At 45.2% G+C, this 286,317-nt stretch overlaps 1 protein-coding gene across 1 annotated transcript; it reads right to left on the bottom strand.

The window, feature by feature from the left end:
* Window positions 1-70,283: 70,283 nt before the first annotated feature.
* Fer1l6 (fer-1 like family member 6) lies at window positions 70,284-183,781 on the bottom strand. Its single transcript, XM_026407638.2, has 40 exons — window positions 183,703-183,781; window positions 178,724-178,844; window positions 175,850-175,904; window positions 175,616-175,747; window positions 172,728-172,790; window positions 169,353-169,431; window positions 167,878-168,034; window positions 167,090-167,276; window positions 165,928-166,120; window positions 162,762-163,114; window positions 157,627-157,735; window positions 156,099-156,282; window positions 151,045-151,165; window positions 149,341-149,441; window positions 145,840-145,930; window positions 141,843-141,962; window positions 140,040-140,192; window positions 133,595-133,772; window positions 129,280-129,404; window positions 124,728-124,862; window positions 121,824-121,973; window positions 116,102-116,212; window positions 115,704-115,865; window positions 114,349-114,529; window positions 111,786-112,012; window positions 109,927-110,049; window positions 108,634-108,673; window positions 107,211-107,326; window positions 105,875-106,006; window positions 104,861-104,986; window positions 101,837-101,964; window positions 96,444-96,614; window positions 93,715-93,875; window positions 90,967-91,109; window positions 88,720-88,808; window positions 88,201-88,299; window positions 85,697-85,938; window positions 83,985-84,148; window positions 71,856-71,956; window positions 70,284-70,473 (listed from the first exon to the last, which is right to left on the bottom strand). Exons 1-40 carry the CDS (start codon window positions 183,779-183,781, stop codon window positions 70,284-70,286), a joined length of 5,592 nt encoding a protein of 1,863 aa, XP_026263423.2.
* Between the last annotated feature and the right edge of the window lie 102,536 nt (window positions 183,782-286,317).

A 286,317-nucleotide genomic window follows, 5' to 3' on the forward strand; every position in this document is an offset into this window, starting at 1 on the left:
TTATTCTTTACTCTGGGCCATTGGAAGGCTATTCAAAGACTCATTCTTTTCTTAAGACCATGGCTGAGGGTACTTAGGAAGAACAGAATGAAGAAGGCGAAAGCACAGCATCTGCTGAGCCCCTGCTGGGGGCGTGTCACACATGCTATCTAATCTAGACTTCAGAACAACGCTAGAAGGGAAATGTTATTTCTCTCATCTTTTCAGATGAAGAAACTGGAGCTCACAGAAGTGAGGTCACTTTACTTGCCAAACAGGGCTAGTAAAATGTCAGAACTGGAGTTTACAGTCCACTATTTATACAATTCGAAATAAACACACACTCTGAGCAAAAATCGGACCCTCACATGTATAAAAAAGAGATGTTGATCATACCTGAATGAAACCCATTTTGTGCTATTATACATGTAAATTCAAAACACAATTTTCTTTGTTATTTTTGGTAGGTCAAAGGGCACCTGCTGAAATCCAAGCCAACATGTCACCCAAGTGGTATTCCTCCACCTACTGCAGGGTTAGCCGGCAGGGGCCATGGAAAGTCAAGAGGCATCCTGCAGAGTCACACCACTTTCCTCGGGGAGCAGCTCATTGTGTTGTTGACAGGTCTTTAGTGAGTTCTCTGATGACTCCGTGCTCTCCTGCAGAGTTGTGGAGAAGTAGGGTCCTTGGGGAACAAGGCGTTAACCAGGATAATGGGGATAGTGATGTGGTTATCCACCTGCCCAGTGATGCCCTAAGACCATCTCTTTCCTGACCTCCCTGCCGCTCAGCTTCTAGTGCGGCGTCGTGCAGCGTGGTCTGTGGTTTAAGCTTGCCCCACCAATGTTTCTCGTCCACTGCAAGGCAGTAAGTACAGAAAGCCAAGAGTAAGTTTCTCCTTGCTTGAAACCGTTTATAGCAATTTCAAATTACCATGCCATTTTTGTTATATTGTGCACAAAATATCAATTACGATAGAGTGGAAGTGAAAATATCTGGTCCTTGACCACAGATGGTTCAGGAAGCTCAGGTGTTATCATTAAAATGAGCTTTCTAACAAGAAAACCTGGTCATGCATTAAGCTCTTTGACCTACTGAAATATTTTTTAAATATGTCTTGGATACACTTACATGAATTTCTGGGTTCCATTCAGATACTTCAGTCTCTCTGGCTCGTCTTTATTGTATATGTGAATTGTTCAGTCATAGTATTTATATGTTTATTTCCCACAGAATGCTGAAAATAGCTTTTTATTATCTATATTTTTCTTAGGTTAAAAAAAAATCCTTAGCAGACAGGCCAGGCCCCTGATGATCTCGCCCTGACACTGCTACCCTGCCCTCCAGCCTCCTGCTCCCCCTTCTCCCCCACAGATCTATGCCTGAGGTAGAATGTTCATGCTGCTGAAATGCCTCTTCCTTTTCTTTGCCCTGTGAACTCCTGTTTCAGCCTTTAAGGCTCAGTTCCAGGGTCTTTTCTGTAGGAGCCTTCCCCGGACGTTGCAGACCAGGGTCATGGAGTTCAGTGGAATTTTAAGGATGTGTCTGTTCCCTACTCCACGTTCTTTCCCATCCTGGGCACCTGGCCTGAAACCTCTCATGCTTCAAGACTCAGACGGCAGATGACCTCCTCCAGGAAGCCTTCCCATCCCATGAACAGATTCAGCAGCTTCCTCCCTGGGTTCTCACTGTACATTGACCATATACAGCACATCCATTTATTCAAACTTATTGGGAACCAACCACGTATAAGATGCTATGCCAGGCTCGGGAGAAGGAGCCGTAACACAAGAGGACAAAGTCCACGGTTTTTAGGAAAGAGAGGAAAGAAAGAGAGGGAGCGAGGGAAGGAGGAAGACTGAACACAGTCATTTCAGGTGGTGGAAAGTTCTGGGGAGCAGATAAGCAGGGAGAAGGATGGAGCCCCATGGGGGTGAAGGATCTGAAGCCACAGAGGCAAGGGCGCGCATGCCTGCAGGGTGAGAGGCCAACAGTTGGAGGAACAGGCAGGAATGTGCTCCAGGTAGAGGGCAAGCAAGCCCAGGGCCCTAGGGTGGGAGCACACTTGTCAGGTTCCAGGGATGGTAGGAAGGCCAACGCATCAGCCGAGGAGGAGGGGGGACCCGGGCAGACCCTCAGGCAAGATCAGGTTTCACTTTAAATGCAGTGGGAACGCACTAGAAGGTTGAGGAGTGATGAAACAGGTTTTTGTCTTCTAACCACCAGTCTGATGGGTAGAGCATGGGGCAACTTAAGACACTACCTGATAGTTGGTGGCCATGATTCAGGTGACAGGTGATGGTGGCCTGGGCCAGGAGAGCAGTCCTGGAAATGGAAGAGGAGATTCCTGTTACACTCTGGAAGTTGCACAGATGGGAATGAGTGATGGTTTGCAAGTTGTCCTGTCTTCCTACAACAGGGCAGGGGAGGAATGAGGTAGCTCTTTCCAGCTCCGAATCTGGAGCTTACTGAATGGTCCGAATAGCAAACATCCCAACTACAAATTCCACTAGGAAATCTAACAATCAGATCTGAATCTGATTTTGTGCTAGCAAGACTGTAAGCGTCACCTCTGAGTCTCTAGGCATTTGCTGGTCCAACACTGCCGTTAGGCCAGAGAAAACAGATGTGGGCCTTTCTTAGCCAAAGAGTGTCCTTCTGAGTCCAAGGTAAAGCTCTATGCCCCGTCCCTGACGGGGAACCAACAAGCAGCCTCATCTGAGCTCCACAGTTCTAGACTAACATCACCGAAGCAGAGCGGTCCAGAAGACCAAGGGGCAGGTCTCTGGAGAAAAATGGGTGTGCCAGCCAAGGATCCGCTTTGCTGTTTGGTCCTGTGATTTTCCCAGCATTCCAGAACTCCTCCCGACTCTGGAGGAACCTGGATTTGAATCTGCCTGACTTCCAGAGCTCATATAAAGAGTCCCAGGGTCCACATTAGTCCCAACTGGGCTCAGTAGCATGATGGGTTCAGCTGCGGACAAGCAGGCCCAGGGTGGGTGAACCTGAGCGCCAGGGCCGTTCCACCTTCCGGGGCTTCCCATGCCCGGGAGGAGGCCTGGCCACAGCTCCAGTGGCAGTAATGGTTTTAAAAATGCGAGTCATTCCAGCAGGTCAGACTTTACTTTTTAAATTGGAACAAGAAGAAAAATAGCCTCAGCTGATGATACTCGTAATGGACAGTAGGACAAATGCTATTTTTTTCTTAAAGTGATGCTTTAAAAAGGCTTCTCTCATCAAAATTCATTAGCAAGGTATTCATTGCAGAGGATGTTTCTGGAAGCCTGATGGAGGCTAATTAGCATCCACACACATGCACCTGCTGGGAGCTAGGTCAGGGGACAGGGAGGGAATAGAGAGAAGGATGAGATGCACCAAGTGCCCTGGAAAAGGTCAGTTATTTAACCCACAAATCATTGGTTAAGGCAGATCTGGAGAAAATGGGTGTGTTTTGTTCAGACAGGGATGTATTACGGTCAAACCTTGACAAGTTGGTGTGAGAAAGGCTCTGGAAACAGAGAAGGAAGCCATGGTTTTGTGTGGTATGCAGTGCAATGTGACAAGTACTGGCTCTGGAACCAAGTAGCTGGGTCTGGACTCCTGCCTATACGATTGGGTACTGTTTGACCTTGGGCATGTGAGCCTAGCCGCTCTAAACCCCAGCTTCCCCCCCTATAAAAGGCAGAGTCCTATGTATCTCCAGAGTTCTGTAGTGAAAATAAATGAAATAAAGTATGTAGTGACCTAACACATAGTTGATGTAGAACAAATGGTAGGAAACATTAACATAGATTTTAATGTGCATATTGCTCTACGATCATTTCTTTTCCCTTTCTGATGAAAAGTGATTATTTTCTGGAGTATCTCAGACTCTCTGGGGACAGGAGGTTTGGATCTACCTCTGCTTAGACAACAGACCCATGCCATGTGACGAGTTATGGCTAATGAGCTAAGACACTGGGCTCAGGAAAGAATCATTAGACTCCAAATAAATAATGGATAGAGAGAAAGCAGGTTAGGGTTTAGGGCGGATGCCCAGGAGAATTAGGCTAAATGACTGTGTTGTAAGGACTGGAGGGAATTCAGAGACCAGCGAAGCCAATCTCTGTGGCACAGCAGAGCACCCGGAGCCACGACACTGAGGAACCTTTCCAAGACCCTCAGAGGCAGAGCAGAAGCTGCAGTCAGAGTCTGGGGGTTCTGTGGGCTTCCATTTTCTGCTCCTGGCCTCCTGACATCACTGAAGATCTGGGGACACTGGTCACTGAGCTTCACCCATCTGCCAGAGGCAGTGGGCGTGGCCACCAGAGTAAGAATCCTTGTAAGGGTGGTTGTCCTATGGTCTGATCTTTGGTGGCAGTTGGGATCATGTGGTCCCAAGGATCAAAAGAGACTGGCAGATCACTAAGTCCAAACAAACACCCTTCGTTTTCAGGACAGGAAGCCTATACTTGAGTCATGACCACAGAAGGGAACAGAGTCAGGAGACAAAGCTAGAGAACCCAGGGCCCTTTTGATGAGCAGGGGCCAGTGCCCTCAGAACTCCCTGCTGCATCACCAGAAATATGTGATACATCTTCTCCCCCTTCTGGAAGGTCCTGTAGCCATTGCCAGGTAATTTTATTCTGAGGGCAAAAATTTACCCAGATTTTTAGGGTTTTGACGCTGGCTTTGAGGCATTAGTAGTTCCAGGGGATGTAGCACCCTGCAGTGGGCCGATAATCAGAGTGAGGCCAGCCCTCAGGTGGCCCCCAGCATCCCTGCCTCCTGTGTCCTGTGGGAACGCCCCTCCTTGAAGGCAAGATGGGCTCACTTGACTTGCTTCTCGTGGGAGAAATGCAGGAATGTCACTTCCAAGATTAGGTTATTAAAAAGTACCTATTTGACCCTGGGTCCCCTCTCACTCTTGGATTGCTCACCCTGGGGGGAAGTCACCTCCCATGTGAGGCCTGAAGAGGCTGCAGGGTAGGGACCATGGTCTGCCATCAACGTGACCTGGCTTGGATCTGGGTCCTTCCTCCTAGAAGTCCTGAGATACCTGGAGCCCAGCACACCTCCACCTCAGCCTAAGAGAGGCTCAGCCCCAACCCCCCAGCCAAGTGCCCCCATTCCTGAGCCACACGTGGCGTGAGATGGTAGAGGTTTGCTCTTCTCAGCTGCCTAGTTCTGGGGTAAGTCGACATGCAGCAATAGATAACTAAAAGCCAGCATCAGGATGCCAGCTCCAATTTATTGTGGCTCAGTCACCGGGGCCTTGTGTTCACCCTCTGGTTATTTCTCCAGGCCTGGGGCGCATAATGAAAATCCGCTGCCTTGGCCCCTAGTGGAACCTTCCGTGATAATCCATGAAATAAAGGTAAAATGGAAGCTCCTGAGTTCCTCTTTCTGCCAGAAAGTTCAATCCCAAGCAACTCTTTCCTGAGGGAATTGAAGGAATTGGTGGCGTCATTAAAGACTTGAAATATATGTGGGTGGTTAATTCTGTCCTAACACTCTTTGACACCTGTGTGGCGGGTACAGAAAGACACATGGAGGTGGAAAATAGCAGTGGACTCGCCAAAGCTTAATGAGGAGGAGCCTGGTATCACAGTCACTGGTTCAAGATGTGGTTTTCGTATTGCAACAAGTCAGCAAAACCCCTAGTGCCTCATATGCGGCCATTTCTTGGGAAAATGCTTTGTAAAAATCCACCCCAAAGAGACAACAAAACAAGGGGCGGTTTCTTTTACCTAGAGGTGACAACAGTCACCTTCGCCATGGTGCTTCAAGGTTGTGTCAACTCCCTGGCTTTGCCCTAACTTAGGACAGGTGGGACTTGGCCACCACACTGCACAGGGTCTCGTGCTGCAGGGGTGACATGCTGGAGACAGCTGGAGAGCACGTAAATCTCAGTAAGATGTGTGTGTCAGGGGGTCTTGGCATCTCAGGGAAGGTTCTGGATATTAGTGGAATATTCCTCCCCAAATGATATCTTAGTTCATAATCCTCTGCTTAAACAGCCAGCGGCTGCGTGGCCTGATATTAAGCCTCTCCCCTGGCCCGGGGATAAGCTGAGGGCTGTTATTGGCTTATGACCCACGGCTGAATCTAAAACCTGGGGCCTCTGGCATCATTTGAATCCTCTTCTTCCGACTTACTGTAGTCTCTAAGGAGCCTTCCAACATCTATTGTAACACCACTGGGATTTCTATCATTTATCATTTGAGTTATAAGAGCAAACAGAGTTTCTTCAACAGTACCCTGGACCATCTAGGAGACTTTTCTTCCTTTTTAAATATCATCTAATCTAGGGGTTGGGATTGTGGCACAGAAGTACATGCGAGGCACTGGGTTCATTCCTCAGCACCACATAAAAAAATAAATACATAAAATAAAGGTATTGGGTCCAACTACAATTAAAAAAAAATTTAAAAAATATCATCTAATCTAGGCAACCTTTAGGTTACTAAAAGTAAATTTGGGAAGCACAATCAAATGTAATACTCCCCAAATCCAAAGCAGCCAAAGACTATTTCTCTGTCCCTGTTTAATTTGCCTAAGATCACACATACAGCAAAATGGTAGAATCAGGTTTCCAAGCCAGGTCACCTGGTGTAATGTTTAGTAGCTCACATTTGCACTAAGGCAGATTCAAATTAAAATTCAAAACACCACTACTATTTCAGTTTCCCATTGCCACCATAACAGATCATCAGAAACTTGTTGGCTTAAAACCATGCAAATTAATTTTCTTGTAGCTCTATAGTTAAAAGTCCAGCACAGGTCTCACTGGGCTAAAATCACAGCATTAGCAGGACTGTTTTCCTTCTGTCCAACTTCAGGAGGCTGCCAATATCCCTTGGCTCGCGGCTCCTTCCTCCATCTCCAAAGCCAGCGACACTGCCTCTGGCCGCTCCTTCGAATCCTCTGCATCTGTCTGTGTCTTCTCAATCTTTTTCAGTTTCTACTTTTCTGTCTTCATTTTCCATTTTAAAGCCATTTGTGCTCACATTGGGCCCATCAAGACTACCCAGGGAAATTCCCTGATTCTGTGGTCAGCTGATTAGCAACTTTGATTCCATCAGCAATCTTAATTCTCTTTTTCAACATAGGTTCATAGATTCTGGGGCCTGGTAACTTGAAAGGGCCATTATTTTGTTTAACCCATGCACCAATTAAGTGTACTGCTTTAGGCCAATTATTAAACTCCTTAATCTTTAGTTTCCTTATTTGTCAAGCAGGCGTAATCATGGGTAATTCACTGAGGTGCTATATCGATTCATTGAAATAAAGGTGCATTATGTCTTTAGTTTAGTATCTAGAACATAATAAGAGCTTAGTTTTTGTAGTGTTTCCTTTGATTTTTTAAAAAGAAGCAAATATACAACGCTGCACTTCTGAATCTGTGTCCTGGACCACAGTGCCCTTGGATGGTGCTCGCAGAATCCCCAGCATTCTCAGCAGAGAAGGCAGCAAAGTCTCAGAGCCCAATTTCAATATTCCCACCTGCCTTGAGCCTGGGCATTGGGACACCCCATGCTCATCTTCGAAGGTTTTGGCACCCGGCAGTGATTGTCCTGGGAAGGAAGTTCTCTCCTGGTGTCACCAGGGGGCAAATGACTCAGTGTATAAGCCTGGCAAACAGCTCATACTTTTACGAATGTCAAGAGATGTCCAAAAGGGAACAGCACTCAGTGCCCTGAGACTTGCTTTAGACACAAACGTGGTGGTGATATTCATGTCCCAGGGGTCCTACACTCCTGGGTCACTTGAGGCTTACAACTTTGGGAAGTGGGTAGGAGAGGCATCACTACTAGGATCCTAGGGCAATTGAGGAATGGAGGATAAACCCCTGGCCAGTGGCAGAGCCCACTGGGGCCTGATGTCCTGACTTCCACCCCCCAAAGTCCACCTGCTGCTCCCTTGCCTTGGCTTCTCAGCCCACAGTATGGCGAAGGCGGTGAAGTGGCCTCCTTTGGGTTTCACCTCCTTCTCTAATTTGCCTTCTCTGCTTCTGTGTGGGCCGGTGAAGAGACGTGCCCCAGCGCTGCTCCTGACCATGCCTCTGGTGAGGCTCATGCCTGTCCCTCCTCCTCTTCCGGCACTCTGTTAGCAGGCTCACGTGGCTGGCCATCCTGTGTCGGATTCTTATTTCTCCTAATCCTTGGGTTGAGTTGAGTTAGTGAACAGAGGAAAGGGGAGCAGACGATGCTCTACTTCAGTGGCTCTCCCTTGAGGCAGACTCTTCCCCTCTCCTGAGAAAACATTAGAAATTCATGTGGGACATCTTGATGTAACGTCTTAGTGGAGACAAGGCAGTCTCTGGATCGGGGAATCATCATCCTGCCATGTTCAGGATAGTTCTCGAACCGCAGGGCCATGAGAACTGGCTCATCCAAAACGCCAACATTTATCCTCTATCAAGAAACACGGCTCCACTGGATAATCTATCCTTGCAAAGTTAGAAAGACCCGTTTGATGACCCTGGGATTAAAAAAAAAATGATAAAGGCAAAGAAGAGCTTTGTTATTTTCATGAAATGGCCAATCCCGCTGCTTGTTAGTAGGCTGCCCATTGTAGTGGGCAGAGGGAGCAGGCACTGGGACTTTGGTAAGCACACCCTTGGCTGCACAGACTCAGGCGGTGCACTGGCTGGGTTGACGTGGTGTCGCTACAGTCTACCAGGGTGACAGAGGGCAGGTTATTTAATCTCTCTATGCTTCACTCTCACTGTGGGTAAAATAGGGAATGTTGTAGCAGCTTCTTTGCCTTGTTGTGTTAGGAAAATTGCAGGAATCTAATAAGTGTTGGAGATGATTACTATAATCTCTACCACCTTTAGGACATGGAGCAGAGTGCTTCTTGGTGCTATGCTTCAGTTTCTTCCCATGCAAATGGGGATAATTACATCAACTTCAACATGTTTTTATATGAGAATGAGAAAATACACGTAGGGTGAAGTATAACATCGGACACTCAGAACAGCCTCATAAAAGTACATCCCATCTTACAGTTGAGGGAACTGAGGCACAAAGAGGTGAAGTAACTTGGGCAGAGACACTGCTAGTAAGTGGGAGAGCTGGGATTTAAACCCAGGTTGTTGGGCTCTAGATTTAGGACCATCGGCTGCCTTTCATTGGGAAGCAGCTGGAGTTTTTGGCAGCTTGTGAGCATGCAATAAATATCAGCTCTTGCTGGGCCTAGTGGCACATCCCGTAATCACAGCAGCTCCGGAGGCTGAGGCAGGAGGATTGCAAGTTCAAAGCCAGCCTCCGCCTCAGCAACTTGGCAAGGCCCTAAGCAACTTAGCAAAATCCTGTTTAAAAAACAAAACAATGAGCTAGGAATGTGGCTAAGTAGTTAAGCACTAAATCAATTAATGAGCTCTTATCACAGACAGCAGAAGCCAACTTTCCTTGACCCACATGCACCACTGAGATTGAGGGTTGGAGCCTCCTGGCTGGTGAGGAGACAATTCGGATCTTCAGGGCTGTTCTTTCCACCTGAAGCAGCAGGATTCTTGACTCTCCTCCCAGAGGGACTGTGCTGTGTGAGGCAGAGGCTGGGAACCAGGAAGCCTGCAAACTGATCTTTGCTCTGACATCACCCTGGTAAACAGTGGTGGATCACAACAACAACACAGGGTCTTGGTTTCCCTCCAAAGAAAGTAGGACTCCAGAGCTGTCAAAATAATCACAAGAAATTAGAGAAGGGAAGTGCTCCTTGGTGTCCCACCCTGTTTGTTAACGAGAGCATCTTCTTGGAATGTGGTCCCAGTGTGACTTGTGTCAGAACCAGTGTGAGGCAAAGCCCAGGTTCTTCCTTAATCTCTGCACAAATTGGTGTGTGTTCCCACAGTAACCAAGGGACTCTATGAGACCTGGGCCTCCGTTTGAGCGCCACGCAGTGTTGGATGGAGGAAAGGGAACCAGGGCTGAATGGAGAGGCCGAGCCTCTTTCTCTGGCTGTGCCACCCTGTGCAAGCCTCAGCCTCCTGCTGCTCCACAAGGTGGCCATGAGGATGCCTGGCTTGTCTCCTCACACCCCTTTTGTTAGGTTCAATCACAGTGACATAATGGTTAGCGATCATTTGTCCAGGGCTTATTACAGGTCAAGTTCTGTGCTCCATAGACAGAGCTCCCGCTTCTCTGTAGCATCCCCAGGAGGCAGATGCTGTATTTCTGTTTTAAGAGGCCAGTTGCCAACTCAGAGGGTTGGATAGCTGCCTGGGGCCACAGAGCTCAGGAATGATCCAATGTGCCCACAACTCAGACTCAACCGTCCATTAAGGACCTACTGTGTATGGAGGAAGTTTGCATTCCTGGTCCTACTCTGATCCTGCATGGACCTTGAGGAAGCCCTCTGAGCTGGGTGGAGTGGTGGGCAGAGTGGTGGGCGAGGGTGGTTACTGGGCTGAGATAGTTTGGTGGTCCAGACCCTCATTTAGACTCAGATAGACATGGGGCCAGGTCCCAACCCACAATGGCAAAGAACTGAATATCCCCAGCAGCATGTGTAACCTCTTGTACTGAACCCAGTAGCTTCAGTAAAGTGGGGATTAAGAAGCCACGCCCCTCAGAATTTCCCAAGGTGATTGATGTGTGTAAAGCTCTTCTCACAGAGCCTGCGCACAGCGACTCCTAGGTCAATGGGGGCTGTGACAGCCGTGGTGGAGTTTCCACGGGCCGAGCATCAAGGGGACAGGGGGTGGGGTTCAGATTTCCTTGTCCTTCAGTCGTTCTCATCCTCCACCAGGTGTGATTCTTGTGCAGATGTCATTTCAAGCCCACCAGTATCAGACACTAGGGACAGCACAGTCCCGGGTTAAGCTCCGTTGGCACCTGCTACAGGAGCCAAGGACCACATGACATACTGTGGACAGTCCTGGGAGGGTTCCACGGAGAAGTGGAATGGGCGGAGGGGAGCGAAGGAGGAATTCCCTCTGCTCCAGGGGATGGCTTGTTCAGCTGGAGAAGGGTTTTCAAACTTTGGAGGGTATCAGAATTACCTGGAAAACTGGTAGGAAATCCAACTCTTCTCCCTACACCCCCAGCTTTTCTGCCACACAAGCTTCAGGCGGCCATGCCTGCCTGCCTGGTGCCCTGTGTTGCCCTCAGGACCAGGCAGGGATCCTTCAAAGCTGGGCTGACTCGCCTTCTAGGGCAGAGCCAAGGCTGGGGCCTTGCTGACAATCTGGGGTAATCCGACACTAGACTCCACCTGTCACCTTGAAGAGTGGGCTGCCCTTTCTTTCCCAGGGTGGCTGCTGGCAGGATGCAGAGGCCCCTGCCTGCCCTGGGAAGGGCCGGGACACTGCTGAGGTCTGCCAGAGAGCTGCCTGGTGACCCCAGGCCAGCGCTCAGCTCCCTGGGTCTGCAGGCTTCCTGCTGCCCCCCAGCGTTTAATGCCCGCTGCATCCGATTTCAACGTGATTCTGGGTTTCTGTTCCTGTTTCACTTCCCGTCCTGGGGTCACCATAAGCTTAACATTTTTTTTTCTTTTCTCCTTTAATTGCTTTTTAGTTTTTGGTTCTTTTTAGTCATACTTGACAATAGAATTCATTTTGACATAATTACAGAAGCATGGAATATAATTGGTTCTAATCCAGTCCTCAGTACCTCCCCTTCCCCTCCCTCCTCCCTCTCCCTCTCCCTTCCCTCTCTTCTACTGGTCTTTCTGCCATTTACTCATAGACCTTTTTTTTCTTTTTTAATTAGTCTTGTGGATGATGGTGAGATCCACTGAGGTGTTTTCATGTTGTACACAGGAAAGTTAGGTCAGTTAGTCCCACTGTCTTTCCCTATCCCTATTGCCTTTGTCTACTCTAGTCATTCCTCTTTTCTTTCTATCCCCTCTCCACCCCACCCCACCCCACCCCTCTGTATTTTGGATTAGCTTCTGTATATCAGACAAAACATTGACTTTTGACTTTTGGGGACTAGCTTATTTCCCTTAGCATGAAATAAGTCTCCAGTTCCATCCATTTTCTGGCAAATGGCATGAAATAATTCCTCTTTATAGCTGAGTACAACTCCATTGTGTATTTGAACCACATTTTCTTTATCCATTCATCTATTGAAGGACACCTAATTGGGTCCCTAGATTAGCTATTGTGAACTGAGCTGCTATAAACACTGATGTGGCTGCGTCCCTGTAGTATGCTGATTTTAAGTCCTTTGGATATAAACCTAGGAGTGGGATAGCTGCATCCAATGGTGGTTCCATCCCAAGTTTTCTGAGCAATCTCCATACTGCTTTCCAGAGTGGTTGCGTCAATTTGCATTCCCACATGCAATGTATGAGTGAATCTTTCCCCCACAACATCTTCACCAATACTTATTGTTACTTATATTCTTGATAATTGCCATTTTGACTGGAGTGAAAAGGAATCTCACTGTAGTTTTAATTTGCATTTCTTTAATTGCTAGAGATGTTGAACATTTCTTCATATATTTGTTTAACATTCGTATTTCTTCTTTTGAGAAGTGTTTGTTTAGTTCCTCTGTCCATTTATTGATTGGGTTAAGTGGGATTTTTTTTGGCTTTAAGTTTTTTGAGTTCTTTTTATATCCTGGATATTAATGCCACTTCTGAGGTGCAGGTGGCAAAGATTTTCTCCCATTCTGTAGGCTCTTTCTTCACACTCTTGATTGTTTCCTTTGTTATGAAGAACTCTTTTAATTTGATGCCATCCCATTAATGCATATGTATTAGGATGGAATTAATCCCTATCTCACCTTGCACAGAACTCAACTCAAAAACCTAAGAATTAGGCTAGAAACCCTGCACCTGCTAGAAGAAAATAAATGTAGGCCCAACACTCCAACATGTTAGCTCAGGAAATGTCTTCCTTAACAAGTCTCCTAAATCAAGAAGTAAAATTAAAAATCAACAAATGGGATGACATCAGATTAAAAAGCATAACAATTTGACGTAGCTTGGCATTTCTGCATATCTTTCGAAGACATTACTTAGACAACGGTCGCCCCTTTACCTCTCTCCATCTCTCTGGTCTGTAAGCCAGTCAGCTTGTGAAGGCTGGGGTGGTTTTCCACATACCTCTTCAGCTGCCTTATTATATTCAACTACTTCAGCAAGAGATTTATTTCATAAAAGAACTGTGTGATATTCCAGAAATGTCAAGGGCAAGGAACAATTTCCATCTGTGTGGAGCAGAGTTAAGGAAAAAATCTTGGCCCCCTCATTGGTGACAGAGCCCCTTGGAGTCCTGGGCACGTCCCCAGGATCAGTCAGGAGGATAATGGGGCCCTGTGTCAGGAAGGATTCTGCAGAATTACAGATAAGCTGTTTGTATTTTTCTTCTAGAGAAAGGCCAAAATCCAGGGCCAGAGTTTTCACTGCTGAAATAGAGTAGGAATGGAGCCGAGAGGTCATTAGGCCAACAAGTGGCAAGCAAGTTTATTTTGTGCCAATTGCAATTGATTGGGAGCAGCTGCACGAAGCTCTGGGTTAGGAGCCCAGTGGAGCTCAGGGGTGAGTGGTGCCCTGATTTGCAGTATCCTCCGTCTTGGCCATTGGAAGAATGGCCCCATTGCTGACCCAGTGGTCTCCATTTACAGAACAGGAAACTTAAGTTCCAGTGAAATTAAAAGGCCTTTCTGGTTCATATAACTTGTTGGTGGTAGATTTAAGAACAGAACCCAGATTTCCCAACATTATTTCAGTAATATTAATGCAATCTATTTCCATTCTCATAGAAGTAGACGATGTAGAAACAAATAATCCTGAGGTCAAATTCCATTATCTAGCAGCTGTGTGGCCTTGGAAATGTCATTAATGTCTCAGTGCTTTAGTTTTTTCATTTGTAAAATGCAATGAAACACTTAAAACATCTATTTCTTAATAGAGAGGGTTAAATGTGTCATGGTATATGTAGGTAAGGGCCTCACACATACAGGTTCAGTGTTTTTCTTTTTCCAAAGTAAATGCTTTGCATTATTAAGAGGACATTTTAGAAGCAGTTTGTATCCAGAGAATTTGATTTGATGGTGGAATTGTAGATCTGTTTTCCTTCCGTGTGAACCAAGGGTTTGGAATCAGATTGTCTCTAAGGTTCCTCCAATTCTAAAATTTTCTTTGTTGGCTGGTCTTGGGGAGTGACTCCAGGGCCTGGCACATGCTAGGCAAGTGTTCTACCACTGGGTTACATCCCCAGGCTTGAGCCCTGAAATTTCTATGACTGCAAATAAGTGACTTTGAAGGATTTTTCTTTAGTCACTTCTATGAGCTGATACCTGGTAAAGGAGCCCTGGAGGATTTTCTGGAGTAAAACCAAGATCCTTCCAGGTGCAAAGACCTTCAATGCTGTGGAACCACAGACCAAGGCCCAGTGGTGCCACATTTCATTGTAGAAAGGGGTTTTCTTCAGTCTTCCTAGGTCAGGAACTGGTCTAAGACCCTGCAGTGTCCAAGTACCCTGCGCAGGGCCTAGCACATAGAAGGTGGCTGACTTCATCTCTGGGGCTTCAGGAGGGTGTCCAAGGCTTGGCCAAGGCTTAGGGACCTGTACCTTGCAAAGGTACCCAACAGGGTTCGTCTGACTCTGAGGCTGGCCCAGTAGTTTCCTCTTGCAGCCTCTTGACTTCTCCATGTAGTAAGTTAGGAAGCAGCTAAGTGACCCTCTGTCCTTGTGATGGTGACTAAATGCACCCTGGGAAGGGCTGCCACCTCTGGCAGGGGCCGGGAGGAGCCACGGTGTGTTGGTCTACACAGCTGTGCGTCCTCTGGAAGCCATCCCAGGTTGACCGAAGGAATCTGCCCTGGGAGAAGGGCGGAGGAGAAGGGCAGGCCCAAGAGCTGGGCTCAAGTGAGACTTATAAATAGGAACACGGAAACTCGTGGAAGATGCCAAGGGAGGCAAAGGAGAATGGGCGAGTCTCAGAGAGACCATTCTAAGACGTAAATAGCAGAGGAGACAGAAGTCAAACGTCTTGGAGGCTCCTACAGGGCCATTATGCAACCATTTCCCCAAACCATGGTTACAGAATCAGTTTTCCTCTGGGAGGAGAAACACCAACAGGAATGAGAGAAATCCTGGTGCTTACCTTGGTGCTTTCCATATTCAGACCACACTCATCACTGCCTTGGGTGTTCCTGACTGTGTGCCAGGGGTAGGGATGCCACCAGAGTTCAGGCTTTGTCCCTGCTTCCAAGGTGCCAGAGTTTAAGCAGGGAGGAAGGTGTAGGAATGAATGGTGCCCAGAGACAGCGGTAATCTTCACCGTGGTACTTGGTTTTTCATGGTGGACAACCGTTGTTTGTCTGCCCGGAACCCTTACTCCTCCTTGGAATGCACCACCTTCTTTTGTGTTGTTCCCCAGAGAAGAGCCATCTATCTTCCCTTCCATGACATAGTGACAGTCAGGGGAGGGGGCTGTGACTCAGGTCAGGCTGAGCAGAGGGCTTCCCTGGGATCCTGGCAGGAGCCTGGGGATGGAAGAGAGAAAATCAAAGGGAGAGAGAAGTGGGCAGTTGAGGATGATTCAGGTCCCATTGTCCCTCTGCTCTCCTCCTGCAGTGGGTCACAAGCACCAGCGAGTCACTTCCCATTTTGGTTTCAGTTCACTAAAGTTTGGTGCCTTTTGCTACCATCTCAACTCACCTTCTCCTGTCCTCCAGGTGGAAAAGGAAGGGAACCAGCAGCAAATCCCTACTGTGGTCCAGACGTTATTCCAGGCGCTTTGCAAATGATCCGACTTAACTCAAATAAGTAGGGCCCAGTCATCCCCCTTCCTATTAAGATGTGAGTGAGATTCTGCCACTGGCTCACCGCCACAGAGCTGATCATGGGGCACCAGGGCAGGGATGGTGCTGTGTACTGAGTTAATAGAGGCCAATCAAGAGGGCGCTGTCCTGGCTCTCAGGTATTGCACAGGATCAAACACACAAGCACAAAATTTTAGTTAAAAATTTTATCAAGTATTTTTGAACTTCAAGGGGAAGGAGATAGAGAAAAACACTGACTGAAGTTGAAAGTCGAAGGATGAGGAGGAGCTGTCCCAAGAAGGGAGGAAGGAACAGACTTGGGGGAAGAAAGGTCCTTGATGTTGTGGCTGGGAACAGGCTGCCGCAGTGTGACAAGACTGGCTCAGTGGGACAGATGAGGCCCCGAGCCACCGAGGACACGAGGGAGATGTCAGAGGAGAACTCAGTAGGACACGTTCCTGGTCAGACGTGGTGGGGAGGAGGACTTGAGGCCAGCTCCTCAGGCCAGAGAAGCGAGGCAGGACATCCCGCACCTGGCCTGGCATAGTGGGACCAGGAAAGGACACAGGCCAGGGTGCTGGAGCCTGCTTGTCACAGGGAGGGGCGAGGTGGAAGGGGAAATGGAAGTCCACATGGCACTCTGATGCCCTTTGGAGATCTTTCCCACTTGGTTCGGTGAGGAGGGAGACCAAAAATAAAGGCAGTGAGACTTGTCCTGGAAATGGCTCCCTCGGCAGGCGAGATCACCCTGCTCCAATGGCTCTGCCAAAGCTCCCGTGAGGTCCGCATTAGAGCACGCTGCTTAAGTACTTGGTGTCTCTTTTGTTCCCAAGAAGGAAGGGAGGGAGGCAGGGAAAGAGGAAAAGTATTCCAGTTCTTAACACTACACGTGCGATCAGCCAGCGTCTTCACTGAGGACTCTGTAGTTTACAGAAGAACAAAACTGTTCCATCCCTTTTCTCAGAACCCTGTTAAAATTGCTCAGTTGAAACATCTAGTATGACATTATTCTATTGCTTCAGATAATCACAGAAAATACTCATCATATTTAACCCAAGAACTTCTCTATCTTGGGCTCAGTCAAGAGGCATAAGACTGTGTGTGAAGACTGACGATTTGAATCATGGTCTTTGGTGCTGGGAACTGCCTGTGCAAAAGTGCAGATCCAGATGGCCCAGTTGCTATGGTGACCCTGACCCAAAGAAACTCTATGCAAAGGCTCAGAGTTATCAGTCGGGACCTTGAGTTCAGGCACAAATTCCCAGGGATGGAGAATTCTGAGCATAACAAGATGACTCTAATGTCTTGCCAGCCCTGCATCCTTCAGATTGCCTGCTTTGCTAAATCTTTCCCACAAATAACTTTTTGATTTTGAACCCTAATAAATGTGCTGAGCTAGCTCTGGGTCACTGTGTCTCTATCAGAGAGCAGTGTCTCAACTGGCCCCACCTTTCTCTCTCTGTGTGTCTGTTTGTCTTTTCTTCATTCCCCACCCCCCTGGCCTAGTATCTCATTAATTAATAGCCATGGCTGAGAGATGAGAAGGCTGCGGCAGTTGGTGCCTGAACAGAGACCTGAGAGGGACATGCAACTGTGTATTTTAGCAGCAATGATACAAAGTCAGCACTGTACAGCCTCACCCATGTACCCTGCAAAACAGGGGGCACTGTTCATGGAAGTGACAATGACCTGGTGTCCCTGAAGCTGCATGAGCATAACCATGTGACTACACACTCGTCTTCATGAGAGGACATTAGCTGGGCCCCACCAGCTTGGGTTTCTTAATGGTTGTGTGACTCTCTGAATGAGCCCTTCATCTCTGTGGGCTACAGTGCTCTTAGATGCAAGATGGGGAAGAAAACCTGAAACAAACCAATGTTTTCCCAAAAGCATGTTTTCTGGAACACTCAATCCCATAGGCTGCCATTAGGTCTTCTCTGGGGACAGGGGAAGTTCTCCAAGTTCATAAGGCACTGGGTAGAAGAAGTAAATATCGTGGGGTTTTTTTTTTTAGAAGGACCTACGGGCATCTTCTTCTTTACTGTGGTGGTGTTGCCCAGATGGGACTCTGAGGTTTGGCAGAGAGTGGTCAGGATCTCTAGAGTGCCATGGCCACAGGGTACATGGAGGCCAGGCCACAAAGACTACCTTCACTACATGGAGGTCTTTGCTCCAGGTCCTCAGATGTCTCTGGGGACATGACCTGTGCACATGAGCCTGCCTCTGTCCAGGTTTTGTGAGTCCCAAGTGTGGGACACCCATGAAGGTGGCTGGGTAGACGCCATGGATCTGCTCCCACATTGCAGCCACACACAAGCACTGATGTCTTGCTACTCAGTGGTGAGGGAAAAGGGTTTCGAGGGCCCAGATCTCATCATCCTGAGATCTTTCTAGAAGAAAGGAATCTCCCAGAAAGGAGTACCGGTTGGCTCTTGGTGCAGTAGCCACCTGGAGGAATAAGAGTATCCTGCCACAGACTAGATCCAGGAGGAAGAGCATGTGCATAAGTGTGTGTGTGTGTGTGTGTGTGTGTGTGTGTGTGCATGTGCACACATGTGGGGCCATGCTCTCTGACAGTAGTCATCCCTCTCTTGGGTCATTTATCCTGATGATGGAGGCCCATGCTGGCCCATGCTCTTTTATGACTGCTCCCGTAAAGAGCTTCAGGACTTCAAGGTTGGCTATAATTGATAAAATAAGATTTTTAAATCTCTCACATCCTTTTCCCCCCACCCCTCACTGAGGATTGAACGTAGGAGTGCTTTACCACTGAACTACATCCCCAGTCACCTTTTCTTCATCTTTAATTTTGAGACAGGGTATAACTAAGTTACTGAGGGTCTTGTTCAGTTTCTGAGGTTGGCCTTGAACTTGTATCCTGCTGCTTCAGTGCTGGGTTTTGTTCGTGACTAAAACACTCAGGGGTTACTCCAGGAGAACTGGGCTAACTGGGCTGTGTGAAATAACCACACAAGAGGCAGAAATACCTTTTTCTTTGGGGTTGCTGTGACGGCTCCTCTGACCTTAAGGGTCTGGAGAGAGAGAGAGAGAGAGAGAGAGAGAGAGAGAGACTGCGTGTGCTAATCCCTTTTATTGAGGAGAAGCTATTCAAATGAGGCAAGGGGTCAGGTTTCAGGGGGCTGAGTCTACCTTCATGATGTCTGCTGTCTGCAGGTTGACTGACATCTAGATAGGCCACACCCAAGGGCACAGTAAGATGAGGGGACACACAAAGGGTGTTTCCATGGAACATTCTATCTCAAACAGGGCAAGGGGTAATATTACAAAGGAACAGGTGGGCATAGCTCCACCCATGGGGCTGTAGGAAGGCATGCTCATGCACTAAGACAGGGTCCCTTGAACCTAAGAAGGGTGGGGCAGTCTAGCGGCATGGCTGCTGCCTGGCTGCCTCAATCACCCAGCCGGGGAGTGACTCAGTCACGTGCAATTTTGGTTTTCTATACTTCAGCTTCCCTAATCACAGGGATTACAGGTACGTGCCACCACACCTGGCTAATCTCTCACATCCTGACCAAAGGAGGGAGGAGGGGATTTGGCAGGGGGAGATGAGCAGGGCAGGGCTCTCCGAGGGCCCTCTGGAAGTTGTAGCCAATCTCTCTGGAGACTGGGAGAACTTTATCTCCAGATACATTGCATCCCATGTAGAGGGTGCACACACCTGGTTCTACCTACCCTGATTCCAGAACATCTCTTGGCAAGGTGTGAGACAACGTCAATTCAGAGAGAGGGTACAATTCTCTTTGCAACTTTTTCTCCAGCCTTTCCAATTACACTCAAGAGAAAGCTGGCCTGTGGCACAGGGTCTGCAGCAAAAAGCACTAGCTGAGTAGAATCTATCAATATCGCTTCATTTTTATAACAGAGTAACTAAGTTCCTTTAAGTTGCTGCAAGGTTTGCCATAATAGGAAAAAATTTTTTTTCAATATTGATTTTCCATTTGTGATATGTTTTTTTCCAAATAAGTATGCTTAAAATTATTTAAGTTAAAAAGTGACTAGTTTGAAAGAAAACTACTAAGTAAATAATAATAGGGCGGTACATGGACAAATGCCTTATTTTCTGCTGAGGGGAGGAGAGGTCCTTTTTGTTCATCCCCTAAACTGTTTTTTTTTTCCAGAAAGATAATGATGCACATTGGGGCCAGGTTTTCTTGCCAAGAGAAGAGAACAAACACTTGTCTGGGATTCTCAGTGCCTGAGATGGAGAGAAAAGTCAGATATGGTGTGGGGAAGAGGGAGTAGAGGGAAGGGAGTGGGTGGTGCCAGAGGAGGACAGGAATCACTTGCAAGTCATCCTTGGGGCGGTTCAGCACCTGAGCTGGAACATGCAGGACCCTGTGTCTGTCCTGGGAAGGGTCAGCAGTGGGTTCTGCTATATTTTGCCCTAATATCATTATGGGTGAAATTTCAGATCTATAATCCTGAGCACTGAGGAGGGTTGGGCTCCGTGACTCCTGAGCAGAGGACGGAACATCCGGAGCTTCTGTTTGGAGAGAAAAGTGTTAAGAGAAACTATTGCTGGGCAGAACTGGAGTTTTTGCTTGAAGATCTGTCCCCCATGAATGCAGAGCAGCCAGGGAGGACAGAGACATTTCCATTAGGCTATAAAAACTTGAGGTTAATAAAAACTCCTTTGGCCTGATTTTAAAATTATATTCATGGGCGTCAGCTCACATTTCTGCAAAGCACTTAGAACAGCGCCTGAGGCACACTGAATGTTATGTAAATGTTAATTTTTATGCTGTTCTTGCTTTATTATTGTTTTCCGCCTCACTCGGGGAGGCAGACAAGGCAGTTGTCAATATTATAGTCATTTTATGGACAAGGAAAGAAACTGAGAGATTCACTTTAATTCAAAGAGTAAATAAGCAGCAGAACCAGGCCTTGAAGCCCCAGGGTTTTCAGACTATAAGTCTCAGCTTTAAAGAAAGGAGAGAACACCTGCTGTCACAGGTGACTTCATTTGTCACCTAATGACACTTTGTCACATAGGTACTGGGGACAGTGCTCATGAGCAAGGCTTTGTCAGCAAGAGTCAGACATGAATGTGCGTTCTAGTTCTTTCCAGCCCTGTGACTTGGAGCTGGTTTCTCAGCCCCTCTTGGCCCCAGGACTTTTCCTGGTGGATGAGGGAACAGTACTGCTGACACCCAGGGAGGGGAGTGAGGATTGAGGGGGGCCGTTCTGATGTGAGTGGAGCGCTCAGGCAGCTATTGGTACCACATGGTCACTTCTCAGGTGAGAAAACAGGCTCAGAAAACCAACTGACTTGCTGAAGCTCTTGGGCTTCTCCATTCCTAGTCCAGGGTCCCTTACTGCCACCACTGAGACCAGGAGAGAGTTTGCTCTCAGTGTGACCCATGAGATCTATAGGCGACAGGATCCAACAATGACCTCCCAAATATGAAACTTCACAGAAAGACATGTGGCACCCTGAGGCAGAAGCCTCCCCTGACCAGCCTTGGTTCTAGCACCCTCTTTATTTGGTTCAGGTTCTACCTAGTATTTCTGCAGTCTCTTGGGTTCACATTTTCTGTGTTCACACGTACACCTGCAAGCACCTTGTCTCTAGAGCTCGTCCAATACAAGCGAACATAGGGCAGCTACTATTTCAGCCCACATCACCTCCACCAATGCCAAGACAGTGCCTGGAACCTCCTTTTTAAAATTTTAAAAAGTCTTTTTAGTTATACATGACAGTAGAGTGTATTGGGGCAAATTATATATACATAGAGTATGACTTATTCTATTTAGGATCCCACTCTTACATACGTGTTGTTGTGCACATGTATTCCTATGTGACTATAGGAAAGCTATGTCCAATTCATTCTACTGTCTTTCCTATTCCCATTAACTCTCCCTTCCCTTCATTCCCTTTTGTCTAATCCAATGGAATTCTATTATTCCCCTCCCCAACCACCCTTGTTTTGTGTTAGCATCCACAAATCAGAAAGAACATTTGGCCTTTATTTTGGGGGGTTTGGCTTATTTCACTTAACATGATAGTCTCCAGTTCCATCCATTTCCTGGAAAATGCCATTATTTTATTTTTCTTTGTGGCTGAGTAATATTCCATGTGTCTGTATACCACATTTTCTTTATCCATTCATCTATTGAAGGATGCCTAAGTTGTTTCCATAGTTTGGCTATTGTGAATTGAGCTACTATAAACATTGATGTGGCTACGTCACTGTAGTATGCTATTTTTAAGTCCTTTGGGTATATGCCAAGGAGTCAAATAGTGGTTCCATTCCCAGTTTTCCGAGGAATCTCCATACTGCTTTCCATAGTGGTTGCATCAATTTTCAGTTCCACCAGCAATGTGTGAGTGTACCTTTCTCCCCACATCCTCACCAACATTGTTATTCTTGATAATTGCTGTTCTGGCTGACAATTATCAGTGTAATCATCAGATGGAATCCCAGTGTAGTTTTAATTTGCATTTCTCTAATTGCTAGAGATGTTGAACATTTTTTTTCATATATTTTTGACCATTTGTATTTCTTCTTCTGCAAAGTGTTTGTTTAGTTCATTTGCCCATTTATTGATTAGGTTATTTATTTTTCTGGTGTTATGATTCTTGAGTTCTTTGCATATCCTGGGAATCAGTGCCTTATCTGAGGTACAGATGGCAAAGATTTTCTCCCATTCTGTAGCCTCTCTCTTCTTGATTATTTCCTTTGCTGTGAAGAGGCTTTTCAGTTTGATACCATCCCATTTCTTCTCTCTTTTTTTTTGTGGGGGGGGGTGGTACCAGGGTTCAAACTCAGGGGCACTTGGCCACGGAGCCACATCCCCAGCTCCATTTTTGTATTTTTTTTTAATTTAGAGACAGGGTCTCACTGAGTTGCTTAGCACCTTGCCATTGCTGAGGCTGGCTTTGAACTCGCGACTCTCCTATCCACTCCATTTATTATTCTTGATTTTACTCCTTGTGCTTTAGGGGGTCTTATTGAGGAATTTGTTTCCTAAGCTGACATGATGGAGAGTTGGGCTTACTTTTTCTTCTCGAAAGCTCAGGGTCTCTGGCCTAATGCCTAGGTCTTTGACCCACTTGGAGTTGAGTTTTGTGCAGGGTGAGAGAGGGGTTCAATTTCATTCTGTTGCATATGGATTTCCAGTTTTCCCAGCACCATTTGTTGAACAGGTTATCTTTTTTCCAGTGTATGTTTTGGGTGACCTGGCACCTTCTTGGCTGGATATTTGGGGGTATAGCCTTCACTCAATTATCCGCTACACATCTTTGTTTCTTCCCTTTATTTCATTTTCTATCAAAGTTTATAGCTGCTGACAACAGAGTCTGTTCCAATTTCTCAAAGAAAGTTTTATTCGCACTCTTATAAGCCCTGCCACTCGGGAGACTGAGGCAGGAGGATCACATGTTTGAGGTCAACCTCAGCAACTTAGCAAGATCTTGTCTCAAAATAAAAAATTAAAAGGGCTGGGAGTGCAGCTCAGAGGTAGAGTGTCCTTGGGTTCAATTCCCAGTACTGCAAAAAAAAAAAAAAAAAAAGTCTTTATTTTATTTTTTATTCTCTCTTGTTCTCTTGCTCACAGAGTTACTGGGATGAGCAGACATAGGAGTTTGAGATTAAGCTCCCAGAAGCATTCCAGGTCCACACTGCAGAGCTGTCCCATTGGTGAAGTCATGATTGTCCTGACTCAAGAAACAATATAGCTTCTGCTGCCCCCTGTACCAGAAAAAAGGATGGCCCCGTCCAGCAGGGTTTACTTCTGGATCACACTGGTGCATCTGATTAGGAGAACTGTCCCTGGGCTGCAAGGGAGGCTGGGAAATACAGATTTTTCTTAATTCTATGCTAATGAGGCCAAAGTCCCCTGATGGGAACTATCAAACGGCTAAGAGAACATTTAAAATATTTGAGAAAAGCATGGCAAAGATGCCTTCATCTCCGGCACCCATATGTAATGGAGCAGTCAAATTTAGCAATTTTAAATAGTAACACAGCCTGGCTCTCTTTTTCTCTCTACCCCACTGCAAACCCTTGACTGGGAGCTTCTCATCTGGACGGGCAAACAGCTTGTTCCTGGTGCTCTGGCCTGCCCCTCCCTCCTGCTCTCAGGTGTGCTTTGTAGACTGTGTTGTCTGTCCCCTGCTTGGAATCCTTGCTAGCTCCTGGTTGCTTGAGGAGTGAGTCCAGATTTATTATCACAGCTTGAAAAACATCGCAGCCTCTGCAGAACGCTTCTCCAGGCCTTCCCACATGCTGGGCCAGCACCAGGAGGCAGTTTGGATGACTATGTACCATTTCATCATGGAGGTGAACTGTACCTTATCTAGCCAAGCTTCTACTCTTGGGAATCATATTTGAGATATTTGCTCCTTTGAACACAGTTGTAGTCAACATTCTTTTAGCCAAATATTTGGACATATCAGGATAGACTAAAAAGCAGAATTGCTAGGCCAAAGACAATAACAATGCTTCTGGGTGCTTAATCTCAATAATCTCCTTCACTAAGATGTGTGATAGGGCTGGGGATGTGGCTCAAGTGGTAGCGCGCTCACCTGGCATGCGTGCGGCCCGGGTTCGATCCTCAGCACCACATACCAACAAAGATGCTATGTCCGCCAAATACTGAAAAATAAATATTAAAGTTCTCTCTCTCTCTCCCTCTTTCTCACTCTTTCTTTAAAAAAAAAAAAAGATGTGTGATATTTGTTACTAAATTGTATTTTGGGGCCTCTTGGTGAACTCTCCTGTAAATTCCTTGAACTCAGGCATCATTTTCATCAATACAAACACATATTACTTTATTTCTTAACTATTTGAGACTAAGTTGTAGACATGAAAATTTTTTTACCCCAACTCATTTCTGTATGCATTTCCTAAAAATAAGGCTCATTCTCTTATAGAATCAAGGTAAAATTGTTATCATATGAAAGATAAAATTGACTTAACACCATTATATAATGTCTAGATTTTTTCACCTGTCCTCTGTTAACTCTCTATTTATCAATCAATCTTTCCACTGATTGTCCCAGTAACTTCTTTTATAGAATGGGCAAGTCATGTGTACACTTGGCCTCCTTTAACCCCGAATAGTTCTAGCTTTTTCTTTGTCCTTCATGACATTGACATTTTGAAGAATATGGGTCATGTAGTATAATGTCCCTGGTGGTGACGTGCATTTGTCTTGAGTTTCCTCATGACTGGCTTCAGGTTATGGATACTCAGCAGGAATGCCCTGAAGGACCTTGTGTTCTTTCTGGAGAAAGATCTTGGGAGGCACAGGGTGCACCTTTCTCCCATCAGTCTGAGGCTCATTTTGGTGAAGGAGCATCGCTTTGCCCACTTCTGGATCACACTGGTGCATCTAATTAGGAGAACTGGTCCTAGATCTGTCCCTGAGCTGTAAGGGAGGCCGGGAAATGTTACTGTTTCCCCCTTTAGAACTAATAGTTCTCTCCTGCGGGGGAGCTCTGGGTTACGTAAACATCCTCATACTGCAAAATTCTCACTCACTCGCTTTAACATCCTTGTTGGTAGCTGCCAAATGGTGGTTTTGTATGGCTATCATTTATTAGTTGGCTTTTAACTTGAGAAAAATATTTTCTTCTCTTTTATTTATTCATTTCTTTCAGCATGCGTGCAGGGATTATATTCTATAGTTGAACAATCCATCACTGTCACTATTTATGGTGATGCTCCAAGTGATGCTCAGGTCCTCAACTCGCCCTTTGGTAGCTAGCACCTTTGGACTGGCTCCTCTGACCCTTTGGCAGACTCCATTGTTCTCTCTGGCACACCAAGATGTTCCTCACAGATGTTCTAGCAGCTGTGCGATAGCACCCGGCAGCCAATGCTCCCCCCAACTTCTCTTGGCCCAGTGTTCCTCTCCTTTCTCTCCCTCCCTGCCCCAGGGAGATGCTTGAAAAGAGTGCACAGAACGGGCAGTAAGACTCCTGACTCTGTGTCACCCTGTGTCCCCCAGATCCACGTCTCCGCACCCCTCCACCTCTGCCTGGACTTCCAAAGGCCTTCACTTGGCCTCTACTGCGGACGTCTCTTCCCTGTGAGCATTCCCACTCTGTCCACGTTTCCTGGAACACCCTCCGTGGGGCAGGGAGGGAGGGAACAGGGGAGAGACACTTAGGTCAGGTATTGTTTGATTTGAATTAAACAAATTAATCAATGGATTACTAAATAGGAGTCTTTCCTGGCAATGACACAATGACACTATTCCAAGCAGCAGAGTGGGCACAGGGTGTGTGGACTGTGGGACCATGGCTCTCCCATTTCCTAGCCAGCTCTGCATTTCTGAGCAAGATGCTTAACTCGACTGAGCCTCATTCTCACCGTGGGGATAATAGACCCTCGTCATGAAAGGATGTGAGGAAACCTTCCATATTGCTTTTAGAAACAGTGCCCAGTCCACAGTGTTCTCAGGCTTCTCTTCCTCCCCTCTCCTCTCTCTGCCATCTGGGGTGGGGGTTGATTCCCAGCACGAAGCTTCTCCACCCCATGAGGCCTGAGAAGACAAACAAGGGCGAGTCACATAAAGCGGGCCACCTCCTGAAGGCCATCGACCCCAGGCCATTCCCCTGGGCCGCACTCTAGGGGATCAATATCCAAGGTGGCTTTTCTCCCACCTGCTCATCTCCCATGGCCGCCTCTCGCAGGGCAGGCCCAACTGAAGCCAGCGGCAAGGCAGCCTGTTCATGCCGTCCTTCTGGTCAGCTTTCTGGGCACAGAGAGGGCAGAAGGGGACCAGTGGATTTGGAGGAGACCCCAGAAATCAGTACACCCTTCTATCTTCAGCACCAAGCACAACGTTGTCAGTGAACTAATTCATTCTTCGGCTTCCTGGTTAATTTCTGAGCTTAAATGTCACCCTCTGTCCCCAGTCAGAGCTTCCCTCTCTCTGCTCAGTCCTCTCTTTCAGCACACCCTGTGAGTTATCAGTCACACATCTGTCCTTACCAGAGGTCTCTGAGCTCCCTGGAAGCGGGGCTGGCCTCTATCCCTCTGAGCCTCTGCAGGGGCATGGAGGCTGCCCGAGACTGCTCGGAACGTGCTCTGGAGGCCAGTGGTGGTTTAGCTGCCTCATGGAATGGATTCAGTGCAAGAGACCACACTGGGAGGGTTCCCATCAGCTCTGTGGCAGGGGGTGGGGACATGCTCTTGGCTCATGGGGTACAGTAAGCCCTCACGCAAGGCTGCAGAGGGATCATGGGACTGGGAGGCTATGGACGACGGTGGCCCACACTGGCAGCGAGGCCCTGTCCCTGAGGTCAGTGTTGAGGGTCAGCAAGCCACCTTCAAAGATCTGGTGTGTGCGTATGAGAGAGGACACACCCTGGCACAGACGATGGCTGTTGAAGCCAGGCTTTCTGGTCTCAAATCCTGGCTGACATTATTTGCTGTGCGACCTCGGGCAAGTTACTCCACTGTGGTACGGTAAGTAGTTGATAAGGCGTCCGGTGGACATGTTGGAAAGACCCACTTTCTGAACTGAGGCTTCATGCCCTTGTCCTGGGCACCAGTCCCGCCCACACCACTCTCCCCCAACACAACTTCACTGAAAATTATGTCCTGTTGTTTGGAGCTCTGAAGATCAACTCTGTCCCCACTGCCGTCACCTTAGTGCAGAACACCTCTCCCTCCTCTGCCATGCGATAGCATCTAAAGGCACCGCCCTTACTGCCCTATAACTCATTTCCACACAGTACCCAGGGGGAGCTCTTGAAAGTGTCAATCAGATCACATCGCTCCTGTCCCCATTTGAGGAGGACTTCTCTACAGAGTAAAGCTCCAAGTCTTGGGAGCTTTACACACCCTGCCTGCCCACAGTCACCACCAGTCAGTCCCCATCACTGCGATGGGTGCACTAGTTAGGTGAAGGCTCTCCTAACCCAGTCATTTCGCCTCTGAACTTTCTCTTCGTTTCACACAGAGCTTTGGCGTGTACCTCATATCTAAATTATAGCAACCCCTTCCCTTCAGCACTCTGTGGTGTCTCCAAAGCCACCTGCGGTTCCTTAAGTCTGTTCTTCCTCACTGGCTTTTTGCATGGATCGTCCCCTCTGCCTGGGCTGCTGTCCCCTCCTCCACCTGGGTAAGTCCTGGAGCATCCTTCAGCTTGGATGCTAGTTCATCCAGGAAGCCTCATGACCCCCCATGGGAACCAGGAGCCCCTCCTCTGCGCCCCCACCCTGTGCACTTGGCTCTCAGCGCCTTGCTTTATAATGCTGACTGCTTTCTCTTCCCCACTGGACTGTTGACCCCAGGAAGCCAAAGACCCACCATGGTGCACTCCTGTGTGTCTGAGCCACTCCATCCGTGTTGAGTGAATGGACAACAGTGGGCTGTGGATGCTGGTGATTTGGCCTAAAAGAGTCTTCCAGCCTCGTGCCCAAGGCGCTCCTTGGACTTGCTTTTAACCTGTTCCTGTTCCTTCCTACTTTCTAACACTGAAGCTTAGAAAACTTAAATAACTTGCCCAAGAGCAAGTGAGTCGTGGATCTTAAATCCAGTCATGCCGTCACCCTATGCGTGTCCCATGACTCTTCAGAATGGAGGTGTGGGGGCTGCAGTGACTTGAGGTTAGAAGATGGATCTAAGGAGAAAGATCCAGGTGGGAATGAGGAGGAGAAAAGCTTGGGCAAGAGGAGAGGAATTCAGAGGGGGAACTTGGGCACACCCATAGCTAGTTCTTCCTGGACTCAGCTGTGGGATTCCTCTACTGCATAATGATCTCTGGAACAATCGAGGTGCCCCTGGCCCAGGCCTAAGATCGCCATGGACAACTCTGCAGTCAGCAAGGTCAGGTTGACTGATCCACTTGCTAGAAGGGAGGTCACACATCAGAGAACGGTCCTACAAAACCCAAGAAGGATAGAGTTAGCCCGGGACTGGTGCTAGTGTGGAGTTCTGGTCAGATTTGAGTGAGCCAGCCAGGCTGTGTGCAAGGGGACCAGCATCGGCTCTGGACTTCAGCAGATGCAGGTGCCTGTTTCTTTGGAAACTAGAGTGAGGGAGACGTGGGATGATGTGTCTAGAAGCCCTGTCTGGAACTCTGTATTTGGGCTGGACAACAAGGCTGCTTTTCAATGTCAAAGAGACTTAGATCCTCCAGGCAAGAGTTGGGTATTTCAGACCCACTGACTTAGGTTCAGTGACAGCCGTGTTTCTGCTAGCTTCTCATTGATGAGGAACACAGCAGTCATAAAGACGGAGTTGTGGCACTGTGGATTACCTCCACACGGCCTGTCCTGTGAGAATGAGCCTCCCGGTCACTCTGCATTTGGCTTTCTCTGTCCCCATCACCTCTTTTCCAGCGAATCGGTGTCCAGTGTGATGAATGGCCAGGAAGGATTTTCCTGTCATTCTTGGCAAACTTTATTTTCTCAGGGCTGGCGAGTGTCTAAGACTCCGCTGGCTGCTGTAACAAAGTACCACAAACGGTGTGGCTTAATATAGTAGAAATGTATTGGCTCTCAGTACTAGAAAGTAGAAAATCAAAATCAAGGTGTCAGTAGGATTGTTAACTCGGTGGTTGCTGGGTTTCTGTTCTCGAAGAAAAGGCTCAGGGTTTACTCCAGTTGAACTGGCCTAACTGGGCTGCACAAAATAACCACACAAGAGACACAAATACCTTTTTATTTGGGGTCGCTGTGACGGCTCTTTTGACCTTAAGGGTCCTCAGTAAGAGAGAGAGAGAGAGAGCATGAGAGCACGGGCTGACCCCTTTTATTGAGGAGAAGCTATTCAAATGAGGCAAGGGGTCAGGTTTCAGGGGCTGAGTCTAGCTTCATGATGTCCACTGTCAGCAGGTTGACTGACACCTGGGCAGGCCACACCCGAGGGCACAGTAAGAGAAGGGGACACACACAAGGCACTTCCATGGAAGATTCTATCCTAAACAGGGCAAGGGGTTATATTACAAAGGAACAGGTGAGCATAGCTCCACCCATGGGGCTGTAGCAAGTCACACTCATGCACGAGACACCGACCCTCGGACCCAAGAAGGGTGGGGAAAGCTCTGCCACATTTCTGCGACTGAGCACCTTAGCACCCAGCTGGGGAGTGTGACTCAGCCACGTGTAAGGTTGGTCTCCCACAGGAGGTCTCTTAGGAAGAATCTATTGCCTGCCTGGCTTCTGCTGACAGCTTGCTATCGTGGTATTCCTTGTAAATGCTTCACTCCAAGCTCTGCCTCTGTCTTTACTTGATCTTCTTCCTGTGTCTTTTTTTTTTTGGACCCAGGATAGTCAACCACTGAACTACACCCCAGCCCATTTTTATTTTTTATATTGAGACAGGATCTCACTAAGTTGCTTTTGGCCTCACTAAGTTGATGAGGCGGGCCTCCCATTTGCAATCCTCCTGCCTCAGACTCCCATGCTGCTGGGATTACTGGCATATGCCATCATGCTTGGCTTGAGTCTGTCTTTACGTGGCTATCTTCTTATAAGACACCAGATCTGCGGGATGAGAGGCCCATCCTATTCCAGCATGACCTCACCTGATTGACCTAATCACATCTACAAGAACTTCCCTCCAAATAGGTCTCATTCTGAGGTGCTGGAGGTTAGGACTTCAACAAACCTTTTTGTGGGAGACAATTCACCTCATAACCATGAGGAACAGAACAGGTTATTTCTGAAGTCAGAGCCTCATGAGGATCAGTACCTGGCTGCTACCCAAGTGAAGGTTCTGGGGCTTCCTACGAGTGCAGAATCTGGGAATGCCTCTGCAGACCCATGCATCAGGTGTTCCACTCTGTCTCCACGTGACTTGTCTGCACTGGAGACAAGCAGGTAAAGCACAGCTGACTGGGATCAGCTAACTCATGCGTCAACACCCAGATCTGAATGTTCACTACTAGGAATGAAGATCCTGAACAGCAGCTATCTTCTAAAGAAATTGCCCCAAACCAGCAATTCTAACAGCAAGAAGGAGCCCAAAATGAGGGTAGAGTTAGGCTGAGGGTTTCTGAGTGGGTTGATGGCAGAAGAAGCAGAGGAGGCTGAATCAGGGCTGCTGACCTACCCCAGCCATTTCCAAACCATGTGGACACCATGGAAGTATTGTGGGCCTCGCTCTCCTCATCTGTAAGGTGGAGCAGATGCCTGTCCCAATGACTGGTGTGAGAATTCAGGGCAAAAATATACCCGAAAGGTCCAGGACAGCATTTGCCAGTGTTAATTACAAAGTGACCAGTGCCTGGAGACACAGGTGTTGGGACCAACCTCAGAGAAGAGGAAGCTGGAAGAGAAGGCAGCTTATCTGGTAATTCCTTCAGCTCCTGCTGTGTGCAGACACCAGAGCCGACACTGGGAATCCAGGTAGAAGTCAGTCCTCAGGGTTAGAGAGATGGTGGAGAAAATGAGGCAGGGTTTGAGGCATTAGTAATGCAGGATGGATCAGGAACTGCTCACGGGGTGGCCCAGGGTACCAGGCAGGGCACTTGACCCCCAGCTTGCAGCAGGTGAGCTAATCCAGCCCCTACCCTGTGCTTCCACACACTTGGGCCTCCTTCCTTCTCATCATTTGGTTGAGAAAAGTAGTTGACAGTAGCCTGTAGCTGCCAGATATTTATGTGTCTAACCCGTATCCTCCTCTACCACCATCACCACCACCACCACCACCACCAACAGGCAGCTTTCATCCTGGAAAACATAACCATTGGCCAGAAGTTTGTTAAGCACAATGCACAGATTATCTCATCTAAATTTCAAGGCAGACCTTTGAGGGTTACACCAAATTCTGACATCAGCAAACTGAGTGTGAGCGCAGGGCCACTTGGAGGGGTTCCTTACAAGCTGAGATTCCTCATTTTTAATCAGGATAACGAGGGTGGCCAGCATGGGTGCCCTGAAAGAGCTCATAGCATCAGTATTCTATGGAATCAAGTGCCAGTGGCAAAGCACCTCCGGTCACCTTTGCTTTTGGGAGACACTTAGTGTCACCTCAACTCTGAAAGGGACACCCCAGTTCTCAGATGGTAGCCAGGCATCCAGAAGCTCCTGCCAGGCTTCAACAGAGCCTTTACTGAATTGTAGGAGAAGAAGAAGGAATGAGACATTCTCTTCCAGAGTCATGGGCACCCTGACATTTCTTGGCATTGTTTCTGAGCTACAGTGAAGACGTCAATGATCTGTGCTCAGGGAGAGAAATGATCACATGGAAATGAGTTTGGGCTTCAGCTTCAAACTCAGTCTGAATTTGGGCTCCAGGAATCATCTAATTGCCTGGAGAATTTTGCTTCCTTTTTCTTCCAACTCCCACCTGCTCTGCCGCACAGGGGCTAAGACAGACTAGATGAGGAGGCAGACGGAAGCTCACGCTGTGATAAAAGCCATTTGAAGACTTTCCATTATCTCGCTTTAGCTTTCATCATAGAGCTTGTCATTGTCTCATAATTACAGTTTGTTTTCTGCTTCCCCCACACTGTCTTCTGAGATCCATGAAAGCAGCAATTTTTTTTTTTTTGCGGTGGGGGGAGATGTCTCTGGCTGTATCCCTAGCCCCTGGCACAGTGTCTGGCACATGGATACATGCCCCAATATGTGTGGAATGAAGAACTGAGCAGCTTTCGAGAGTGGCTGCTTCAAGTCCTGGCTACGATTCAGTGGTACTGGGAGCTTTCAAATAAAAATTTGAAAGATTCTCCATCCTGGAAATTTGGATTCAGAAAGTCTGATTTGGGGACCCAGACAGGACATATAAAAATCTGTCCCTATCTCTGGAAGGATCGGTAAGGGATTAGTAACTTTGGTTGCTTGTAGGGAGGGAAATTGGACAGTTGGCGGCCACAGATGAGAGGGAAACTTAACTGAGTATCCCTTTGCATTTTTAAAATTTTGAAGCATGTACTACCCATTCATAAAAGAAAGTAAAATTTAAATTAAAGATTAAAAAAATTAGAGCCCAGGTGATTCTGAGCTGCAGCCAGGGTTGTAAATCACCCCTGGAGACAAGTTATCTAAAAGTGGAGCTGACATGGGCTGTCTGCACAGTGTGAGTGACAGCTGTCACCGAGGCAGGCTGGGAGGAGGGGTGACTCCTTCATCAACGGGGAGTATGAATTGGGCTATTATGTACCACACCAGGAGCTCAGGAGCCCTGAAGTCTCTGTTTGAGTAAAAAATGATAGAAGTTTCCTGTCCTGTGGGTTAGTCAGGCAGTTAACAAGACACCAGTGTGATGTCCAGTCTTATTTGGTAACCAACGGCTTCCCCTCAAATCTGAAATGAGAGAGAGGAGAGAGAAAGGGTGAGAGAGGAGGAGAGGGAGAGGGAGAGAGGGAGAGAGAATGAGAATTGGCAAAAATTAAAGGAGTAGCATCTAGCATTGGGGACACATGGAGAAGCCGAGTCTCATATGTGTCTAAAAGGAAAATTCCTTTCCAGAAACCCCCAGGCACATCTTCCCTGTCCTCCTCAACCACCACGGCGTCCCTTGCCCATTCTCTAGCTGCTCAAGAGACCTCCCATCTCTGCAGGTCAGGTCATCTCTATCAGAAGGAAGGTCATCAGTGACAGTGTGCGCCACGCAGGTTACTCCAAATTTGTATGAATCACGGTTCCCCCTGGTCCCAGGCAGCTGAGGTCAGTTTGGCTGCTCTGGGTACCCAGTCAGCGGGGTGGTAGAAGTGAAAGGCTCCAGCTGCCACTGGAACTCAGCCCCTCACGTTGCTGGATCAGAGCATTTTCATTACCTCTGATGCAGTTCCAAACACTGGGCAATGGCGGAACTGGAGATTTCTAGTGGTACCCGGCTCCCACCTATACCATTTCCCACAGGTGAGAGTTGGCTTCACTTTTGAAGACCCTCTGAAAAGAAGATTTTGAAATGTCCCTCCATTAATACATTCTATACCTAGTCAGGTGCTACAGGCCAAGATTCACAAGTTGAAGTTCTAACTCCCTGTACCTCAGAACATGGCTGTATTTGGAGACAGGGCTTTAAGAAGGTGATGAAATTACAATGATCCCTTAGGGCAAACCCAAATCCAATTGGAATGATGTGTTTTTTTTAATTATTTTTTACATTGTAGGTGGACACAGTGCATTTATTTTATTTATTCATCTTTACGTGGTGCTGAGGATTGAACCCAGTGCCTCACATGTGCCAGTCGCGAGATCTACCACTGAGCCACAATCCCAGCCCTGCTGTCCTTTTAAGAAGAGGAAATTTGGACAGACCTGCACAGAGAAAGAACCAGGTGATCACCCAGCAAGGAGGTGGCCATCTTCAAGCCAAGGACAGGGGCCTCAGAGGAAGCCACCCTACAGACACCTCCATCTGGGACTTCAGCCTCCTGAAGAGTGGGACAAGGACAGGTGTTGTGGCCCTGGTCTGTGGGGTCTTTCTATGGCAGCCCTAAAACATGGGGCAAGGAAATGCAGGAGAGACTCCCTTGGAATGTGGTCCTTAGTCATCAGCAAGAGAGTCACCTGGGACGATTGCCAAAGTGACTCCTGATCTTGCTTGGACTTCCTGAATGGGGGTCTCCATGGTCAGACCCCACTGAATGGAAATTCCCCTGGAGACCTGTAGAGCACGTGGCCACAAGCATGGGCTGTAGGGTCACCCGATGTGCGTTCTCCTGTGTTGTCACTGATGGCTAAGGCAACTCTACATATTGTCATCTAAGAGGTGACAATCTTGAAGATGGGAGGGGGTGCTCTGAATAATGGATAGCAGGGGAAGCTGGGACTGTCCCAGCACACTGGGACATGTGGCATCCTGAAGAAAACCAGAAGCCATGAGACTGAGCACATCACTTAACCTTTGGCGCCCCATTGAATATGGATAAGATGTGACTGATAGCGCCAACCTCTCAGGGCGTGGTGAGGGTCCAGGAAATAGCATCTTTTAAGCTCTTAGGCAATCTAATTTCTTCCAGCTCCAGCACCAGTGCCTCAGGCTAAAGTTATGACACTGTGTTGACTTTGCTCCCACAGTATCATTTTCTGGCCTGTATGGATATAAACAACCATGTGGTAACTCATCTTTTCAAAAGTACACATTAAGTAATTGTCTTCAGAAATGAGTTATGTTAGAAGCAGACCTCGGGGAACCACACAGCTGTCTCCTCCTCTCAGTCTGGTTAATTTATATTTTCTGAATAACTAACTTGAGTTAGTTCTTCTTTATAGTTTTGGAGGTTTTGTCCTTATACCTTGTAAGAGTCGTCCTATGGAATTTTATAGTTTATTTTTTAAGCTATTAAAAATATCTAACTACCTGGAAGCACTGTATCTACATCTGCTCAGGGATTCCTCAGTCTGTGGATCCTGCAGGTAGCGAATGGGCAGAGGTGAAGTTAGTTCATGGTGCATCAGTCCTACCTTCCTCGAGGCAAGGGTGTTGGAACCTTTTCGGTGTAGACTCAACCCCGAGTCCTACTGCGGTAGAACAGAATGGGAACTTCAGCATTTAAGAGCTGACAGGCTGTGGTTTTGCACACTGACACACAGCAGCTCTGCTTACTGACATTTAGGGGCTTGCAGTGGCTAACAGGTACCCGTAACAGATAACCTCAATAGTGGAAGCAGAAAACAAACCAACAGGACAGAACAACCCCCTTTAGGCTTAGTGCAGTAAAAGATCCAAAGCTGTCTAAGCTAAGAGTCCCTCGGCTGTTGACAAGCTTACACCCATATAAGGAATGCAGAATGCAACCTCCAGTAGAATAGCACCAACTCGCTTAGTTGTAGGTGGACACAGTACATTTATTTTATTTATTTATGTTTATGTGGTGCTGAAGATCGAACCCAGTGCCTCACATGTGCCAGTCGTGAGATCTACCACTGAACCACGTGATTCTTTCTCTGTGCAGGTCTGTCCAAATTTCCACTTCTTAAAAAGACAGCAGGGCTGGGATTGTGGCTCAGTGGTAGATCTCACGACTGGCACACGTGAGGCACTGGGTTTGATCCTCAGCACCACGTAAAAATAAGTAAATTAAAATTTGTGTTTGTAGGACCCAAATCTATAGCAATACTGATACTGCCGTTACCAGTATCCCAAAATTTGCTTGTGTATAAAAAGTAAAAGCCTTGCTGTACTCGGGGTTCAGACTTTGGGAATTGTACCTCTGGGCCGTGGCACCACTAATAAAATGTTGCTTCCATGTCTCGGTGTCCTGACCCTCGTTTCCCACTATGTTATCACCTAGAGAGCTTGTGACTTTGGTTAAGTCATGAAAACTTCTCTGAGTCTCAGATTTTCAAGCTGAGAAATGGTGATAATAACAGTGCTCCTCTCACAGTGTGAAAAGGCAGAATTGCTAATGCCTTTGCTCCTTTCCTTAAGGCTGGCCCACCAGGACGATGCTTCTAAAAAGTAAAAAAATCCAAGTTCTTGTTCAAGTGTCTTCACCAAAAAGTTCATGCTGAAGTTCAATCCCACTGTAAGTAAGAGGTGGAAACTTAACCCAACTATAGTGTTTGCAGGTGGGACCCTTGGGAGGTAGCTGTAGTCAGACAAGGTCATGAGGATAGGGCCCTAATGCAATGGGACTGTGGCTTTATAAGAAGTGGAGGAGACCTGAGCTGGAACGTTCTGTTTCACCATGTGATGAGAGAGTCCCCAGTAGCAAGAAGGACTTCAACAGACGCAACTTTCAGACGTGAACTTCCCAGCCTTCAGAATTATGAGCCAAATAAGCCTTTATTCTTTATAAATTACTAAGTCTCTGGTATTCAGTTATAGCAACAGTAATAGTAAAGTGATGAAGACCCCATATCAAACTCTTGATGGATGCTCTTAGACTTTCTGAAGCCTCCTGGAGAGGAGGCTGGGGCTGTGGTCTTACTCCAGGCAATGTGAGTAAATCTTCTAAACTCTTAAAATATTGGCTTCCCAAGTCCCACTCATCCTGGTAGCCCTCCCTGCAGTTTTGTCTTTCTGCTGCTCTACTGCAAAATGCCTATCTGGCATCAACTCTTTTCAGCCTCTGTATCCTGTCTTGCCCCTAACTCTGGATTCTACCCATGAATGTGCAGTACAAGGAACCGGATGAGGATCCAGCACTGACCCTGGGGAAGAGCAGCTGCATGATCAATAACCCCAGTACACAACTCCCTGGGAAGTCCTGGGTTGGGGAATGTGGAGGGGCTGCACGCCTCTATTCCAGAAGTGAACACATCAGTCCCAGGGCTGGGCAACTTCAGGACGCACTGGCCACAGGTGGGACAGCAGGGCGGTGACTGGCCTCGTGGACACAAGAGGGCACCTGATGGGACCAGTAGGTCCTGCTGATTTCCAGAAAGTCTTCACTATCCACCGTGACAGTGCAGCTGCAGCAACACAGAGTCAGAGCTGGAGTCGCAGCATAGGGACAGGTCAGCTTGGGCTCGGCTGGAGGTATGTGAGTGGTGATGGACAACAAGGTTTGAAACAGACTAGAAGCTACTCTGTGTAAAAATTATCACATTCCCCTGATGTATAAAATCTTCAGTAGTATATTCTGTTTTCATTACTACTGAGTCAAAATGGGAGTATTCGATGTATAAAATTGTAATTGCACCTCACTCTTTATTTTTATTGGTGGGAATCAGACCAAATAGAACTGATAACAATTTGTGTTTGTAGGACCCAAATCCATAGCAATACTGATACTGTCGTTACCAGGGAGGAGTCCTGCTCCCTCACATGCCGAAGTATAACATTAGAGAAGCTTGCCCAGGCAAGCATATAGAGCAGGATTTATTTAAAAAGGGGTAACAGGCTTCTCCCAGGATGGGGAAGGGGGCCATCGCTGGTATCCTTGTCTCCCAAGAAGTGAGGGGGTCTGCCTTTTTACATGTCCTGGGCTTCCTTTGTTCTCTTGCTGTCTTCCCCTTATCTCTCTTCTTCCTGCATGAGCGACTAGGTCCAGGAGATGCTCAGGGGGGATGGCCAAAAGCTGAGAAGCCGATGGGCTGGAGGGGCCAAGTTGGAGTGATCTGGGCAGGAAGAGGGCATAATTACCACTCCCTGTAGGGAGGGACAGTCCCTGAGACAGGTTACCTTAGCAACAGGTTCCAGCAGAGACAGGTTATCTTGAAAAGGGTGGAGGAAGGGCCCTGAAGGAATTAACATTTCAATTCCTCTATTCTCTCTGGATCTGACCCTTGTCAATCTGCTTGTCTAATTCTGGCTTCAAAGCCTCAGAGTATTTTTGTGATGTCTCATGTTTTGTGTATCCCAAATCTCTGGCCTTAGCTATCTGACCTGGCACGTTTGGATGGAAGCTAATGGTGCCAGATGCAATAATAATAGCCCAAGGAAACCAAAGTAGCTTTAAAGCTACTCAAGAACTGGCTGTCCTGAGATGCCCACCAGCAGCAGCACAGGGGCTCCTCTACTGCAGAGTCTAGACATTTGCTACATTGACTCACACAGTGAAGAGTGATCCTGTGTGAGTCAATGTAGCAAATGCCAACCAGAGCAATGTCATGATGTGGTCACTGGTTCAGATCCGGGGAATGGAGCGCCTGGAGATCTCCTGACTTCAGGGACCTTGTATGAAAAGACTCCGGAGACAAATGCAAGTTGCTGTTGTGTTGTGAGTTTGTGGGGCAGTCATGATGAAGATGTTAAGAGTCGCAGGTGAAATATTGGAGGGGGCTGAGCTGTGCTGCAGCAGAGCCTCCCTACCTCTCCCAGGCTTGGCCACATCACCTTGCACTCACCCTACGCGACTGTCCTTACAGCCCACTGTAACACGAGCTGATAATAGTTTCATACTGACTCATTATGGTGTAGAACAGAAGACCAGGGTTAAAACAGCCCAGGGCTCTGTGTGTGGGTGTGTGTGTGCATGTATACACGTGTGTGCTTGTTTTCATGTATACATAAGGACAATAGTTCAAGAACAACAATAAAATAATGCTCTCATCCACTCAATGTGATGACCATCATCCATTTCTGATGGGCAATACATGCTTCTTTGGGAAACAAGCCCAAGAATTCCAGGGAAGTGAAATGACCTTGTGAAGGGCAGAAACAACCTGGTGTTAGGGGAGAGAAGATAATTGATTTAGCCAAAGCAATGCCTATCAATGTGATGCAATAGTATGTAGCCATTTAAACAATAATGCAATCTCTACTCACTTGCATAAAAAGGGGAGAGAAGGGGGACTCTCCACTGCCCTATCCCCCGCCTCCTGGTCTGGCCTGGTACCCATGTCTGGCCACCATTTGCCACCCTGCACTGTGATTCCACAACCCGCCACATAGCTAGTCCACTGGAGGATCCCTTGTAACCCTCCAAGCAGAGTATCTCCCCAACCTCCCTTCTTACTGCCTAGAAGTTGAACACTAATAAAATCAATTGCTCTCAAAATGTCGAGTCTCACAAATAACTCAATAAAGGTCATTTTGCAAAGCAACATATCATTTTTAGCTCACTGGGTTGTCAGTTAAAAAAATAACACCTATATTTAAGATACAGAGAGCTTCTGGTATTATATAATTTGCTATAATCTTTCTGGATCTCCGGAGAGCAGTTGGCTGGATTTTTAAGAAGCCTTTATATATAAAATGTATGTCCAGAAATTTAGCCTAAGGAATTAATTAAAAATATGACAAATAGGTAGCTACTTAGATATTCAATTCAGTGTTATTCATAACAGAAGAAATCTGTTGGCAAATGCACATTTAACCACGACAATTGATTCAGCCAAAGCAATGCCTATCAGTGTGAAGCAATAATGTGTAGTCATTTAAACAATAATGCAATCTCCACTCACTTGCAAAAAAAGGCATTCATTGCAAGCAAAGAATGAAATACAGGAACAGAGTTACATTCTAAAGAAGATGCAGCAGGTGCCCTTTGCCCTATTCCTCCAACTGTGCATGATAAACAGAACAAGCACAGGAAGGCTCTGGAGAGCGAGAGAAGACAGAATCCTGGAGAAGATGGCATCCTGGAGAAGGACTTAGGACCTAAAGACCAAGACCATGATGAGTCTCCTGTCGTTCTGTTTTGTTGTTTGGGCTTTTCCTCATGTACCCCAGAGCTGAACTGATAAATCCAGAAACTTGGAAACACCACTGGGCATAAACATAAAAAGCCACACACACACACACACACACACACACACACACACAACAAAAACTCAGCAAACAAGGGTAGCCCAGCAAGACAGAAAACTTGTAGACTGTAAGTGCTCTATTCCAGGCAAAAATCACAGAATAATCTGCAGCCCCAACCCCATAACGAAGGGCAAGTGGGAAGCTCAGACCCCCCCACTCACCAGGCTCCATAGAGGGGCCCACGAGGGTGGAGTTAGGAAGGGCTGAGTAGGAGCTTCTGCTTCCATTTTATGTTTAAGGATGCTGAGACTCAATAGCATGAAGGGGTTCACCTACGGCTCACAGCAGGTACAATCCATGCTGCTAAACCACCCACCTCGGCGCACTGCAGTGAAGCTTCTGCTCTTCTGGTGGCCTTGGCTGGGTTCATCTCAGGGAGAGAGGGGTGGAGCGTAGTGATGGGGGCGTCCTGCACATCTCCATGGCTCCCTCAAAAAAAAGAGGTCAACCCTTCCTGCTCACCAGCCCTTTTCCCCTGGAAGAGCCTGCTCTCAGGAAGATAATCATTATTGACCATTTACACCTCAGTGGATCTCTGTCACTAAGTCCCTTAATCCATGTGTCCCTGGAAATGAAGGCATAGCTGTTCCTGTATTGGGAAAGACCAGGACCACCATTATAGGGATTGGGGGTGTCTGCTGAAAGAAGAGGGGCAAGCTGGGTGGTACTCCTTGAATTTCTAGAATCTCTTGCTTCTAGATTGTCTGGGGTCCAGGGAACTAGCTGCCAACCGAATAAAGAAGGCTATTAGCTAAGGTGGAAGGAAGACTGCTCCGTTCCCAGAGGGAGGGGCCATCATGCCTCCCTGGGGGGCAGGGGATTCTGTGGTAAGTCTCCTTGCCAAAGTAGAAAACAACAGCCATCCACCTAGGGACCAAGGACGGATTCTCATGAGATGGCCTATTTTAAAACAGTCTTTTCTTTTAATTGAAGTACACAACTGTTTGTTAAAGAATTAAACAATAGATTTCCAGCTTCAGCTATAACATATAAGAGCTTAGAAGTCATCAATCCAATTCTTACCAAAAAAAAAAAACTGCTAACAAACAGAGTTTATCAACTATTTTATTGGAACTATGAAAAAACAGATAATAAAACACTGGAGGAGCGGGAGTCTCTGGCCCCTAGAGCTACAGCAAATATTCAACATAGGCCAGTTCCTCGCCAAATGAACATAAAACATCACACTGCAGGTCTACTTACCTCAGTTCCTATTACTCAGTACAAGAAGAGGTGGGCAAGGTAAGCAAAGAGATGAGAAATCTGACATAGAATAAAAGGAAATGCAGGAAATTAAAAAGTCACTGTGATATAAATGAGGAGTTCTTTTGATGGCTTCATCAGTGGATTGGACATGATGAGGGAGAGAATTAGTGCACTTGAAGATAGGTTAATAGGAAAGGGATCAGGGGCGTGGGGAGGGGAGAATGGAAATTATGAAAGCATGTTATATACATGTATGAGGATGCCATAATGGAAATCGTTATTCTGTGTAACTAATATACAAAAAAAACCTTCTCAAACTTAAAAAAACCACAGAACAAAACATTCAGAACTAGGGAAAATTGCAAAAGATAAAAATTACAGCAATTTGAATACTAGAAATAAAAGAAGGTAAAGAAGGTGATAATGGTACAGAAAGAATAATTGGAGTAATAAAGAATAATTGAAGTAATAAAGAATTCCAAAGTTAATGACAGATACCAAACCATACATCCGGGAACTCAGAGAATAGCAAATAGAATAATATCAAAAAATCTACATGTCGTCCGTCCTGTACAAGTTGCTGAAAACCAAAAACAAAGAGAAATTCTTGGAATGAACCAGGGGAGAAAAGACATACTTTAGTTTTAAAGGAATGAAGATAAAATTTACATCAAGCTTTTCATCAGAAACTGGGCGAGCAAGGAAAGATTGGAGTGAGATATTTGAAGTGTTGCAGGAAAAAAAAAAAAACCTACCAATCTGGAATTCCATATCCAGAAATGCTCTCCTTCAAAAGTGAAAAAGAAATAAAAGAGCTTCTCAGACAAACCAAAACTGAAGATATTTATCACTAACACAACTTTCCTGCAAGAAATGTTAAAACAAATATTTCAGGGAGAAGGAAAATGATGTAGGTTAAAACGGTAAATACAGAAAGGAGAATCGCTGGAATAAATGAGGCTGTCATAAAAATATGTTGTTTTCTCATCCTTTATTTAAGACACTGCTCATTTAAAGTAATAATAGCAGCAGTGTATTGGATGACTACAGGGTTTGGGTAGGTGAAATGACAGCAGCGTCCTCCACAAGGTAGACATGGGCAAAGTCAGAAATACCTGTGATGAGGTAGCTGTACTACCCAGGAAGCAGGAGGGTGTAATCTGAAGGTGGACTTGCTGCTAGTTACAAATGTATATTGCAAATTCTAGTTAATGACCATGAACTGCTTTTTAAATTTAAATAACTGTACAAAACAAGAGCTGGACACTCCTTCCTTGGAATCTAATGATGCCACCCCGGGAGGGTTGCTGCTCTCGTGGTCTATTCTGCATTCTTCAGGAGACACTGGAGTGCACATGAATTTTTCTGTGCCTTCCTTATTTCTCGTCACTCACCATTATTAGAGTCCTTCTTCCATGCAGGTCTATTTCTGAGCATTCTGATGGAAGGCTCTGGGGACACTAGACATGCTAGAAGGTCTCCTTAAGAGCAACAGCCATGGGTGCACACATCTTGAGAGTAACAGAAACAACCAGTGGTGGGGTGCCCTCTGGACACTTCGGAGCTCCCAGATTTAGTGAGGCAGAGAAGGAAGAGCGTCTGTGATAAGGCAGGAAGGCTGGATCGGAGAGCCCTGTCTGAGCTCTGTGTCTTGGGGTAAGTTGATTCACATCTCTGATCTCATTGAGCAGGTGTTCATCTCAATGTACAAATTCTCTGAGATGCTTTAATGATACCTTCTCTAAGTGACACCCTCTTTAAGAGGTCACTACCAGCCTCTTCTTGACCTGCAGTGATGAGCAATGGAGCCAAGTAAGGGCTCAGGAGGAGTTCCCTACACTCTCTAGCACTGGTGGTGGGGTGGACGGAGCTGGATCAAGAAGTGGGAGCAGGAGCGGAGGGCAAAAAGGCTTCCAGCTCCTGTCAGGATGAGGAGCAGTGTGCACCCTCGGGGATCAGAGATGCAGTAAGGGGGTGAGGACTTGACATTGAATTTACAAAAGAGGGTGGGGATCCACATTTCCTCCCCAGCGTCCTCTGATGCACGAAGGCTACCTCCAGCTTTGGAAGTGGCGCTGTTCTCCGAGGGAGTCAGCCAAATTACAGGGAGAGAGCAGTTATGATTCCATGACTTTATCAGGAGAAAAACAAAACTCTCAGCTCCATCACACAGAAACCTCAACGCCCAGGACGTCTCCGAGGGGCGGGTCTCACACGTACCCCGTGTGCGCTGCTGTGTGTGCAAACCCAGCGTCTGGGTAATTAGTATCCTCGGTTTCCTGGAAGGCTCTTGCTTTTTGATTAAGTCGGTTGTCAGGAAAATAGTCCAAATCTTTCTTTGCCAAGCTCCGAGGTGGTAGAAACAGAATCAGCATGCTAATTCTGCATTTTCCAAAGAACCGATGGAAACAGATTTTCAGTGAGATTTCCAAAGCATTTTTTAAATTTGTACTTTAGACTTTCATGTACATCTACAGAATAGATGCATCACTCTTGAGAAACTGATACTTTTTTTTGTTGTTGTTTTAAAAACGAACCTCAAACCCATAATGGTATCTCTTGTTGAATTCTGCTGGAGCACCACCAACAGAATGTGCCAAGCCCAGGATGTTTTTTTGAACAGTTTTGAGTTTTAAAGCATGTGGTTTTACTTGTGGCATATTTAAAACTGTTGAATAATTAACAAGAATTTGGCTTTGGGAAATCTAAATGTGTTCACCACCGAGCATTTCTAGAAAACGATTTTGGTGCATTTGAACAGGCACCTATTGGGACTTCCCATAAGGTCCCCTCTCATCTGCCGAGTGGAATAAAAGAGAATAAGAACAAGGCCATGAAGGCGATTTATGAACACCTACTAGAAGCCAAGAGGCTTATTATTTCTGATCTTGTGATACATGCTAAAGGGAAGCTCTGGGAGCCTGGCTCTTTCCTGAAGCATTAACGTGTCAGCTAACCCCACAGGAATGATTGGCGACGGATATGGAGAAGAACCTGCTCTGTCTGCTGACTCCCTTTTCTGATTGGAAACTATGAAAGGTAGAGAGAAGATGGATAACGAGAGCAGACGTGCCACCTTCTGGCCTCACATCTAGTGAGGAGGCCTTCAAGGGACTCCCACTGTCCCTGGAACGTCTTCCACCAGACTTACCCACGGACAGAGTCAGGGAGCAGTCAACTGCTCAACAAAAACTGTCCTCTCCCTTACTGCACCTCACCTGGCTGCTCCCACCTGGCTGGCCGATCTCGCCCGGCAGCTCTGGATCAGGAGAAAGTGCAGAGCAGAGAGTACAAAGCAGGACTCAGGTCCCCGCTGCCCCTTCACTGAACAGGCCTGATCTCAGAGAGGGCAAGATTTAAGCGAAGTCAAACTCAGATTTTTATTCTTGTTTTGTTTTGTTTTTCTTTATTTTTGAATGACACGTAATAATTACATGTGTCCGTGTGTACAATGTGGTGCCTCGACACATGTAGATATTACGTAACGATCAAGCCAGGATAATGAGTATATCCACCCAACTTAGTCATTTATCATTTCTTTGTGGTGAGCCCATTCAAAATCCTCACTTTTAGCTATTTTGAAATATACAGTATAATTATTGTTAATTATAGGCACCCAACCCTGCAGCAGAACACCAGAACGGATTCATTCTGTGACATTGTACCCTTAGAACAATGTCTTATCACCCACTCTCCCTCCCGTCCTCGGCCTCCAGTCACAACATTCTACTGTCAACTTCTGTGAGTTCAACTTTTTCAGATCCCACATGTGAGTGACATCATGCAGCCTTTGTCTTTCTGTGTCCGGCTTATTTCACTTAACATAATGACCTCCAGGATTTCCTCATTGCAAATGACAAAATTTCCTTCTCTTATGGTTGAATAGCTTTCCATTGTGTATGTATACCACATTTTCTTTATCCACCCATTTGCTGATGAACATTTAGGTTATTTCCACATCATGGCCATTAAAGAGTTCAGAGTTTAGGGCTTGGACTGTGGCTCAGTGGTAGAGTGCTTGCCTAGCACCTGCAAGGCCCTGGGTTCGATCCTCAACACCACATAAAAATACATAAATAAAATAAAGATAATGTGTTCAACTACAACTTAAATATTTAAATAAATATTAAAAAAATAGTTCAGCGTTTGGGGTCATTAAAAGGTAATTTCAGGATGTAGTGGTACACACCTGTAATCCCAGCTACTGGACATCTGAGGCGGGAAGATCACAAGTTCAAGGCTAGCCTGGGAAACTTAGTAAAACTGTATCTAAAAAAGAAAAAAAAATGTTTGGGATGTAGCTCAGTGGTAGTGCCCAGTATCACCAACAAACAAATAAAAGAAGACTGGCTGTTTCAATTGCAGAATTGGGGCTGTGTTTGTAACCTTGCAACTGTCACCTGCCCATGTGTGAATAAAAAAGATGTGGGCCTGTGGTCTTGTCACTTGGGTGGCCCCAAGCTTGGCACAGGGTGGCCACCCATTGTTTCAGTTAGTTTTTTTTTTGCCACTGTGACAAAGAGACCTGACAAAAACAATTTTAGAGGAGAAAAAATTTATTTGGGGGTCATGGTTACAGAGGTCTGAGTCCATAGACAGACAATTCCATAGCTTTGGACTGGAGGTGAGGCAGAGCATCATGGCAGAAGAGTATGGAGAATAAAAGCAGCTCAGGACTTGGTGATCAGGAAGTAGACAGCGGCTAAACGTGGTTCACCAGGGACAAAATATAAACCCCAGTGACCCACCTCCTCCAGCCGTATCCTACCTACGGTAACCACCCAGTTAATCCATATCAGTGGATTATTCGACTGATTGGGTTACAACCTCATTATCTAATCATTTCACCTCTGAACCTTCTTGCATTGTCTCACACATGAGCTTTTGGGGACACCTCATACCTAAACCATTAACTCCTCTCTTCCTCCACTGCTGCCTCATCTCCACCCCAAGCCTAGAGAATGAAGTTTAAAGGGTATAAGAATAAGAACCAAAGTGCAGATGTGCACTTTGGTGCACAAATATCATCATGCTTATTCAGAAAGCAGTTACACGAACAGTACTGCCAACCATGTGGGGATCATTACAGATGGGAAAATAAAGAGACTGGGAGTCAGATCTGGGTTTCCCTGCATTTCCAATCTGCATTATGGCATCCTAAGGGGATCAACATTATGTTAAAGACTAAAAACAAGGAAGAGGCAGGCATGTAAGAAGAAAAAAATTTTCTTCCAAAAATTGATTTTAGATGTCTATATTTGTAAACCACATTGACAAAGTTAACTATTAAAAAAGAACTAGAACATTTTATTTGTTTAGCTTTAATTCATGTAAAACCATGTAAATGTATATCCACTGTCCCTGGGACAGCATAGAGCACAGGCCACTCCATGCTATTATTCTGCATGAAAACCTTCACTTAAAAACCAGAGAAGTAAATAGCTCAGTGTTTGCTTTATAAAATAATTCACTGTAGCATTTCCTTCTTTATTTATTTATAAGTAGCAAGGATGCCTGGTGCATTTTGCGCTTGATTTAATTTACACAATTTGGAATTAGAAGGGCTTTCCAGGAACCTATCAATATCCAGAACCTTGGGGTCAAAGTCATGCCCAAAGTCTTCCATTGCAAAGTTAAATCGAAGGAGTGAAGCTATGTCTTCTCCCTCTTCCCACTTGACTGTGATTTTGTTTTTCTATTTTCTGTTGTCTGGATAAGAACACTGTCACCCAACGTCTGCCCTGATGTCAGAAGAAGGTGTGTCTTGATTGGCTGCTGTGTTATTTTCAGTGGGGACACAACACCTCCAACTCTGGACTTGACCTGGCCTAAGCTCCTGTCCCGAGACCTGTTCTCCTCGTCCATGAATTGATTGTATCTGCCATCCTCACCATGAAATGCCTACCCATCCCCACCTTTGCCTGGTGGAACCTTGTCTTTCCAGGCCTAAAAATCCCCTTCTCATGAAGCCTTTTCCTGCCCCCACCCCACCCCACACAATCGTGTCTTGCACAGAACTCCCTCGGCACTGCCACTGGGCGCTTTCACCAGCCACAAGTTCACTGGAGTTAATTGTGTGCTCTCCACCTCTCCCCCTCCTCGAAGGTGAGGGAGAGAGAAACTGTGTCCTATTCTATTTGTCTTTGAGGTCTCATCCTTCTGCTAAGCCATCAGCCTGTATGAATGAACATCTGTTGGATGAATGAATGAGTGAATGAGCGGATGGATAGATGAGTGAATGGTAGGATGAGTGCGGCCAAGTAAGACTAAAGGCAATAAGGACTGCTTGAGAGTCTACCTGTGCCAGGTGTTCACAGGCACCGTCACCTGGAAGCCTTACAGGAACCATGGACGGGTCCCATTTCACAGATCAGAACAGGAGGCACCAGAGGCGGTGACCGCCCAACGTGAGGACTCCACTGTCATTCTCTCCACTGCGTCATGGTGCCTCTCGTAGTTCCTCGTGGGAGTTAAGTCAAGGTTGACTGGCCCAGGAGGTGAGGGAGATGTAGCAGAGCTTAGGCAGTCAGGGTAAGATGGTAAGTGAGGAGGGCCGGGTCAGGGCCAGAACAGAGGCGCCTGGGGAGGGTCTTCTGATGAGGTCAACTTCCTGCTTGATGAAAGCACTCCTGGACCCAAGCAGGTGACCATCAGACATTTCCTTACTCGTGTTCCTCAGCTGAGGATCTGACAGGAAAACTAAAACAGACACGTGGATACCTGGGGCACCAACCAACAACAGTGAGGGACACGTGGACAGGGGAGGAGGTGAGGAAAGACAGAAAGTCCAGAGGCCACAGAAAGAATAAGCCAAAACACCCTCACCAGATTCCCAGCTCTGGCCTTTCTCTTCAGAGAAGTCTATCTCCGCTTCTCCGTATCTCTGTCCCTTTTGCAATAAACCTACTTCTTGCTTGCTATCTCTGTGCCCTGTCCTTCAATTCTTTCCCAATGGAATCGGTGGACCGAGCACCCCTGCACAGTAACAGAGGGGGCATGGGGAGGAGAGATGGGGCACAGAGGGCTGGAAGGGATGGCTGCTGTCCAAGCCAGGCGTGACCAAAGCATACAAGGTGCTACCCAGTTAGGCCTGCATCAGCTCAGCCAAGCACAGCTCTGCCATGCCCCCTTGAAGAGGTGTAATTGGGTCAGCCTCTCCCCTCCCTCCACACTCCAAGTTGAAGTTGTTATTGTATTAGAAATGCATATGGAGCTAAAATTAATGTAGCTTCATTCTCCAAAGGGCATCTTTCCCCCTCCCTGCAGCGAATAAATCTGCATAATTTTATTCTGAGAGGAAACAATCACTCAGCCTTTTCAAAAATGAGCCTCTTTAGGTGTGCACTTCTGTCCCTCCATCATCTTTTGCAAGCTCTGCTGTATGATCTTTGTTCTTAGCTCCTTGTTGGTAGACACAACACGTCTCAACCACATGGGCGCAGGTACAGCAGGGCAGGGGAGCTGGGAGGAGGGGTGGGAGGAAAGCAGGGTCCTCTGTCAACAGTGGCACCCTCTGCTTCCTTCGCAGGCAGGAATCACGTCACTTAAGACATGCAGATTTACAGGTAGACAGACCGGCTTGCTTTATTCCTTTCTGTGAACTTTGTCATCCAGCAAATGGGGACAATAACAGGCTGCTCTAGTGATCTCAGATCGTTGGTGGTGGTTTGGTTTGTTTTTCTGAGCAGTTGGTCTGCCTTTGGATTGTATGAGCTCGGGGACCTGATTGAGAGAGCATGATGGTGGTTCCAGCCAACCTAGCCAAGGACGGACTCTCTCATCTTGGGTTGTGCTCTGGACGTGGTGGCTGGTTGGCCTTCTCAGTGTGTTACTCCGTCAGCATTCTCCCTTTTGCTGTACCTGAAACCTCATGGAGACTCGGTGGCGCTGTTACACAAGCCAGATGACAAAACTCTTCGTACAGTGGGAGTGTGAGTTCTAGTACTTTCTTAGACTATGCCTGTCTGGTTGCGGGAGTTACATGTTTCTTTAGCGGAGCTTCTGGGCTGCAGTAGATGCTCGTAGGGAACTACCCTCTTCTCCAGAAGCACTCTCGGTCCTCAGGTTTTCAAGGGGAGACCACCAGCATCTCATTGGGGGGGGGGTTCTGCCCAGAGGTATCAAAGCCACTCTAAATATTAATATCACAAATAATTAAGCCACCCTAAATCTTAATATCTCAAATAATTAACAAATAATAAAACACAAACACTCTCAACTATATTTACAAAAGCAAAGCCCTCAATAGATCTAGTCCACATAGGTTCTTGAACTAAACAAAGACAAAACGGCTCTGGTGGTTTATTTAAGGGGGTACATCAAAGGCAGGGGTTAGGTTTCAAGGGTGGAATGATGACTTGTGGTCAGCTGATTGATGGACATCTTGGCAGGTCACACCCATCCCAGGTGATCTGTGGGATCTTAGGCAGAGCTTGAGGGGGAAGTTCACCTGCATCAGGGGATCAGTCCCTGATGGGGTGCTACAGGGAGTTCCCAATGCCAGGCCTATCCTCTCATTTGGCTTCTATGCACAACAGTCCACACACACAGTCCCTGGACGGCTCATGACATCGGGTATGGATCCCTGGGTCCTCATTTTCCATATTCCCCCCCTTACTCGATAGTTTGATTTTTTTCAGATGTGTCCACCTGACCCAGGTTGAGATCATGGATTGCCTCTATGGGATCTAGGATTTAGAAGACAGGAGCAGAGGTTGGGATCTATGCACGTGGCAGTGCTGATGATGAACTGTTGCCAGTGAACTATTGCCGAGTTTGTTCAGGTCCCTGATACACGCTGAACGTCAATAAAGCTTTAGCATTACTGCTATTATTTATGATCCTTCCTACAAACCTGCCAGGTACCCATCATTTTCTCACTCCAAAGATGATGTCATGGGCTCAGAAAGGTTTAAAATCTATCCCCAGGCCAGAGTAATAGAGCTATCACTCAGATCCTGCTCAGTTTGCAAAGCCCTGCTCTTCCCAGGCACAGAGCCTTGTTTGATGACAGCTTAACGACCCACCTTGAGAGTGCTACTGAAAGTAACAAGAAAGCTCACAGACGTAATGTGGAGTGAACTACCAGGCACCAAGGAGAACATGCTGTGTGTGTTTCAGTTCAGACAGCAGTAAAACTTAACTACGGGATGGATGAGTGGTTGACTTTGGGGGGAGGGAGATGCACACAGGGGTGTCTCTGGGATGCTGGAAATGTTCTGGACCTACCAGAATGGTAGTCACACAGGCGTATTCAGTTTATAAAAATTCATTGAGCTATGTGCTTAAAATTGGTGAACGTTATTGTTCTTATGCCATCAATCCAAAATTAATGGGGAAAGTAAGAAACAATGACTAAGTAAAGGAACTGGATTTAGGGAAGAGAACTGCCCCCGCATCCCCGTCAGTCAGTGCTCCGACTGTCTCACCTGGGGAAATGCGCAGAACAGAGTTGCAGCTGCCGGACTCGTGCCAATTTTTATCTCACTGTCTTCATTTAATAGCAATCACAAGCTTTTTATTACTGTGTAATCATGAGCTAATGGCTTGTGATAGGCCATCCTTGTATTTTTAATGACTCAATTTGTTTTCTTCTGTCTCATAAATCAGCCCAGAAAGCTGGAATGCCTGCGAATACTCTGGAAATCTTCACCATTATCACTCTTAATCTGCTTATGTGTAAAATAAGTTAATGAAATCTTTATTGACGCCTCTACACAGGGAAAGCCACCCACTTTGTAAGTGAGAGCTCTGTGAGTTGCATGGACTGAACACACTTGTGTGGCCATGGCCAGGTCAAGACAGAGACTCCCTTACCTTCCCAGCAGCCACCCCACCCTTGCCCCACGGGCACCCGTCAGAGATGGGCCCAGCCTGCTGGAACTTCATCCTGGGGACTGAGACCCCCAAACCTGAGCTCACTGTCGGTATTAACATGGCTTCGTTATTTCAAGAAACTCCTTTCCAGGAGAGACCGTGATTCTGATGATCTGTTCAGGTACATTCTCTGAATCTATTTATCCAAACAGACTGCTTGTCTAGATGTCATCAACCCCCACTCAGGACACAAAGGAGGCTCATGCAGGAAGAGGCCATGTAAGACTGCAGTCCTGGGGCTGGGGATGTGGCTCAAGCGGTAGCGCGCTCGCCTGGCATGCGTGCGGCCCGGGTTCGATCCTCAGCACCACATACCAACAAAGATGTTGTGTCCGCCGAGAACTAAAAAATAAATATTAAAAATTCTCTCTCTCTCTCTCTCTCTCTCTCTCTCTCTCTCTCTCTCTCTCTCTCTCTCTCTCTCCTCTCTCACTCTCTCTTAAAAAAAAAAAAAAAGACTGCAGTCCTTCTGGCCTTGGAGGCCTGGTGGAATCTGCCAGAAACCACATGTTCCCTGGGAACACTGTCGATTATGGAGTGAATTTCATGAACAGAGAAGAGCAGAGTCTGAACCTTCCATTTCTTCCCTGTTGGTTTTAGTCAATTGTGTTTTCCAAATAATGTCTCCATTTGCCAAAGTCATTGGTATAAAGTTGTTTACAATAGCGCCGGGGTTCTCCTTTTAATGTCTGGGTATGTACTTATACCCACTCTTTTATTTCCTGATATCTGACATTTTATTTTCTCTGTATTTTCCTTATTATTTTTGGCCTTAACTTTTTTGTTGTTGGTCTTCCACTGCTTATTTCTGATCTTACCTTAATTTTCTTCTTTGTATATTGGGTTTAGCTGCTTTTCTTTCTCTAACTTTTTAAGGTAGAAATTTGAATCATTGATTTTAAAACTTAGCTGTTGTTGTTGTTTTCTACTGTAAGTATTTAAAACTGAAAATTTCCCTCTAGGGACTGTTTTAGCGGCAACCCACATATTCTGACATGTTTTGTTTTTTTATATTATCATTCAGTTAAAAATATTTTCTAATTTTACTCCTGACACAGACTGTTTAGAAGCATGTTCTTTTTGCTCGGCACTTGGAGGATTTTCTGGAAGACTTATTTTTATTCATTTCCATTTCAGTTTGGCCAAGAACATACTCTGTAGGATTTTATTGCTTAATATGTACTAAGACTTATTTTATGAAGAAACATATGGTCCATCTAGGTGAATATTCATGGCAATTTTAAAAGAACCTGGGTTCTGCTGTTGTCAGTGGGTTTAACTTATATAAATGTCAATTTGTTTAAATTAGTTGAGAGTGTTCATAGTAGTTGAGGATTCTTCTATTAACTACTAAGAGTATGAAAATCTCCAACTGACTGCCATCTCTTCCTTTTTTCTTTTAGTTTTGTCAGTTTTTGCTTCATGAATCTTTATTATTTTGTGCATATTCATTAATATTATTATGTTCTTCAAGAATTGATATTTCAGTGTTTAGAAGTGTCCTCCTCTATCTCTAGTAACACTTGTACTTTGATGCCTACTTTGATATTAATGTAATCATTCCAGCTCTCTTAGGCTTAGTTTTTTTTCATAAAGAATCTTTTCCTATCTTTTTGCATTCGATTTATCAGTAACTTGTTATGCAAAATACATTTCTGATAGATAACATGTCCTTGGATCTTGTGTTTTTATCCAGTTTGATATCTCTGCCTTTTAATTAGAGTGTTTGGTCCATTTTTATTTAATGTAATCATCTATGTGGCTAAGCTTAAGCCTAATATTTCTTTTCTATTTTTCACATATGTTTTTGTAGCTCTGTTGGAGCTTTCTAAAATTAAGCAAAGGGAAATCAATCTTAATGAAATCAGGGATGCAAGTTGTTAGAAGCCTTCGTCCTTGGAAGGATGTTCTTCTGTGTTCCATGTACTCTTACCCCGGGTGACAACCCTTTGTATTTTGCAACTAGTAGTCTTGCATGCTCCTCCTTGGGGAGTTGTGAACCTGTTCTCACTTCCTTCTAGTCCTGTGAGAATCCCCAGAACTCTTCTTGGTCTCTTAGTAGCTCAGCTTTTGCTTTTGGACTCGGGGAGCAAACTGAGAAGAAAAGGAGCTCCCCCTCTGGCCTCCCCTCCCCCACCTTGCCGGGTCTCACCCTGTGGATTTTCCTGGGTAACTTTCTGTTGCTTTCAAGTAAGCATTCTTTACATTTTTTTTTTCTGATTTTCCTTAGGGTTTTCAGCAGGATGGTTGGTCCAATACAATCTACGCAGTAATTGCTGAAAGCAAAACCCTCCATTATCATCATGATTTATAGAAAAACCAATCCACAGATGTTGAGGCCTCTGCCCTGGAAACCTAGTCCCTGTAACGTAGAGCTGTAGGACTGGGCTAAGTTTCTGCCTGCCCCCAGACCTGGGCTCCTCCAAAACACTCCGAAAAATTTTGTCCTTCACATGTTTTAGGGGACCTTGCAGGGGTTAACCCTGAAAAGGGTTTTTAAAAATTGCTGCTTGACGGATGTCTTTTTGGTTCTCTGTGATAGCTCTTCCTCCCTCGTTCTGTAATTAAGGTTCAGAAGCAGTCAACAATTTTTATTATCAAGAAGTATCATCTCGTTTGGTTTAATCACAGCGTGTCCTCGGTCACAAAACTAAATTCTGTCCTGTGCCCATCTCGCTGTAAACATGATTTATTTGTATTTTAATTTAGTTTACCATAATGGAGACTTCCCAACCCTCAGGCGATATTTGAGACATGATTTAAAATATCACCTGCCACCCGGTCCCTTCTTATTTATGTTGTTGTGTCCTCAGGGCTGGAAGGAGTGATGCTCGTGACTTATTTATTTATTTATTTTTGAAGTGTTAGGCCTGGGGAGCACTTGGGAAAATGCAATCTCATCTGTTTATCACTTTATGGACCAACATCTTCATTCATTTTTTTAACAATTTTTAAAATGGGAAGGAATGTAACATAATAAAGCAGCCAAATGAGAACAGCACCCAGAAGGGGTGGGCTGAGGGGTGCTGGCTGAGAGGGCGGAGGAGAGGCCCAGAGACTTTAGGAGACAGAAGGTGCCCCAGAGGGCCTGGGCCAGGAGTCTGGAGGCCCCTCTCCCCGGGGAGGCTAGAGTAGGTCACTTCTGCCAGTAGGAAGCTCAGGAGGCGAGTAGGAAGGAGAAGAGTCTCAGTGAGGCCTGCCTCTGAGGGAGGGGAGGTTCTCCTTCCCCAGCCAGCTGGTGGGGACCTCCTGCAGTGGAACCCTTTGCCTTCTGCACAGTCTTTAAAATTACCTGCCAGTAACCGCCGTCTTGAGCTTCCACTTGCGATATGAAGAAATTGAAATCAATAATCTTTAAGGCCTCTTCTAAGGCCTAAAATGTTGAGATTTCAAAAGAGAATTCTAAGATTTTAATCCAGCTTTAGGAGCTTGGGAACCCTTTGAACTTGATACAGAATTTTATACCGTGTGTGTGTGTGTGTGTGTGTGTGTGTGTGTGTGTGTGTGAGAGAGAGAGAGAGAGAGAGAGAGAGAGAGAGAGAGAGTGTTTCTCTGTGTGTGTGTGTGTCTGTGTGTGTTTCTCTCTGTGTGTGTCTGTGTGTGTGTGTGAGAGAGTGTGTGTGTTTCTCTGTGTGTGTGTGTGTTTCTGTGTGTGTGTGTATGAGAGAGTGTGTGTGTTTCTGTGTGTGTTTGTGTGAGAGAGAGAGTGTGTTTCTGTGTGTGTGTGTGTGTGTGTGTGTGTTCATACGAGCATCTTTTCTGGGGAAAGGGTTCTTAAGGCTGTCATTAAATTCTAGGATGTTCTAAAAAGGCAAGAATATATCAAGAAAACAATGAAAAATTAATTTAATCACAGCAATTGATTTAATTATAGTGATGTTAAGAACCCTTTATTGAATACCTTCTTATGTGTCCAGATGAGCACACGGATGAATAAGTATAGTCCAAGCCTTTCAGAAATGTTTAGTTCATCAACATAGATTGTGCTATTTCTCATGGGATGTTTTGAATTGGGCTAGTGATCAGAAATTCTGGGTCCTGGTCCTAATTCTGGCAGTACCTGGCTGTGACTCAGACCCTCTGTCCTCAACCAAGAAATAGCTTTTTTTTTTTTTTTTTAATCCCAGGGATTGAACCCCAGGTCCCTTAACCACTGAGCCACATTCCAATCCCTTTTTATGTTTCATTTTGAGACAGGCCCTCACTAAATTAGGCTTTGAACTTGCAATCCTTCTGCCTCAGCCTCCAGAGCCTCTGGGATTACCAGCATATGCCACAGCACCTGTCAAGAATTAGCTTTAATAAAATGTATCTTTCTCACGCCTCAGGTTTGTTCATTATGGTCATACTTGACTCTGCATGCTAGATACAAGGGACGCCCCTGTGGAACATGCAGACCAGTTGGAAAGCAATGAGTTGATTTTCCTGAGATAAACGTGGTAGAGTAGCCATGCAAACTGGGAAATACATACTGCTATCCACCTCAGATGGGAGCATGAACAAATAGCTCTTGCCTCTCTTCTCCTTTACCTGTTAAGTGGAACCAGAGAGCAAGGGAGCCTCTGGCCCATCCACAGGCACAGGGAGCCTCCTGGATACACAGCAGCAACAACTGGTGACCGTGGGGTTTCTCTGGAGGAGAGCCACCTGCACTTGGCATGTTGATCTCTGGGCTTTTTGAGATGCTTTGAGGCTGGCGTCCTGGGGGCAACTGTGGGAACTAAAAAGGATCTAGAGCCTCTGCTCAGACTTCTGACTCGAGGTGATGCCCTGAGCCTGGGATAAGTGCCGTCATTTCAAAAGCACGCAGAAATAATAAACAAATTACTAAATATATAACAGCCTTGTGAAATAAGATAGGGGCATCTCTCTAGATCAGAAACAGAAAAAGCTCAAAAAAGAAGAGCGTGCCACCGGCAGTGTGTGTGGAGTAAGTACACCTAAGAACCTCTAGGAGATAAAAGAATGAACATGATCTGTTGATTATGGAATCAGAGCAGCAATTATAAAGCAAGGACAAGCAGGTACCGTGCCTTTAACAGGTACAGAGCTGTGGAGAATCGGAAGACTCATTCAGGGAGCTGTCTGATTATATGTGAAGAGATAAAGAGGCAGAAAAGATGAAAGGAAGGTGAAGGCATAGGGAAGAACAAGAAGAAACAGCTCACCTCTAATGGGAGTTAGGATGAATAAAATTGCCAGGTGCAGGGGCGCATGCCTGTCATTTTAGTGACCCTGGGGTCTGAGTCAGGAGAACCACAAGTTCAAGGCCAGCGTGGGCTATGAGAGCCTGTCTCAAAAATAAAAAATAAAAAGGGCTGGGGATATGGCTTAGTTGATAGAGTGCCCTGGGTTCAATCCCTTGTACCTAATATTGGAGTGGGAAGGAGGAGAGAGAAAGGAAGGAAAAAAGAGAGAAACTAAGTGCTAGAAAGGTGAGATTCGAAGATTCATTGCCTGAGAAAATCCCAGAACTTTAGGAAGACTTGAGCACTCAGAACAACAGCAACAACAACAACCTGGAATCCAAAACAAACTAAAGTAAATGAAACCTGGACAAGATGTAGCCCTGCTTCCGAATATAAGTCAACGAGGAGCAGAACTTACCAGCTGCCACAGGGGAAGGGCAGATTCCTCCAAAAGGCAGGACCTGTGATGGGAGCTCCTCAGAAATAACCCAACCCGCCTGGCAGCAGAGCATGCAGGACTAGCCCCCAAGTGCTGGGAGCCAGCCCTCTAGAGGGCTTCTCTGCCTCATTCCTCTGCTCCTGCAAGTGCCTGGGGTTTGCCTTGCCTAGTTTTGCCCACTCCTAACAATACCAGGAGGGTGTCGTGTAAAAGTGACAGGACTTAACCCAGAAGAAACGGAGTTCCAGTGGAGTTGCAGATTCTCACAAGGTGGGCTGGAGTGGGACAGGGGCCGAAAGGAGAGGTGGTGCCTGGGGATCTGGGTGACTCTCCCGCAGCCACCCACGTCACCTGGGAAGCTGCCTACTCAGGAAGCAGACCTGGCCCCCTGGTCCTTCTCCTCTTCCTTCGGCCTTCGTCCTCCGGGAGAAGAGACTCACTCCTCTTCTCCTCTTTGGAGCGCATGTCTGTCTGTGGGTGTTTAATCATTTCTTTGCTCCCAGAAGAATTTGAAATGGAGTTTGCAGTAAACCCATGTGAAGGGACACGACCCACCTGCTCTGTAATTAAAGGATTTATTTCCGGCCTCTTCGGTGGCTGCTCCACCAGGCTCTTTAGAGAAGGCCTCTTCTCCTGCTAGTTTGAGTGCTTGCCATCTGGATTTTCTAAGTCTCAGACCAATTTCCTGCCCGAAGGACTTTTGTCATTTCAAAGTGTGTTTTTTTCCTCCCCCTTTGGGTCAAAAAAGGAAGAATATGACTTTCTATCAGCTGCCGAAGGGAGAAGAGATCGGATGCTTTGCTTCTCAACCTTCCCAGTGACGAACTTGTTCCTCCTGGTCCGCTGCCTGGACTAAGAGGGGGTGTCGGAAGGTGGTCTCAGCTTGGGGCTTTGCCTGGGCAGCATGGCTGTTCACCTGTCAGACTCAGGTTACCTGGAGATTATCTTATGGATTTGGGGGTCTCCAGCTCCAAACACAGCTGTGATGGGGGTGGTAAAGAAAGTGCTTTCTGGATGAATAAATGCATGCATGAAGTTTCCTTGCCTCCCCATTGAGTGGTTTCTGTGTTTCCTCTGTTGGGCAAGGTTAATGATGCTAAAGCCACCCAAGGCTAAATGATCAGTGCTGTTCTATCTGCAGACGGTGTCCTACCAAGCATGGGGCACCTCCACTCTGCTCTGGATGACACGCAAGAGTTTGGAGAAAAAGTGCCACCGACCTCACCTTTTGGATGAAGAACCTGAGTCTTGGGCACATTTAGAGAAACATCCAGGAAATAGCTGCATTTGGACCAAACATGTATTTCTGTAGGTTCTCCCCCAGTTAAGCAGGGAACAGAGCTTTGTATTCAGACACCCTTGCTCCAAAGGTGCTAATTAGATGGAGAAATAATGCTAGATATGATCATAATTTAGTGAGGCTCTTTGGGCGGGGGGAATAGGATGGTCTAGTCTGGGTTTGGGGAGAATCTACTCACAGGTGATCCTGACTGAGACGGAAAGAGTAGAGACGGACACTCTAAAATTTCGATACTACCACTGGGTAACCTGCAGGGAATCAGTGGTTAACTTGGAACACATTTCTCCTTTTCCTTACTAGATATTCTACACCAGTCAATAAATATAACCTTGCCTCTCATTTCATCCAGGGTATAGAGAAAGTGGTTAGAGAATCACATTTTAAAAATGGGTTTTAATGTTTAACTTATTTCATTGTTTTATTGTTTAAATTATTGGTCTTTTCATTCCTATGATTTGAAATTATTTTAGTTCCTTTTTTATGATTAATGTGCCACAGATGGTTACTGTACAAAGTCCGAAAAAAACAAGAAAGTATAAAAACAAACAACCAGTGGCCCCACCCAGCAATCGAGAAGAGCATACTACCATCAAGGTGGTGCTGTAATTTCAGCAGCACACAATCCACTCCCGAGCCCACTTCTAATCAGTCTCGGGTGGGGCTGGAGGCTCTGTGGGGAGCACCCCCTTCTTCTTTCTGCACGCTGTCCCCCTCTTTAGAGAGGACACATAGCTGAGGGTCCGCAAGAGATGATACCCTCATCCTGATGGCCAGGGTCTTCCGGGTGTTAGCTTTGCATGTCCTACATCTCAGGAAACTGGGAATGGTGGGTTTGTTTCTGTCTCCCCATTGGCCGAAGGGAAGAACCCTGGGGAGGTGCGAGGGACTGGCACTTGGCAGCCATGCCTCTCTGTTGGGCAAGGTTAATGATGCTAAAGCCACTGCTCATTCAGAGCCGTGATCCTGCCTCTTGGATCTGTGCCCAGACGCTGCAGAGCCTCGTGATCTCACAGTTCTCTGGCTTCTTTAGAAACTCCTAAAGTAAAAAGGCAAATCGGTTAACCAATTAGCCCTGACCCTTCTGCTTTCTATTCAGGGCAGGGAATGGACGGCTTACTAAACCCATGAGGTTGTAGAGCCCTTGCAGGGATTGATAAAATGGTTTCTCTGTCCCCATTTGACTCCTTGTGTCCACTACCAACACAGTGAGTCATTTGTAGTCCCAATCTCCAGCACACCAGTGCCTTGTTGAAAGCAACAAGAAGAATCAAGTTTTTTTGTAGGGGTGCTAGGTTGGGCTTCAGCCTAATTTAAGCTCATTGTTATGACCTTCAGCTGGTATTTCTGGCCATGGACTGAGTGCTTTGTTTACTGGAAAATGGGAACCATGAGAAAGATTATTCTTTGTAATGGAGACTAATTGAATCGCACACTTTATTTACTTAATAGTGCTGGAGATGGAACCCAGGGCTTCGGGCGTGCCAGGAAAGTGTGCTACCACTGAGCTACATCCCAGCCCCCTTTTTAAATTTAATTTGAGACAGTGTCTCACTAAATTGTCCGGGATGACTCTGAACTTGTGGTCCTCCTGCATCCATCTCCCTAGTCACTGGACTCACAGGTGGGTGCGACAGTGCATGGCAAGGAAGCTCACCAAACTCATTGAATTGGGGTGGTAATGATTTGTGATTCTTGCAGCCAGTTGGCGGATTTCCTAAGGACTGGGTGCACCTCAATTTGGTAGCTTGGGCTCAATGAAGACAGAATTAAGATCAAAGATGAGGCCACTAACTAGAACCAGCCTTAGACATCAGAGAGCCCGTATCTTACTCTTTATCTTGCCCTCTGATTTAAAATTTTTATTTGTGTGTTCATTTGTTTTTGCATCTTCAGTCCCACCAGCTGCCCTTCACCCCACTCCTTATCTGGATGCCAGGCACCATCTCTTGAAGCACCCTCAGGTCCAAGACGGATGGCTCTGAGGTCCACCCCCTCAGGCAGCGGGACAGAAGGTGATGAAGGATTGAGCCCATCCTTCTGGGTGGATTCAATGCCATGGTGGCTCCCTTCCCACCCTCCTCTAGGAACCTGCACATTATTCTCTTTCTAGAAATTTCTCTGGGTTCCTACCTTCACCTACTCTTTGGCCTCTCTCCCTTTTTTGGCTTCCTTCCCTGTCTGGGAACACCAAAGACAGGGTCCAGTTGGAAAATCTTCCTGACTTTGGTTTTAGTTCCTACACAAAATCTGAGAGTTATTTTTACATCTTATATTTCCCTGTTTCTGCCCAGTCTGCCCATGTTCAAAACCAGTAAGGCCAACAGCACCTGGCACCAGGGAATCCAGCAGAAGCCCATCTCTGGCTGCCTTACCTGCTGACCCCTACTCAGAGCAAAGGGCAAGGAATTTGCTTGGCTCCAAGGCAACCACCCCAGGTCCAGAGGGCGAAGCTGTTCAGGAACAGAGTGGTGGGGCTGCTCTTGTCTTCCCCTGGGGATGTCATGGGTCGAGAGCTGGGGGTCTCAAAGGGAGTGCAGATGTCCATCTAGCATGTGAGACCCTGGGCCACTCCACACCTCCCCGTACCAAAGCCCTGTGGTGGGGAGAGGATGTCAGCCCTGGGGAAGAGGGTGATGGAGGGAAAAGAATTTCCACTTTGCAGCCCAGCAGCTCAGGGTTCAAACTCTGGCCAGTGAGCTAGGCCAGCTGCGAGGCCCCCTCATCTCTAAACAGGAAAAGATGTCTTCCCAGTGTTAAGAATATTAAATTTTATAACGTGCCAATACTTCTTGGTGGGTTGGTGGTCCATTAAATGAAAAGCTATTAGTATTACTTTTCAGATAAAGAATGCTTAAGAAGTCAGTCACTTGTCTAAGGTCACATGATCAGTTGGTAGCTGAGGTCTCTTGGTGCACATATGCTTTAAAAGGGAGGGAAGAGGGAGAGAAGAAGGAAAAGGCAGTAAGTCATGGAGACAGCAATTTTAAACTTGTGAAAATAGCTGTCAATACCCAGAAAACTGCAATAGAAGACCCAAACCACAGGTCCTTCACCAAGCATCCTCAGTGTGTCAGGAATTGAACGTCATTGTCACATTTATCCCTCATGACTGACCTGCAAGTTTGGGACTATTATTCCCATCTTACTACCTCAGAAGAAAGGTCATTGTTAGGAGCTGGATTTAATGGGGCTTCTGTGCTGTCCATGGCCTCTCCTCAGGGGCTCTGCTGGCTCTGTGTCTGGCAGGGGCCGTGATACACCGCAGGACAATGGCACTGAGCTGTGGCGGAGGCAGAGTCTTGGTCCTGAAGGCCCAGGGGTGCACAGTTGCCAGTGTCAGGGTGACGTGGCCTTGGAGACTGTCCCATGCTGATTAAAGATGCCCGCTGGACACCAGAATTCTGAGTTATTAGTTTATGATGAAAACCACCCCTGTCACATGGAGTGGAGGCCTGCACTGGTCCGGGAGCCCCAGAGGGGTTGGCGACAGCTCCTTCACACTCTTGTGGTTCCCCCAGGCCCAGCCTCCCGAGGACTAAGCCTTCGACACAGCCAAGTTCTTGGTGGCCCCTCCTGCAGTTGGAATTGTTTCCCAGGGTGGCACAGGTGAGATGAGGCCTGAGCCAGGATTTGCCAGGCGCACCTTGGAATGACTGACCCAGCGGAGGCCCAAGCGGGGGCTGCTCACCCAAGAACCCAGGACAGTGTCTTGCATAGGACACTTGCTGTATACACGAATATAATAGGTCACCAGTACCATCAGCAGGCTCCGTCACTCGGGGAGTCAGAGCTCTGGCACACACAGAGCAGAGAAGGGAAACTGGATGATTTAGGGACGAGATTGCAGCACTGATTTAATAAGCATTTTGAGGGTCTAATGAAGACTGTTGCCGTCTCACGGTGTCTTCCCCCTAAATTTGTTGTGTTGAAGTCTTAACAGCCAGAACTTCAGAATGAGGCCACATTTGGATATAGGGACTTTAAGGGGTAATTCAGTTAAAATGGCATTGCAAGGGGGGGATCCAAATCCAAGCTACCTGCTGTCCTTATAAGAGAAAATTTGGACACAGGCACATACAGAGAAAACCATGGAAAGGCACAGGGAGAAGACACGATCTACAAGCCAAGGAGAGAGGTTCCCCCAGAAACCAACCTGGATTGTTTTCCCCCCTGTACTGGAGACTGAACCCGGGTGCTCCACCACTGAGCTACATCACGGCTCTTTTTTATTTTTTATTTTGAGACAGAGTCTTGCTAAATCTCCCAGGCTGGTCTTGAACCTGTGATTCTCCTGCCTCCGCCTTCCCAGCAGCTGTTTCTTGGGCTGACCCATCTTCTCCAGAGGATGATCTCACAGTTTCATTCTTGAAGGTCCATTCCGTTTCTCTTTGTCCTGGTTTCTAGAAGGAGGCCTCACCGTAGCCTCAGAGAATGAGGTATACGTAAATGAGGGGACTGGCCAGGTGCAGGATGCCCAGTAGTGAAAGGAAAGTGACCACAACACTCGGAGCCACCAAGAAATCTTTATTGCAGCAGTGCCAAAGGGGAGAAAAAGAGAGGGGGAGAAAAAGAGAGAGGGAGAAAGAGAGAGAGAGAGAGAGAGAGAGAGAGAGAGAGAGAGAGAGAGAGAGAGAGAGCGCAAGAGAGACAGAGAGCAAGAGAGAGGGGCCTGGCAGGAGGGAGTTTTTATAGCCAAAATCTAATGGGGTCTCTGGGTGTGCAAGCTGCCTTGTTGGGGTAGTGATTGGGTCATACAGTAGTTGCTAAGTGTGTCGTCTTCTGCCTTCAGGCAGATGGGGCAGGGATCAGATGTGGGTTTCTGTTGCACAAGACGGGTGGAGGGTTGAGTGTTCAGCCTTGAGTGGGGTTGAGTGTTCAGACTTGACACAAACAGGTAATAAAGGACCAGACAGAGGGGGGTTTGAGTGCCTGGGTTATCCTGCAGCTAACATTCGTTCAGCCTGCCCTGCACCTAACAAGTAGGCCTCCTCGGAGGGCACCTGGCAAACCTGGCTCAGGCCTCATCTCACCTGTGCCACCCTGAGGGGAGCCAGGGCTCCCCTAAACTGCAGGAGGGGCCGCCAAGAGCTTGGCTGTGTCGCAGGCTCAGTCCCCGGGAGGCTGGGCCTGGGGGAAGCGCAGAGTGTGAAGGAGCTGTCGCCCTCTGGGACTCCGGGACCAGTCAGCCCTGCCTCCCCAGGAAGCAGAGGGCACCAGCCCTGCAAACCGCAGCAGTTCCAGGCGAAGGCGCAGACCGTGCTGAAAATCAATTTGCTGAAAGCTAATTGACTAAAAGCTGACTCACCAAGTCACTGAATTATTGAGAAGTTTTATGAAGTTTTAATTTTATTCCTGTGCCCGCCCTGCCCCGGGCTGGACGTGTGCCAGGTTGTGTGTGAGGGCTGCGGGGCCCGGGAGTGGGCGGTGTTCTGAAACGCGGGTACCAGAGTTTCTGCCCTTGATCCTGAACCTGGCCAGTTCTGCCTCTTGTCCTACCCTTCTTCTACCTTTTTGGTTAAATAGGTATATTTCCCCTTAAAAGCAGTTTGCCATCTGTGCTCTGTAGGCTGTACCAGTCCATGCTGCTGCGGGCTGCAGTCACAGGAGCCCTGACTAACAGGTCCAGGGGTGTTTTTTCCATGTAACAGGGAGTCTGAAGGGCAGCACTCAAAGCGAAGGCTCCTTCACCCTTCTTGATGCTCTGTCATTGGCCCGGGGTCCGTTCTCATGTTGAGAGATGGCTGCTGCACCTCCCACATCACATCTACATCCCAGACAGGATTCAGGGAGAGGGACAAAGGGTAGGACTGGTGCCACTTATTTGTTATCAGGTAAATCAGAACTTTTTAAAATCCTCCGTCTGCACACTTCTTCATATCTGTCCGTAGCCAGCACTGGCCGGGGGACCAACAAAGATGGCATTGAACCTCAGCCTGGTTTAAGGTTTTATCTTAGAGTGAGGTTTTGTTTCCCGAGCAAGGAAATAGGACTTCCTAAGGGACAACGCTTGAACTGGGGCAGTGGGTGCTGTGACGCCATTTCCACCCCTCAGTTTCCATGACCTGCGGTGACCCAGTGTCAAGAGAGGGAGATGGTAAGTGGGAAGCCTAGAGCTTGAAACCATGTGGCCTGGGTCACCAAGGGATGAGAATAAGGTTCCCTGGGACTTGAGAGCAGGAAGGAAGCCCCGCCCAGTGGGGAGGACCCACCGGAGCAGAGCACCTATACCTCTCTGTGCGCTTTCAAAGTTTGCCTCAGTGCAAATGTCCTGCAGCGGCAGCCACTGTGGCCACCCAGCGCCTGGATTCTAACCAACAGATGCCACTGAGAAAGGAGCCACCTGCAGATTTCCTGAGAGCCCCAGGCGGGCTCTCATAGCAGAAGGTGACTCTCTTGCAGGAGCTGGGGACGGCGGCCATCAGAATGGCTCGCCACGATCGGATTTTTAAATACTCTATTGAAAAATCAGGGGTCTACACTCAGCAAGTGGTTTCATTGGAGAATTTTAGACATCACAAAGATGGGTAAGAAAATGAGATCGTTAATTGTGAGGGTAGCCACATCCAGACTGGCGTATGGTAATGCCTGTGTTGGGAAGAAGGAGGGAAGATGTTTGTAAAACAAACAGGGCTTCCTCGCCATCACCCGTGGAGCCTTGAAGTCGTGATCTGTAAATTGGGAAGAATTCTATTCGCTTGGGGAAAGCATGACGGTCACTCACCGACCCGTGGGTCTCTGCTGCCTCTGAGCACAGGTGGCCTGCAGTTCCCGCTCCTGGAAGTCAGGCGTGTCCACGGGACCTGGGTGGCCGTTGGGCCACCTGCCATCACCAGGTCACCTCCAAGCGCAAGCTCTCAGTCTTAGGGAGGAGTATGGCTCAACACTCCCCAACCCGGCGATTGTGGAATTGGTGTCTGAGATGAGGTGACTCCGATAAAGTCCTGGCAGAGAGTGGCTTCATTTCTGCGAGGTCCAGGGAAGCATCTTTGTATGAGTTTGGATTTGATCCCGTGACACAGAACACCCACCAAATACCTGTGGCCTTAGGAAGACTGACCTTTGTTTTGCTTTCATGTGGAAACGTTTGGGGATAGTCCCTCTAGAGAGTGCTGGTGGCCCCCCATAACAGGGGCTCGCCCCCTTCTGTCTGCCCCATATTCTTAGTGCAAGCTTCCAGAGCCACGGATACCCTGGGATCCAAGGTAACTGAAGTCCCCGAGCTGCTTCCTTCACTACAAAGCAGGGTTGTTGGGAGAATTAGTGAGCAAATACATGTATTGCTTTGCCATCTAAAGAGGTCTCAGAAAACGTGGTTTCTTCGCAGTCATGAATTTGAATTCCTGGGTCAGGGAAGGCTGCACACTCGACTTTACAAATCTTCCTCTACCTCTACCCTGTCACAGTCACCTTTGCACATGTCCTAACTCACACGGTCCTGTAGGATGGGGGATGTCTCCAGTCCGTGTATCAGAAACATAAGATTCAGAGCTGATGAGTAACCTGCTGAAGGTCACACAGAGAGTCAGTGTCTACACCCAAGTTTCAGTACTAGTTTCTCTGTTTCCAAAACCCATTTTTCTTTCCCCTAGTTCAAAAGATTCATAAGCTACACAGTACTTCAGAAAAATAGAGTGCTTTTCTCAAGTCGCACTTTACAAGCTCCAGAGAACACAGAGACGTGCTTTTCTTGACTGACGGTGGAGGAATGGTTGTTGCAGTAAAGGAAAGTTAAAAACTTAGGGCAGCAGTGTGGGAGGATCGGCTCACAGGGGTGCATCGGGTCTAATCAGCCAGGGCCAGGCTGGAATGCTACCTTCCCTTTTTACTGAGATAATTGTCACTTGAGAGTCTGCACAGCAAATGGAAACATCTTGTCCCAGAGAGAAAAGTGTCTGCACAGCACCTCCTACTTCCAACGCCATAATCAGCCCTCCACCTTCCAAAGCTCCGTGAAGGACTTTCTAACAGGTTGGTTGACACCCAGGACAGAGAGATGCCCTCCGCTGCCAAAAAAAAAAATACACCCAAGTCCTAATCCCCAGAACCCAAAAATAGGGTCTTTGGGTCTTTGCAGATGTGATTAATCAAGGACCTGGGAAGGGGGGTTATGCTGGATTATCTGGGTGGGCCTCATGGGATCACCTGGGCCTTAAAAGCAAGAACTTTTCCACTGAGATGTGAGCTGTGACTACAGAAGAAGAGCACGGAGCTGCAGAGCTGCTGGCTTTGACCCTGGAGCCCGGAGGCCATGGAGCCCAGGGCGGGAGGCAGCCTCTACACCCTGCCAGATTCTCCCCTGGGGCCTCCCAAAGGGAAGGCAGCCCTGCAGACACCTGGGGTTTGTCTCAGTGAGGTCCAAGTTGGACCTTGGCCTGCAGAATGGCAGCGTGATACACCTGCGTGGACTTGATCCACCGAGTTGCTGAGGTCTGTCTCCACTGCCATGGAGAACCAAGGCCCCGGAGGATGACAGGTTGAAATCCGATCCTCCTCTTCTCTTCCTATGTCCCATCAGACTCCACGCCCTGGCGATCCTACCATAGAGTCCATACCTGTGACACTGGCCACTACTCTCTGAGGACTGGCTTCCTGCCAGGCACCTGCTAGACACTGGACAGGATCCCTACAATGCTTGCCAAGTGGGCACTATGTCCTTTTTATCGGAGGAAATTGGGACTCAGAGATGAAGTGACCAGATAGAAATGAGAGCCAGGGCCAAGCCTCTGGTCCTCTCTGGGGGCAGCTCTGGGAGGAACGGCGCTGACCTTCTGAACTCTGGCTTTCCCACCCCGTTCCCACAGCCATGGCCCGTGCAGGGTCCTGGGTCCCTCCTGTGTCCTCCATGTCCACTGCTTCCTAAGGGGTCCTCCGCCCAGCTCTCGTCCCCAACCACCCACCACACACCATGAGCCCAGGAACCTCTCCCATCCATGACGCTTCTCTGCTCAAACTCTCCAGGGTCCCTGTTCTAGGTGGCACGAAGTCCGCGGTTTCCAGTATGGCAGCCAGAGCCTTCCTAACGTCCTGAGTTCCCTCCTCCAAACTCTCCACACTGTGGACCACCCACAGGTTAGCTTTGCTCCAGCAGGTGCCTGGACTTGCCGTCACCATGCTGACGAACCTCCCCCCAGGACATGAGGAAGCTGTGGGTCAGCAATGTGCACAGGACACACGGTTTTTTTTAGGAGTAATCAACATTAGATCCCAACTCGCCCATCAACCTCCCTGGAGCCTTAGAGATCTGGTCTCTGATCCCTCCATTTCCCTCCTCTGGGGCCAGCACTGAGTGAAAACAGCCACCTCTCTCCTGGGGACAGTAGCTCCTGTCTGTTCTCTGTACAGAACTGGATTCTGTGTCTCCCCATGGCTGAAAATCCTTAAACAGCCACTCATCACCCTCCAGATAAAGACCCTCATCCCTAGGGGTGTGACCCCTATGGGACTTTCCAGGTCCATCTTGGGTCCTTCTGCCTCCCACTACACCCACTCTCTTTCAGAAGCCTCCTGTGCTTTGCTTCCTCCTGCCTCTGGGCCTTTGCATGTACTACCTTCCATCTCAAGCACTCTTCCTCTGCACCTTTCCTCTTCTTCCCCAGGATGCCTCCCTGTTCCAGACTGGGATGGAAGCCCTCAGTAAGATGCTCCTCTGCTTCCAGTGCATGGCCCGATTCAAGCCATCATTAATTATCTGTGTATGTGATTGATTTATGTCTTCTCTCCATCCAACCCAGTGTTGAGGATAATACCTGGAATGAGGAGGGAAGTCAGAAATTACCTGTTGAATGAATGACCCCAAATGTCCCCAGCTGAGAGGTGGGTGTGGTAAGCACCATTTAGGTGTCTTGTCAAGGAAAGAGTGAGGGAGGTACCAAATGGTTCAACACTGGTGACACAGAGCTGGGTGTCCTGTCCTGTGGCTGGTTGTTGTTTTTACCAATATTAATTTTGTTTTATTTTTTTTGGGGGGGGGGAAGAATTCAAATGTTATAAAAATTATTTACATATATCCATTCTGAAACAAATTTAAGCTGTAGGAAAAACCCGTAAGTTGTGAAATGAATAGATTTAAATGAATCTTATTTAAGAACACAAATAAGGGCTCATGACAACTTGTTGAAAAGTGGGCTCTGTTTTTTTTTTCCCTACTGTAATATCTTTAAGGTCAGACTGCACAGTCAGGCACAGAACATTACCTTATTTTAAGTGTGTTATACATGAGGACAGACCATATGCACTGCTATGTATAGAACACCAGGCAGAGCGGATTCCAAAACCGTCCTTGCTCACCGCTTCTCCTCACACATTTCTTAGGAGGGCATCTGATCTAAAAGTGTTTCAAATGCTTCTACCTGAAGGGTTCTTAGTATTTTGACATCAAAGGGAAGTTGATGAGCTCTATTTAACTTGGGGTTCCGATCCTTGGCTTGTTTTTATTGTGAGTTTCAATGATAGACATGGTTTTAACTACCTTTCCGAATCCAGCAGAAAGTACAATACCTTACTTCCAAACTCATCCTAAAATAACACGGCTCTTTTCATCAACACCAGAGATGTGTTGCTGTTTCTTAAATCTCATCCATGAGGCACGATTCTTACTTCTCTTGGAAGAAATTGTCTCAAAATGAGACAATCTCATGGGGAGCTGCAGAATTAAAGGCCGTGCACATCTTATTTTGTCTCCATCCCCACGGCCCAGGGCATAGGAGACACCCAATCAATACCCTGATAGGAACACACGTCAACTTATATTTATTTATTAATTAAACTCTGTACATTAAAACCAATACATGTTTATCTTGGCAGTTTTAGGAGAAATGGAAAAACAAGAAGGAAAAGGAAAGATCATACTCTTTGAAGATAGTCTCTATTAACATCTTGCCATATCCCTCCAGGCATTTTTTCTATATATGCACATATTTTTTTCTTTCTACAACGTGGCTATACATGCCGTTTGCTGACGCATATTTTATTTTATATACAAATGAATTCCAGGCATGTGTCCCACGCGCCACCACGTACTTTTGACCACGTCATTGGCAGCCAGGCATCACTGCACAGTAAGAATGAGCCGCACGGCTGTAACTACCTCACATGAAAACATCACAGAGGCAACACACATTCTGTTTCTGGGCATTTCAAGAAACAGGACACAATGGTTACCAGGGACAAGTTCAGTGAATGAGGCTTGAATCTAAAATTACACAGAACATGCTTTGGTCTTTCTCTGATGGGCCAGGAACATTCTAGAATGACTTTCTATGTAGAAATAAACACACTTGCCTTTACAAGAGTCACCTCTGTGCAAGCCGATCAAAAAAGAAAACGGTGCTTTGGGTGTCAAGAGAGGAATCCGAAACCAGTTTCTTCCATGCCACCCAAGATGGCCCTTTTTAATAGAAGTCAATGATTGACATGTTGTTTGTATGTGAAGCTAAAGATTCTGCTCGAGTATTGAGGCAGTACATTGCCATTCTGTTCCTTCCTCTTTATCTGAGAAAACAAACTGCTGTGAAGATCAGAAGTTTACCTTCAGCAACGACTGACCTTGACAAGTGCATGGGATCTTGTCCTAAGACTGGTTTTGAAATTAATTTGCACCTGAGACTCATAATGAAGCCTGCACATATGTTGGTCAGGCTAAGTGCTGGACAGTGCCAGGGATGGCCGTTCATATCATGGTCTATGGGAACACAGTACTTGGTGGCTGTGTACTCTGTGTACCTGGTAAATGACAATTCCTGCTAGTAGTGTGAGGTGCCCCCGACACACACTCACACATGTGCACACACACACACACACTCTCACAGAGTTATATTTCACATATCTTACAACAAATTGTAAAATTCCTCTTGGACATTGCCAAAAAGCATAAATCAAAATGGATTTCTTCAGAACTCACGATTACTTTTGAACATGGTCGTTGTAATGAAAAAGACCCAGCAACATCTCGGTCTCCAGATGGGAAGGTCAATAATGAAGTCTGTTGGATGATTTAAGGCAGTTTTCTCCAAGCCAGTTTCCCAGCCTGAATCGGTGACTGCATTCTGTAAACTGGTTAGGATACACAGGACAGGGTAAATACCTGTTCACTTGCTAAAATATCTTTGTCTGTTTGCTGCAACATTTCAATTAAAATAAGGTACTTATAAGAAAATCTCAGACCCAGAGTTCAGTCTCTCTGAATACAGCTAATGATATAAAGTAAACATTCATTCCGTCAACTGGAGGTCCCTGGGGATTATCCAGAGGTGAAGGAGTCACTATTCCATGTCAAAAGCATGACTTAGGGCTACGGCCTGAAAGATGGTGGCAAGGGCTGGGGAGGGAGGGGACGTCTCTTTCCCCCTCCTTCAAGAAGAGTGGATCTGTCCAGAGACACAGGGACAGTTCTTGGTCCTTTGACCTCTCTTCTCTCGGTGCTCAGCACAGTGCCTCACCCAGGACTTTCTTCGATGTTTGCAGATGAGGAGAGGAAAGGATTTACAAAAGGGGGGATCCGGTCCTGCGTGACCCTACGAGCCTGAGCCCACGACGATCCTCCGGCTGATGGCTCCCGGCAAGGTGTAGATGAAGAGAACCAGGAAGATGATGAGGATGATGAGGATGAAGCCGATGATGATGTACTTCTTGTAATTCTTCCAGATGAGGTGGTACAGGCACTTGAAGGGGCTCATGAACCAGGAGAAGGAGGTGTCTGGGCGGCTGGGGGAGGAGAGAGAAATCGGGGAAGGGGGTCGTGTGGTCAACACTCAGGACTCTCGGGCCCTCAGGAAATATCTCTGGCTCCAGATTTCTGGGGACCCAATTTCTGAGCCCTGAGATGGGGGCAGAGACCACACGTTGCCTGAAGCAGGAACAATCTGACATGGGGTGACAAGGGTCCCTGTCACAGCCTAAAGGTTGGTCTGGAGTCACAGCCAGAGGCCCTGCTGCTCTCTGTCTGTCCCATCACGACCAGCTCTTGTCCCACTTTGGCCTGCAGCCTCCTCCGACCACCTCAGTCCACGATGAGCCCCCTACTCTGAATTCCTAACTCACCTATCGCCTGACGTATTTGTCTCCTGCACTCCGAGAGCCATTTTATGAATCTGTTATTTTTCCCTAAGTAAACAGAAATCTGCTGGAAGGTATAGCTATGTCTTGCATCTCTTCTGAATTCTCCAAAGTGTTCTTTTACTATATACTTCTAAATAATGGAACTAATGAATAACTAAGCACCTGGCGTTCCTAGCACTGTGAGAGATGGAAGGTAGGCCCAAAGGCAAGGCCACTCACCTTGAGACACCTGGAATAGGACACATACAATTTCTGTATTTTATATGCAGATTTCATATCTATAGCTATTCACTTTTTTATTAATATTTTCTTTTTTAGTTATAGTCGGACACAATACCTTTATTTTATCTATTTATTTTTATGTGGTGTTGAGGGTCGAACCTAGTGCCTGGCACACGCTAGGCGAGCACTCTACTGCTGAGCCACAACCTCAGCCCCAGCTATTGACTTTTTAATTGATATGTAATTAAGAATTAAATTCAATAAAGCAAACTTTTTTCATAGTAAATCTACTTCTGGGAATTTACTGATTTACAAAAGGAAAATATCTTCATCATATTATAATTATAGAAAAAAGAAGAAAATTGAATATCTGATGAGGAGGTGACCATCAAGTTAATTATGGGCATTAAGTCTGTGATATATTCCACAGATATTAAAAATCCTAATCAGGGCAACTACGGCAATACAGGAAAACTTTTCAGTGAAGGATCAAAAAAAATCAAGACAATTCTGTATGTTTGATTCAAGGTCAAGGAGAAAAACCTGTGGAATTCATATTCAGGAAGAGGATGTGAAAGCAATCTAGAAATGCTGTGTCACCACAGCACAAGGACCTCTCCATTTTCCAAAGTCTCCATTGCTGTCAGGATGGTGTTCAGTCGTGGAAACACAGGGCTACACAGGTTTGGTGGCACCCATTGACCGACTCCTGCTCCCTAGGGAAGCTCCCGAGGACCAGGCGTCCTCTGAGACCAGAGGGGCTGCGGTGGCCCTTCCCCACTCCCACTCCCCACAGCTCCACTCACTTGGGCTTGGCCAAGGGCTCCGGCTCTTTCCGGGCTTTCCCCACAGGATTCTTCTCGGCTTCTTCTGCTGTGACCAGGTGGAACTCAGCTTCCACCTTGCCCTGAATAAAGACAAGTGCTTCATTTCTAGTCAAGAAGACCTGCTAGGGCAATGCGAATCCTAGAGGAAGGGCTATAGTGTCAGAGAAGGCCAGCAAGGACTGCGACTGTTGGGCTGATGTGGAGAAATACTGCTTTCTTTCCAGTCTTTGGAGAAAGAAGCCATTTTATGAATAAGAAAAGCCCCAGAATGATTTTTTTCTTTTGTGGAAGGAGAGGGTCCCACCTGGGCACACAGCTACCCACTTAATCAGTCACGTGCATTATGCTGCAGGTGAGGATTTAATAGGTGAAGAAATCACGCTCATGATAGAAACTTAAAAGCAATTAGAAAGGGGACTGAGGACTTGAGTGGCAGGTCCTTTTGCATCTGCGACTCTCTTTCTGTCAGTTCTTAAGAGGAAGTTGGGGCTCCTCTGTCATCCTTCAGTCCTCTTGTGTCTACACTATTTGCTTTAGAATTACCCTCTTATCCTAGCACCCCTTCCCTCCTCCTGCCTGCTCTCTAAGAAACAGCCCCTCTGACTTGAATATTGAGAGTAATGTGTTTTTTGAAAAAACTTTTTAAAATTTATATATATATTTTTAGTTGAAGGTGGACACAATATCTTTATTTTATATTTATGTGGTGCTGAGGATTGAACCCAGTGCCTCATGCATGCTAGGCAAGCGCTCTACCACTGAGTCCCAATCCCAGCCTGAGAGTAATGTGCTTTCTAAAAGTGCTTTTCCAAAGTTATTGACAGTGATGCATATCTTGAATCATCAAAATTTGAGACCGGATCCCTGCAAAAATCAAGTCATTCTTTCTCGTTCATGCATTCACTCATTACTTTGGGGACCCTCTGTATGCCAGGCACTGTTGTAGACACTGGAGATGTAATGACTAAGAAGAATAGAATCCCTAGTCTCCTGAAGCATCTGGTCTGGGTGGAGGAGAGAGACTCGTCCTCCTCCTGACTCCTTTGGCTTGGTCTGTTGAGATTTAAGGTGATACTAGGGAGACAGATACGGGTAGGGGACTATCGTGTCCTAGAAGTATTTGAGGACATGACCACTGCTTGAACTCCTCTCTCTGGATCACACGTGGATTAGACATTATGTAATTGTGGGAGAAATTAGAAAGGACTGGTGTGAGGTTGAGGAGCAAAAGAGGTTAAAGTGGCCTGGTAGCTGCATGTTAAATAAATGCAGTGGGCTTTTGTTGCAGGTGAAGTTGTGAGTTCAAATCTAGATGTTCTTAACCACCCTTTGGATTAGAACATGACCAAACCCAAACTCAAATGTCCTAAATTCCAGAAAAGTTCCTCAGATGCATGAACATATGCAGTCTCATTCCTATTGAGAAATCTTGGCCTTACAGTCAATGGCTTGCACGTAGAAGCACTCAGGACATATTTGAAAAGGTGAGAAAGAAAGAAAAGAAAGCTTCTGTTGATTATATTCACTCTTCCACACAGCTATTGAGATGGAGTAACTGCAACAGAACTCTAACTGCAAATACCAGACTTTATTGATTGCTCACTTTGTTCTGGTTCATTTATTCTATCCGCTCCCTCGCTCTTTAACCCCCCCCCCCTTTTTCTCTGGCTCAGCAATGAGCAAGGCAAACGCGGAGCTCCTTCTCATAGGTGGAGAAATCAAGACACAGCAGTCAAATTTTCCAAGGTCACACACACAATAAGCCAACCCACTGGAACCGGAGCCCAGGTCTGGGTGATACCAAAGCTCCTGGCTTCCCTTGTAGCCAGCCACCTCCCGACTTCTTTATCCATTTGCCAGATCATTAAACTAGAAGCTCACAAGGCTCTTCTTAGCTACATGAGACGATGCCGTGATTGTCTTCCTAATCACCATCTAAAGGCACTAGTCTTCCCGGGTCTATCTTCTCCTATGTCCAAAGGCCAGATGCTCTTTAGAGCCACCTGGCTTTCACTTCTAGGGTTTATGAAAGGCAGAATGAAGCCTGAGGAGCTCTTCCAAGCCTTGGTGACTGGAAGAAATCCAAGAAATGAGCCCAAAAAACCATGGCAGAGGCACTTCTATGTGCAAACAGGATGTATCTCCAGGAGTCCTTCAGAGGTGACCTAAGTGGCACCAAGCAATATTTCATACGTGACATGCTTCATCCAGTAGCTCCAATTTGAAGGATAGTCAGTTTAAGAGGAGCTAACCAGTTGCTAGGTTCCAGAATTCTTGGAGGAGAGAATATGTGTAAATCAACAGAACATACATTGGGATCAGAGTAAAAGGATCCCAGCAGCCCCTCTGCCCTCGTGCTCCATGATAATAAGCTCAGTCACAGGCCTTTGTAACAGTTGGTGCTGTGTGCCTGGGTCATTCCATCTAAACCACTTGACAACCTGGCAAAGTAGACAACGCTTCTGCCCCATTTTGCAGTCCATGAAACAAGGGTGTGGAAAGGTCTGCTAACTTGGATTTTAAACCAGGATTTGTATCCAGGTCCTCTGATGCCAAATCCCATTTATCTTCTACTTCATTTGTCTACGTGACCTCTTGTTAAGGAAGAAAAGAGCTAGGCTATTTAAATAGTATGGATTTGTGCACCTTTCCTGAGATGTTCAAGAGAAAACGCCATAATCCCTGCCATCGCTCTGACATTAGTATGTGCATTTGACCCCCACTATGGGCTGGCCCAGGAGAGCCTAGGGAATGTCACAGCCTAGCATAGCAAGCAGTTGAGTGCACAGGAGTTAGACAGGTCTGCACTGAAGACAGGTTTGCTGTGCAAACCTGAATGAGCTACCGGCCTTCTTTAAGCCTCACTGTCCTAGGGGTATTATTCGTGTGTACCCTATTAGGTTTGAAACATAAGTGAAATAACACATTTACAATGCTTAGCCTGGTGCCTGGCAAATAGAAACATTTTAAAAAATGAAAGCTGCTACCTTCGGCACTGTTTCATCAACAGACACACATGTCTAATGGAAAATATCTCTGCTCATACAGAAAATGCCCAGAGAAGACCCACACACCTGCTTCTTACAGGAAAACGTAAAGTAAAAGAAGGCAGACAGTATTCAATTAATTTTGCCTTTGGCACAGAAATCATCTGTGATTATTCTGGAGAGCCCTGCTACAGCCTCTCTGCCCTGCCTGGGTGGTTGCAAAGCATTTACTGAGCATCAGGAAGGCAGAGAGGAGGGTATAACTGCCACATTCTGATAAATACCACACCTGGCTGCAATCTCTCCACACAGAGCATTCTGTGTCCCGTGCCAATCATCAGTATTCAGCCTAGCAGCAAGTAGAGATCTAAAGCTAATAATAGCCTCCAAATGTAATTTAAAACCAGGGCTAGAAAAACGAGAGCAGTTTGAGATACTAGCCATTAACCTAAGGACATCTGCAGATGGACAAAAATGATAAGGCAAAGTCCCTGAAAGATCATGGATTTATTTTGTCACATTTGTTATCAATGAGCTTCAGACTTCACAGTGACTAGATAGTGGACATCCGGGGAAGCTGAGAGTGAGCTCTCTGATTGGAAACCCTTTCCTCAGCAGCAATTATCAAAATGCAGCCCTCACTGGTATTACATGGGGTGTCCTCCAGCATCAATGGTGGGATGTGTGTGGTTCAAATTCCTTTAGGAAAAGGAATACGTGTGTGTGTGTGTGTGTGTGTGTATGTTTGTGTGTGTGTGTGTGTGTACACATCTATACACACATCCATGCACATATAGATATTTGCATACATACATATACATATGCATGTATATATGTGTGTATTGTATAGTCATACCCTGAACTTGGAATTCCGTTCTGGATAGCTGAATTAAGGAAATGACTCAAAACTCAGAATAAAGCTTTGTGTACAAAGCACAGTCACTCTTGGGGACGTTCAAATTGTCTTATTTGCCCTAAATGAGGTGTCTCAGACTCCTCTTGGATTTATCTGCCCTGGTTCTGAAGTCAGGCCCTTTTCCAATGATCCCAGGCTTCCTTTAGTAGGAGCTAGTAATTAGAATCCAGGATCCATGGGCTGGGGGTGTGGCTCAAGCGTAGCTCGCCTGGCATGCGTGTGGCTCAGGTTCGATCCTCAGCACCACATACAAACAAAGATATTGTGTTCGCCGAAAACTAAAAAATAAATACTAAAAAATTCGCTCTCTCTCTCTCTTAAAAAAAATAAAATAAAAAATAAAAAAAGAAACCAGGATCCAGAGGCTAGGAGGTTTCTTGGTATTGGGTGATTTTGGTTCTAAGTTCTTTCAGTGGACAGAGCTGGACAATATATTTTTAAAAAAATCAAAAAATCCATAGTGATAGAATAAAAAAGCAGGAGACAAAATCCCATTTTCTATTATTGGAGGTGACTCTTATACCAACTCTATTTTTTTTAGTTAGTGCATTATAGTTTTACATAATATTGGGGTTTGTTTTGATATAATCATACAAATAGAAATGTAATTTGCTCCCATTCAGTCCCTAGTACTCCCCTGTTCCCTTCCCTCCTCCCTCCCCATTCCCTTTCCTTTGCTCTACTGGTCTTCCTTCTGTTTATAGTTTTGTAAAAGTTAGTTCTTTATAGATATACATAAAGATAACATTCACTGTGGCGTATTTACACAATGGAGTTTTACTCAGCCATAAAGCAGAATGAAATTACTGCATTTGCTGGTAAAAATGGATAGAAGTGGAGAACATCATGCCAAGTGAAATAAGCCAGACCCAGAAAGTCAAGGATTGAATGTTTCTCTCAAATGTGGAAGTTGCACCATGTCTTGATTCTAAAATTTGGGAATTAAGAGATATAATTAAACATTTTATCTTTTATGACTGTAGGGAAACTCTTCTTAATAGATGATTGCCAACTAATTAATGGAGAAAGAATAATAGAATTAGATGATAGATATAGATGGATGGACAGATGAATGGAAGGAAAGAAGGAAGGACAAAAGTTAGGAAGACTTAGGAAAATCATTTTAGCTCACCAGTGGTTACTAAAACACTGGGTGAGAGGTGACAGCACAACAGGAATTCCCCACCGTGCCAAAATGTTACCCGATCATTTACTTGCTTCATGCCAAGGGGAAATGCTTTACAACGAAGAGATCTGTGCTTACCATCACCACCAAGCAAGCACACAGCATCACATCAGTGAGACCACTGGCGGGTGTGTGACTCTGACCTGGTTCAACAGGAAGTGAACATATCACCTATTATGTGTTCTGGCCAAAGGTGTTTAACTGCAACCTGAAAAAGCTGTTGTATCTAACCTCCAGTTCACAGGAGATATAGGGAATAAGATAAGCAACAGCATAAGAAAACAGCCAGATAAACCAGGCCTAGCTCACCACAAAGTCAATGTCATAAAAAAAAAAAGTCAGAGGACTATTCTAAAATAAAATAGACCAAAGAAATATAATAACCAGAAGCAACATGTGAACTAGGAGTGAATCTTGTGTGGAAAGAGAAACAGCTATAAGAGACATTTAGGGGGCAACAGGATATTCTCCTTATAGAGGGAGAAGTGAACGTGATGTGGATATATAATTGTATTAGGCAGTCATCACTAACTCTCAGATGTGATGGTGGCCCTGCAGGAGGTGGTCAGTCACGATCTATGTGGCTGATGGCTATGTGGAGAATGTCTGTGCTACTAGGAGATGCCTGTGAGAGTATTTAGGGGTGAAGTAACATAATACCTACAACTTACTCTTACGTAGTTCAGCAAAACAAACAAAAAACCAAAAAACCCATACATAAACACATCCAAATATTCAAACCTACATAAAAATAAATATATCAACATATTAGCAAGGGTTGAATCTGGGTGGTGGATCTATGGCTGCGTGTTGGCCTCCTATTCGTTCAACTTCTCTGTATAGTTCAATTATTTTAATAAACAAATCTCAAGGGAAAACCTAGTGATTCAATGAAGGCATTTCTATCTTGAGAATATAAAGAGTTAATAATAATATAGATGGTATAACGACAGGGAATGCTCATGAAAACACTGAATGAAACAAAATAACAAAGATACAATTTTTGAAAGTGGAATAATGATGCCTATCTAAAGGCAACCAAAATCTCAATGCAACCAAAATCTCCAAGTATGGAAATAGCCTAATCATGAGCCATGGTTTTCTTTAGATGGCGTGCAGATGAGTGATATTACTTCCTTCCTCCCTTTTTGTGCTTTTAAAATTTCCTATCAATGCATACTATACAATCTTAAAAATCGTGTTCGTGTAAATCCCTCCCTCTCTGCCCCTGCGGAATCGGAGGTTGCCTCCTATTATTTACCCATCTGCCTGTCACCAGCCTCCTCAGCTAAGCTGTGAATGTCTAGATGCCAGGAAGGAATTCGCCCCAGTCACTCTCCAACCCCGGTGCCAGCATCTGCGCCTGGAGCCCCAGGAGATGCTGACAACTGGTTCCCACACAAACCAGAGGCACAGAAATCTCCTTTTCACTTTAGTTATTGATGTTCCTGTTGGTTTGTGAGATTCGCCTGTTCAAAACTATTAGTAAATAGCAGAAAGACTAGGAGGGGAGAGGGAAGGGACGGTGGGTGGGGGGAGCAAGGAGGGGAGGGAAGGGGAAGTACTGGGGACAGAGTCAGAACAAATGATATTCCATGCTTTTATACTCTGTCAAAATGAATCCTACAGTTATGTATAACTAAAAAGAATCAGAGAGAGGGAGAGGGAGAGGGAGAGGGAGATCCTGATATCCTTAAGGAATAATTTCCTTAAAAGGTCACTTGTAACAGGACTAATGTAAATCGCATGTCACGATGAGTTTCATGCAAGACACGAGGACCACGTTGGTGAGGACGGGGCGACTTTCCTCAGCAATGTCCTGGGGCTGTTCCACCCTGACTGTGAGGACGCAGCGTTCCACATGGGGAGCCCTGCTTGGGGATACTGAGAAGAAGCTTTAAAGATGAATCTGGCAGGTGGCAGTAAACAAAGCCCTTCTTACCTGCCATGACTGTGACAAGAAGGGTGGCTTCCCAGACACTGGGGATGCACATCCAGCAGAACACGAGGATGTGCTGGAGGCACCCCTAAGGCACCCCCTAAGGCACCCCAGCCAACCCAGGTTTTAGAGACGGGGAATCTGGGGAATCTGAGACGTGGGGACAGGAAGCACTCCCTAGAGAGGAGGTCTCCCAGGACATCTCCTGGCCTCTGGCTCCGTCCAGCCTGCTACACAGTAGGAGAAAGAGGTCAGAGGTTCTGCTTCCTTGATGAGGCTCCAGTGACCCAGGGAGAAAGAGGCCGGAGGCTGGGTTACACCCCCTGCAGGGAAAGCAGGCTTGGGACCAGGTTTCAAGCTGGGGCCGGCCAAGGCTCTGCCACGGGCTGCCAAGGGGCAGAGGATGAATGAAGTCAGCTTTTCCCTTTAGACAGGGTGAGAGCAAATGCAAGAAAAGAAAGGGCTTCCTTCTCCCTGGTGAGCGCTCTCATTTTCCCAGAGCTCTACTTTAGAGTAGAGCTAATTTAATTCCAAGTCTTTTCTCTTCTCTTTGAAATGTATATAAATCCTTCTGAAAACCAGGCAGGCGTTTGTCTTTTACACCCAGAAATGTCATTAGACAGGACCTAGGAGTTAGCGTCCTGGTCTCTCAGTTTCTGAGGGAGAAAAGGGACCTAATTTCATTGGGGACCTTGGTCTAAGTTGTAAAACTGTCTCTTGTCATAAAGACTTGCATGTTTATTTTTCTTCTGCACAAAGACAATCAGCTAAGCAGGCGGTCACCCCAATTGCCAGGTGAATCTCACTAAGTGTGACAAATGGTGCTGTCCATTCCTCTCACTGGAGGACAGGAGGTTGATCCTCAAGTCGGGTGCGTAGTGGTTTATAACTGCTTGGTTATATGCAAGGGTGAAGTTTCTGTCTGTCTCTGAAATCTCTTAGAAGGATGCTTGCAATGTGCTTCATACTCTGGGTTAATTACTTACTTAGTAATAAAACTTTTTCTTTTCCCCCTCTACTACCTTTGTGGAGAGCTTCTCCAGGTTGGAAGAAGATTTTGTTGTAAGTTTTCTTATCCCAGCAGATAACACCCTGGACCTCCCTGGAGAAAACCATGGATGACCTCAGGACCAGGTTGGGTGTCCCTTCTGTTCTCACGGAGCTTGGCCAGAAGAGGAAGTACTACATAGTGGTCAAGACCAGGGAATATGGAATCAGACTGTTTGGGTTGAATCCCATCCTCTCCTGACTAGCTGGGTGACATAGGCAGGGTACTTAGCTTCCCTGTGCCTCTTCTTTTTTATTCATAAAATGGAAATTGATAACACATCCATATTTCCTGGGGTTTTAGCAGATAAGTGAGTTAATGTAGTGTGTAGAACTGTGAAAGTTAGGAAGCCCACCAAATTGAGAATAAACAGTCTTCATTGAAAGCTTCCTGCAGCAATGGCGATGGGCACCGCGACTTGTGTTTGTCAGAGACTCAAAAATAGAGATGAGAGACGTGGGAGTTTTAGAAAAAATGGAACCTTCAGTGCTGTTGAGACTGAAGGGTGCTGGCCAGGGACCCTGGGGGCAGGCCAACCGTGTGGTTAGTTAGGGGGCAAGTTAGGAACCAGGAGCAGGATAAGGGACGATAGAGGTGTGGAAGGAGGCGTGGAACAAGACCTGACCCTGGGTGGCTGAATGCTGTGGAGGGTGTGGCTTGGCTTCCTGAGCCAGCTGCTGCAGAGGTGGGGTCAGGCAGGGTTCTACAGTCACACGCGCAGTCTGCCAGTTGTCATAGGGACATCCAGGCTTTCAGAACCACATCTGGAACAGCAGTTGTCCTAGCAGCATTTGTTATGGCTACGGTCCACGTGCTCTCTCCACTGGGCAAACTGGGCTGCTGCTTGCTTCTCTGGTCTGTTTTCTTCCCCAGGAGACAGCAAGCTCCTTGGTGGCAGTGGCTGCCTCCACTGCACCTCTGTCATTGAGAGACCCCTACCAAAGCCCTGCCCAGGGGAGGCTCCCAAAACGGCTGAGCAAGTAAACAGCTGACAGGAAACACGATGACCTAGACTCAGAAGAGGGAACTTCACACGGAATAAAAACGAAGGGCATTTCATGAAAGCCCCACACTCACTAAAGCCTTGCACTCGGGCTGTGGGGGCCTGAGTCATGGCGGTTCCGCAGGAGCACTATTTACTTATGGTTTGTTTAGGTGGCAGGGATCAGGGCCTTGTGTGGCCAGGTCTCCACTGCACCCAGCCCTGGAGAGTCCTTACACAGTGGTATAAAGTATGCAGATGAGCTTCTACTCTTCCCCCTTCTCTTTTCTTCTATTGATCAGAAGCTTGATCCCTAAGGGTCAGATGCTCATGAAGATAGGAAGCCATTTCATGTTGGAAGCAGAGGGAGGTGGGAATGCTGAGAACACTTAATGCCAAACAATGGCTCACCCCGAATTCTGACCCAAGTTGGACACTTAGTATGTTCCTGCCACACAGAATCTGCCATTTAAGTGTCACAACTGCTCTGTGAGATGCAGACTTTCATTTTGTGTTTGTACAGGTAAGGAGGCTCAGGGAGGGCCATTGCCTGAGGCCACACAGCTGGTCAATGGAGCCAGGCTTTGCCCCTGATTGGCCTTGAACCTGCCGCCAGCCCATCCCCCTGGGGCCAGTGAGCAGTCACTCCCCTTCCCTTTCTCCCCGTCTCTGGCGACCACGAAGGTATTTTCTATGGATTTCCCATTCTGGACATCACAGATGGAATCAGACGTCACTTAGCCCTTGGTGACTGCTTTCACTGGGCACAATGTTTTCAAAGTGTCAGCATTTCCTTCTTTGTTGTGGCTGAATGCTACTCTGTTGTATGGACAGACCTTTATTTATTTACCCATTCATCAGCTGATGGACATTTGGGTGTTGTGCTTTTAGTGGGTGTGAATGCTGCTGCTATGAATGTTCACAACGCTGGTTCTTTAAAAACTCTACACTGCTAAATCCAACAGGCACTTCTTATATAACCACTCAGGAGCGCTTGGCACAGTGACCCAACTGCCCTTCTCAGGGACTGGCCTCAGCTCATTTGCTTCCCCTTCCTCCTCTATCTCTGCTTAGTCCTCTGCCTCTTTTCTCAGTTCTGACCCCTCCCGCCCACTGTCCACACAGCATTCCAGGGTTCTCATGTGAGCCTCTCCCCTCACCTCCCTGCTGGACACCACTCAACGGCTTCCCTTTAGGATGAAGTCCACGCTCTTCACGTGGCCTGAGAGGCTGGCTCTGGTGTCCTTGCTGCACTCTGGTTGTAGGAGATTCTAGTCTGTCTGAAGTTTAGTTTTTCCTAAGCAACAAACTTTATGTCTCCTGCCCGTGCCCCCATTCCTTCTCAATGGCTCCTTTTCCATTCTTCAGGTCTCAGCCTAGTTCACAGTCACACAGAGTCCACCCCCCCACCCCCCCACCCCCGGCCGCCATATTGGATGAAGTCCCACCCTAGATAAGCTTCCATTCAGCACTTGGGTCCTGCCCAGCTTGTTTCTGTTTTCTCCTTGGTGTGGGTGGCTTTGCTTGTGTGTGTCATCGGCTTTAAACTATAAGCTTCATGACAGAGGAGACCTTGTCTGAATTCCTGTATTTTATTCCCAGGGCCTATCATTTAATAGTTGCTCAGTAGATATTTTTAGATGAGTTAAAGAAACAAAGGCCTGGAAGATGAAGTCAGATGGAATAGCAGAAGAGTCTGCATATGTTAGACGAGCTCTAAAGGGTTAAGAAATGTCATGATGACGGCAGTTAAATAAGCATTCACATATAATTGCTGCTTATTAATGTACAGAAACCAGAATTATGTCAACAGGTCAGAATTTGGGTTTCCAGACTTGGTGACCACACTGGGCTCATCACTGTTCCTCCAACTGAAGTGCACGTCACTCTGTTTCATCTAGAAGGACCTATCATTGTCCTCTGTTCTTGAAAAAATCATGCTCAACTCTGCACGACCCCCCAGAGATAATCAGATCCCTCTCTCCTCTCAGTTCCTTCTTGGCATTTTGTACCCAGATTATTTGGAGTACAACTGCGTTGTGGACACATTTGTCCCTCTCATGGGACTCAGAGCTGTTTGAGAATGGAGCTCGAGACTAATTCATTTCTGAGTTCCTTCATTCATCTGACAAATGCTGACTGCGCATCTATCATGTGCTAAGCCCTGAAGCCCAGAACCAGCTCAGAGGCTGGTGGGCAGTAAACCCTCATGGAGTACTGGAGGAGCCAGGAGGGTTGCACCTGGCTGGAGTCGCAGTCTCTTCACCCACATCATCAGTCAGAGGGGATTAGATTGAGAGTGGAGGAGAGAGAAAAAGTCCCAGAAAACATAGTACAACTAGACACCATGGCGTTGACACCATAGACCTGGAGTTGCCACCCACCCAGTGAGGTACAAAGAGAACCCTGTTTCCCAACTACTGACCCTGCAGCAGGGAGATCAGCTAGCAGCAGAGCCAAGAGCCCACATGCCAGCGTCTGCACCTTTGCCCAACCTCCTGGTCACATAAGTCATCCCTCCATGGAGCAATGAGGGGGTTGGACAAAAGGCAAGAAAGATGTCCTTCCTGATATTTGTGAAGGGTCCGAATCCCCTACAGTGCTTGCAGGACGGACCGAGTTGGCAATTCAGGGAAAGGATAAATGCCCTTCTGCTTGCCCTCCTGGGGAGGTTTTAAAAGGATGGATCAATTTTTAAATCAAGTCTAGTGAGGGGTAAAAAGACAAGGTAGTTACATTGAAATGCTTCATTACTCAGGACTTCATGCATAATTTCGAAAGATGTTGAACAAAAATTAATGCCAGGGCAGAAGTTCAGGCCCAAATGATAGAAAACCACCAACGCAGACAGGCATCCAGTCAGGCAGGCTTAAATGTGAAGGCTTAATGCAGCCAGAAAGCTCTAAGAGTTCTGCTTCTCAGCGGAGGTTGTGCTTAAGGGGCTCCACGTCAATTCAAAGCACTTAACTTTTGCAGTTCACCAAATGACTCAATAAAAGCGTGATGTCCCCTGACTGCCCCCCACCCCACCTCCTACCGTCGTCACTTACCGTGAGCTCTTTGCTTTTAGCAAAAGGCCACCAGCCACGCACACGCTTCTGCTGGAATATAGAGATCTTGTTCTCCTCCTTGGCGTTTTCAAACTTGGAGAGATCGCAGGCTTTGGCCGATTTGGCAGCTCGAGGGAAACTGTTGAGGTTCATTTCTAGGGAGCCTGTGAAGAGAGGCCCAGGACGGTTGTGGAAAACTGAAAAGTTCCGGAAGGACTTTTCTTTTCCTGTTTTTTTTTTTTTTTTTTTTTTGAGGGGGGAGGGTTCTGGGGTTGAACCCAGGGGCACTCTACAACCAAATACACCCCTAATTCTATTTATTTTATTTGAGATGGAGTCTCTGTAAATTGCTCAGGCTAGCCTTGAACTTGTGATCCTCCTGCCTCAGCCTCCCAAGTAGCTGGGATTACAGGCGTGTGCCACTGTGCCCATCTGGAATGACTATTCAGTCACCATCTGCACTCGCCATTTCACTCACCAGTCATGTGATGGGTACAATGTGGGAGGTCATATGTGCCAGGTATCAGGAGAATAAATACGACCATGTCGGGTGCCATCGAGGAATCAATGACATGCTTGCAGACAGAAGACGAGGCAGAACTACAGTATGTGGCTTTCAAGCCTCAGCTTGGGTGTCTTGGCTACTGGGCACCTTCCCTGCTCTGCCAGTGGGCGCCCTGGGGCTGGACGACATGCCTTAGCTTCCTCCTCCTCAGCACTGATGCCCTGAGAGAGGTCCCCCACCCACTGCCTCCCCTTCCTCTTGGAGCCCACTCCTCCTCCAGCTCAAGGCCAAGTTCTCTGCCTTTGTGTCTGCTCCCAGGACAGACAGCAGACCTTAGTGGGGTCTCTATAATATTTCTTCAGAGTAAAATGAAGAGAATCCTAGATCTTGTTTTAACAATTTTTTTCCTATTAGAAAGTAATATTTGTAAATTATGGAAATTTTAAAGCATGCAAAAATTTGAGAACAGAAAATGTTTCCATAGTTCCATTCCCCCCAAATTGTTTACAGCTTTCTGTATGGTCAGTTACTACTACTAGCTCCCCCTCCCCCCTCTCCCTATGAATTTCCCTTTCATATATATATATATATATATATATATATATATATATATATATAAAATAGAACATATTTTACAGAAATCGGATTTTTTTCACAGTTACTTAATGCATCCTGTACAATTTTCCAACATATTAAATATTCCAGTATTTTTTAATGGTTGTAATGTTATTGAGTGCTTACTATATTCAAGTCACTGTGGTTTGTTCTTTTATTTATTTATTTTTTGGTAGTGCTGGGGAATGAACCCAGGGCACTCTGCCAACTGAGCTATACCCCCAGCCCGCGGTTTGTTCTTTAATTACATTGTCATATACAATAGTTCTGACATATACAATAGTTCTATTTCCATTTTGTAAAGGAGGAAGACAGGCACAGAGTGGACCTAAGAATTCCAAGTTTAACCACCTTTTAGTGATAGAATAAAAATCAACTTATGTCTATTTGAAGGTGTAGTGGTCCATCATACGGTTGCCCCACAATTTATTTAGCCAATTGTATCATCATAGCTGTTTGGGCTGTTTCCAATTTCTTCCTATCATAAATAGCACAGAAATTATTATCCTTGTAACTGAATTAGACACAGATCTCCAAAAAATGGAACAGAACCCTGAACATTAATATGTGCTTGATGAAGCCACTGGCTTACCCAGGAAGTCATCTGAGGACAGCCTTTCAAAATCCCAAACCTGCAGCACCAACACAGCTGGAGTCTTACACTCCATCTTCTCTAAGGAAAAGATATTCTCCCTCTTGGTAATGACCATTTGCTTCTCAGCTGGGAGATACTGAAACGGAAACAGGAAGCGCCAGTTGAAGTTCCCTTCTCCTGTGAGGGAGTTGTAGTGCACGTCTGTCTCCTGCTTGTCATCCTCCAAACCCTTTATCCACCTGAATGAAGAGTAAAGCAAAGTTCAAATACTCGGAGACATGATTCAGGCATCAGTATAATCAAGAGGTTCAATATGGCCACAGCTTTAAAATTATCATGTGATTAGGCCAAATGGAAGTTTCCACTGAAATTTAAAAGAGGAAAAGAGGTATCAAAGGGCTTGGAACAGACCTAAGACTCACTTCACCCTCAGGCAGGGTGGGGAGTGTCTTCCATTTTTTGGGCACACCTGAAACCCCATGTGATCAAGATGGAAAATTCAGGAAATAGGAAGTAAAAGTATAGTCTGAGCCCATTGCCCTGGGGACCCTCTTTGTAAGGGTCTCTGTACCAGAGTGTTAGAACAAGATTGCACACTACTCTGAGCCCTCTAGAATTGGGCTGGATGAGACCTGAGCTCAGGCCTGTTTTATCCCCCTCCTCTCTGGCCCTGGGAGTCCATCGGCCCTGGATCAGTGTGGCATGGAGGATAGGGGTGCTACCTGTGGCCACCTGGGTTCCAATCCTGGCTCTGCTGCCTACTAACTGTGCAGCCATGGATAAGTTTTCTAACTTCTCTGTGTTGTTTCATCTATAAAATGGAAGCAGTTACAGTATCTGGTTCACAGGGTTGTGAGCTAATATCTGTAATGCGCTCTGGGGTACTCCAAATTCTCTACCTTGTTCTTTCTTAGTATTATCTGGTTTCCTCCTCCATGCCCAGCATTATATAAGCTCTGACTAACAAATGTTTCCCTAGGACTTTATCCGTGGTGAATTAGTTAATTCAGAAAAGTAAGTACTTTTTGCTCGTGCTAAATGGCAATCCAAACCACTTGCTTTCAGAAAGCAGAGGACTCTCCTACCCAGGGTAGGGAAGGGGAGGCAAGACCCTTCCTTTCATAGAGCAGTGATACCACTTGGGTTATGGACCCAATTATTTAGCTAAAGAAAGAAAAAAATGGCAGAAAGATACAGTAGTGTGAGACAGGAGGGTCTGGGACAATATCTTGCACTACTGAGCTACTAGTGGGAGGAGAATATGCTTTTAAATCACTGAGAAGTGATCAGCAGGGTAGAAGGAAGACCAGAAGAGGGTGTTGCTACAAAGGTTAGGCTAAAAAAAAACAGTGTGTTTCAAAAAGATGTGGTCAGTTATGTCAAGTGCTCCATAGAGGACAATAAGGCAAAGGCATTAAACCCAAACGGGACCATTAGGGTCAGAGAAGTGGGGAGCCCGGCACTTTAGTGAGGGCTGCTTTGGAGGAGTGTTGGGGAGGAAGCCAGACTGGCGTTGGGTGAGAAGCTGGGGGAGGCCAGGAAAGGAAGAGAACAGGTATAAACATCTGTTTCTGTTCACATTAGTGGGCCAGGGTTCTGGAAGCCTCAATCTGAACTCCCCCAGAACTGTCCATGTTGTGAGCCATGATAAAATACCTTTTTACAGGACACTTGAGTCTTTCCTGAACTGGCGATCAGAAAGCAATTTCAGAGAATCCCAATTCTGCCTTTTAAACTATTGTTTGAGTCATGCTACTTCTATTGCTCCTTCTTGGATAATATTCAACTCACCCTTATATCCTTATCCTGAAAAAAATGAGAATTTTGAACCACTGATCATGTTTTGACTGCAGAATGCTTGGGTAATACGCATTCTGAAGACGGAATGTTCCCTACTTGGGAAAGGCCAGGGGATTAGCATGAGGCTAGGATGGGTTTACTACTTCCGAGATGAGTTTTATTAAAGTATAAATTTAAATTATTTAAAAAAAAATTCTCTACCACCTCATCCCCTTCTCTGACTAGGGCTAAAAGGAAGCAGGGTAAAGATGTAAAAAAAGACCATCAGATGCTTCATTCCCTGGGTCAATAGGTTGGTATCTCATTTATCAGTAGCACTAGCAAATGGGCAGGTCTAGGTTTAATTTTTTAATTTAATTTTACAATCTGCTAGACCGATTCATCTCTCAATGATAGCAGCTCAGGTCTCTGCTGTTTTCTGTTTAAAGGACCATAGATCTTGAATGTCACTTAAAGGTTTAAGTATCCAACATCCAATCGAAACATGTTTATGTAATGACATTTACTAAAATATTTTTGTAAGATAATAATTCTTAACAAAGTGACAACATAAGACAAATATTTGACTTTATCTAACAAATTAAGATGGGCTGCAGCCATGAGATGTGGGTGTAGCATCTTCCACAAGGTAGAGACTTGGCTAGCGATTAAAGGGGTGAGGAAAGGGAGGAAGGAAGAACGGGGTTTGCTGAAACACTTACCCTTTAACATAAATATCACTTGATTTTTGGCCTGTGAAGATATTTTCATCCTCCAAAATGACATCTTCAGTGTTCCAGATAGTCACCCTCAACTCATACCTGGGGTGGGGGGAAGGCAGCATTAGGGAGATGACCTCGAAAACTGACTCAACTAGTGTCAGTGTGATTCTAGTGCCGCCTTTGGTCCCTGGGCATCTTCACATCTGCTAACTTCAGAAATATCAGACTCAAGGTCTTGGTTCCATCAGAACTGCGTATCCTGGCTGGAGAGCTTAGACTTGCCAAGGACATGAATTGCTCTGAGCAGACCCTCCTTCTCTTAATAGGCAATTTTCACATGAGGAACTTGAAGATCAGAAGCCAACATTTCAACCACCATCACCTACTCCCTGCTGTAACCAGGCAGGAGGAAATTGAGGTATGAGTGTAGGTAACCTATCAGACACCAGATCAAAGGCCACCACTGTTCAGTCTGCCACCACGGCCTCTTCTCCTAAAGCTGGGGTGCCGCTGGCTTACCCTTTGGGTTTCCTTGGTGAAATGTCAACGGGGGGTCCCGGCTGAGGCATATCCTTGGGAAACATGTCCACCCACATCTGCAGGCGGCCCTTGTTAGGAAAAGAAGATCATTAGCTTTGGGAGAGGGTGGGGTCATAGCTAATTGACCACGAGCAGTTTTAACAGATCCCTTTAATAGAAAATGAGTATTGGGCTTAGTGTGGTACCTTTGTACATGTGTAGCATATGTGTTAATAAAGACAGAACTGAAGTTTTTATTAGGAATTAGATCATATTTTAACAGGAGAAGGGTGGGCAGATCCTTACTGAGCAGGTTCTATGTAGTAGACACAGTGTTATGCGCTAATATACCGTGAGTTCTTGCAATACCCCAGAGAGGGCACCACTACTCCCACTTGGCGGATGAGAAGACTTCATGCCCACACTCACTCATGGCCAAGTAGTGGAGTCCTGATCCAGCCCTGTCTGTGACCTTAGAAACCCTGCTCTTTCCACACATTCCCAAAGATCAAGAAGGGGACCATACTACCTCCCAGAAAGACCATGCTTCATGTTTCCAATGTACCTCTGCATCCTTTATCTCTGTTAACATCCACCCCAGGCACGCTTCCACTTCACAGACAGAGGCTTAGAGAAGTCAAGGGAACGAGCTGAAGTTCTATGGCTAACTAGGGTCAGTTTAGGGCCTTCTGTCCATTGCCTGGAACTCTCCCCTGTGGCCAGAGACTTCAGAGCACCTCAGGAGAAGCTCCGTGCCTTCCATGCTCAGCTCTTGTGTGTATTATAAACACTCATCAGCTCAGGCAAGAGGACGAGAGTGTGACAAGGGCTGGGGACAACCAGGGGAGGTTTTATAAGGAGATGGAAATCCACTGGTGTATGAAGGACGTGAAGGATTTGGGTAAGAGGGAGGATTTGGCTAGGAGAGAAAAAAAGCTTTCAGAAGATGAACAATGTAAGCAAAGGTTTAGCATTTGGGAAGAACATTCAATGGAATCCTAAGGAAAATTGGTACAATTTCTTGTGTAAAGGTGCATTAACTTTCAACCTAAATCAAAAAGTCACATCTGACAGGAAAAAGAAAGGATCCATTACAAACATATCTCAAACATCTGGAGTTGAATTTCAAAAAGACAAACAGCTTCTACAGCTGATAATGGTTCACTCTTTCAAATGGACCAGCCCCCCACCCCCACTGTCCCTGGACACTGCTGGCCCTTTACCCTGGAGCTCACGTGCCTTGCCTGTTACACAGTGAGTGAATCCCAAGCTTGGACAGGAGCCACCTGGCCTGTGGACAGAGCACAGGGGAGGGACTCACATGGCCTGTGTGACATCCCAACTCTACACTTGCCAGCCAGGAATCATGGAGCAAGTTACAGCCTCTCTCAGTTTCAATCTCCTAATCTTAAAAGTGGGGATCACTTTATAGGAGCCCATATGGGGCTGAATTAAGTACAAAGTCAGGTGAACCACCAATCCCTGTTTGTTTAGGAAATCCTGATGTGTGTCCCTTGTACCAGTTTATTTACTAACGGTGCCCTCAGTCATTTAAGATGGCCCCAGTTTGGATAAACAACTCTATGGTCGTCCTGAACAGGCGAGAGGATTTGTATTAAAGATCCTGCTCATGGAAGGCTCTTCACCAAGTTTGTCTTGTCTTTCTTCTCACTCCTAACCTTGCTGTGTGGTTTGGTTTTTTCCACACAGTTTCTTCTTGCCAGTTCTTCAAGGTAAACCATCCTCTGTTGCTTCTCTAGGAAAACTTCGTGTGTGTGTGTGTGTGTGTGTGTGTGTGTCCCTGTGCACATGCCCAGGGGAGAACCTAAATCAGATATTAGACAAGGTCTGAGGTGTGTCTGATGAGTTTCAAAGTTCCTTTAATGTCAAGATTTACCAAAGAGTTTGAGAACTCAAATCATAAAATGGAAAAGTACTAACAAAGCCAACACTAGCTCCAACTTCTGCATCACCGGCATTTGGGGCTAGATGTTCTTTGTTTTTGCGGGGGGTGGGTGGGGGCATCCTGTGCATGGTGGGATGTTTGATTTAGCAGCATCCCTGCCCTTCCACCCACGAGAGGCCAAACATTTTTGGTTGTTGGAGGTGGGTGGGAGCTTCTGGCATCTATCTTTAGACTCCCCCTACACACATTACTCTAGGACACTGGAGACTAGTTTTTAGGGACAACACCACACTCCTTGGGGACAAGCACTCCTACGGGGGCCAGGCCCGTCTTGCCAATACCTGCTCCATTCCTGGCTTATCCTTGTGGTAGAGCGGCCGAGTTTCTATGTGCTCGGGAACCAGCCTGCACCCCACCTCTGGGATATCCTCCCAGGAGTGGAGAACCTTGAGGGCCAAGTGCTCATAGGACTCCACCATCTCCTCTGCAGGGAAGGAGACAGAGAAAGAGACTTGTCAGATGGTGTTCCCGAAAGGAGGCAGCAAGGGACGTCCATGCCCCCTTAACGCTTCCTTTAAGGATCATTTATAAAAATACAGAGAAAAGACAGCAAAGAGAAAAGGAAAGGGGAAATGGAGAAAAAGAGGGGAAGGAGAAAGAGAAGAGAGAAATGGGAGGGTTGACGAGAAACTCAGAGGGCTCCATCCACCCACTAAGGCAGAGTTCTCCAGAATGCATGGATCACAGAGTGGCTTCAGGCTACGGGAGAGGATGTGTCTTGGGAATGTGAAACTGTTGGTAACTCCACAGTGAGAGGGCCTCTGGTCAGCGCAGCCCTCAGCAAAGTGGTGACCATATGTGTTCCTAGAGGTCTCTTGTTCTCATTATTGCTGGACGCGCCCTCACACCAACACCCACTGTTATGGTTTAGATATTAGGTGTTCCCCAAAAGCTCACGTGTGAGACAATGCAAGAAGGTTTAGAAGAGAAATGATTGGGTCATGAGGGTCTTAATCCAATCAGTGAATTAATCCCTGGTGGGATTAACTGAGTGGTAACTGGAGGCAGGTGGGGTGTGGCTATGGGCTATATATTTTGTATCTGGTAAGTGAAGTCTTTCTCTGTGCTTCCTGATCATCATGGGAGCTTCTTCCCTCCACCACACTCTCACCATCCATGAGGTTTTGCCTCACCTCAAGTCCCGAGGAATGGAGCTGGCTGACTATGGATGGAGACCTCTGAACCTTTGAGCCATAAATAGACTTTTCCTCCTCTAAATTTTAATTGAGAGGGTCTTTTAATCACCAAAAAAAAAAACTGACTAAAAAGTTCATCACTGGAAAGGGTCTCTGATTGTCATTCTACCAAAGGAGGTAACTTATGATAAAAATAGCAGCAGGAAGAATACTCACAATATAAGACAAAAATAGAGAAAATAAAATCTTTACAAAGCTTAGGAAGGACCACAGTTGATTAAGAAAAATTGAATTTGGCTCTTTAAAAGGAGCCATAAAATAAATCTCCCAATGGCAGGCAGTAAGTACAATCAATAAAAAGTTGACAGGCACAAACAAAATTAATGGATGAAATCTTTGTCATAAAATTTAATCAGTCAGGAACTGACCCCCAAAACATAAATCTAGCCAGGTGCAGTGGTGCACATCTGTAATTCCAGCAGCTCAGGAGACCAAGACAGGACAATGGCAAATTCAAAGCCAGCCTCAGCAATGGCAAGGTGCTAAGCAACTCAGTGAGACCCTGTCTCTAGATAAATGGGCTGGGGATGTGGTTCATTCACGGAGTGCCCCTGAGTTCAATCCCCAGTATCCCCCTCTCCAAAAAAAAACCCATGATTTTAGATTTATAGTGGGCAAAAAGATCATTATTTAATAATAAAATATAGAATACTGCCCAAGAATTAACTTGACTTTAGAATATATTGTGAAATGTATTTTTTTCAACAGAAATCCATCCATATGTTATTAATACACAGTTTCAATAACTTTGCATGTAAGAATCTAGGATTTGGGGAGACTAAAGTACGAAGCAAAAAGAAACGTTAGTACCAAAATTATGGGGCTCAATAGGAACCAACATACCCTGTATTGTGTCCTTAATTGAGCCCTTTGCACCAAAAGTACTGAACTGTTCTAGAGTGGCAGTAATGTGCAGATGTGACAGTAAAAAGTTGTTCCCTATCATTAAAGCAAAGGTGGATTTTTTTTCATTCTGAATACATGGAAGTTTCTCTGGGAACTTTCTGGCATGTCCTATGATGCTTGTGTAGAAAACCTACTTGTTGATATTGAAATAAGATAGTTATGGGTACAGCATTTATGGGGTAATCAATTGTACCCAATTATTTATATAATATTAATTTTAAGGTTACTGTCTCTATTCTGCCCTGATCCTACCTTATGATCTATATTCTAGAAATACAAAAAATGTGCAAAAACATGGCTAAGGAACTTGTAATTAATGCTACAATTAATTAATGGTCACTACAAAAATGAGCAGGATGTAGCTAAAAATAGCCTAATCATGAAATGGAATATTATCAAAATAAATCAAATATTGATAATAATTGTTCAATAATGGAGTATTATCAAAGAACAAAGCAGAATCATCATAATCCATTGGAAATAAAGAAAAAGCAGCGTAAAAGGTGAAAGATTCATGTGATCTGAAGAGAAACCAGAGTATGTGGCTCAGTGGCAGAGCACTTGTCTAGCAAGTGTGAGGTACTGGGTTCAATCCTTAGCACCACATAAGAATAAACAAAATAAAGGAATGCTGTCCATCTACAACTACAAAAAAAATTTTTTTAAAAGCAGGGTACAAAACTATGGCATGTTTCCAGTCCTTTAAACATGTAACGTATTATACACAGACAAACCCACACAGAATGTAGCACGATAGCTGTCTGAGTTTGGGGATCCTGAGTGGTTTCCATTCTCCTACTTGCTTTTCCACATTTCTGCCTCGGGCATGCATTTCTTTCTGATTAGAGGATGCACTGTGCCCTGGAACACCATGGAATCATGCTCCTCAGGAGAATAGCCACAGCAGAGGACTCTGAGGGGGGTTACCAGTGTCCTCGTCGGTGAAGACTGTTTTTCCAGAAAAGACCTTGCTTCCGATCTGTATTTTCCCAGGGCGGAAGTAGGGTCCATCCAGCTTGTTGTCTTTGCAGAGCTTGGTGAGGATCTCCGTGGGTTTGGATGTGTCCCTCCAGGCATTGTACCCTTCTCTGAAAAGTGGAGCAAGTTACAGAAGGGTGAGGCCTGGCTTCCCCTGGAGAACACACTGAGGTGCCCCCTAGTCAGGCCACCCAAGGGTGACCTGGGCAGGTTCCTTAGATTCACTTGCCATTCTCTACACCTGGGGCTGGTGTTTTTGTCCTGTTTCTTTCCTTTCTGGTCAAACACCTTTGCCTATGTCCAGCTTGCAGGTAAGACAGGACTTGTGAGTGGAAGAAGTGACCTTGGCATAACAATGTTAACCATGTTAAAGTTCATCGATTCCGGTGGCATTTCCTATGTTCACAATGATGTGCTACCACTACCTCTAACTAGTTTCAAAAAGTTTTCGTCACCCAAAAAGAAAGCCCTGTATCCCAAAGAGCAGTCACTCCTCTTCCAGCTCCTCAGAACCTGTGATAGCCACCTATCTGCTTTCGTTTCCTGGCAGGTAATTTTTGTGCAGTTTGGTTTCTTGCTCTGTGGCTGCTGCTTATTCTAAGAGGAAAGCCTCACTCATCCTTCCCATCTCTCTGCTCCTTTCTTCCCTTCTCTTCCTCCACAAGAACCATACATGGACTCAAGTCACAGGCAGACAGTCTGCAAGTGTTGTTCCTTTAATCAGGGATCTGAAGTTCCTAAATCTCCCCAACCTTTCCTTCCCTTAAAAAAAAAAAGTAGCTGTTTGTTAAAAATTATTAATTTGCAAGGAAGTTCTAAGAACTATGACCAAGATAGCTTGGATGTCTCTGCACTTCAGGACACAAAGTTCAACAAAATTTAACCCACTTAAAAATTTGAATGAATCAAAAAGGATCACACGGTAGTTTCCCACATGGTATCTGTGATGTGAAGATCCTGGGAAGTTCATCCACCCCAGCCTGAAGCCACACAGGGGTCGCCCTCTAAATGTGTGCTCTCATCTTATATAAAAGTGTTCAAGTGAACGAAAGTGGCATCTTCCCTGAAGAAACCACTCTCTGGTGAGTCCACCATCAGGAACTCTTCCAAACAAAGTTTACATCACATTTGTCTGTGGCCACCCTCTCGGATTTGAGAATAAGAATACCTAGTCACGGAGCAGAACACTCCAGGGTACTTGGAGAGTCATGACAATTCCCAGGAGACTTGGGCATTCACTAGAGTCCCCCAGTGAACTGGATTCTAGCCTCCCAAAAGAGAAGACCAGACAAAGAGACGGCTGGAAGTCTTGCTATGGAGCAGACAGGGCTCGACTCCCTCAGTGAGAGTGTGAACCGGCACCATCCTTGTAACAGGCCATTTGGACACAAGTAGATTGAAAGTCCTTAAAATATGCATTCATTTTAATAGAATAATCCACATGGATGGAATCATCCATCGTTGGATACCCAGTGAATTCAGAGAGGTCCTTGGCCGGATTTCATACTAGAATGCTCACAGCCCGCAATATTTATAATACAATAAAGAATATATTAGTGCCCTACAGTTCAGAAAGAAAAAGTGGCTCCATTATTTTAGAATAAATTTATATGGTGGAATACTGTAGAGCTATTGAAGTAATAATTATAAAGAATACTGATGAGGGCTGGGGCTGAGGCTCAGAGACATAGAGTGCTTGCCTGGCATGCGTGAGGCACTGGGTTCGATCCTCAGCCCCACATAAAATAAAATAAAAAAGTTATTGTGTCCACCTATAATTAAAAAATAAATATTAAAAAAAAGAATAACGATGACATTATAAAATCTTAGGCTATAAGGGTTAGTACAACCACAGTTTACAAAACTTCCTGGGTAGTGTGAATTCAACTTTGGGAAAAAATAAAATAAAAAAAATATGAAAAGAAAGTATGCAAAAATGTTTATATACATTATTTGTGGGTAGAATAATTATAGCATTAATTTGTATTTATAATATTTCCTAAATTTTCTACAATGAATGTGTATTACTTTATATGCAGGAAAATATTTTTACAATTTTACCATGGAACACTAATGAATGTTCTTATGTTTTCCCAGATGAAATCTATAAAAGTTTTTTTTTTAAGATATCATTCACAACATGTTTTTTTAAAAAATATTAAGTTGGTAGTCTGCATATTTAAATAAAGTATAATTCACAATCTTTGAAAAGAGATTAGTATTCCTTAATTTGTAAAATGATGCTAATATCTCAATGGGCTCTTGAGAAAACTGAAAGAGATTCTCTGTGTAAAGCTCTAGGACAGTGCTTGGTGTAAGCATTCGTGAGCATTTGTAATGGAAGCTAAGATATTGGCGTTTGCATTATATTAATCCTTCTTCTAGAATCATTCCCCACCAAGGACCACTGGGTACATCTAATGGAACAAGTGTATCATGATTCAGCCCTTGACTCTCGAAGAATCTGCCCTGGGTTCTAAATAAGAGCTACATTCCCAGGCCTGGTGACCCTCAAGGGCACAGAACAGTGTCCCCAAACAAGCCCAGCTGATACGAATCACTTTTGAGATGTGAAAGCTGTGGGTCTGGCCTTCTTAGCAATAGACAATGGGGCACAGAGTCCAGAGCCCTGACCCGTCATGGCCTCTGACGGTGTCTCCATGGGAGAAGGAGCTTACATTTCATACTGGCTCTGCAAGCCACAGATGGCTCGGTGTTTGCTGTAGAAGCGGTTCTCCAGGTCGATCTTGGTCTCGCCAATGAGGTCATCTGTCCCAATCATGTCATGGTCATAGATCAGCACGGAGAGCAGGGACTCCTTTGGGAATGTGGCCTGGATCTCGAATGACCTGCAGTCCAAGCAGAGGCTTCAGGATTTACAATGTTTGGCAACAGAGGGAATTTTTCCCAGCTTGGCTTTTAGCTAGCCTGCTATTCATATCCACTAACTGCTCAACAGTTCCATTAATCCTGAGCAGATATTTGTTTAGCTTAATTTCGGATGAAAGTATAATCCACTTTAAATTCCTGTCCATTTCCAACAGCCAATAATTTCCCCTTTGATGGCATGGCTTTGAGTTGTCAACTAGTGATTTTGGTCTCAGATGGGACTGATTTTCAGTCTTGGTTTGGAATCAACAACTTCCTAATTTTACAACCAGGGAAAGTTAATCAATCTCTGCATAAATGGGGGTAAGGTGGTCTTCTTAATACAGCATGAGATAAAGGCAATGCTGTGTATAAAACACACACTTCACCTCCAATCACTCAACTCAAGACCAGTAAATTCCCTTTCCCTCTGTTGTAAAACCAGGAAATTGTTGATTCCAAACCAAGACTGGAAATCAATCCCATTTGAGACCAAAATCACTAGTTGATGACTCAGAGACAGTGGTCCATCAAAGGGGAAATTATTGGCTGTTGGAAATGGACAGGAATTTAAAGTCGATTATCCCTCCATCCAAAATTAAGCTAAACAAATATCTGTTCAGGATTAATGGAATTGTTGAGCATTTAGGGAACTGTTGCATGATCAAGGAATACCAGCTGGGTTTATTTGAAAAGAAAACTCTATTGAGAATGGAAAATCACCATAAAAACAAAAAATTCCCAACAAGCTGTCTCTACAAAACTCTGAGCCCCTTGAGAATAAGGACCTGTTCGTTTGGTCTCTGTATCACCGGAGCTTAAACTTGACCTGCACAAAGGATACTTAATGAATGCTTCTTTGAACTTCAAGGGATCTCAGAAATCACCATATCCCATACCTTCATGTAACAGATAAAAACCCTGAAACCTAGAGACCTCAAGAGACTTGCTCAGGATCATGAATCAGTCTCGTCTGGGATAAGTGCCAGTTTTCTATGTCCTTAGTTACCACAGGAGTGCGAGATATGGAAAGAAACAGCAATGCCGTCAGATTTCTCGTGACAATGGGTCATCCATACTACTGAGTTTGTACATTATTCAACTTTGAATGCAATGCAGCGTTTTAGGAAAATGTCTTTCTAAAAATAAAGTCACAGGCGCACCCGTGTTTCTCGAGTTGATGCAGACTCTGGATCCTTTGGGACAGGGTGGGCTGGGCTGGGACCAAGCGACAGAGAGGAGATGGAGAGGGGTGGGGTTTTTATTTCCTGCATGTCCACAGGCCTGTCTGGTCCGTTGTCCCCCTAGTCAGATCCACTTAGCCTGGACTCTCACTCTCCAGGTTGGCAGCGACTGTAATCACAACACAGCTACGAGCCAATGAAATCTCTCCAGGGACAAAAAAAAGCAGATCTGGTGAGGCTCCAGGAAGACAGGAATATGGCTGCCCAGGGAAGAAATCCCTGTGTGTTCCATCTGAAGACACAGCGTTGCCCACCTGGGCTCCCAGATTTGAATTCCAGGCTGTAATTGATATCTAGGAGGTCACAAGGAGAAGCTGCCAGTGGTCACCAGGGCTGCCACTGAAGAATTTAATAAGTGCTTTACTGTCCCTGGTAACCATGACAGAGGACTCGATGGCTCTCCTCCATCTCCTCAGGCTGTGCTCACAGATTAACCTCACCTTAATTTCAATTGGAGCTGTCATTTAGAGCTCCCCCAAACAGCCCATCATGGTTGGACTCCCAATTACCCAAGGGAATACTAGGCTTAAGCCAGCTGTGAGCTGGTGACATGCTATCATTAGCTGCAGTCAATGCTGGGTTGAGGAAAGATAATGCATCACGAAATGAGCAACTAAGGAGACAGTGAGAGCATGCAGACCCCTGAGCAACAGAGCAAAGATCCCCGGGCTCCTCTGTTCATTCCCCCATTCATTCTTTATCATGCATGCATTCATTAGTGTGGTATATTTCAGACACCCAGATGTCTGAGATGGCTAGAGCTCAGAGGGAGACACAGACAAGGTGTTACAGATAAACCTGTCTGGACGAGGGGAATGGAGAAACAAAAAGACGTCTCTTCAGGGGGAATGTGAGGATAGATGGGAATGCTCCTGGCTCCCGAGCTGAGGAATTTCTTATCTTAGCATCTGACCCACGCAGGTCAAATTCACTCATTATCTAGTCTCAGAAGCCCCTGCGCCTCTGCATTATATTTTACAGAAGAAACTCTATATTTGTCTGAGTTTGGGGTTAATGCAGGCCTCTCCAGGAGTGTGCAACTTTCTTGAAAATGGGGTCATAGCCCCTTTGCACTTCTCCAACAGCTGACACACCATCTGCCACCCAGGGACTCTCTGGGTTGAAGGGAACAAATGTTTGCAAACCACTCGCAGTGGGCTGGTCAGTGTCATGTGTGAACTTGGTGAGACCGTGGTTCCCGGCTACGCAGACACTAATCAAGGTGCAGCTGTGGAGGTATTTTGTCAGTGGGACTTACATCTAAACTAGGTGACCTTACATAAGAAAGGTAGTCCTTGATAATCTGGGTAGACCTAATCCCACCAGGTAAAAGGCTTTAAGAGCAAAGCAATGATATCCTAATCATGACACTGAACATACAGTGTATGCTTATGTGTCCCCCTAAACTAATACCCTGAAGTCCTAACTGCCCGTGCCTCAGAATGTGGCCTTATTTGGAAATGCTGCTTTTAGAAGTAATCAAGTTGAAATGAGGTGGTTGGGGTGGACTCCAATCCAAGACCAGTGTCCTTATAAGAAGGGGCAATGGTGCAGAGACAGACAGAGACATACAGAGACAGAGAACAACTTGAAGAGATGTAGCAAGAGGCCATGGGAAGATCAAGGCTGGGACTGTAAGGACACTTCTCCAAACCAAGGGACACCAAGGATGGTCAGCAAAGCATCAGCAGCTGGGAGACAGGCATGGAGCAGGAGTCTCCCCTACAACTCCGAAAGAAGCCCCCCCTGCTGACATCTTGCTTCCAGACCCCCACCCCTGGAAGTGTGAGGCACAGCCTTAGGAAACCACTCATGTGGCCATGTGGTCTCTTCTGTGGTAGAACCTGGATGAGGGTCCGGTCCAGTTCCTGCCATACCGTTCCCTTTCCATGGGCTGCTTTCTAGAGCACCCATCCCTCACCCCAACACCCCCAAGGTGGTCAGGTGCCCTCCCAGGGCTTTCATGGGACATGCCACACTTTCTCAGAATCACCCGTTGACCTATTTTTCTCCCAGTATTCATAGGAAGCTGGGAGGCCCTAGAGCGCCTGACGGACAGCAGATTCCCAACATCTATGGGGAAAGAAGGGAGCTCGGCTGGTGGACAGGGAAAGCAAGGTGTGACTTGACCAGTCCAGCCAGGACAAAGGCCTGCACATGTGAATGAGCAAGGGGAGCTGAGGCCCACAGATCCGCTCCTGGGGCTCGTTGTCTTTATTTGTGGCTGATGATCAAGGCAATGGAGATCCCAGGGAGCATTCTGGGAAACTGAGGGCCACCCATGAGGAGCTGCCCCGTGGATAGGCAACCTCAGGTTGACGCACAGTGACGGGTCGCCTGGGATCCCACGACCGTGCAGAAGTTGGGTGTGTGCACACAATCACGCCTTCATTCCAGGCACTCGTGGTACTTTCCGTGTTCCAGGCCCTGACCTAGGTGCAGGGCTGTGGCGTGGACCAAGGGCTGCCAGAGGAGCTCTTCCATCACAGAAGACCCAGGTCAGGCACGGGAGCCTGTCGCTCGCTCTCCCGGCTGGAACACTGTGGGGTAGACCTGGCAACTCTTGTCCCTGAGTAACCGTTACATACAGGCCCCACAAGGCAGGCACACCTGGAGAGCTTCTGGAAGGAGCCCTGCAGAGCCAGAGGCAGGGAGGAATCTCCCATCATCCCCTTCTCTGTTTGCCACGCCACATAACAGGGTAGTAAAACCAGCTGGATTCATGGCACTGTGGTGAAAGCGGGTAATAAACAGAGGCCGCCAAGCACTTGGCAGGATGAAGTGCTGGTGACATCGATGCAGACAATGACAAAGGTCATCTCTGGATCAGGGAAGCAAGGGCGAGTTTCCCTGGCACTGCCATTTCAACCACCCCATTAATCTGGACAGGCAAGATGGCTGTTGCCTCATTGTCTCAGGAGCAATAAAATCTAAGAGACTGACGCTGGTCAAATGTCAGAGGGTCCAAATGATTACAAACGCATAAATGAATTTAAATGAGACGGATGGAGATTTCATTCCACACTCCTAGTTACTAAGGAAAAAAAAGAGAAGAAATTAAATAAACTTCAAGTACCTCCATTGTTAAAATTACTAAGCAGGAAAGGAAGGGAGCCATATTTTGAGTATTGACTGTGTGCTAGATGCTTCATATATTCTTTTAAAGGAGTCTGAAGAGTCAGGTGCTATAGATGAAGAAAATTAGGATCAGAGAGGTTAAGTCATCTGCAAAGGTGGCACACCTTGTATATAACAGAGTTAAACCCAGGTTCTTTGATTCCAAAGTCAGTGGCTGACAGTTGTACAGACTCAAACAGGGAACACTAATGTGTGACACACCAATGAGGGTTGGTGAAGGTACCATGAGGTGGAGAATTCCTAGGTGACTAGCCCACCTACACATGTACAAACTTTGAATGAAACCAAAGCACAACTGGGGGACTCAATTCAACTTTTTAATCTCAGGGGTCACCTTAAATTAGCAGCAAAATGATGTGAGAGAAAAACCTGTCTAGTTGGGGACAAAAGATCAAACATCGGCCCCTTCTCCTCTAATTATGAACTGTGTAGACGACTTAATTACACTTCTTAACTTTTCAGGGCTTTTCCTTGTTTGTAAAAAGGAAATCTCTTTGTCCAGAAGCAAGAGGTGGAAGCTGATAACCCTTCAAGGTGCCCCTTAAATTTAAGATTGAGGAAATGGCTATTGGAACACTATGCATTGTATGACAATCACCACATGCTACCAAATTCCTGAGGGGTCCACGGAAAAGTCTACCCATCTCCATGAACAGACTTGACTAGCCATTATCAAGAGCAGAAGTCACCATTTAACCTTCTACCACGACTTGACCCAAGACCCCCTTGCACACGAACCCAGGCACATACACACACCACCCCTGCAAGAAACACAGCAGGAGAAGACGCAGGAAGGACAATGACAGCTGGGGGCCACCCACCTTCCGAACACCGGGTTCAGCTGTTTGGGGATGTATTTGTCGCGCTCTTTGATTTCTGTTTTGCCAAGTCTGAGCACGATGTAGGGGTCTGATTTGCCATCCGGATCAGCTGGGCTAAGATTGAACGCCTGGGGAGAAGAGAAGAAAGTGGCCTTGCCCCAGTGGTTTCAGAACTGGCTGCATCCAGGGGTCATAAATGCTTTCCCAGTGGATCCCCAAGTCCTGTCTCCAGACACTTGGATTTTATGTGACCCGGGCTTTGGGGGTTTTAGAGCTCCCTAGGTGATTCTAGTGCACAGCCAGGGTGAAGAACCACGGCTGAGCATCTCCATCTTGCTGTCAAAGGGAAATTTATTGGCTTTGCCCATTTCAGCTTTCTCTGTGATGTCTCCCCAGCGGAAAGCAGTTCTTGGCACAGAATAATGAGGACCCTGCTGGACCAGGAGGCAGGAAGCCTGAGTGAAGTTCCAGTCCTAGTTCTGCCGACTGTGATCATGGGAAAGTCATGTTGTTTCTGAGATCTGAGCGTGAAGTCATGGGGTGGACCTGAAGGACCCTCCCAGCATGGGTCTCTGACCCGTGACCCCGTCTGTCCCACGTTCACAGTGGCCTGCTGGGTGTTGAGCTGTGTCTGATGGTGAAGTCTGACTCCAGACTCGTTGGCCCTTCAACTATCAAAATTGAATACTGTGCAGGGAGGGGCCCAGGGAGGGGCCGTGAGACAGAACATCCAACAGACGGGGCAGCTCCCCTCTGCAGTGCAAGAGGAGCGAGATCCCCACGCTGAGGACTGGATCCCACTGACAGGCAGAAGGCCATCAAGTTCTATGTGGAAGAAAGTTCCCTGGAGCAACTGCTTCATAAGTGAAAATTGTGACCAACCTTTACGCCAATTACCTGGGGAGAAGTACAATCCCAAAAGGCAACCCCTTCTTTTCTTCTCCTCACATCACACAACTTTGATTCTCTACATAACAGTCACCTCTAACACTAACCCTGTTTATTTAGCTGTTCCTTTGTTTATTTTCCTGTCTTCCCAGGACCCAAGGGCACTGTCTTCTGCCTTATTAATTACTTCACTTTCAGGACATAAAATAGGGTCTTTTAATATTTACTGAATTAATGAATGAATGAAAGAATAATACATTCATTTAAGAAAACACTATGCAGTCACTATAAAGAATGAAAACCTGTATTTACTGATCTTAAAAAAAAATCCAAGATATCTTATTGGGTGAGCTCACCAACCCTCCCCCCAAAAAAATAGAGGTCAAGAAAATTTTTTTCTTTATGCAATTTAAAGTAGTGCATTAAAATGTCATTTGTGTTTAATTAAATTAAAATATTTAAAAATTAATTTATTAATTAATTACATATTAGGATAAGAGAGGAAACCACACATGGTCACCTCTACTGGAAAGGTCAGTGAAAACCCTAACTGCAGTGAATTCCCCCCTCCCTGCAACCCAGGGCCACCACCCTCTGACCCTCTGTTTATTGAAGTCCTCCTGTCCTCAAGTTCTAGCCCAAGCCTGCCCTTCTTCATCCTGTCTCCTGGATGGGAATTTGATCTGCACTCCTGCCCTTGGTCCTGAGGAGGATACTGGACATGGAAAGACTGCAATAGATATTGCAAAATAAATAAACGAAGAAGAGGGCAAATGCTTCTCCAATCTCTGTGTTTATTGAAATTTCTCCCTCTCTTTCCTACGATCATACTCTCATAATTCTGGACTCCCCAAATAGCATCCCCCGAAACCTTAGTTCTCTAGGCTTTTCTGTAGAAGAACAAAAAATGTGTGGAGCAATAAGTTTAGAAAATGGTATTCAAGATTCAACAGTTAAGTAGGTCTCTTTGCTTTTGGAACTCTCAGCGCCTAGAAAGTGCCAATGAGTTTTGTGAATCTCAGGAACTGGAGAAGGGAAATGAATCTTTAGATGCACTGTTGCTCAAATTTACTTGAACACACTGTCTGTTTCTCGAAGGATGCGTATTAATTATCTCCCAGAACAGGAATAACTTCCTGAATGCAATTTTGAGAAGGCTGGTCTAGAACACTCCTGTGGGTGGGTGTTAAACAGAGACTCTAGGGTATTGTCAGTGGTAAGTACTTCTAATGTCTCCAGGTAGCTGGGACTTTCTTAAGGGAGGTGACCTTGTTCTCTTCCTTCCAACTCTCTGGAACATGGTGGTTGTTTGGATGATAACAGAAACCTGAGAACTGCGTGATAAGAGAACAGCTGGTTCTCCCTCATTAAAGAATAGCCCATTTTTATTTTATGCTTCATTTATGCTTCTTAAAAAGGAGAAAGGTCAGGTAAGCAAAGTAGACATAAAATAGGACTACGGCAGTCAAATACAATTATGAAAATCAAGTTCAAGGTCAGAAGACAAGAACAATCCATGAACTGTAAGGGTCCATACAATTACTTTGACGGTGCAAAGCAAGCGTGTGCTATTTGGCTCCCAAAGTCCTGCAAATCAGGCCAAAAAGTTTCATAATTGAAGTTTTGTGCTATTACTATCAGAAAGGGTGAGACCCAGCAGAGACAATGTTTTTCTTGGAAATATACTCAAAAGGAAATTTCTGGCTGCTGGGTGTAGAAGCCATTGGGAGAGTTCCACAGTGTAGCCCATGAGCTCCCTGCTTCAGCCAGGAGAAGTCCATTATACTGACCCAACTTCACACCCTGTTAGAGACTGACTTCTGTGCCCCCTAAAGGTATATGTTGAAGCCCCTAGGCCAGTATGACTGTTTGGAGACAGGGCTTTTGGGGTCCTAACCCTCATCTGATAAGGTCTGTGGCTCTATAATAAGAGAGGAGATTCCAGAGCTCACTGTCCCCACATATCAGCAACAGAGGCCCTATAGAAACCAACGAGCACCTTGACCCTGGACTTGTGGCCTCCAGAACTATGAAACACATTTCTATAGTCAAAGCCACCCCCCCCGCTTTGTGGTTTTTGTCATGGTAGCTCATGTACACTATTACCCCCCCACCCAGAGCAAACACATGGCTCACCGCAACAATGTACACCCTGATCAGGACTTGGACAGGGTGGCTGAGTGGGATCCCTTGCTGGATTCTTAGCTGCCCATTGTCCTCAGAGCCAGAATCCTCCGGGCATTTGTAGATGCAGAAGGAGCCCTGGAGTCACAAAACACAAGGAAACACAAGGAATTGAAACAAGAGGGTCAGCATCACCACCAAAAGTCACAAAGCCTAGTGCTAGCTGGATGGGCACCCCTGGAAATCAGGAAGACCTGGGTTACTGCTGCCCTTGCCAGGGGATGTCCTCAGGCCATTCCTGAGGACATCTGAGCATCTGAGCATCTTTATGAGACACTGGTGGGTTGGGGTTGGTACATTAACACCCTCATCACAGGACTACTATGTAAGGAACACAGCAAATGGGACCCCAGGTGTCTTTCACCTGCTTATACTTCTTGATCTCATTGCATCCCATTGCAGTATTCCTGTTTCCAGATGAGGCCTCTGAGGTTCAGGAACATGGCACACCTTGCTCCAGGCCACACCACTTATTAGTATTATAACTAGGATTAAAATTGAGACTGGCAAAGTGCAACACCCATGCTATCCCAGCACAGCACGCTGCATATCAAAGGCCCTGCATGCAGTAGGGGTATAGCAAATGCTAGCTGCAACTTTGTACTGTGGATATCATAAGCCTACTAGATGGGCATGTATCGTTTGATTAGTCTAGTTGTCCAGCTGGCAGGCTTGTATAAATCATATACATAGTGTGTTGGTGAAGGCCAAGCGAAGTCCAGAGGTCTATCAGGTAACGACTATCTCCTCAAAGTCCTCAGACCAAGCTCCACCCCATCGGCCACAAACCAAAATATCTCCAAAGACTGGAGCTGAGTCTTGTGGCATTCTAGAGAGGTTCTTGAGTAGAGATTAAGGATTGTCCTTGAACACATCACCCGCCACAATCCCATTACCAGAGTTGAGTCACAGATAACATTTATGGGCAGGGTCAGCCTAATAATGGGGTGAACAGGGGAAACCTGCCTTAAACTTCCCTATGACTCTGTCTCCATCCAGACCATGGTCATCTTCAGTAGATTTGCCTCTGAAGAGCTCAAAGGTTTTCACCCAGTCTTCAAAATTGTTGAATTCACTCTCGAGATCACCCTCGTATATCTTCAGGGAAAAAGGAGAAGATTAGGCTAAGCAGAAAGGAGGCGCAGGATTGACTTAATGAGAAAAGCTCAGATTCTCTGAAATGCATGCTCCTTGGGAAAATGTAAGATGCCACAGTTAAATTATCTTTCTTTCTGTTTGCTAGTTTGTTTGTGGTACCAGGAATTGAACATGTGCTAGCAAAGCACTTTACCTGAGCTATGTCCCCAGCCATCCCCCATCAACTTTTAAAAAATTTTTGAGACAGGATCTCACTAAGTTGCCCAGGCAAGCCAAGACTTGTGATCCTCCTGCCTCAGCCTCCCCAGTAGCTGGGACTAAGGTGTGTGCCACCACATAAGACTTATCTTAAATAAGATAACAAACCTGGTTTGGTTCAGCATTCCAGGAACTACCATTCTGAACTTTAGAAAACCTTTCTGGTAAACTTTTAAGTCCAAAAGAAGTATAGCTAAACCAAACAAAATTTTAAAATATAGAGGTATAAATATGACAAACCATAGTTAATTGATGTCATTTGTTGCTAGATACAAACTTTAGAACTTCTAAGGAAATTCAAATCAATGCTGTTCATTAGTTCTTAACACAATAAAGTGATGGAATATTTTAAAATGCATATAGACATGACTTTTCCAAGTGGTAAGTGACATATGCACTTTAGAAATGCAAACTAGAATTGAGCTTTAGGTTTGGTAATGAAATTATTTATTCAAATTTCCTAAAAAATTATGTACCCAAATTGGTAGTCTATATACAGAACTTTCATACTCCAAATTTTCATATCCATAAATATGGCTCTAATAGTTTCTGAAGGATATCAAGATCGGCCTGCTGGACTTCACTTTATTGGAGTTAAAACTCCTGCTTTTCTAAGTGTGTACACATCTGCATGGTGATATCAAGTCCACGAGGTGAGCCAAGGGCTCACCCACTGTAAACTACTTTACCAGGTCCAAGGTGAATAATGTAAATCATGGCCCCCTGTCAATATATAGGGAAGTAGAAAAAAATAAAATGAATGAGCTCCATTGTCTTGGCTTACATACTTAAGGTTTATTTCTTTGCACCAGTGATTTCAATGAACACCAAGTAAATTAGTTCAAGCAAAGGCATTACTAGGGTTTACCAAAGCATGAAGGGAGCCCCCCTGCTGAGCACCTCACCCCACCCAAGTAGAGACGCTTGTGTGCCCTTCAAGACATACCTTCAAGACAGCCAGGTTAGGGATTGTGTCATCTTTGGGTTTCTTCTTGAGCAGCTTGTCCTTCTTCTTCTTTGGGCTATCTTCTATATCAACCACTACTTCATCTGGTTTTGCTCCTGTGGATATTCAGGAGACACTGTTGGATTTCTCATGGAAGTTGAGATGAGAAGGAACACAGACAAGTTCCTTCTTTCCCTTTGCTCTGGCATCTGTCATAGGTTTTAACTCTTCTTTTAAAAAACATAGCAACACTGGTGGGGGGAGCTGGGGTTGTGGCTCAGCAGTAGAGTTCTCGCCTCGCACATGCAAGGCCCTGGGTTGGATCCTCAACATCACATAAAAATAAATAAATAAAATAAAATTATTTTTTGAAAAACCTTAGCACGTTTTGCTGCAGGATTGCTATATACAGCCCTGCAGCCTGTGTACCACGTGGCAGGGGATCCCCAGAGGCCAGGCAATGTGATGACCTGTCCAAGTATGTGTAGTAACTCATTAAATTAGGCACAGAGAGGTCAGATTATTTGTCCATTCACCCAATGAGCAAAGAACAGACCCAGGATTTAGATCAATTTGAAAGCTTTTAGTTATACTTCCTCTTTTTTAATATTTATTTTTTAGTTGTAGTTATACACAATACCTTTATTTTACTTATTTATTTTTATGTGGTGCTGAGGATCGAACCCAGGGCCTCACATGTGCTAGGCGAGCACTCTACCACTGAGCCACAAACCCAGCCCAACTTCCTCTTGAATGTCTTTAGGTACTTGAGATTCATCCAGCTCAACGGGACTCAAATATGTTAAGTGTCTTACACAATATGATGTTAGTGGAATTACTCAGTAACTTTTTAGCAACAGGCCTAGGAAAAAACTGTAAGGGATGGACTTCTAGATCTGCTATTTTCTAGCTGTATAATCTTGGACAAGTTCCTTGATCTCTTTGTACCTCTGTTTCGTCATCTGCAAGATGAAGATACTATTGTTTACACACAGGGTTGGCCAGGGAATCACATGTGCTAATTAGTACTGGTCTGAGGATCTGAGTGACCCTGGGCCTCCTTCATCTGTCAGTGTCACCTGAAAAGCCTTGGCTACTTGCTATTACTGTTACATTTAGGCTGTGACCTGCCGTGGGCTTCAGCTGAGTTAGTGGTCATTTCTAATCCCAGGCTTCTTTCACTTGGGTTTCTGCCAAACCAGATCTATCCAATCCTTATAAAGTGAGTTTTGGAAATGAGCATTCTGGTGCCCAACAAAATTCAGAGACCTGGGAGCTGTGACTAGTTCGAATACCTGTAAGACCTTTTTAAAGCATCGTCATCCTCCTGATATTGCTTTCTTACTTGGGGATGCGGCTGAGTTCTAATATACCTCCCAATGACCCTTGTCGATGTCCAAGAATCCCCAGAACAACCTCTTACCTGTGTTGCCTTTTGTCTCCTTGGGATTGCTCTCCTTTGCCTTAGAAAAAGAGAGAGACAAGACAATTGACGCTGTCGTGCCTAATTTACCAGTCCTGACTGCTAACAGCTCTACTCCAATTATCCCAACTCTCTGCAACTCAGAGATGCCATTTTAAAAGAGAATTCAAACAGTCCCCCAGATGTCCCTGGAGTGAAGCTTCACTGGATCGACATGAGATCCAAATGCAGTGGGATATTCTGCCCAAGAGAAGAATGTCCACACACCCAACAAACATGCATCCAAGCTGTAGGCCTCCTTGTCCTCCTGGGCAGCCTCCTCTCGGCTGCAGGGTAGACACTCTCCCCACTATTCTTACATTCCCCTGGCGCATCTCACCAGTCTGTGCTGAGAGTTTTACTGGCTGGTATGTGGGGTCCTTGGTCCCACATGGACTGGGGAGGGGATCAGGGAAAAGGGAAGGGGCTGAGCACACACGGGAAGTGGTTGCTTCCATCAGAGCAGAAGGAGGGAGGTTTAGAGGCAGAGACTGGTGTTTGGTTTGTTAATTTACTACATATCAATATGTGTGAATTGTTCTAGATGAAACTATAGACTTTAAACTAAAGAATCAGAAGAGTCTCTATTCAACTAAATATAACCATAACATCTGACTAGCCTTTCATTTCCTTTTTTTTTTCTAGAAGTCTTACTAAATTCCATCACTGAGCCTTTGCCTAACTCTCCAGACACTCCCCCCCAACCCCGCCCAGTGATCCTCCAGCTTTATGGCTTGTTCCTTGTTCAGTTCCAGGTACACGAGGCTCTGCTGTTGCTCTGGCAGTACCCCTGGTTCTTGCCTTTTGCTAAGGCCCAGACCCGCCTTTACTTTGATAATTTCCCATATAAACAGAGATTCCTGCTGAAGACCTGAGGCCATCTGGCCTGGGTATCTCCTGGTGCACACAAGGCCTCTATCACTGATGCCCACCAAGCAAGACTCCACTTCTCCTTGCTGGACCCCCTGATCTCACTGGGAGGAAGCTCCTCCAGGTCCAGGCTGGCCTGGACATCCTTCCAGCAATGAAACAGAGCTGTGTCCTGCACCATCTCCACTCTCAGGGTGGAGGTTTATCATTCTAGATCCTTGGCCCTTCTAGAATTCTCTTTTAACCTTTTGCAGTTAACAAAACCACACCCGAGTAGGATCTACACCTAGTGAGATTTAAGAAGAGAGCTGTGGGATTTGAAGTGGGAGAAGGTGCCATGGGTTCTCTTCAGGCCCTGAAATGCCACAGCCAGGGGGACAATACCTTCTGTGTTTTCTTCAGGGAAGCATAGTACTTGGACCACCAGTCAATGACATTTTCAGCAGATTCATCTGCGATGGTCCTCTTTTTCCTTTTGGTGGATCTCCGGGTAGGCTTCTTGGCATCCTGCCAAGGAATAAGGGTCGGGTCATTAGTTGGGCCTTGTCTTGTGGCATACTAGTGGCCAAAAGCTTAACTGAGGAAGAGAACAGATGTACCTGTGGGGTTTATGGTAGCAGCTCTCTATCATGCTAATAAATGAAAATCTAATAAACTATTGATAATAAATAATGGATCAATAATAAACTATTGATCCATTCATTCATTCATTCAGCAAACATTTATTAGGAATAGTTGAGATACTGTACTTGATACTGGGGATATATGGGGACTGAACTCAGTCTGACATTTGGGAAGCTTAGAGTTCAGTGGAGGAGAGAGGCAAGTGTCAAATCAGCAGACCACAGGACACAGAATGGCACAGAGGAAAGGGCACTATCTTCAGAGAGACCTGGGTTGCAATTCATTAAGCAGCTAATACCAGTGCTGTGATTCTCAGATTCCTCAATGATAGGCAGAGACCAGGGACCACAATACCTGCCTACTTCACTGTTGTGAGGATTAGGTGATGTCACCTAGGCAATTCTCTATTAGCTTCATTTCTTTCAACAGGAGTAAATAAATGACATCTGTCACATAAGTGATGGGGTGGGGGGTGCAGTGATATACACATGGCAGAAAGAGGCATTTGGGGGAGAAGAGAATCATGGCACTGGAGGCAGCCTATGCAAGACTATCACACATCTGGCATGCCTGCACTCTCCCCAACAATTCTCTTTTTTTAAACAAATGTAACACCACTTTTCATTTTTCTGATTGTACATGATACAGAGTCACACCATTCATGCAATCATACCCATGCCTAGGGGTTATAATGTCCATCTCATTCTCCCCTCCACCCCACACAAACACCTTCCCCTCCCCTCCCCTCCCTCCCTTCTGCTCAATCCAAAGTTCCTCCATTCTTCATCCCCACTACCACTCTCCATGGATGAACATCTCTTGAGCACCATTTGTTTGCCAGGCACTCTCTCAAGGGATGGGATAAAAGAAATGTGATGTTACAAAATCATCTCTTTCTGGATTTAGGGTTTTATGGTGTCAGCAAACACTGGGACCAAGCACACCAACCTAAACTAATGGGTGCCATTTGAGGGTGGCAGAGAACCCAGTGAGGGGTCACAAATGGTATCTAAGGATGGATGAGATAGATGGACACAGCCTGAGCAATGAGCCACGATTCCATCGTACTATTCTTTTTATTTTAACCTTTACTATTCATGGGGCAGGCCGTTTCTTAGGACTTTCTTAAAATGGTCTTGGACTTTGTACTCAAATTTATAACTTAGAAAGATCAACTCTGTACTTGGCTGTGGTTCTTTGTGTACTTTTCCATCTTCCCTTCCTGAATCTCATTTAAGTGAGGATGAGAAGTCTTACTCCTCTGTAGAATCAAAAGGTCTATTTTTTTGTTCCCATATGACCATGTATAATATAGGCTCTGAATACTTGTGTACTAGTCCTGGACAAAGAATCCATTGTCTTTTCAAGCTAATAAATTTAGAGGAGTTTGTTTTCAATTAATTATTACTGCCACATAATTTCATATACATTGACTTTCTGATTCTACAAGAATGCTCTGAGGTGGGTATCAATATCAATATTAGTGGGAAACTAATACTCAGAAGAAGCAGGTTGCTGGCTCAAGGCTGTACTGCTAGTTGTCAGAAAGATTAGTACATAGATCCTCCAATGCAAATTCCAGTGGGCCCCGTAAACATGAGGAAGGAGCGCTCCCTGACCTTAACGTTTCCATCTTTTGGTGCCTCCTGGGCCGCTGGTGTGGGTTCAGGCCCCAGCATAGGGGAGGAGTCAGGTATGTCCACCAAGACAGCTGGCTGAACCTGGGCGGAGTCGGGAACCACCGTGGGAGGCGGATCAACATCCACATAGATGTGATCTGTTGGAGGGTCCTGGGAGGACTCATCGAGTCCAGGAGATTCCGTCACCACCAGTGAATCTGAAATTGCTGGGGCAAAAGCACACTCAGTCAGAGAACAGGGCTGCATCAGAGGTGGTCATGTCAGACATCCGATATTAGGAATCAGACCTGGACTCAAATATGACAAGTGTTACATTTCTGAACCACTTTTCCTTACTTAAAAAATGACAATAAAAATACTCATTTCACTGGGGGATAAAATGTATGTCCTGATGTAAGGCATCTGGTGCATAATAGGTAGTCAAGAAGTGGTTGCATTTGTTGTTGATCCCTTGGGGACATGTCAATCTATCATGGCCACTGGAATATAAAAATCAAGGCTTTAGGGCACATGTGCTCAGTGTTGGCCGTGTCTCCCCAGTGTATTAACACAGGAAGCTTTTGGAAGGTCCACAGCTCAGCTTACTCCTCAATACAGGCAGAACTCTGAGCACTTGAATGCCCTTGCTTGGCAGGGAGCAGAGGTAGGGCCTTGGACCTTTTGAGATTCTTCATTGGCCCTTGATACCATTAAAGAATCATAATGGGGTCATTTGTTCCTAAATAGCCCCTTCTCTGCATTTTTGCTGTAGAATTCCATGCTTAGGGGCAGTTCTCAGCTGGAGCCTCCATGGCTGTCAAGGCCTCCAGAGGGTCTCCTTCCTCCAGTTGCTGAATTTTCAGCAGCAAATTTAATCCAATGAATCTTACAGGTATCTACTCTGCTGGAGGCAGAGACAGAAATGAGTAGGACAGACTAGAAAACTGAGAATGAGATGGGCAACTTGGCTTATAAGAGAGAAGTAAAACCAACGGGGAAAGGACTGACTGGTCAGCAGGCCTTGGGGTGGGGATGGTCACTCTAGGGAGAAAGACTAGCTGCATCCCTCCTAAAATCAGGTACCAATGCAGATTGACAATGTAAGTGCTAAGACCACAAAGCCAACCGCAGAAAATTTAAGATCTTTGGAACCAAGGGGAGAACAAGAGTTTTTAAAACCAGATTCTGAAGTACAAATCATATAATTTAAAACATGGTTGGATCTAACTACATCAAAATTAAGGATTTCTGCTCAAAGATGAGGACTGTAGGCACATTTAATCATTATCTTTCTAGGAAAAGATATGAGCATTAAGAACAGACAAAGAACCTATGAATCAAAAAGAAAATTAAAGGAAGCACATCAGACACAAACAAAGGACAAAGGCAGACAAATCACAAAAGAGGGATTGAGACAGCAGGAAGGATATTAGAGGTGTACAGTAGTAATCAGATAAACCCACGCTGAAATAACAACAAGACACTATTTTATATCCACAGTATAGCAAAAACAAAATCCAAACCATGTCAAAATAAAACCTCAAAAAGGTGAATCACAGGAGGTGTGCTGAGGAGGGGGAAGTGGGGCTGCAGGGGAGAGATGGTAGAAGCATAGACTGGTTATTTAGTTCAGCACCATCCTCCAAAGCGCCCCCTGTCTGTACTTAATGAAATGACACGTGCATGTTCCCCATGACCCAGCAACTCACTCCTGGGCATACATTCCAGAGAAATTCCCATATAGCACCTTCCGTCACCAACACAAGGATTCTTCAAGATGCAGTTTGTGAAAGTGGGGAGTGGCAGGCAGCTAAGGGTCCAACACAAAGGGACAGGAAGAGCAAACTACGATAGAGGAAACAGGTGGTAGTAATGAACTACTGCACACACAGCACCATAGGTAGATCCTAAAACATGGTGTCGAGTTAAAAGAATAGGAAACCAAAAGACGATTATAGTACCATATAATTTATGTAGGTTAAATATGTTTTAATTTTATAAGAATGTCATTGTGGGACATACGGTGGAGAGGGAATAGGAAACAGAGACAGAAATAGGAATCAGAAGAGGGATTAAGACAGCCTTCAGCCAGCCATGCAGTTTGCTAAACTCAGATTGGAGCACTGTCTTCCAAAGCCAGGGAATAAGTACCAGAAAATATGAGCATGTCTTGCTCACATGGAAGATAAAGACAGAGAAGCCCCGAAGGGATCGACGATAACAATAAGGCATGGAGCTGAGAAGGGCAAGATTCTCAACTTGGAGCACCTGAGACCCAAAATGGAACAAACCAAAATGATGTCAAGCACAAAGCCACAAGAAGTGCCAACAGAGTGGAGAAAGAAGGAGCTTGTCATACTCAAAGATGCCTTCTGAGAGGGGTCACCCTGATGTGAGTCTTAACGCAGGAGTTCCACAGCTGAAAGAGGCAGAGGAGACTGCAGGAGCAAGTTTGTCAGAAAGATCCACCCAGCCACCTGACTGCGAGCCAGGTCCCCAGCAGCCAGCCTGCAGGCACATGGCTCTAGAGTCGCAGATCCAGAGTGCAGGAGGAGCCTCCTACCTTGCCCACCTTGGGCTCCATCCACCTGTGAGATCAGGGCAGGAGGCTCTCTGGATTTACACAAAAACGGCTTCAAGCAGTTGATGGTGTAGGTGCCCACAAGGGTGCTCCTCCCGAAGGCTCTCCAGTCCACCACGCAGATGCTCAGTGGCGGGTGCAGAAGTTCATTCTCAGGCAGCTCCTGCAGGAGAAGTGGGTGTAGCAGGCCACTGTCTTGGCCAGGCCTGGATGCTCACATTGCTAACCTGTCTGCGGGCAGGCCCAGGGCCAGCTCGCTGTCCACCCTGTCCCTTGCCCCTGCCTTGCTCTTCTGTCCTTCAGATAGCCATGCAGTTTGCCAAAACACTGGAGCACTGTCTTCCAAAGCCAGGGAATAAGTACCAAAAAATATGAGCATGTCTTGCTCACAGTTAATCCCAGGTTTAAACTGTAAACACCTCCGCTTCTGTTTTCTCTAGAGCAGCGTTTTCAATGCTCTTATGTTGCCATTATTGGCCAGTGGAAGTCTCACCTCGAATGACAGACTACCCAGCCCCAATATGTCAGATGAGAGTCAAGCCATTTAAGGAGGAATGAGGGTGTGGGGACAGTGTCCTGTACAGTGGTTTCCCTTGGTGGCCCATGAGGCTTAGTGAAGGCCACGTGAAAGGTTTGCAAACAATGTGCACGGTCCTCAACTGTAGTCTTCCCTAAGTTATCATCATGTGTCCCATGGTGCTGATGGGGTGGGACACAGCAAACTCACTCCTTTTGGTTAGTTCCAAATCAGAACACAAACGTATATTGAAATAAATAAAAGTGCAGGTCTCCACGAACATCACTTTAGAAGCCTAAGTGTACGTGCAAACTATCTACATTCTAAGAACAAATAATGTTTGTTTTTTTAATTGAGCCATTAAAATAAGTTTTGATAGACTGGTGGTTCTAAGACTGTCCTGAGTGTTGGGTCCACCTGGAGGGTTTGTTTAACCAGAGAAGCTGGGCCCCACCCTCACCAGCTTCCAGTTCAGGTACTGGGAGAGGGTCTGAGAATGTGCTGGAACTGCGCATTCCCAGGTGATGTTGCTGGGCATGAACTGGGGCCAAACTTCAGGGACCACTATTCTCAGCAAAAGTGTTCCAGCCTGTTTTGATTTACTGTGTGACCTGTTTGACCTGAAAAGTCAAAAACAACAATCGCAAACATCTACTTCCTTATTCTGAAATTCTGGCTTTTTGCAATTAGACTGCTCCTTCTTTTAGGCAATGGACACCCGCAACCGTGAGATTTCTTCCCTAGCCAAGCAGAGGAAGGGGTGGGGCGCAGCGGCTGAGGCGACCGCGGGGCCATGGGTGGGGCAGCAGAAGGGACTCACCACTTCGAAGGCATCTGCCTGGACACTGAAGTTGGGGTTGTTCTTGTAGCTCTGGATCACGCAGGACTTCACTCCCCGTCCCCCACACTCGATGAGGACCTGCGGCCGGTCCACGGATAGAAGCTGCACCTTCTTCATTTCACGGACTCCCCAGAAGAGCACCTGAGGAGAGGACCCCAGAGCCGTCACCCACAGTCCCAGGGACCCACGTGAATACCTGGAGATGGTGGGAGTGTGCCTTGACCCCCAGAACCACAGCGTATTTCCAGGCCTGGACTCTGACTGGTGCAAGCTGGATAGGGGCTGCCGGGGTCAACCATCCACCCACACGTGGCCCCTCTCACAGTGTAGGCAGGACCACTGCCAAGTCCCGGGTCCGTCCCGGGTCCGAGTCCTACCTCCACACGGTATTTACTCAGCACTGGCCGAATGTTGGCAGGAACTGGGTAGATCTGGGAGAAGTCTGGTGGGTCGATGGGAGGAAGCCCTTGCAGCCCAGTGGGGGGGACCTGCCACGCAAAATGGGGGCCATTGAGAGAGCTGGAGAGGAGCGAGGGAGATGGACAGAGCCATGTGGTCCTGCCTCTGTAAGACATGGCAGTTTTGTCAACTTGAAATGCGACAAGGTCCATGCAGTTTACCAACTTTATCTATTCATTGACAAATGCGTTAACTTCCAAGGTGGCACTCAGTGTGTGTGGCAGGTAGATAAGATGTTGCCTTCAGGAAGCCCCATGGCACAGAGGGAGAAAAGCAAGACAAACAGGAAGACCCTCACACTTGATGAAATTCCACAGGAACTACAGCCGTGAAGTGGAGAAAGAAATTCGTTTCGATTCTGAAACTTTGAGTCCTGCCTATTCCCCCCACTCTAGATTGTCAAGACCTCAGAAAAGGGGTAATGCACCACTACAGAGAGATTCAGATTTGATGAAACAGCAACTACTTCTTAATCAGTGAGCTGAACACGATGTTTTTTGAAGGCAGAACTCAGGAGAAAGACGTGTCACTTCTTCTGCCCTTGGGGTTACACAGGAAGACAACTGTACTTTGTTGACATCTCCCACAAAAAGACTGGAGAATGTCACTAAGGACAGGGTCTTTCTCCTGAGTGGGCCACCCCACACTGCCTTCAAGACCTGCTTACCACACACATCTTTCAACGTTTCCTGACTTGTTCCCAGCTCCTGTGGTCATTCTCCTGCCGTTGCTTTCTTTGAATGCAGAGTACCCTCCATATAGGTCTAGTGTAGAAATTAGAGGACTAAGTCTGGAAACCAGACTCCACTGTGTGACCTTGCACAAGTTACTTCTTTCTCTTTGAGCCTCAGATGATCCATTACCCCCTCAGGAATCAGATGTTCCATTAAACTGTGCCTTGGAGCCAGTGTTTCACCTCACTGGGATGCTTTGCCTGAACGACCTACAGGATTTGGCCAAGAAGTCTTTGTTTACTTCTTCTCATTCTCGAAGCTCCTCAAGTGGTGCTCCATATACAGTACGTTCTTGATAAATGTTTATTGGCCAACTGACACATCAGCTCCGTATGCTCGAAAGAGCCTGATTGCTCATCAAAACCTGCGAAGCACAAACACAGCCCCGTTCCTTTTTCAGACATATTCTAGTTGGCAATGGCAGATGTGGTTAAGCTAATTAGAAGAAAGCTCAGAAAAAGAAAAGCAGATTCTGCAAAAAGCCAAAGAGGCCCAAGATGACGAGGCTGCAGAAGGATCCAGATAAAGGAGCTGGCACGAGGAGGATGAATTACTCAGCACTGCCTGGCACACCGGAGTGGGCAGCGTGGCCGGCAGCGTGGCTGCAGAAACCACCTCACTGGGGAAGCTAATTGCTTCTGGCTCCAACCATAAAAACCACAATATAGCCAAGATGGTGACGTGGGAGAAGCTGCCTCTGGGTAAGCGTTTTATTAGATTTTCATTTTAATTGACACATAAAAATTGCACATATTTATGGGGTACAGTGTGACATTTTGATACGTATATACAAAGGGTAAATGATCAGATCAAGGTAATTGGCACATCTACCACCTGAGATGAATATGTGGGAACATTCAAAATCCTGTCTCCTAGCTATTTTGAAATAACTCACCATTGTCAGTCTTGGTTGTTGCACTGGGCTGTGGGGCACTAGAAGTTCTTCCTCCTCTCCAGCTGCATCCTTGTCCCATTAACCATCCTGTCTCCGTCCCTCCCTCCACACCTGCACCCTTTCCAGGCTCTGCTGGTGCTACGAATGTGCCTCCTAAAGACCTCATGCTTCCTCGTCCTGGGAGTGCTGATGTGGCAGCGTGGGCAGGGCCCTAAAGAAGCTTCAGCCCAGCCCTCGAGGGACCTACAGTATGGTGGGGACCGAATGAATTTGCCAACAGCTAAGATCAAGCTTCACAGTGAAATGGGCCTGTGGTTGGCTGGCCTACAAAGCCACATGCTCTGCAGCCGCTCAGCATGCAGCGCCAGGGAAAATGAAGGACATCCAGGAAAGTGAAATACTAACAGTTGGGGTGAGCAGGATGGGGTGACCAGACTGCTCCAATGTCCCAATGGAGATAAAATCTGGGGACTTCAAAGGAGGTCCAGCTACAGGGTGGACAAGGGGGCAGCAGGTGAGATATCAGATGCAAAATTTAAGGAGGAGCCCACTAACAGAGCCAGGCTTGACCCCAGCCCCAGCCCTGCCCTGCCCATCTGAAACTGGTGCTCAGAAGACTTTCTCCTCTCTGTTTCCCTCAGCCCATCATCTGTCCTTCCATTTCATCCACGTTGAGGGCAGTGGTGAGGGACCAGGCTTGGGCTCCCTCACTTGTTCACTGGGTGAACTTGAACACATTACTGAGTATCTCTAACTCCCAGTTTTATCATTCATAATATGAAGGTAGTATTGTCAACCTCACAGAGTTGCTGAGAAGAACTGCTGAGACAGCATGCAAGGTACTTGGCACACTTTCTGGCACATAGAATTTCTCTTGGAGTAAGGGTAAACTGGAAATCCACTGATTTTTTCAAATATTGAAGCTCAGCTTCAAATCATCTTAATTACAGATGATCTAAGATTGATAGTGGTTTCAAAATACTTCAGTGAGAGCCCAAATTTTCCCTGAATATTGATATATTCAATATCTAGCATGTGATAAAATATAGCTGCTGGCGCTACTAACATGCAATATTTAGTATATAGTATATATACTATATATAGTTTATAGTAACTACAGTATTTTATAGTATAGTAACTACAATATTTTTCTTACAGTGATTAAAATCCAAGAGAAACAGCAACCAAAGAAACAGACCTTAGAGGATTTAGATAATGTGGTAATCACACATGAACTCTAAAATAACAATGCTTAATTCGCTCAACAGGAGGTTAAGAATTTTTTTCTCGTGTCTTTTTTTCCTAGCAGGGCCTACAACCCAAGGTTCACTCATGCTAGGCAAGCACTCTACCACTGAGCTACAGCCCCAGCCCAGGAATTTCAAGAGGAGACTAAAATCTATAGTCAAAAGGAAGAAAAAGGAAATTTTATGATAAAAATACGCTGACTGGAAAAAAGAAATTAATGAATAGGTTTTAAAAAAAAAGATCAAATGCAGAGAAAATGAACTGGAAGAGAGATCATTATGGTGGCTAGAATAAAGCTCAGACATAAAAGGGTAAATAACACATAAAAGAATGAGAGGCGAAGAGCATAAATGAAAAGTTCCGGGGTACACGTAATTGGAATCACAGGGGAGGAGACAGAGGAGAGGCAAGGACGCGAGGGGGAGGATGGAGCAGGAGCAGTATTTGAAGAAATTATGACCGATAATTTTCCCAAACTAATTAGAAACATCAAACCACAGTTTCAGAAGCTCTAAAAAACCAGGGTGGAGACAAAGAAATTTCCACTTTAACGCCACACAGTAAAACTGCTGAAAACCAAACATACAGGAAAATGCCTTAAAAAAAATCAGAGAAAAAAAAAAAAAAACACTACTTTTTAAGGAGCAACAATAAGAGCAATACCCAACTTTCCAACAGAGAAAGAGAAGCCCAAGAAGTGGAAAGATACCTTCGGGACGCAGCAAAAATTAAATAAATAAAGACTCCAGAGGAAATTTACCCTACCCAAGTTCAAATAACAAGTTTGTGGCCAAGCCAGAAACAGCCTACACGTCTACACTGTCAAGAGGCCATGTGGTGTGTACAGTAAGAAATGTGGAATTGATGGATTTAATCTGGTAATAGAAGAAGCAAGCTACTAAACTCTTCCGTGTCAGGGAAGTGCTTCAGCAGTGGAGATGGAGAAGCTCAAGGAAGCCATCCACAGAAGAACCTGAGCATGGCTGGTGACAGACGGAGGAATTTCCAGTCCCCATCCTCTCCGCATGTATGAGATCTGCATGTTAAGACAGCACTGATGATCAAATTACTTACTGAACAAGCGATGAAATGAGAATTTCTAATGAAGCCCTAATGAATTGTATCTCTTAAGCTTCTTACCTCGGAGGATGCTTTCTCTATGAAGCCAGCTGTCAGGGAGCAGCAGGAGCTCTCAACAGTGCCCCAGCTCAGCACTGAGGGAGAAGAGGAGGCGGGACCATGGGACCAAGGGCTGAGCCTCAGAAGGCCTTGGGGATCAACTTGTCCAGCCCCTCATTGACAGTCAAGGGGACTCAAGCCCAGAGCACTCACGAAGGCAGCTTCGTGCTTCTGAGACAGTTGCCTGACTCCAAGTCTGCTAACCTTGAGCCTTAGCTTTCTCTCCTGCAAGGTGGGAGTGTTGGACTAGACCTAGTGTTCCTGAGTCAGCCATTCCTCCAACTTCTTTACCACCTGCACCATTATCCAGATACCATTTTTTTCTTTTATTGGACACATCTTTGTTTTTAAAAAGGAAACACCATGTTGCTCAGTAAAAACTAGTGCCCTACATGGAAAGTCACCCTGGACCAGCTGGTTTCAAATGTTGCCTTGGGTTCTGACCTTCCACACCTCTGTGCAACATACGTCTGTCTGGCTTCATCTGGTTCAACTGGAATCACTTGTTTTATCAGCCTGGAATCCCAGAACCTACTATTTGTAGATTGTAGAATTTTCTAGTCTTATTCTCCTGCCTTCCCATATGTAACCACACAGAACTGGAGCTAATGCTTGGGTTCTCTTTACTCCATCCTCCCAGAGTGCTCCTGGACTCAGTTTCCCTGACAGCACACTGTTTCTCCAAAACAGCTATTCTGTCCCTAAGAGTTTTTTTTTTTTCTTAAGCGGGGTAAACCAGATGATGGTCAAAGTCTCTTAAAGCAGCCTGAAAGGACTAAGGCAGGATTGATCTGACCCAAAGGTGAAATGCCACCTGCCCTCCTTGTGTGGCAGTGAGTGAGAGGCCAATGAGAGAAATCTCTGCTGCAGTACTCCTGCTCACCTATTTGTCCTCTGCATCCTATCTGGTTCTCTACTGGACAGCAACGTGTAGGGGCTCAGCTTCCTTTCCCAATCTCCTGCCTCTGCTTTCTGAAAGTCTTCCTCCACACATTCAAAATCCTCCTGGGTCTCAGTGAGAAGGACTAGGAGCCCTTTGTCCTTGGGAAACTGAGGCAGTAGAAGAAGCAAAAGGCTTTACAGTCTAAGTTCAACTCTCAGCTCAACCTCCAACTAGCTGCATGATGAACTAGTCAGCCAACTGCTGAATCCTCAGTTCACTCCCTGTAAATGAGAACCATGATACCCATCTCGGCAGGCTTCAGGGACATCTAGTGAGATGAAGGCAAACACAACCCTGGGCGTGTGGTAAGTGCCCCAGATGTTCCCTGCCTTCCCCTTTTGTGTCCATTCATGATCCACATGGGGTTTAGGGACTCACACATGGGGCTACCCAAGCATCAATGACCAAATGCATAAGGACTTTTCATCCTAGGACTCGGACCAGTAGTACAGGGGTTCTAAGAACAGCCCAGGTCACCTGAGTCCTTAAGTTCTACCTCCAGAAGAAGATAGCTCCAGCCATGGGGTAGCAGGGAGGAAGCAGGTACAGCTTCACTGAAGTGACACTTCTAGGGGAGCCACTTCTGTGGCCAGGTAGACCTGACAGACATCTAGTGCAGACGCCACATCTGGATGCCTTACCTGCAGCAGTTCAAACACAGCAAGGAGGTCCCCTCCAGAGATGCTCCCACAAAAGATGGGGTGGTAGCACAGCCTGGGGGGCTCATAGTCCTGGTCAGCCAGCTTCACAACTGGAGCAGCCACCGTGGCACCCAAGTACTCTGGCTTTCCCTAGGGCAGGAAAAGAAACGAATTTTTCATTGTTTCCTGCTGGGTTCTGACCCCCATGGATGCAGCTTTAGGAACAATCTTCCCAAGGCCGTCAGCATCAGTGTCTCCCTCTGGTCTGCCGTCTCAGTCTCTTCTTCTGCCAGTTCTTCTTGCCCAGTTCCTCAGGGGAAGTGGGATCCACTCAGGCTCCCAGGGGACACTTTAAGAGGATCATCACGGAGGCTCCCTAGCCCAATGATCTTAGGGGCCGTCTCTCTTGTGGTACATTGAACTCAGTTAAAATAATGATCCAGGGTAGACTGGGGGGGAAGGAAAAGTTAGGTGGCAGCAAACATTCCAAAGGACCCCCAGGAAGGGCACCCTTGTGGCCGGGAGCGTGAGCTTTGGAGTCAGGCAAACTTGAGTTTGCCTTCTTAAATCCACCTCATCCTAACAAGTGGTTGAAAACTATACCTGTTCACAGAATGAAGAATGAGGATGACTGTGCTTGGCATAGTGACTGACATGTAAGTAAGTCGTAAGACGATGGTAACAATTATCGTTAAGTGATGGCATGGTTCTGCTGCATTTTTCTTGGAAACAAAAGAGGAAACTAAAATTCTTTGTATGCATGTGTACGGGTCTTTTGTTTCTTTCAGAATGATTCCATGGTGCCACTTCCTGCTTCTTCCCCAAGGCCTGCTCCCAGGAGTCCAGGTCCACAATCCTCCAGCAGCAGCGTGTGGCTGAAGCAATTGCTCTGCTTTGCTATTTTTTGTCAGGAACCACAAGTACGGAAGCTCCCTGGGGCAGGGCCACCTGCTTGCTGTATTCACGGTTGCCTCCTCTGGCCCAGGGCAGGTGTTCCATGTCTGAGTGAAAGCTGATGGATAAATGGCCTTTGCAGTCCAAGCGGTGCCCTCTCTTAGCATAGGTCAGGTTGGACAGCCTCGTGGCTTCGTTGCCCTCGGATTCGTGAACCAGCATTTGCCCTGAGGTCTGTGGAAGGACACTCAATGCCGGTGGAAATGGGGCCTTGACTAAACAAAGCTGCCTGCTGATATCCACTGCTGGGCTCAGAGCTATCCTGGGCACAGGCAGAGTTAGAACAGCTGGATAATAAACAAGTGATCAACCTAATAACTAGTTTGTTTATTAATCCTTCTAGGAATGGTTAACTCAAATTCATCCTGGAAATGAAAAAAGAGTAAACCTGGACCTAAGAAACCAATTTGCAAAATATAAACTCATTTCTTACAGAACTAGCAGACTCTTATGAGAGCACATGCAACTAGAAAGTGAGAGAAAGTTCTAGGCTGGAAACATGGGTCCAGCAGAGTCCTGTTGTAATCATCTGATCATGGCCATGGTTTGGGTCCCACTCAGCTGCAGTCCTCAGGTGTGAATGCAGTATTGTGCATGGGTACACATATTTTTCCAGGGGGGACGTGTGAACTTTCATATTTTCTCTCTCTCCATGTTTCTTTTTCCTTTCAGATTCTAGAATGTAAGCTTGAGTTTTCTGGAAAGGGTTTGGCTCAGGGCAAAACTGAGAAAGACTGTGCCTAGGTGCAGATCTAGAAGGGCAGTGGAAAACTACCAAGTGTGATGGGAAAACAGCCAGCCAGCCAGCGCTGGAGGAGCAGGCCTTTCAAAGATGCTTGATTGCTTTCCAAACAGGAAACAAGCACTTAGGACTGCAAATGTGTTACTGGGAACAAAATTGAAAGGGTTTTTATTTTATGACCCTTCCTACAGCCTGAACAGGAGAAGTCACCTTTCACAAATATGTACATCTAGCCCCAATTTTCAGAGGAGGGATGGGACCCAGAGGGATGGAGTGACATGAAGAACCTCTGGGGGAGACTGCAGAAAAAAAATGAGCATAGCAGACCCAAGTTCGAGTCCTGGCTTTGTTCTCCAGTGACCTTAAGGAGGGCATTTGACCTTTCTGTCTTCTCTTCGGAAACCCAGGAGGGGGCTCCATGCTCTCTGAGGCCTCTGCTCCCCTTCTGTAATTCTCAGGCCCTGGTTCTCTCCTGACCTTGGCCCAGGGCCAGGCTGTCAGTGTTGCTCTGAGAGTGAGGAAGCTTTGGAAAGGCTTCTTGGAACAATGGCTAAACTTTGTAGATTTGAGCTTCTGCAACCCTCTGAGGAGGCAGAGACATCAAATAAAAGAAATAAAGCTTTGCCTTTCATTTTAGACTTCTTAATTTAAAAAATAGGATTTGTCTTTGTTAAAAAAAAATCCTCCAGTTAGCTTTTCAATCTACTCCAAATTTCAGAACACAAACATCTTTGGAGAGGAAGAAGTTTGTTTGTTTCCCATGATAGCAGAGAAGGGGTCATGATGAACATTTATTGTGGGGCCTGGAAGCTTCAGCCATGCAAAAGAGAGACCAAGACAGGGAATCTTCGCTGGGTGAGAGCAGCAACAACCTCCTATTTTCAAAAGGTGTGGCCATTACGGCAATAACACGGGCAAGCTGGGGTTGCTTTATACAAGTATTGTTTTCCTGGAGAAGTGTGTGTTGACTAAAGTTTTCTAATTGGGCCCAATTTTAATTGCAATTTAAAGAGAAACCCTAAGGGGGGAAAACCCCTTAAAAGTAAATTGGTTGTCACCAATTGTCCAGGCTCTGCAAACCCTCGTTTTCAGAAATCAAGTTTGCTGCAAGGCACATCTAGGGCTGTGACTACTCACAATGCCAGGACTTCATTTGCTTTAAAGTAAGTAGTGCAGCGTGGGCTAGCGCTGGCCCAGTGGACACTCACCACCGCGTCACTGTCATAGAGCTCCACCACCACGAGGGGCGGGGACACCGTTATCTCCCTCTCCTCTCCGTGCAGCACCAGCTCATTGAACAGCAGCATCTGGTTCCAGGTGGGGGAGAGAGTCTGGGAAATGATCTGGAGGGAGAGACCAAAAGAGCCGTTCAGTTGGGTTGCAGGGGTCTCCAAGGGTCATTCAACAGACACATATGGAGGGCAAAGAGAGCCCATGGCCACCATCCAGCGCAGCCATTCAGCATTCAAGTGTCATGTAAACTGAGCTGCTACTATACACTCAATGCCAGGGGAATGCAAAGATTCCCTGTCCTGGAGGAGCCTACATTCTTCATGAGTTTCATCAGCAGAGCAATGTTTAACACCCCACTTGCATAAATCATCTCAACTCATTCCTCACAGTCGTGCAGCGATGATAACACTAGCAGACCTTTATTGAGCACTTACTGTGTGCTTCCTACTGCACTGTGCAAGCACTATCTCACTCAAACCTCACTGCAGTTCTGGGAATAGGTGTTTATACATATTTTAAAGATGAGGAAACTGAGGTTCACTGTCCAGAGCCAGCAGGTGCTAGAACTGGGACGGGATCATCTGGCACCAAAGCTCAGGCTGCCAGTCTTATCCACCCTCACCAAAGACACGCCCTATTAACTCCATGTCATGGATGGGACACTGAAGATGAATGATCTAGTGGCTCTTCACTTATGAGCAAAAAAAAAAAAAATGTTGTTATCAAATATCCTGAAGTTGAGTTTAAATCTAATGTTCCTACCATGGAATTCTGGGTTGTGGATTCATTGACTACTTGAATGGCTTGGGGTCTTCAGAAGAAGCCTCCCCAGTTTACACAGCATCCCTCTACCATGAGGTTTGCTATGGGAGCAAACTGTGAAGTGGGCAGTTGGCTGCACCCATGATGGAGGGAGAAACCAGAGGTCAGAGGACAACAGCTTGCACAATTGGTGCAGAGTCATGAGTGAGTCACCTGCGAGAGGCTCTCAGCCCCCCACCAGGCCCCTCAGCGGTACCTTCAGAAGGGAGGGCATATTTGGACTTGAGTTCTCTTCTCTTTTTAGCTGAATGTTGGAAAATATGTCCGTTTCACAGAGCTCAAGGCTGGTGGTGTCTGCAGGATGGGAGAGCCCTGCTAAATTAGGTGAGGACAGTCCTGGGGAGAGTCAGCCACCTCTCTCTCTTCCAGGCTGCACAGTCAGATGGGTGGCCTGACAAGAGCAGGGAGCACAGCAGCCACTGGGGCTGAGGAAATTTCCACAGCACCTCTGATCTGAGCCTGTACTGCTATCCATCTCCCCAGGAGGTCTGGGACTAAGACCCGGACTCACTTCTCAGACTCCAGAGGCCACATAAAACTGTTATCTCAGAGTTTTCCACGGAATTGTCTTCAGTTACGGCATCAAATCATTTCCACTGTGGCCATGAAAGGATATTTTTATTGATCTTTAGGTGAGTCATAAAAATATTGTGTGTTTCAGCAGTTTCCTCCCTTTCTTGCTGTTTTGACAGAGTATTTTATGACTCATTGAGCTTTTAAACATTGCAGAGAAGATCTCACTTTTCTGACAGGATAAAAAGGGCTTCAACCAACCGATGATCAGGAGCTAAGGAGTAACAATGCAAAGCTACTCAGTGCCGGGGACTGTCAGCACAAAGAACCACGTGTTTGAATATTGCTTTTGAAAATAGACATGTGATCCCTCTTGTAGCATGCACCTGAGGGTGTGATACAGAAACAACATATCATCTTCACAACATCTTTCCTACAGAAATATTTTGATGTCTTCCTTAGCACCAGTCTGTAAATGCCAGCTGGAAGGATTTCAGAGGCCACTATTCACTGATTCACTCATTCATCATGTATTTATTCAGGACCTACAGTGTGCCAGGGCCAGGGTTAGGCACTAACACAGCATCCTGCGCAAGGCAGGTGCTTCATAGCGATTTGTGAGGTATCCAGTGAGTCCTGACCTGTCCTTGGACTTGCTTCTGCGTGTAAAAGAGCACATAGTCACCTTCAAGAGGTACTCAAAGGCTCATCCAGATAAAAATACATTCTCCCTCTTCTCTGCCAAGGTATTCATGATGATTTTTATTTCTTAAGGGCTTCCTTAAAGCTCATTCATTTTACTGGGTTGAATCATTATTTGGGGGTCATGATAATGCTTAGCTCACACTTTGAATAGAGGATCAAATACCCTGGAAAGAATAGAGCTTTAGAATCAGGTAACTCTGAATGGAATCCTAGTTTTCTTACCTAGCCTGTGTCCAACTTGAGAAGGTGATTTAACCCGCAGACCTGAGTTTTCCTCATTTATAGAGGGTTAGCACCTAACTTGAAGAGTTATTATGACCTTTGTCTGAGATAAAAAGTATTAACAGCCAGGCACACAGCAGGTGCTCAATGAATGATTTTGACCCCTCCCCACTCCATCCTAGTCTGTACTCATTTATAAGTGAATCAACATTTAGGGCTGGGGATGTATCTAAGTGTTAGAGTAGTTGTCTAGCATGCACAATGGCCTGGGTTCAATCCCTAGCACCAAAACCTTTTTAAAGACCCATTGCCTACCACACGTCAGCTGTGGTACATGGGGGTCTTGCCTGAGCCTCACCTGCCTGATCTGCAGAATCCAGACAACACCAGCATCTCCATTTCGACTGCAGTGACATATGCACTAAAAATGCTTAGCCTCATGCCTGGCACATGGGGAGCTTTGGATAAATAACTATTACTACTAGCAAAAATGAAGTACTAGATTCAAAATTATGGAGGCAAACCCAGGGCTCATTAGAACCTAGTTTCCCTTTCAAATGATTATTTGATAAACAAAATCCATCTCTTGCTTTGAGATATGGATGGAAATCAAATGAAGATGCTGTCAGAGATGCAAAACAGAAGGATGACTGTCTGACAGCCAGAAGCTCACTCAACTATCTATTCCCGGGGTCACCTCTGAGCACCTGGCGTCCCACAGCTATTGCAGGTAGAGAAGGGACCCAGGTCCGTGGTTTGAGAATTCCCTTGCTTTGGTTCAGAAGCCTCAATGGCAACAAGTAATCACATAGCAGCTGTTACAAGCCAGGCACGATCGGGGGTGATTTGCACTCTGGAGGTGGGTAATAAACACTACTGTCCTCCTATTCACAGAGGAAGAATCTGAAGGGGGTTTTGTTTAACATAACACAGCTAACAAGTGGGAGAGCTTGCAGCTGGGACCTGGGTGGCAGGGTTCCTCAGTGTCCACTCAATTCCTGGGCTTTGAAACCCGGGAGGGAGAAAACAGTCTGCTGCCCTAGTGTGTTTCCATTCTCAGGTGCTGAATGGCATTGGAGTCACCTTCCTTGAGGCTGTCCTGACTGCCTTCCCAGACAGAATGAACCCTTCTCCTTCTCTTGCAGGACTCTGTACAGCTCTGCACTGGGGGGCTTAGCATGGTGGAGTGGGCCCATCTGTCTGGAGGACTGTGATGTGCCTGGGTAGCACACTGGCAGGAGCAGGATCTGGCCCGGCATCTTCTGGAACCCACATAGAGCTGGCACTCGATGGGAACTGGGTAAATGGATGTGATGTTAGTTCACACCATGGTCTCGGTGTGTGCATTGTAAATCAGAATGCAACCTAATCCATCAAACAGGCTTGGAGAAAAACGTTAGTCCAGTCAACATCAGCCAATACAATGGCCACCCTCCATCAGTCATTTTATACATTTGACTTCTTCACAGCAGCCCTACTTTAAGGCGACAAACCTGAGGTTAACTGAGTTGTGCTATCTGCCCAAAGACATGCAGCTATAGAGCAGACGAGCTGGAAGGTAACCTCTGGGCTCTTTGTGTCTTACCCACCTGAGATGGACGATTCTTTACAGAGCTTAACCCACTCCAAACAGCGAATCAGAGAACAACCCAGTGAGAAAACATCCTACGGGGCTTCTCACCAGGAGCCCTTTTAACACCTTAGCACTGCACATAGAGGAAAGGGCGGGAGGGCAGAGGAACAGATGTCCCTTCAAAGCCCTTTAATACAGCACCCAGCTCTGAGTAGTCTTTTCCAGAGAGGAGTGGGGGCAGGGGGATTTCTGAAGCACAATGGTGTTCAAAGTGTGCAGAGCCTCCCAGAGGGTGAATGCAAACACTAGAACTCCCTGACAGCGAAACTAGAACTTTCTTCCCCATCAAGAACTCTCTTCCCCATCAGTCGTGACAGATCTGAGCCTCGTGGGGGTTGTCTGCGGTGCCTTCTCATTTGCTCAATCCCCACCTGTATCTCTGCGCCTGGCACTCCTGCAGGTGCTTCGGGGTGCCAGGTTCTACCCCTCCCCATTCTTCTTTTGTTCCTCACCACTTGCTCCCTCTGCCCCAGGACATTGGCTTGCAGGGAAACAACAGACCCTCCCACGTCCATCCTTCCTGGCCCACATTTATTTCTGAGCCAGAAACACCCCCATGCCCTGAGATGCTTCAGTGCCCAACCTGCTCCTGATTTTTCTTTCCTGGGCTCTGTTGCTGGTTCCCTGGTTACCTTTGTGGTCTGGCAGTGGGACAGGAATGTGACTTTGGCAAAAGGGTCTGAAAGTCCATTGCTGTCAGCTGCGATGAGGCCCCGGGCTTGGTACATGTGAGCTCTCAGCTGGAAGGTATGCTGGGCTGTGGACAAACGGGGGAAAGGGCGGACATTAGTGGGCTTGCTAGGAGCCACATAGCAAGTGTCCACCACCTTCCTCTGTGATGGCATGGGGAGCCGGAAGAGGTGCCGTTTATGGAGCACTTGGGAACCGCGTTCTCCTTGGTGCTCCTGCATGCTGGGTGCCTTCCTCTTCACAATGACCTTGTGGAATAGATATAATTATCCCCCTTTTATAGATGAGGAAAATGGTCCAAAAATGGCTAAAATACTTTCCCAAGTTTGCAGAGCCTGGATTTTACTTCTTATTCCAAAATTACTTCTTTTTCTAAAATATTATATTTTATTCTCTATAATTCTCCTGTTTTCAATTGTGTGCATGCATGTGTGCACGTGTGTGTGTGCATGTGTGTGTGTAAGGGGCTGCTTCACAAGTAGCTTTTCCTTCTATAAACTCAGATGTCTAAGTCACCTACGTGTCCACTCTGCCAGCCAATGCTATGCTGAGTACCTGCTGTGTACAGTCTTGCTCTTGGTCTCTAAAGCACAGTCCTGGTCTCTAAGGATTCTGATGTAACTAAGATAGTCCTTGCCCTTGGGGAGCTCCCAGGAGAAGACAGAAGAAAACACAAACATCCAAGTCACCATGACTGGAGGCTAGGGCTGAGTGTCCTGTGACCGATATTGGCAAGGAACATGGCAGGTAAAAGGCAGGAGTGAGCCCACCTGTTTGACAGGATAAGCAGAGAGAAGGATGCAGGCTGGTGGTAGGTCAGGGTTCAACAGGGAAACCCTGAGGAGAGTCGAGTTGATCCTTCTCTTTGGTTCATGAGATTTCATGACCACTGGCTCTTCCAAGAACCTCATTTTTTTAAAGTCCATGCCCTCTCTTTCCTATCTTTCCCAAAGGTACTGTGCTCAGTGTATATCTATATCTTTGAATTGACATGGGGACTAGCATATAGGAACCCATGCACACCAATTTACACAGCTCTCCTTACTTAAATGAAGGTTGTGAATACCCTGTGAGCATTCTCCCAACCCCCACCATGCACACCCAACACTACTCCTAGGCATATAGCCAACAGGTCTATAAAAGAACTTGTATATGGTTACTAACCTCCTCTGTGCCTTTATTTCCTTATCTGTGAAATGGGGTAATAATAGTTCCTCATAGAGTATTATAGGGTGAGGATGACGTCTGGCACATGGAGAGAACTTTAAAAGTGGTGTGAAGATGCTGGTGTGCTGTTACTGTAGGTCACTGCATTGTGACCAGTGGGCTGCAAGCAGCCTGTGGGGTGAACCATGGGGGTGAACAGGAAGCACCGTTAAACAATGAGAGGCATCAGGTTTAAAGTCCACATAGCAAGAGAGATGGACTCGAAAATCTAGTACCTAGTGAAAAAAAGCAAAGCAGCATGAGAAATGTAACCAAGCTATTCATGTAAAATAAGAAGGCATGCACACAGAAGAGCATTTGCATTCACCAAACCACAGTCAAATACAAAAGGGCAGACTCCAGGGGAGGTGGCTCTGCCCTTTGAGCAGAGTCCTGAAGGGTGGTAGCATTTGATTGGCCAAGATGGATGTCTCAAGCATTTGTCACAGGGTGATTGAAAGCCAAGCACAGAAACTAACTCCAGGCCATGGACGGGCAAGAATGTGGTCTAGTGTGACCACAGTGTACAGCCCTGTATAGTGGCGGTCATATGGACAAGGGCCGTGGAGGCCTGAGTGAGACACTGGAACTGAGTTTAGCAGGCTATAGGGAGTACTTGATGGAATATGCCCAGGAGCTGAGGGCCTCAGAAAAAAGCATCAGGAGGATGACTGAGTCAAACTTGCAATGGGCAGAAGAGATGTTAGGAGGAGAGGAAGGAGACAACACCGCCCCCTCTAGGTGGGAAGGTGGAATGGCAGATAGCACACAGAGGGCTGGGAGAGACATCACAGCAGCAGGTGCCATCAGATCCTGACTGAAGGGCAAGGAGGGGACAGCAGGGCACCTCATGATTGTTATGAGACGTGCTCCCAATCTGTCCCTCTACTCCATGCCCCTGTCTGGCTACATGGACCAGCATGGTGTCTGGGAATGTAGCAACCTTATCAATCTCCATTCTGCTCCTACAGAACGTGTGGACCCTTGAGCTCTGCACTGTCCCCAGTGAAGCCCAGGTACTCACAGTGCAGGTGATCCAAGCTCTGATCAACTCAGGGGAAGGACAGAAGTGATTCCTTTGAACTCAGTGCTAAAAGCCTCTCCCTGTACAGACACCAGTGAACTCAAATGTGTACGGGCCACACCCTGATGACAAGAGTCCCTTCCAACAGCAGCATTCAATAACAGAATGCTCAGGAGATAACACAGGATTTCCTGACAAGAGCCTGATCCTTAGGATACTACAGAGCTGGCAGATTTCGCAGCTGGGAATGAACTTGGAAATGTCTGTTACCTGACAGTGTCTACCAGCTGCCTCTGAAATGACCAGCCTTGAAATTTTAGCAAAGTTCCCAACTGCAGCCACAGAAGCACAACTCCAGGGGGTGTCACTTACTTAGACTGAGCCTATGGTGTTTTGAAACCCAGAGCCTTACCAGTTCTGCTCCTTTGACTAGTCTAGCTGCCTCCTCACACACTGGTGGTCCATCTCTCATGCCATGGTTCACTTTCCCTTTATGGCTTTTAGAGACAAAGTTGATTGCCCCCTCTAGAGGGTCACGATCACCTCATTCATCTCTACTCCCAATACCAGTTTTTCCACCATGCCTTCCAAATATGGGTTCAAGCTAATTAATTGCTGAATGGATATTCTCTGGACCATAAAATTCTCCAGTAGGTGTGGAAGGCAGCCAACACTGTCAATGTCAGTGCACAGCACAAAAAGTTTATTAGGTCACTCCAGGAAAGCAGCATGCTGCAGAGGGTCAGGAAGTATTGGGGAAAGTCTCTCTTCCCCTCTGAATCGTTAGTCGCTAGAAGAGCAAACATGTCTTGGTCCTTGGGTCTCTAGAGATAGGGTGTAGAGAAATAGAAAGATAACATCATGGGGGTGTTATTTGACCAAAGATTAAAAACTCTCTAAAGGTAGGATGGAAAACAGTAGAAAGAAATCAGAGTTTGGAGATGGGTTGCTTCATCATTTACTATCTGTGTGATCTTGGGTAATTTCTAAACATCTCTGAGTATAAACCTCTCCATCTTAAAATGAGGAAACCTCCAGGGTTGGTATGAGAAATAAAAGAAACCTTGTATATCCAGTACAGGGTACAATACTTGACACATAGTAGTTATGATATATTTTCTAAAATACAATGCTCCTAGGTATTAGCTTTAGGCACAAACACCACAAGCTGAACCACTGGATGTATACCTCCAGAACCTTGATTTCTTAACAACTGAGCCATTTAGACACCCCTGGAAGTCAAGACCAACCAATATCAGAGAAGCCTTGTGCACCTGAGGAGACCTGGGTGTGCATAGAGTTCTGCAGCATTCCCAGCATTGCCTCAACTCCAAACGTAGCTTCAGTGGAGGAAAGGTAAAACTGCAACCTGCTTTACCTGAATCCAGCAATAAAAAATCAGGCAAAGTAAAGCAATTTGGAAAGAGAAAGCAAAATGAAACCATAAAACATTAATATAATAAAATTCAAAATAGTATGAAAATATAAACACAATGACACCCATAAAACACAACCACATGGAAGAAAGGGTCCCATAAAGTAAGCTGACTTTCTAGAAGCAGCCCGGGGAAGAACTGAGCTAGAGAAACATGAGTGACTCAATGCCAGTCTTCCCTAGGTAACTCCTGGGACTTGTAAGGGTCAAAACTTTAATGCCTTATGAAAAGGAAAATCTGCTTTAATTCCACAGGTCACATCAGCACAAGGACATACTGCTGTTACTTTAAAAGACATGTTTTACTTAAAATGCAAACTCCACCTATATAGTCCACCTATGAAGAAGCTCAAACTGCTTTTCCTTCATTCACAGAGAAGCATAGATGATTATTCCAGATGTATTAAATGACTTCAGTTTATACTTTTCAATCAACACTGAAAGGTGGAAAGAATAGAAACTGTATTACAGAGGGCAAAGAAGTTGATTCTAGAACAATGGGCAAATGGCTCACTTACATTGCCTCCTCACTATTTCCACAGAAGCCCACCAGAGACAGGTAACGCCCCTCTTTGCCCAGTGCATGCCATACCTTGGTAGAGCAGGTTGCATGGAGGGTGATTGGTGCCAGCCACTTTGGGAGGCATTTCTGCTTCATAGCCTGCTGGTAGGTTGTCCAAAATGGCATCAGAGTATTGGATGGAGCCCAGCCACAGGTACACATCGACTTTTGCTTGCACTGACCAGCCAGGTGGCCGTTTCCCAGGAAGCTGGGGAGAGGGTACAAGGGAGACTGCTTCATTAGCAGGAGACAAGAATGAGTCTCACTCTGAGGAAAGAGATCCTTCCAGGAGACATGCCTGGAGGTGCGTTCAGAATCATTCTCGAAGGCTCTGCTTAGATTAAAATGGGGTTGCCATGATTCCCGGCCCCAGAGGAGGATCCAGGTTTTGAGGGGCCTGAGGCTTACACATGCAGTATGCTAAGCACTTCCAAGCCCTTGACCACTTAAACCTAAGAGGTACATATATTATTGCTCCAGTTTTATAGATGAGGAAACTCAGGCTCAGAGAAATTAAATAAGCTGTATGAGGTCTGTTTGTAAGTGGCAGAGCCAAGATTCAAGCCAAAGAGATGACTCCAAGTCTAGACTCCCACCTCCGACCCCCACAGCCTGCTTCTTCATCACTGAGCTGGGGGTTTCTTCCTGAACTTCCCCAGGTCTTCGTGGGCTCCAAGGAGCCTCCCTGGCCTGCAGGGCCTGCCCGCCTGCCTGCCTGGACACCCGTGCTTCATTCCTTCCTCCTGCAGGGTGGTTTTACTGCTTCCTCTGCCAGGAATGTGCTCAGGCTTGTGTGTGTGTGATGTTCTGTGTCTATGTTTGTATCAGTGTGTGTGCTGTGAGTGTGGACTGGGAGTGTGTGTCTACACAATACATGTGTCTGCGTGTGCGTATGTATGTCTTGGGGCTGTGCGTATTCTCAGAACCTAAGGACATAACTAAATATACACAGAGTGTCCCCATGTTGTGGTCACCAGGCTTGGGGATTCTCTGCCCCATCTACAGAGTCCCAGGCCCTGCCTTGGCTGTGTTCAGGATAGCTGGTGGAGCCCTCACTCAAGAGCAGCAGATGGCACTTAAGACAGGATTTTGTGGGGATTTTGTTGACTCTTCTGAGAGCCTCTTCAGAGTGTCGCTGAGAATTTCCTCTCCCTTCTTCTACACCACTTCCTGACCATGGAGAATCTCAGAATCCTATGATGACAGGGCAGAACTCGCTCGGACAATTTCCAAGGCTCCCCTGGAGAGGCTCTAGGAGTCACATCCAGACCAAGAGGCCGACCTGGTCTGCATTCCTTACTCAAGTGGACAGAGAAAGACTAAAGGAGCAGAGGAGGGGCAGCGGGCACTGCCACCCTTTCTTTAAGATTCAAACGCAGCCGTCCCCCTTCTCCAAGGTTCTGGTTCTGCTTTCTATGGTTTCCCTTATCTGGGGTCTAAAATATTAAATGGGAAATTTCAGAAATTAAGAATTCATGAGTTTTATTACAGTACATTATTATAATTATTCTATTTTATTCAGTTATTATGGTTAATCTCTGTGCCTAATTTATAAATTAAGCTTTATCACAGGTATATATGAAGAGGAAAACCACAGGATATGTAGGGTTTGGTACTTGTGCTATTTCAGGCATCCACTGAATGTCTTAGGGCCTATCGCCGGTGGATGGGAGGTGAGCGGGCACTGCATTTAGCTGAGCTGTAATGAGCACCTTGGAGCTGGACCAGTCCAGAGGGCATCCCAGGAAGAGGAAAGGGCGTGATGGAAAACCCAGCAACAGGAGCTTATGCTCATTCAGTGCCAAGTAGGGTGCCAAGAGTTTTCAGAAAAGAACTCATACCAGTGAGCCTGACAGCTGGCCAGAGGACAAGAGAGGCTGGGGAGCCTGCTCCGTGTGTGCAGGAGTTGGGGCTTTATTCTTTAGGGAGAAGAAGAGCACTATTTATTCAGGAAAGAAAGAAAGAAAGAAAGAAAGAAAGAAAGAAAGAAAGAAAGAAAGAAAGAAAGAAAGAAAGAAAGAAAGAAAGAGAGAGGAAGGAAGGAAGGAAGGAAGGAAGGAGAGAGGGAGGGAGGGGATCATTTTGTAGTTAATAAAGGCAACTATTCTCTAGTCTGTGGTTTTTAAAATTTTAAGAAGATCTAATTCTAAGTTCATCACTTCTCTAGTAATAGCAGCTAAAATGAATAAAATAAATATTTACTGTGAGGACTGGGATTTTGCTGAGTGGTAGAGCACTTGCTCACATGCACGAGGCCCTGATTTTTGCCCAGCACTGGAGAGAGAGAGAGAGAGAGAGAGAGAGAGAGAGAGAGAGACAGAGAGAGAGAGAGAGAGAACTGAAAGTTTCTTTGTCCTAATAAAAGCCATGACTCTGCCACTTGCAGATGTCATTAGGACCCCATCCATAAAGGCAGGAATCTTGTCTGTTGCTTCAAGAATCTTGTCTGTTGCTTCCCCAGGGCCTAGAAGAGCGTCCAGGAAGAGTGTGGTAATTATCTGTTGAATGAGTAATACTTTATTTGTTTTTTTAGTACTAATGATATTTGACACATGCCAAGCACCTGCATTGTTCTAGGCCCTGGTCTAATATATTTTCCTTCACACAGAATGTTCTGTTATCTGCATACTGTTAACAAGTCACTGTTTATCATTCGGCCTCCCAATAACTCTATGAAGTAGAAATACTTTTATCAAGCATATTTTAAAGATAAATAAATAGAAATCCAGAGGTTAAGACACTGTCCAAGGTCACAGAGCAAGGCAGGATTAGAGCCAACCCTGAAACCCAGTCCTACCTGGCTCTAGTGATCTTCATGCACGGCTATGGGTGTCAGTTCATGAGAACTGCCTGGGCATCCAGATAAGAAGTCAACTGCATTTCTTCCTGTTGATGTTGACGCTGGTCTACCAACCTCAATATTAGAACAGTAAGGCTCACAACACACCAGGCTACTCCTAACCCACCCCTATGCAGGAGCAGGTCCAAAATGTTTTTGCTTCTTAATGCAAAATGAGAACCACAAGAGAAAACAGCTTTCCTTTCTACTGATCCTAAACAAAGTGTCTGTGTATGAACTCACAGTTAGAACCACAGTGTTCCACCAGGACCACTGCTGCTGTACTCTTAGAGATTGCAACTTGTACATAAAACAATAAGCAAATTGACATCGCTGGTAACACCATGCCCAGGCTTAAGCATGTGAGCTGGCTCCACACAGCATTACTGAGCACTCCTGGCGGTGCCTGCAGAAGCAGCATCCCATTTTTAATTTGCTGTTCGATTCCAGTCTGGTGTCCCTGCCTTCCGCCTCTGCCCCACTATCCTTCCTCCTTCAGTGACCCTGAAGCCTGACCAATCACTACAAGGTCTTGCCCTTTGAGAACAGGACAGAAAGAGAGGAAAAAAGAAAAGATAGAAAATTAATTAAAAATGCAAAAGTGCTTAAAAACAATTCTGAGTGCCCCTGAAGCCTGACCAATCACTACAAGGTCTTATCCTTTGAGAATAGGACAGAAAGATAGGAAAAAGGAAAAGACAGAAAGAAAAATAATTAAAAATGCAAAAGTGCTTAAAAACAATTCCGATCACTGACATACAAATATTGCACTAGGTGGAATGCTGAAGTCTCAGCCTCTCTCTCCCCCATCCACCTCCTGCCAGGGTCCTGGTGCATGCCAGCTGGCTTAGAAGACAGCAGAAGACTTGGAAAATCAGAGAAAGGAGAGAGAGGTGGCAAGCCATGCGGATGGTGCTGGAGCTGGTCAATCAGTATGTATGAGTGAGAGGTTCTTGGTCATGGAGGGGTTTCACTCTGGCAAGACCTAGAAAGGACCTTTCAGCCACAATTATTTTTAATCCTGGGGAAGGCTGGAGGCCAGAGAAGAAGAGAAGAACGTGAGGTGTGGAGCAGAAGGTAGCACAGGCTAGAGGCAGGGTGAGAAGGGGGAGGCTCAGCACAAGAGGGGACTGAGTGCCACCCTCTGGGCTCTGAGTGCACCCAGCTCCTTCCCCAAGAAGGGTTTCCTTTGGCACTGAATTTCCTCTTCCATATTTCTAGTCATCAGGGTCACAGTGGAAATGGGACTAAAAAGAGAGAGCCAATTTCTTTGAATAATGGATTGGGGTGAGGTCTGCAAATTCTGTTCCACCACTTTTAGCAGCACCATGAACACATGTAAATGAGAGGGGAGGCAAGATCATGGAGCTTGGAATCATGAAACCCTGCTACGTTACAGATCAACCTGAGCTCAGCTGTGCCAATCCAGATGACACACCTTTGTTTCTCCTTCATTCCCAGTCCCCAAACTGGGCCCCAAAGAACCAGAAGTTTCCTAAAACTTATAGATAGCTCTTCTGGGGGAGAAAGCTTGGCAAACATGAGGGTAGACAGTTGAAGATGCTTCCCGACTGCGGGACTTCTTATAGGCTTCCGTGTGTGGATGGTGCACTGTGGTACACGGTGGAACCCCAGGGGTTTCCGATGTCACAGCCGCAGCTCCTAACAGTCTTTCAACACAGGATGTTTTATGGAGCCACTCAAAGGAAAACAGTGTGCTAGAATCAACTTTGAGGGATCTAATTTCCTAATTCCCCAACAAGAAACCAGACTAAGTGGCATGTGGGGGCAGACTCGGTCTCCCTGCAGCAGCCCTTGGGTTTTTCAGATTTCCTAATCCAGTGAGGGAAAGGGGCACAGAGGGAGGCAGTGGGTGAAAGGGAGTTAAAATCAGGGTGATAATCAAAACAGGAATGAAAATAGTTTTGTTGAATCATCGTATCAAGATGTGTCATCACATAGGTATAATTGAATTTTACAAGGTTTAGAAAGCTGTGACGCAAAGCAATCCCAGGGGCAAAAGGAAAATACAGATAAAGAAAGGAGCCAAGGTTTGTAGACATGTTGATAAAGATAAATGCACAGGATGAATGGCACAGGGCAAAAGTTCTCTGTTCTCTGTCACGTCTACTGTCTGGCTTTATTTGACAGCTGTTCTTTGTTCTAATTTTAAGTAGTGCCAGGATACATCAAAATATTTAGGAGAGAGTAACTTTATACCATTTTCTAGTATTTTTAGCACAGGGGCCTTTTGAAATGATTTGCTATTTTTAAGACAAATGTTTCCTGTCTCCCTAACATTCTCTGAATGGAGAAAGTTAAAGAAAATCTCTGATCTTTGTGGTAAATGACTTGGGTGAAAATTTTTGTTTTCAGTTGACACTTTTCTGGGAGTGGGTTTAAAATTTATTTTACATATGTGACAGAAAATAACATGCGGAGCCACAAACAACTGATAGGTCATGAAGGGGACACGGCACCATAATTAGGTTCTCAGATATGCTGGTGTTCCATCATCTGAGCATTTATCCAATGATTACTGTGCCTGAGCAAAACTGTGTTCCTTGCCCAGATTTCTTCACTGTATTCTCACAACCATTCCATAACTGGGTAGAAAATGGGATGAACCATTTTTAAGCAGATAAAGAATACTAAGCAACTTTCCCAAGATCATATAGCCAAGAAATATTGGCCATGGAATTCTATTATAGATTGAATTAGGTTCCCCCAAAATTCATATGTTGAAGTCCTAATCCTCAGTACTCAGGGTGTTACTTATTTGGAAATAGGGTCATTGCACATGTAGTTAAGTTAAAATGATATTGTATTGGAGTAGGGTGGACCCCAAATCCAATATGACCGATGTCCTTATAAAAAGAAAGCCACGTGAAAAGACAGGTACACACAGGAAAAGAAAGCCATTCAAATATTGGTGTTATGCAGGCACGAGCCACAGAACTAATCAGAAGCTAGGAGAGAGGGCTGGAACTGTTCTCTCCCTGACATCTTTACAGGGAACATGGCCCTGTCAACATCTTGATTTGGGACTTCTGCTCTTCAGACTTATGAGAGGTGATAGTTCCTGTTGTTTAGGGTAGTTCTTGTGTGATACTTTGTTATACTAGATCTAGCCGACTAGCAGGAATGCCCACCTAGATTCACCCGATGTCAAAGTGCATGCTCTAAATCATGATCCCACACAGGGTCACATGCTCAATCACATGGGCCCTTAATCTACAGCGTCCAACAAGCATAGCGACATTACATCTCAGAGCTGGATGGCACTCAAAGCTACTAATTCAGCTGCCCACTGCCATATTTATATCAATGTTTGCCCAGCATCTGTGGACACCTGGAAAAGTGAGGAACACATCGTGGACTCCCATTTAGGGACTGTTTCCTTGTAGGGTCTACTGTGGGCCTGGTTTTATCCTCTGAAATCTCTTTCTCATCTCTCCTCTCCTCCTAATTTGAATCACAAGGGACAGGGTGTTCCAGTTGTCTTCATACCTTTGAAAGCACCGGGGAAGAGTCAGACACACACACACACACACACACACACACACGAAACCCTGAGCCATCCAGAAAAAAACAGAAGTTTCCCCTTTTTTGGTCAAAAAAAGAGTGCAGACTTACTTTGAGGAAGTGAGTTTGGATCCTCCCGCAGTGCTTGCCCATCTGCTCCCTGACTGGGGAGTAGAGCAGGTCTTTGGCAGCAACGCGGGCATATGCCACTCTCTTGTTATTGCTGAGCATCCAGATGAAGACATCAGGGATGGTGTGCTGTGGCTGCACGACAGAAGGAAAGGGGTCCTCAGGTCGGTGCTTAGCAAATGTACTTCCAAGAGTTCTCCCAGCCAGAAAGAGGCCCTCTTCCATGAAACTAATGCTGTGACCTAAGCCATCTGGGTACTTATGCAACCAAGCCAACTGCAGCTTCTTTGAGAAGAGGAAGCCTTGGGTCATGAATTAGAAGTTCAAATAAATCCCAGATGCCAAATTGCTCACTGGGCTTTGAGGACATGTGAGTTGGACCCACGATTTGGTGTTGGTGGCCTGCTTTTCTCCATCTGTAGAGCAAACATTTTTCTACAACTTCCCATGAATTTCTTTTCCAATGCAGTAATAATGACCTAGCTTCTTAGTATTAGACCTTCTCAGAGCCAGATAACATTTACAGAATATTCAAATGAAAAGATAAAGCCAAAAGCAGATCTATAAGAAACTTTATAGCTAAAACATAATTGCCAAATACATAAGTGGTTAATTCAGAAGAATTAAATTAGACTAAAATGCACATTAGGCTTTAAAGGGCAGCTAATCAGATAGGGACTGCAGACTTCCACACCAGTGGCTCATTATGTTGGAAGTGTCTGAAATGCTCATTTCTAAGCCAACATAATTACACAAATAAAAAGGAGCTATGCTGTTATAAAGTAGGCTTTGACACCTGGGATAGAAGCAAATGTTCTGTCTTGCTCACCCTTGATAGTCAGGTATAATTGGTACCCAAAGGGGGCATCCATCTCTTCTCTCTGATATGGGAACAGTGACAGGATGGTTTTCCTGGTCACAGAGCTTAAGGCTCAATGCTTGATTTGAACATTCTGGGTTCTCATTAAAATTCCGTGTCTGCCGACTGCCTGGCTCACTGTTTCATATGCCTCCAGGGAGCAATTGGTTTGAGATGAGAATTAAAGCTTTCTAGAACAACAGGAGCAGTAAATCTTTTCCTCTCTCTGAAACCTCCCCCCATAAACTCTGGCTCCAAAAGGTTCTATACATTTTCAGTCTTCAAGAAAGAAGTATCTGACAGAAGCAAATATGATTACTTTTTAATGATCATTCTAGAAATCACCAGGATACCACTTACAGATGACTTTGAAATGGGATGCTGGTCAGGTGTGGTGGTGCACACCTGTAATCCCTGGAACTCAGGAGGCTGAGACAGGAGGATTTCAAGTTCAGGTCAGCCTCAGCAATTTAGCAGGGCCCTAAGCAACTTTGTGAAATCCTGTCTCAGAATAAAAAGATAAGAAGAGCTCAGGATGCAGCTCAGTGATAAAGCCCTCCTTGATTCAATCCTCAGTATCATCAAAAAGAGAGAGAAAGAGATACTGTGGATCTTTACTAGATCTGAGTTTAAATCCTTTTACATTTGAAAACCAATCAAAGTTCCCACCATCAAAGGGCTTGATTCGAAATTTCTTGAGTCTGTTTGGGAGCATTCTTTTAATATGCTGAACACTCAGGATTTGTAGAAAACTCAATAAAGCCATATGTGTCTGGTTAGTTTAAAAATCTCTTTTCTCATCACTAAACTAATAGTGCCTGCGCAGGTCCGCTCAGCAGGGCTTTCCCCTTTCCCAACACTCAGCCCTTGTGAGGAAGACATCTATTCAAGCCTTGCAGAGGAGGTTTGCCTGGAGAGGCGCTTACCTCGTCAACCAGGAAGCGGATTTTTTCCACAAAGTTTTGGGCTTCGTGGATCATTTCATCAAGAGAGAACCTCTTCTTGCGCTGCTCCAGGATGCCCTTGGCCTCCGTGGCCATCGCCTCCTAAAACAGAACAAGAGTCAGTGGAGATCTTTCTGGAAATCTGGGCAACGAGCGCTGTTCTGATGTTGGAGAGCCCTGAGTGTGCTTCTAGCTCCACACTGAGCCCCAGATGACTTGGGGCGGGCCACTGCTCATTATTTGAAAGTCACTTTAAGGGGACACAGAGACAGTGAACACAACTCTCCTTCCTTAGACGGACGGGAAGCTGAGACCCACAAAGGACAGAAGCCTGTCAAGGGAACATAGCTCTGTGAGCTGGGGCCTGAATCTAGGCTTTCTGAAATACTCAATAATTACAATCATGGCAGGTACTTTTCCTGAGTTCTTTCTCCATGCCAGCCATATTCATGCCACTGTGTTGATCCTCCATTACTCCTCTCAAGACAGAGAAAGCAGAGTGATACAGCTGGAGTTGATGTCCAACCAAGGCCAGAGTGCCTGTCCTTAGCCACTGTGTTCAGCTCCTGGTCCTGGAGGTCTGACAAGGCTCCCAGCCCAAGGGGACAGCCCCTGAGGAATGCCACCTAGAGCACCTTAGAGTGGCTGGAACATCTTTGTTTATTTATGTAAATTTTGTATTTTTAAATTTTTATCAGAACATCATATTTATACACAGTAACTGGGTTCATTTTGACAAAATCACATATGCAGGGAATTTGGTTTCAAGGCCCATCCACCCCACTTTTCCTCTCCTCCCCCCTCCCCTTTTCTTCCTCGGCTACTGTATTAAACTTCCTTTCTTTTACACACAGAAGTGCAATTCTCTTTGACATGTTTATATATGAATACGACATGATTTTGTTAAACTCATTACATACACCTTCCCCTTTCCCTCCTTCCTCCCTCTCATTCTCCTATATCTGCTCCACTGACTTCTCTGTATCTTTATGATACCTGATCCCCTCCCCCACTGCCTTCTCTATTTTGCTCTAGGTTCCACATATGAGAGAAAACATTTGATTGAGTCTGGCTCAGAAAATTTCACTTAGCATGACTTTCTCCATTTCCATCCACTTATTGGCAAATGCCCTTATTTCATTCTTCCTTGTGGCTCAGTAAAACTCTATTGTGTATATAGACCATATTTCCTTAATCCCTTCATCTACTGATGGGCATCTGGGTTGATTCCATATTTTGACTGTTGTGACTTGTGCTGCTATAAACATTGAACTGGCTGTATTGCTGTAGGCTGCTGATATTAGATCTTTTGGATAAACACCGAGGAAAGAAATGGCTGGGTCATACGGTGGTTCTATTCCTAATTTTCTGAGGGATCTCCACATTGCTTTACAGAGTGATTGTACTCATTTGCAGTCCCACCAACAATGCAAGAGCGTACCTTTTCCCCACATCCTCACCAGCATTGTTACTATTCGTGTTCCTGATCACTGCCATTCTGACTATAGTGACAGGAAATCCGAGTGTAGTTTTGATTTGCATTTCCCTAATTGCTACAGACACTGAAATTTTCAGAAATTTGGGTGAAACTGTTAGGGTCCTTTTTTTCAGCCCACATTTATGAGTTTAGAGGAAAGAAAAGCAAAAACAAAAGCCAAACTCTTAACGGTGCCTTCTAGGGCAAGGGGTCCCTTGCATGCCCAGCCTGCTCCATCCTAAGGCCTGAGTCCTTGGTGCTTCCTCTGCCCAGATGTTCCCCAGACTCCACATGGCTTCAGTTTAAGTGTCACCTTTGTATGACCTTCTCCCACATTTTCCTGATCACCGTGGCTTTAAGCAGCGTCCTTCATCATCATAACCTGCGACCATTTTTCTGCTTTGGCTGTGTACCTGCCTTTCTGTCTTCTTTATTAAAGTGAAAATTTTGTGTAGACGGGGACCTCTTCTGTCCAGTCCTTACTTTGTGTTGTCTGACAGAAACACTGTCACATAACAGTGACACACGCCATATTCCTAGCTGAGCAGGTGTTAATGCTGTGGAATGAATGAACCACCATCAGTCTATAATTCCTGGAGGTTGAGCACTGTGTATTTTGGGTGTGTGCTCCCAGCAACCAGCACAGCACCCGGCATGCAGAAATCCTCTGTTCATACTGGCTGAAGGAACGGAATCCTGCTATAAACCAGGACTAGGCTAGGAGTCAAAGCCTGGGACAGGGGTGGGACATGCTGCTTCCTTTCCCTGAGATGTTCACAACTTGATGAAGTGAAAGCAAAACATGCAAATGATTATCAGGGTACTAGATAGGGGCAAAGCCAGGCTTCATGAAGATGTAACATTTAAGCTGTCTTTAAAGGTGAAATGAATTCGTCAGGTGTCTAAGAAGACAAAGGACAGCCCAGGGAGGGAGAACAACCACATGTGGAGATAAATAATCAGCAAGAGCCTTAAAGTGTGGGGGTACAGATGTAAGGGAAAGGAATGATGGAGGATAAGAGTGGGATGCTATGGCAAACGGCCCCGCGTCCCAGGGAAAAGGAATTTGGACTTCAGCCTCTGAAGGATTGAGAGACTCCGGGGATTTCTTTAGGCACAAGTGATCTCAGATTTGTTTTAGAAAGATCTTTCTGGTTGTGGTATAGAAGATGGATTGGAGGAAGACTACTGCAATATGCTTAGGCCAGAAAGTGGAGAAAGTCCCGGGGGCAGAATCAATAGGACCTGGTTATCTCAAACTGCTAAATCAGTAGTCAGACTGTCTAAGGTGAAAGATAAAGAGTCAGAATTGACATTTAGGCTTCTTGTTAGACCAAGAGCTGTAGCTGGTGGCGCCCATATAGGAGGAAAAGCACACTCAGACAAGGCCTTGGGCTCAGTAGGACATGTTGAGTCCTAGGTGCCATGAGCCAAGTACCCAAGACTTCAACCAGGAGGCTGCAGGCAATGATCTGGAGATGAGGAGGGACACCAGGGCCACTGTACAGATGAGGTTGAAAGTAGGGGATTGTTCAGGCCAAGAACTGTGGGATGGTGAGAAGACAGAGCTCGACAGAGCACACGCAGTGGAGGGTGTTGCGGAAACAGCCCTTCAGCCAGAGATGCGGAGGAAGAACCAGGGCAGCAGGATCTTGTAGGAGGACAGATCCAGCCTCCCTTGGCTGTGCTGGAGGACAGAAGAGAAGTGTTCCGGACAGAGGATGAAAGGGGAATTAAGACAATTCATTTTAATCTCTGGACTTCAATTGACTATCCATTAGCTATGACCTTTAAAACATCATTTAATAATTCTGGCCTCCACTGTTGTCTTTAAAATGTCCTTAAGAAGTTAAACACTGAATAATTTTTTTTTTTCAGAACTGTTATGGCCTCACACAAAATGTCCCTTGCTGCCATTGCTGGAACTGGTTTGGAGGTGAGATAAGCAGGGCCTGGCTTGTTCTGGCTTTTCTCAGTCAACACTCAGCAAGGGTCAAGCAGCTCTGAGGCACCTAGAAACATCAATGAGCAGAGCGCAGGTCTCCAGGGCCTGGAGGGGAAGCCATGATGGCCTGTTCTCAAGATGTGCTGAAAATTTTTAACATAATCCTAACAGGAGGAAGGAACTTGAGGAAGGGCAGAAAAGGTATTTTTTTTCTTTTTTCTTTTTTTTTTTTTTTTTTGGTCTCTTGATTTGTAAGGCAGACAGCCTCGAGAAAGAGTCAATAGCCTTTAAGAAAATACAAGTGTCAAGAAAATGCAGAAGGGGGACTTGGTCAGAACAGGAGTAGAGTGGAGGGCCTCTTACTCATCCTGGTCAATCTTCAACCCACATTTCCAATGTAACATAATCTCCCTTCTCCCTCATGCCTCTACACCCCACAAACGTGCGACCTTTAACCCTTATCCTCATCTGGCCTGTGACCTCTGCTTCATCCACGAGGTTTATTTTTAAAGCACATGTTTTAACTCTGTTAAAAGTATAAATAGCTTTTCACATACCAGCTCCTGCCAACAGAGCGTCAGTCGTTTCTTATCTAAAGTGGTTTGGTTCAACATCTTGGGCTTTTTTTCTGCTTCAGAGATAAAGGCGCTGCAAGAGAAGAATCACAATTTTGAAGGCCGCTTAGTGAAAATCCGTTTATAACTCCAGAGATAGGCAAATGTGCTTTCTACAATTCAGTGGAAAGCTGATGGAGACCCAGAACCAAGATTTTTCATTTAGGATTAGCAGGGATTCATAAACTTTTCTAAGAGACCTAGGGGAATTAGAAATGATGCCCTGACCCGGCATTGGTTTGTGGGAATGAATGTTTTTCCACTTTGTTTCATCAAATATCCATTGTGATTGTTATCAAAATTCATAGCAAAAAAAAAAAAAAAGCCTCACAAAATAATGCTGTTTTCCTTCATCTTGCAAATTTAAAACACAGCAAAAAATTCCTGAAGAACTATATGCAAAACAAATATTTCAGACTTAATGCTGAGACATATCCCCACCTTACTAAGTAGTAACATTTTTTGGAAATAAATTTAAAAATGTGTTCAGTAGTATATTACTAAAGACTGTGTGTACAATTCAAGAAGAAATGACAATAGAAAAAAACTTTAGGAAGTAAGATTTTGTCCTCCTTCGTGATAACTTAAATGCAAACTAAAAACAACACAATTTTGAATAACATTCAGAATGAATAGTATTCAAGGTTTGTAAAAGTGTGGGATAGAGAGGAGAGTGTGTGCTGTTGTAAAAGAGTGGTAAAATGCCTTAATGTTTTAGAGACTATTTAACAGCACCTACCCACATTTAAATGTACATTATATGACTCAAAAATTATACTAGAAATCTTATCCTTTAAAAATAACTGAATGGTCTTGCAAAAGTATGTTTATACAATAGCACCACAATAAATGGAGACAGGTTAAATATCATTAGGAACTCGTTTAGTGTGTTTGGACACACCCATCACTGAATATTGAAAACACCTCTTACAGGCTCCTGTAGAAAGATGTGTGTGATTTATCACTGAGTGAAAACACAACCTGCTGAGCACCATGTGTGATGTCATTTGGGAAGAAATAGAGTGTTTTTATAAGTGTGTGTTTATGCAGAAAATGAGTATGTGATTGCAAATTCAGAAAAAAAAAGTCCAAGAGGACAAATCAATCTCTTCTCTCTGAAGAGCAGAATTGGAGTAAGAATTGAAAAGGAAACATCTACTTTATGATTTTTTGAAACAATGAACATGTAGTCCTTCCTCGATGAAAACAAGAGCCACTTTTAAGGGGAGTCTTGGATGCCATGCCTCCCAATAAGAGCCCCAAACCAGAGCTCTGCCCAGTGGCAGTTGGAGGCCTTGCCGGAAATCCACTTTGGGTATATTACTTAAGTTGCACTTTTTCTTATTTTTTTAAAAATAATAATGATTATATTTTGAAGCGGGAGTTTGTCGACCCTTTCCTGCTTTTTCCAGAGGCTCAAAGACTTGCATTCCACTCTCCAAGATGGAGCAGACATGGTGGATGCTGAAGGTTTCCTTCCCCACAGGGAAAGAAAGAATGTATTTCTTCATCAAAATTGGGAAAGCCAGGCGCAGTGGCGCATGCTTGTAATCCCAGCAGCTCTGGAGGCTGAGGCAGGAGGATTGAGAATTCAAAGCTAGCCTCAGCAATGGCGAGGCGCTAAGCAACTCAGTAAGACCCTGTCTCTAAATAAAATATAAAATAGGGCTAGGGATGTGGCTCAGTGTCTGAGTGCCCCTGAGTTCAATCCCTGGTACCCCCCCCCAAAAAAAAAATTGGGGAAAGTGATAAGGCACATGCTTCCATCCATCTTTCAGACCAACCTGTCTCTGGCTGTGGGCAGCCTTGTTACCCCTAGGTGGCAAGTGGCTTGGCCTTGTTGCAAGGAGACTGTGAAGTCCCACTGCTCAGCCATAAAAAGGTGGGGAGGGACAGGAAGCCAAATTTGTCCTCAAGTCCAAGCCGCTTTCTCAAATCCAGGCTTAATAAATTTAAAATTAACATTTTGATCTCCGACCCTCACAAATATGTTTTCAGTTAATTGGAAATTTGAAGAGAAAGGGGAAAAATTAATTATCATCCTAAAATAATCTCCTAAGATAAAAACGTTCTTAAGCTATTAATTTGTTCACAAACGCTTTATAAAGATGATCAAAGGGGACCTTTCCCTTAGCTCACAGCCTGCGTGGCACTAATATATACTGCTGATATAAGAAAAATAGGAAAAATGCTTATTTATTTCTTTGCTTTCTTTTTTTATAAAGTGAAAACGGTTGGGTAATTGAGAGATTAGGAAAGACATAACTTAAAAAAACAGAACATCAGGGTTAGCTACTGCCTGCTTTCTGGTTTTACCTTTCATCAAATCAATCAGACTCCTTTTCTATTAATTCCATTACGGTCAATTCTCATTTTGACTCAAGCCTGGACCTAATTCATTTCAAGAGTTGATCCATGTTGTTTCCATATGGGGTAGTAAGCAGCCTCTAACATGGCCCCCAGGGAGTCCCACCTCCTAAAATTCATGCCACTCTGCAGTCCCCTCCTTCTGAACATGGGCTGCACCTAGTGACTTGCCTCTAATGGAATACATCAAGAGAGATGAGATGGCACTTCCAGGTTAGGTCATGGTAGACGGTGACTTCCATCTCACTGGTATGTTCTGTCTGACTCTTCCTGCTTGCTGACTAAATCAAGCTGCCATGTTAAGAGTGGCAGCTTAGAGTGGCCAGCACAGCAAGGAATGGAGGGGTCTCAACCCAATTAACAGGGAACAGACATTCTCCACCTGGCAGCCCACAAAGAACTAAGTCTGTCAACCATCATGGGAGTGATCTTGGAAGTGGATCTTTCCTAGTTGAACTTACAGGTGACTTCGTCCCCAGACAATGCTTTGATTTTGTACCCAGGGGTGGTCCTGAGCCAGAGGACCCATTTGAGCCACCCTTAGATTCCTGGCACACACAGTCATAGATGCAATCGTAAATTTTGTGTTAAGTCACTGAATTTTGGGGTAATTTGCTACTCAGTCATAGGTAATGATATACCCTCTATTTTATTTTTTATTTTATTGTCTACCATGGAATAGGAGTCATTAATTAGCAAACATTAATGTGCCCTATGAAACATGTAATTGCCATATTTGATATAATTTATCCACTTAGTTGTCTAAATAGTTTGCTGAGTATCTACCAAATGGCAAAACACCACACTGGGCTTAACTCTGTGAACACTTTTCTTGTTCCATGAAGATTCTCTGCAGCAGTCTCTGTCTTTCTTTTGATCTCTCCCCGTTGGCTTATGGCTTAGTTATTCAAGTGTCAGGAAGCAGACTTTGGTCCACAGGTTCCAGCTAAATTACTGAACAAAATGAAGACAGATGTAATACTCGGAGTGTCCATCGGACACATGTGAAATGGACTATTTTTTTCAAGGTCATTAAAAGCCAATCCCGTGCACGCTCAGCTCCCCTGTGCCAGCTACCTGCTTTGATTGATGAAATCACTGAGCACCATCTTCATTTTCTCTTCAGGAGCCTCCTCTGAAATCTTGATCAGCTCTCTCACTTCCTCTATACTCTCTTCCTGCAAACAAATGGCAGGGATGGAGGGGTGAGACTTGTAGTGGGGAGACTGATGGAAACAACCTAAACATGCCATTCAGCTCTTCTTTGTTTCTTTTAGAAATGGAGGAAGAATGCTTCCTTTCTCTTGTACTTGAAGTGGAAATGCTGCTGCATTCTGACTTTGAACCTTGTTTTTCTTAAGAGAACTGGTCTGGAGGCAAGGCTTCACATTGCTCCAAGTCATTGCTTCTACCCCAGATCCATTCCTTAACCGGGTACCACTCCCTCAGAGTCCACTATGGGGGAAATCTCATGTCATGAGAAATAGCTAACAACACAGAAGGAATTAGATACAATATCCAAAACTCCAAAAGCATGTTCCAATTAATTTCTCAAATAGTCGTAGAATCTTATTGAAAAATCTCTGAAAATAAAGAGCTATGCATACAAGTGGTTATGAGATTTCAGCCAGGAGGTTGGGTAGACTACACGTGGAAATGGCTGTATATTTGTATACTTAGTAATTGCATGTTTCCTTTTGGCCTAAATTCCAGGATTCCATTCAGTAGCTTGGAGGTAAATGGCACCCAAGGGCAATTATGTGCTGCCACTACTTTGCTAGAATGTACAAAAACTGTATTCTCTGTCATATGCCAAAGTCTGATGCATGGGACATGTGCTCCTCTCTCTCCACCTTCACTATAAGAAGAGGCAACATCGTGGAGTGGTTAAGGATGTGGGCTCTGGGGTCACACTACAGAGTTCAAAGGCAGGCTTACTGCTGGCAAGTGAACCAACCCTTTCATTCTCAGTTTGCTTCTCTATGAAACAGGATAATAATAGTTCCCACCTATTAAAGTGTGAACTTCAATCCTGTTAGCCATGATTGAAGGGATCCTGACACTAATAACAAAATTAGGAATGGGTATTAAGGGTTACTATGGCTTCCTGGAAAACTTCTGATTTGTTTTGTCAGGACTCTTAGAGATAAGCTATTCTCTCTGAGGGAAAAGCAAGACCAGCCTTCAGAAGAGAGTCTGCACGTCTACATGATGTCACAGCATGACCCCAGACCAGGCCTCTCTGACCACTTTCTGTGTCCAGCTCTACAATCCCATGGCCAGAGCCAACACTTTTTATATACAATTAAGATTATAAAGCAAATGGAAGGAGAAGTTTGTTCTTTCCTTATTGTAGTTTTTAATGGAATAGAAGAGATAAGACAAGGACCCTCTGGTGAGGTGTGTGGACTGCAAGTAGAGGCATATGGAGGTGTGGGAAAGTGTGGGAGTGGGGACAAGAGTTAGTTGAAGCCAGAACCTATCAATTCTGTGACAATGTTTTTAAGCTCCCACCCTTTGGAGATTAAAGAATCAACCTATTGTTAGGTCCAGTAACTGTAAGAAGCAGAGAAGGGACATGAATCCGGACAGTTTGATTTAAAGTATAGGAATTTTGCAAAATGTCTTCTCATTTCTCTGGATTCACATGGTAGGAGCCACATGCACCCAAAATGCAGTATCTGGACTGAAACTAAGACCCTCTACTGGAGAGATTTTTTAAAATCCCTTCTGCCTCCACTTTCCTTATGTACAAATCCAACACCTACCGAAGTCACTTACCAGGAGATCTGCCATTTTCTCCAGCATGTTGGACCAGTGCAGCCTAAAGGTCTGATCTCCCCAAGAACTGATAAAGGAGACACAAGGCTTCTTGGCCTCAAACGGCAAATAGTTGTAATTCCTGAGAAAGCACAAGGGGTCTGAAAGTCAGTTGGCAATCAGTATTCCAGGCAGTGCCAGCCCCATGTTCATGTTTTATATGTGCTGGTGGGATGCAGTAAGAGTGGGGACAAACTATCACACTGGTAATACCATCCTTGGCCCACGACTGGAGACCCAGGGACAATAAAGGGTGAAGAGTTAATGGCTACATTGAAAGGTATTAATAGCTACCAGTAGATCCAGGGTGAGGGTCAGAAATGGTCAGCAGAGGGCAGGATTTATTGGACAAGACTTTCTTTGTGGAAGCTTAAATTGAGAGAGGAAAATTGACTTCATTTTTTATTGTCTATATTCTAGATACACCACAAGGATTGATTGAGATGACAGATGTGAATGTATTCTGTAAACTAAAATTGCTAAGGATGGTGGAATGTGATGGACATCATTATACAAAGTACATGTACAAAGACTTGAATTGGGTGTCAACATACTTTATATACAAACAGAGATATGAAAAATTGTAGTATATATGTGTATTAAGAATTGTAATGCAAAAAAACAAAGTATACATATATATATAAAGGCATAAATTGGTATGAACATACTTTACATAGAGATACAAAAAATTGTGCTCTATATGTGTAATAAGAATTGTAATGCATTCCACTGTTGTCATGTATTTAAAAATAATAATAATAAAAAATTGCTAGAAAAATATAAGGTACTAATATTTTTAATGAGAGTGAAGGTGTCCCAAATGAAATTTCAGTATTTGGCTTGGCATCCATCCATCTATCCATCCATCCATCCATCCACCATTCATCCATCCTTCTGTCCACCCATCAATACTTACTGCTGTCAAGCATTGGTGCTAATAATGCAGGTGAATTGCTTGGCAAAGAAGGGACAAGAGGGATAGTAAAGTTGCTAAAAGGGGAAGAGGTAGAGCCACAGGGAGTGTTTGAGGGTGACATTGGATAGTGAGCCAAGAGCAATGGAGGACAGAAAACAAGGAATTAATTTGCAGACTCAGTTCCCAAGGAGGAAGGGGACAGGTGCTGAGGCAGGTAAGGTGGGAGGGTCGTGGCAAAAATTTAGAAGTTCCTACCTAATGACAGCTATTTTCTCAACTTGGTTTCCCTCAGACCCCTAGTAATTTTCTCAGACACCTGGGACTGTGGAAGGCAGGCCAAAGCAAGCCCCCAGAACAGGTGTGGTGGTGCAAGTGGCCCTGGTAATGTGGACAGTGTCTGGAGCAACACATCTACAGAGGGTGAGGCAGGGAAACAGAGAAATAGGGAGGAAACAAACTTTGTTTTTATTCCTTAGAAACTAAAATGAATTTCTGCCTGATAAACTGAATTCTGACCTGAATTTCTCCTGAAGTAGACAATAAAATTAGCACAGAGGCCCCCTGGCCCGTTCTGCAGAAAATAAACCAGCAGGTGTCCATTCAGAAAAGAAGCCAGATAAGTTCTTGGCAGAAATTGAGGTTGTTGTTACAGCAGGAGATGACAACAGCAAAACAGGTTAGAAATGAAGCCACTCTTCTTGTTTTCTCTGTTTTTAAGTCACTGTGTTGAGAATCCTGCAATTAAATACATTCCCACCCAGTATGGTCCCAAGCTCTTTGGTTTGGGTCATTCTGTACTTATTATGTTCAGGGCCTTTGACTCTAAATCTCAGATCCTCCTGGCTGTACTGGGACGACACGGATCAGGAGGCTGTGGCTTCTGAGGCAAGCTGCAGTGCAGATGGAAGGGCACCTCGTGCCAGTGGAGAGAGAAGACTGCCAGCTTGAATGGCTGTCCTGACTCAGGACCAGCCTTGTGACTTAGGGCAAGGGTAGGTCTGGAATCCTGAAAATTAAATAACGGCCCACTGTTGGATGTCTTCCGCTACAATCTCATTCCTGACCTCTGACCCAGATCATAAATAGTATGCAAATGCACATGCTTTGTAAAATTAGAAAGCCCAGAACATGTATACTGTTGTATTTTATTGAAATAAGTTGTGTGTGTTCATACATGTGTGTGCATGTGTGTTTGTGTGCACGTGTGTGTTCATGTGTATAGCAATTTAGTATAGACAGACTCTTCCAATCCAGCTGCTGCCTCTCTGGTTTGCCACTATGTGGAGAAAGCCTCAATATAGTGACCGAGAAGTAAAAAGGAAGGCCAGCTCTACCAAAAACCACCACCATGACTTATTTTTGATCTTCTAGTAGCACTCAGATATGCTCTATCCAAGATGCCTTGAGACCTCTCAGCTCCTCCTAAGCCCTTCCCATACTCCACCCTGAAATCCCACCAATAGTCAATAATGAGCTAGTCCAGCAAGGTGAGGAGGGTGATTGGAGGCAGAGTACCTCTGAGTAGCCTCATAAAGTCTCTCCAAGCTGCAGATCCAGTTGTAGGATTCACTGATGTCTCAGCTTTGAGAATGGAGTTCAAGGACAGGGAAGTTGGGGATTCTTTCATCCAAAAAGAAAAAAACAACCATGTATGGATGCCAAGGAGCCAAAGAGACCCCAAAGAAGGGGATCCAGGGAGAGGGGATGTACTCCATGAGAGGGAGGGTTTAGAAAATGTAGAGAATGCTCAAAAATAAGAGGAACAGCAGCTAAGTTAACTGCTTTAACTTCCTCCACCTACTTTGACCAACCTCTTATGCCTTTCTCATCTTTCAGAGTGTCTCCTTTTCTATGACCTATCCCAACTCTGCCTCCTCCCCAGCAGGCTTAGTCACCTACCCCTTCTCTAATCCTAGGGTACCCTGTGCCAAGCCAGTAACTCCTTGATTCATCGAAAAATACGTATCCACCTCTACCAGGCACAGAGCTGAGGAGATAAACAGGCGATGGCACAATGCCTGCCTTCACTGTCCCAGAGGGAAGACAGGTGAGTACAGACATCTTAAGCCAGTGTGATTTGTGCTTGCTGAAGGTGTACGGAAGTCCATACCAGGCTTGGGGTCCAGGGGAAGGAGGCTGGGCTTACTCTTGAAGGGTGCAAGGAGCTGGCAGCTGAGGAGGAGCCTGCTGCCAGAGAAGCATGTCCAAAGACGCAGAAGCAGCAATTAGCAGGACAAGTTGAGGATTGCACAGCTGGAGGAAGTGGAGTGGGGTGGGGTGGGGGATTTGTGGTGACTCCAGATGATGCTGGAGAGTAGATGGGGATTAAAGCCATAAGCTCCAACCCCTGGAATTAATTCTAAAAGCACAGGGAGTCAATGAGGGATGTGAATCAAGGGAATATTGGTTCAGCAAGTTCAGTGAGTATCTTGAAGAAAATCCAAGCCAGGTAGGAGATTTTTAAGATAATTCAGGCCAAAGATGCTAATGGCCAGAATTAAAGAAATAGCATTAGATAGGAAGAACTAGAATTGATCAGACTTCATCCCTGATTGAATGTGGGCATGAAGGGGGAAAAAAAGAGCAACTGACAACCTTCCAGTGGTGGGTTGGAGGACTCAGAGAATGGCGGAATGAATCCATAAAATAGGAAAGATAGGAGATAAGGAGAAAAGTTATCTGTGAAAATGTTGAGCCTGGTAAATGATCTGTGAGATGCCCAAGTGGAGGTGTTTGGATCTGATGTTCAGAAGAGAGCTGTCAGGGGGATTTGGGAATCCTTATTATCCTAACAGTGGTCAGGAACCCATGAGTCAGTTCCCAGAAATAGTGTCTAGGTCAAGAAGTGCAGAGATTAAAGAGATGGCAATATGGCCTTGTAGTGGCCTGTTGAGAGCCATCTGTGGGCTGTGTGTGGACTACTTCACACACATCGCAGCCTAATGAATAGGAGAATCTGGTGTCTGGGGACTTCCAGTGGACATTTCCTCTGGCTAAGACTGCCCAGACACATTGTGAGCCCTATTAAGCTCTTTCTTCCATTGGAGATGGGGTGACCTGCTGCAGCCATACAGCCCCTCTGAGATGGGCGTGAACTGCCAACATGCCAATCAACCTGCTGACCGCAAGACATAAGGAAGCAAGACTGCACCCCTGAACCCTTATCCCTGCCTTTAATGTACCCCTCAAATAAACCACAGGAGCCATTTTCTAATTGTCTAGCCCAAGCTCCTGTGTGGACTGGACCTATCAGGGCCTCCACCTTTTGAAAATCTATCTTTCTGACTTTGTCTTTTGTTCTAACTATTCTAGACTTTAATGTCTTAGGTGGCTTACATCCTCCTGAGCAGGAAGAAGAACCCCCTAATGAGTTTGCTGGATACCTCCCCATAGTGGCCAACGTAACATGGCTGGATTCCCATCTCCCACGTGTGAAATGAGGAAAGCCATCCAATGACATCAGAGATTTTTTTCACTCATAACACAAGATTCAACAATAGAACACTCTTACTATATTTGCTTTTTTATTTTCATAAATCACTTGATTGGTGCTTGACACTATTTTCTTAAAAAAGAATGCTATCATTTTACATCTCCTTATGGGTTGAAAATTTGCATGGATTAAAGGAGATCTGTGGGGGTGCATATAGGTGCCCCATTGGAAATGGTCTTTTCTGGTGGCTGACAAACATTATTTGAGTTCTTTGGTTTGCAAATAACTGTGGCAAAAATAAGATAAGAAATATCTATTAAATAATCCCACCAAATCAAGTTAACATAGTGACACAGATGTGGATAATAACTGTTGATAGGGTTTAGTGTGAAATGTTAAGTTCAGACCTTTGGACTCTATTGGGCTTCAAAGTTATAGAGAAAAAGGGTTTCGGACATGATCATCACCATCATCCCTGTTCTGCCCTTAATAAATAACGTGTGGAGTCCTACTTACCATGTGTCCCCTCTTTGTACCTTGCTCCATGACTGAGATAAAAAAATAATAATGTTTCTGAATTTCAGGAAACTAAATGAAAGAGCCCCAGAAACTGAGCCAAATCCCACCATCAGGAACCTTGGCTGCTCTCACCTGCTGTGCTCCTACCTGTTCCCCTCGGTCACCAGAGGCTTCTCCGGATGCGTGGTGGAAGACATGGGGATGGCCACATCGTGGGCTGCTTCCGCTTCTCCTTCCTGCAGCAGGGGAACGGTGTCTTCTTCAGTTAATTCAGAGGACTTCTTCTTACTGCCGTGATGGAACCCTCCGTCAATCAGGTTCCCATAATTACCTGCAAAGGCAGCAGCCGGGGGAGAGGGGCCGGATGTCAGCAAGTAGAACCGTCGACTTGGCATGAGGGACCCAAGGTCTCGTCCTCCCATGGAAATAAGATCTCAGGGTGAAGGTGGAAAGAGAATAAGACTGACAACGACAATGAGCCACCCTCTCCATCCCCTTACTTGCTCTTTTGTAAAAAAGCACACAACTTAGAAAGTAGAAGACATAGGCAAGTAACAAAGAAAAGGGTCGCTAGAAATTACAAAATTCAGTTATAGCCATTTTAAATATCTTAGTGTGTATCCTTCCAAAAGTTGGTAAAGGATCATTGAAGATGTGTCATTTTGTAAACCACTTTTTTTCACTAAAAAAAAAAAAAAATCTCGAAAACCTTTCCCAAACTGCTTCTCCTCTAAGAGAAAATTCCTTGTCTAAGTCCCCAAAGTCAACACCATGTTTTAAAAAGAAATAGGAGACAGAGAAAGGAGGAAGAAGGAAAGAAGGAAGGGAAAACATTACACCGGGGCAAACAGGGCAGCTTTTGTAGGACAAATGTCTCTGCGTAAGAATAGATAGCCCCTGCAGGATTATTGGTGTCCTTGATCTTTCTATTTTACAATCTGATTTCAAATGCTTAACAAAAGACTAAGATGAATATGGCCAGTCCCAGAGCTGGCCATATTATAGACCTGGTCAACTTTGTTTAAATCAAGAAATCTCTGGGATCACAAGCTTGTGATTCTGGAACCCCCTAATTTGGGAAGTCTTCCTAAGTCCTCCCCTGCTGGCCTCCCTCCCTGGCCTCTTCTCTTCCTCTCCACACCGGCTGCCTGTCACTCCTTTCTATTTCTGTAGTAGATGCTATTAGTGCTTCATCCAGATACTTTACCAGCTACCAAGATGGCCAGCAGCTCACAGTGGCCACCTTCCTAAGAACCACTTTCTACTCGTGGAGACAGTACCCCATTTCCAATTTTCTGTCCTGCTGCAAGACAACTGCCTGAATCAAGATCTTCTCTGATGGGATGCTATTCCTTGGAATGGCTAACCCAGCTGCACCATAGCCCAGGAAGATTGCTAGGACCTGGGGTTTCCCAAGGTCAAGCATCTACTGTGCATGTGCTATTTTGAAGGTATGAGCTTATTTATCCCTGAAACTCTGAATCTAAACCTATTCTATTAACCACTTTTTAAAAGTATGAAAAAAAAAATCTGCCCCTTATACATGGACACTAGGGACTACTCCCTTCTTTCCGAGATGCCCGCCTCCACTAGGGTGCTGTCACTTCACATAGGACACTAATTAACTTATTCAAGAAACAGGTCTGTGTCAAGAACTGTGCTTGTCTTCACTTACCAATAGAAACTTCAAAGCTGATAGGTTTATCGCCAATCTTCCGGTCAATCATGGTAGCTTCAAAAAATGCCCCAAAGAGTAAAAATTCCTCATATTTTTCTGGTGTGATCTACAGAAAGAAAAAAGAATATTAGACAAACTGATTATCTTCTTTCACCAGGAAGCCGGGTCAATGAGGTTGACCTGATCAACAACATTTATAGACACTTGACTCTGTTTCAGCCTGAAATGCTGCATCTCCCCACTGATCAGACAAGCAGGAATCATGGCCAATAAATTGCAAATCCAAATGCAATCACTTACTTAGAATGATCAGGCTCAACCTTCTGATTGGCTACCTTAAAATGCACAGAACCTCCTTTCACATCAGAGGGTCAGCTTGGTGTCTATGTCTTTCTAAGACTCTGGGTGAAACGCCAACCTGGGATGACCTTCAGCTGATCAGGCTTTCAGAAACCAAGAACCAAAGATGAAATCCTGAGTCACAGCAACCCTTGCTTTTGGAGCTTCACTTCATGGCTTCTACAGGATGCTCACATACATTAAGTTATTCCCCCCACCCCAACAACAACTTTGAGAGGGCAAAATCTGGACTATTCCCATTTTTCAGACAAGAAAACTAAAGCTTGAGGTTATTGAGTAGCTTTCCCATGTGTTGTGACCACAGATGTGTGTTATCCCAATCCCCTGATGTGTGTTATTCCAATCCTCCGTGCTGACACAAAGTCAAAGTTACTTCCTGAAATAATGAGCGAACTCAGCTCAAAGGGTGGAGGGTTAGATGTGCCCAGGAGTGTCAACCAATCCTGTGAATCCAGGGTGCTAGAGGCCCGATGGCTGCTGCTGGGAGGGATCCACCCAGCCCGAGGCACACGTGCTTCTATGCTACAAAGGGCCAGAGTGTTTATTCCAGCTTCCACCCTTTACCTGAATAAACTCAAGTTCAGAGAGTAGGAGGCTTTCCAAGGTCAAGTCAAAGCAAGTAAAAGCCAGACCTGAGAGCTGTCTCCACCAAGGCTGCTTTGAAAAGGAACCTCCACTCTGGAAGCCTAGGACTGTGGCAGGTCACAAGACAGGGGCCATCCCAAGGCAACACACAATTATTTTCAAATGACTCTTATTGACATGAAACAGGCTATGATTTAGGGAGCAGATGTCAATGGAGTACAGCGACCCAGCATCACATTCTGGGTGAGCGAAAGTCATACAATCTTTGCTTCCTGGTTTGTTTGTTTTTGTTTGGTTTTTGGTTGGACTTATTGAAATCTGCAGAAAACCAGTAAGATTAATCTAAGGAAACAAAGCATTTGTAGCCCCTGGGGGTTAAAGTCACATTGGGTCAAAAGCATCCTTCAGACAGCCAATCATTAGGTGAAAGGTGACCCCTTCCTTCACTTGGATGCCTCCTGTAGTGTTGGCAGTCCCAGGAAATGTCTCTGTTGACCAGAGCATGGAACAGAGTGGGGACTTGTGCTGGGTCTTTTAAATTATTTTTAGATATATATTCACATTGGGATACATTTGGACATAATCACAATAGCATGGAATATAATCTGCTAATTCAATCCCCAGCACTTTCCCCTCCCCTCCTCCCTCCCTTGTTCCCCTCCCTCTACTCTACTGGTCTTTCTGGAATTTATTTATATACATATATATTTTCAATTAGTGTCTTGTGGATTATACTTGATGCTTGAATTCACTGTGGTATATTCATGTGCTCAGATTCATTCCACTATTCTTCCCCTATCCTGTCCCTCCGTCCTCCCCCTCAATCCCCTTACTCTATAATTTTTCCTCTATTTTTTAATTCCCCCTTCCCCTTATTTTTTTTTCCTTTCTCTCTTTCTTCCTGCACTCCAATTTGGATTAGCTTCCACATATCAGAGAAAACATTCAAGGGCCTTTATGGCTGAGTAATAATCCATTGTGTATATGGACCACATTTTCTTTACCCATTCATCTGTTGAAGGTACCTAGGTTGGCTCCATAGATTAGCTATTATGAACTGAGCTGCTGTAAACATTGATGTGGCTGCATCATTGTAGTATGCTGATTTTAAATCCTTTAAATACCGAGAAGTGGGATGGTTGAGCTAATTTTTAGTCCCACCAACAATGTATGACGGTACCTTTTCCGCCACCTCCTTGCCAACATTTATTAGTATTCGTATTCTTGATCATTGCCATACTGACTGCAGTGAGATGAAATCTCGGTGTAGTTTGATTTGCATTTCCCTCATTGCTAGAGATGCTGGACAGTGTTTCATGGATCTTAGTCACAGTCTACCCACAGCAATAACCATTTCTTATCTCACCTTCCCAGGCTGAGTTCACTCTCCAGGAGGAAGAGCCTGGGAGAGGGACTGCCAGGACCACAGCCAGAAGAGACTTCTTCAAATCTCAGCTCTGCTATTTCCTAGCTTTGGGCAAGTCATGCTCACTCTATGACTGTCACTTTCCTTATCTGTGACATAAGCATCATAATAGGGCCCACCAGGAGAAAATGGAAATGATAAGAAACTACCTATGAAGTAGGTTATCACAGGAAGTAGGCACAAGGAGGGTAAGTCACCTGCCCAAAGAGTCAAATGGAGGCAAGGCCAAGCAGTAATCCTGCACCACTCTGCCACAACCTAAAGCCATTTGCTTTGACGACCTATACCTCCCAATGCACTAACATTGGTTTGCATGTCTTCCTTCCCCTTCTATCCCATAAACTAGGCTCTATTTTTACTCTTACCAAGCTGAAAATGATATTTAAACAAGAAGCTACTCAACAAGTGTCCATTCACTTGGAGTAGATTGACTCTACTCCATTGGAGTCTGGCACAGGGGAGCGGGGGAAGCTTTGATGGTGTGAGAGGGGTGGTTGGGGAGGCCAGCCTTATGGGGTCTCTCGACTGCCCATATGTGCAGTGAGGGCATGACTTCAACTGGAAACATGGGAGCTCGAGGACCCTGGGCAGCTAAAAGAGATGTGGTAGAAGGGTTGTTGGGGGTAAGCTCCAAACTGCTCAGGCTGCAGGGAGGGTAGAAAGTCAGAGCTGTGGTTTAAAAATACAACCACAAATTCTCAGCCAATCCTCCCCTGAAAAAATGAAGCCTAATTCTCCTCCCTTTGCAGATGGGCTGGACTAATAATTTGTTTCTATTAGAACACAGCAGAAACATCAGTGGGTGACTTCCATGGCTAGGTCATGAAAGAGTCTCTGCCTTACTCCGGTTTAGATCACCTGCTCTTGGGGAGCCAGATGCCAGGTCATGAGGACACTCAAGCAGCCTGAGAGAGGGTCCACACAGTGAGCAACTGAGGCCTCCCACCAACAGCCAGGGACCAACCTCCTGCCCAAGTGAGGTGGGGCCTTCAGAAGGCTTCTGTCCCTGCCAAGACCTTGGCTGAAACTTCATGAGAAATCGTGAGCCAGAACACGAGCTAAGCTATTTCCAAATTCCTCACCCACAGAAAATAAGCATTTGTTGTTTTCAGCTAAGCTTTGGGGTAAGCCGTTGGGCAGCAGTAGGTAACCATTAAACCCAACGAGGAACTGGCCACAAACAAAAGCCCAGGTGAAGGAGGAAGCTGGGGACAAGAGTGTGAATGATGCCTGAATTTCCTGCTCTCTGTCACCTTCTACACAATAGCCAAGATGTCCCCTGGCTTTGTAGACAAGTAAGTTCCCAAGACTCCCTTGCTCCTGGATAGAGTTTATTTCTTCAGGGATCTTTAGCAAATATCTTAAGGATATTGACTTCCATTAAGAAAATCTTCTAGTTTCTTTCTAGATGGCAATCCTAGCTCATAAAGGAATGTCCAGCCTCAGCCTTCAGTAAGAAAGAGAACCAGAAGGACAGATACAGGGGATATCAGCTCAGGTGGCCATTAAGCGACTCATAATTTCTTGGCGAGTCCAAAGTTAAGTTTTCAACATTGGCATATATTCTGAAAGCACACCGAATCCCTGATTCTAACCACAACCTACTGGCAGCACACATCTCCAGAGACTGTTTCCCAATATGTGAGTACAGAGGCAGAGCTTTGGGGAAGTCCCTGAAATACCAAGTCACAAACCACAGGTGGAAAGCTTTGGAGAGCTGCCCCCTAGTGGCAGGAGCAAACCACAGTTCCATTGAGAACAATGACAAACGCATGGCAAGCTGCCTGCGTGTGTGTCAGAAACTCTGCTGACCCGTTTACACGCATTCTCTCCTTAACCCCCAGCAGATGCCCACGACAGAGCAGCTGTTGGACCTCATTTTGCTGATGAGTAAACGGAGACACAGTGGTGTTAGCATCCCAGCCACCACGAGGACCAACCCCAAGGCTGCCAGCCCTGTGTTCCCACTTGTCCCCTACAGTTTCCTCAGGTTTATAAGATCCCGGTGGTAAAAGTAAGTGGCTCTGCCAAGGCCAGAGAGACCCTCACACTTCAATCCTGTGGCTGCCTAGGAATGGACAGCTCTGGGAGCCCAGCCATGGCCTCCCGTCCAGTTGACCTGAGAAACACTCACTCCAGAGGCAGAGTTAGCCAAGCTGAGAGGCTACCCACCTCAGCCGCTGACAAAATGTGAAACTCACTTGCTTAACTACAAATTGCTGTTGCAGAGCTAAGTGGTGAGAGACATGGATGTTCACCCTGGAGCCCCAGACCTCCTGCTGGTAATGCAGGAGAGGGCTGGCAAGACGCTGCTGTGCTTTCTGGAGAGCAACAGCAGGAGATCCCTGGGGCTGTGCTTTCTTCCCAGCTTCATGCAGGGAATAGGTTTCTCAAGTTCTCACACCCAGCCTGCGGCCTCCTCCCCTCCTCTCCCACCCTCCTCCTCCCCAAGCTCCCAGAAGCCCACACGGATCCAGCTGAGCCAGTCCCCCCGCCACTCCCACCAGCACCCCAGAGCACGTCCATGTCTCTTCCTCTGGGTTCCCACGGAATCTGTGTTTGGGGGGACTCCGAAGGAATCTGCCCTACCAGATGGCTGTGCAGAGGCAGAGGATCCACCCCACAACACGGGGCTGGGCCAACAATTTTGCAGGAAGAATGACACAGCTGCAGGCAAAGACCTTCAGGGGGCCTGGGACAGGTGCTGTGTGTGTCCTGGGCTTGCCTCAAGTGGGGTCTCAGGAGCAGAGCTCAGACCTACCTCCGGGGGGACTTCGAAGGTCTCCACCTCCACCTCGGTGGAGTGAGCTCTGTCGGACGGCTGCTGGGGCTTCCCATCATCGGCTCTGTCCGCCTTGTCCTTACTGGAGCCTTTGGAAGACTTGGAGTCTTTGTCCTTGGAAGACAACTTCAGCTCCTTCAGTGCCTTGGAAAACTTGGACTCCTGGGCCCCTCCTGAGAGGATTTCCACAGCAATTTCTACCAAAATTCTGCCCCTGAATGACACCCCTTCCCCAAAGCCTTCGTTCAGTTCCTGGTAGTCGTCCATCAGACTGTGGTTCCTGGGGGAGCCGTACAGGTTGATCCAGGCAGGTCCAAAGGTAGGGAGGAAGCCTAGGAGGACCCCGAGCTTTAGTCATCTGGCAGGTCTTCAAGTTTACCATGCATTCTCTTTATCAGAGCTATTCACAGTCTTTTAAAAATATACAATACACAGAAAAGACAAAAGAGGGTATCTGCAGGATATAGTATCACCGAAAGACACTGAACTGATTTTTCTTTTCATCTTTTTTTCTGTGTGTGTCCCATTTGTAACATTTGTAATACTGTTATGAAGGCCAACGAGCCTCCCTTTGCTCCCTTCATTCATCAAATGTTTATTGACTCCTAACCAAGCCAGCCACCGTGCCAGAGACCAACCAAAGAGCTCAGCAGAGGACAAGCAGACACAAACAATGAACAAATAAATATTTACATTATAAACACCACAAAGGAGATCTACAAACAGCAGCTGATACAGCATGCAGAGGAGTTAGGCAGGCAGAGAGAGAAGGGAGGGAGGGAGAGCAAGAATGCATGTGTGTGCATGTGTGTGCACGTGTGTGTGTGTGTGTGTGTGTGTGTGTGTGTGTGTGTTCTGGGCCTGGGAAGCAACATGTGCCAGTTGGAGAGGAGCAGGGAGCTAAAGATTGAGCTGAATGAGGAGCCAGTGGGAGGTGGTGTCTTAGAGGTCTTGATACGGATTTTGGTCTTTATCTTAAATTCCATGGGGATACATGAAAGGAATTTAAGCAAAGATGTGGTACGGTCACATCTCTTTTAAGATCACTGTGCTGCTCTGTGGAGGGGAATGAAAACAGATGTGGGCAAACTGGCCCACTGACCATTTCATCATCAAAACTGAAGACATCAGTGGTTTGGAACAGGGTGAGGTAGCTGGGATGAAGAGAAATGAGTGCTTCTAGATATGTTCTATACATAGAGCTGAAAAGACCTGGTAATTTTAACTTGTTCCTGGCATAAGTATTTTCCCTTCTTAAAATATAGTGTTGGAGAAAATGCGCAGTATCTTTGGGAACATCTCTTTGGCAACATTAATATTCCTTTTTGGCTCACAGTTCAGCCTCGTGGTCCTGAAGTTGGAGTCTCAGCTCTGGTACTTTCAAACTACGTGACTTTGCACAAGTTTTTTCACTTCTTTTTTTTTTTTAACTTCTATATGCCTCAGTTTCCTCATCTAGAGGAATTGTTAATAGTGCCTATCTCATCTATCAAAATTAAGAGAAATTGCTGAGGTGATATTGGCCCACTTATATTGTTGTATTGTGTGCGAGTACAAATGTGTAACAACAAATCCCATCAATATGTACAACTACAATGCACCAATAAAATGTGGAAAATTTTCAAAAAGTAATAATGTCTAAGAAGCGTTTCACACAGATCCTTGGGGAATGTTTAAGAATATTACTATTGTGAATAAATAAATGTATCTTAATTTGCCTACCAATTTCCCCACGGTGGACAATTAGATGTTTCCATACATGTTTCTGTTAATAGTCGTTTTGTGCCTAAATGTTCTCTATCCAGCCCTGACTTCAATGGAGTAGATTCTCGCCCTCCCTTATGTAGACTTGGAGCAGGGAAATTGTATTAAAGGAAATAGAGAGATTTTATGGTCCCTGATGTCTACTTGTTAAGCAGTGATATCCATCTTCCTGAACACATCAAAGTGCTTCTGAAAGTTGTGAATAAAACATGCTTTCATTGAGTGGGAAAATGGTGTAGATGAGGGACTGTGCTTTTCTGGTCAAGTGGTAAATGCTTCCATAATGTGAAGAAAGAGACAATGGAAATCCATTGAGGCCTTTCTATGCTGTCACCCATGAGGGGCATAAAAATATGTAATTCCTGTTCTCTGTTCTTAGCAAGGCTTCAATCTGATAGAGGGAAAAGGTACCATAACTATACTAACTTCATATATGATATATTTATGATGTTCTACCTGTATGCACTTGTGTGTTTGGGTTTGTGCATACGTGTGTGTGATCTGTGTGTGTGCATGCCTCCATAACTGTCCATTAGCATAAACTAGCGGTACAGGGAAAGGTTGCCTGGGGATTTAAAGAGGAGGGGTGTGTTGAGCTATTTGGAGAATTGTCACCCACTAACTTAGGTTTTCCAAATAAAAAGCCATACACTAAAGTCAGGTGCAGCAGCATACACCTGTAATCCCAGTGGCTCAGGAGGCTGAGTCATAAGGATAGTGAGTTCAAAGCCAGCCTCAGCAACAGCAGGGGCCTAAGCACTTGAGTGAGACCCTGTCTCTAAATAAAATATAAAAAAGAATGGGGATGTGGCTCAGTGGTTGAGTGCACCTGAGTTCAATCCCCAGTACTCACCCCCCCCCAAAAAAAACCAGGTATTTACTGAGTGGGAGCTCTTTCCCTGACCCCTTCCTACTGACTTGGGGGTTAGCTGGGACTCTCTATTCCCTTCCTGGATCACTCTGCCGGCCACAGCTCCCCACCAACCTCATAATTTCATGCTCCCATCAGCGGTTGGGGACGTAATTGTGGCGGCAGGGGGGATCTGAAATGTAAAAACCATTTTGCTTGTGAGTCATTCCAAATTTTTAAAAAATCTAGCAAGTCAGATCAGGTGGATAAACCTTAGTTTAGCAACCACAGATCTAATCAATTAGATTCTATCAAGGACACAGAGTGGTGCTCATGGAAGACCTGGGACCAGGACCAAACCTGCCCCCCTGAGCCCAGCTCCAACCACCACCCTGAACCAAGCCAAGCTGCAGACCGACAGAAGCCTGGCCAGGCCTAACACCTGCCGCCTGGACCCTCCTGGTGTAAAGGCGAGGGCCTGAATGCCGCCATTTTGAGACCTGTTTCCAAGGCAGACGTGGGAGGCTTCACCTTTATCTCCATCCTGCTCATTGGAGATCTTCTTCAGGTCGATGAAGTGGGTGGCCAGCGCCACGTCATTCATGCTGCCTTCGTCCCACACCTGGATCTTCACCCTCCGACACAAGGGAGGGAACATTTCCTTGAAGACCACCTGCTCGTGCCACACGGGGTTGGCACAGCTCTTTTGCACTGTGGTTCGCCCCTAAAAACAGACAGGAGGATGTGAGCTGTGAAAGGAAGTGACTCTCTGCGGAAAACTCCTCAAGCCAGCTGGAGATGGGAAGCAAGCAGCCCAAAATAACGAAGCTGCTTCCCCCTGGCACTCAGGAAAATCAGCTGCACCCAGCACACTGCTGGAGGACCCACACGGTGCCGGCTGCTGTGCCAGGCACCTGGGACAAAGGCGAGTCAGTGCCCTTGGGAAGTGCTAATGGGCACCTCAGAGCTGGGCTGGAACTACCACCTGCGCTGTGAACAGAGCTGCTCTGTGCATCTCCAGGAAGGCCCTGGACAGAGCTCACCCCGAATAAGTGGGGTGAAAGCACTACTGGGGGCAAAGCACTACTCTCGTCTGGACCTCGTTTTGTTGTTGTTATAAAGTGGAGATGATTTCCTGTATGACCTCCAAGAACTTGAGGCAAAAATACTACCACGTTCACCCCTGCCAAAGGAGGGGTCAGGGTGAGTTTATATTTTGGTAGCAGTGACATCTGTGTCAGCTGAAGCTTCAGAGTCCCGTCAACCAGGATGGAGCTCTACCATGTACCCAGGTCCTTCCTGTGGCCTTGGGCAGGGAACAGGTTTCCAGGCTTAGGTAGGACGAGGACTCTGGGATCCTTTGTGAAACAGATCAGACAGTGGTGGTGATTCTACAGGACTCGGGGACTAGGTGGTGGCTCGGAGACATAACCAGTGGTGAGGAAGGATGCCTGTCATCCTGGGTCCTAAATCCTAATCCACCCCGAGTCCTTCCCTTATTCTCATGAGGAGTAAGTGGGCCACATCCCCAAACCCCACCCACCACCTGACCCAGTGCCTTCTGTGGCAAGTCTTGTCTTTCAAGGCACTGCCCAATTTTTATTTTAACTTAATTTTGTTTGATTAAAATGCCCGGGATACAGGGCAGGGTCCTGGCCCAGGTCTGCTAGAACTGGTGACCATGGTTCCTCACCGTCTGCCCAGCAAAGGTGACCTCCACAAAGGGATCCACGAGGTCCTTACTGTCACCCACAAATGCTTTGGTGACGTTGGCCATGATGCTGGAGTTCATTTTGGGCAATCCTTCTGCCTTGTACAGTCTTACATAGAATCTGGCCCAGGGTCTCTCTGATGGAAACCCCTGGGGTAGCAAAAGGTTCCTTAGAAGGGGAAATAAATAAATAAATAAATACATACATACATACATACGTACATAAATAAATAGGAATCCCTCTCATTTGAAAGAATAGAAAAGACAGAAGCAATTTGGAAGCAGAAAAAAGACTTGGGGTATATAAGAAGACTAGGATTTGCCCCTAAAATGAGCTTTCTTTCTAGTGTAAATCACAGTGAAGGGTCAGAATAGAGCCCATGCAAACTCCTCAAGGTTCTGGAATCACAGAACAGACACTGTCTCCCACTCTGCACCTTAAAAGAGGAGCATTTAAGTCTACCCAGGTCACAAATCAGGAGTCAAAATTATCATTCCTTCAAAGAAAACTCAGCTACATTTGGATAAATCAGGTAAGCTCAGCATATCCATAACAGGTATCAGAGGAAGACACCCATTCGTGTCCTCACAGCGGACCTCCTGAGGGAAAGCCATGCCTTTGAGGGGACACATCATGGTGCTTCTGAAGGAGCAAAGTCCGTGTACTTAACAGTTCTCATGCAGCAACAAAGGGGTGGAAAGGGGTGGAGGAAGGAAAAAGGTATAAAATTGGGGCACATCATTTCTCTTCAGTGGTGAATCTGACTCACTTTTCTATTTGCTCCTCAGCATCAGAGATTTTGGGGTTGGTCTTTAAGATGTCGCCTTTCCCAGTCACGCTGATGTCGCACTTCAGGTATCCCTTGGTACCAGTCCTGATGTCACTAGGGTCTGTGAGCAGCGCCCACTTGTCACTGAACTGATGACCTACAAAAGCACCTTGACAGCTCAGCTCCCCACGATGGGCCCCCCGGCTCTACCCCGTCCCCTCCCACACCCTCCCCAACCCACCATGGTGATTCCTGCAGCAGACTCTGCCATGCCCCAGCCTCGTGCCTTCCTCCTTCCTTTCCCTCCCCCTCCTTTTGCTTCCCATCTGTTTCTCTGCCTTTCTTTCCAATCACCACGGTATTTGGGAAACTCTCAACCTAGGAATGACCTGGGCAGGATTCCAGCTTTGACCAGCGAGGGGGACATTAATGGAGGTAGGAGTCAATCACTTGCCCACAGGCCATCAATGTGGCTCATAGATCTTTCTGTTGGCCTACGCTGTGAGTCAGAACATCAAGATCACTTACAAAAGCTAGATGTCTGGCTTATCTTTAAAAATAAATATTGGGGCTGGGGATATAGTTTGGTTGGTAGAGTGCTTGCCTCGCATGCACAAAGCCCTGGGTTTTATCTCCAGCACCACAAAAAAAAAAAAAAATACTGGCAACACTAGATTCATATTTCCATATGATGGCCAATGCTAAAGGAGTCCAGTAGCTGCTGCTGTTCTACCATGGTTCAGGAGCCTCCCATTCCCTGAAGACTCTGTCACTCCCTAAGATGTGGTACCCATCTGCTCTCAGCCATGGTCACTCTGTGGCCCCCTGAGATCATAAGACTTGAAATCACTTGAGAAGAGAAAGGGCCTTTCATGAGAAGTTCTATGTTAGTTGCTGGCTCCATTATTTATTAGCTCTTGACCTTGGACAAATTACCTAACTTGTTTGCATTTCACTTTCTTATAACAGGGATAATAATTATTATTATGGTGCAGTCTGATGTGAAATGCCAGTCTCATTATGTGCTAGGCTCTCTAAAAGCACATATGTATTTGTTAACTTCATACACCAAAAACCGATGAAGGAGGCATCAATTTATCCTCATTTCTACAGATGAGGAAACCGAGGCACAGAGAAGTTAAATCCTTCATTCAGAGTTGCACATCTTGGAAATAGCAGAGTGAAATTTGGATTCAGGCCAGATTCTTAGCTTCTACTGTCTATTAGCACTCCTAGTTATGTGTCACAGTGCTAAATTAGTCAGAATTTGAGTGAAAAATAAATCAAAACTATTTAGAGTGGACATGGAAGAGAATCTTATCATTTGATGGCAAGATCCATGTCTCATGTAACTTTGCATAATTGGTGCTAATTTTTATTGAATGAATGGTCAACTGGAAGAGTGAATGAATATGAAGTCCTTGGGTGCTATAAACCGAGTCAGAAACAGAGATAGGGAGGTGATGCTTCCTTACCAGGTTGGTTGTACACAGTCCCCAGATCTACTTTGAAAGAGCCAATCAGTATGCTTCCAATCAGCTTGTGGTGAAGGACCTGGGGAGAGATGGAGCGGTGAGTCCATCACACTTATCTTTGAGAATGACTCTTGAAATGGGCTCTTTATACCTCAAAGACACTTCTAGGCTTTGACCCTTCCCAGGCTTTGACCTTCATCTGGAGCACAACAGCATTTAGTCATCAAACCACAGAGTCACAAAGGGCCTTCAGAAATATCTCACCTGGACTTCTACCTCCAGCAGGTGGTCCCCCGATTCTCTATTGATGGACACCTGAAACTCGCACCGCCTGAAAGTTTTCTTTAACCAAAATGAACCCTAGTGCAGCCTGCTTGTCAATGCCCACCTCTGTCTGCCGAAACTCTACCCAGAACAACTGTCACCCCCTCCAAGCAGCCCTCCCTCAGCCTCAGCCCTACCCCTGGCTGAAACTCTTCCCCCCAAACTGCCAAGCCGCTTTGCTCATCACCTTCCCAGGGAACTCATCAAGCACTGTCTTAAGCCATTTGCAACAGAAGGAAGGTGATCATCCTCAAGCTGACCAGAAGCCCGCAGAGTGCCCCGTAACATCTCGGAATGAAGAAGAACTTGAGGAAGGTGGCAGAGTGGGTTCCCATCCCCAAATGCCCATTCACTGTTCAAAAAGCTGCTGAAGAATCAGGATTAGTTTAATCCTGAAGCAAACAAAAAACAAAAAACAAAACAGAGCAGTGAGGGGCTGAGCAGAGAAAGGGCAAAAGAACTCCCGTGACTCAGATCTGGGAAATGCTGCCATCCAGAAAAGGGGACCAGATCCCCTGAGTGTGCCCAAGTAACAGGATGAGAGACTTCAGCTCCCTAGAGGAAAAAATTCCATGAAAGTCGGAACTTCTTAGCATTAGTAGAATTTCTTAGAGACAGTGACCCCACCATCACTGGAAATAATCATCATGTCCCAAGAAACCTGTGTCAGGCAGGAGGCGGAGGGGGATCCCAGCAGCACCTGGAACTCAGGCTCGATGGCCCTGAGCTTCCTCCTAACTCCAAATGGACCTCTGAGCTGCTTGATTCAAGGTCAGTTTCCTACAGTCTCCCATCCTCCACACAGTCTTGCTCATGATAGATGTTCAATAAACATTTGGTGAATGAATAATCGAATGATGGACGAAGGAGAGACTTTTGTGGCTTCTGAATAGCCCCTTTGGCAGAAGCAGTGAGAAACAATAAATTCAGCTGACCTCACGAAATGATAGCCCTTCCTGCTTCTCTTTCCACTCTCTCTCACTTGCCCAAATCTTCCCACCGTGTTAGAGAACTGGGGGGAAGTAAGGACAGCCTGGCTTGAGTAGAGGAGCTATTTAAGGCCACACAGAAAGCTCACTCTACAACCCACCACACTTGCAGGAGCGGCCGAAGTGAAGACCAGACACCTGTGGCTTCCCGAAGGCCTGAGGAAGACCAGACACCTGTCTCAGGTTCTCCTGGCAGGGTGAGGGGCGGCAAGCAGGATGAGCCCCAAGCAAGTCTTCCAATAACACAGGAGACTTCAAGTCATTCACTAAGGGGTCAAGTGCTGGGCAGTACTGGTGTGGCAGAGCATGCAGTGCCAGGACCCTGGAGACGTCTAACACACAGAGTGCAGGGGCCCTGCATACCTTGGGCCACTGTCACTTTTTAAAGATGGTCTTGGGTGTGTAGCAGCCTGGCTGTTCCAATAGCACCTGCTCACAGCCCTCTCCTGACTCTTCTCCCACATTGAATTTTTCCTGAGCACATTGACTTTCAGTTAATGAACTTGCAGAAAAATCATATTCAATGTTTCCTTCTCAAGGGGAGTTCTTGAAAATATCCCCCCACCCCTGTCTTTTGGAGTCGTTTAGGGATGCCCAAAACATTCTCATCTTCCAAGTTAGGGGAACAGAGATGTGAACTTTGACCCTCTGTCTGAAAAATCTTTGTGTCCCACCAACAGTCACTACCCTTGTCTATGATCTGATGTTAAAGCCCGGTGATGACCTGCTCATCCGAGACTAAGGAGTCCCTTAGGAGCAACTGTAAAGCCACTCCACAAACAGGAGCGATGGAGCAAAGTCCTGGGCAGCATCCCAGGTCCCAAAATACCTTCTGTGCCACTTGTCATCTGCCTGAAATTCAAACACTAAGAATGTTGGCTCTCGGTGACTTCATTCCTCAAGAGTCACATTCTTCAAATGCCCCCAAGAAGGACAATACCACAGCACCACCAGGACCCAGGCCTTAACGCAGGACTTCATTGACATTCAGCTGTGGTGGAAGGGAACGGGTCATGGATGTGTTTACGGAGTGGGTGATGGGCGAGGGGTGGATGGAGGCAGGCGAGGAGAGAGGACCGGCCAGGAAAGCTCCAAGACAGGTTTCGTCACCCCCACAGTCTGATTTGACTTGGAATGACTGTTGAGGATGTCAGCCCCTACTCTCCACACTTCCAGGGACATACAAAGTGGGTGTTCTGTTCTTTCAGAATCCAGCCCCTTCCCTCCTCTGCCAGGCACACACAACCTTCTGTGAGAGAAGCAGCCATTTCTCAGACTGGTGAGAACAATGTCGCCTGCCACCCACACTGTCCCTTGGCTGGATAGTGTGAAGTTGGGCATGATCCCACTCCGCCTCCCTTCACTCATCTGGGACAGGATGGCCTCAACACGGGCACTTTCCTTCCCATTCCTGTCTTCCATATGGAATGCAAACCTGGACAAGGCACCTGCCTGGACCAGGAAGCCCTGTGTCCTCTCTGGGAGCAGTGACTCCCCGGGTGGGGCTGAGGAAGGGTCTCCCACGGGCAGGACTTGGAGGCAATCTTTGAGAATCTCAATGGCTACCACAAGCTCCAAATCACATTCTCTGATCCAGTGTCACCATGGATGAGAGTGACATATGTGGTGCCTTCCTGATTCTTGTTCCTATTTCTCTATTTATCACCAACTAGAAAGGGAAAGTGCTGTGACTAATGAGCGTTAGTGCAGATATCATCCTGAGAGAGAACACCAACCTAGGCTTGATAAAAAAAGAAAAAAAAACACTAAAAATGGCACTCCATTAAGATGTCATTTGAAGCATGTGTTTATGCCCACATTTGATTAGTAATAGTTTTACCGTAGCTTACAACTTGCTTCCAAGAAGCATGGCTCCTTTTAAGAATCTCCCAAATTCCTCCGTACTGGTGATTTCAGTTCTAGTCTGTTGGTTTCCAATTCACCAACCTACATTCACCCTCCTGGATTCCCCATCCCTGTGCATGCTTAGCTGTCAGAGTCCCCAGTGCCTAGAATCTCCCCCACCTCCTACCACCACCGTCACCACCAAGGGTATACTCACTGAGATTTTGATGATCTTGTCAAAAAGATGCACTTGGGGCCCAATGAAGTCGAAGACAAAGTACTGAAAAACACGAAGTGCATTGTGGCAGTGACTCTAGACTCACATCTAAGAACCCTGTTTTGGAGTGATTTTAGATCTGCCTCACTCTAACTGCTGCATGGTCCCCCGTGGCAGGAATATATCACCAGCTGATTGGCTATCCCCTACTGAAGGTCATTTAGGCTATCAAAAGTCTTTAATACAAAAAGAGAAGAATGGCACCAACCACATGCTTGCATGGGATATGTGTACGTATTCCTCTAAAATAGAAGAAGTAGAAGAGTTGGGTCGTGCATTATGTGCATGTAAATTTTTAATAGATAATATTAAAATTTTCTTCTAAAGGACCTACCCCACAAGGAGCTATGAAAATAGCCATTTCCCCACACTTTTGCCAGTCCTTGATACTGTTAGTGTTTCTTTTCTTTTTGCTTATAGTGAGAGTTCAAATAGTACCTGAGTGGTGTTGTTGTTTTTTTAATTTGGAATAACTTTGATTAAATCTTATTTTTTTCAGGATTTTCATATGAAATTACCAAGATTGACCAAGAAGAGAGAGAATTTTTAAAATTATGAACATGGGAGATTTTTTTATATTAATAAAGCAATTAAAATTCAGAGTCTAGAAATTATCTGGACTGGTCCCAATATTATACATATAAGACGGAAGAGTAAAGAATATAAAAGATGTGGCTTACATTCATATCACTAGTTTTTTTCTGGACCAAACCTTACTTCTGCTGAAGTAATCACACAAGAAACTAGACAAGAACCAGCCAATTGGAGCCAAGTTCCTCCCAAACAGAGGCATATGGTTCTAGGAGGGGGACACTGAGTGGCATCAGGGTCTGCTTGGTTGTGCCTGGGGACTGGTGGGGATCAGTGAGGCAGAACTGGGAGACCACTGACCCCTGAATTCTTTCTTTTGAGCTGCAGGATCCAGAAATGACACATGAGGGATGGACATAGAAAGTAGAAAAGGAGAAACTGACCACTAGCAGTTTTCCTTCCAAGGGCAAAATAGGAAAACCAAAATACAGTGTTGTGCACTATAACCAGAGTTCTTCAAAATGGTGGTCCTTAGGTAGCAATGAAAGGTGTCATGACATTCAGTGTCTTCTGCTTAATATGAAAATGTATGTGACATTTCAGGAAATTTTTACATACAGAATATGTTCAACTTTTAAAGAGTTTTTGTGTTCAAAATTGACATGAAAAATTCACTTATGAACTTCCTCATTCTCTGATAAGGCTGAACATATGAGATGCGGTGGGTTCCTCTGGGCTGATAAATCAATTCCAATGTTTGCTGCCTTCTGCTCAGTTTCATGTGTTCCAAACAACAGCCCCAGGCAGGTTCCCTAGACCCCTGGACCACACACATTTTTCTAGCTGGAAAATACTCCCCAGCCCCTACTAACCAGTTCCTTCAACATCTGATGACTTTTGGGCTTGAAAATTCGAGTCAAAAGCTATGACAAATGTCCTGCGTTCACCCTCTATATTTTTGCTTGATTTCCTACTGATTACACTTGGGTCCAATTTAATGTCATTTAGATCCAGGACTTTTATGTAGAATTATAACAATTAACAAATCTATAAGGCTTTGAAGTTTCAAAGCATTTTCATGCACATGATCTCATATCATACCCTTGCCAAAAGATGTCTTGGGGGCCAGACATGGAGCAGGAAGGGGACATTTAAATACTGACATTTTAAAGGTCAGAGGAATACAAAGAGGAAAGGAACTAACAGCTCAAATGGGATTTGGGCATTTTTTGTTAATGTCATTATCCATGCTCTCCTTGTCTTCCTTTTTAATTAAAACTCCCATTAGAATAATAATTAAGAGTTTGCTGCATTTTTTGATAATTCCTGGTGTCAAAACACCTACTGGAAAAGAATCCCTCCTGTGCAGTTAGAGAATAACTGTTACCTCTTCGAAGGGAATTTGGTGATATCAAAATTTTAAACGCACATACCCCATGCCCCAATTATACCATATAAATATTGTTATAAGTAGTAGCAAAATGCTGAAAAAGTTAATATCCATGAATGAGAGACTGACTGGTTGAGTAAGTTATGGTACATCAAGGCATGAGGGAGAAGTAAGATTGAACTGCATGTTCAGTGATGGACTAATCTCCAAGGTATGGGGTTTCCTGGAAAGACCAAGACCTAGGCGCAGTAGGGAATGCTACTGTATTTACTTGTATTCCTGTACATGCTTGGGCTAACTCTGAATGACAGCCAAATGCCTGGTGAGGATGGATGGCTTCAGGGAAAAGGTTTAGGAGATTGGGGACCAAAGATCAGAAGGAAACAACATTTTTTTACTGAACATCATATTGTCTGTCATTCAATACTTTCATTTTGTAAAGAGAATTTAGTATGTTTAATATTTAGAAGCTTCTCTCTTTGAAGTTTTCCTTCACAATCACTACATAGCTTAAAAAATACTACTGTTTTGCTTTCCAATATGGTATGCCTATTTCAAAATCAGTAATTAAATTTGTGATTTCTCTGCCATGGAAAAGAATGTGTATCTTCTCTCTGACCAACCTTCAATGTTTATTAAGTGAAATCCAGAGTTTATCATGGATGGCAAGGAGCTTGTAAGAAGTCTAATGGGCCTATTAAAAACACAGTGATGGCTTTAACCTCAGGGAGAATTCCTTGTGTCTCCTTTCCACTAACTTTTTGTTAAAAACCGTTGAGATGGTGTTTGTAAGGTGACTCAGAGCTTGCCATGAATTTGGACAAGGGACGGTCTGAATGAGGAATTCTGCTGGATGGTGGTGGAGGCAACATTGGGGCTGGCAACGCTGGTGATCGCCACAACTCACCTCATTGTAAAACGGGCTGTTGGTTCCTTCCTTCACGGTGCTCTGCTTCTTCTCATCCCCAATCTCAATGGTCACAACAGGGTCAATGTTCTCGCCCACCAGCTGGCGGGCCTCAATGATGTTTATGGCAATCTACAATACAAAGCAGAGTGTCCGCCATGCTGGATACTGCCCATTGTTCACATGGGAGAACTGGGGTGGGAGAAGGCTGGGCAGGAAGAGGCAATCACTTACTTGATAATTTTGGGATTTGATGTCTCCATCATGGATCTTAGTCAGCAGTTTTGACCTGTAAATAGAAAATTCAATATACTTGTCTTATCAAGTAAGTACATACTTTGGAGCCATAAGCCATGATAATATTTTCCAAAGTATTTATAAGGGTTTTATTTATATTGTATCACATATTCTCTCTACATCCCTGGGGAGATAAGTATAGTGGACAAGTGGCTTAACTTCTGTGACTCAGTTTCCCCATCCTAAAAATGGAGTTATTAATAGTACTTACCACACAAAGTGGAAGCTAGAATTCAATGCAAGCAAAACTTAAACCCAGTGCCTGGCAAGAATAAGTGTTAGTGGCACTTTTTATAAGATCACCCCTATTATTTATATAATTTTGTTAGTTAATTTATAAAACTAGAAACTGAGAGTCTCAGAAAGTCAGTGGCAGAGCTGCGTCAAAATAAGGATCTGCCAATCTCCTGCCTGATCCTAGATACAGGACCACTTTGCCATTTCTAGTAGATATAATAATTCTGTGTTATGATTAGTTTTGAAAGGATTGGTAAAGGAGAAAATTGGAAAGAATGACCAAGATGCCATCTCCCTGAGATTTCACATCCCAGGCCTTTCATTTATCTGGGCCATCACAGGTCATTGAACAGATGTGTACTAGAGATTGGAAAGAGATGAAAGATCCTTGTTGTCACAGAAGCAGCATGGGGTGGGAAGTGAACTGAGCTTGAGTTCCTATTGAATCACATTCTCTTGGCTCCTGACAATACCATCTTTCATGTGACTTCATTCCATTTTCACAGAGTATAATTGCGTCTAGTGGAGAATAGAGTAAGCTAGTAAAAACCTCAAGGCTTTGGAATCAGATTGATAGGGATTAGAATATTTGTTCTTCCTAATTTGGGACTTTACCTTTAAATTCCTTATCTGAAAGTGGAAATAATAATTCCTACCACCTAATTTTCACTCTGAGGGCTAAGGGAGATAATGCCTATAAGCAAAGATAGATATCATTTTATCAATAAAATGGCAAGTTTATCCTGATTTTTCATTATGTGAAAGCCCAGTGCTAGGCTCAGTTAAGAGAAAAACAAGACAAGCCGCCATCTTGGCCCTAGAGCTAACGATCTAGCAGGGGAAAGAGGAACAAGGTGCCCAAGAAAAGAACTATTATATATAAGTGTAAAATAGACCAAAGGAAGGACATGCAATAGAAGAAAGAGATGTAGAGACAAAATTCCTGAAAGCAATTCACTGAAAAGATTGGATTTGAATTGAGCATTGGTGGTGGATAGAATTTCAATTGCTGGAGAATGCTCTGACCAAGGAGAAAGAAGAGACAACTACTCCTCACTTTCCTTTCTTTTGCTTCTCTCCATTCAGAGCTATTATTTGGTAAAACAGATGACAAGAGATGCTTTGAAAGATATGAAATAGTTGAAGTCCCTAATCAGAGGCCAAGGGAAAGGGTGATAGGGTACAGAGTAGGGGGAAGGAGAAGTGACGTGAGGTTGTACACACAAGTTTATGTCTTATTTTAATTGTCACCTCTGAGCCATCAAATTCTCATTTCTACCTGCACCCTTTTTCCCCTCCCCCACATGCACTGCCATCCTGTCACAGTTCAGAAACAACAGCTCAGGGTCTGCCATGAAGGGTAGCACTAATTAGCTTTAGTAACAGTAACAACTGAGTGGAGAAAGAAAAAAAGAGCATGATGAATTTTTGTGAGTAAGAAATTAAATTAACATGAACAAATATGGCAGATGGAAAGCACTGCTAAGCCCATCATTGGCTTCTCTGTGCCCGAGCTTATAGCGGGTACCTTGTGGTCTCCTTCCACTCTAACACAGGCTGACCTTGTAACTTGCATTGGCCAACAGAGTGCAGCGGAAATAACTTTTGCCAGTTCCAAGCCAAGGCCTCAAAAGACCTTGGGTACTCTGTTGGAATCCTGCAGTGTCGCCATTGGAACAAACTCAGACTAACTTTCTTTTTTTTTTTTTATTGGTTGTTCAAAACATTACATAGCTCTTGACATCTCATATTTTATACTTTAGATTCCAGACTAACTTTCTGGAAGGCCTGATGCCAGAGTTTGGGAGCCCAGTGGTCACAGCTGAAGCAGTACCGGCCAGCCTACCATCAGGCAACCCAAAAACTAAACTCAGTAGAACTGCCAAATGACCACATATGCAAATGATGATGCATCAGCAAACAGAGGTCATAAAACTACCCCCTGATCTATCAGCTCAGAGCAAAAATCAATACCTATGATATTAACCCACTGATTTGGGAGTTATCTTTTATATACCAATTGTTCATTGATATAGCAGGAGAAAGCCAGTTTGTTTTGGACTTTTCTTGGTAGTATAGGAACCACCTTTTCATTTGGGACAAACACGAAGCTAAGATAATTACTATCTTAATGAATTAAAGAGCAGGTAAGGACAGCTCCTGGAATCTGTCTTCATTCCTCGCTGTCATTCCTGAACTATGAGGGGCGTGAGCTCGTGTGTGTGTGTGTGTGTGTGTGTGTGTGTGTGTGTGTGGTGCTGGGAATTGAACCCCGGGCTTCACACATGCTGGGCAAATGCTCTACCACTGAGCTACATCCCCAGGCCCAGGAATAGCATCTTAACTCAGGAGAGACAGGACCCATATCTGGCAGAGCCAGGATTCTGGCCTGCTGAAGTCTGACCAGCATCAAGAGGCCAGGACTCAGAGAAAAGTGAACAAGCACAGAAGTCCATCTTCCTGCCCTGTAGACAGTGACCAGGTCTTCTCTTCTGATCTGCAAGAGCCTTCAGGGGTACCTGGCACATAGGATGCACCCAGAAAATATGTCAATGATCTGCGTCAACTCTATACCTTCTATTCAGAGGAGCTGAGGGGACAGGAGTGATGGAAGCATCGTCATGAATCAAATCTCCTACTGGTCCTTCCTGGTGAGAAGGTCCATCCTGTGGCAGTTCAGCTTCACTCTGACCATCTAGAGGAGCAAGCAAAGGAAGAAGATCCCGTTGAATTGAGACATAATGGTGATCAGGCCCTCACTCTGTGCCCAGCACCATGGAAGCGTCACCACAGGTTTAGGAAACAAGAGGACAGTCTCTGCCACCATGGAACTTAACAATCCTATTGGCAGAAAAGCCAGGCATATATCTTAATTTTTCTTAAAAAATAATATATATATATATATATATCTTCTGTTTTAAAAAAGAGCAGATATATTTGGATGGTCTTATGGAAAGAAAACTGTGTGATGAATCTAAAGATGTGCCTTTAGGTGTGATCTTGCAGAGTGGAACCTGAGAAAAGTCAAGAGTCTCTCTGAGTCTCGTCAGCAAAGTTTAAAGTACATAAGGATCTTAAAGCGTAGACTCTGACTCAGTAGGTCTGGGAAGGTCCCAGATTCTGCATTTCTGATAGCAAGATCCAGGATGAGGTCCTTCCTACGTCTGTCGGCCAGTTTTGAGCAGAAGTGCCATGCTCTGAAAAGATGGTGAGTCCTCATCGGGGAGCCTGTAAACATTGCCTTATTTGGAAAAGGTCTCCATACATGTGGTTATTCAGGATTTTGAGATGAAGAGATTGTCCTGGATCATCTGGCTGGGCCCTAATCACAATCATATGCATCCTGACAAGGAGATTCCAAACAGAACAAACATGCAGCAACCTGGCCCTGGGGGCAGGGATGCCACCAACAAACCAAGGAAGGCCACAGCCACGGGAAGCTGGAAGGGACAAGAAACAGATTCTCTGGAGGGCATGGGGCCCCTTCATTTTGACACAGTGATCCTGATGTCAGGCCTCTGGCCTCGATAACTGTGAAAGAATAAATTTGTATGGTGTTAAGTTACCAAGGTACTTGCCCTAGGTAGGTTTCTCGAGAAACCCCAGGAAATGGCTATACAAATACTTAGAACATTTCGCTGAATGGCAAGCAGTCATTGTTTAGACTGTTTCCCTCCTAACCCCAGATTCCGATTAAATTCATCTGGAATGTTGCCCGGATGTCAAGATTGTTTGAATTCCCCAGGTAGCTCTGGGGTGCAGCAGAGTGTGAGAACCACTTCTCAACCAGGTTCCTGGCAGGAGGAAGAGTGGCTGGGCCTCCCTACTTCTCCCTGAGACTCCACATGGTGCAGTTGACATCCCAGTGGCTTGGATTCCAATATCAGCCCTCCTTCTAGTTTTATGATTTGGGCAAGTTACTGAAGTTTCCTCTGTTCTGTTTTGCTCATGTGTAAAATAAGGCAAATCAGGAAAATCAAACAAAACATATAAAGCCCCAGCACCATGACTGCCAGATTTGTCTGTAGAAAGGGCTGAAGCCTGTGAATTCCAAGTTGGGTGACTTGAGCAAGTCACAGAATTGAGGATAGTTTTGAGCTCATGATCCTCCTGTATCAGCCTCCCAAGCTGCTTGGATTACAGGTGTGCACCTCTACACCCAGCCTAACAGAATATTTTTGACAGTGTAATTTTATATTGAATCTCAATATACATATAACTTAAGTTCATTTGTACCAAACTGTCCTGTATCATGGGTTGACACGGGGCAGGCCCTCATGACCACCCTGCTCATATTCCTCCAAAGCCGTTTCTCAGAATCCCAGGGCTCCATGGGACTCAACTATAAAGACAAGGGTTAATAATTTCTAAGACACCTTCCAGTTTCAATGTATTTTGATTCTGGTTTCAGCCAGTCAATCATGTCAAACAGTCCTGAATCAAAGCCAGATGAGATAACACAGCCCATGGCCAAGGAGCTCCCGCACACAGACATAGCCCCAGGAGGTGCTCAATGGTTCAGAGAGTATCACTGAATGAGCAGAACCTGCTTTGACTGTCCTCTCACCCAGAAAACCAAAGCCACAGCCAGCACTAGAGATGCAGAAGGGCTGTGAGTGCCAGGTGAGTGCCCTGAAACCACAAGATTAAATAAACTACCTGACCACAAGGCTTTTCGGGATGAGGATCTACTGTCATACACTCAAGTTTCCAGCGAATTTCCTTAGCATATGATACGTGCTAGAGACTGTGGTAGGTGAGATGCTTGGTGTGCAGGAATTGGCCCTTTCTTCAGGGTCTTATGTTGTGGCTGGGAGGAGACACCTCAGTAGGAAGAGCATCTGCTAAGGCTCCTACCGCTTTCATTCATTCATTCATTGAATTCCTACTATGCTCTCTCTAATCCGCTCACCATGAGACATGCACACTAATCTTCTAAAACGTTAACCATATCATGTCACTTGTCTCCTTAAAACTCCTCAATGGCTCCCATTGTACTTAGAAAAAGGTCTGATGGGTCCAATGCCCTGCTCCATCTGGCTGCCACCTGCTCCTCCTGGCCACCTGTCCCTCTCTACCCCTTTGCTGCTCTCTAACCACACAGCCAGCTCTCTCCTTTCTTGGTGTTATTCTCCCTCTGCCTGAGCTGCTCTCCTCCCTGTCTGTCCCCTTGGGCTCCCTCTTACTTTAAATTTTCATTTCAAATGCTAACTTCCTAGAGAACCTCTCTCTTCACTAAAATCTCTATTTTGATGAGTCAGGAATCAATGGACTCCCCAAGAACTCCATTTCAGCTACTGTCTGTTTCCTTTCTAGAACTCTTCCCAACTTGTAATGCAGCTCCCTCAGGTAGGGTCCCAAGTGAACAGATGGCACTTCCAGAATAGGATGACTTGAGGGCTTTTCATGAAGGTGTGGGTGTTGGAAAACCCCCCAAACTCATGCAGTTATCCGAGGTAGCAGCCAGGCTGTTAGCTCTCCTCGGCTCCTGAGTGAGAAGAGGGAGGCACAGAGAGTCACCAAGCCTTGAAGTCGAGGAAGCTGGAGTCCAGTCAGTTCCCTAGGAGGGGCAGCTTTCTTCTCTCAGTGGAGGGATGCAATCAGCTGGACCCTGAGCTCCCTCTCCTCCCTTCCCAACATCGGCCAGACGCAACCTGAATCCAGAGGCTCAGGGACCTGGATTATGCATCCACAGAGGTCAGCCTCCTGGGACAAAGAATGGGTGGAGAAGGGTGGAGAACAGGGCTAGAGGGCAAACAGAAGAGTCCACCACAGGGCTGTCCTCCCGACAGATGACTCAGTGTCACCCTGTACACTCAGAACCCATCCCAGGACCTGACACTTAGCAGATGTTCCATCCCATTTGTTGAACAAGTGACTGGATGGAGGATCATGGGAGGTGCCCAGTAACTATTTGTTAAGTGACGAGTGAATGGATGGCTTAGGGTAATGGGAATTCTAAGAGCACAGTGCATAAACCACATGTCTGAAAATACAGACAAAAGAACCAGAGACTTTTAGAATCTCCAGCTCTTTCACCCAGAAAAGCCCCAACTCTCTGGGCCAAGCCAAGAAGGAAAACCAGAGTCTGCATTCTGTTATTTGTTTGTCAGTCTCTTTCGTGGTGGGCCCCTCCCAGCAGGATGGAGGCCATTTGCTTTCTAGGAGGGGCCTGAGTCCTCTCGGGTCTGTTTGCTTTGTGGGCTGCCAACCATGATTAGATTGAGACCAGGAGCCAGCTCCTCTGAAATGCCCAGGTTGACTGCTCTGAGTTCCACCAGCCTGTCCCTAAGGCTCCTAACTGGAGGCCAGCGCTTGGGGGAGGAAAGCGCAGAATGACCTGGGCTCAGGAGCTGGCTTCTCCACTAACTAGCTGTATAACTTGAGGCAAGCCCTCACCCTGTCTTGAACCTCTGTTGTGAAGCAGGCAATAGAATGTACAGTTCAGGGTCATGAATAATGTATGTCAAGTAACAGGCAGTGGAGAGAGACTTATTAAATGTGCCATAAATATTTTCATGAGGTTGCTGAGAGAAGGAACTATGCCTTATTCAACCTTGGGTCTTCAGGATCCAATCTCTTGGATAACAAGAAAGACCCCAAAGCCTTTCTCCTCCACTCCCCCATGTCATCAATTTGATTGAATAGAAAATTACTTCTGTTGGGCCCTAAGTCTTATCCCCATTGCAAATAAAGTGCTCCTCTCCTCCCATCCAAGGCTCCCCAGTACTCTCCTCTGTAAGTTTTATCTGACGACAAAGAGTGGAGTTGAGTGGGCATAGGTCACGGGAAACCTGCGGTGGATGGCAGTGAAGCAGCCCTTCCCCTTGAGTAGAAGAGAGGGGCGAATATTAACCGGGCTGTGTGTAGGCTGAGGAGTGGTCCAGAGAGCTGTCCTTGAACTGGCTGTTATCAGAGCCACTCAGCAGAAATCTCCAGCAGGTCCAGCCCCCTAGACCTGTCCCCTTGGGATGCCACTAATCCAATTTGATTCCATTCACTGGCACGGTTCATGCTGTACCTCAAAACTTTGCTCTTTGGGAGAAGGAAGTAGCCCATTCTAAAGGCAGGAGGTCTGAGAGCCTGGATTTACATCCCAGGGCCATGGGCTTCCTGGCTCGGTAACTCCCGCACTGGGAGCCAGTATGTGGCTCTGTAACCAGACAGGGCCTCACACTCAGAAGGACCCCATTGCTTTGTATAAGCCCCGTTGTCCCCATCTTGACATTCTTAACAATGGCTTTCTATTTTCATGTTTCCCTGGACCTTGCAAATCCTGCAGCCAATCTTTTCCACACTGGTTGACTCTGCATCTCTGTAAACTCATTTGTAAAACTGAGGTAACTTTACTACTGCTAAGATGGAGAGAGACAATGTGTAGCAAAGGTCCTCAGGTGATAATCCTCAGGCCATACCTGTGATGGGTGACACCTGAAGCACCGCAGGCCGCCCATCTTCCCCTCACTCCCATGGACAAGAACCACACTCTCAGCCAAGGGGTCCCTCTGGGAGGCCCCAGCCCCAGGTCAGCTCTGCCCACCCCGGCGCCTCACCTTGTGCAGCCTTGTTGGCTAGGACTAACCCCTTCTCTCCTTTATTTTTCTTCTTCTTCTTCAGCTTCAGCCCAAACATTCCCTTTCTGAAAAGAAGAAGAAAAACCTAAATACATAGTAATAGAAACTTGAGTCATTCCGACCTGTCGGGAGAACACAAATACACCAACCCTCGAATGCTCCCGGCTGACCAGCCTCCTCCTCCACCCAGGATGGGTCAGGAGACAATGTCGGGATGCCCACCAACTCCCCAGGTATCTCTGCTTTTGCAGCAACAAGTGAACCAAGAAGAGGCACGCTGGATGCCAACAGCACAGCTGGTTCTCCTCCCTGGCTCCTGGCTCACCCGTGCCAGCACTCAAAAGGAGTCCAGTCATTGGCTCAGCACAGCAAGCCTCTTCTGCCCATCTTACAGATAAGAAACTGTGGCCCAGAGAGGCTGGGGGCTGTTTCTAAGGCCACACAGCTCCTTGGCATCAGAGATGCTGCTGGAACCTAGGTCTGCCTGATTTCAGAGCACAGGGTCTAACCCATGGGTGGCTGGAGCCTGCCCATTCCCCTTGGCAGAGTGATCACCCTCTACAGAGCCAGATTCTCAGACTGTTTCTAAAGTAAAGAGGCACTGGGGCTTAATGAGCTCCTGCCACAGGTGCACAGCTCAGCTGTGCCCAAAACATCAGCTACTCTTACTATTTTATGATTAGCAGTGAGCCAAGAGCTAGGTCGGAGGCCCCTCTCATCTCAGAAAAGGGCTCCAAACCACTGAATCTAAGAGACAAGAACATTCCTGATGCTCCAGCCCCAGAGGGAATCCCTGTCTGGAGCTGAGGGACTGAGGAGCATGCAGCTCTGAATGGAGGGATGGATGGCCATAGTGCAGGGGATGGAGGCTGGGAACCAGGGCTATGCCCTTGGAGGTCAGCGCAGCAGAGCTGCTGCCCTGCTCTGTGGACACTTTGCTGCCCTGTAGTGGTGTGTGAGCTGCTGGAACAGCAGAACTCCTTCATTTAGCTCCTATCTAGGACTTGCAAGGTAGTGGTGGAAAGGGTAAGATTGGGCTCCGTATTTGAGATGCCTGGGCTCCAACCTCAACACTATCTTACAACCTTGCACAGGGCGCTTAGCCTCTGCACCCTGAGGGCACTGGTGTGTGGAGTGGAGTGATAAATGCAAAGAATTTAGCACTGGTTTGTTGCTCAATAAACCTTAGCCACTGCTATCTAAGGAAGGTGCTAGGAGAAAGATGTCCACTGGATGCACCCACTTATTTACTCCTGTTCTTATTTATTTATTTATTCTGCTTGTGTCCTGCTTTGATGCAAAGAAATTAAGGAGCCTCCACATCTGTGCTGTCTGAACTGTGGGATGGATGCTTTTGTGGGGGGAGGTCCCTGTCCTTGGGGGTGTGCAAACAGGGGATTGAGGATAACTGTGAAGGGCATTGCAGAGAGGACAAGCCTCTGATGAGGGCACTGGCCCAGGGGTCCGTGGGGGGTCCGTTGAGACCCTGCACTACAGGAGCATGGCAAGGGTGGGCTCTGGAGCACTGGGCATAGATGGCACTCCTCACTCCCTGGGCCGTCACGGGCCTCAGTGAGCCTCAGTTTCCTTGTGTGTGGGATGGAGGTAAGAACAGAGCACCTACTTTACGGGACCCTTGTGAGAATGACACGGGGTAAAGGAAGCAAAGTGCTTAGAACAGTGTCTGGTACACAGAAAGTACAAAATAAGTGCCCTTTGGGGAAGGAGCATTGCCCCATTGGTTTGCCATCGTCTTGAGTTTTCCAGGAACCTCTGGAGAACATACCCTGAGGGGACTCCCGATTTCTGAAATTTCTAAGAGAAAATTCCAGTAATAGTTCCTAGTACCATGTTGTCAAAGGGTAGTTGCCAAACAGGGGACTCAAGGCCCGGGCCCTCCAAACCCTGAATTGTGGTCCCCAGGGCTCAGTTCATGGAGGCAGAAGCTGATGTTCCCAGGAATCTAGGAACCATGGAACGATGGCTCTGCAGGTGCTTGCGGAGGCTCTTACTGTCATCCACAATGGCAAGTTGCTACTAATAAATGACAGTATCTGCTAGAGAGGGCATCCCGTTCCTGTGAGGCTGACATCTTCACCAGGGATGGTCTTGGCATTCTGAATTCTCCCGCAGGGAAGCCCCCGGGTACGGAGGCATGGCTGAGATGCTATCATGGCCAGGGGAACAGAGAGATGCCCCTCTTCTTGTCCTGAAATCAAGAGAACTTGACCCTGCTGCTCATCAATGTCTGCTAAGGAAGTTTTTAAAAACACCAGTGTATTGAGGCATCCTTAATTCATCCAGGGCAGAGTAGAGGTTGAGAAGCACTGGTCAAGGCCCCGCTTGGACCCCCTACAGAACAAGCCAAAGGAATCTTCCAGGAATTCCCAAAGGATCGGCAACCAGCTGACCCTCTGGGGTGGGTTGATTGAGCTTCATAAACACACAAATTGTTTGCCTGAAACCGTGAGTCAGTCGTCAAGGGCACGCCCAGCATGGAAAGGCTTCCAGATCAAAACTGATCTCTCTTCACCACCCCATGGCATGCAGAGAGGAGAGGAGGTGTGGCTTGCCAGCTCTGAACCATGGTGCCACTGCAGATCAGGCTGCAGAAAGTGAGTCTGTGATGGAAGACAGCCCGGGTCCTGTGTGAATCCAATCCTAGAATCACGGGCTGGGTACTCAACATGGTTTCCCCCCTTGATGTGAGAATATACTCATCCGATTCACAGGGTGACATTAAAGTAGGAAACAACGTAAAGTGTAGAGAATCCTACAAATTATTCCGATCTTAGCAACAAGGAAAGTTGAGTTTAACCTTTTTTTGCAGCTGTATTGAGATATGTTCCAGGAACTTCATTTTATACACATGACCTAGGATCATAGGCCGTGAGGTAGATGTCATTGTCCTTTCTTACAAATGAGAGATGGTCAGGGAGGTCCAGCCAATATATTGGGATGAACCACCAAATCAGGAGGACTTCCCTGGTAAGTCCCCAAGGCAGCTGCTCACACCCACCCTCTCCTTTGCTAAGCACACCAGCACAGGAACCCAGAAAGGACAAGGCTTTCTGTCTTAGGTGCATTAAAACTCCTCCCAGGGCCACCCCAAGATAAGCCAAGCAACGTGCAGGAACACCCATACCAACCTGGTCTCCTCGGGTTGAAAGCTACCGTGACTCCGATATCTGTATCCAAGCAACAAGAGCATTGAACAATTAGACATGCTTCAGTCCGTCTGTGGAGGGTGCTCTGTGTAGAGCACAGGGCCTCGCTGCCTGGCAGCCAGCCAGCCTGGCACCTAGAAAGAGGAGCTGGACCACAGGCGTTTGGGTCTCATCTAACCACTCTCTAACTGTGTCAGTGGGCCTGGCCAGGGGACTTCTCTGAGCACTAGGCTCTTCTTCTGTTCTTCTTCTTCAGGAAGTGTTCATAAAGTGCTCTCTGCTTTTCTTCACTAGGATATGAGAAAGACAACCTCCCTAAACCCCATGCTAAACTGTTTAAAAACTCTACAAATAGCTAATTTAATGTTATGTCTATGGCTCAGTGGAGCTAGGGTTAAAAATTGCCCAGAGCCATGTGGTTCCCCAATTGAATCATGAGACTCCTTCCCTTCAGGATTCACCTTGTCTACCTTCAATGCAGAACAGAAGCGGCTCAGGCCAGGTGGCCAAGCACTGAGTTAACCGTGCCAAGAGCGTGACCATACTGGTGCATGCCGACGGGTCCCCATCTAAGAGGGCACAGGACGCGGGTGACCTGCGTACTCCTACATCTCCCCTTCCAGGCCTGAAGCCGTGACACCAGTATAGGAAAACAAAAAGAAAACAAAAATACTTTGGCTGAGTGGTGGATTTATTTATATGAAAACTCTTACAAACATTAAAAAATTACACTATATTTAATTACATATTTAGTAAAATTCCTTTATCAAAAAATATATTTATATGTATTCGAGTTTCTCTTAAAAACAAAACAAACCAAAATATTTCCAAGTTCATCCAAAGGGCCTTGGATAAATTCACAGTTGCCTGCTGGAAAACACCTTCTTAGGAATATCCTACCTTTGCATTCATCTTATTTCTAAGACTGGAATACATGTATTCAAGTCAAACCACGGATACAGAAACAGCTGTAACTGAGTTGGATAGAAGATTGCAAAAATGGAAACCCCTGTCTAGGCTCTTAAACTTTTTGCTCCCTCTTCCCATCTTCCTATCAAATTTTACCTGTTTGACGTCCTATTTCCTTAAGGTAATTATGCTCCACATCAAATTTAAATAAAGAGAGTTTTCTAAAACTGTCCCCCACATTCTGGCTGGATCCCATCGCATCTTTCATTGGTCAGGGCTGGGACCCAGGTGCAGGTGTTTTTGAAGCTTCCGCCATTCTGATGGACATCAGGGTTGCAAACCCCTGTGGTCACATAATCAGCGCCACAGTGCTACCCTCTCAATGAGAAGGAGGCTGATGTTTTATACATGAAATTCAAAAAATAATCTCTTAATGAAGAGAAAAGATCAAATTTATTACATTTAGAACACTTGGTGGTGGGTTAGGCATTTAATGACCTAACCCCGTGGCTACAATTAGCCCACAGAATTGGCCGCCCCCTCTACTTAAGCATAGGATCCTCCCAGCCTTGGAGAAACACAATGCTGGGGTTCACGAGGAAATCGTCACTCCCCTAGGGGATCAAAAGAGTCCCCAGGGAGGCTGATAGCCTGGAAGGTTTGAGCCCAGCTGCCAGTCCCATGGGAACAAAGCTGCTCTGTGATTTGGGATCTCTCTAGGCCCTGACTTTTTACCTCCCAACTCCATCAGCCACCACAATGTCATCAGATGTCACAAGTCAACAGAGTCACTATGAAACTTGATGCTTCACCTGCAAGAAGTCAGCCAAGTCTAGAAAAGGCATCTGCAAGGATGCTAATTAATTCCTCCTCCTGTGACTCCTCTGAACCAAGGATGACTCAGGAGCAATTCAGAACCACACCGGGGAAAGCCACACCATAGCAGTTCAAGGACACTTGCCAAATGTTCAAGGGCAAGGTGGCGGGCAGGTGTTGTAGGACTGCCCCAGAAAAAGAGAGGCTTTTCCTGGCACTCTTCCCACACCCCCCACTCCATCCCCACCCTGCCGCAAGGCGGCCATGTTCACTAGAGTGCCATCTTCCACGGGCGGGGGGATCTTCTTTCAGCCTGGAGCCCCTGTTCTGTCCTTCCCCAGTCCTGCTTCTCCATAGCTAAGCATCTGCACATCACGCATGACGGGGTTGGTTAGAGTGAGACACCGATACAGGAAGGTGATGTCAATGACACAGTGCAATTAGGCTGCTGGCCTTTCCTCAGCCTAAAACGCTCCCTTGCCTGGGCCCCTGAGAAAATGGTGCATCTTTTCTCTTGCTCTTTATATCCAAGCTCATTGGAGCCCAGCTCTCTGCTCCCCAGAGTCCAGGGAACTCACCTTTAAGCCAAAGATGGCTTATAGATAGCTTGGAATCCACAGCTCTCTCCCTCGTTCCCAGCATATATGTTTTGAACTCCTTCCCTTTTCAGCTTTCTGCGTTTCTCTGCTCCCTAAACCTTCCTCCTTCCATGTTTCTTGATTATCTTTCGGTGCAATAAAGAGCATGACATCCACTGGTTCACATTCCTGCCTTGGGAAGGATTGAGATCCTGTCCCCATGTGGCTCTTCCTTTGGGGGCTCTAGGAGCATTTGCATTCTACTTGCTACTCCTGCCCAGTGGAAGGAAGCCCCTGAGGCAGACTCCTCTTTCCCGCAGTTGGGCGGGTGACCCTATCCAATTCAGAAGGAAGTGTTTGGAAAACTGTCTGGGATGGCTTCCTCCAATCCAGCTTCCAGCAATGGAGGTCCCATTTCCATCCCTATCTGTGCCTAGCTCTATTTCTCAGTGGGTTTTGAATGTATGGGGGAAAGAGAAGGGGACTGTTACCACCTCAGGAACCCCGACCCCCTGACTTCTAACAATGAGAGACATTAAACTCCATACTAGGTAAAGAGGAGCTGCAAAACTTCCCCTGAACCTCTCTTTTTGTTGTTGTGGACATTGAAGGCAGGAAGATGGGCACTGTGCTTGATTAAATTAAATAAATCCCCTTCGTTGCAGGATTTTGGAACCTTTAAGTACTAATGTGTACTGCGACTCTCCAAGAGGGCCATAGAATGTCCAGACTTTTCCCAAAGGGATTTGACTACATGTTTATCATAAAATATCTACTCATAGCTTAAAGAACTCTGCTGGGGACACCAGAGAAAGAATCCTTGCAGCTTTTAGTGTCCTTTGCCATTTCATAACTTGGACAATCAAGTCAGAATTGCTGAGGAAAGAGAGAACCCAGGACATCCTTCCTGTGGGCTCCCTCCTCTGTACCCCAGGCTCCCTGGCTGGTTCAGCTCTTAGGTCTTTCTGCTTCCATTCTCTCTCCTTCCTGCAACCCACTCCATGCTGCAACCATCTTTGAAAACTAGAAGAGCAGAGAGCTTTCTCGTCTGCTAATTGACAAAACCCTAGAGTTCATATCATATTCATAGCATATATTGAAAGTCTTCCCAAGATTTAAAAAAAAATAAGAGTAGGATGTTCACCATCACCTCTTCCATTCAACACTGCACTGGATGCTCCTGCAGTCCAATAAAGTTTGACTGGTTAAATTAGCAAACGAGTTTAGCAGGGTATCCCCAGAAACAAGGGCAATCCATAAGCACCAATTACACCTCTTTATACCCCAAACAAGGAATTAAAACCAAAATTGTAAAGAAAAGGTATTATAATAGCATAAAAAAATTCAAAAACTTAAGAGTAAATCTAAGAAATATGAGTGAGACTTTTGACCTGGAAATTACACAAAATAAAAACTAAGTGGAGAAATAGTCCCTGCTTGTGGATTGTAACTTGCCACATTGGAAAGATGCTAACCCTCTCCAGCTTGATTTGGACACTATTGACTTTGGGAAAATTTTCAGTCATTCACTTATGATTAGTATTTTTTTTTGTGTGTATGTCATACTTTAATAAAACAATTAATTTTTAAATGCATAGACTTGGGGATCAAAAGACCTAGCTTCAAGTGTTAGTTCAGCCACTGCTAATTATGTAAATTGAGCACATTCTCTGAACCTAAGCTTCTTCATCAATAAAATAGAGGAGAAGTTGTGCCTCTTTTGCAGTCTGCAATGAAGATAAAAAATGTGGTAAACTGCCGTAAATAGTATGTGCCATGTCCTACCATTAATTAAGCTAGAAAACTGGATCATCCTTCTCTGAACATCCTTAGGGCCTCTCTGCCACAGAGCCTCAGCACACCTGCCCAGCCTTGACCCTCAGAGCTGCCCTGGAGCTCCCCTGAACCCACTCACCCTCTTGCATATGCACCCTCCTCCCTCTAGGCCACTGTTGAGGGTGACTTCTTCCCCACACCCTCATCTGTCTAGAACCAAATTGTTCTTCTAGGCCCAGCTCAATGGGCTCCTTTGATGTGACATGTTCTCTGGTTTTGCAAGGAAGAACAAGTCACTCATTCCCCTTGACTCCATTACTACTTCATCCCTATCTGCATGATCACATTTATCACGTGGACATAACAGTGATTTGAAAACACATCATCCTCCCTCATTAGATGCTGAGATTTCAAAGGCAGATGCCAAGCCTAGCTAATGTCTGCACCCTCAGTGTCCACCATGATGCCACACACCCCAGGGCTCACGCAATGTTGGCTTATAGATAAGTAGATGGTCAGATGGCACATACAGATAGAAAGTTCTATGAAAGTTCAGCAGAAGTTCTTTGGGGCCTATAAAATATATCATACAAGACAGAAAGCAGTTAAAGTCATTCCAAGATGAACAAAAAGGCAGAAGAGAATAAGCTAAAATGTCAGTGGCTGAGCCTTGCCCCCATTCTGACCTTGGAGCTTGGGCAGAAGAGGAAATGATCCACTGGGGGCCTGGCGAAGCATTTCTACCCTGTTAAATGGTCCATCGGCTCTCTCACCAGCACAGACCTCATCTATTACTTAAAATCATTCCCTGTTCTAGTCCTTTTTTTTCCCTTTCTCCTCCTTGTATCTAAATATCTTTTATTGGTAGGCTATTTTTCTTCTTTATAGTCATTCAGTGAAAGTATACGGAGCCTTTTTGTGTTCTAAGTACTGCAGTCGGCCCTGCTTCACAAAGATAAATCCAGCAGGGTTTTTAGCCTAGAGACACTCGCGGTGTGTGTGGCACAGGGGGTGGGGGTGCAGATAGAAGCCCACAATACACACACACAATACAAGACGTGCTCTCCTGCCTGGGTACTAAGTGCTTTTGGAGAATGGAGGAAAGTATGACTTCAACAGGTCTGGCATGGTCGAGGTGCTCAGAGGCAACCCTCTAGTTGTGTCTTAAAAGGAAGAGGATACTGGGAAGCAGAGAGAAGATGGTTGGAAAGGATGGACATGGATTGAGTACCTACTGTATATCAGATGCCTTTACATGTGATCACTCATTTAATGACCACCACAGCCTTGGTAGCAGGCAACATTAGCCTCAGTCTAAAGAGGAGAAACTCTCTTGAAGAGGTCAGGCTGCCTGCCCCAGGTCATGGTAAACAGCGAATATAGGCAGGCCTCAGACCCAGCAGCCAGTCAAGCACAACAGTGCACAGAGATAACTCAAAGACTCCCCTGAACAGCAGGAGGAGGGCGTGGTTAGAAAGTTCCCATCTCTGGCCAGGTCAGAGCCGTGCCCTGTCTCAGTTCCTTGGCCTGGTCCCTCACTCAGCTCTGCTTGGACTACCATCTCATGCCCATCTCTGATCACGTCCAGTCTGTATACAGAAGTCAGACCAAAGCTTTCTGTTCCGTTAACCTGTAGCCCCCAACCTTCCTCTCTACATTCATGATAGAAGACCTTCTTTGGGAACTTTTCCAGAATTAAAATAGACCCACAAACTTCCTATTGAGAGATGCAAAATCAAATCTGAGAAAATAACCTCTCTGGCTGCAGTTGGCGCCTGGATGCCTGTTCTAGTGGGGTTCTCTTGCACAGCTGTTTCATTTCTGTGAGGTTCTAGAAGGTAACTACATGTGAAAGGTCATGCAGTCTTCTGGAAGTGCAGCATCTCAGAGCTGGAAGGGCTCTTAAACATGCCTTTACATGCATTAATCTTGAATATCTCTGCAGAATCCAGTTCCTTCTTAAGCACGTAACTATTTAGGCCACAGTTTTTTTCAAGGTATACAGTGGTTCAAGTGTAGCTTTGGTTGGATGCTCTAAGGTTTCCGCGGTTACCTGAGGTTGTGAGAGGGAAAGATAGGAAGTCCCTTTTGCAAAAAGTTGAGTGAGGGAGGCAGAGGGACAGGCAGCCTTGGAGCAGCAGCAGCCAGCAGGTCTGAAAGGCACTCGGTGAACCTCAGGTTGGCAGCCACCAAATGGCACCCAGCCCTCTTCTGGAAGGTTTCCGCCCTCCGGCACTAAGTCCGGCAAGAGATCCACTCGGACCTTCAGCAGGTTGTTCTCCTCTCCGCAGGCCCTGGTAACACCCTTCCAGGCCACCCTGAGTGGCATTTCAGAGGATCCCCTCCCTGCTGTCAGAGCTTGAGGAAGAGGGAGCAGCAAGTATGGAGGTCTGCAGGCAAAGCCCAGGCCGTGGAACAGAAGTCCCCTCTCTGCCTGCCTGGAGTTAAGGAGTGGAGGGAAGGACGGGAGATCACCGAGCCCAGAGAGGGCAGGGAGCAGAACACCCAGAAACAAGCCACCCGAGGACTTGGATTTTACCCTAAGAACAATAGGGAGCCGTGACAGCCTTCTGTCGGGTCTCATTCTCTCCCTGCTGAGGCCACCTCGTCTTGTCTTGTCCTCGCTGCTCCCCACACTCCCTGGAGACGTTGACACCTTCCACCACTCCCCAGGTGAACTGCGGCTAAGCTGCCAGCAGGAAGTTGCCTCTGGCTTCTCCACCGAGTGGGGCCTGGCAGGGCCACCCACAGCAGGTCCTCCTCTGGGCGGAGGTCCTTGACCAGTGCCTCTCAGCTCTGCGGCTACATGGCGAGTGGCTATAAGAACAGAGCAGGGAGGAAGAGCAGGAGGAAAAGATGAACATTAAATAGAGTCATGAGGTGGGAGGGAAAGGGAGAGAAAAGGGAAATTGCATGGAAATGGAAGGAGACCCTCATTGTTATACAAAATTACATAGAAGAGGTTGTGAGAGAAATGGGAAAAAATAAGGAGAGAAATGAATTAAAGTAGATGGGGTAGAGAGAGAAGATGGGAGGGGAGGGAGATAGTAGAGGATAGGAAAGGTAGCAGAATGCAACAGTTACTATTATGGCATTATGTAAAACTGTGGATGTGTAACCGATGTGATTCTGCAATCTTTGTAATGTTTTGAATAACCAATAAAAGAAAAGACCGACTGGGAAGGAAAGGCATGTTTGCATGGGAACAAGTATTTCCTGGAGGAAAGGCAGAGGGACCTTTCGAGGGACCTTCTGAGGTCCACTGTTATCAGAAATACTTCTGATGGGTTGTTTGGCCCTGACTGAAGCTCACCCTCCAAAAAGAAAAAAAAAAAAAAAAACAGGGTGGTGATGGTGATGGGAACAAAGGGGATTCTCCCTGAGGACTCTGGGTTGGTACCCAGTGCCCAACACCAAGACTAACTGGTCCTGGGGCAGGCCGAGCTGGTCCAGGGTGTGGCCGGGACTGTGAACCCCCTTTGGTTCAGTGGACTTGGCACAACAGTGGCTACACCTCCAAGTACAGACCAGCACATTACAGGCGAATGAGGCCCTGGAACCATCCTTTATCAAAGAAGAATTCCCTTTCAAAGGAAGTGCAATTTAAAGACAAAAGCCAAATCTGTGAGTGCTAATGGGTTGATCTTGTTTGTTTGGCATTTAAAAGCAAATCTGTTCTTTGCACTCCCAGGGAAATTTAAGAAACTAGAAGACAAGCCTTCATAAAAATACGCTAAACTTTCTCCTAACTTCCTAAAGCAATTACTTTGGAAGCAAAAGACAGTATCACTTATTTGCATCCTAAACAGGCCAACCTCTCCCATATTCCTGTGTGTCTCCACCCCTCGTTAACGAGGTGTGGGAGATACCTAAGTGCTTTACACATGATAGGTGCTTTGCACATGATGGTGCTTGCTAAGATTTGAATGTGTTTCTCAAAGTTCATGTGTTGAAAACTTGATGCCCAAATTCATATGTTAATGGTATTTGGACTTGGGGCTTCTGGGAGGTAATTAGGATTAAATAAAATCATGAAGGTGGGACCCCCTATGTTGGCATTTGTGGTTTCTAGGACAAGGAAAAGAGGTCTGAGTTAGCATGTTGCCCTCTCCTGCCACATGATGCCCTCTGCCATGTTACGATGTAGGCCCTCGCCAGATGTTGACACCTTGGTATTGGACTTCCTGGCCTCTAAAACCACGAGTTCTCTGTGAATAAACCTCCATTCATAGAATAAACTTCTATTCTTTAAATCTACCTAGTCTCAGATATTTTATTGTAGCAACAGAATATTGACTAACTCATGAAGTATTTATTTAGTCAAATACATAAGACTCTCACAACAGCCAGCCCGAGTGTCATGGTCTCCAGTGATGAAGAACTCAACTCCTTTCAACATTATGAGCTGATGTCCACAGAGACCCCAAAACATTCAACAGGGGGGAAATGAGGCTTTTTATTAGTTTCTCCAAGAAAAAAATCAGAATGAATCATAACAATATTTTGCAATTTTGATCAAGAGGAGATGAAATAACAGGGTCATTTCCTCATTATCTTTTCGCAAAATGACTAGAGAAACGAGAGTGAGCTAAGGTAGAAGTTGAAAATAAAGTTCTAGATATATGACCTGGGAGGAAATGTCTGTCAATCTCAAGTCTAGGTGTGTGCCTGAGTGTGCAGGGGTTTAAGGAAGAGACTGCAGCTCAAGAAGGGCACCAGGTAGCCTGATCTGGCCACCACCCCTCCTACCTCCTTCAACCTGAGAGGGCCCATTTTTGTCTATTTTATATGTTGAGGAATTGGAGTAACAACTGAATAAACTTAAGTCTTTTATGTTTGACCACCAATCAAGACCCATTTATTCACTGGACAACTGGTGAAACTGAAGCACAGAGAACAGAAGGAACAAACCCAAGGTCACACATGAGCTTATGGGCGGGACTGGGACCTCTGCACACCCACTTACCCTGTGCGCACCTGTCAGGATGCAAGCCACAGCCATCCTCTCCAAGCCCAGGCCAGGCTAAGGGCTGACAGGCATCTCACATCCCATTCATTCAAAAACTGCCTTTTTCCTTCCACAGAACTTTACTTCAGAATTCCTGTGCATTACATAATATGCTCCCCCCAAATTCAAAATGGTAGCCTCATTACTTTTCTCTATGTTCTTAAAAAATATAAAAGGAAATTCTAAACTGTTAAAATCAAAACCCACTAGATTTTGAAAATGAATGCCTATAAGTATTTCAAAGATGACCTGCAAAGGAGCCTACCTACTTGATATGTGTGAGTTCCTTAATAACTTATGCAACCAAGAGGTGGGAAAATCTACTTCACTCCAGCTGATGAAATCCAAGAGGCAAAACTTTAATTAGAGCAGTCAAATGAGCCTCTCTAAGTCAGTTAAACCCTGAATTAGGAAGACAAAACCCAGTGCAATTACTCACAAACAGCTTCCAGCCATCCGTGCAACAGAAATGATCTCAGAAAGAAAAAAACTCCCCACCAGAAATGGATTGCTCCCTTTTGCACTGATGTGCTGCACAGAAGGACAGGACGCTCCCATGCAGGCCAACATCCCTCGGCAGGCATTTAGGGGAGGCTCGGTAGAACCACACCATCCTGAATGAGCCCTCTGTGGGAAATGTGCAGGGTCCCAGAAACAACAGGGGCTTGTCAACCCTTCTCCCTCACTCAGCCGAAATGTTTCTCAGGGCTCTGCTCAAATGTTTCTCAGTTGCTGAGGCAGAAGCTGGGATTCAAGCCTCTTGGATAGGAGGAGGAAGCTCTCACAGTCCCGTGGACTTCTCCAGGAGTAGCCACCCTTAAAATGTCAGCCTCAGCTCAGGGTCAAAGTTCACTGTGTCCCAATCATGCAGAGCATCCCAAACCTGTCCCTCCCAGGCTCATCTTGGAAACACCAAAGGGAAGGAGTCCAAATCACTGGTCTTGAACCGGGAGACTCAGAAAAGATTTGCTATTTCCAGTGCTGATCAACTCACAAATGCACAAACAACAGGGAAGACCTAATTGGTTCCCAGTCTATGACAGGAGCCAAATCGGAAGATGATCCCATATGGATCTTATACAGAAATGCAAAGCACCACTCTCCACACCTGCTCAAGATCCCGGTTCACAGAGCAGCATGTGCCATACACAGGAGACACGGAGAAGCATGAAGCCATGACTCAGACAGGTAAATAGGGACCTCAGATCCCGGTCATACAGGGCCTTGCCCTCCTCTGTGCACTTTGCCACGTATGAAACCCTGAGAGAGAAGGGGGTCTGGCAAATATTCCCAGCAGACTGGCTCAGACACAGGCTCGGGTCTAACTTTGGCCTCAAGGACTTATCCTCTGCGTGAACGGAGCAAACTGCATAACCTCTCTGTGCTTCATTTCTTTATCTTAAATTGGATATCAAATAGAACCTGCCTCCGACAGTACTGAGGAATGAGTGTGTATACAGGTAAAGCACTTACAATGTGAAGAAAATAGCTACTATTATTCTTATTTCAAGACAAGAAAACTAAGGTTCAGAGAGGTTGGACCACTTACTCAGAGTCACCCAGCTACAAACTGGCCAAGCTGGGTACCTCCTTACTGTTCCATAAATGCTTTGCCTTCTTACCCACACTGAAATTGAGTTCATACGGTTACCCATGGTCTAGTGTACACTTGATTGAATATAGTCATCTATTTTATTCTCATTGTTCAAAGTGCTCCAGGATGGTTGTGGTAGCTGCCCTTCACTGAGCAGGTACAGGGAGCCGTGCTCTGCGCTCCCAGCTCTGCAGACATTGTTTTCACTGGACCCTCCCCATGGCCACCCGAAGGAGGTGCTCAATCTCTCTTTCAGAAGAGGAAATTGAGGTCTAGAAGGTTTAGAGTCGCCTGAGGTCTCACAGGCATAAACAACAGAGGTGCAATCAAAGCCTGACCCTCCAGATCTCCACTCTGGGCTCCCTCCTAAATATCCATCCAGGGCACCAACACCTGCGCTCAGAGAGGTTAAGGAACCAACCTTCAGCCACAGAGCAGCCTGATATCCAAGCTCAGTCTTTCTGTGCTGTTTGCATCCTCATCCTCGGTGGCCCAGCTCTCTAAGGACAAGCAGAGGAGGAGCATGGCCAAGGGTTTCCAACAGCTTGGCCTGTGCCAGAGCAAGGGCTGAGCTCAGCAATGAGAAGCAGCAACAGACCTCACCTTGACCAGCAGGTCGTGGGTGGGCACAGGACTGCCCACGCTTCCCAGACCAGTGGAGCTGAGCCCAGCAGGAGGAAAGGTATCCAGCACTTGTCTTGGAAGGAGAAAAGATCCCCTCGGGAGCCCAGTGACCCGGGTACCGAGCACCTGGCTGCCCCCACCCACAGGGTGGGTCGCCTCCCAGGAAGTACCCTGCCTGAGTGTGCCTGCCTGGCAGCTCCCTATCTCTGTTTGAAATTGCTCTTGGCTGCCAGAGACCAAGACTCCAATCAGCAAAAAGAGGCTCAGAGGAGGGCCTGAGAGGAGGGGCACGGCGTTTCCTCCCAAGTCAGGTAACCACAGGTACATGGAGACTCAAGAGAAGGCTGGGTGCAACTCAGTGGCAGAGCACTTGCCTAGCACACGTGAGGCCCTGGACCTGGATTCGACCCCAGCACCAAAAAAAAAAAAAAATCTCAATAAGGCCTAGCTCCAGAAGGTGCCCAGGCCCTGGCTGGGTCCAGCCACATCCAACCATCACACTGAGGTTTTGATCCTTTTCAGGACCGGGCTCATCTGTCATAAGTTTCACTGTTCATTTCAGTGCTTCATTCTGGGCCAGCCCAAGCTGCCTTTAGAAGTATTATCCTATCTGAGCCCCACAGCAGCCCTCAAAGGTGGGTACTGTTACTGTGCCCAATGTGCAGATGACCAGACTGAGCCCTGGAGAGGTTGGTAAGTGCTGGGCTTTGCACTGAGATGGCCTGACCCAGGAACCTGTGCTTTCAGGCTCCCCGGCCTGCTGCCTCCCCATCGTGACATTTCTCTGGGACCTGTGTTTTATGTCATTTCAAAGAGGTCAAGTTCATCAGGGAGAAACATGGATAGAATAAAAAGAAGGCATTTGGGGCAGGTGAAGTGCCTCTCGAATCAGCACTGCAGTGGGTTGAGTGGTGGTCCCCCAAAGAGAAATCCACATTCCATACCTGTGTTTGCAGATGTAATTAAGGATCTCATGATGAGATCACCCTGAATTAATTGCCTACTGGGCCCTGAATCTAAAGACAAGTGTCCTTGTAAGAGACATAGAAGGAGAAGCCACACAGAGGAGAAGGTCACATGGACATTCAAGTAGAGACTGGAGTGTTGTGGCCACAAGCCGAGGAACACTAGGGCCACCAGATTCTGGAAGAGGCAGAAGGATTCTCCCCTGGAGCCCTCCGGGATGTGCTGCCAGCTGCTTAAGCTCAGACTTCTCCAGAACTGCGAGAGGACACATTTCTGCCATGTTTGTGGCCATTGGCTCCAGAGCCTAGGGAACCATCACCCCCCACCTTGTCAGTTCCCCCAGCTCTTCTTGATGTTGCTAAGGAAACAGAGATGTCTCCCACTGTCCCCACCAGGTGCCCTTCGGGGACTGAAGAGGGCCTCACGGTGGGGCCTGGGGTGGAGGCCTGTGGGTCACCAATGGTAAGATGTCTGAGGGGCTGAGCAACCAACAAGAAGGGGGCCCGCAGGGGAGGACCATTTAGGGATGGCCCTTCAGGAGCAGCCTGAGCCGCCCAGGCCACGTGGCTGGTAAAAGGCACCTCAGAGGAAGGGGCTGTGGCTCAGGTCCCAGAGTACGCCTCCTCCCACTTTCCGTCACGGCAGATTTGCTCCCAGTGAGAATCTCAGACAGTGCAGGAGAACTGCACCCACCCTCACAGGTTAGAGATGGGGAAGCGATTACTGACCAGGTCAGGGGTCTGAGCCTCAGCTACCTGGCCCTGCCACAGATGACCCCTCACCCAGGACCCTCTCGAGAGAACCAAGAAGCCTCCTGCCTCCTGCCCTTGTCTGGTCTGTTCTCAAAATTCACAAAGAAAGATCCGGGGCACCTCCTAAGAGAGCTCGAGGACATGGGGGCCCACAGCAGTCTCCACCTAAAGCAGCTCAAATCCTCCTCCTAGAGTTTGTTGTTTATTTCTCCCTTTTTTTTTTCTAGAATAATACCCAGACCTCAAGACTCATCTGGCCGCATGGTAGACAGTCAGAAATAAATGATTGTTTGCAGCAGATCTTAGAGAAATTTCAAGCAGAGGATGATGCTCTAGAGTCATCCCTGCTTCATTCTGTGTGGTCCCCACCATGACCACAACGTGGCTCGCTCTGCTTGGGCCACACAACCTTCCTTCAGCGACAGCAGATCACACCCTGGTCCAGGTTCTGCACATGCTCTGCTCTGTGTCTGAAGTACACGTGCCCCAACGCGTCTCTCTGTCTGGGTACCACCATCCCAGCCTCCAAGGATCACTTAACATCACATGCTCAGAAAGGCCTTCTCGGACAGCCCGTCTCAGCAGGTCCCCAGCTCTAAGCTCTCCAGAGCCCAGTGATTTCTCCTTCTCATCATTCATAGTTTGAGATTTTATTTTTGTGTGATTTTTTTCATTAGTGTTCACTTTCACCATTAGCCATGAATCAGATCCCCCATGATTCCCAGCACGCATTTTATACAACACACATGTAATTCATCCCTTGGGTCATTCCACAAGCACTTATTGACCAAAACACTGAGCAGATATAAGGCAGGAAAAAAAAAGAAATGCCAGTCTTCAGGAATTGGAACCAATAGAAGGGCGACACTCGGCTCTGAGAGAAAACCCAGCTACAGATCACCTTCCCTTCTTTGCTTTCCTTGCACCTTAACTATGTAGCATTGGCTAGAACTCCCCCAAAGGGAGAAAGGAGGAGCTGGAAAAACTCAGAGCAGTCAAGAAGGTACACAGCTCTGGGAAATTCCTTTGGTGGGAAGGGTGATGCTATACAAACAGGGTTTGGGAATTATCAACACAATTAGCTTCAGAATTATTTTTAAAAAGCAAAAGAGAACATATTGCAAAGCGAGGTTGTGAGACTCTCCCCGACTTTGGAAAAATTAACGTCCTCGCCACAAAGCTGCTACTTGGGATCGAGATACAGTGAAGATCACAGTGACAGAAGCCACACAAGGCCCTCCCCCAAGCTCTCTGCCTCCTTCCAGAGGGAACACATCTCAGTGACTCCCATCATGAACCCACACACAGCCTTAGTCACCACCCGTTTCCTTGGAGAGCTCACAGTTGTTATCATCATTCAACAAACATTTACTGAGTACTGTTAGAGGCCCGGCACCTTGCGTGGCAGGTGGGAAAACCTCAACAATGATGCACAAGACAAGGCCTTGGGGTCCAGGAGCACATGGCTTCTAGCAGCCGATGCACTTGAAAAGGCTTCAATCACCCATAATGACAATCCTCCATATTCCTAGAATAGTTTCTAGAGTACAGAGAGTTTTCATTTGTGGTTGCACCAAAATAGCCACACAAGGTAGCAAGGACATGTCCCCCTAGTGAATAGAGCAACTGTTGGGACCCAGAAGCATTGAATGACCCAGAAGCATCTGTCTGACAAGAACCAGTGGAGACCAGCAGAATGGGTGCTCAGCTCTCCAGCTCAGGGAGAAGAACTGACTGACAGCCCCAGCTACAGTGTCTCCAGGCCACCCCTGTGTCACACTGAGGCCACACTTCAGTGGGCTACTCCCAGCCAGTGACTAACCATAGCAAGCAAACAATTCTAGCCCCTAACTGTGAGACACAGGACTCCTCTAATGGGTGACTTGGGACATAAGTCTCTCCATCCACCTACAGGAAACTATCTGAGAAGATTCCCCCCACCCAGTTCCCCTTCCAGCCTCCTGTCCATCACAGCTGTCAGACCTGCATCGTGGTCTGAAGACTTGCCGAGTCCCCCTCCTTGCAGCTGATCCTTCCAGTATTTTCCTGAATGAATCTCTGGCACACTACCGCTTGTCTTGGCATCTGCTTTTCTCAGAGGACCTGGCTTGACAGTATCTAATACAGACCTTGTGATTCACAAATAGAACTTCTACCAATAAAGAGGCTCCATTTTGAAATACATTTGAAAAATGTAGGGACAAACCCAGTCTCACAGGACTCCTTAGATTCGATTCAATCTGCTAATGTGTAATAAGATTCCTCAAAAGTACAAAAGTACCACAGAATGTAGTGGTCCCCAAACTGATTTGATAATAAAAAATTTTATTGGGTCCTCTAATTCAGTTGGAGACCGGAGCCTTGGAATGCTACCTTTGCACAGACCATGATATGAGAACCGTTGCTAAGTCTCACTGTGGGACAAACACACACACCTGTCTTCTCCATGGCACTGCTAAAGATTCTTACAACTATGGTTTCCTGTTCTCTTCTCTTGCTAGGTTCAAATGAATGTGCACTACAACTGCTGAAAATGGGCAGGAAAAATGACCCAGGCAGCCCACGAGCAAGTCAATCTTCCCTTGAAGAACAGGAAATGAATTATTCTCCTTTATATTCACACTTGGCTCCTGTTTTAGAAAATGAGATGCTTTTGAATATTTAAAATAGGAATCATTTTAAAGAGACAGTATGCTGGAAAAGCTTTTTAAAATAACTAATTGATTCTAAATTGTTTACAAATTTTAATACTGAGTATATTAACTGTGGACACTATTCAGTGAATTCTTGTTAAAAACGATTGCACTGAATGTCAAAGGTCAGTGACTGGATCTCAACTCCTGGTCATGAGTCAACATTTGAATGAAACAATGGGTCTCATGAGGCCAGGCATTCTCTAGCTTTTCCATAAATTCCCTGGAACTGCAAAAGCTCAACCTGAGCCAGATGAGGTGGTTCACGCCTGCAATCCCAGTGGCCCAGGAAGCTGAGGCAGAAGGATCACAAGTTCAAAGCCAGCCTCAGCACTGGAGGATTAGAAAACACCTGGAGGGCTAGAAAATATCAGAGATCAAGATGTCATGGTGCCCTTATTTTGTCTGAAAAACTTTAGTACTATTTATTTTTTTAAATATCAGGCTTTAATCACCTTTTATCTAAAAATGCCAATGCACTTTCCAGACTCAGAGAGTACTGTCTTATTTAACTCGGTAGATAATGCTAAAGGGACTTACAAAATCTATAATGAAAAAGCAGGGTGCCACACTGAGTTGGACCGATCTTCAAATCCTCCCCAGGCCCTGGCCTTCTCAATAAACTCGGCTCCCGAGCACAGTGGACCACCATTTGGGTTTCTGTCTTAAAACAACTGAGACAGTCCAGGGCAATTTTAAAGCACATGGAAAGCTCACATGAGGCTCCCTAATGACATGTATCTTACTATAATAGCAGTTCCCAAGGGACACAGCCAAAGGCCACCTCTGACCCACAGACTGTCTGTCCTTCCATCCTAGTCCAAGTCCTTCCTAGCGCCCTTCTGTTCTAAAGATGAGAAAACTGGGGAAGCCCAGAGAAGTCAAGCCATTTGCCTGGGGCCATCAGACAGAAAGTGGTAGAAACTCCTCAAACCTGGACAGTCCCTCTGAACATGCAAGATTAGCCACGATGCTCACAGCCCCCGACAGGGGTGTCCATGGTTCTCACTGGGAAGCCCTGCAACTCCTGTTCCCTGTCTTTAAGGCTCAGCTCAAACAAGGGCTCCTTCTCCTGCCTTTCAAATCCAGTATGTGTGTGTGAAAGTAGTGTGTGTGTGTGTGTGTGTGTGTGAGAGAGAGAGAGAGATTTATCTTGTGGCACTTAATTCATTTATTCATATAACACAAATTATTAAGTATCTTTATAGGTACCAAGAACACATGACTCAAAAAAAAAAGATACCATAAGAGATGGAAAAAGATGTGTTTGTAAAAAGGGAAAAACCTTTGGGATCCTTATGGTGATGAAACTAGTCTGTTCTCAACTGCGTTAGTACACAAATGAGCACCTGTGATAAAATTGTGTAGAACTAAATGCACACACACACACACACACACACACACACAAATGAGTACTGTCAAACTTGGGAAATTGAATAAGATCAGTACATTTTATCAAGTCAACATCCTGGTTGACTTATAGCTTTGTAAGATGGTGCCATTGGGGAAACCTGGGTAAGAGGTACACAGGATTTCTGTATTATTTATTTTAATGTCATGTTATCTACATTTCTCAATAATCTGCAAACATCTCAATAAAATTTTCAATTATCATACCTACTGCTCCTCACTGGTTGGGATGTTGGGGGAAATGTACACTCACTTATTGTTGGTGATGCTGCAAATTAGTACAAACACTCTGGAAAATTTCTCAAAAGACTAAGAATGGAACCACCAGAACACCCAGCTATCCCATTTCTTCATATTTATACAAAAGAACTAAACTCACTGTACTATAATGACACATGCATAACAATGTGTATAGCAGCACAATTCACAACAGCCAAGTATGGAACCAGCCCAGATGCCCATCAACAGATCAATGGATAAAGAAAATATAGCATATATACACAGTGGAGTTTTACTCCACCAGGAAGAAGAATGAAATTAAGGCATTTGCTGGTAAATGAGTAGAGATGGAAGACATCATGCTAAGTGAAATAAGCCAGACTCCAAAAGTCCAGAGTTGAACGTTTTCTCTCATATGCAGAAGTCAGAGAGAAATGAGGGGGGGAGAGAGAGGGGGAGGCGCTGGGATTGTGGCTCAGCGGTAGAGCACTTGCCTCCTGCATGTGGGGCAATGGGTTCGATCCTCCGAACCACATAAAAATAAATAAATAAATATTTTTTTTTAAAAAAAGGAGGGGGAATCCCATGAAAATAAACGGGAGACTAGAAGTGGAGTTGAGGGAGGGATTGAAGAGATTGAAGGGATTGAGAAGGAGGCGGAATGGGAAAAGAAAGGAACTGCAAAATGAAATTGAGCAAATTATATTATGTTCATATATGAACACACTACAGTGAATTCCATCTTTATATATATATATATATATATATATATATATATATATAGTTCTAATTTTTAAAAATGATAAATAAAGAGAAGGAAGACCAGTAGAGACGGACGGGGAACAGGGGAGTGGGGAGGAGGGGAGAGGAAGTACTGGTTCCTGAAATGGAACAAATTATATTCCATGCATGAATCCCACTATCATGTATAGCTAATGCACTAATAGGAACACTTTTTAAAGTATTCAATTACAAAGGAAAATGTAATACAAGAGGTACAGGCCTGAGGACAGGAAGGACTTGGTTGTGCACACACTTCACTTATCTGGCACATGAACTATGGTACCAGTGAGGGTGCAGACTGTGCACCCTCATGCATGTGAATGGTACTGAGTAGGCACTCAACACATATATGTTGAACACCCAGCTATCCCATTTCTTCGTATTTATACAAAGGAACTAAACTCACTGTACTATAATTAAAAAATTTCACCATAGGTGTCTAGTGAGACTGTATTCTCCAATCCAACCAGCTCTTAATCTCTCAAACCAAGAACATGGACAATTCCAAAGGACCTCTCTTTATGACTCATATTTTAACTCCAAGAGACTCTGCTCCTCAGGTTATTGGTGAATTCTAAACTTATAATTATTCATTGTATCAACGAGTATTAACTCACCTTCCATTTCCTTTAGAAATATCTTGCCTGGTTGTGTGTTACTCTCCCTAGAAGAACGTTCTCAACACCAAAGCAGTTTAAGTAAATGATGAATCCTGTAAGAGTGACTTGGCAAATCCTCTTGTTCTACTGATATCTTTCAATAACTGAAAAGAGGTATTATGGAAGAATCCTATTTCCTTGTTCATAACCTTCATATTCCAATTGTGCCAAATTAATTTCTTAGTTGCAAAGTACAGAAACTCTCTCTGACTAGATTAAATAGAAAAGGGGTGAGTTAAAGTATCTGTAGCAGTTTGTAAATTTTGAAGGAGTCCCAGAGAAACAGGCTTGATGACTACAAAGCCTAGTGAGGCGCCCATCTCATTGCACGCGACCTCTGGACAGACCCTTATCTATGTGGTAGATAAGCTGCCACACATAAGCCACTATGGCAGCTTCTCTATCACACTGGAAATGGAAGGGTACTGCCAGAATCTCTCCCACTTCTCTCTCTAAGAAAATAGTCCAACTTTCTCTTCTCACCAGATGCTTCTATGCTGTACTGCTTATTTGTGTCACTAGCTTTCAAAACCTTAAATGTGAGCATCTGATTGGTTTAGCCTAGGTCACATGCCTCCCTCCTAGCTGCAAGGGAAGCTGGGAAAGCAAGTTTATAGCTTTTACCTTGGTACCAATTTACAAATTGGAAGGGAAATTCAAAGCTGCATAACAGCCAAAAAAAAAAAATCCATCTACCATTAGTAAGCATTAATAAATCACTACCAAGCTACAATGACATTAGTTGATCAAAGTATCATCTTTGTTTCAAAAAAACTGAACATAAAAGGACAGTCATCTGTGCTACTTTTGTATGCAAAGGTAAAAATTTATCAAGACTTTTCAGAAAGATGAGAAAACTTTTTTAAAACTTCTTTAAAGTATAATTTACAAATGAAATAATACATGATTCATATGCCCATGTTGAGAGAGAAATATTCCTGTCTAACCCTGATAATTATTTGTAACAATTATATAAATAAAACCAATCATTATTCATGATATGCACATTGCATCATTTTTTAAAAGACAAAAAAGCAGCAGAAAGAAATCATTAGACAAGAAACACTGCAGTATATAAAGATGTACAAAGGCATTTGGTAAGAGTGTCCTAAAAAACAAATCCTGTCAAACTAATCTAATTCAGCTCTCAACACAGACAAATGCAGAACACCGAGAAGGAGTAATGAATGTGATCTATTTTTATTTTGTCAGGGTTTAGGATTCTACCTTGAATAATGTGAACATCAATAAAGTAAGATAATATCTGCCAGCCCACCCAGCTCTTAACCAGAAGTACGAATTCTGAGAAAAGCATTAAAGAACATTTCTACTGTGACAATGGTGCTATTCCAAGAGCCAATATGAAGGTTTTCACAATTTAGTAGGTTTATTACAAAGTGCAATAAGCCAACGATCCAGTTCAACAAAGAAAAACTGGGCTGTCCCTCAGACATGTCAATAAAGTGTGACTGCTATCAGGGATCCTTACCACTCCAAAGTCACAAGTCCAAGTAGTTGGGCTTAGAATAGATATTTCTAAGCAAAGTACTGTTATTTTCAGAAAAGTTCCTCAAAAGTACTAGGAAAGACCAGACAACCCTGTAGGGCAATGGTCTCCAAGGAAAGGGTAATGGAGTGAGTGCACACTCTTCAAGACCTAGACAAAACCAGCCATCGCAGCGTAGGAAGAAAGTGTTAAAATTTCTACTGATACACATGTTTATCTCATCACTATGAATCTTTATTTTTGAGTCTTGTTTCCTGTTTTTCTTTTCTGTTTCATCATAATAGAATCATTAATTCTTTTTTAAATTTTTTTATTTGTTTTAATTAGTTACACATGACAGTACAATGATCTTGACATATCATACATTTGAATATGATAGAATCATTAATTCTTAACTGGGCACGTAGCCACCAAATTATAAAAATTATCTTTCCCAGAATCCCTTGCAGCCAGGGCTGTAAGGCTGTGTGTGGCCACATAATAACTTTCAGCCAATAGGATGTTGGGGAATGAGTTACTGTAAAGGCAGGGAATAGTCTGCATCCTGCCAAAATTTTCCTCCATCCTGCTACTTGGAATGTGGGCAATTCAACAACCATCTTAAGCCACTCAGATAAGGGAACACTATCAAGATGTCTGATCGAGGAGCTGGGATTGTGGCTCAGTGTTAGAGTGCTTGCCTAGCACCGACAGGACCCGGGTTCGATCCTCAGCACCACATAAAAATAAAGGCATTGTGTTGAGTCCATCTACACCTAATAAATAAATAAATAAAAGATGTCTGATCGACAAGGGAGACAGAGGCTGGGTCACCATCTAGTAAAGCCACTGATTTTAGTGTCTATGACAATTGCCAAACCAACATCCTAACTCATATATTAGTACTTTAATGTTGGCATGTAATTTATAAGCATTTGGGAGGCAGGAAGATAGGACAGGGACACCACCAGATTAATTATACACATCAATTACAAAATTCAACCTCAGTTCAACATTTGGGCCAAAATGTGAACCGGAGAATCTAGAAACACGACCATTTTGCTTGGCAACAAAGTGGAGGGTGGGGGAGGAGTATAGAGGCAGCTGTCTAGTCTGGTTGTGCTCATGGGAGCTCACGGCTCTGCTATGTTTCATTAGCACAGTCGGGGACATTACCTTCCCCAGCTAGTGGTCTCCTCTGAGTCCCTGGCACACACAACCTAGACCCCTCATCATGGGTGGCCAGATCCCTGTACAGACCAGGCACAGGCAACTCTAGGAGCCTGTGAAGGTCTCTGCCCGGGTTCATGCCCCAAGGAATAGCACCAGAAGCACTTGCTGCAACTAGAGAGCCTTTCCTTGGTTGGAAGTTCTCCTCTTGTTCCTGCTTCCTCCAGCCCACCTGTCTTCCAGAGACTCAGACAGAAACCTTGCTTATCTCTCCAGCCACAGTTGTCACCTTCTGTCATGCAGAACAAATGTCCTCTGTCCCCAACTGGCAGCCAGCCCAAGAACCAAGATCCCACAGCTTCCCACACCTGCTGGTGATGTCATATGGGCCACCAGCCATTGTACCCAGGTGGAAATTGCTGGACACAAGGGCCAGTGAGTGCACATGATGGAGCTGGGAGGACAAGGAACTGGCTCATTGCAGGCTGCCTGTGAGGACAGCTCCATGTGGAGGATCTGGAGGACTCAGTTCTGAGGGGTTTACATTGGAAATAACCCCTGACCTTAGCCACCAGCAGAGGTGGCTCATCCTGCCATCGCTGTGCTACATCACAGCAGGTCCCTGGAAGGCGAGGATCTACTCATTGGCTGTACTGGCTATACCAGCACGAAGCTTTGCAGGTAGCAAGCCTGTCCTTGACAGCAGAGTCCTTCCACAATTGACCTTGATCCTATGCTGTCTAGTCAGTTCTACCTTGCAGAAGAGTAGATACGAGCTGGGCACGATGCTGCACGCCTATAATCCCAGTGACTCGGGAGGCTGGGGCAGGAGGATCATGAGTTCAAAGCTTGTCTCAGCAACTCAGCCAGGCCCTAAGCAACTCCGGGGGACCCTGTCTCTAAATAAAATATATATTTAAAAAAAGGCTGGGAATGTGGCTCAGTGGGTAATTGCTGCATTCAATCCCTGGTACCAAAAAAAAAAAAAAAAAAAAAAGAATAGCTGTCATGCAAGTCCCCATGCAAGGAAACCCAGCCTGCACAGTAAAGGAGATAAGAAAGTCCAGGGACTAAGAGGCAGTAAGTAGGTCAAGGGGTAGGAAAGAGACTCTAAGAACCAGCCACCCAGACTGGTCCACAGTGCCCCACTCACTCTCCCAGCTTGTAGCCTATGCATTGCTTAGACTTTAGGGGACCCCTTCCCAGATTTTTGAGGAGTTCTTTCACAACCCACCCCTGTTCTGATGGGAGACATCAGTTCTCTCTGCCTATCCACCTTGTTCATCCACGCAGAGTCATCTATGCTATCTGCCCCTTAAGCAGGGACCCACAGGGGCTGTCCACCCTCAGTTATAATTCCTTACCTTCCCCAGCTAGTGGTCTCCTCTGAGTCCCTGGCACACACAACCCAGACCCCTCATCATGGGTGGCCAGACCCCCGTACAGATCAGGCACAGGCAACTCCAGGAGCCTGCGTCTGGTCTGTGTGTCCCCCACTGGACTCAAAGCCCATTGATGCCAGGCACTGGTGTGCTTGTCTCCATATCCCATGCCTGGCATGGATGGGACACGCTTGCTTCTCTTGCTCCTTAGCCCCTGACTCAAATAGGAATTAAAATGTAAAAGCCTTTGACCTCAGCCTTCTTATTTTTAGTAATTTATCCTCAGAGTGGAATTGTACAACTTTACACCTAGACAAAGTTGAATAAACAAGTCGTTTATAATAGAATGATAACACAAAACAACTCAAATATTTATTGGCTGGGGTGTAATTAAATAAACTAATTATGCACACACAAAGGAATGCCATGCAAATATGTATTTGTTGAATTGAAAAGCAGCCCACCAGTCGAGACCTATGTACAGGCTTTATTCAAGGAGAAAATGTAAGAAGAGGATTTAACACTCACACCATCCTAGGATGCTGTGATGAAAGAAACTGTGGAGATCACAGCCCCTTTTAACATTAAGCATTTCTTTTCAATCATCCAGCCAGCAATAGAACTTTCAGCATATGCTGATAATCTTCAGAAGAAAAGTAGGCTGTAGAACAGCATGAATAATAGGATGCAGTCTATGATTTTCTTTTAAAAAAATGAATATTTGCATAGAAAGATGCCTGAAGGGATTTTTCATCAAATTTACCTATGGAAATGGAACTTGGATTTAATTTTACTTTTATCCTTATCATTTTTTCTGTATGGTTTTATACATTTATAAAGGTTGTATATCATTTTCACATTTGGCAAAGACTATAGAAGCTCTTTATGTTGGGGGGGAGAAAATATCTGAAATAAGAAGGTTCTCATTAAATGCTCATCGATTTCCTAAAGTCGATTTCTTTTGGCATTGTGCATGACTTACACAAATAAAATAGATAAGTGACGAGCTGAGGGGCTTCACTGAAGATCACAGGGTGCAAAAGTGCCCTCCTGTTCTCTAAGTAAATGCCATTGTTGTGATGACCCCCCCACCTCAGTCCAGTCCTGTCCAGTGTCACCAGGCTGCCTTTCTCCATGTCTCGTGGGACCTTCAAGCTAGATTCACACTGAGTTCCCTGAATGTACATGCAATTAGGGAACGTGTCCAGCACTATTGTTTGTTGGAAGGATAAATGGGTGGGCAGAGAGATGGATGAGTGAAGAAAGGAATGACTTAGTATCCATTTGTTACAGATAAGAAAACTAAGAAGCAGAGGTGAAGCAACTGGCCTAAGTGATAGCAAGCCCATGGTAAAATCTATGGGTTGGAATCACTGTATAGTCCCCGAATCAGCCCTATTTTATCCAAAATGCCTCCCAAATCTGTTTTATTTAGGAGAAAATACCTTAATATCACTGACAGACATATAGTTGATAAACAGAGGTGATAGTCCAAATACTGATGGCATGTATATTGACCTAACAAAGTGCTACAGCCCTGTCACTGGTGCAAGAATTTGGAGACCTCCTGTGCCAAGAATTAATCCACCAATGGCTAGGTACAAGTGGGTCCTAGGTATCAGAGGCGCACTTGTTGGGCTCATTGCAGGAGCTATTTACCCACTGGTGTTCCGTTAGTTAGACCACTAACACAGACATATGAATGCACACACTCTGGTTACAATACAACAACAGCAAAATACAAAAATTCCTCCACAACACTCAAGGTTTGCTACGCACATGTGAAATTCTGCTCTCTCCTCACTCACAGCAGAGCTCTTCTAATGCCACTTAAGAAAAACTGCATCATGATGAGTCCAATCTGCATGAAGAAGTAGGATCAAGTACCATCACCCTTTTCTAAAAATTATTATGAGTCTGGCTGTGGTGGGGAATGGGGGCAGACCCATGGGGAAAACAGGGAGAGAACCCATCGTGAACCCAGCATTCCCTGGACACACATACTCTGGAAGGCAGCCCCACTACCCCATTCTCCATGAGATTATGATGCAGGAATGGCGAGGGAGAGGTGTCCATAAAGGACAGTCACATCAAGTGGAAAGGTATTGAGAAGAACATTCTGGCACTCAGAGGAAGGAGAGTTCACTTCCATCACAGGAGATCTGGGAAGGCCACCTGAGAAGGTAACCCTGACCGGGGTGTTCTTCAGAAGCAGGAGACATGCATACATGGGGGTAAGGAAGAGTGTACCCTCAGACACCAACCCAGACTGACCCTGAAGCAAACATCATCACTCAAGGTTCTACCAGCAAAATAGGAAAATGGACATGGGACATATACTTCACTGAACTTGTTCTCAAACACATCAGGCTATCTCTATTCCCCACTTTATCCATGCTGCCTGCATCTTCCTATTCCCTCACCCCCACTTCCACCTCCATGTTCAAGAAGGTTATTCCAAATTTATTTCTTCACTTCTCACCTAACAAGTACCTTCTCGGACACTCCTTCATTCACTGAAATGGACTAAGTGTCTCCTCCTGCTGAGGGTCCAGCTGTATCCTGAGCATACCCTTCCCACAACACTTGTGATGCACACACTGTAATCACCTGTTTCATTATTGATCAATATCACTAATCTGTAAGTGTTCTGAGAGAGGGGTCTGGTCTGTCCCACTTCTGTGGACCTAGTGCTGAGTAAAGTACCATGTTCATAATGGATATTCATTAAACATTTAATAAGTGATTGATTAAATTTCAAAAATGATTCAGCAGCTGAGTTTTAACCAGACCTCAGATCCTGTCCCAGATTTAAGCTCCCTATAGACCCAGGTTATTCTACCAAATCACTTTGCAGATGAATATATATGAATGAGTCCAGACACCTATGCTCCAGCCCCAAACCAAATAAAGAGCCAGGGCCCTACCTGAACCACAAGACAAACTCCCCAACACCATCATGGTCATGAGGGCGAAGGCGTAGCCCCCGCAGAGTTCCCTGAGCAAGTCTGTGAATGGGCCGATGGACATTATTCCCGTGAAGGGGCCAGAAAAACCTCAACTCTCATTTACACCTGAGAGAAGAGGCTTTGAAGCACAAAGTGGCCAGGGCGAGAAAAGATGCCACAGCCTTCAGCTGACATTATCGTTTAGTGCAAATAAATGGGGAAAGGCCAAATCAAAAACATTTCATACAGTTCAAGGAATGAAAATGATTTTTTAAATGTTAAGAATGTTAACAATGGCTCTCTCCAGTGACGATGAGTGATTATTAAAATCCTCACAGCTTCTGCATTTTCCAAATTTTCTTCAAAGAATATATTATTAATTTCCTCTTGAGAAGGGGAAATGGGTCTTTTAAACACATTATCAGGCCCATTTTTCTCCCAGACCCATGACTGTTTCCTACTAAGTCTTAAGTCTTTGTGAATCCACAGAGATCTCTGAAGGAAGACCCTCACCCCCAGCCCCCAGTCCCTTGGCTCTGTTCACACCCAAAGACCTTCCTTTAGGAGAGGGAAATGGGTTACTTGGCTTTCGGTGGCTTCTCCATTCCTCCTCTTCTCAGGGGCTCCTCTGGGTTAGGAACCAGCCAAGTCCTGGTGTCTGACCTTATCCAGATCCTGGACGCAGGCTTCTGGGTTTCAGGGTAATCTGGTGGGTGAGGCTGTTTGGGGGTGTGGCTGAGCCAACAGTCACTGTGTGCCGGGGTGTCTGTGGGCATCATGTTTCCAGGGCAATCAAAGGTGCAAAAGCAAACTGTCCTACAAGGGGCGGGGCGGGCTTCTTAACCCCCTGCTCACCATGTGTTCCTTTCCCCACTTCAGCCTCTGAACCAGAGACTGAAGGCCTTTCAGACTGAAATGCATGTTCTTCTGAGAATTACATGATAAGACCATATCATCTCAAGGAAAATACCCTAAAATGATCCTATTGTCTAGTTCTCCTAGAACAGCTTCTTGCCATGATAAGACATTCTATTATATCCCCTTTCCAATATGGTACCCATTAACTCATGGGGCTATTGAGCATTTGAAGTCTAGCTATTGTGAAATGAATCCATTTTTAGAATTTAACGTGAATTTAAGTAGCTTCATAGCTAATGGCTACTGTTTTACACACAAGTAAGAATTCCAAAATGTTAGTCCTGGGAAAGAGCTGATAAATCATTTAGACCTGTGATTCTCAGCCTTTACAATTGTGAGCCATTCTTACTATCAACGATGCATGCAGACTTTTTGAATTTCAACAGAATATTCAGTATACATTGACTAAGAACACTGTATTAGCAAAAATTCTATTGCATTTTAATTAAGAAAGTCATGAATATCAAAATTAAAAATTCAAAAACACTTTTAATTAGGAAAAGCACATTGGCAAAAGTTAGGGAAGATCCCATAATACTATTATTTGCACCTTATTAATGACCAGAGTGTCCTCAACACATACTTGATAGACATAAATGCTTCGTGGTTTTGTTCAGCTTCAGATACATGGATTCCTAGTTCCCCTTCAACAACTCCACAGCCCCTGTCACCATGCCCAGGGTACCAAGCCCAATGGCTTTATCTAAGTTCTGCTTTGGAAAAAGAGAAAAAGAGGATCCCTAAGGAGGAGTTCTGCCCAAATCACTTAGCAATGAAGGGAGGTGTCAGCCTGGCAGCCGGAACAGTGCTCTTTTCACTCTGCCACAAACCCAAAGAAGAAAGAGAGCTGCAAACCCAAAAGGAACTCCCAAATGCCTTTCTTTTCTTTCCCTTCTCCTGGGAAATTATGAGAAATAAGGGAACAGACACATAGAAGAAAAACGATGAATAATTACATATGTATTCCTACTAAGATGCTGAGAAAAATTTTGAACTAGCCCCATCTGCATTTCAGTGAAATTCAATAACTTTTGAGATTTTTTTTTTTTGATGCTTTTACAACTTCCCCAGTCTTTTGGGGTTTCATTAGCATCTGAGGGTATTGTCTCTGAAATAAACAATAAAACAAAAAGTATTTCTTAAAAATAAACCAGGTAGAGGGGCTGGGGTTTGGCTCAGTGGTAGTGAGCTTGCCTAGCCTGTGTGAGGCACTAGGTTTGATTCTTAGCACCATGTATACATAAATAAAATAAAGTCTGTTGACAACTAAACAATATTTTATAAAAATAAAATAAACGAGGTCTTTCTATGACAGTGAGCAGGACCAATGAGAAAGTGCCAAGGGGCTTCAGTTACAGCAGCCACAAGCTCACCTTGCAAAAGAGAAGGGTCTCAAACTCCACGGTCTGACTCCTTTTCTCTTCCTATTTTGCCTTTCTCCCACTCCCACCCCGATCAGACATTGTATTACCCTTCCAGATCCCTGGTTGGCAGGAATTTTTATTGAAGTCTCATTAAGGATTTGGGGTAATCAGTCTTTTTAATTTTAAAGTTTTCAACCTCCAGATTCTCATAGTATTTGATTTTCTTCCTTTTTTAACCTTGACCACAGTGTCTATAATCCTGGACACAAACCACCAGGGGTTGAAGCAAGACCCTTAATACTAACTAGAGAAAGTTTGCTAATTAACTTTACCTCTCTCAGTCTCAGTTTCCCCATCTGTAAAATGGCAATCAAAATTCACTGTGTAGTCTTGTTGAGAAATTAAAGATGATTCTTATAGGTCTCTTAGTGCCTGGTAAAAACGTCACTGCTCTCTCTGAGACAGTGAGTATTATAAATAATCATGCTTACACACAGGTGTGTGTCTCATGTTAGACTATAAACTTAGCAGGTACAAAGACTTTGCCTTCAAATCCTTTCCCACCCTCCCCCACTGAGCCCCCAAAGAAACAAAATTCTACAGGGGCTCTGCCTGCACTGCCATCCAACATACCTAGAAATGAAGGCTAAAGTCTGGACTCTGTATTTTACTAAGTATTTTTAAATTTCTTGCTGGACCTGGGTTTTAGATTCCTGATCTGTTAAGTGGCTCCAGGAAGTGGCTCTTGCAGTTTCCGAGAACTGAAGGACCCTGACTCGTGAGGAGCATTCCTGAAGGCAGGCTGCATGAGCATATGAATGTGTCATCCCCCTCTCACCTGGGTGAGTACCTTGTAATATTCATGCTAGAAGCTGCTGATAAGCAAGAATCTTGACACTTAGTAGACTCCCTTATTTGCTCTCTCCATGCCAAACAGCTTCCTCACTCCCAATTGAAGCCAGAGGCAAGCCCACCATAAACCTGGGGTGTGCAGCAAGAGCAGGGTTCACAGGGCACATGCCAGCTGTTCCTTCCAGATGGGTAAATTTGCCCTGCAATTCTCTGGAATGAACTCAGCAGCCTGTTTGCAGAAGAGCATAGAAATTCAAAACAGCAACATGTCAGAGTTGTGCCCAGGGTAGATGACGGCTACTGCTCTGTCTGGAGCCCAGAGTTTGAGGATTTGATCTCGTCAATAATGGCTGGGTGCCTTTGGGGAGCTATTTCATTCTCTGGGCATCCAATACCTTTCTCCTGAAGAGAAGGGCCGCAATTAGGCCATCTCCCAGGATCACCAGGAAGGTCCTCTCTTTCAGCATCCTTAGACGAGCTGATGAAACCTAAAGGAAGGAGGTACAGAGTACAGAGCCAGAGACTTGGGTTCAGATCTCTGTTTGATTTTAATCAAGCTTCTGAATCTCTGAGCCTTGGTTTTCTTACAGGTAAAATGAGGATAATAAACATGTCTGTTAGAGGATTTGAGCCAGTGAATGGCAATCACGACACTGTGCCTGGGCCACCATTGCTATTATTATTAGCACCATTATCACTATTGTGATCTTTCTTTTAAAAAGTTAAGTCTCAAAGACATCTTATTACATAACAATTATGAGGAGTCCAATAGCAATATCAACTCCTCACTAGAAATTTTTCTGAAACCAGCCAATTTTCCTCTCCTTGTATTACTGCTATTGCTTTCCACCTAGAACACTTTCAATTCCCACACTATATTTCTTTAAAAAAAACAAATGCTATAGATTAGTTTACTAGGAATTTCATATGCATTATGTCATGGACTCAATCAATCATCACCATCTCCACAACCATCATCATCATCATCTCCATCTCTCCATCTCATGGCACCTGGGGTTTACCAGGGCTGAACAACTATCAGGAGGTCAAACGAAAGCTTCCAACTTTGAAACTCAGGGTTATTCCACCTCAGCATCGACTCCATGAATTCAACTTTTCCCTCACTGCCATGGCCTTGACTAATCTTAAAATATACTCCTTTTCAGAAGCAACTTTTCTATATACGTGGAATTTGGAACACAACTCTTCTTAAATGTTTCACCCTAACCCTTAAGACCTTCCAGTTGCATGTCATCTAATGTAACCAATCTTGTTCCCACTAGAAGACATTTAACAACTTTTAGATGAACTCTGTTTTCTATTTCAAACACTTCAGAAAAGATTTCTCTTATTTCAAGTGAGTAGGGATGATCTTTAAGTTTGAGATTTTTGGTTGTAAGAGAGAGCTAACTTGGGGCTGGGGCTGGGGTTTAGCAGTAGTGCACTTGCCTGCCACGTGTGAAGCACTGGGTTCCATTCTCAGCACCACATATAAATAAATAAAATAAAGGTCTAGCGACAACTAAAAAAAATTTTTTTAAAAAAAAAAAAGGAAAGAAAAGAAAGAGGTAACTCAAGTGAGGAGTCACAGTCACTCAAGTGACTATGTCCCATGGAGGATGAGATTAAGGAGGGGTCTTGAACCAAAGCCAACCTAGCAATGCTGGCTGCTACAGGTCCTGGATGTTCTCCCTTGTGATTCGCCACGTCCCCATCAGCACCTGGCATCTGATCATCTGCCTTCTTCTCCCTGGTCATCCTCCTTCTGCCATCTTACATCCACCATTTTCTCCCATTTTCTCTCGTCCATTGTACCATATTCCTTCTCCTCCCTGCCACACCACTCATCTGTCCCATTATCCTCATGACGTTGACTGGATGTCTTACTCTTTAGTTACCCACTCAAATTCCCCAGCTCAGCTAATTACCATTACTTTTGTTTGGAAGAATACCATTGACATGAGGGCACAATCCAGACCCCTGATCAGCAGATGTCTCTGCTGCTGGGTCACCTGTGGCTGGAGGTGTCAAATGTTGCTGGCTTTGACGGTGTCCTCATCTAAGGGGGCAAGCAGGTCTCTTTGACTTAAAGAGCTAAAATCACATCAGGTGCTGGGACTGTGACTTCTAACATCATGGTAAATTTTTTCCTCCTCAGATGTTGCTGTTTATTTCTTACAAACTTTAAACTATCCTTAATTGTCATTTTTAAATATTTTTTCATCCCTCTATATATTCATAAAGTTTTAACTGATGTGGAATCCCAGGGCTGGCTATAATAATAACAATCAAAATCACTTCCATGGAGACAGTTCTTGATAGTGGCAAGACCTCTCTCATGTCTACCTCATCCCCCAAGTTGGCAAGGATAGTTATCACTGTACCATTTGTTAGAAGAAAAGATACATTTTAAGATAAGTAATTGTTCCTAGGCCACGAAACTCTTCAATGATGTGGTTGGGTCTTAGACCTCAATTTCCTAAATCAACCTCTGAAGCAACAGAGAGCCCCCTTTATGACCCTGAGCCTTTATTTTTAGCCAGTCATGAATATTTTTCGACTCAGTATCCCTCATCCGCCTCCTTCAGTTCAGGCTCAGACTCTCATCAGTTCTCATCCTGGATGGCCAAAGCACCCTCCTCCCTCATCTCTCTGCTCTCACTCAACACCTTTTTCATTCCCTCCTCCAGAAGCTGCTGGGAAAGTCTGAACCCGTCTCAACAAGTCCTGTTCATGATCACAGGCCCCCCGCTGGTCCCTGTCTTATCACCCTACTCCCAACTCCTCCTGTGCTCACACCCTCAGCCAGGCTCCTCCCCAGGCTGGCTTCCATCTTTCTCCCTCTACATCTTCATGAGCTAAAAAATGCCTGAAGGCTAAACTTAGCCTCCAGGTGGATTTGGATCACATTGTTATTGTGATGGTGTTTTTTTCTAATCCAGTGGCAAAGCTGGAGATCTCTAGCATCTCCTAAAAAACTAGTGCATCACCATAATAGAGAACCGAGTCTGAGAAATGGTTCATCCCTTGAAAGGGGGCCCACCCTCTTTATGGGCCACAGTCCCCACTATTCGCTGTTGCCTTCTGTCTAACGAGCCTCCGTCATCATTGTAACACGCCTGACTCCTTCATCATGTGGATTTGCAATCTTTGCTTTATGTTCTCACCACCAGAAGTGAATTTCCCCATACATTTTCATTGAAATCATAATTGTCCCTCAAATACTGTCTTCTCCATGAAGTTTGTATTGATCTCTTTCTCCTCTGTCCTCCTTTGAGCTTTTAATTGAGGCCTCTCCCTATGGCACCTAAAAGACTTCACCAGGGCTATCCTCCCAACTAGATGATAAGCAATTTGAGAGCAAGAACTGAATTTTACTCATCTGTGTCCCCTACCCTGCCTGCCAGTCCTGCTTCTACTTAGGAAATGTCCAAAAGATAATGTTACTTGCACTTAGTTTAATTTAATTCAATTAGCAGTTAGTCTTAATAAAAAAATCAACTTATATATGATTATATTTTTCCATTCCACATCTACACTGATCCTCTATTAGTGCTCATAGCACCTGCTTCTCACTAAAGGCCTTATAAAGTGAGAAAAACAAACTATTTTCCAATGTTCCATTGATTTAAAATTTTAATCTCTTAAATAAATCATTCCTTCAAAGAGAAGCAAGTGCAATAAATTTTCTTTGGCCATGAATCAATACCACTCCTAGCTGCAGAGTATCTTATAAGGACTTCACGAGAAAAGAAAGAGAAACACCCACTCTCCACCCCAAGGTGAGAACGGAAGTTCCTGCATTGTGGTCTATTCCCAGCTCCAGTCTCCTCAATAGCACGCCTTTCCTATACACATTATTTGCCCATGGGAACCTATTGTCCTCCCATTTCATGCAAGTTACATTTTTTTATGCCTTACTTCCTCATAGTTTTGCATTTTCACTTCTCTTATAACCCTTCTATTTTATTCAACATGCATTTTTGAAGCATCTAACAGTTTATTAGGCACTGTGCTTGGTTCTGGAATGGCAAAGACAAATACATTTTTGTTCTTAACATCTGGAGACTCATAGCATAATGGGGAAACCAACAAAGCCATTTAGATACTACTAGTCAAATGCCACGTCTAAAGAGCACATCTTTGCCACCGTATTTGCTGTGTGTGCCTTGTGTGGGCTACTGGAGCACAGCCTTTGTACCTCTGACAGCCAGTTTGGGTAGGGGGCATGTGCGACTTGTCTGCCCATTATCTGAACTTCCTCTCCATACTCTGAGAATCAAGGAGAAGTTAGAGTTGCTAACTCCCCAGTGTAAGAATATGGTCAGAAGTCAGGGACACTCCTGGTACCTCTCCTACAATCATGCCCTGTGCCAAAGTTGTTGGACAACTGCTCCAATCCTACACAGGCAGAATTACCAAATCCTCAGATAAAAGAAAAACGTCAGCTCCCTCTCCTGAGTTGCTGACTGACAAAAAAGAAACAGGGAATGGGCCATAAAGGAGGGCAGTGACGTCACAGCTATGACCATGTGATCTATGGATGAATTGAAGCCCAGAGCTCCCCCTGTACCCACATCTCCTTCTTTTCTGTACTCTGTAGTATATGTGACTATGGGTCCCCAATAACTTCCCATCTCCCCTTTATTTTGTCTGATTATTACATATAGAGTGTGCTGGTGGCAGCAAATTGTATAATCTAGTCCAGGAGTTACCGAACTGCAGACTGCAGGCCTAAGGGCTTTTGTAAACAAAGTTTCATTGTAACACAACCATATCCATTCACTTACTTACCGTCTAGGGCTGCTTTCATTCTACAATGAAATCAAGGAGAAGCTGGAGTTGCTAACTCTCCAGAGTAAGAATACGGTCTTACTCTGATGATCTAGACAAACACTATATGCACTGCAAAACCTAAAATATTGATCATATGGCCCTTTACTGACACATTGGCCAACCTCTGGTCTAGTCCATGAGGATACAGAATATCAGCTGGGATTCCTCAATACTAAAGGAAGAATGAGCATCAGTCAGAGCTCCAAGAGTTGGAACTGGACATTAACTCCATAGACTTCAGTGGTCTTTCTTTAGAGAAAAGGTTAAAGATTTCAGATGTGTGAGAAATAGTTTCATTACATAAATGGGAACATAATTTTATATTTTTGATGTATTTGTTATCAATAAATACTAAACATAGTGGGAAAGGATGTAGGGTGTCTAAAGTAACAAGCCATTTTGGACTTGTGTCACTTACCCTAATTTTTCCTATGTTTGGAAATTACCCACAATGTGGACTTTGGTGAAAGAGCCCATCTTTTAGGGCAACTTCTGAAAACATGGTTACTTGATTTTACCCATATTCCTCGGAATTAAGATTCTGGCACCCGGCCAAGGATTAGCCAACTGAACACAGTTTTGAATTTGGAGTTTCAAATGTATTGAAGCAAATCGGGTTGGGCTTGGCCACAGCAGAAATATCCAGTATTGGCAGCCAGAGGCCAGCAGTAAGGCCTGGCCCCTATGATCAGCGGAAGAGGCAATGTCATGAGGATGGCAATTGATGGCTCACCTAACTGTCCCTCTGGCCTGGTTCCACCTGAATTCTGACCTCCTTGCTTCACTTGCTTCATGACTATTTTCTGATCCTGTTCTTCTGTGTTTCCATCAATCTTATTAGCCATGTGGTATCCTCACAATGAACTCCTTATTGCTTCATGTAAATAGGAATAGTTTTTGTCATTTAAAGCCAAGATTGCTGTTTTTAACAATGTACAACTTAGAACAATGACCATTGTAGCTATATTTATTAGGAGGTTATTATGTGCCAAGAGCCACGATAATCATTGTACATGTATCATCATATGTAATTCTCACAACAATCCTACTAAGTCCTATTATGATCTCCATTTTATAGATGAGGAAAGCAAGGCTTAGAGAGGTCAAGTATTTTGTCCAAGGCCACACAGCTGGTTAGTACCAGGTCTACCTGTGCACAAAGCCTGGGGCCCAACCAGTATAGTAGTCTTCTCCCAGTTCCTGTGGTCTTCTGCCAGGAGGAGGAGAGTTAATAAGCCAGGAGTGTAGCTCAGTGCTAGAGCTCTTGCCTAACATGCATGGAGCCCTGGATTCAATCCCCACTACCACAAACAAACAAGTGGAATCGAGTTAGTTCTATAAATCCTAGCTAAGATTAAACTTAAAGCCTGAACCAACTTCATATTCAGAGATGTGGGAACATAATTTTATATTTTTGATGTATTTGTTATTAATAAATACTAAACATATTGGGAAACCCACCAGAGAGAAAGCTAGCAGTGAATAATAATGTTTGCCCATTCCCAAGGTATAAATGTTCCCACTCTGGCAGATTTCAAGTGACCAATGGCTTATCCATATGCTCACACCCTTCCAAGCACACCCCTGTACTTATGTTTTGTTTGTTTATTGTTGCTACCTTATCTCATCGTACTCTTAGAATCTCAGAGTTGAAAGACACTCAGAGCCCATTTAGATTTACCATGTATCAGGGAAAGACTCCTCTCTGGGCCACCTTCCACTCAATCCTCCAGCAAGTTGGGCTCACCACCTTCCAAGAACCTTGCTTCTGTGGAATAGTCATTATTGTTCCAAAAAACTGAGCACGTTTCAGGAGTCCATTGCTCTACTCTGTCTGGGAGGTAGACTCCATCTGCATCTCTCTGACTGAATTAGGAGGTTATCATGTGCCAAGAGCCATGATAATCATTGTACATGTATTATCACATGCAATTCTCATAACAATCCTACTAAGTCCTATTATGATCTCCATTTTATAGATGAGGAAAGCAAGGCTTAGAGAGGTCAAGTATTTTGTATCAAGTATCTCACAGTGGTTGCTTGCCCAGGATTCCACATTCCCACACCGCATTCAGGGGTCGGGGCTGAAGGGTGTGCAGCATGGGCTGGCTTGGCTGTGAGAGTCCTAAGGACTGAAGTAGTGCTAAGTGCTTTCCAAGTCTCCTAAGTGTTCACCCTCTCGGAGGAGGCCACCACTCTGGAGTGTGGGGAGGATTTGACTGTAGAAGTGCTTAGCAAGTCTAATGCACCAATAATAAATAGAGAAGAAAAAAAAAGAAGGGCTTAGGTAGGAGAAAAGACAAGTTAATTACACTGCCTCCTTTCCGAGAGCATCAGATCTTACATAACTAAGCACCATTTCCCAGCAGTGTCCAGCATCTCAACTTGATTCTTTCTGGGCTATGATATGCCATTCCAGGGGTATTAGAGGATTAGTGCAGCCTTACCAACAGTGGCACATGACTCCAGGAGGAAACTCTGCAGTATGATAGAATCCTAATGCCTTTCAATTTGTGTGTATGTAAATGCAGGCCTAATATGCCTAGCACATTATGCCAATTCTTTACACTGGCAATCAGGTGGATACCGAATGCTACACTTGCCAACAATTTCTTTTCATACAATTGTCTAATAAGATATAATCACAGTCTCAAAAGAACAGAAATGAAATTTTCAGCTTTAGTTAAGTAGCTGTTGTATAAAATTTGGATGATCATTCATGCTTACATTCTTTTTATTTTTAATAGTTTTGAATATTTTATAACAAAATCCATTAAAACATATGAAGAATGGGATTTTCTGTTTTTACACTTATTTTAAAATTCTATTTTGATGAAAGTGAATTCAAATTTGTATATTTTGAACACAATTGCATTTTTATCGCTTCACCTTTTAGATGAGAAATGTACCAACTGTGACCCACAGAATAAGTCCAGCCTGCTGCTTATTTTTGCAGATGGCATCATGTAGGAAAAGAGTTCTTTCATGCTTTGTCTCTGGCTGCTTTTCTGCTTCCACAGCTGAGGTGAGTATTTGAGACAGAGACAAACAGTTCATAAAGCCAACACCGGCTTTCCTGTCAGGAGAGCACAAATTATGTGAAAATCCTGATTTTATCAATAAAGTTGGCGATTTTCCTAAAATGAAGGTGAAATAAATAAGTGCTACTGGGTAAATAAATAGCCTGCTGTGAGTTATATACTATATTGGGTTTTCAGTAAACATGGCTGGTGTGGCAACAGAATATCTGGACATAGGAGACCATCATTAAACTCAGCTGTCCTTGATGCTGAGCCAACTGCCAGTCCTGTAAAAATAATTGCTTTACTTATATATTTCTTTGTAGTCATTGTGAAGGCAGATTTGTCAAGGTATGAAGATATAATGTAGTTTGCCAAACAGGTGGTAGCTTAATTTGTGACTGTTAGGTCTCAAGACATGTAGGATGCTGATCTCCATCTGTGGGCTGTCCCCAGAGCCTCTGTATGTAGACCTAGCACTTTCCATAGGTTGCCTCCCTTCATTAAGAGACTCATGAGGTAATTTTATGACAGGCTTTATTTCACCGATGAGAAAACTCTTCTGGAAGAGAAAAGATACGTTTGGGGGCTTAGAACAGGGGGCGGATGAAATTAAACTCACATTTGAAAGGAACATTCCGGTTGGTGTCTGGAGGGGATGAGGGCAGGAACCAGAGACTGCGTGGGAGGCTACTGCATGACCAGTGAGGGATCAGGGCCACCTGGACAGCAGTGGCATCAGGGAAGGGTCAGGGAAGGGCTGTGGTTGTAACCTGATGGCAGGACCTTGGGACTTTGCTGATGGCTCACATGTGAGGGGTGTGAGAAGAAGCTCAAGGACCATCAGGGAGAGACTTTGGTCTGAGTCATTGAACAGGGGGCAATGTCAGTCTCCAAGATGGAGAACACCTTGGCAGAATCGTGTGCAGGGCCCATCTGGGGGTAGAACCAAGTAGGGGTTGGATGAGTGAAGATTCAGAAGCTTACAAGCCACCCCAGGAGAGCTGCCAGGCAGCCATTGATACCTGAGCCTGGGGTTCCAGGAGGGGTCAACTGACAGGAACTTGGGCTTCGGCTGGAAATAGATGGCATTTAAAGGGATTGTTTTCCATGTAGAGACCGGTCCTGTATTATACGGTGATAACCACAGAATAGGTTTATGTCTTTAAAAAGAAAAGGAAATCAGGGCGATACTCATATGCAAAATGGCAGCAGGGGAGGAGAGCCTCGAGGTGAAAGGAAAGTAAAAGGAATTCTAAAATAAGGATCCTGGCCTTTTAGGCAGAAAAGAAATTATGAACCTTCCAAGAGTCTTTCCAGATTCACAGACTGGCTCCTCGCCACAGTCCAGTTGGAGCAGCTTAGGTGTTCTCTTAAGAACCGACACAGGAACAGCAAACACAGAACTTCACAGGCGCCCCCTCCTCTTGCCGTGGTGCCCAGCAGAAGGGAGGGACGAGCCAGGCTTGCTCAGGGGGACAAACTAGGAGAGAACGCAAACCTGGGCACCTCTCCCAAAAGGACTGAAAATCCTACAGGGAACGAGCAACTCACAAAGGGCAACGTTGCTAGAGACGGGGCCTGGAAGCCGGTGAGCTGGGCATGGTCCCCTCCATTGCCCGGGGAGGAGACCCTCTCACTCATTTGCCACCTCTGGGACAAGGCCAGAAAGGCCTGCCTCGCTTCTCCCTGCCAGGACACATATGCTCTCTATAGCTGCTGCCTCCAGAACAGACACCTCTTTATTTCACCCCAAAGACCCGACAGTGAACACTGCCCACTGGCAGCCTGGGCAGCACGGGGTGACCCTGCTGTGCCTTTGAACCAGGCACCAGTGAAGGCAAGAATCCATCCTACTATCCACCTGTTTGTCCGGATCTCCTCGTTCCTATTTCCCAGACAGAACATCAATCACGTTTCTCTGTGAACTTGACTCAGTATATTCTATTACTTTGAGCTGAGCCATGGGCAAGGCTGGCACTAAAACCTCCTGTGATTTTCCTAAGGTTGATTCATGAGCCAGATGAACCACTTCTCAAGGTTCCTCCTTCAGCCCCCTCTAGCCTCTCATCTAAATCAAAGTCCAGTCCTCAGAATCGCCTACTCTAGCTTTTCCATTAGCACAAGTCTGATTCACAGTATTTTTAGCTTATTTGTTAGCAGTGGAGAGAGCCCCACCTCCAGAACCAAGACAATTCCAGCTCTGCTACCTTCTAGCTAATGGTCTATCTGTGGTCTTGGGCAAGTTATTTAATCTCTATGAGCCTTCACTGCCTCATGTGTGAATCAATACCTCTTTGCTTTGGGATTGTCATGAAGATTAAGTCACTTAATATATATGGCTTACAGAAAAGACGTAGAAGGGAATTACGTGACCTAATCCTGAGTTTGTCCAGATGTGTCGATGACAGGGACCTGATCCAGAATCACAAATGTGTTTTGTAATCACGTCTCTGGAGTCAACTTCAGGCAGCAGTGGTTCCTCGGTCTTTCCTTGACTTTCGTGCTGCCAATACACTTCGGAAGATTTCAGGTCCCCCAGTTTGGGTTGGTCTGGTGTTTCCTCATGACCTGACCCAGGTCATGCATCTTTGGCAGAAATACCCCAGAGTGGTGCTGTGATGGCCCATCCCAGAGAGACCTGCTGCCCAAACATTTGTGCCGATGGCTTCGTGAAGATGAGGTCTGCCTTTCTGTTTTACAGTCAGCTTCATGTCTAGGTAAATGTGGTCGGTGCTTTACTCACGTCAGCCTGGACTCGGGATGTCCTATGTGACTTAGTGGGTGATTCTCTGCTGCTATCATTGTTATTTTGGTGCTCAAACAGTTGCTGATTTGGCTGGCAGAAGCCCTTTCCAAACTAGGACACACGACTCTCCAACCTCCAAGACCCCGGAAGAAGTGCCCTCAGGGGCTGGGGTAGTGGGGAGGAGATGGGAGGAGGACAGGAAGCAGCCAGGGGACGGATTCCTCCAACTGCCTCCCAGAGGGGTCACAGGGACTGCATGTCCTGGTCCGTGGCTCCTGTCAAGAGACCCTCTCTGTCTCCAGGTTGTAATGGCTCCCTCCCCAAACCCTCTCAGAGACATTACTGGCACAGAGGGTCTGTGCTAACCCTTGGGGTTCCCTACTCCCTGCCCTGTCTTTGTAAATAGTCTTCTTACTAAGTACCTCTTCCCATTTATAGCATGCCATCTGTTTCTTATCAGAACTCTCTGATATATGCATCATTAACAGCTGAAGCAAACTACTTTGAAAAAGTTCTAGAATCTTCCATAGGATCTGACCAGCACATGTAGGCATGAAAGCAGCTCTGCCTCTGCCTTTCCCATCTCTCTGCCCTTCCCCTGCTACCACTCCAGCCAAACTGTGTGGCGCTGTGGCAGGGTCCTGGCCTTGGGGCAGAGGGCCTGGGTGTGGCTCCCCATCCTTCCTTCGCCAGCTCTGGGGTCAAGAGCACAGCGCTTACTGCCCAGTTTCCCTGTCCACACTGTGAAGCTCTTCCAACCTAACTGTGGGATCACTCAAAGGGATAATAGGTCACTGCTTCCCTACATGCCTGCCCAGGGACACTGCATTGCTCATCCCAGGGGCAGCACGCACACTGTCCTCTGTGAATGTACCCAGGAGGCCTGGCATCATGGCACGCAAAGCACAGTGGTGAGATGGGTAACCCATGCCACTCTCCTGCTTCTTCATGAGCTCCCTGGGGCGTGCCCTGGCCTTGCCCAACGCAAGCGTCTCCCAAGAGCTCAGTGGGTGTGAAGAAACTACTCCGTGTTTTAGTGAGTGTTATGTTGAAATGTGTCCCCCAAAATTCTCATGATGAAACTTAATGGGGCTGGGGATGTGGCTCAAGTGGTAGCGCGCTCGTCTGGCATGCGTGCGGCCCGGGTTCGATCCTCAGCACCACATACCAACAAAGATGTTGTGTCTGCCAATAACTAACTAACTAACTAAATATTAAAATTCTCTCTCTCTCTCTGTCTCTCTCTCTCTTAAAAAAAAAAAAAGAAAGAAAAAAGAAACTCAATGGCCTCTGCAATAGGACTAGAGTATTAAGAGGTGAGGCCTTTTAGGCAGTGACTAATTCAGGAGGGCAGAGCCCTCACAGATGAGGTAAGAATCCCATAAAAGAGCTGTCAGTGAGCTGTTCATTTTTGTCCCTCTGTCCCTTTTGCCATGTGAAGATATAGCATTTGTCCCTCTCTAGAGGCTGCATCAAGAGGTGGCATCTTGGAAACAGAGACCAGGTTCTTACCAGACACCAAATCTCTTGGCATCTTGACCTTAGACTTCCTAGCCTCAGGAACTATAAGAAATAAATTGATAAAAAGCATAAATAAGAATTTTTTTATATAAATTACCTGGTCCGTGGTGTTTTGTTATAGCAACAGGAATGCACTAAGACAGTGTATATAAGGACCTGAATAGACATCCACCTGATTCTAAATCTCCCATCATTCTGTGCCACCAAATGTCCCCGACTTTCTGTCTCTCCTCCCTTTATTCAGCAAACAACCAATGTTTACTGTGCATACGAGCCTTGAGTGAAGTGCCAGACACTCCTGAGACATCCTGACTTGCTCCAGCTGGTTCCCTGGCCATCACTGCAGCCTGAGTTACCAAGGCTGTGCCATGTCTACATGACAATGCTCATTGCCCTCATTTCCTTCCTCAGAAGCAGCCTCAAGGCTGGATGCGGTTCAACATTCACAGAGCACCTCCCAAGAGCAGGCCCTGGGCGAGACCTGGGATGCCACCTCCAAGTTCCTGCACCTGCTCCTCCCTCTTCCTGGAAATCCCTCCCCACCCTTACCACAGCTCAAACCTCATGATTCATGTCTCAGCTCAAAGGTCTGTTTTGTTTTATTTTGTTTTCGTTTTTTCTTAGAGCATGTTCAGGGTCATAGTAACATTGAGCAGGAGGAGGGAGATTTTCCACGTCCTCCTGTCCCACCCAGGCACAGCCTCCCCATCATCTATGGCCTCCACCAGAGTGGTACCTCTGTTTCCATCGATGCACCTGCATGACCACATCATTACCACCCAAAGCCTGCAGTCTACATTAGGGTTCGCTCTTGGTGTTGCACCTTGCATGAGTTTGGACAAATGTATCATGACAGGTCCGCACCATGTTGGTGTCCTTCAGAGTAGCTGCCCTGCCTCAAAGCTCATGCCCTGCCTGCTCACAAACATGTTTCTAGAAATACCTTCTTTGATCACCCTAAGGGAGCCTTCTTCTCCCTTCCCTATCATATTTAGCACCCTTATTTCTTTTCCTTATATGCTTACCACTCTCTGAAAATTCCTTATTTATATATCTAGGTTTTGCTTGGTGCCCTCTTCATCAGCTCTGTGAGACATCTTTTCTAACTTGTTCAATAGCTGTGCTGTCCCTGTCTAGCAAATAGACAGTACTCAATAAATATGTGAATGAATACAAGAATAATGAACCAGATGGACACGGACCTTATTCTCCAGAAATCAGAACCTCTGCACCCTCCAAATCAGCACATCTGCATCTGCGCCCAGCACCAACTTCATTCTTCACTGGCCACTCCCATTTTGTTCTTTCAGGGGCTGCTGAACTAGATGGGCACCAGAGGGCCAGGCAGTGGCCAGGCTCATGAGAGTGGGATCTTCTGGCTTACCCTTTGGCTCTAAGCCAGAATAAACAAGTCTAGTGGATGATGAATCTATTTCAAAATGCTCTTTGTCGTCAAGGTCTTAGTAAAAATAAAAATATACTGAGTAGTTTTACGGGTCAGAGTCCCAAGACAAACCTCTTTGGGTCCCAATGTCTTTTTTTAATTGGTTCTTTTTAGTTATATATAACATTAGGATTCCTTTTGACATATTATAGAAGCATGAAATATAATTTTCTCTAGTTCAGTCCCCAGTTCTTCCCCTTCTCCCTGTGGATCTTTCTGCCATTTACTGATAATTTTTTAATTAGTGTCTTGTGGATGGACATGATGGTGAGATTCACTGTGGTATGTTCATATATGTGCCTAGGAAGGTTTGGTCAGATTCATTCCACTGTTCTTCTCTTTCCTCTCCCTCCTCCCTCCCCCTCAATCCCCATCCTCTACTTGATCTTTTTAATGTTTTGATGAAATCCCCTTCTTTCTTTGTATTTTTCTTCCCCTTATTTTGCACTAGCTTCTGTATATCAGAGAAAGCATTAGACTTTTGACTTTCTGGCTTATTTCACTCAGCAAGGTGGTCTCAAGTTCCATCCAATTACCAGGAAATGTCATAATTTCATTCTTCTCTATGGCCAATGTCTTTTAAGCAAATGTCACATTCACATAAGAGTTTCTTTCTCTGGTTCCCAAAGGATCCCCTAAATGAGTTGCCATTTGTAGGTCTTAAGTTAAAAGAAGGACGATGCCATTTGAACATGAGGCAGTAGCTTCGACTTATTAACTACTTTTAAAAAGCAATGACTGAAAAGTTAGGAAACAGTGAGTAGATTCTAGTGTGGAAGGAGGGTGGGTTCTGAGGTGTGCTCCGTGGATCATCTCTCCGGAACCCACAGAAGGAGACCTGTGTCATTTTGTTCTGTTCACCATTGGAGAGAATACGACCCGTGGTCCTCATTTTGCAGGAAGGTCTGCCAGGACCTGTTCTCTGTGGGAGAACTTGCACCTTCTCTCCAGTGAGCAAGGCTGACTGACCCCACTCCTGGGGACCTCACTCTTCCAGGTCATGGTCCACAGTGAGATGGGCCAAGCCAGGTCTGGGCTGTTGAAAGCTGTGACCTCTGCTCTGGGGGAGTCCAGGAGAGACTGGACAGTGGTACCAAAGCCCCTTCTTTCATTCATCTTTGGCAAGTCAGATTCTTTGGATGAAAGAGAGGTGGAGAATATTTTCTCAGTGTCACCTTCAGACATAGGAACTTACTCTTTGCTCAGACTAACTATCATGTAAATTTACCCTCAGAGTCTTAAAGGAAAACCAAACTAGTTCACTCACAACATGGAAACGAAGCGATCACGGGCCCATCTTTGCCACAGGGTCAGGCTCATCTGCCTTTGGGCCTTTCCTCCCCAGCTCCCAATCCTGAGGCTCCTCAGGAAGGTTCAGCAGGAAGACAAGCGAATAGAGAAAAGCGATTCTTCTCCACGAGGGAAGGATTTTATATGTTCTTCTTTCTCTCATTAACATTTAAAATTTTAATATGTTTATGAAAAAAACATTCATATCCCAATGGAGAAAAATGTTATTTACATATCTTAAAATTGAGCTCTAACAAAACAATCCAGTTGAATAAATACATAAGTAAAAGATGACTCTCTGAAATGACTCCTGAGGTGAACGTTGCCGGAAGGTCGGCCAGGACCTGTTCTGTGACTGGTCACCACAGTGTAGACATGACCACTTGGAAGCCATCTTTCCCTTGCAGATGACATGCAAGGAAGCCCAGCCTCCGTGGCGTCCCAGCCTCTGTGGCGCTGGGTGAGAGCTCAGAGCAGATTCTAAACCTTGCCAGGTCCTGTTATGTGTCTTAGGCAAAGTGCCCAGAACTGCATCATAACTAACAGGTTACAGGCCATCGGGCAGGGTCCCTACCTCAGTGACAGAGCAGGATCGCCATCCTGTTACCAGACACATCCGTGCACAGAAACAGAAGCAATGCCATGTGATGACCATCCCCTTTCCCTTGCTAGCTGAGTGGCAGCTTGGGGCTGAGTGCCGGCCAGGGGGAGGTGAGCTGAAGTGATGGGAGCACTTTGAGGCCAGCTAGCCATGAACTCCCTGAGTCTGCTTCCCTGACTGATCTTTCCCTGTCCCAACACCCAGTGGGAACAGGAACAGCAAAGCTAGCCTCTCTGCAGAACGTGGACGTCAACTCCATCGCTGGCTGTCCCACTAAAACCTTTGAGACGTTAACTTAGACTGAATTAAACTAGACTTGAAAAACATTGGCCTCCACGGCCCTGGAGTAAGCCCATGCTGCAGACAGCCAGTTGGATGTCATGAAAAGAGGAGGAAGATAAAGACAATGGAGAGTAGGAGGCGGGTGAGTGCAGCCAGTTGGTTGGTAGGTTGGTAGGCTGGTAGGTTGGCCAGTCAATGGTTGGTTGGTTTGAGGAAGGAGAGTATCAGAGGAGAGTGGAGAACTGGGAGTTGAGGGGGAAGAGGGAGATATTCACAAAGAAATCTCTTATAAAGAAAATTAGTTTTGTGGGTGGATTCTTCCAAGACCTTGGGGGAAGATTGTGATTTTCAAATACCTTTGAAGTTCTGTGATCTAAACCTATGTGTGATTTTCTTAAATCACCTCTAGCTCTTCAGTAGATTCTGATCTACCCCCATCTTGTGGCATGGCAGTGGTGAGTGGAGGGTCAGCACAATCGAGACACAGTGACCTCAATCTCTTCTCAAGTGCCCATGGAGAGGAGGCAACAGCCACTTGAGGGGTAGTATCCAAGACCAACGTGCTGACCACAGCTTCTGCTCCCTGTTGAGATGGGAGGGGTGAGGGTTATAAGGAGGGGAAAAGCCAGGTTAGACCTTCAGCCCCCAGTGTATAATTGTGTGTGTGTGTGTGTGTGTGTGTGTGTGTGTGTGTGTACAAACTCATGTGAGTGTTTCCCATAGTAGGGGACATATGCCCACAGATGTTGCTGGCCCTAAGATTATTCTATGTGACATTAAATACTATGGAAAATTATTGCAAACTTTCGTTCTCCCTGATCCTGTGGTTTCATTGGAGGGAGCTCAAGTGTATGCTAATTGCAGGTTTTAACAGAGAGGAGTCCTGGGCTCAGAGCTCTACAAGGCCACAGGATAGATCTAGAATTCAAAAGCATTGTTTTGTTCTCAATGTTTTCATTTTTAGTTCTCTTATTTTTACAATTAATATTAGTTTTCCCAATTATAGTTCCTCCTTTAGTAGTAGTTTCTTTTTTAAAAAAGAGAGAGAGAGAGAGAGTATTTTTTAATATTTATTTTTTAGTTTTCGATGGACACAACATCTTTATTTTATTTTTATGTGGTGCTGAGAATCGAACCCAGCGCCCTGCACATGCCAGGAGAGCACGTTACCACTTGAGCCACATCCCCAGCCCAGTAGTTGTTTCTTTTAAAAGTAAATATAGTTAAGCTTAGAAGTTCAGGTTCAATGTTATTGTTTGCCAGGAGGAATAAGATCTGGTAATCTATAGCATAGCAACATATGTATAATTAGAAATAGTGATGCATATGTCAAAATAATTAGAAGAGAGGAATCTGAATGTACTTGCAATAAAGAAATGACCAAAGTTTGAGGTAATGGGTGAACTAATTATGCTGAGTTGATCATTACCAATGTATATATTAAGAGAAACAACACATGATAACTCATGCACTTGCACAAATATATATGTCAATCAAGAATTTTATAAAGTTTATGGATAAAGAATAGGATGAAGAGTATTTGTACAACACCCCCCCCCAAGATATTTTGTTACCATTCACATAGTTCTTGCTCTTGCCACTCTTCCAGATGCTCCACAAACATTAGCTCATTTCTCCTCAGGATAAGCCTGTGAGTGAGGAAACATTCAAGGTCACACAGCTCCTGTGGCAGGGCCTGGAGTGGAGCACCAGGTCATGTGGCCCTGGGCCTATCTCCTACCCCGGCCTCTTGCAGCATCACTGTCCAAGTGTCAGAGAACAGAAAACACTGAAGTGGGGGACAGTGGCTCTCTGAGAAGTGGTGGGTCACTTGAGGCTCGGCTGCAATGACGCCATCAGATTTCACTTGCCTGATATTTAACTTACTCCTCTCCAAAGACTGTCCCCGGCCTGCTTCCTTCTGACTGGCTCGGAACGTCGCCACGCACCTGGCCGTGGACGTGTTAGAGCACAGATGGAAGCAGAATGCTTCAATGAGTCCCCGAAGTCCCCTGCCCTAGTTCTCAGCAGAATTCCCACACGGAGCTTCTTCCTGTCTCATCTGTCCTGTGTCCATCCTGGAAGGCTCAGAACTGGGACATCCAGTGTCACTGTGGAGTCTCCTCCCTTTTCCCAGCTGTTTTTAGTTCTTTCTAAGACTTGCTCTCTCTTGGAGAGTGACACACTGTGACTCAACAGATTTAAGTCTAATTTCTTAAAGGAGGCCCTCCGTGCTGCTTTAAAAATATATAAACTATGTTTACACAATCAGAACATCAGCGCCTTCACATTAGGGTTCTCTCCCCCCCCCGCCCCGCCCCCCTCCCTTTTCATTAGGCCGAGAATGAGACATCTGCTGAGGGAAAGGTCCCCTTGTCATCCTCCACCGTGGCTGGCAATTCCTTTTCACAGTGGTAGAAGCTTTCCTAGGCAAGAAGAAAAAAATCTATCTCATTGAAGAGTCCAGCTTCATCCTCTTCCCAGGGGCAGGTAGAAAGACCAGCGTTAAAGGAATTCCACTCACAGGCATATGACAGTGGATTTTTTGCACGATATGCTATGGAGTTCCTTGTCCTTGGAGCAAGCTCATGGGAACCCTACTGCAAGTCCTGGGAGATGTGACTCTAACAAGATGAGGCCATCAGGGAGAATGCTCCAGAAACTGCCCATCACAGCCACAGAGCGACAGGGGCCCTCATCCCTCCTGCCGTGGGAAGGTTTTGCCTTCTTGTCCACTTCGTCTCTTTGGATGCCCATACAGCCACCTTCTAGGCTGCAAAGTCCCCAAGAGTCCTTCCTTCTCAACCCCACCTGAGCCCAGAGAACCCAGGTGCATGGCCCAGGACCTTTGTCATTTTACATGGAGAAAAAAAGCACAACCGGAGAAAATTATATTGCTATTTTTGGGAACACAGAGGAAATAGGATATGCAAAAAATATGCATAGCAGATGAGGGTTGAAGAAAACCATGACCGGGAGCAAGAGGAGAGCAGACAGCTCAGACAAGCCCACGGAATCCACTGTAATTAAAAAGTAAATGAAAGGATGACTCTCAGGTGGGTGTTTGCCAAGGGCATCCACCTGGAGTACATAATCTGGTCCCGACAGTAGGCACTCCTGTGTGTGAGGCGTTGAGGGGCAGCAGGGACACAGTGCAAAGGAGGTCACCTGGGCCAGCATCAGGGAGAGAAGGAGGGAACTGGACAGATAGCAACATGCAGGCACAAAGCTCTGGATGCAGGGTGCCAGGAGCAGAGAGGGGAGGATGGCCAACCCCACCTAGGGGCCTCAGGGACCTAGGGTCAGGTAAAGCCTCCCACAGGAAGTGGCATGTCATCTGGACCTGGGTGGGTATGCACAGCTTGCATCCATACAAACGTTGGCCAGGACTGTTCTAGGTTCTGAGGCTGCATCAGCCAACAAAACAAAGCCCTTCCTCCTGTAGTTCATATTCCACTTGGGAGAAAGAGATCATAAACACATGCCTAGTCATGTCAGGGGGTGATGAGCACCATTGGGGGTGGGGATCAGCGATAGTTATGGGGTGAAGGTATAGAAGGGATTGCTATTTTCTCTAAGGTGGGTTAAGGAAAGACCCTCTGAAAAAGTGATATTTGAGTAGATGTAAAGAAAAGTAAAAAGTTAGCCACAGATATGTGTAGGAAATAGGGATGAAAATATTTCCGGAAGAGGAACCAGTGAGTGCAAAGGCCCTGAGGTGGGAGTTTGCTTGGGTGTTTAAGAAAGAGCAAGAGGGAGTTTGGCTGGAACATAGAGAAAGATGAAGGAGCAGCATGACAGGAAGTCAGACCAGACATGGCTCAGGCTGTGGGGACCTTGCAGAATGCTGACCAGATTCTTAGAGTTCACTCGAGGTGAAACAGGGAGCTGCCGGAGGGCTTTGAGAAGCACAGTAACGTGATTATGCCCAACATTTTCCAGATGACTCTGGATTCGGAGTGAAGAGTAGGTTATAGAGAAAAAGGGCCTGGAGACAGCAGTAAATCAACACAGACAAGAAACAACAGTGGCGTGGGCCGGAGTGGGAGTGTCAGATGGCAGACATGGTTAGCTTCTGGGTGTAATCTGCAGATAGAGCCCTCAGGTGGATTCAGAGATTGGATATAACAGGCAAGAGAGAGAGGTTCAAGGATGACTCCCAGGCTTTTGACCTGAATCTTTTGAAAAATGGAAGTGTCACTTATTAGTATGGGAAAGACATGCAGAAGAGCAGATTTGGGTGACATGAAAGGGAAGCTACAGTCAGCTGTGAAGGAATCGAAGCTTCAGATACCCGTGAGAGATGACCAGGGGATTTCCTGTGAGCAGCTGTGCATTCACATATGGAATTGGCAGAGAGATCCAGACTGTAGAAATTAAATTAGAAGATGGGATTTAAAATCATGAAACCAGATAAGACCCCTCAAAAGATAAATGTGGCTTTAGAAAAAAAGAAGGGGAAGGGAAGAAGAGGAACAGGAAGAGGGGAGGAAACGAGGCTTGAGCCTTGGGAGTCTGGGGTTGAAAAGCACCCTGAGAAAAAATAGCTCTGAGATAAAAGGAGCAGGTCCAGAATGTCCCAGAAAACAGCTGAAGAGTGAAATGAGGACGGCTAGGGTTTAGCAGAGTGGAAGTCACTGGTGTCCTTCTCTTTCAGAAGGTTGGGTTCAAGCGACAGTGTTGAAAAATAAAAGTGATGGTCATGATTATAAAAAGTGTTTGAGATTTGCTTTAACGCAAAGCAGAGAAAGGGGGTGGTAGATCAAGAGAAGGCTAAGGTGGAAGCCTATGATTGTATGTTCAAGGGAAGAGTCTACTAGAAAAGAATACTTAATGACACAGGGGAGAGAGGCAAACTGCTGTAGGTGGCCTTGAGTTGGTGAAGGAGCTTAGCAACCAAGAAGGGACTGACTTAGACAAGTAAGGTACAAGTCATTTAATTAGCTCATTGAGAAAAAAGAATAGATGATCCTACCCAGATATATTGGTAGCTGAGGTGGCAGAAGTATGGGACAGTTCTTTTCTGATTCTTACTACTTTCTCAGCACAATAAGAAGCTATCATTTCTTTAGTGCTTGCTATGAGCAGGTAGAACTGCCCTGAGCAGAGAACATGCACCCTTCATTGCATCATAACTATATGAAGTAGCTATGATTGTTCCCACTTACTAGAGGAATAAACTGAGGCTTGGAAAGGTTAGAAAACTTGGCAGAGCTAGTATATGGCAAAACCCAGATGTAACTCTAGGCATTCTGACTCCAGATTCTAAGATTAGAGAAGACAAAGTGTGAAATAGTCTTCTAGAAGAATATGAGAATAAATTAGGAGAATACGCCAGTAAGGGCTACCTAAGTTTAGTAGTTCTAGAACTAAAATACGACCAGTCAACATGGTTGTATATTTTTCTCTAGCATCATTTAGCTGTCTGGAAACAGACCAAGGGTCAAGGGAAAGGAATAATTAATCTTGGTCAAATTTGGCCACATGGATACAATAAAGAGAGATGAGAGTGAAAGAACCCAGGTCTGTGCGGGGTAGAATTACCAGATGGTCGAGAGTCTAAACTGATCAAAGGAAAAGTGATAGCATGAGGGGCGGTGACAAGATGGTCAGGCTAACCCGTTCTAGGTCTCAGTGGGTTGAATCCCAGTTGTCGGATTCAGGGTGTCAGGGGACAAAAACAAAGATCAGAATCGTCAGAATGGAATGAAACAGAAGCCGGATGCAATTATTGATAACAACAAGATCAGGGTCTGACTGCAGGATGGAGTCTGCAGTAGCGCATAAGACCAGATCTTTGGGAGAGAGAAGGGTGAAAGACTAAGAAGCCAGGATGTTGCAAGGTCACCCATGGGGACAATTCAAATCACCAGGCATTTATGAGAAGTAGAATTGGAGAGAATCACAGACAGCCAGGACCTGCATCTTCAAGGAATGAAGAGGAGTGCCCCAGGGTTAGGGACTGACCCCTTTTGTCTAACACACCTGCTAGCCAGCAGGTGCTTTGGTCTGCTGACATCAAATTCCAGGTAGAAATTGAATTGAATCTGCTCCTTGATCTTGGACTTCCCCGCTCCAGAACTGTGAGGAACGAGTGTTTGTTATCTAAGCACCCAGTGTATGGCATAATCGTTGCAGCAGCCCGAACCAAGATGTTCCACTAGCTGGGAACTTCTGCAGTGTCACGAGCCATCTGTGGGCTGTGTGTGGACTGTCACGTATGGCAGCCTAATTGAATAGGGAAATCTGGTATCTGGGAAGGTCGAGCGGACATTTCCTCTGGTTGACTGCCCGGAGACCTTGTGATCTTTATTCCAGTTCTGTCCCAGGTCCCACACAGCACCAGAGATAGGGTGACCTGCTGTAGTCGCACAGCCCCTCTGAGATGGGTATGACCTGCCAAGATGCCAATCAATCTGTTGACTGCAAGACATCACAAAGCAAGACTCCGCCCTTGAAACCTTTCCCTGCCTTTAATGTACCCCCTTAAATAAACCATGGGAGCCATTTTCTAATTGTCTACCTCCAGCTCCTGTGTGGGCTCCATCTTTAAAACTATCCTTTCTGACTTTGTCTTTTGTTCTTTACTAATTATCCTAGACTTCAATTTCTCAGGAGGCTTATCCCTCTGAGCAGGTAAGAATTCCCGGGTGAGGCGCTGGCAAGCCCGCCATACTGCAGGACGTTGAATAGGAGTGGTGAGAGGGACGTTTTCATCTTGCTGTCAATCTTAGGAGGAAGCAGACTTTCATCATTCATGTGATGTCAGCTGGAAGTTTCTATAGAAATTTTATATGATGTTGAGGATGCTCCCCTCCACTCTTATTAGTTTTCTGGGAATTTTGTCAAATATTGGTTTTTACCAATATTTTTCCTGAATCAATTGATATAATCATATATTTTTTCTTGTTACTCCATTGATATGTTACATTGATTGATGTTTCAGCACTGAACTAGTTTTGCATATCTGGAATAAATACCACTTGGTCATTGCATATAATTCTTTTTATACATCATGAGACCCCACTGCACTTTTGATATTGATCACTATGGCATCAGCGTTTGGAGTTGACTGATGAGAGACCAGAGGCCAGGTGGCTATTTGGAAGACCACTGAAGTAATTTTGTTAAGGAATAGAAAGGAACCAGAATTCTCCAGTGGTAATGATAACTAAAGGATAAAGGGTAGGATTTAAGTTGCATTTAGAAGGTAGAATTGTCTGGATTTGGCAATAACAGAATATGTGCAAAAAAAAAAAGGAGAGAGAGAGAGAGAGAGAGAGAGAGAGAGAGAGAGAGAGAGAGAGAGAGAGAGGGAGGGACAGGGGCCTCCATATCTGTAACTTGAGCTTGTGTGAATGGACAGCACCACTGGTCAAGTCAGATAACGCAGAATGAAATGGATTTGGCAGGAAAGAGGCAGAAATGATGAGCTCAGTGTTGGACATATTAACCAAGAGATGGTGGCAGGACATACAGATGATACCTAGCCAGAATCTGAATATGCAGGTACAGAGCACCAGGGAAGGGATATGCTGGGGACACGATTTGTCTGCAAAGTGATGGTTGAAGCCATGGGCAAGTGCAAGGAAACAAAGACCATATCTGATCATAACACTGACACTGAAAATGCCTAACTACAATGAGTCTCAATAGTCAAAACTTAAGTCTTATCAGGCAAGAAAGAAACTAATCCTTTGCTTTTTCTACCTTTAGACCTGACCCAAAAACACCCTACTGTGTCTGAGAAAAATACATCCATTACTTTATCTGAGTCACCTCTAGCAAGTAGCCTTGCCTGGTGTCACCCTAAAGTCAGCCACGCATTGGATCCTAATGCATCACTTGGGCAAACCTGGTAGGTGACAGCCCACTAGTCCACCCCAGTCTCTGGGCTGCTGATTAAATCATTTATGTATCTGTCTGTGGAGCTGTGTTCTTTTACTTTCTTTATATCATACCTCCCTTAAACTGTCAGAAACTCTTTGGTGACTTCCTACCTGTTTGGTCCTTTAGCTCAGAATTGTTTTGCCACTATGGTGGAAGCAAAAGAAAAATTATTACCTGTATGTCCTGAAATTAAGCAGACAATGACTCCCACTGGAGCATAAGTATAAAGACGAATATCAGTTCAAGCCAGCAGACTTTTACTTATTTTTCTCACAGGCATGCTAAGAGGTCTGCAGGGAGGTGGAGGGCGGGGGCGGAGCAAGCAGTGGGGTCACCTGAGGCTACCTCACTAAGTGTGCAGAGGCCGCAGAGAGTCATTTTTCTGGGAATGGAGAACAACTTGTACTTTAGAGTGTGTTTTCATTATATGAAGAAATGAGCCTTGGTTATCATAAATAAAATGATCAGGGGGAATTGCCAGGAGATGAAACGCTCTGTTGAACTGATGGCCCAGCCAGCAACAGGCCTGCTGTCAGTGTTTGCCCTAGAAAAGATGCGATGGCCTTATGTTTTTATTTATCATTACTTGCTTTCTTTGATCCCTTCTTCAAAGCCCAAATCACGAATTCAAAACTTCCTACCACACTGGATTCTTAAGTGTCAGGAATTTAATTTAATAAGCAAAAGTTTCCCAAATATTTTTAATTAGTCTAAGTTGTATATTTCCCTTTTAAAAAAATTCCTATTAAGTCACCCACCCCAATATTTTCTCTCTGTACTTGCACTTTATTCTCTTCCACAAAAACAGGCACAGAAGGAAGAAGAGGAATAGGGAGAGAGCAGGTAAATACAGTGCCGAGTGAAAGAAGCCAGGCGCAGTGACCCAGGCCTGCAGTCTCAGCAACTCAGGAGGCTGAGGCAGGAGGACCACAAGATTGAGGCCAGCCTGGGCAACTTGGTGAGACCCTCTCTCAAAATATAAATGAGGTGGTTGAACCGGGTGTTAAAGCACCCCTAGGTTCATTCCCCAGGACTGCAAAAAAAGTACATGGTATATTATTCCAGTTATATAAAGTATAAAAATGGGCAAAAAAGAACCCTGCTGTTGGAATTTAGAATAATGGTCTACTTTTGGTGAGACAGTGATTGGCAGGTGGCGGAAGGAGGCTTCCTAGGTACTAGCGACATTCCGCACCTTGATTTGGATGCTGGTGCAAAGACGGGCCCTGCTGGTAGACATGCATGGAGCTACACGTTCACACTCTGTGACTTTTTCTATATGTATGTTACAGCTCAATGAAACCTTCAAAACTAAGGAGAATTGAAAACAACCACATGCAAATATCGAGAGACATAAAGGTGCAGCTCTCACGTAAGGGGCCCCGTTCTGAGTGTTTTGCAAGCAAATTAACTCACCGCTGCTCTCAAACAGCTCTGCCAGGTGAGCATGAATAAGCTTCCTCATGTTGCGGATGAGGAAACTGAGCAACCTGCCCAGCGCCACACAGAGAGAGCATCCTGGAGTCGGCGCTAGTGCCCAGGCTCCCAGACTGGACCCCGGCACTCCTCCCCGTGTAAGGCAGAGTACTGGAGCAGCACTGGGTACCTCAGTTCCTGTCCCAGGTCCCGTGTGTGACTGCAGACAAGGTTGTTTCCCACCCTGCACTTCCACTCCCTGTAAGACCCACAGGCAGGGCTAGTTATTCTCCACGTGGGACTGAGCTGCCCATTGCAAGGAGTTTAGCATCCCTGTCCCCTGGCCACCAATGTCAGTAGTGAGCCAGTGATTGTCACAGTTAAAAACAGTGCTACATCCCTCCAAAGGTGTGTTCCCTGTGGGGGGTTGGTGAAGGTGGGGGGGGGCAGACACTGCCCTGGTTGCAAACCCTTGGCCTACCTGACCTGTACCATCCCTCCCAGGCTGTCTCCACCCTACCTTGGAAAGTTTACCACTGAAAGAATGTGATGGAAACTGACCAGCTTCCCCAAGGCCATCCTCCTTCTTCCTGGACGTTCACTGGGTTGCATTTCCCAGACTCCTTTGCAGTTGTGATCCCGGCACTGAGCTGCGGCGGAGGTACACCAAGGGAAGTGACACATGCCAGCTCTGGGACCCCATTGTACAACTGCACACTTGATTTTCCGCTTTCTCGTTCTCCTCATGTGCCTGCAAGTGTTGAAATGGCAGAGTCCCCATCAAATCTGGGACTCAACCTCACTCCACTGGTGGCTGAACTGTAAGTCAGCAAGAAATAGTATCTGCCACATTAAGCCACTGAGGTTTAGGGTGTTGGAGTGCAAACAGCCTCCAAGAATCTCCATGGATGGAAGGACCGTGTGGAAGACAGCTGCCAGGGTATCCTACTACCAGCTACTGGATGAGACTGTCACATCTGACAGCCAGAAAGAGCCAGAAGCAGGAGGAGTGATAAGAAGGAAAGAATAGGCCTCTCCTAACAGGTTAGTGCTGATCTGGGGAGAAGGGGAAATTTTTGAACTAATATGATGTCAAAATTTTGATTTACACTGGACTGGATTTTTCCATACTAATATATAAATCATGATCACCCAATGGAATATGTTTTTATAATTAAAACTAAAGAGAACTATGGGATCTTTCTGAGATATCATCAGGGGGCAGGGAAGAAAATTCTCAGAGCAAGGGGAGGCAATGATTGGAAAACATAAACACACTTCTTACTTGTACCTCCCATGGTACTCAGTTTTAATAACCCAAACACAATAATGACAATAATGTGTTTTCTTAGTCCATTGTCTGTTTCTATAACAAAGCACCTGAGACTGGGTAAATTATAAAGGAAAGAGGTTTTCTTTGGTAACAGCTCTAGAAGGCCAAATTGGGCAGCTGTATGAGCTTAGCTTCTTCTGGTAAGGGTTTTGTGCTGCTCTATGTGTAGCAGAAAAGTAGGAATGGCACATGCAAAAAGAGAAGGGACAAAAGGAACTGAAGCCTTATAATAATGATTTCTTAACTCATAAGAACTATATTAATCCCTTCATGAGGACAGAACCCCCGTGACCCAAATACCTCCTATGGAACCCACCACTCTCAAAACTGTTATGTTGACAATTAAGTTTGAACATGAGTTTTGGTGCAGACAGATCTCATTCAAGCCATGGAAGATGTCTATGAAGAACTCAGCATATGAATGAAGCCACTGTCTTCCAAGGCATCTGATCTGAGTGGCTGTTGACATCGACACACAGAGCTGGTCTATCACCACCGTTGTCTGACAGCTCCCCGACTGAGGCATCACACCCCCCGGGGGAGCATCTGCTTCTAACCATGAATCTGCTTTGCTGGAGTAAGAGAAAAGCAACAGAAATGGGGTATAATCCTGTGAACGGACCCATGTACGCTGCCAAGAGTGAATAATTTATTGAGCTAACTTGCCCCTCTTCGTATCAGCAGATGACTCACACACAGGCAAGCCGGTGGCCAGAACACAAGGAGAAGGTGTCTCTGAAATCTCTTATGAAAGCTTTCAATAGGAATAGTAACCGTGACAGCAAGAATAAGCACCAGCTAAGGTGACAGGCCATGTGCTTTGCTAAGCACTTTGTGCGGTGAAGACGAGATCTTCACAACCGCCCTGTGAAGTAAAGCGTTGAAGATGAGGATAAGTGACTAAGCAACTTACTTCATACCATAGCCCCCAAGACTGTGGAGGAGCCTAGGCCTGCATCCAGGTTCCCCCTTCTCTTGCAGGTTGGTCTGCGTACTGAAAATTCTGCAGCTTTACAGACTGTGTGACTTGTGAGTATGCGTTGTGATTTTGAAAAGCTCCTTGTCCCCTTTCTTTTGATCGGCACTCCTAACAGCTCTGTGGGGTCCAGGAGGAAGACAGCTGAACCAAACCCACATTTTCAGTTCATGGCAGAGTTGGGACATGACTCCAAAGCCCAGATCCATGGCCCATTCCCTGTCACGGTCTCATGCTCAGTCCCTGCATGAAAACTCTACCATCAACAGAGTCAAACCTGGGGTGCAACCCACCAACGGCTCTGCCCCTGCCCTCCACGACACCAACCTCTATCTACTGAAATAAGACAAGGTCACACCAGGCTAGTGGGAGACACAGTGAAGGACAGCATGGGCTCCCTCTCCTCCAGGGGCTCAGTTTTTAGCAGAAAATTGTTTGTGGCCACCCATGACCTCTTTCAATCAGATTCTCCAAACATAAAAATAATTGAAATGTGCACATTACAGTATCTTAGGACAGGTCTCTCAAAGTGCATCACCCACCCCACACCTGCCCATGTCGAAGCCCATCTCCTCCCCTTCTTCCTACTCATTCCCCTGTAGAATCTCCCCTCACTTCATCATAATTAACTAAACATCTCAGGAAAAAAGAAAAGGTAATGATTCATTTTTCAGCAGCCCGGAGCTCAAATAATCTCTTGTATCATTTCCTTTTTGAGGGCTCTCTAGGAATGAATAGAAACTATTTCCTGTATCTTAAAATCTGCCTAATAGCTAAGTAGATATAGAAATAGACATGCATGGCGTATAGACCTATCTGTACATGTAATATTAAGGAAGGGTTAAATTTGCCTAAGAATCTAGTTCCACAAAATAGTGTGCTAACCTGGACTGGGTTTGTTTTTGTTTTTGTTTCTGTTTTTGGTACTGGGGATTGAATTCAGGGGCACTCGACCACTGAGCCACATCCCCAGCCCTATTCTGTATTTTATTTAGAGACAGGGCCTCATAGAGTTGCTTAGGGCCTCACTGTTGCTGAGGCTGGTTTTGAATTTGCGATCCTCCAGAGCCGCTGGGATTATAGGCATGCTCTACCGCACCTGGCTAAATTGGGTTTTTTAACAGAAAAGACATTAGTAGGAAAGTTGTGAAAATTAAACAAAGTGAGGCGTTTAGTTCATAGTAACGTGCCACTGTTGGTTCCTTAGTGCTGACGACTGTACCATAGTGAAGTAAGGCGTTGCCACGGGAGGAAACTGGGCGGGGATACGTGAGAACTCTGCCTTCTCTGCAACTTTCCTGGAAAATAAAAATTTGTTTTTAAAAATCAGTTTTGTGAGCTGCCCACATATTCTGTGAGTTCCTGGGGCAACCCACTCCACGCTGCTTTTGGCCTCCATAATCCCTTACCCTTCTTCGAGTCTCTCCCTCTCTTTCTCTGTGTCTCTCTCTCCTTCCCTCAGCCCCTCACCCCCCCTACACACACACACACACACACACACACACACACACACACACACAGACACCCCCAGCAACATGAGCTTCCACTCTCCAAGGCTGACCTGGCTGTGACCACCACTGAGAGCCCCATCTGCCAGCAGCAGAGCCCAGCAGCGGAGCCCAGCAGCGAATCCTGATATGGCACTATTCCCAGGGGGTGGCCAGCCAGCTACCTGGTGGCAGGTTGATTGCATTGGCCCCCTTCCATCATGGAGGGCAGTGTTTCATCCTGACTGGAACAGACACTCTCTCTGGCTGGGATTTGCCTTCTGAACACAATGCTCCTGTGAGAGCCCCACCCTGGCCACTGGCGGAATGCCCCGTCCACGCTCCTGGTGTTCTGAACAGCACTGCTTCTGACCAGGGAACTCGCTGCACAGCCAAAGAAGGGCAGCAAGGAGCTCGTGCTGGTGGAACCCACTGGTCTTATCACATGGTCCACCATCCTGAGGGAGCTGGCTTGAAAGAACAGTAGCACAGCCTTTTGAAGTCACTGTTAAAAGGCCAGCGAGGTGGCACTACCTCACACGGCTGAGGCAAAGTTCTCCAGCAGGCTACAGTAAGGGCTCTGAATCAGGGCCAACACACAGGGCTGTTTTCCCCGCCGCCAGTATTCAGAGGTCCAGGAATCAAGAGATAGAAATGAGAGTGGCAAGACTCACTGTCACCACCAGCAAAATTTTTCTTCTTGTTCCTGCAAACTTATGCTCTGCTGGCCTAGAGATCCTGATTCCAAAGGGAAGACTTCTTCCAGCCACTGAACTGAAGGTCAAGAGTACTGCTGGCCACTTTGGGATGCTCCTGCCACTGAATCAATGAGCAAAGAAGGGTGTTACTTTGCTGCTGGTGTGACAGATCCTGACACCAAGGAGAAACTGGATGAGCACTCCACCATGAGATAAGGAAGGATATGTCTGGAGTACAAGAGGCCCTTCAGGATCCTCTCAGTATCTCCATGCCTGAGATTAAAGTCAATGGAAAACCACAACCACCCAAGTCAGGCAGAACCAATGGCCCAGAGCCTTCAGGAATGAAGGTTTAATCATCCCACCAAATGAGAAACCTCCGCCATCTGAGCTGCGTGCTGAGTGCAAAGGGATGCAGAGTGGGTAAAGAAGGTTATAAGTACTCAAGACGACCCTGTGACCAGTGAAGAAATGAGGACCGTAACTGTCATGAACACTTCTTCCTTATTTTGTAAGGAATGTCTAAGTGTGTGTATGCAGATTGCTTCAAGGGGAGCATTCCATGGCTCCAGAAATTCACTGAAGGTTGGTCAGGGGGTTCCACCGCCCAGTGTACAGTAGCATATTATTGTCCTCACTCCCCTTCTGTCCCTAGGTGAAATAATCAGACATTTCTTGAATGTTCTTCTTAAGAATTGTTATGCTCCAAAATAAATTCTCCCATAACTTTTCTTCTAGCTCATACCTCTAGGGATACCTTAGCAAACAAGTAGAGATAAATTCTAAGGCCAACTATACAAGAGTGTTCACAGCAGCTATAATCATAATACACAAAAATTCAGGACCGCTTACATTCATCAGAAATAGAAAGAGTAACTAAATTGTGGTGTATGCACACAACGAAATGCTAAATAGATATAAGAAGCAAACTAAGACCACAAGCAACAAGCTAGATTGATGTCACAGACATGTTGGCGAGCCAAAGTGGCTACCTCTGAGAAGGACATTAATTGGGAAGGAGCACAAGTGGGTTTCCTGAGGTGCTAGAAATGTTTATTTCAAGTATGTGCAAACACACCACACGAGTTCTCACACTTGCACAAAAATGAGTGCACACTCACATATCTGAGTCTTCCAGTTTCAGGTGCTAGGAGCCACAGCAAAGTATTATGATGCATGGCACCTTTGGTTAAGGTGACTGCCAGCTAGCCATTGAGATGATATGATTATGTTAAGATTTACATTCATATGGAAATTGGACTCCTGCTGTTCACCTCGGCCTGCTACGGGACTCATGTTACGGGACTCCCGGAGAGTTCCCATTGGTTGGGGAAGGATAGTAGGCGGGAATTCCGGGGGAGGTCCGGGCGCCCGGTTCCAGTAGACGCACACACGTGTGTGGACCAGCTTGCTAACCGGACGCGCACGGGGTATTGGTGGCTTTTTTAAAAATAAAGTTTTGTTCCTGCTTGAGTGGCTTGTGATTCTGTGCCCAGCCGGGTTGCGGCATTCAGGAAGAGATCTGAAAATGGGAAGGGTTGAGGGTTCTTCCATCAATACAGCCCAGCTAGAGCAAGAATTTAAGGATGGGAAAATACAGACTAGATGACCAGCCAGGATCCTTTTAGACTATACAGTCTGTAACTCTTCATTTAAAATACATTTTATCTTGATTTTAAGACAAACTCAATTTATTTCATGATTTTTTTTCTTAACCTTTGAATGGATTGAATGAGCTTGATCTGCACAAGGTAATTTCAAGGGCTAGATTGGAGGGAATGTAATTATCTACCCAGGTTTCAAGTTCCTCAGTACCCAAACACAATCTCCTGAGAGTCCCCCAGGCTTTCCTGCTTATAGTCAGTTGGAGGTGCTGGCAAAGATCTGATTAAGCTGTCACCGATTCATGTCCCCTGCAGGACACATCAGGTCTGGAAGTTTGATTACTGCTCAGTCTCTAAAGAGAAATGATGCGTGACTGAACGCCTACATCCCTTATTCATGAGTCCGTTTTACTTTATTTTTTGGAGGGAACATTTTGGTAGGTGACTCTGCAGCTGCAGAGGTGGTATTAACCAGAGACTGAGCTGTGGTATTTGGTAGGACCCTCTGAAAGCAAAGCCGTTCCGTTCACCAGAAGCTCTCATTTCATCTTTCTTAATGCTTGCATCAACCGGGAAGGCACATCTGATTCTCCCTTTTATCCCCTTTCATTTTCCTGGTGGAGAAAGTAAAGCACAAAATGATGAAAGCGACCTGTCCGAGGCCGTTCAGCCAGGCTCCTCCCAAGCCAAGCCCCTGCCAGCATCAGTGACAACATGGCTCCAAGTATTGGCTCTTCTGAGCTGCTTTGGGGGACCATTCCCCTGGTGGGACTGTCACCCACAGTGTGAAAACTACAGATGGGTGACATGAGAGGAGCTTCAAGCACTATAACTGTTATAGGGGACAGACAAGGCAGGGCAACTGAAGATAGCAGCAAACAGTTTTATTTGGCTGCAGCCAGGTTCAGAGGGTACAGCTTTCACTGTAATCAGTCCATCCCCTGAGCCCCAAGTTTAGGCAGTTTCAGAACTTTACACCTAGCATGTAAGGGGAGGGGCTCAGAAGTTCACACTAAGGCAGCCTTTTCTTTCACTGTTTTGGGCAAGTTAACCCTTCAAGGACAACACCTGAGAAGAGGAGAGCTTCTTCTCCCCTTTCTTTCCTCCCCCTGCCAGCTGTTACCATGGAGCCCAACTGGTAACTTCTCTTATCCTAGAAATGTGGACATCTCTGTGAAGCCCCAGCTCAAGGCCAGAGGCCTTGCTAAAGAATCTGTCTTTTTATCACATTTTGCACTTGCAAACACACTTCTACAAACTACTATACTGGATACAGGTTTGTGAGAAAAGGAAAAGGGGTGTCCAGCACCTGGAGTGCTGATCTATTCCAGGCTAGTGGCCAAGTAAAAAAAAAAAAGCAATAGGAAAACAGGAAGTTTAATTACATTGAACTCTTTTGTAGAGACTCTTTGGCTGATAGTCCTAAAATCAATTATGGTAAAGATTTCTGGAGAATCTTAATTAAGATTTTCTGTGGAGGAGGGGGTGCCATTACATAACAAGATGAGAGATAACTGTGTCTCCAGTGTGGAGATATAGCTTATATATCTGGAGACTTAGCTTTTATTACATAAACCCTTAAAGTATGTAGCCATTCTTAAAATGAGAGAACCACTCATTATCTTTCAAAATAAGGGGAAAGTAAAGATTCCTAAAAATAAAAGCAGAAAGAGGGCAAGAAAGAAGAAACTGACTGGGTATCTTCCCGCTGAGCTTTCTATCCGGCATTTCTTCAAATGTTTAATACACAATGGTGAAGAAAGTTGCATGTCCTCTTGGGTGATACATTAGAAGAGAAGAAAGACTTTAAAAAAAAACAAAAACAGTTTTCACCTTAGGAAACTCTAAAAAAAAAAAAAAAAGCAAAATAAGCCTGAAGAAGCTAAGGAAAGAAAAATGCTATGTTCTAATCTTACAGGGTGGTCAACAGTACAATGATTTTTCTCAAATAAAATTTATGCACTGGGAACATCAGTGTGAAAACTACATTCACTTTTCAACGTCTATCACATTTTCCTCCTCCCCAGCCTCCCTCAGCAATGAGCAGAGCCCAAGAGTCTCATACCACCACTTCCCTTCCACCCATCCTGAGAATGACCGTCCATGGGTAACCAAACATCTAGTTCCCACTCCACATCTCTGCCTGCCAGGGCCAGCTCAATTAACTATTTCTTTCTCTTTCTAAAAAAAAAAAAAAAAGAAAAAGAATCTTTCCTCCATGTACACATTAACTCATCTACACCTGCGCTTCCAGCTTACTCAACATGACCTGACATGCTTAACTGTCAGATTAGGGTCAAAGGAGAACTCTATCCTTAAAATTTTCTGATGTAGGAATATATATTTCTACTTATCTCCAAGTTTAATATTTTAAAATTTCAGAAAATAATATTAACTAATATTTTTGAGCATTGTCTATATGCCTTGCAAAAAGTTAGAGACTATTGTAAGGGGACACACAGATGAGGATGGTGGAACGTGAGGTTAAGAAAATAATTCTACCAAATGGGCCCCCTGTACTGACCCCCAATGCTTTGTCAAAAAGCAGTTTACCTACCTCGAGGTGGCCAGCACCCCCTGAGCAGGGAAGTTTTCTACTCAGAAGGTTGTGAGCCACCTGAAAAATAGAAAGTCTGAAATAATTAGTAAAGAAATAAGAGACAGAGACAGAAATTAGGGTCATAGAGAAGCAACTGATAGATTCTCCAGTCCACATAGGAGCTGGGTTGGAACAACTAGAAAATGGCTCCGGTTCTTTATTTAAAGGAGATACATCAAAGGCAGGGATAAGGTTTTGGTGAGAGGAGTCTTGCTGCAAACAGGTTGATTGGCATCTTGGCAAACCACACTTATCTCTGAGAGTCTGTGTGGCTGTGTGTCTCCAGCGGTCACCCCATCTCCAGTGTAGCGCTGAACCTGACAGAGCTGAGTAGGGAGTCACGTGTAGTGGGCAGTCTCAAACCTGCAGGAGTGCCGATAGGGGTTCCCAGATGCAGACTTCCCTACCCAATGGCTTCCATGTTGATTTGGTTTATGCACAATTTATAGATGGCTCCCAGCATTTACCCACAGTCCTGCCTGGCCTGAGTGGACAGGCTATCACATCCCTCAGCAAGCTACCTGTGATCTGCAAGGAAATGAAGGCTGAATAATAACATTGATAAGAGAAACCCAAGTTACATTGAAGGGAGAGACTTCTGTGACCTTTTCACAGACTAGATTCCTCCTAACTCTAATTCCTTCTAACCTTAAAACTTGTAAAAATGATTAACAATCCAATTAGAACTGCTCAGCATGGACCAAGGGAACCTAGGATTGTATGGCTATAGGTACTTAAAAGTCTGATGTCACCCGCTGTCAGTCAAAAGTCAAGAGGTAGACCTAGGCAGGACTCTCTGGAAACTTCTCTGGGATCCTCAATAAAACTGGAGTGCAGGAGAGGCACATTGTCTCTCTCCTCTCTGAGGACCCACTCTCTCCCTTAAGAGTGTCCCCCTTCCTTTTTCTTATCCCTTCAATAAAACTCATGCCTGTGGAAATTAAAAAAAAATATATCACAACTCATGCCTGTTACTCTGAGTGACATGTCTGAAATCTTTTTGACTTGAGGGCAAGAATAGGGGCTTGAAGGGTGGGTCTTTGGGCTGCCTCATTTCTCAGAAAGCCTCAGCTGTGTAACACTGTGAACATATTGTCTAATTTGATTCTTGAAATAACTGAATAAATTAGGTCTTAATATCTCTATTTTACACACACGCAAGGCTCACTGAGGTAAGGTAACATGTCTAAAGCGTCCCAGACTTCAGTGATGGAGCTGAGACCAGAAACAAGGCTTGTCTGACACCTGATTCCAAATTTTTAAACATGGAATTTTACCACTTCAGACAGCTTGGATCATCCGTCAGGGGAAGCATTTCTTATTCTCCTATATGTTTTAGATTTAGAAAAATTATGCAGATTATCCACTATGACAAGCAGGGTCAGTACTGCCTTTTGTTCTTGTTTTCTTCATGAGAAAAACTGAGTCTCATGAAACACTGAAATTCTGGCTTTCTTTTTCCTTGGCTTATGCACGTCATTCTCTTCAGCTCCTATGGTTGAACTACAAATATCACATCCTTTGTTTTCTTCCTCATGACTTCTGTGATAGAATCCAGACCAAAAAATCAAGCAAAAAAAAAAAAAAAACTTTTTTAGTGCTGTAGACAGATCACATTTGGAAATATGTTTAAACTTAGAAACTCTCCAAAACACTTTTTTATAATTTAATTTAAACTTGTTTTAAAAATCCTGCAGAAAAAGAGAACAATTTTAAATATCTCTGTAAGTTGTATTAAGCATATAAAAGACTTCCTTCTAAGCAGAAAATAAAATGTTTTTGAAAATTAATTTATGCTTAGAATATAGCTAAAGTGATTGACAATAGGTAGCAAGTACTATGTATCTCATGTATCTCATGTTAGATAAGTCTCACATTGTATTAGATTATCTCTTACACTAAGCATGTCTTGTTTGAATTTTTAACATCTAAATTATCTTCTTTGAATTTTGGCATTCATCAAGCATAGAAGTTAACATATCAAGGTGATAAGAGATTAGTGTAAAAGAAAACAATTTGACATCAAGAGAATCCTTATCTTTATGCAAACATAAAAGAAAAAATGATGCAAATAAACCATACTTGAGTTTAATTACAAGACCATTGTCTTGACCTCATTAATTATCAAGTAGGTTTTTTGTTTTACTTCCTGTGTTCTTTCAGCTATTCCAGAGAACTGGCATATAACAGAGCTGAGTAGGGAGTCACACATAGTGGGGAAACAAAGTATTTTTAGATTCAAGTGATTTGCTTCATTTTCCCTATAACTAAAGATGTTTACCTTCTTTAAGAAACTCAAATTTCTGATTTCATATTTTCCCTTTTGGAGAAAAGGTTAGCAAAAACACCAGAAAGATGATGGAATAGGAAGTCCCAGTTCTTGTTCTTCCACAAAACACCAATTTGAGCATGATATACAAAACAAAATAACTTTACAAGAAGATCAGAATCCAGGCAAGGAGTTTCGCTGCCCCACATGAGCTCAAAACTGAGAACAGCTACATTGAAACAAGTTAAGAAGAGCAATTTCACTATATCCACATCAGCAAACCCCACCCTTCCCAAGTCAGCAGGCTCAACACCAAACAGTAAATGTAACCTGCAACTTCTCCCTGGGTGGGACATTTCTGGCTTGTCAAACCTGGACCACTGACAAAGCTAGCATAGCTCAGTAGGGGCAGCTAAGAACCAAGGAAAGGAGGGAGGTGGCTTGCTGCACCAGGCATGGCTCTGCAAGATTGGGAAAGATAGAGAACTCAAGACTTCACCGCGGGGAAAGAGGAAGGAGAAAGGAGCATACTTTCTAAGTTTTGACCCATGATACAGAAATCAGACATGAAGGAAAGCAAGAGATTACGGACTCCTGGATAAAAAGAAAAAGAAACCCGTAAATCACTCTAATTGGATATCTGAATGCCCAAGACCAGAGAAGATACAACCATAGAAAAGGTTTTAGAGACCTTCAGAAAATCAAGCCGGGATGATTGATGAAGGACTTTCTATGTCAAAGTCAGTCCATAAAGATTAGAAAAAGTGGCTATTCAAATATGCAGATATCAACAAGGAATAATGACAGCTACAAGGAACACAAACAATCATGGAAACAAAACACAATCAAAGGAATAAAATAACTCTCTTGTAATTGAACTTAAAGGAATGGAGATCTATGAATTTTCTGACAAAGAATTCAAAATAATTGTCTTAAGAAAGCTCAGTGAGTTATAAGTAAACACAGACAACTAAATAAAATCAGGAAAACAATGTGTGAACAAAATGAAGATATTGGGCTGGGGATATAGCACAGTGTTTAGAGTACTTACTTAGTATGCTCAAGACCCTGAGTTCAATTTACAGCTCCCTACCACCACCAAAAGAGAGAGAGAAAAGAAAAAGAAAGAAAGAAAGAAGAAAAATAGAAATGGAAACTAAAAAAATGAAAAAATCTGAAGCTAAAGAATAAAGTAACTAAACTGAAAAATATTTACTAGAGGACCTTAACAGCAGACTTTATCAAGCAGAAGAAATAATAAGTGAAGTCAAAAGCAAGTTTTTTGACATTATCCAGTCAGAAAAGCAAAAAAAATTAAGAATGAAAAGGAATTTTAAAAATTAAAAAAAAAAAACAAGAGACTTATGGGATTCATCAAGCGAACTAAGGAAAGCCTTATGGAAGTTTAAAAAGGAGATGAAGGGCTGGGGTTGTGGCTCAGTGGTAGAGTGCTTGCCTTACATGTGTGAGGCACTGGGTTCGATCCTCAGCGCCACATAAAAACAATTTAAGGATACTTAACTTATTATATTAAATCTTCTAATCCATAAACATGGTATATCTCTCCATTTAATTAAGTTTTCTTTACTTTTACCCAATAATTATTTTGTAGTTGACAAATTATATCTTTCATTAGGTTTATTCCCAGGTAAACTGTCTCTTTACACCATTTTTTAATCGGTTTGTAGAGGTTTGAGTTCTTCATTTATGTTGTTAGCTTTGTTTTGTTTAGATGATCCAATAGTAAATATAAATTCAGTAGTACTAAGATCCTATATGACATTAGCAAATCACTGCTACTTTCTGGGCCTCCTGTCCCATCTTTAAGTCAGCTGATCTGTATTACGAGCTCATACAGCACTGTAAACCTCTTTTTCATAGCTCTTTACAGTTTCAATTTTACCCTTCTTTATGTAATGATTGATTAATGTGTAGTTTCCCAATAAGACTACCTGCCCATTGAGTGTAGAGACTGCCTTTCTCTGTACTCTATCCCCCAGTCCCTGACACAATTCCTATAACAGAGTAGATATACAGCATGTATTTACTAAATGAATAAATATAAAGCAAAGAGTTCTTTTGTTTTTCCTTTACTGAAATTTCATATGTGCAAGTTAACCATGGAAGAAACTAGATATATCTAAGAAAATCTGTTCTTCTCTTGGGAAAATGCTTTCAAAGTATGTTGAACCCAATCATTCTGCTGTCTACTTGACCAGATATTATCCCAGCTTAGATGATGCAGTAATGGTTGTTCCCAATAAAGGCAGACCAGTAAAAGTCTACTTCTATGGAAATATTAGGTGCCTTATTATAACATGGGACCTAGCAGAAACATACATGTCAAGGGAGAATTTCTCAAGTAGACCTTGATCCTGGACCCTTCTACCTATTGTACAGGAGTCACACCAAAGCTTTAACATTTTTATGATCTTGAAGATACTATCTGTTGCAAAGTATGAAATTTAGTATCTGTTCCTAAGTAATGACTTACCTTAACTCTCACCTAAAATTGCTAAACCACTTTTGAGATGAGAAAATAAGCTCAGAGAAATTAAGTCACTTAGTTCACCAACACAGGAATTAATAGACTTAGAATTTGATTGCAGTTCTGTTTATACCCAATGTCTGAGTCTTTTTCTCTGCTCATCACACCAGGGTCTACCTAATTGTTTGTTTGGAGATTTCCAAAGATTCAGAGTTTTTACAGAAGGTTCTTGAAGGTAAAAATACCACATTTTTCTTTAAAATTTTAATCAATAAAATAATTATCAAACCCCATCCAATTAATATTACTCAGCATTAAAAGAGAATAAAATTATGGCATCTGCAGGTAAATGAATGGAACTGGAAAATATTATGCTAAGTGAAGTAAGCCAATCCCCAAAAACAAAGGCCAAATGTTTTCTCTGATATGTGGATGCTGATCCATAATGGTGGTGGTGGGGGGCCATGCGAATAGGAAAGATGGTGGAATGAGATGGACATCATTACCCTAGGTACATGTATGATTGCATGAATGGTGTGACTCTACATTGTGTACAACCAGAGAAATGAAAAGTTGTGCTCCATTTGTGTACAATGAATCAAAATGCATTCTGCTGTCAAGTTTAACTAGTTAGAAGAAAAATGCTAGATTTAAAAAGACTCACAAGTTGACACATCTGGACACAAATTTTGCTGTTTTTATCTTACTGTTCTTTTCTAAATTAAGTGACTAGAGTCTTCATTTTGCTATCTACAAGACTGTGATAATAATTATCTCCTGAAAAACAAAGAGCTCCTTCCATTTAATACAAGCAATACTGGAGTGCTTCTATAAGAGAATAAAGTGAGCAAGCAACTCAGGATTAGAAGAGTGTGCTCATGACTCAACATGTTACTCAACCCAATGCTACTAGCCACCATATGGTGATCATAATGCAGTTTTAAATAGCCTTTATTCTTAGCCATGTACTGTTTCACTTGTGCCCTAATGGATGGATGATTACCAACAGAAAGAATGAGGAACACTAAGTAAGAATACAAGAAGGTTATGAGGAGAATAAAAGGAGCATAATTCTGCATATTACCCCCAGCATAGTCTACACAAACGCTGTAACTCATAGTCATCTCGGCGGAATTTTTATTTGGTGAGTTTAACTGTCTCTGAGACTTCGAGAACTAATGTCATGAAAGGGAAAACACTGGGCTGGGGGTGGAGCTCAATGATAGTTCCTGCCCAGCACACACGAGGCTCTGGCTTCAATCCCCAGCACCACAATAAAAGCAGAGGGAAACAATGGAGAGTACAATGAACTTGGTTTTTCATTCCCTATAAATAAGGACTATTCATACTCCACATATCTTATCATTTAAAATTCGTCAGGTAGTATTTGATATCATATGTGATTGTGAAAGCAGTAGGTGAGTCAGAAAGGCAAGCAAATACCACACGAATATTTTCACTTTCCCCTCTGTCTTAACAAAGGAAATCCAAGGAAAGAATGATAAATATTTGAATGGAAACTTGACTCAGTGGTTTTCAACCCTGGATGCTCATTTGAGTCACCTGGGGAGCTATCAAAGCACAGACGCCTGGACCCTGTGACAGTCCATTCGATTCTTCCAGGTGGGGTCCGAGCAGGTGTGTCCAACTCAAGTGGCCCCTGCCCTCCTTGAACTCAGTGGCAGTGAACATTCATTTCAAATCCAGAGTCCATCCTGAATTTTGGTTAGGGGAAAAGAACATGGACCCAAAAGCCACAAGTTCTGGGTTCAGGTTTCAAGAGCCACTGTGTGAACTTGAGCACATGACCTCTTGGGTGCTCAGTGATCTGTCCTTTAATGTTAGTGCTGTGAGTCACTTAAGCCTTCAAGATACCTACTACCCCTACTATTCAGTTAAGTATTAGACATTATAAGTATTATATTAATAAGTTATAATAACAATCACTGAAGTAGACTAGCATTGCAAAGAGATTAAACTTCAAAGTCATGGTGTTTTGGATTTCAATTCCGGCCTGACAACTTTGTAACTGTGTGACCTTTTCCAGGTCCATTAACCTCTCTGAATCCACTCTAAAATGGAGATAATACCTCAAAGAACTGTTCTAAAGATTCAATAAAATTAACAACTTTGCATATTGTATAATTTAATAGACTGTCAATATTAGTGATTTCTGTGTTCCAGTTATTGCTGTTATTGCTACTATATAATTTCTTGTGCAGTAAGATATGAAATAATAATTCATTTGGGAAGGAAGGAGAAATTTCAAGAGGGTTGATTGACATGGCCAGTCCTCATTTCTTGGATTTCTCATCCAGGCCAGCAGGAGGCTGACACTTAGATGTCTCACACCAAGACCTTTTCTAGAAGACAGTTTTTCTCTCCTACAACCTTCATGAACTTGGCTGCAGACTGACCCTGCAGCTGGACTGATCAGAACCAGCCACCAAAACACTGCCCCAGAAAGTGGGAGTGGCTTTACTTTGCACCCCACCCAGCCCCACCTTCATGTCATCTCCAAGCCCCTGCCTCTACCCAGCACCATGTCTGCTGAGTGTATCAGCCAGGGCCTCCTGGGTTCAGCGGCTGTAGCAGAAACTTAAAACCATAGTGACTTTCCCCTGATACTGTTTTCTTCCTCTGTTTCACACAACTGTCTGGATGAAAGCAACCCAAGGCTGTTGGGCAGTTATCAGGGATTATGGTTCCTCGCACTTTCCTGCACCACCACCCCCAGCCACACAGTCCAGAATGTCACCCTGATATTCTCACTCCAACTGACAGGAGAAGGGAAAGGGAAGAATAGAGCCCCTGACTCCTTTTGAGGACATAACCCACAGGTTGCACAGATAAATTCTGCTTGCTCCATTAGCCAGAATTTAGTCACCTCCCACACGGGGCTCTAGGGGTGGCTGGGGAACATGTGCACTTTATTCCTTGCAGTCATGTGCACAGCTTAAAACTAAATAACCATGGATGCAAGGACATGTGGCTACTGATGGACAAACCTCAATCTCTGTCACACAAGGAAAGGCATAGGGTAGGGTTTGGGAAAGGAGAAGAGGCAAACATACTGCAGGCAAAATGTTTTCAGAGAATGCCTGCCCCCAGGTACATGACCCTAAGGCACTGTTAACTCTTCCGTTTCTCTAGGAAGGAGGAAGGCGCACATCTCCAACTCCCAGCAAAATATGGTACCCTCATATGTCAAGAGTAAGGAGTGAGGCTTCATCATGTACCACTTGCTTTTTGTTTTGGGTACTGGGGATTGGATCCAGGGTGCTAAATCACTGAGCCATGTCCCCAGTCCCTTTTTATTTTTTATTTTGAGACAGGTTCTCATTAAGTTGCTTAGGGCCTTGCCAAGTTGCTAAGGCTGGCTTTGAACCCACAATCCTCTTGCTCCAACCTCCTGAGCTGCTGGGATTACAGGTATGCACCACCATGCCCAGCCACTTGCTCATTTTTTTAAACAGGAAGATTTAGTGGTATAAACTATTGTGGGGTGGTCAGCACCCTGACAGGCAATTTCCTACTCAGGAGGTGAGAGGCACCTGAGAAATAGAAAGTCTGAAATAATTAGAAAGAAATAGAGACAGAGCCAGAAATTAGATATAAAAGGGAGCCGCCTGATAGGTCTTTCAGTCCTGGTAGGAGCTGGAACTGAACGACTGAAAAATGGCTCCAATTCTTTACTTAAGGGGGTACATCAAAGACAGGGATAAGATTTCAGCAGGAGTGTTGCAGCAGACAGGTTGATTGGCATCTCTGCGAGCCTCACCCATCTCTGAGAGGCTGGGCGGCTCCAGCAGGTCTTCCCATCCCCAGTGCAGTGCTGAACTTAGATGGAGCCAGGTGGGAAGTCACACAAATTGGGCATTCTCAAACCAGCAGGATCGCCACTGGGAGTTCTCAATACCAGACTTTTCCTGCCTAATGGCTTCCACATTATTTTGGCCCATGCACAATTCATGGATGGCTTCTGGCAATAAACTTTTAGGCCATGTCAAAATGTTTCTTCCTCTAGGGACTGGGGCTGTGGCTCAGCAGCAGAGCACTTGCCTCCAACACGTGAGCCCCTGGGTTCCAGCCTCAGCACCACATATAAATAAACAAATAAAATAAAGGTATGTGTCCATCTACAACTGAAAAAAAAATTTTTAAATGTTTCTTACTCTAAATAGACCATCCAAAATGTCACTTAATCCCAGTCCTGTCCTTAGATGGAGGAGCATTCCTCTGAGGTAGAAAATAGTTTTAGATTCTCAGACTCGAGGCAGAAAATGTCTGGTTTTCAGTAGGCTGGTCACAGGAAAAGTCTGGAAGGGCTGAACTCACGTTCTTGCTGACTTCTGCTCTGGTGGGGTATGACCCAGCGTGGGATTCTCTGAAGTGCTCTGAACACCGTGAAGCCCTCGCACCCCCCAGTCACAGCCACTATACCAGGTCCCTGAACCCCTGCAGAGACCATGTCAGCTATGACGAACACCCTGGTGCCACACTCTCCATGCTCTGCTCCCATGGCCTAACCATGCCAGACATATGGTAAGTGACCTATAAATATAAGTTCTAGCTGTTATTATTATGACGGCTTCCTGAAGAATGCTTTGAGTTTGTTTTATACCCTTTTGCTTTATACCCTTTTGCCAAACCTATGAGTTCACTTTTATGTGGTTATGTTAAAAGCAACTCAGATCTTCTTTGGCAGAGACTCCTTAAATCCTCCTTAAACCCTGTTCTCACTAATAAAATTGCTAGACTAAATTTCTCAGCCCTCTTGCACCTGGGTAGGGCCATGCTGCCCATAAAATGTGAGCAGAAGAGATGCTTGGCTCCAGCTAAGGCAAGTAAGGGCAGGAAGACTTCTCTGTGTTTTCTCCCTTCCCCAAATATCAGCTAGATCTGCAAGAACTCCAAGATGCTAAGGCATCCTGGATCCCTGGATGACTGTGTGGAGCTGACTGTTTTCATCACCTACCTGGGGCTGTGACCGAGCCTCATGAGGGCAGGAATTGAGTCCTTTTTCATTTCTGCCTACTCAGCATCTAATGTATTCAGGGCCTATAGCCTGGGCTATGCCGCCTCATATATTAAGCTTCTACTGTGCTAAGTACCAAGCTGGGTGCTGGGATGCAATAATAAATTAAAGCCTTAATTCTTATTGTTGTTGAGTTTGCAGTTCAATAGAGGACAGTATGTTTGTGGAAGGAAAGAAGGGCAAAAGGAAGGAAGGAAAACTTGATGCTTGAGCACACACTTTAAGAGTGGAAAGAGAGGGCTGGGGATCTAGCTCAGCTGGTAGAGTGCTTGCTTGCATGTACAAGGCCCTGGGTTCAACCCCAGCACTACAAAAAAAAGAAAAAAAAATGGAGAATGGCCTGGGCCATCTTGGAAGTCCTCTCAGAGGATCCAGCTCTAGCCCAGTGTTCATTGGTTTATCCCTTTGCAATAATCCATTGAGTTACTACTCCTTGCCCTGGAAGCTCAGATGGTTTGGACTGAAGCAGCCCAGCAAAAAAAGAAAAGAGATGAGGATTAGACCAAAGCAATCAGAACCCTGTAAGACAAGATGAGCAAACAGCTAACATCTTAAAATAAGAATCATGTAGGTCTAAATTTATCTACAGTTCTCTGATGCCTCAACAGGAAGTAAAAGTCAATTGGATATAGATATCCATAATCCTCTGGTACTAAATCATAAACAAACAAGGTGAGAGTGACTCAGAGCAGGTTTCTCTTGGGAGGTGAAATAGGGTGATTACCTGGGAGGGGATATTTGATTAGGGCAGGCCACCTGCTATGCCAAACAATCTCAAGCTGTGGCTCTGTCACAGCCCAAGGCAGGTGATGAAAAGAGTCAGCTCCACAGTCATCCAGGGATCCAGGATGCCTTAGCATCTTGGAGTTCTTGCAGATCTAGCTGAAATTTGGGGAAGGGAGAAAACACAGAGAAGTCTTCCTGCCCTTACTTGCCTTGGCTGGAGCCAAGCATCTCTTCTGCTCACATTTCATGGGCAACATGGCCCTACCCAGGTGCAATAGGGCTGAGAAATTTAGTCTAGCAATTTTATTAGTGAGAACAGGGTTTAAGGAGGATTTAAGGAGTCTCTGCCAAAGAAGATCTGAGTTGCTTTTAACATAACCACAAAAATGAACTCATGGGTTTGGCAAAAGGGTATAAAGCAATAGAACTTTGTGTAGGAACATCTCTGGGTTTTTTGGAGAAAGAATTGTGAGGAAAATCACAGTGATTGGGACTCATTCATTCATTCCATGAACATTTATTGAGTGCCTACTACATATTGGCACTCCTATTTTTGTGGATATGACTCTCTACCTTGAAGTACAGACAAGCAAATGAGAACTTGCAATTCGCTGTTCTAATGATGTTCTCTGATGGTGTAAACACAGAATGCTCTGGGCCTGACTCAGTGGGTGGTTAAGGAAGATGTGCTGAACACCTGTGTACCTGGTCCCACCCATTGTAGGGGGATTTCCCTTACCTCCCACCTATGTGTTTATTGCAGGAATATCCAATTTTTATAACTTGACCAGCCACAAATGTTCTGGGCTCGGGGGTGGAGTAAGCACAATCCCCTTTCCAAATATAGGAACTTGGATAAAGTGAGATCAGGCTCCCTCTGGGAAGCTGAGCTGTAGCACATAAACCTCAGGAGCTGTTGGAGGCCATGTTTTCCTCAGCTCAGACTAGAGAAGCAGAGGAAACAAGCTTGGCGCAAAAGAAGAATGGAGTGTGCTTGCAAAGAGGAGTGCTGAGAGTCCTGGTCCTTATTAGGTTGTCTCTGACCTAATTCAACCTCTGTCCTTGAGTTCCACCAACCCCAGGACCCCTCTAATAAATGGGCCCTCTTTCTAACACTGAACCAAATTTGTTTCTCTCACTTACAACCAACCAAGAGTTCTAGTAATTATGGATGCGGCTAACGAGCCTCTGTGCCATGCCCTGATGACCAAGCAAGAGTGCAGAGCCAGGTGACAAGTCAGAGGGAGCATGACATTGAACCACACAGTGTGCAGAAATGGATGTTCATAATATGGTCTTGAGAGGAAAAAAAAAAAAAGCCAAACCTGAGTAGCACATCAGTATGTGTAAACAAACCAAGAAAAGGGGACTACATGTGTCCAGCAGAAGTCCAGAAGAGACGCACAGCACCCAACAAGGCAAGACTGGGCAGCGGGCTGGGTGTCTAGTGGGGACTTTCCTCTCTTCTTGTGTAGTCCTCAGGGATATGTGTGCATTGCTCTCAGGGAGTGGCAGCAGTGGGGATAGCATGTGTGATGCTAAATCAAAGAGAGTGTGGCCTGACCCCTTGAGGAAGCTGATAAGCAACTGCAGTTGACCAGATGGGCCACCTGGTGAGCCACCTCACCAGCCCAGTGGACCTGGGGCATTACCAATGGCATCTCACCTAGATCCCTTCCCTGGACTGTGATTCTGTGGTAGTGAAAGGTAACTCTTCTCTCAATGGCTGCAGACTATTTTTATTCTTCATTTAGCTTCAAGGTTCAAAATTAAGGCCTAAGAAGTTTCTGAAGAAGCACAATCAACACTCACTCCTGAGCCCAGAGAACACCCTTGGTACTGCAGAGCAGGGGAGGCAGGAGGCTCCAAGGAGAGTGGAGGGTCAGCCATGTGGGCGGGTCACCTGCTCCTGAGGACGGAAGGAGGCCCTGAGTGAGGCAGCATGGGCTGATGGAGTGTGATGGTCCTTTAGGGTCAGGGTGTACAGCCAGATTCACCTTTCCTTTGTCCTGAGCACCCAACCAGTTTTACCCTCTAATTCATCCCCAATCACACCCTCTTCTTCGTCCCCAGGCTACTGCTCCAGTTCACATCTTCACCATCCCATGCTACTTTTTGTAGCCTCCACTTCCCTCTCTTCTTCTTTCCTGCTCCCTTTGTCCCTGAAAACCACTCATCTGTTCTCCATTTCTAAAATGTTGTCATTTAAAGAATGCTACACCAATGAGACTGTGTAATTTTCCATTTTATGGGCATACCACAGTCTGTTTAACCATCAGTCCGCTGAAGGACATTGGGTCATTTCCAGTTTGGGCCTATTATGAACAAAGCTGCTCTGCACAGCTGCATAGAGTCCTGCATAGGCAAAAGTTTTCATTTCCCAGGATCCCTGCTGAAGAGTGCAGCGGAGGGCTCATGTGGCAACAGTGTCTTCAGTTTGAGCAGACTCTGCCATATTCTTTTCAGAGTGGCTTTACCACTCTAAACTCTCGCCAATAATTTATAAGTGATCATATTTCCTGATCCTTACCAGCATTTGGTCTTGTCTCCACTTTTAATTTCCGAAAGATGTGCCATGCTTTTTCCTTCTGGGTTTGATTTGTGTCTCCCTAACAGCTAATGATATTGAACGTCTTTTCACATAGGTGCTCAATAAATGTTTAGTGGAAGAATAACAGTCCCTACTGCCAGGTTGGACTTGGGGTAAATGTGTTTTCCCAAAGCTCTGCAGGGTTCCCTGAGCCTCAAGATGATGATGCAGGCTGCAGAGAAGATGGGGGAGGCTGAGTAAGCCCAAGACTGAAGAATAGAAACTCAGTCCTTCCTTCCCCCATGATCACTAACTCCTCTTTTTTTTTTTTTAAATGCCTTCTGCTCAAGAGAACTTAAATGATTGATTGGCAACCTGATTGATTGGTTGATTAATTGAAGTTTTTAATTCAAGCTAGAGAATAGCTGTAAATTTCCAAACATTTTGATTACATATCTAAAAACACATCTATTCTTTTCTTGTTTCTTTAAGCCTTATTTATAAACACAAGCAAGTGATGGATGCTGCATTATCAAGTGAACAAACTTCCACATAATAAAGAATCCCCAAGGAAGTGGACAAGACAGGAACACAGTCGCCTGGGGTTATTTATACAGTGAGGTTTGACCTTGACCTCCTTTCCATTGCTGTGTCTTTAAGAGCCATTTCAGAAGGAAAGATGCAGACATTTTTACAGGGCTCCAAAGTGTTAGCAGTCTTCACTGAAACCTCAAAGCATCTCTTTTTGCTATTGTTAGACTCCTTGCAAAGTCCTGCTCATCCCGCTGATTAGCAGTTTCTGCAAGGCTTTCTTTGAAAGGAGAAAACTGCTGGCCTTGCGGATGGCAGTCAGTGTCTGGAGGCTGCAGCAGGATGGGTCCTAGAGAGCATCCCAGAATCTGCCTCCAGCAGCAGACAGGAGACCTCACTGAAGTGTGGTGATCAGCACTCTCTTCCGGGTTGATGGCTGTTTTTATTTTTTCCACATTTTTATTGGTGCATTATAGCTGTATATATCGATGGGATTTATTGTTATATATTTCTACATGCACACAATACACACTATAGCAATATAATTTGGCCAATATTGTGCCCCAGCTCTTCCCCCTCCCTCCCTACCTCCTACCCACTGGTCCTTCTCCTCTACTGATCTCCCTTTGGTTTTCATGAGGTCCACCCCCACCTTTGTTTTCCTTTTTCCTCTCTAGCTTTCACATATGAGAGAAAACAGATGTCCCTAAACCTTCTGAGTTTGACTTGTTTCACTTAACATAATGGACTCTAGTTCTATTTGCCTAAAAATAACATAATTTCATTTTTCTTATGGCTAAGTAAAACTCCATCATGTATATACACCACATTTTCTTTATCCATTCATCTGTGGATGGACACCTGGGCTGGTTCCACATTTTGGCTATTGTGAATTGTGCTGCTATAAACATGGGTGTGCGTGCATCACTGTAGTAAGATGCCTTGAATTCTTCAGGATACCTACAGAGGAGTAGTGTAGCTAGGTCATAGGGTGGTTCAATGCCTAGCCTTTTGAAGAACTTCTGTACTGATTTCCATAGTGCTGGTACTAATTCACAGTCCCATCAATATTGCAAAAGTGTTTCTTTCTCTCCACACCCTTTTCAGCATTGATTATTATTTGGATTCTTGATGACTACCATCCTGACTGATGTGAGATGAAATCTCAGTGTAGTTTAAATTTGCACTCCCCTAATTGCTAATGATGTTGAACATTTTTTCATATATTTGTTTCCCATTTGTATTTCTTCTTTTAAGAAGTGTCTGTTTAATTTATTTGCCCATTTATTAATTGGGTTATTTGGGATTTCGGGTGCAAAGTTTTTTGAGTTCTTTATATACTCTTGATATTAATCTCTGTCAGAGAGTAGCTAGCAAAGATGTTCTCCCATTCTGTGAATTCTCTCTTCAACTTCCTAATTGTTTTCTTAGCTGTGCAGAAGCTTTTTAATTTGATGTCTTCCCATTTATTAACTCTTGGCATTATTTCCTGAGCTTTAGGGGTTCTATTGAGAAAGTCATTGCCTGTGCCTATAGCTGGAGAGTTGACTAGACATCTTCTTCTAGAAGTTACATAGTTTCTGGTTTGATTCCAAGATCTTTGATCTATTTTGAGTTTATTTTTGTGGAGGATGAGAGATAAGGTCTAGTCTCATTCTTCTACATATGGATCACCAGTTTTCCCAGCACCATTATTAAAAAGACTGTGGGGCTGGGGTTGTGGCTCAGAGGTACAGCGCTCACCTAGTGCATGTGAGGCCCTGGGTTCAATCCTCAGCACCACATAAAAATAAATAAATAAAGGTATTATGTCCGACTACAGCTGAAAAAGAAATAAATATTTTTAAAAAGGCTGTCTTTTCTCCAATGTATGTTTTTGACATCTTTATCAAGGATCAAATAACTGTGGATGTGTGGGTTGTGTCTGTGTCTTCTGCTCTGTACCATTGGTCCATGTGTCTGTTTTCATGTCAGCACCATGCAGTTTGTGTTACTATAGCTCTGTAGTATAATTTGAAGTCAGGTGTTGTGTTGCCTCCAGCATTGCTGTTTTGGCTTAGAATTGTTTGGGCTGTTCTGGGTCTTTTATTCTTTGTAATTATGGGTGATTACCTTGGCTTTCTGCTTCCTTGTAGCTTCCAAATTGTCTCCAATTATTTTCACAATCCAAAAAGATATGTGGGGTTTTTTTTAAAAATTTTATCATGTTCATTTTGCTATTATTTTTCCAGGATGCAACATGGGAATAATCAACTTTACTGGAATTTCTAACTAGTAGAGGTTGAGGCATAAGCACCCAAAAGCTAATATTCCTTGGCATTTGAAAGTAGAAAAACTATTTTTTAAAAAGCAAGGGATCTGCTTTCTCTCTCTCTCTCTCTCTCTCTCTCTCTCTCTCTCTCTCTCTCATGGAATTTTGTTGCATTTCCACTCTAAGGTAATGAACTCCATGCATTTTCTGACAACTAGTTTGTTCTGTTTTCTGCTTTCTTTGATGGTAAACCCCAAGCATTTCAGTCGCCTAAGGAACATTGGCTTCCAGTCAATTGGATTTTCCTGAGGCAGTGCAGGAAGGGGGTCAGCCTGACTGCACAGGACGAACCCTGACGGGAGACATAGTCCCAACTCCATGCCCAGGAAATGATGCGGTGGTTAGCAGGGGATAAGCCAGGTGGATGGAAAATCCCCTGAAGTAAATCCACTCAAGTAGGAGACAAAATGTTCACTTCCTAGTGCTAACAACGTGTAAACTGAAATTGCCTTCAAAATTACAAGCTTAAAAAAAAAAAAAGGATGGTCCTGTTCACAATAGTTAAATGTTGGGGACAACCCAAGGAACCATCAACAGATGAATGGAGAAACAAAATGTGCTATTGTCCCTGTATAACGTGATCCCACCATTCAAAAAAAAGGGGGGGGAGTGAAGAATAAACCATGCTGCTTCGACACAGGTGAAAACAAGCTAAGTGCAAGAGGCGGGACACAAAGGGTCACCTCGTATGACTCTATTTGTATGAAACATCCAGGAAAGGCAGCCAGAGGGACAGAAAGCAGATCAGTGGTGGCAAGGGACCTGGGCAGAGGGAAATAGGGACTGACTGCTTAAGGGGTGCAGGGTCTCTACCGGCAGTGATGAGAATGGTTCAGAACTAGACAGAGCTGGTGTCACTCAACACTGCAAGGGGAACAAACACCACCGGAGAGGGCTGATTTCATGTTATGTGAATTCATCTCAATAATAAAAACAGACTCATTTTATCTAATCTTTAACAAAACTGGAGTTATAAATGTAATTATTCAACAACTCCTGGAATAAAAAAAGCAATGAACTAAGTGTTGGTTGTTGCTTTGGGTATAGTTTCCTGGAAAAAAGTTGAGATAATGAAAGCACCCAGCTAATGAGAGTTTCTCTTGTTTAATTTGTGACTATCTCACAATGGATTTGGGTCTTTTTTCCCATCTTGCAGAAATATTTACTGGAGAGAGTTACGGCCTGACTTGTGTGCCCCCAGATTCATGTGTTCTAGCCCCATCCCCAACATCACTGCACCTGGGGCTGGCCTCCTGGGGAGGTAATTAAGGTTGAATTGAAGCAAAAAGATAGGACTCTAATCTGATGGGATTGTGTCCTTATAAGAAGGGTAGCTACAGCTCTTTTGTTCTCTCTCTCTCTCTCTCTCTCTCTCTCTCTCTCTCTCTCTCACACACACACACACACACACACACACACACACATGCTTGGAAAGGTCATATGAGGATGCACCAAGAAGGCGGCCATCTGCAAGCCAGGAAGAGAATTCAAATCTGCCACCACCTTGATCTTGGCTCTAGAACAGTGAGAAAATAAACACCTGTTGTTTTAGTCTGCCCTTCCTTGCTATGGCAGCCCTAGCTGACTAAGAAGAAGAGCTTTATCCTCTTTCCCCATAGCATCTCATAATTCTTTAATATTCAAATCATGTCCCTTTGATGTGTCTCGTGTCATCATTGATTTTCTTTTCTTGGGTAAATAAGTGTCCTAATGCTCCCAGACCCTCAATCGTCAGTGTTTTTTTGGGTGGCTAAGCAGGCCCCAGCACTCTTCATCAACTCCACGAAGCCACCCACTGGTTCATTCATGCAAATGTAAGCACTTACTGTGTGCTGGGCAGGGCTGCACTTTCACTGCACAAGAAGTTGGCTTTAAATTCATATTGCTTCCAACTTCCCCAAACAACGCTGCACCCAGCATGGCTACCTATTCTCTCCCACAAGCTGCGCCTCTCTTTGCTAAGCTTTTCCTCTCCTTTCTACATCGTTCCTCCTACCCCCTCCCCACCCTTCTCCACTAGCCCATAGCTGTTTCTCACATTTGAGTTATTTCCACGGTTTTTTCCCCCTTTTTGAACCCAGGACTGTTTAACCACTGAGCCACATCCCCAACCCTTTTTTATATTTTATGTAGAGACAGGGTCTCACTGAGTTGCACGGTGCCCCGCTATTGCTGAGGCTGCCTTTGAACTTCAGGTTCAGCTGCAGCTACCACAGAGGTAGCATGGGACTTCGAGCTGGAGGAAACGGGCTGTGCCCAGGGAAGAGACCTCCAGGCACAGCAGCGGTGTCTCCCCACATCCCTTCTCAACAGGGAAAATGTCTCTCTGATTGACCCTGGGTATTAATCAAGGTTACTTTTTTTAAATGAAGATCTTGAAACACGTGAGCATAAAATCCTCACCCTTATAAATGTCATGCAATTTTAAAACCATCATATTTACAATTCAACACAAGCAAATCTATATAACCAATGAAATCCAAATCAACGGCATTAATTGGATGGGGCAGAGGTGCTGCTGGGTAGAGACCTGATGGCCACGTGCTCCATGAACCCTGCCTGCCCTGCAGGGGTGGTGCCTCAACCGGTTCCTGCCTGGACTCCACCAGCCCTTCATGCACAGAGCTGACCCTGAGATGACCTGGCCCCTGCCTCATGCACACAGGTCATCCCCAGTATCACCTCGCTTCTCTTCTTTTCTCAGTTGTCCCCAGAACTTAAAGGAGCTTTAGCTGATCTCAACAAGATAGTAAACACGAACTTAGCAGTGAAATTAAGTGCCCATAGTTGACTATAAGGGAGAGAGCTGGTATTCATTTTTTAGATTGTCACTAAAATAAAAACAAAAAAAAATTAAAATTAAATTGGTGCAACCACTCTGGAAAGCTCTATGGAAATTCCTCAGAAAACTTGGAATGGAACCACCATTTGACCCATATCATTGGGTATATGCCCAAAGGACTTAAAGCCAGCATATATAGCCACATCAATGTTTATAGCAGCTCAATTCATAATAGCTAAGCTATGGTACCAACCTAGGTGTCCTTCAACAGAGGGGAATGGAATAAAAAACTGTGGTATGTGTACACAATGGAATATTACTCAGACATAAAAAAGAATGACTTCATAACTTTTGCCAGTAAATAGATAGGTTGGAAGACTATCATGCTAAGTGAAATAAGCCAATCCCAAAATCCAAAGGATGAATGTTTTCTCTTATATGTGGAAGCTAACCCACAATAAGGGGGTGGTGGATAAGAAGAGAAATTCAGAGTGTTAGACAAAGGGGAATGAAGGGAAGGGAGCAGGGAGAGGAATAGGAAAGACAGTGGAAGGAACATGACATACCTTCCTATGTACATATATGAGTACACCACAGTGAATCCCTCCATTGTGTACGTCCCAAGTCTGGGGCCCGAATCAGAATAAGATATATTCCAAGCTTGTATGATTTTATCAAAATGGACTCTACTATCATGTATAACTAAAAAGAATTTTAAAAAAAGAAGAAGAAGAACTTGTTTTTTTGTCTTTTCTTTTGGGAAGAGAAGCAACTGCTGCGCGCTCAGTGACTTAGGACACATTTGAAGGCATTTGCAGGCGGCAGAATTCCCGCACTAGATCTCAGCTCCAGAAAGGTTGGAGCCTTACAAGTGGGTTGAGGAGTTCGAAAGGCAGGGAGAGGATTCCCCACAATGTGAGGCAGAGTCCTCTCTCTATACCAAAATGGACGACAGGAAAAAGCAGGCACCGCACAGAGTCCTTTTGATGAGGGGGTGGCTCAGGCAGGAGCTGCACCAAGTTCCAGTGGAGACCACGGCAGGGGTTCTGCCTGTGGCCCCGATGGCCTCAGTGGACCCTCTGAAGTGCACGTGCCCAGCAGAGATGCTTTTGCAAGTCAGGTCCACGGCCTGAGCCAGATGAGGTCCTTGACCACCGGACCTTCAAGCCTGGCTCCGTCTTCCCTGGGGTTTCAGAGAGCTTTGCAATGTTTTCGATGTTTTGCTTTTTCTGAGTGCCCTTTGCTGCTTAATTTAGCCAGACTTGGTTTCTGCTCCTTTGAAATTAAAAAATCCAGACAGAGCCATGACATCCACCCCGATGAGTTTCCATGGCAACAGGTGCAGAAGGCCCCACCGTGGAAGGTGAGATTGGGGCAACCCAGCCACTCAAATGCATGGGTGACCTGGGGCCAGAGGTTCCTAAATTGGGCGCTGACTGTGCCAGGTTCCACCCCACACTCGAGGCACATCTTCCCTTACCAAATACCTGCCCCAAGAAATCCAGAGGGGAGAAGCGCCCCTTCCCCATCCTCTCAGCTTCCGTCGTGACTCCGGCCGGAGCCAGACACCGATACCTGAACACAAACCCCTGCGCAGTTACAGGAAACACTGCTTCACACACAGAGAAACCTCCTCCCTGTCTACAAGCTAAGGCTTGCGGGGACCTTGCTGCACGCCAGACACACCCTTCCCATATATGACCCCATCCCATTCTGAAAACAGTCTAGAGGCGATCCCCATTCGCCAAAAGGAGAAACTGACCAATGAGAGGCCGAAGGTCACGTGCCCAAGGTCACGCCAGGAGTAAGTCAGGGTAGGCTACCGTTTGCCATGGAAACAAACACTCCCCAAGTCACCTCGGACCCCTGACAGGTGGACAGGGGGCTCCGCTTCACACATCCTCTCCAGGGCACCCAGGCTGATCCATCCTCCGCGAGAGTGACAGAGGGAAGGGAAGGAGCGAACTGCACTGGCTTCCCGAGACTTCTCTGGGAAAATGATGTCATCACTGCTGTTCACACCTCATTGGCCAAAGCAAGTCATGTGACCACGCCTGACTTAAAGGAGTGGAAAATGGGGGATCGGGTCCCAGGAGAGGAGAAATGGGTTCTTCGTGGGCTGCCATATGGCTGCCACTTTGGTAGAGCCACAGTTTGAACCGAGGCAGCCACTGGGACCCTTTCTTCTCCCCAGCTGTCTCTGTCTGTCTCTTTCTCTCTGGTCTTTCTCTCTTTCCACTTCTTTTTGTCATTTAACCCTTTGGAGACAAAAGAAATAGAAAATAAGGAAGTTCTATTCCTCGGTCCTCCATTACAGACTATATGCAAATTTGCCTAACTAAATGACTTGCAAATTTGTTCTTAGACTGGTGTTGAGGATCATGGATATATTGCTCAGGATACCTAACCATCACTCAAACTCTGGTTCTGCTATAGGCTATTTTTCAAAATGAAAAAGATATGTTGCATAAACCTTCGTAAAATGAGCCCCAAATCCTCCAAAACATACAAAGTCCTCTTAGGTCTGTTTTGCTTTGAAGCTATTCATTAGTTTGGATTTTCATTCGATTTTTAAAAGAAATAATGGCCGTGTAGAATACATTTATTTTGCATAATTGCATTTTCCAAGCAAAAAGCCATCATCATCCATTTAAATCATCATGAGCTAATTCTATTTGAGGGAGAAAGAAAAAAGAACATCTTAATTTCAATGACAAAAATAACCAAGTATAGTTAAAGATATGTGAGATCAACAACTTCCAGGATATATACATCTTAGATTTATCTCGCTGTGTTCTTGTAGGGAACTGAAAATCCTTTAATAACCCTCTTATCCAGACAGATATCTGCAGGCAGCAGATTACATCGTGACTAAGTTTCCTATAGCACATATTCTTTTTATGGACCAATCCCAAGTTGTCTTTCTCAGCATCTTCAGACTGGGACTTTGAGACAGTTTGGGGCTGTGGAAATCAGACCCCACCACGATTATAGCTTAAAGTCCCAGCTTGAGGCACTTGAATTCAGGGGGTTGTCAGGAGCAGCCTGGGCTGGAGCAAGGGCCAGCTGTGTCGATTTAGGCTGACCCCCTTTGACACCAGTGTTCCCCTTCGTGGAATGAAAGTGCACCTCATAAAGGTTAATGCAAGGGTTCAATTTGATAACATAAATAGAGTCCCCACACCAGGGGTGACAAACAAGTTTCAGTTATTGCCAACTCCAATCATCTGGAGCACTGTGGTAAGGTTTCTGATAACCCAGCTGAGTTCAAGGAAAAGAAGGCTGGATTGAGATGGTTCTAGGGACAGGGGACTGATGGCCCAGGAGAGTCTCTTTTCTTTGTTCCTTTCTGCACCTACACGGTATTCATCAAGACCTTCTCAGTTACAAGGGACTTAGGCCCAATTCAAAAATCTTAGGTCAACATGAAGCTTCATTGGTAGGATGCTAGAGTATCTCAGAGAAATGAAAAAGAGTTACAGGAACCGGGAGGGCAATCCAGCAACCTTAGGAACCAGTAACCATAATCAGCCGGGATGTCAGAGTACACACCTTTCTCCCATCTCCTCTCCCTCCCTTCTCTCCTCTCTACTTTGCATGTCTCCTCTGCTGATGTCATGCTCACTCTCTGGACTTCCATCCCCTTGCCTATAAGTTTTGAGGTATGGCCTCAAGTCAATGGTCCTTTCCTCTGGCAAAGTCTCGGGACCCCCACATGTCAGCACCCCTTGCCTATCAGTCTCCATGCCTATTTGTGATGCCAGTTATTGTTCTGATGCCAACTGCCAATCGCAGGCACTTGATGCTCCCTGCAGCCCCAGCAATGGCTGACATGACTGCCCTTTCCTCCACTGTTACCACTTGGAGAAGCAATTGTGTATCAAGTGCTTCTCCAGTGAATATATAACTAGGGCCATTTTTAGTGACTGTCAACCAGTTCAGCAGAAGTCACAGAGCAATTTAAGTAAAGAGGCTGGTAGGACTCAAGAGATTAGGACCAAAGGCCAACCACTAAAGAACTAGCCTGAGTTTCCTTTCTTGGGTGCAATTTGGAGATGGAGACCATCAAACCCTGCACAATGGGGACATAGGGTTAAGACCCTGCCAGTCTGCCAAGGCCACTGGAAAACAAGGGACCTCTGTTAGTTTAGCCAACAACTCTTTGTTTACTTCTGCTCGAGGGGGAGGGAGTTAGGTTGTCTCCTTTGCATCCCATAATCCCATAAAAAGAACTGAGTAGCTCCACATAATCTTAAGAAGCTTAGATCCCTCGTTCATTCATTCACTCATTCATTCACACATTCCTTCATTCACAAATGTTTGCTGAGGGCTTCTATTTTCCACTCCAGAAGATGGAGATGCAGCCGTAAACAGAGCAGAGAGGAATCCCTGACCCCCAGAGCCTACCTCCTAAGGAGATGAGGATAAAGAAGTAAAGCATGTGCTGGGCCTGGTGGTGACAGTGATGATGAGGAGGGGTGGCGGGGCCATTGCTATTTGATTTCAGGGACAGTTTCAGCCAGAGGGCAGCTCTCCTAGTTCCCAGGGTTGCTGCAACAAAACATCATAAGCTGAGGGACCAAAAACAACAAAAATGTATTCTCTTAGAGTTTGGAGGCCAGAAGTCCAAAACCAAGCACGAGCAGGTTGGTTCTTTCTGGAGGCTCTGAGGGGACTCCATCCCATGGCCCTCTCCTGTCCTCCTGTGGTGCTGGAATCCTGGTTCCTGCCTTGTGCCACACACTCCAGTCTCCGCCTCTGTGGTCACCCGGCCTTCTCCCCGTGAGTCTCCTCTCCTTTTTTAATATCCAGTCATGGGATTTGGGCCTCACTTTACTTCATTATGACCTCATCATGGTTAATCACATCTGTAGGGATCCTATTTCCAGATAAAGTCACGTTCTGAAGTTTCAATGGAGAGGGTTTGGGGTAGGGGTGACACTATTCAACCCAATGCAGTTATATTTTTTTTTAATAAAGAAGTAAGGAAACAGGTGTCATCGCATCAGCTGAGAGAGTGCTCTAGAGAGGGAAAGAGGCATGGAAAGGCCCTGAGTGGGTGAGTGCCTGGACATTCCTCTGCCAGGGAAGCTCTTAAAGTAGACTCCTCCTCTAGGTTCCACCAAGCAGCACTGCAGAACCCCCCACCTCATTCTCCAAGATGAGGGAATGACCACAGCGACTGACCACAGGATGCCCAACATCAGAGGGGCCCGTACTTAACCTCTGCCTCTGGAACAACCCAACACCATCCGGCCGCCATTTTCCAGGTTGGTGAATTTGTCCATGGCCTGCCTCCCCAGGGTGAGTGTAGCTGTATTTCTCTCTTTTTTTTTAACTCTCCTTGTCTCATCATTTTGGCTTTATTTGGATTAGGGACACCAGTTAGCCTCTTACATAAGCCATGTCCTCCAGCCAGCTGTGGGGCTGTGGTGAAGGAAGCCTGACTGGCCTTGCAGCTCATGGTAGCATGGTTTCTTGTTTCCCACTTGACTATTGCTCCTCACTGGGGCGATGCCACAGGGGAGAGGTGATGGAATCTAGTAAAAAGTTGAGCAACCTGAGCCCTGAAGTTAAGGTCAGTTTAAAACATGTCCCAATTCTTCACTGATTATATATGCCAAGAAGCTGGTCACAGTCTGCTTGATAAACATAAGCTGTTTTATTACTGATGGTGCCCTCATGGCACCTTGTCCCCCCTAACTCCATCCATGAGAATTTTCTCATGAGACCCTGAGCCTCTTGCAGGTAGGAGCTAGCTTCCTTCAGATACAGAAGACCAAACAGCATCTCTCCAGAATGGGCAGAAGCTCTAAGAAACAGAATCCCCTGTAAGCCTGAGGCCAGAAGCAGCCAGGATCTGCAGGGAAGGTGGTTCGGGAGCCCTCTAGAATCCTTGGGATGGTTCTAGACCTCAGCTGTACTTCTGAGACCTCATAAAATACAAAGACCAATATATTTAGGAGCCAACATAATTAGAGGCCAATGGGTGACTTCCGTATACCTGTGACACCAGCCCCAAGGTAATTAGAGAAAATTCAACTGCCTCCCAGTGGTAGACCAGAAAGACGGGACTTGGAGCTGGTCTTATCTGCCCTTGAGAAGATTGGTCACCCCAGCCCAGCACCAGTGTCTAGACCTAGGCAGCGGGAAGAATGAAGGATTGGCTTCATGCTTTTAGTGCCACTAAAAGTCCTTGACAGGCATACACTTTCATATCCATGTGGAGGTAAGCAATACTTTCCACTTTGTAGATGTGGAAATTGACACTGAAAGAGGGCAAGTTGGCTACCCAACATCACAGCACCCATATGTGACTCCCACACCCATGACAACCTGCGTGGCTGAGCCAAGTATTGGCAGAGACCAGGCAGCCTGAGGGACACAGCCAGGGATGACACCTGGAGAGCTGTGTAGTCTCCACCTTCAGGGTCCCCTGCACTGTGGGCTCATCCTGGGTTGCTCTATCTGTACAGCACAGCCTCTTCTTACTGCTCCAAGAGTACTGTGAAAGGCCCTTTAAGTCACCAAGGCCTCGGCAATCACTAGGAAAGGGGCCCCAGAGGCTCCAGAAGATTGTATTGAACTGAACTGTCTGAATGGAGACTGAATCAATATCGCTCTCCCTTTCTCCCCACCCTCTCTCTCTGCCTCATAATGACTTATTCTTCTGAGTCTCTTGCAGAATACCTCCTCCCTGAGTCACCCCTCCCAGAGACAGATCACAGTGTGGGTCCTCCTGTCTGCCATCAATTTGCCAACCCCCATAATTCAGACAGTTATGCTTGCAAGGTGATTGGAGCAGGGCCTGACCCATTGGAAAAGCTGAGTGAATGAAGGCAATTGCTTTTATTGCTCTGCGGTTATCCAGGAGGAATCAAGTTGAACCATCATCAAGAGCAAGGGTAGCCTTGAATGAGGTAAAATGCAAAATGGTAGAAAAGATCCAAGGCTCACCAGGCAGCCCCACCCACCTCTGTCCACATCAGGGAAGGTTTGTGGATGACTGTAAGGTGATAATGAAGCAGCCGCTATCCTCTTCCACCTCTGCCTCCAGGAATTGTTGGGTACCATCAAGCCTGGGATGTGGCAGCACCCTGAAGCAAAAGAAAACATGGCACCTAGAGTCGACCCTTAAGAGAAGCCATCCCTTGGAGTCTCTGAAGAGTGACTTCTGCAGAAAGCTTTGCTGCCTTGACCAGGTCCAGGATGGCACAGATACTCCAGGCATCTCTGGCTGGACTACAGCCTGAGCAGTGAGCCAGAATCCCCATGTCTGCAGAATAGCAGTTCCTAGTCCCTCCACAGCTGCCCACAGTCTCCTGACGTGGCTGGCCTCACTCTGGTAAATGTTCTCCAGCACTGAAATCTGATGATCTCTGCCCAGCCTATCTGGGCTTTCCGTTTCTTTATCAAACATCAGAGGATCTCTCAGGGCCCAGGTCTTCAAGCACTGCACAAACAGAAATTATAGTGGATGTGCTTCCCACCCCTCAACCCCCAGATCCATCCCTGATTCCACTGGTCCTGATGCAGCTGTCAATTGCAGAATCACATGACCTCAGGTAGCCAATCAGATCACCCGATTCCTTCACCACAGCGATGGATGCAGGGATCCAAACTGGCCCTGATGCAGCTGTCAATTGCAGAATCACATGACCTCAGGTAGCCAATCAGATCACCCGATTCCTTCACCACAGCGATGGATGCAGGGATCCAAACTGAGCGAAGCTCCTTTCTCTTTGTGACTTTTTCTCTGGAGCTTATGGGGAAACAGATTTTGCTTTTGGAAAGTGAAAGCAACATAGACACAGAGAACGAAACAGGTGCAGAGAAAGACCTGTGTTTCTGTCACTTGCCCCTGAAAGTTACCAGGTCCCCTGGGCTAGGCAGTGGGTGTTGTGTCAGAAGACAGCCAACCTGCAGCCACAGCCCAGAATGCTGCCCACCCATGGAGTTCCCAAGGGGACTCTGTGCAGAGGCCAACAGGTGGCTTCCATATACCTGTGACACCAGCCCTACTGATAGTCCCCTGGTCTTCCCCAAAGACCACCTGCAGCTTCAGTTCCTGTATATGCTGGATCTTCCTGTCCCGAGCTCCTGTTACTCTACCTCACAGTGTCTCCTGGCCAGGACATGTGCTCAGACCTCTGCAGGAGAGGTCAAAAGTGCCAGAGTCAACAGGAGCAAGCCTCAGCCAGTGAGGACCAGGGAGGGGTAGAGAGGCAGGCAATTCTCTACTCCTTGCTCCTCGGTGGGATGACTCTCAGGTGGGTCGATTACAGTCTCCAAAGGGTCCTTTTGAAACTGAGTCCTGATTGCTCAAAGCATTAACCTTCTCACTAATCAACCCTGAAATGACTTTTCTCCTCTCCCTTCCCCCACTCAACTGTGCTTCCTGGAATCTATGAACTATTTGTACCAAGTCTTTGTCATCTGTGTCTCCTTTGGAGATTACTCCTCTCTCCCCAAAAGAGCACATCTTTAAGTTGTAACTAAAAAGCAAACACCAAACAGAGATGCCACAACCACTTCACTTTACATCCATACACTGCCTAAATGCCAAACTAAGGGGCAACTCTGTGCTTGATGCTGAGCCAGGCATGCACCTGCTGAAACAGCCCTCGGGCCTGGCGAGTACCAGGTGCAGAGTAAATGTCAAGGTCTCTTTCCTCTATTAATTATTGCCAGGCATTGCTCATGACTCCAAACTCCTTTAAAATTTTTCTAAGGTACTATTCTTAGGGTATTTTCAAAAAGTACTCTGAGACAAATAATAAATGTGCTTACCGTGCTCTCACCTATTGATTTCCAGGCATGCACACTATCTTAGCCCTTGTTCTGTCCCCTCATTGGGCACAAGAGTTTCTGGTCAAGTCAAGTTAAAAACTGTCACTGAGGCATAAGGGCTTCCAGAAAGCCTCTGCTTTTTCCAAGAAACTAAACTGACCCTATGTACAGCACTGACCCTCAAGTATATCAGGACAGTGCTGAAGTGGGAGACAAAAGACGCTCCCCTGGGTTGGCCTCAGGAGGACAGTCCTGCCCACTTGCAGAGAGCAGAGAGAAAAATGAGCTGTGCAGGCTCCTCTGTCTTCCTTTCCATTCCTCAACAGCCCTGAGCTCCTTCTGCCTCTGCACTTATTGCTTTAGACACCTGGGAAGCTTCTCCAGCTCTTCCCATTGTTGGGTCCTTTAGTCATCAGCTCAATGCCACCTCTTCAGAGGCCTTTTCTAGAGAACCTATGGACAGTGAGAGCTACCATCAACCATTCAGTACCTCCCTGTTTATCTTCTTCATGAACACTTTATCTGGAAGTGTCTTGTCTATTCATCTCTTCATTTATTGTATGTCCCCCAGCCCAACTTCTTGAGAATGTAACTCCACAAGACAGGGAGCTCAGCCCTCTTGTGGTGGGGCTCCAAGACAGCACTTTTCTTACTTAGTTCATTCAGGTTTCTATAACAAAATGCCATGGGCTGGGCAGCTTATGAACAACAGAAATCTATTTCTCACAGTTCTAGAAGACAAAAAGTCTTAGGTCAAAGCTTGGGCAGATTCAGCATCTGGTGAACTGCCTCCTGGTTCAGAGTCAGCCATCTTCTCGCTGTAACTTCACAGGATGGAAGGGTACAAGGGAGCTAGCTCTCTGGGGTTTCTTTTATAAGGACATTCATGAGGGCTCTTTTCTCATGACCTAAATTACCTCCCAAAGGCTGCACCTCCTAATTCCATCACAGCGGTGGGGAGGGACTAGTTTTAGCAGAATTTGGGTGGACACAACCATTCAGTCTACAGCTGCCTACAAGATTCCATGCTTTTAATTGTCTAACTGGACAGTCATTTAAGTGGTTCTATGAAGGGACTGAGCAGATGAAGGTAAGATCCCAAATCAGGAGACTGTGTGGTGGGCCTGGAGGTAAGACTGAGAAGTCAGAGAGGGTCAAAGTTGAGGATCCAACAAGAGAAATTATCTGTTGCTTTGGAGATAGCAGGAGACATGTGTCAAAGAATGCAGGTGATATCTAAGAACTAACAGCAGCCCCTCGCAGATAGATGAACAACAGATGAGAAGGGACCTGAGTCCTGTGAGACCTAAGGAACTGAGTCCTGCCACATCCTGTGAGCTTGGAAGAGGACCCCAAGCTCTGAAGGACAATGCAACATGTCCAGATGCCTTGATGTTGTCCTGTGGGGTCCAGAGCAGAGAATAAAGCCACACCATGCCCAGACATAAGACCTTCTGAACTGTGAATAAAGGATGTTTTCTAGTCCACTAAACTTCTGATACTTTACTACATAACAATAGAAACTTAATAAATCTCAAATATTTTCACAAATAAGTGAATGAAAGCATATATGTTAACCCTTAAGCCTCCAAAATCCACCTCCAGCCCCCAGCCCACCCCATCCCCTGCCGGCCAACTGACTCCTTCTGTCTCCTCTCCCAGGTCACTTCTGCCCTTGCCTTCTAATGTCAGCACTGAGTCAGAGGCTCCATCGGCCCATGGCAGGAGAGAAGAGTGACTTCTGGAACAAACCAGAAAGGAGGAGGAGGCTGGGGGTGCCCGGCAGGGTAACTGTGTGGCTCATCACCACCATTGCCACCGGAAGGCATTTAAGTCACCTTTTTTTTTCTAAGAGTGCTTCTGTGTGGTCCTCCACACCAACAGGTCCAGGTGAGACCCTTTCCCCTGGAAATGAATTCACAATTAACCTGCAATATTAAGTCCCAATGTTCTCAAAGTAGTTCTGAAAACAACCTCAACCTTTATGTGAACTCGGCTCTTTTTTTAAAAATTATTACAATCTTTATTACACATATAGAGCTCTATCTTTTGAAAAGAAAAATCTGCCACCCTCATGCAACTTGAGAAGTCCCTAGTAGAAATGAGGATTTGAAGGTGAAATACTGCCACCCACGGGAAGAGAAAGGAAACCAAACCTGGAGGCTCAGGCCTCAGCAGCCCACCCAGAGCTCCGCCCACCCTCACATCGAGTTGGACCCTGGCTTTTCAACACCAGCAACAAGAATGTTGAGAAATAAAACTAAAAGAAGTTTATTGAGGCATCCGTGCCCTGGGGGTGTTCTGGATTTACTGCAGAATGGTGTTGTTCAAAGGACAGAGCAAGAATGGCACGAAGATGAATTTCTATTTGACAATTCTGCTTGGGTTTAAGTAGATGCCTGCTTAGAAAATGAAGACTATTCATTGTTTTTCCTCATGTGGAAAACATACAAAAGCAAGAAAACATTCCAAAGGAGAGTTGATTTGATAAAGCTCTGTCCTTGTCTTGTACATGGAAAAAAAAATGATATATTGGGAGATGTAGGCCTGACACTGGGCCTCTCAAGGGGTATTTAACTAACGCTCATTAGACTTTCGTTTGGAGGCTTTGGATTGAGAAAATGAGCCAGTCAGCTGTGGACTTTATTCTAAAACAAAAATTTCTACAATGTTGAGATATGTTCCTGTTATCCCTAGTTTTTCTAGTATTTTGAACATGAGGGGGTACTGTATTTTGTCTAATGCTTTTTCTGCATCTATTGAGATGATCATATGATTCCTATCTTTAAGTCTGTTGATATGATAAATTATATTTATTGATTTCCATATGGTGAACCAACCTGGCATCCCTGGAATGAACCCCACTTGATTGTGATGAACTATCTTTTTGATATTTTTTGTATTTGATTTGCCAGAATTTTATTGAGAAGTTTTGCATCTATGTTCTTTAGAGATGTTGGTCTGAAGTTTTCTTTGATGTGTTTTTGTCTGGTTTTGGAATCAGGGTGATATTGGCCTGATAGAATGTGTTTGGAAGCATTCCCTCTTTTTCTAATTCATGAAATAATTTGAGGAGTATTGGTATTAGTTCTTCTTTGAAGATCTTGTAGAACTCAGCTGTGTATCCATCTGGTCCTGGGCTTCTCTTGGTTGGTAGGCTTCTGATGGTGCCTTCTATTTCATTGCTTGAAATTGATCTGTTTAACTTGTGTATATCATCCTGATTCAGTTTGCGCAAGTCATATGGAAAACAGTTTGGAGATTCCTTGGAAAACTGGGAATGGAACCACTATTTGACCCAGTTCCACTCCTCGGTTTGTACCCAAAGAACTTGAAAACAGCATACTACAGGAACACAGCCACATCAATGTTTTCAGCAGCACAATTCATAATAGCTAAATTGTGGATCCAACCTAAATGCTCTTCAGTAGATGAATGGATAAAGAAACTGTGGTATATATACATACAATGGAGTATTACTCAGCATTAAAAGAGAATAAAATCATGGCATTTGCAGGTAAATGGAGTTGGAGAATATTGTGCTAAGTGAAGTAAGCCAATCCCAAAAAAACAAAGACTGAATGTTTTCTTTGATATGAAGATGCTGATCCATAATGCGGGTGGTAGGGGAGAGCATGGGAGGAATGGAGGAGCTTTGGATAGGGCAAAGGGAAGGGTGGGGCAGGGGGGTAGGAAAGATGGTGGAATGATATGGACATCACTACCCAAAGTACAATGAAGACACTAATGGTGTGTCTCTACGAGAGACATGAAAAATAGTGCTCCGTGTATACTATGAATTGGAATGCATTCTGCTCTCATGTATTAAAAATTAGAAATAAATAAATAAGTAAACTTGTTTCTCATTGGTTAGCCTTTAAGAACCAGGCAAGTTTTTGATCTTCAGGATGTCTGAAGATGGTTTATTTCTTGGGGCTCATAGAGCACGCAGGGCAGTGATGAAATTGTCCACTGACGTTAAAAGTACATTTTCAGGGGATATTTAATATGTGAAAAATATAGTCTTAATTTTTCTAACTAAATCTTAACTTTAATTCTGTGAAGTGGAAAAAATATTCACATGGACTCTGGTTCCAAACTCTTCCAGGCATTTGTGTGTCTGTAGTCTATGCTTTTGTGAAGATGTGTTTGGGGAGTTAGTGGGTAAAGTGCTGCAAAGAAACAACCCTACTGTTTATCTCTGAGCTGTAAAATTGGGGGGACATTGTCCTCCTCATTATTTTCTGCATTTTCCAACTTGTCTATATTGAATGTGAATTATTTCACAATCAGAAAAAAAAACTTAAAAAACTTTCTAAAAATAAAATTTAGCCATGACTGGTAGCGATTTAAATATGTGTACACCTGTAATTTCTGCAACAGAAGTGTAGGTCAGCAGTTCTCAAACTTTTTGATCTCAGGAATCCTTTACAAGTTTGAAAAATTATCAAGGATCCCAAAGAGCTTTAGTTCGAGTGGATTATATCCATTGTGTCTGCTATATTAGAAATTAAAACTGAAGAAAATTAATTATTTAGTTATTTTAAAAACTCATTAAATATTAACATATATTATGAAAAATAAGAATATTTCCCAAAGCAAAAATAACTTAATGAAAAGAACGGCATTGTTCTCAATCTTTGCAAATTTTTTCATGTTTGACCACTGGATTCTCCCCTACTTCTGCATTCCATCTGCTGTGATACATTATTTTGTTGATGTAAATGAAGAATAGCTAGCCTCACAATAAATGTGTCTGTGGAAAAAGTAGGTGACCGAGGGTATTTCTTCCCAGTAGGCCATCACAGGTCCCCTGCACATGGAATGTCCAGCACAGGCCAATGGGAGGGGTGGCCACTCATTGTGGCCCCAGATGGAGCACTGTCATTTTGAATGTTACCAGCTACCTCGCTAGAGGGAAAGGAGAGTTCTAGAGGATCCTGCACTGGCAATTCAATCTTTTGCCCAGAAATGACACCATTACTTCTACTCACCACTGAATGAGGAACTGATTTTTCAGTTGGCCATTACACTTCTTTTTCTATGAACTGTCTATTCATACATTCGTCCACCTTTCCACAGTCTTTTCTTCTCGACAGGGGTTTTCCTACAGAAAGTGCAGCAGGCACGGAGACATATCCCTGAGTTGCCCTTCAAAAATGGATGTGCTGTCCAACTGCAAAAAGGGTGACTCTCTGGCAGGCTCCTGCTGTCAGTTCCTTCAGGGCTGGCCTCAGTTTTCTAGCCTGGGCCACAGTCTTCTCAGGGCAGTCCCTAGCCAATGGCTGTTGAGAGCCACAGCCAAAGGGGCCCCAGCAAACTTCCAGCTGCCGGCTGATGATTGGCTCACAGTGGCCCCAGCAACATCTAGCTGATTGGCTCCTCTGCGGTGATGTTCATTGGGCTGTTTCCCTGCCCTTCAAGCTGCCAGCTGATGATTGGCTCACAGTGGCCCCAGCAACATCTAGCTGATTGGCTCCTCTGCAGTCATGTTCATTGGGCTGTTTCCCTGCCCTTCAGACTGCCAGCTGATGATTGGCTCACAGTGGCCCCAGCAACATCTAGCTGATTGGCTCCTCTGCGGTCATGTTCATTGGGCTGTTTCCCTGCCCTTCAGACTACGGAACTGCTCATTGGGGGACTTCTTTGGCTCCGCCCACGCGACCTAGCCAATCGGCCTCAAGAGCAGGAGGATTGTGGGAGGTGGTGGTTGGTGTGTGGAGAGGCTTGTGGAAGCCGGTGGTGGCAGTTGGGCTCTGAGGGTTTTTCCTGAGGAGCTGTTTTGTTTGGCGTTTGTAGTTTTAAAAATAAAGTTTGTTTCTTTTGACAAGTGGCTCCTGAATTGTGCCCAGCCAGACTGCGGCAAATGGCCAGGCAAGAAGAAAGAATATCCAAGAGAGACAAGAACAAGATGGCCACTCAAACCAAGTGCAAGACAGACAGACAAGGGTGTGCCCACGTGCACACTGACTTGCCCACAATGTCCCACCCAGAATACCCACCACCACAGTGGTTGTCTCCTGAGGAAAAAGGAGGAAAGAAAGGCAGCCAATGAGGAGTCTGGCCATTCTGCCCACAGCCCCAGCCCCAGAATCCTCCACCAGGCTCACGTTCACTGGCCTGGCAGGTGCACATCGTGGACTGACAGCTCCCCACCAATCCCACTCCCAGGTATCATAAGGCTTCCTACACTCCCTCTCAGCTTCTGCCTCCTAGAAAACCCAACCCCCAACAGTTAAAATAAATAAATAAACAAAAAAACAGGCTTTGTTATACTTGGAAGATTGTTCACCCCTGTTTGTCTTCAGGTCTACTTTGTCTTGTATTAATATAGCATGTACTTGGTACCAATTTCTCTGTATATCTTTTCCATTACAATGGTGTTCTGTCCCAAAAAACTCACCATAAATTAAAAATACTCTATTTTAAAAATGCACTGAATACACCTAACCTACTGAACATGATTCTAAATTTAGAAAGCCAAAAAAAATTCCACCAGAAAACTTCTAGAACTCATGAATTCAGCAAAGTAGCAGGATATAAAATCAATACCCATTAATCAATTGAATTCCTATACACCAATGATGAGTCAGCTGAAAGAGAAATTAGAAAAACTATCCCATCACAATAGTCTCAAAAATAAAATAAAATACTTGAGAATCAATCTAACACAAGAGGTGAAAGACCTCTACAACAAAAACTACAGAATGCTAAAGAATATTACAGAATACTATCACTCCAAAAAGATGTTTTATGCCCCATTTAGAGTCACCATTTCCCTATTCCAACCCCCAGGCAACCACCAATCTACTTTGTCTCCACAGACTTGTCCAGTGGCCTTTGACAAAGGCGATTCAATGAAGGAGAGCGCCTCTTTGAGAAATGATGCTGTATCAATTAAATGTCCCTATGCAAAAAAAAATAAATAAATAAACCTCAATACATACTTCACAGCATTTACAAAAATTAGTGTAAAATGATCTAAGACCTAAAGACTTTTAGAAGAAAACATGGGGGAAATCCATATGGCCTTGGATATGGTGAGGAGTAATATTTGTTCTTCAAAAGACACTAACTATATATATGACTATAGGACTATTAAGTGAATTTAAAGGCAATCCAGACTGGATGTAAATATTTGAAAAACACATAACTATTAAGGACTCTTATTCACAACATATATTGAATTCCTAATAGTCAACAATTTAACAACCCAATTTTTTTTTTTTTTTTTTTTTTTTTTTTTTTTTTAGTGGTGGTGGTACTGGGGATTAAGCCCAGGCTTTGATAATTCTAAGCAAGTGTTCTACCATTGAGCTACATGCCTACTTCATTTTGTTTTATTTTGAGATAGAATCTAAGTTGCCCCAACAGGTTTTAAACTTGGTGATCCTCCTGCCTCATTTTCCTGAGTAGCCAGGATTACAGATGTGTACCACTGCACCTGGAACAACACAATTTTAAAAATATAAGCAAACAATCCATATAGACAATTCATGAAAGAAGATACATGGATGGCAAATAAGTATAAAAAAGATACGCAACATCATTTCAACCACAATGAGATACTACTGCAACAGGAACACTCATTAACTACTAATGAGAGGCAAAATGATAGTTGCTTTGAGAATGGTTTGGTAGTTTTCTATACAGTTACCAAATGACTCAGCAATCCCACTCCTAGGTATTTATCTAAAAAAAGTCCCATCATGAATATCAAGTGATAAACCTTAATATATCTGTAGGTTGGAGTATGCAGCAACAGAGGATAAGCAACTGATTCATAAAAGAGATAAATTTAAAATGTATCTTGCTATACAAGAGGCTAAACATTCTGGAAAGGCAAAACTGTAGCATAGGAAAACAAGTAAGTAGTTGCCAGGGGTTGGAGGAGAGTTTGTGTACAAAGGGGACTTTCTAGGATGATGAATCTGTTCAGTAACTGTATACAAATTGTATGGTACTGTACTTGGGTGTTAAGACACAACTCAGAAGTTGTCAAAGCCCATGAAGAATGAATTTTACCATATGAATAAATAAGATCAACTGTTGGGGGATCCCAAATGGAACACAGTGTAACCAATGAATCTGTTTCATGAATGTGGGACCTAAATGGAGGGAGTGGGGAATAAAAGGAACCAAACCAAGTTACTTGGGAAAATGGTGTCTGGGCCAGATACTATAAGGTTAATGAACCCTGCACTCCTGAAAAAAAAAAAAAAATTAAATGCTATATTTGATCATCATCTTTCTCACAGAGGTACAATGTAAGTATTCTAAAGTATATAAATTGTAGCTAAAAGGAGCCAAGTTTTTTACTCTTGGACAAAGAAATAAGAAAAGAGGTAAAGCTAGAATGAAACTTGAGGTACTGGATTATGGTCAGCATAATCTTGTGTTTAATTTAGATACTAATAAGTATATCTTGAACTTATAATTACAGAGATGTGTGCCATATACTGGCTAGTGAATATATATTGTTATTTCCTAGTTAAACTCACTGAGAAGGCCTAGAAGCAATAACAGGGCAACAGCACTAAGTGCACCCATTACTCAGATCTTCCTTTCTAAATAAGTTTCCAATAAAAGGAACCAAAGATCTCCAAAGAAACAGCTAATTCTAGGGCTGGTACCAGAATTTTTTTTTAGGGAAAAAAAAAAAAGAACACCAGGGGGCAGGGAGAGTTATGTTTAAAAAATTTAGGAGCCAACCTCGAAGAGCTCCTATGGTCAAAACTGAAACAATCTGCATAACAAATAGAATGACAATAGTACTGCATTTTAACCCAAGGACAAAAAAAAAAAAAATAGCCATAAGCCCATACAAATTAAATGATCAAATAAATTTTAAAACAGAAGAAATATATTTTCTTTAAAGAAGTATTCTAGGGACTGGGACTGTGGCTCAGTGGTAGAGCACTTGCCTAGCATGTGTGAGGCCCTGGGTTCAATCCTCAGCACCACATAAGTAAAGATTATACACATCTTCACAGCAAGTTGATAAAATAAAGGCATTGTGTCCAACTACAACTAAAAAATAAATATTTTTTAAAAGTATTCTAAATAATATATATAAATATTTCCCCTCTAGGAAGTGTAGCTAAATTTCCTTCATCTTCAGTGTGGGCTTGACTTAGTGACCATCTTCCAAAGAACAGAGTATGAATGGAGGGGGGGGGGAGAAATAGTTAACTTTCAGTGGTAAAAAACTGGCAGTCACCATTTTAACCAATGAAGGAACATCACCAGTAACACATATTAACATCACTGCTCCCTTGACATGACATACAGAGATGATGGGCACATCAC

Source organism: Urocitellus parryii, chromosome 7 (assembly GCF_045843805.1).
Source record: "Urocitellus parryii isolate mUroPar1 chromosome 7, mUroPar1.hap1, whole genome shotgun sequence".
NCBI lineage: Eukaryota > Metazoa > Chordata > Mammalia > Rodentia > Sciuridae > Urocitellus > Urocitellus parryii.

Bases quoted from the DNA above. Each gene is read 5' to 3' on its own strand.
- Fer1l6 (XM_026407638.2), bottom strand. From the start codon at position 183,781: ATGTTTGGGCTGAAGCTGAAGAAGAAGAAGAAAAATAAAGGAGAGAAG. The intron at 157,736-162,761 runs GTAGGTCTGAGC...TTCTTTCTGTAG, and splicing joins CCTTCGAAGTCCCCCCGGAG to ATCACACCAGAAAAATATGA. The intron at 114,530-115,703 runs GTGAGTCCCTTC...CTTCTCCTGCAG, and splicing joins AGGCAGATGCCTTCGAAGTG to GAGCTGCCTGAGAATGAACT.